The 288,358-nt window shown below is 44.8% G+C and overlaps 1 long non-coding RNA gene across 1 annotated transcript; it reads right to left on the bottom strand.

The window, feature by feature from the left end:
- Window positions 1-101,257: 101,257 nt before the first annotated feature.
- Window positions 101,258-256,336, bottom strand: LOC137562963 (uncharacterized). The gene is made up of 5 exons (XR_011030225.1): window positions 256,269-256,336; window positions 253,918-253,979; window positions 163,021-163,119; window positions 104,191-104,306; window positions 101,258-101,418 (listed from the first exon to the last, which is right to left on the bottom strand). It is a non-coding gene; the product is annotated as an uncharacterized lncRNA (long non-coding RNA).
- Window positions 256,337-288,358: the final 32,022 nt, after the last annotated feature.

Raw genomic sequence — 288,358 nt, 5'->3', positions numbered from 1 at the left:
ATCAATTTAAAGGATGGAAATAAAGTTTAGCGTCAATTAAACATATTTTCCAGTAGAAAAATACATATATTTACATAGATCTGTTCATGAGTCCTGAAAGGGAGACAAATGAGGAAGAAAGAGGGACAGAGGTACTGCGTTCCTAAAGAGGGACTGTCCCTCCAAAAGTGGGACAGTTGGAAGCTATGTATATATCATAGTTAAGGGTCAATTTAGGGGGAAGACAATTAACTTAGCTGTGTGTTTTTTTGGGGATGTGGGAGGAAACCAGAGCATCTGGAGGAAACCTTCAAAGACATGGGGAGAACAGACAAACTCCATGCAGATAATACCCTGGCTGGGATTTGAACCAGGGACCCAATGCTGCAAGGTGAGAGTGCTGTCCAGCACTGGCCCTGGCTTCCAGCATGCCGTCTTATGTGCCCACTTTCTGCTTTGATTTCTCATGCTTAATGATGTGTCAGGGTAAAAAAAGCCACAGAGGGAATCTGAGATAGGTAAGCACTAAGGCGCACAAGAAGCTTGCTCCAATGCAGTCTGTTAGTTACATTTTTGGATGTGCGTTCAAATACTAGTTACTATTTGGTAGATGGGTAAGCTGGTAGCAGGAAAAAGGGTGCCAGCTTATGTGTAAAAGGGTGTTTCTGCAGAGGGAGTGGTTAGGGTTAGGCACCATCAGTGGGAGTGGTTAGGGTTAGGCACCACCCGGGCGGCGGTTAGTTTTAGGCAACACCAGGGATGGTGGTTAGGGGTAGGCAGCACCACGGGGAGGTTAGGGTTAGGCACCACCGGGGGGTGGTTAGGGTTAGGCACCACCAGGGGAGTGGTAAGTTTTAGGCACCACCAGGGGAGGGTTCTGTGTGAGAGTAGGGTTGGGTTAAGCTGTATTGTTGAATTATGTAACGATATTTAACGTTAATATCTTTTTGTTATTATGTCTCGTCTGTTTTTACAATGATATTTATCGTTAGCCAAGTTTGACAACAATGTTTATTGTTATCAGATTTTGTTATCCACTGGCACCATTTTGTTATCCAGCCGAGCCCTTTTATCACTGCACCCTTTTTTCATGCACGCGGTAAGCTGGGTAAGATTGTAACCAATGTAAGATTGCATGATTTGATTTAGGGTGGCCATACATACACCTATGGATCTGCTAACAGATGGACTATCAGATGGATCCTGCTCTGAATCCGACCAAATACTGGCGCACATCAGATCGAGCCCTTGAGATTTGTAAGCATACCTAATTGATCTTTTTGACTGATTTCGAAGAAACATTAAATGGAATGGATCTGATATCAATACATGTAGTAATGTATGGGCATCCTTACTGACTTCTTACTGAGTTTGCAGTCGTCTATCTTAGTTAATAACTTCAAAGAACGATGGGGTACTGTACGTTTACTTTTCCAGCTTTGAATAACCAGTTCATATTTCTCTTTTACACAATTTAACTTCACCTTTATTTTATTTTTTTTCACCTAGAAAAACCACAGAGAGTTATTGTATGAACGCCATCGTGATAGATTTGAGCAGGAAAAAAAAGAGATGGGCAAAACTGATATTTCACTGTAACAAGAACGTGAAGCATGCAATTTTTCAAAAAGTGTTAAAACTAGGCAATTTTTTTTTAATTTATTTAAACAGTTAAAAAAAGAATGAACCTGCCTGGAGGAGCGAAAAGCAGTGTCTCCGATCTATTGTGCTAGGATAATGGGCTTGGGCGCTCAATTAATTTTTGAAGATTCTGTCTGCTTTACGCGTTTCTGATTCTTCCGTAAAGATCCCAGAACAACAAAGGACACTGAATACAGAACATTCATGGCTCCCCTGTACGCAAGGAGACGGCGTTCATGTTCATTGTAAGTCCAAACTTTTGTGTGCCGCTGAAACGCATCGGACAAAAGATGTCGGAAAACATGCAGCTTTTCCTTATTATTCTGCTTTTTTCCCCCCCTCCTTCCTGGATAGCTCTCAGTTTTATCTTCCTGATTCTAAAAGACGGTGTCTGTTGTCTGACACCAAAGCCCACCCATTAAATATGTGTTTTAATGTAGAACAATGCATCTTGAGAGGAGAGGAGAGGCTTTTCTTCATCTGCTTTATCTGCCTCTGACAAGGAGAAGGAGGAAACACTTGAAATGCTGTAGAACAGTGTCTGATAACAGAACATGACACTATTGTCATTTTTTCCTTTAATCTCTGCCTCCTGATTATCACAAAAATCTACTGATGCACACCTAGCAGGAAGTATTATTAAGTCTTAATGAGCTCGGTACTCAGCTTCTAAAACAAAGGCTAGAATGGGGTTAAAGTACCCAGAGATGCTTACAGCATGTCTGATCTGGGAGCCGGTGACGAGACTTAGTGCCAGTTAAATCGGGCATTGGGAAATTGGAGAAAAGTTTCTCCGAACAGTGAAGACTTAAAACTTTTTAAATTAACCCTTTAGCAGCCATTTTGCAAGTGCTCCGGGCCAATTTATTTTGGCACATGTTTTAATTTTTTTATTTGTGACATTTTCTTGTTTCTAATTAGTACTGCTGTAATGTGTATTTATGGCCACTTGTGACTAGGGGGCAGTGTGAGACAATAACAGAGGACTTCTGCTTTCAGTTTCTATCCTTTCTGCTAGAGAGATATCAGAGCATTCAAAGAATTTACAGCACAACAGTTCTGTCGATTGAGGTCAAAAGCAGTACACTCATCTCAAATGAGATAACTCTATTGAAGCTGCTAATTGGTTATAAAGGTGGCACGGTAATCTCTAACATCTTCTGTATTCTTTTCAATTACCATAAGTAATTGGAAGCTCTTCCCCCATTTGCACCTTACAAATATCTCAATGAATTATAAGTAGAGGTATCGCAAACATGATTTTCCGCTCGCAAACAGCGAAGGTGAACTTCCGCAAAATGTTTGCGAATAGACTTCAATGGGCAGGTGAATTTTAAAACCTGTTTCTGGCCACAAAAGTGATGAAACATTTGTTTGAAGGGGTCTAGCTCCTGGACTGTGGCATGCTAGAGGGGGATCCATGCCAAAAATGTCACCAAAAATTATGGAGTTGATGCAAAGTCGAGTTTTAAACCCTAATGGGCAGAAAAAACATTATGCACAGCTCTGGGTGTCAGTGGGCTGTGGAGTGTCTCACACAGAGAGATGCAATAGTACTATCAGAATACAGTGAAATAATAATGCGTTGGAGTGTTTCTGTGCCTGCAACTTAATGAGGCAACAGCAGTAGTGTGCTCCCAGCTCTGGGAGTCTGGGAGCTGTGGAGTGTCACACACAAAAATAACACAGGAGACTGATGTGCTTGCCCTCAAAAGGCCTGTTTGGAGTGCTTTCACAGCAAGTAAGGAACAAGAACACAGGCCTAGCTAATGCTTTCCCTACCTATCTGCAGAAAGTCTGATCCTGCTCTCAATAACAGTCAGCAGCCAGCCGAGAATTGATCCAATATGGCCACCACAACGGAAACAGTAAATTCGGGCGCCTGAGGCTAGTGGACAAATCGGGCGCCGCCATTCACTCCTATAATAAATATCGTTTAATGGGCGCCCGATAGGAAAAAAGGGCGCCGGTGAAAAATAACGTTTTAAAAGCGGCGCCCGGAGACTTAATGTTTTATTACTGCTTCTCATGATTACACATTATTTAATGATTTATACATTTTTAAATATTATTTTTAAACGAAAAACAGTACAATATTTTTTTTAAAACATTATTTTTAAACGAAAAACAGTACTTTTTTTTTTTTTTTACTTTATTTTTAAACGAAAAAACCAACAGGGGGGTCTTAGGTTTAGGCACCAACAGGGGGGTCTTAGGTTTAGGCACCAACAGGGGGGGTCTTAGGTTTAGGCACCAACAGGGGGTCTTAGGTTTAGGCACCAAAAGGGGGGTCTTAGGTTTAGGCACCAACAGGGGGGTCTTAGGTTTAGGTACCAACAGGGGGGTCTTAGGTTTAGGCACCAACAGGGGGGTCTTAGGTTTAGGCACCAACAGGGGGGTCTTAGGTTTAGGCACCAACAGGGGGGTCTTAGGTTTAGGCACTAACAGGGGGGTCTAGGGGTTAGGGGTAGGTACAGGGAGGGTTACTTAGGCACCAACAGGGGGGGTCTTAGGTTTAGGCATCAACAGGGGGGTCTAGGGGTTAGGGGTAGGTACAGGGAGGGTTACTTAGTAAATTTTTTTTTTCACGTTATTATACGTTTCAGTATTTAAACGAAAGATTAACGTTTTTACAATTGCCGATTTAATGCACATTATTTAATGATATATAACTTTAAAAAACATTAATTTTAAACGAAATACAGTACAATACATTTTTAAACGTTATCCATGCTTATCGTTAAAAACCCGGCGCCCTTTTTTCCCAGCGCCCCTTTTTAACGTACGCCACCACAACTGCTTTTCGATAGGGGGGATGGGGGTCCAGGAGGGGGTGCTAGATGATTGGCTGCTATGTGTCTGCTGACTGTGAAGTAAGGGGTCAAAATTTAGCTCAATGATGATGTATAGGAGGCAAATCGAACACGCCAAATGTTCGCTGTTCGCCGGCAAACTGTTTGGGCCATCTCTAATTGTAAGCTTCTCCAAACGGTATGAATACTCTTTCCCCCTTAGTACTCACTTTTGCTAAATATGTTTTGGGAATGTATGCCTAATTATGTTTTGGGAATGCTGCCTAATTATGACTGATTGTTTGTGGAAATGCTGCCTTTTTGGTGGGGCAGCAGATTGGGATTTGTGATTAGTGGGACCCAGTAGGTTTGCCAGTATGGGATCCATGTTCACAGACATGATATTTCATGGCTTGGTAAGCCTTTGTTGATTGTTCTTGGTGGACATGATTAATTGGACTGGTCAGAAAAGCATATGATAGTGTTCCACTGAGCTGAGGGTGTCCTCTTAGACCACTTTTCCAGCGCTGACTATATCTGTACCCAGCAGCACCCTGACAAGTTAAAGGGGACCTGAACTCTTGTACAGGACAGAAGGAAAACATAGAGAAATGCACCCTGTATGTATTTAGAGATTTTAGCCTTTCTAATTACCCCCATCTGTGACTAATCACAACTGTAATTTGATCTCTTAGATTGTAAGCCTCTGGCAGGGTCCTCCCTTCCCTGGTGTAGTCTACAGGATCATGTGCTCCTTTCCTATGACAGCCTGTACTTGTATTTCTGGGACTACCTAACCTGCCCATATCACAGGATCATGTATTTTGTACCGTTTGCCTTGTATAATTTTGTTCTATGTTGTATAACCTTGTTACATCTGTCATCCTTGTATCATTGTACATATTTATTGTCCAGCACTGCGTAATATGTTGGCGCTTTATAAATACAAAAAATAATAATAATGTCAGCTGGCTGACTTGGCAGGGCAGCTAATCTGTAAACACAGGATGTTAACTCTATGGGCTCGATTCACAAAGCGGTGCTAACCCAGTTAGCACGCCTAAAAGACTTTAGGCATGATAACCATTGCACCATGCTGGTGAAAAGCCAGTTTAGGCGTGATAAGTTTAGGCATGATAAGTTTAGGTGTGATAAGTTTAGGCATGCTAAGTTTAGATAAGTTTAGATCGCTTGCAAAGTCCCGCACGCAAAGCAGCGCCATTAAACTTTATACAAAGTGCACCAGTCTTTGCTAGCGTAAAGCTTTTGATCAGCTGTGCACTGCGGTGCTAACGCAGTTGCCGCTTAAACTTATCATGCCTAAACTTATCACACCTAAACTTATCATGCCTGAACTTATCACACCTAAACTTATCACACCTAAACTTATCATGCCTAAACTGAGTTTAGGCATGATAAAGGGCTTTTCACCAGCGTGCTAACTGCTAGCACCGCTTTGTGAATCAGGCCCTTTGTCTGCTTCCATGAAAGCAGGAAGAAGACACACTGCAGATTTATTGCAGGATTTGTATCAACTGTAACAAGGAAATGTTTTTTCTTTAAAGGTTATTATGCTGTTGCTTATCTTTTACAGCAGAGAGAAAGTTCTGAGTTCAGGTCCGTTTCTACCCTGCATTGGTCAACAAATCTCTTGTGCAACCTTCCTGCACACATGTGATGATGTCATTATACATAGATGATGTTGTGGAATACCTGGGAGTGCCAGGCAGTTCAGGCACTTATGCCGTGCCCTCTGCACCACTGTAAACGGACGCCCATCACGTGGGGGGGGCACATCACTTGATAAAGGGCTCTGGTCGAAACATTGTGATTTTTGCTACTATGGTTTAACCTCCTTGGCGGTAACCCCGTACTACACACGGGGTAGCCGCCGCGGAGGATCACATGGCCCCAGGACTTTTTTTTTTAAATAGTGGCATACGCTTTAGCTAACGGTTCGCTATCTAAGCGTGTGCATAAAGTTGCTCCGGTCCCCTGCGATCGCCCGCAATACCTTCCAGTATACGTACCCCCCAGCGTTCCAACGCCGGCTTAGCCGCCCAATCGGCTCCAGGCTTCGCAATGACTGCGATCGGGATTGCGGATGACGTCCATGACATCTCCGATCGTCGCCATAGCAACGCCGAAAGCCGATCGGGAAACTGTGCTTTTCGTGGGATCGTGGCGAGGTATGTATAGCCGGCGGCGATCGGCGGACATGGGGGGGGGGCTTGGGGGCGGAGCAGCTTTTCACATATGCTTAGCTAGCGAAATGCTAGCTGAAGCGTTTCTAAAAATGTTTGTGGGCAAAAAACCTCCCGGCGGACGCAGCCTCAGAAACTGCGTACCGCCAAGGGGGTTAAATAAATAGCTATAATTGCATATAAATCCAGGTTTAGAGATCCAGTCATTTTTTTTTTCTTTTTGCTGGAGGGACCACATCAGCCAGGGGAGAAGAGCGATGGAGGACACAACAGCAGCTAGCTAGCTTTTCAATCACCCACAACACAATTGGTGCAGTTAGTGGGGAAATGCAAACGATGGACATAGTCCCACATGGAATCGGAAAGGGTTAGAAGACTCTGTGCTCCAACTCTGGAAGCTGCACAGACCCCGGGGCTTTGGCTATGGCGCAACTCTAGAAACTATTGATCTCAGGGGCGTAGCAATAGGCCCTGCAGCGCCTGCGCCCACGGGGGGCCCGGCCCCCCCCTGGGGCCCGCTCGGGGGCCGTTTTTTGGGGGCTGGAGGGGTGGCAGCATGAGGGGAAAGCCTTGCCCACAGTCGGCGGGGAGAGGGGAAGTTCCCCCCTCTCCCTCACCTCGGGGCTCTCCCCTCTGCGCCCCCCTTCAGCTAGTGAATGTGTGTGGGCAGCGGGCAGCGGCGGCGGGATACATACCTTCTTCCTTGCGTTCCATCGCCTGGAAGCGGAAGTGACGTCAGCCTCTAGAGCGAGAAGGCGGCGATGGAACGCAAGGAAGAAGGTATGTATCCCGCTGCTGCCCGCTGCCCACACACATTGAAATTCTGCAGGGGGATTTTCAGGTGTCTGCTGCCCACATTTCGATTTTCAGGTGCCTGCTGCCCACATTGCGATTTTCAGGTGTCTGCTGCCCACATTACGATTTTCAGGTGTCTGCTGCCCACATTACGATTTTCTGGTGTCTGCTGCCCACATTACGATTTTCAGGTGTCTGCTGCCCACATTACGATTTTCTGGTCACTGCTGCCCACATTACGATTTTCAGGTGTCTGCTGCCCACATTACGATTTTCAGGTGTCTGCTGCCCACATTACGATTTTCTGGTCACTGCTGCCCACATTGCGATTTTCTGGTCACTGCTGCCCACATTGCGATTTTCAGGTGTCTGCTGCCCACATTACGATTTTCAGGTGTCTGCTGCCCACATTACGATTTTCAGGTGTCTGCTGCCCACATTACGATTTTCTGGTGTCTGCTGCCCACATTACGATTTTCAGGTGTCTGCTGCCCACATTGCGATTTTCTGGTGTCTGCTGCCCACATTACGATTTTCTGGTGTATGCTGCCCACATTAGGATTTTCTGGTGACTGCTGCCCACATTGCGATTTTCTGGTGACTGTTGCCCACATTGCGATTTTCTGGTGACTGCTGCCCACATTGCGATTTTCTGGTGACTGCTGCCCACATAAGGATTTTCTGGTGACTGCTGCCCACATAAGGATTTTCTGGTGACTGCTGCCCACATTAGGATTTTCTGGTGTGTGCTGCCCACATTATGATATTCTGGTGACTGACTGCTGCCCACATTAGGATTTTCTGGTGACTGCTGCCCACATTACGATATTCTGGTGACTGCTGCCCACATTAGGATTTTCTGGTGACTGATGCCCACATTGCGATTTTCTGGTGACTGCTGCCCACATGGCGATTTTCTGGTGACTGCTGCCCACATTGCGATTTTCTGGTGAACTCTGCCCACATTACGATTTTCTGTCCCACATTATGATTTTCTGGTGAACGCTGCCCACATTACGATTGTCTGGTGAATGCTGTCCACGTTACAATTTTCTGGTGACTGGTGCCCACATTACGATTTTCTGGTGAACTCTGCCCACATTATGATTTTCTAAAGGCCCACATTACGATTTTCTGGTGAACTCTGCCCACATTACGATTTTCTGGCCCACATTACGATTGGTAAAATGCTGCCCACTTTACAATTAATTTACAGTGAAACGCTGCCCCATTACGATTATTTGGCACCTATGGGGGGGGGGGCCCATCCAAATATTCGCAGGGGGGCCCAGTGATTTCTAGTTACGCCCCTGATTGATCTGATACTGCTTCAAATGAGATATGTTATAGTTACTCTTTATAACATAAGTTCAGCAACTACTGAATAAATAGTGGTGGCTGGACAGTGTACTGGTTAAGGGCTCTGCCTCTGAAGTAGGAGACCTGGATTCAAATTTCAGCTCTTCCTACTCAGTAAGCCAGCACCTATTCAGTAAGGAGTCCTTGGGCAAGACTCCCTAACACTGCTACTGCCTACTGGGTGTGCGCTAGTGGCTGCCTCGCAAGTGCTTTAAGTACGACAGGAGAAAAGCGCTATGCAAAAAAAGGAATTATTATTATTATTAATTATAAATGAAAGTCCGTGGCTTTTTGAAACTTTATCTAAAAAAAATACTTTTAAGGTCAGTTTTAAGTTCTTATGGTTTTACTGCCTTTATTTAACAATTTTTCTGTTTAGTTCGTTTGTAAAGATTTTTTTAGTTTCTTTATTGGACACTTCCGTTTCATTTTGCATTTCCAGTGAGTCCAACAAGGATAGCAGATATCGTATTGTATTTTTGTTTCTTGCTGTTGGAAAATTAGTAGTTTATTTAGGCTTTTTCACTGAGAGCCCATCTTAAAGACTTTCAGCCATAGCTTTGGACACAGTGCCCCCCATAAGTGCCAGTAAGGGGGAAAAGGGAGAGTGGTCATATGACTGTCAAAAGGAGCAGAAAGTTAAAGAGGCACCATAACAATATACAGTAGAATGTACTATTCTGAAAACACAAGTGTAAATAAAGTGGACCTGAACTCTTGCACAGGACAGAAGGACTCAGTGGGGATGAATGACAAAGGAAGATATGATTCTGCTGAGCTTTGGCTTCAGTCCTAGCCATATAGAGTGAATCTCTTAGCATCAGAGGGAGGAAGTGGGTGGGGTAAACGAATCAGCTCTGTGCGCACAGGGAAAATCTGCCTGGTGTCCAGTCTTAAACAGAACCCGAGGTGGGGTTCTAAGAATGAAATCTGCGCTCAGAGGCTGGGTCTGCTTATATTGCCCAGCCTCTGTTGCTATTTCAATCCCCCCTAAGTTCCCCCTGCGCTCCATTCTCCCCATAAATCATCAGCCGCGCTGTGCGGGCTGTGTTTACTTTTGTCCTGTCACTCTCTGCCGCTCCCCCGTCTCCTCCTCTATAGTTCCGGTCCCCGCCTGCGTCCCTTGCCTCCCCGCTGATTGGAGGGAAGAGACACGGGCGGGGACCGGAGCTATGCAGGAGGCGGGGGGAGCGGCGAGAGTGACAGAACAAAAGTAAACACAGCCCGCTGTGACACGCTGCGTGCCGGCTGTGCGGCTGATGATTTATGGGGAGAGCGGAGCGCAGGGGGAACTTTGGGGGGATTGAAATAGCAACAGAGGTTGGGCAATATAGGCAGACCCAGCCTCTGAGCGCAGATTTCATTCTTGGAACCCCACCTCGGGTTCTCTTTAAAGTGGATGCGAGATAAACTTTTACTCATTGCATAATTGTGTTCCTTTCCTATTGTTTATAGGGCATTCCTCAAGCCAAATACTTTTTTGTTTTTGTTTTAATACTCTAATTCCCTATAAAATAAAGAAGCCACACCCACAGGTTTTCAGAGAGCCAAGGCACTTTCAGACAGTAGCAAGGGCTCATTGGAGCTCAGTCTGGGCAGGAGGAGGGGGAGGTATTATTAGCCAGAGATTTCAGAGGCAGAAGGGAGGAGGAGGGGGATTAGGTTTTTTTGTTCAAGATGCAGATTAGCCTGCCTCTGTGTAATGTTTACAAACAACATGGCTGCTGTCATTGTATCACAGGAAGAAATATGCTTATTCTATTAAAGCTGTTTGCAGCTAGATTTGCTGTGTAAACTACCGTATCTAAACTTTAGATAAGATATATAGTCAAGTTACTTTTTATAGTTAGTTTTTCATTTCGGACCCGCTTTAAGGTAGCTATACATCTATCCGCCGATCGATCAAGAGACAGATCTCTCTCTGATCAAATATGATCGGAGAGAGCTCTAATGGCCGCCATAAACCATGGGCTGACTCCCGATCGATTTCCGCATGAAATCTTGCAGGAATCAACCTAATGACGCCGCCACACAGCAATGCTGCCCTCGGCCACTCTCTCCCTAATGTTTTATATTCGATGAGATAGAAGGAGACACCCCGGCAGACTTTTCTGTTGTTTCAGTCAAGCAGCAATCAATGTCTATGTAAGCAGAAGACAGCTTTGCAAACCCAGCCGGGCAGTTAATAAAAACTTAAAATGCAAAAATGGTTTGTGTGCAAAACAAATGATGACCTATTAAAAAAAAGATGCACTAAACCAGGGGTCCCCAAACGTTTTGGGTCGAGGGCCGGGTCAACATACGTCAGACTGCTGGGGGGCCGAAACATACATAAAATGATGTAGAAGTCTTGGCAGGCCAGACAATTAAGCATACCTAGGTGACAACCTGCAGTCCAATTGGACAACAGTGTCACCTGTTGTGGAATTTGATTGAAAAGCAGCAAATTACTGCTTTCTGGCTTCATTCTATAAGCGGACCACCAATATTTAAAGCTGTAGCTGACTGCATCTATAATTCCTTTTTTGGTACTTATCCGTTAGCCGGGCGCATCCGGCAGGTGGTGCTAATTACTATTCCCCCTCCAGGCCGACATGGATAGTAGGGAAAGATGTAACTCTGGTGGAGTTTTGTCGCCACCTACAGGATGCGCCTGGCTAACAGATAAGTACCCCTTTTTTTGTGTGGGGGGCCGGTAACAAAGCCTCAGGGGGCCACATTCGGCCCGCGGGCCTTAGTTTGAGGACCACTGCACATAACCAACACAAGTCCAGGCTCTTGTTTTAATCCTGCTTCAAGCTGAAAGAGGAACTGAAACCCAGGAACTGAACTTCATCCCATTCAGTAGCTGATACCCCCTTCCCCATGATAAATCTTTACCTCTTCTCAAATAGATCATCAGGCTGTTTGTATGGCTGATATTAACCCACAGTGTGATATCAGGACCTAGATGCTGACAATTTCCTGTCTGTGAGCTTTGTTGCATAGTGGGAAATAACAGCTGTTTCCAACTGCCAGGCAACTAGTATCTCCCTCTGTGTATAAATATATCCATTAAAAAAAACCTTTAAGCCTATCACATTGTTAGTGGCTGTGGTGATAGATAATGGCAGTTGCTGCCGTCTGTGTTTTTTTTTTTCATGTCTGCCAGTAATAAAGATGATTATTCACAGTCTGATTGTGGATCAAACAATAAGAACAAATGACATGGCAAATATCAATCATTTCTTGACCTCTCTTCTATTTTGTAACTTCTTACTTTGCAATGTATTCATTTATTTGTTTCCCCTTTTTTGATCAAGTTCTTCTTGAATGCTCTTTGTATTATTGCCACCAGCATGTCCTGCCAGCTCCCCCGCCATGTAAGTAAGATGGCGCTTCCCACAAACATCCCAGCTGCAACCTCTTCCTCCTCGCACCGCTATTAGTTGCTCACCGGATGCCTGCAGACTAAGCAGCGCTGTACCGTTTAGGGGTTTTAATGCTCTTGTCTAATAGCACAGCATTGTCCCATTTTGTTGATACATGGTAGGTCTATATATCAGTAGAAAAAAAATGCTAATACACTGATCAAATCATATTGCCTTAATAGGTAAGTAATTCATCTACACTGCAATTTCATTCATGTGGCGAGTGAATAAATGTTATTTTAATGAAGTTCTTGCAATTTGCATGATACATAATGAATCCCTAGGAAACGGGTGTTTGAACTTCTATGATATTACCTGTTTTTTTTTTCTCCTCTACATTTTTATTCTTAGCCCGTAATGAAAAACATTCATTTGGCTTAGAAATAGCCCATTAACCCCACTGCGTGAATACATTATCTCCTCTGATTATTCAGACTTTCACCAAGAAGTGACAGTCGTTTTAATAGCTGCTCTCCGACGCCGGCTGCTGCATAATCTTTTCCCTGAACCTCGAGGTCTGAGGAAGATCAAAATATTAAAGGCAAAGGGACGGTTCAATAATTAATGAATGGAGTTCTCTTTATTTCGAGAGGAAAAATGTTTTCAAGTTCGGTAACAATATTTTCAGAGAGGGCAGAAATGGATGCTGTAGTCTGAGCTGGTGCTTGCGCGGGTTCCTCCTCCCGGCGTCTGGGACGCTGCACACTGCTCATTAGTCACTATAAGCACCTCTTCCCGTCTAGTCACCTCACTGTGCTTTGAAAGTTTATCTTTAAATACACTCTACCAATAAACTGTAGCTGTACTCCTTGACTAACGCTGCAGCATGGTAGCATCATGTTGCCCTAACAAAGAAGCACTATCCCGTGGTGTATGAGGGCTATGCAGAAAGCATTGGTAAAGTTTTTCACTGAAACTGGTTATATAGGACAATATGTGCCCCCCTCAATCCTATTTAACACCTCTCGGATTTACATCACAGAAGCCTATAGGCCAGATGTCCTGGCACCTTAGACTTCGTCCTCCATGAACCTACAAACCCCCACTAAACCACTGGCCCAGCTGTCACCATTCCTCCACTTCCCCTGCCTGGTGTAGGTAGCCACAGGTGCCCCTCAGTATTAGGTAACCAGAGGTACCCTCAACATTAAGTAGCGAGAGGTGCCCCTGACTGAAGGGAGATCTTATTAGTGGAATCCCGAGAGATGGGTGAATCTCATTTACACTCTGCTCAGGACTCTGTATAAGGAAAGAGACACTCTGGGAAAGAAGAAAGCCACCTTTCCATGATCAGGTGCCTGTAGGCAAGTGCCTACAGTGCCTTATGGTAAATCCGGGCCTGCCTGCTGCACCCTGCACCTCCAATTAAAAGAAATATGCATGTGAAGCGCATTATAGTGCTTCACGGGCTAATATGCGTGCAAAGTTTAGCGGTGCGCGCAAAACATCGCACCATTTGCGTGCTAAGCATACTTAGCACGCGAATGGTGCGACGTTTTGCGCACAGCGGTGCGCCGTTTCGCATGCACTGTGCAGCGCTAAACTTTGCACGCGATCAGCAACAGCTTTAGACGTGCAAACTAGTTAGCACCCTAGTTTGCACGTCCAAAGCTTTTAGGCGTGCTAACTAGGTTAGCACTCTTTTGTGAATCAAGCCCCAGAATATCTGCAGGTGTCCCGCAGCTTACAGCACTGCCCCCTTTCTTTCTCGGCTACAGTTGAGTTTGGATGGAGCAGCAGCATGTGTACAGAGCATGGAGCAGCAGTGTGTGTACAGAGCATGAAGCAGCAGTGTGAGTATAGAGCATGGAGCAGCAGTGTGTGTACAGAGCATGGATCAGCAGTGTGTGTACAGAGCATGAAGCAGCCCTGGGGAACTTAACAGAGTCAGGTATGAGCACAGCCCTGTGTGCCGTTTCCCCTTCATTTGCAATGTCGGCTGTCCTCATTATTATCAGTATACAAACTGTTCCTGATTGATCCCGTTGTCAATTGTGAGCACATCGGACATTTAGGAAATAATTGTTAGATCCTGTCAGTCAGATAGGAAATTGCATTTTTTGTACTCCCCAGCATGATGTCCCACCATATTATTATACTGTATTGTGTGTAGCTGAGAGAGACTTTTCAAGAATCCCCCCCCCCCCTTGAAAATCCTGGGTTTTCCCCTGAATATGGAGGCTGCCATATTTATTTCCTTTTAAACAATACCAGTTGCCTGGCAGGCCTGCTGATCTATTAGGCTGCAGTAGTGTCTGAATCACACCAGAAACAAGCATGCAGCTAATCTTGTCAGATCTGACAATAATGTCAGAAGCACCTGATCTGCTGCATGCTTGTTCAGGGTCTATGGCTAAAGGTATTAGGGGCAGAGGATCAGCAGAATAGTAAGGCAACTGGTATTGCTTAAAAGGAAATAAATATGGCAGCGTCCATATCTTTCTCACTTCAGTTGTCCTTTAAGGCCCATAGCCACAGAACTACAGAATTTCCAGAAACAAACGATGAACAATGGATTGTTCCAATAACAGCGGGTCTCAACGGGTGTGTTCAGTCTCTGCAGTCACTCAAGATCCGTCATGTCAGATAAAGATCTACACCTTTGCTTTCGCCGCTCCCCCGTCCACTGGAAACCACTCCCTCGCACCTGCTCATTGTCCCTCCACATTATTCCCACCCAACATAGCAACGTACACATCTTCATGTTGTATGTACAGCATCGTGACTGCTCTGTTGTCTGGCAGGGATCGGCATTTGGCATTATGATTAATAGGGCTCTCCCTGGCTGCTAATGTCAAACAAGGCAGAGCCCTGGAGTGTTCCTGAGCCGATGGGGGGGAGGGGGGGCTGCCGGGGAGGAGGGCAGCAGAGAGATGTGTAGGGAGCAGACTCATTTGCCTAAAGTGGGTATTAATTGATCCAACTGTTCTGCAACAAAGCCTGGAATTCTTAAAAAAAAGATGCTGTGATTTTTCTAGTTAACCCCTCTGTTGCCAGTGATGAAGGATGCATACGGTGTAATATCTGCAAGTTCATTGTTATTAATACAATTGTCATTTTGTGGCGTGTAATTGGTGCTGCATTTGTCACCTGGAGCATAATTGGTGCTGCATTGTTCTTTGGAGTGCAATCTGAGATGCATTTGGGGCCTGCTGCCTGCCAGAATATCACTAGGCCTCCAGAGAAGCCCTCCATACAGCAATAAGTCTTACAGTGGGTGAGTAATGGGTGGGGAATTTGGGTGTGGCCTGTTGAGGGGCGGAGTTTAGGGCACTAGAAACTCTGTGCCTACATGCTCCTGAGTAGTGTTGGGCGAACATCTAGATGTTCGGGTTCGGGCCGAACAGGCCGAACATGGCCGCGATGTTCGGGTGTTCGACCCGAACTCTGAACATAATGGAAGTCAATGGGGACCCGAACTTTTGTGGTTTGTAAAGCCTCCTTACATGCTACATACCCCAAATTTACAGGGTATGTGCACCTTGGGAGTGGGTACAAGAGGAAAAAAAAATTAGCAAAAAGAGCTTATAGTTTTTGAGAAAATCGATTTTAAAGTTTCAAAGGGAAAACTGTCTTTTAAATGCGGGAAATGTCTGTTTTCTTTGCACAGGTAACATGTTTTTTGTCGGCATGCAGTCATAAATGTAATACATATAAGAGGTTCCAGGAAAAGGGACCGGTAACGCTAACCCAGCAGCAGCACACGTGATGGAACAGGAGGAGGCGCAGGAGGAGAAGGCCACGCTTTGTGAGACACAACAACCCAGGCCTTGCATGAGGGCAAGAAGCGTGCGGATAGCATGCTTTGTACCGCCATGCAGTCATAAATGTAATAAAGATAAGAGGTTCCATAAACAGGGACCGGCAACGCTAACCCAGCAGCAGCAGCAGCAGCACACGTGATGGAACAGGAGGAGGCGCAGGAGGAGAAGGCCACACTTTGTGAGACACAACAACCCAGGCCTTGCATGAGGACAAAAAGCGTGCGGATAGCATGCTTTTTACCGCCATGCAGTCATAAATGTAATAAAGATAAGTGGTTCAATAAACAGGGACCACGCGGCAACGCTAACCCAGCAGCAGCAGACGTGATGGAACAGGAGGAGGCGCAGGAGGAGAAGGCCACGCTTTGTGAGACACAACAACCCAGGCCTTGCATGAGGGCAAGAAGCGTGCGGATAGCATGCTTTGTACCGCCATGCAGTCATAAATGTAATAAAGATAAGTGGTTCAATAAACAGGGACCACGCGGCAACGCTAACCCAGCAGCAGCAGACGTGATGGAACAGGAGGAGGCGCAGGAGGAGAAGGCCACCCAGGCCTTGCATGAGGGCAAGAAGCGTGCGGATAGCATGCTTTGTACCGCCATGCAGTCATAAATGTAATAAAGATAAGTGGTTCAATAAACAGGGACCACGCGGCAACGCTAACCCAGCAGCAGCAGACGTGATGGAACAGGAGGAGGCGCAGGAGGAGAAGGCCACGCTTTGTGAGACACAACAACCCAGGCCTTGCATGAGGGCAAGAAGCGTGCGGATAGCATGCTTTGTACCGCCATGCAGTCATAAATGTAATAAAGATAAGTGGTTCAATAAACAGGGACCACGCGGCAACGCTAACCCAGCAGCAGCAGACGTGATGGAACAGGAGCAGGCGCAGGAGGAGAAGGCCACGGTTTTTGAGACACAACAACCCAGGCCTTGCATGAGGGCAAGAAGCGTGCGGATAGCATGCTTTGTACCGCCATGCAGTCATAAATGTAATAAAGATAAGTGGTTCAATAAACAGGGACCACGCGGCAACGCTAACCCAGCAGCAGCAGACGTGATGGAACAGGAGCAGGCGCAGGAGGAGAAGGCCACGGTTTTTGAGACACAACAACCCAGGCCTTGCATGAGGACAAAAAGCGTGCGGATATAGCAGCAATGCTTTTTGCCGCCATGCAGTCATAAATGTAATACAGATGAGAGGTTCAATAAACAGGGACTGGAAACGCTACACCATCCCAGATGTTCATTGGTCATGTTACTTGGTTGGGGTCCTGGAGTGTTGCGTAGTCATTTCCAATCCAGGATTGATTCATTTTAATTTGAGTCAGACGGTCTGCATTTTCTGTAGAGAGGCGGATACGCCGATCTGTGACGATGCCTCCGGCAGCACTGAAACAGCGTTCCGACATAACGCTGGCTGCCGGGCAAGCCAGCACCTCTATTGCGTACATTGCCAGTTCGTGCCAGGTGTCTAGCTTCGATACCCAATAGTTGAAGGGTGCAGATGGATTGTTCGACACAGCTACGTCATCTGACATGTAGTCCTTGACCATCTTCTCCAGGCGATCGGTGTTGGAGGTGGATCTGCACGCTTGCTGTTCAGTGGGCTGCTGCTGCATGGGTGTCAGAAAATTTTCCCACTCCAAGGACACTGCCGATACCGTTCCCTTTTGGGTACTAGCTGCGGCTTGCGTTGTTTGCTGCCCTCCTGGTCGTCCTGGGTTTGCGGAAGTCAGTCTGTCTGCGTACAACTGGCTAGAGGAGGGGGAGGATGTCAATCTCCTCTCTAAAGTCTCCACAAGGGCCTGCTGGTATTCTTCCATTTTGACCTGTCTGACTCTTTCTTCAAGCAGTTTTGGAACATTGTGTTTGTACCGTGGATCCAGAAGGGTATAAACCCAGTAATTGGTGTTGTCCAGAATGCGCACAATGCGTGGGTCACGTTCAATGCAGTCTAGCATGAATTGAGCCATGTGTGCCAGAGTCCTACCAGAATCCTCATCATCCTCTTGTGAGCGTTGTGATAGTTGTTGTGATGCATCATAGTCGTCACCTTCCTCCTGGTCTGCTTCTGCTGACCATTCGCGTTGAATTGTGGAAGTCCAACGTGCACCGCTCTGGCCCTCGTCAGTGGTGGCATGAAATTCCTGCTCCAACTCCAGCTGTTCCTCCTCCTCTTCTTCGTCATAGCTGCTGGGGCCAGCGTTCCCTGAGGCGGATGGCCTGATGTTGGTACCATCACGCTGATCGTTTTCTCCTTCAGATTCCCCCAGTTGCATCATGACAGCTGTTTCCTTGATTTTTAACATCGACCTCTTCAGTAAACACAGCAGTGGTATGGTAATGCTGACTGAAGAGTTGTCACTGCTCACAAGCAACGTGGATTGCTCAAAATTTTGGAGGACTTGGCAGAGGTCCAACATGTTGGCCCAATCGGATCCACAGAAGCTTGGCAGCTGGCCGGATGCGCCTCGGTACTGCGCCGTCATGTACTGGACCACTGCACTCTTCTGCTCGCAAAAGCGGGCTAGCATGTGCAGCGTAGAATTCCAGCGCGTAGGGACATCACACAGCAAGCGATGGTGGGGGAGATTGAAGCGCTCCTGCATCTTGGCGAGTGCCCCCGAAGCAGTACTGGAATTTCTACAATGTTTGGCCACTCGACGCACCTTCAACAGAAGATCGGCCACGCCTGGGTATGTCCTCAGGAACCGCTGAACTACTAGGTTCATCACGTGCGCCAGGCAAGGGATGTGTGTCAGCTTAGCCAACCTTAAAGCGCGAATGAGATTACTCCCATTATCACACACAACCATGCCCGGTTTCAGGTCCAGCGGTGCCAGCCACAAATCCGTCTGTTCCTTTATTCCCCTCCAAATTTCCTCCCCTGTGTGCTGCTTATCCCCAAGGCAGATTAGCTTCAGCAACGCTTGCTGACGCATGCCAACAGCTGTGCTGCACTGCTTCCACGATCCTACTGCTGCTGGGTTAGCGTTTCCGGATGAGGTACAGCTTTGAGATGCGTTGGAGGAGAAGGAGTCAGAGAGGTAGGTGCTGCTGTTGTTATCCAGTGGGAGGGACGGCGGTGCAGCTGTTTGTGGCGTGGGCAACACCCGTGCCGTAGCAGGTGAGGAATCGCTGCCAGGCTCCACAAGGTTCACCCAGTGCGCGGTAAGGGAGATGTATCGACCCTGGCCGAACGCACTCGTCCAGGTGTCAGTGGTGAGGTGAACCTTGCAGGCAACGGCATTCTTCAAGCTTCGGGTTATTTTGCTGACCACGTGCTCATGCAACTCAGGCACTGCAGAGCGCGCAAAGTGGTAGCGGCTGGGAACCACGTAACGTGGGATGGCCACTGACATCATGCCCTTGAAGCTGTTTGTCTCCACCACTCGATATGGCAGCATTTCGCAGGCCAGAAGCTTGGCTATGCTGGCTGTTACTGCCACGGCCCGGGGGTCATTTGCTGGCAATTTCCTCTTGCGCTCAAACATCTCCGACACAGACAACTGAACCGTAGCGCTGCACACGGAAGGGCTGTTGGTTGTTGTGTTTGATGAACACTGGGAGACCTCAAGAGCACTACTCCGGAAAGTGACAGTGTCAGCGTCGTCTGATGTTTGTGAATGTTGTGAACCACGCAATGGCTGGGCTACTGCTGCTGCTGAGGCGGGTCTGGTGGTGAGTCTGGTGAACCCAAGGGAGGCAGTGTTGTCGCTGGTACCCTGTCCTGACGCGTTTGCCCACAGAGTGGGATGTTTGGATAGCATGTGACGGCTCATGCTGGTGGTGGAGAGGTTGTTAATACTTTTCCCCCTGCTCAGGCGGGTCTTGCACACCTTGCAAATCGCCATGGTAACATCCTCAGTGCAGTCTTCAAAGAAAGCCCAGACTTTGGAGCACCTGCCTCCTTGCTGGCGATTTCTGTTTGCTCCTCTTTTGCCTCTCACTTGAACTTTCACGCTTGTGGTGCCTGAAATAGCGCGCCGCCTACCTTGTGGCACAAGGCGAACTCGTGCAGCAGTGGGTTCTTCAACAGACTCATCTGTGCTGCTGCTACGACGGCGATGTTCTCGTTCACAAACAAAATCTGGGTCTCTGTCCACATTGTCCATACCCTCCTCTTCCATCTCCTCAAACTCGTCATATGTCATTGTGGGCCGCCGCCGTGGAGTAGAGCTCCCCACAACAACCTCTGCGCAGCACACTCCAACGTCGTCTTCCAGATCTTGTCGGCCGACCTCCTGCAATTGCAACCCCTCCTGCCCAAATTGCTCTGGGATTTGGGTTTCCGAGTCCTCCTCGGACTCGCCTTGTATTTCAGTGCGCGGTGCATTTCCCACAGTTAACGGTTGTGAATCCAGGCACAACATTTCTGGCTGTTCCTCCATTGACCTTTGAAAGGTGGAAGTTTGTTGGGCTGGGAATAGCTCCTGCGAATACCCCATTGTGTCCTGAGGTAATTCATCTGACTGGTTATCTGGCAGTTGTGTGCGTGGTGTCGCTGCCGGTTGTGTCAGCTTTGTGCCCACTGGCTCCTTGTAACTGGCTGAGGACTCGGACCTCGTGCGTGATGTGCTGGTGCTGCTTAACCCACTGCTGGACGCTTGAGAGGTCATCCAAGTAATTATCTGGTCCTGTTCTTTTGGATTTGTGAGGGTTGTTGTCCTGGACAACATGGGCGGTATTGAGTGGGTTTTCTTGGGTGCTCCCCTGTGGCCTGTACGTGAACCGTCAGGGGAAACACCTCTTCCCTTGCCCCTCCCTCTTTCACCGGATTTCTTCCTCATTTCACTTATCCTTACAGTACACGCTGACTGGCAGCAGTACAGTGGCAGTACAGAAATGCTATACAGTACCACTATTCCCAGCAGCGACACAGAGCACAATGCTATACAGTGACGGGTGAGCGGTGTACCACTATTCCCAGCAGCGACACAGAGCACAATGCTATACAGTTGCGGGTGAGCGGTGTACTACTATTCCCAGCAGACACAGAACAGTAAACAGAATGCTATATAGTGTGGCTGAGCGAGCGGTGTACCACTATTCCCAGCAGACACAGAACAGTAAACAGAATGCTATATAGTGTGGCTGAGCGAGCGGTGTACCACTATTCCCAGCAGACACAGAACAGTAAACAGAATGCTATATAGTGTGGCTGAGCGAGCGGTGTACCACTATTCCCAGCAGACACAGAACAGTGAACAGAATGCTATATAATGTGGCTGAGCGAGGTACACAGAGTGGCAGTAAACAGAATGCTATATAGTGTGGCTGAGCGAGTGGTGTACCACTATTCCCAGCAGACACAGAACAGTAAACAGAATGCTATATAGTGTGGTTGAGCGATCGGTGTACCACTATTCCCAGCAGACACAGAACAGTGAACAGAATGCTATATAATGTGGCTGAGCGAGGTACACAGAGTGGCAGTAAACAGAATGCTATATAGTGTGGCTGAGCGAGCGGTGTACTACTATTCCCAGCAGACACAGAACAGTAAACAGAATGCTATATAGTGTGGCTGAGCGAGCGGTGTACCACTATTCCCAGCAGACACAGAACAGTAAACAGAATGCTATATAGTGTGGCTGAGCGAGCGGTGTACCACTATTCCCAGCAGACACAGAACAGTAAACAGAATGCTATATAGTGTGGCTGAGCGAGCGGTGTACCACTATTCCCAGCAGACACAGAACAGTGAACAGAATGCTATATAATGTGGCTGAGCGAGGTACACAGAGTGGCAGTAAACAGAATGCTATATAGTGTGGCTGAGCGAGTGGTGTACCACTATTCCCAGCAGACACAGAACAGTAAACAGAATGCTATATAGTGTGGCTGAGCGAGCGGTGTACCACTATTCCCAGCAGACACAGAACAGTGAACAGAATGCTATATAATGTGGCTGAGCGAGGTACACAGAGTGGCAGTAAACAGAATGCTATATAGTGTGGCTGAGCGAGCGGTGTACTACTATTCCCAGCAGACACAGAACAGTAAACAGAATGCTATATAGTGTGGCTGAGCGAGCGGTGTACCACTATTCCCAGCAGACACAGAACAGTAAACAGAATGCTATATAGTGTGGCTGAGCGAGCGGTGTACCACTATTCCCAGCAGACACAGAACAGTAAACAGAATGCTATATAGTGTGGCTGAGCGAGCGGTGTACCACTATTCCCAGCAGACACAGAACAGTGAACAGAATGCTATATAATGTGGCTGAGCGAGGTACACAGAGTGGCAGTAAACAGAATGCTATATAGTGTGGCTGAGCGAGTGGTGTACCACTATTCCCAGCAGACACAGAACAGTAAACAGAATGCTATATAGTGTGGCTGAGCGAGCGGTGTACCACTATTCCCAGCAGACACAGAACAGTGAACAGAATGCTATATAATGTGGCTGAGCGAGGTACACAGAGTGGCAGTAAACAGAATGCTATATAGTGTGGCTGAGCGAGCGGTGTACTACTATTCCCAGCAGACACAGAACAGTAAACAGAATGCTATATAGTGTGGCTGAGCGAGCGGTGTACCACTATTCCCAGCAGACACAGAACAGTAAACAGAATGCTATATAGTGTGGCTGAGCGAGCGGTGTACCACTATTCCCAGCAGACACAGAACAGTGAACAGAATGCTATATAGTGTGGCTGAGCGAGCGGTGTACCACTATTCCCAGCAGACACAGAACAGTAAACAGAATGCTATATAGTGTGGCTGAGCGAGCGGTGTACCACTATTCCCAGCAGACACAGAACAGTAAACAGAATGCTATATAGTGTGGCTGAGCGAGCGGTGTACCACTATTCCCAGCAGACACAGAACAGTAAACAGAATGCTATATAGTGTGGCTGAGCGAGCGGTGTACCACTATTCCCAGCAGACACAGAACAGTGAACAGAATGCTATATAATGTGGCTGAGCGAGGTACACAGAGTGGCAGTAAACAGAATGCTATATAGTGTGGCTGAGCGAGCGGTGTACTACTGTTCCCAGCAGCGACACAATGACAGGGGGGACCCTGGCTAGCGTGGCTGGAGCGCGAACTACCCTGCCTGCCTACCCAAAGCTAAACCCACAGACAAATGGCGGAGATATGACGTGGTTCGGGTATTTATTTACCCGAACCACGTGACAGTTCGGCCAATCAGAGCGCGTTCGGGTCCGAACCACGTGACCCGTTCGGCCAATCACAGCGCTAGCCGAACGTTCGGGGAACGTTCGGCCATGCGCTCTTAGTTCGGCCATTTGGCCGAACGGTTTGGCCGAGCACCGTCAGGTGTTCGGCCGAACTCGAACATCACCCGAACAGGGTGATGTTCTGCAGAACCCGAACAGTGGCGAACACTGTTCGCCCAACACTACTCCTGAGATGTAAATTCAGCCCTGGTGGCTCCCCTGCGAGGATGAAGATGGTAGAGCGCAGAGTAATGGTGCAGTGTGCCAGCAGGGACAGGTGAGTTGCTATGCTGCTAAAAAGTTTGCAGGGGCCCAAGGAGTATGAGTTGGGGGTAGGCCGAGGGGAGGGGGGGGGCAGTAGCATTAAGTGGCTGGCATTGGGGGGGGGGGCCCTGTGGGGTGAATTTTCTACCAGGGGAGGGGATAGGTGGGCCTCCAGGTTACCCATTGTAGCTAGAACCGACCCTGCATATAAGGAACACATGAATACTACTTTCTGTTTTTTTTTCGCATTCAAAGTTTATTGAAGTAGAAGTTAAATTGTACAGGATAATACATCATAGAAAGAATGTACAATATCCTTACGTACATAAGTAAGAAACCAGGTGATACATTTAAATTACACTTATTGAAAAGTAAAATGAGAAAGGAGCAATGAATCAAGGGTAATCATATGGTAAAATAAAGAAGAGAATGTTAAGCAGGTATGATAGCTTTTGTGCAAAGGATCAAGTTGAGTGAATTGTATGAATATAAGGAGGGTATGTATGAGACTTTCACCAAAAGCTGGTAGCTACAAAACTTGGTAGAGAGTGGAAACATGCAGGATACTAAGGAGCATTGTAAGCTTTTGGACAATTGAATTGATCAGCATATATACTAGTGATGTGGAGGAAACTGGAACCTCCCAACATCAGAATGCTGTACATGGAAATAAATGCATGTGTATAAATTGAAAAACTTATTAGCATTAAACAAAACAACACTGACAAATATATACTTGCCTTGGCATCATGTATAGATTTCAAGGGAGATGCAGCCTACTTTGATTCCAACTCCAGAGTTCAAATCTCAGAATAATTCGGGATAAAGAGACTTAAAGAGACTCTGTAACAACAAAGACCTCCCCTGGGGGGTACTCTCCTCGGGTGGGGGAAGCCTCAGAATCCTAATGAGGCTTCCCACGCCGTCCTGCGTCCCACGGGGGTCTCGCTGCAGCCCTCCGAACAGCCGGCGACAGAGCCGACTGTAGCTTCAATATTTACCTTTGCTGGCTCCAGCGGGGGCGCTGTGGCTGCTTTCGGCACGGAAATAGACAGAAATACCCGATCTCCGTCGGGTCTGCTCTACTGCGCAGGTGCCGGAAACTTGCGCCTGCGCAGTAGAGCAGACCCGACGGCGATCGGGTATTTCCGCCTACTTCGGAGCCGACAGCCGTCAGAGCGCCTGCACAGGAGCCGGGAAGGTAAATATTGACGTCACCACTGCACGGAGGGCTGCATCGAGACCCCTGACGGATGGAGGACGGCGTGGGAAGCCTCACTAGGATCCGGAGGCTTCCCCCACCCGAGGTGAGTACCCCCCAGGGGACGTTTTGTCGTTACAGTTCCTCTTTAAAGAGGAGCTGTCAGCCATACTATCGCAGGAAAAAAACCAATATATATAAGTAGATAGATATTTGCTCTACTTACATAACATATGTATTGCACTATCCACGTTATGATTCCTGTGAATTGTATAAAGAGTAAATTGTATAGAGAATCCTATTCTAGACAGTTTCCATATTTACTGTGGCTATTTTGAAGCCAGTCCTGATGTAATATCTGCCCTTAGTCTCCTCTGCCTGATTTGCCCGCCCTTCACTATAAAAAGTGCATTGTTTCAGCCTGAGAAATTTTGGCCAATCAGAGAGGAACAGGTGTGGGAGGGGAAAACAGGAGGAAAAGAGGCTTCTGACGGGCTCATGAACAGTTGTGCAGGTGTCTATTGTCATTCAGCTGCCTTCTCGTTTATCACCTAAGATTGCTTGTTGCTGCTGGACTTGTCCATGGTCTATGCCTGCTTGCTTATCTGCCTTAGAAATGTGTCATGTTGCTGAATTGCTTTGTGGATATGGTTTCTAATCCTGATCCTGATAGGGAGTACACATTGTACAATGAAGCTGGCCAACGTATGGTGGTTGCAACCTGGGCCTGTGCACACTTGGGGGAGGGGTTGTCATGTTAGGTGGCATGCCTGGTGCTACAGCGCTGTTGTTTGATTTTATGATACTGTACTTGTATACACCCTGCGTTTTGAATAAATATAACCCTTTTTTACATTTATCTGTGGTAATGCAGTCTTGATTGATTGTTTATAAGACAGTAGCATTTGCAGGACCACTGGGTGGTAATGATAGGGAATTTATGTTAATCATGCTTCAACCTCTTCCCTTTCGCTCTCCCCACCTTGTACATATAATACTAACATGAAAATCAAACAAACTTCTAAGTTTCACTTTTCAGTGCAGTGCAAAGCCATAGGCCATCAATCTGCCAATGTTCTTGCCCCGCCCCTGATTGTTTTAAATTTTCCCACCTGGCCGATCGATTCTTTCAACTGATTGGTGTTTAAAATGGATCAAACATTGATTGATATGACATTGTGGGTAATTGATTCTGCATAGAATCGAATAATAAAATCAATCCTTTAATCTGAAACTCCAACATAACATTCAATACAAATGTGTTTCCCTACTTTTTATTATTCATACCGTTATCATATTTACTCTTATGCACAAGTAATATTGTCTGTTTACAAATTACAAGTTTCCAAAGTCTAGTTTATCTGCTTTGAAACCTGCCATTGCATTTTATTCAAACTGCTTTTTATTATATATTAACATCTTGAAGCACAGAGATCTTCACAGAGAGCTCCTTTTCACTTGTTACACTGTGTTTACATTGTAAGCCTCTGGCAGGGTCCTCCATTCCCTAGTGTATTCTACAGGATCATGTGCTCCTGTCCTATGACAGCCTGTACTTGTATTACTGGGCCTACCTAACCAGCCCATATCACACGATCATGTATTTTGAACAATTTGCATGTTTAACTTTGTTTTATGTCGTATAACCCTATGTCTGTCATCCTTGTATCATTGTATATATTTATTGTCCAGCGCTGCGTAATATGTTGGCGTTTTATAAATACAATAAATAATAATAATGTATCAACATTGGAATGCAAACAAAGATACTGTTATCTCCAGTTTGGATGCGGATTTGAAGCTGAATAGCAGGGCAAAGTGCTTTGTTTAACCATGTCAGTGATGATCTGCTTAAAAAAATTCTGGGTTAGTAGCTTTCAAGCTGTGAGGAATCTTTTAGAGCAAAGTAGAAATGCAGACTTTCAGACTACTTTAAGTAAACCTGAGATGAGGATAAAGAAAGATTTGATACTTACCCGGGGCTTCCCCCACCCCCCATAAACCTCGCAGAGAGGCCCCGCATGCACAGAAGAGACAGACTGGCGCAACTGAGCCAGATTACAGAGAACGGAGGCGCTTGGGAGTATGGCAAGGAACTCAGTAGTGCTTATGGGGGTGAAAGAAACCCGGAGTAAGTATCAAATATTTCTTTATTCTCAACTCAGGTGCACTTTAAGGGCCAGTGCACATCAAAAAGCACTAGCGTAATCGCAAACGCTCAGCGCTTTTTGAAGTAATTTTTTCTAGGCGATTCTAGGCATGTGCCTATTGATTGTTTTACTCATTTTTGGAGCGTTTTGGTGTAGAGTTATATTTTTTGTTACAGTAGAGCTGTTTCTGAACAGCTTCTGTAACAAAAACGCTTGGAAAATCCCTCTGATCTAGCGCATTTCAGAGCGATTTTCCACTTTCCTATACTTAACATTGAGGCTGAATCGCCTCAGAAATCAGCAGGAATGCTGCAGGACCCACGTTTGCATTTGGGAGAAAGTCACATCGCTCTGGTGTGATCCATCCCATTCAAATACATTAGCCAAGCGCTTTTCAAAGCACTGGTGTTTTTAAAAGCACTCAGAAGCGCTCTTGGTGTGCACCAGCCTATAGCCTCCGTTTCTTTGGTGGCATAGTGGTAAGCGCTCTCGCCTTGCAGCGCTAGGCCTGGGCACTGTCTTGTATGTTCTCCCTGTGTCTGGGTGGGTTTCCTCCGGGCCCTCCTCTTTCCTCCCACATCCCAAAAACTGAGAAAGGAGCAATAAATCAAGGTTAATAATATGGTAAAATAAAGAAGAGAATGTTAAGCAGGTATGATGGCTTTTATGCAAAAGGTCAATTTAAATGAATTGTACGAATTCAAGGAGGGTATGTATGAGACTTTCACCAAAAGCTGGTAGCTACAAAACTTGGTAGAGAGTGTAAACATGCAGGTTACTAAGGAGCTAAGGAGCCGGTGCGGGTGGGTTTCCTCCGGGCCCTCCTCTTTCCTCCCACGTCCCAAAAACATACAGAGAAGTTAATTGGCTTCCCCCTAAATTGGCCCTAGACTACGATACAGACACTGCACAAATAGACATGTGACGCTGGTAGGAATTAGATTGTGAGCCCCTCTGAGGGACAGTTAAGTGACATGACTATGTACTCTTTACAGCCAGGGCCGGTTTAAGCAACAATGGGGCCCCAGGGCAAAATAAACCTGGGGGCCCCCCAACAGATACCCCGGAGCAAAAATTGGTATTAAGGGACCTTTTTTGCAGCTGGTATAGTCAGGGTTTGAAGCCCCAAGCGGTCGGAGCTCCACATTCTGGCTACCCCAGCCTGCATGGGGGACAAGGGGTTAAAAAGTTTCAGGAGGGGGGACCCCACATAATTGAAAAAAAAAATTCCCACACTCTAAACATAAAAAAAAAATTTAGAAAATTGGAAAAAAAATGCCAGGGATCTTTATACAGCCATATTGCGGCTGTATAGGGTTCCCTGGCCAAACCGCTGGGGCTGCGTATGGACCCCCTGGAAAACCTGTCAGGAAATTTATTGCTGTTTGATACATGTAAAATTACACTACCGTTAGGTACTAAAAGTGACATTTACCGCATTTAAAAGTATACTTTTTTCCTTTGAAACTTTAAAATCGATTTTCTCAAAAACTATAAGGTCTTTTTGAAAAATTGTTTTTTCCTCTTATTCCCAATGATCTCCTTAACATATCCTGCAAATTTAGGGTTTCTAGAATTTAATGTGGATTTGCTATTAACCATTAAAGTTGGCTGGTTTTTAAATGTGTATTTTTTTTCCTTTGAAACTTTAAAACCGATTTTCTCAGGAACTATAAGGTCGATTTGAAAAAAATGTTTTTCCTCTTGTAGCCACTGGGGGCCCCTACAAGCTCTGGGGCCCTGGGGCAGCTGCCTCCTTTGCCTTAATGGTAGCGCCGGCCCTGTTTACAGCACTGTGGAAGATGTTGGCGCTATATAAATACTAAAAAATAATACTTCTGTGTGGGAGGGGGGGTAAATTTACTTTTTGATCCATAGGAGATTGACATATATCATTGGTAGATGATGAGCTGATCTGCATGGAAATTGGGTACATTTAGAAACCATGATTTTTTGGGGGGAAGGATAGATCAAAAATAATAAAGCTAATGGGATCCCATATGTAAATTAAAAAAGTCAAATACTCACCTAAGGAGAGGGAAGGCTCAGGTCCTAATGAGCCTTCCCTCTCCTCTCCCGGTGCCGCGCTGGCTCCCCCGTTCAAATCCCCCGCCATGGGGGACTTCGGAAGTCTTTGGGAGCCGAGTCCTCCCGAAGACAGACGGCTCCACACTGGGTATGCGCGAGTGCATCATAGAAGGCACTCGCGCGTGCGCAGTGTAGAGCGGCCCGTCTTCGGGAGCACTCAGGCTTCCGAAGCATTTCCGAAGCTTCCCTTCGGCCGGGAAACAGCGGTATTTGACCGAAACGGTTGAATACCGCTACAGGGGAGCCAGGACAACAGCGGGGAGCGGGAGAGGAAAAGGGATGCTCTATGGGACCCAGAGCCTCTCCTTAGGTGAGTATCTGACTTTTGTATTTAAAAACGGGTTCCCATTCACTTTAAGTAACCAGAATATGTGCATACAGCTTTGCCAATTTGAAAGACTCACAGTTCCTCACTCCTGATTCTCTAGATTCATAGATTCATAATTTATATTGCTGTCCACATATCTGGCAACAAACCTGCACACACAGTTTCAGGCACAGTGATTTGTCGTTAACAGACCCAAATTTAATGAATTTGCCAGTCTCATCCGATCTGTGAATTAATTTCTACTCCCTCATGCATTTTTCATCACAAATAATATTTTTCGGTGTTGTTACAGTAACATAATGCATGTCACTGGCATGGTGTCCCACAAAACACTCCTTTTTATGCAGTGCTGGATACAAGCTGAAGTATTACTTGTGCTTTAAAAATGTCAAAATATGTTGATGGTCTTTCATTAGTAGAAAAGCTTGATTTGGAGAATGTGCATGGCATAGAGAGGAAAGATAGAGTCACTGTGCCCCCTAGTGGCTTCTCCCCGAAATGCCTCCTTCTGCAACTGCAGCTACTGTGAGCAAAGCATTGAGCGCAATTAACTAAGTCACAGGGCCAAATGTTTCATATAGCTGAATCAGTAAACAAGCAAATGAGTGGGTTAGAAAAAAGCCTGCTATCTTCCACAAAATATTCTTCAGTATATATTTGACGCATCCATTTTGTTGGTTGACCAAATATCCATAACAATTCAGGATTCACTCATAATAGCTGGCTGATTTTTTATTGCATTCAATAGTACCATCTTTGTACTTCTTTCATACGAAGAACATGATTGTTAAATGCCAAATGTTTGTGACTGTTATTTCTAACAGCGTATACAGTACATTGCTATATGATTTCAGGGCAGCATTTTTGTACTGTGTGTACCTTCCTGAGGAGGAATGGAGTGGCTGAGGGTGAGCAGTTTGTTTGTCACAGACTCACAGCCAGCCAGTGCGTTATTGTGTTGAGCTGCAGCCTGTCATGTGAAAACATTAAATGAAGCAGAGTAAATTGTCGGGTGCTGGGGGGGTTCATCCTCTCAAGTTTGCCTCAAGCAGCAAAAAGTCTAGAACTGGCTCTGACTAGACTGCTTTCCCAGTTAAATTATGGAGAGCCAAAGACACCAGGGGCATATGCAATTAACTTTTTCACCTGAGTTTTCTTCTAGGTGCTATTTTTAAATTTGTCAATAAAATGCCTTTTAAGCCACCAGAAAGCTAGAAAATACTCCAAATAATTTTAATATTACTTTTTCACTTACTTTTTGTTACTTTTTTAGTTAAAAAGTGCTGGAAAACTATTTTAAATAGAAGATGAAAAATTATCTCCTAGGAGAAAACTCAGGTGAAAAAGTGAATTGCATAAGGCCCCAGGGGTTTTCTGTAGTGGAACAGGAGGAAGAAAGTACCCAAAACTTCTCTTTTGGAAACACTGCTAAATAGAGTTCAATTTTAGTTTAAGTGTACTCGGGGGTTCAAAAACACATACTTACCAGGGGATGGCTCTACCATGAAGCAGACTGATGTGATAATTCAGGGCAGAAGACTGTAGGGGCAGCATTAGCTCTACACTCAGCTGATCTTTTTCAGTTTCTCCTTCTGCTCTGCTGCTTCTGCCTGACTCCCAGAGCACAGAGTTTGCCTGTTGTTAGTCTGTGTGTGCTAGCAGGCCCCTTACTTAAAGGAATACTATCGATGTATGCATTTATTTTTAAATGCTGTATGTTGTAGCACACATTAGGGCAAGTACTAGGAGCAATTTGTTTCCTCACGCAGCTGTTCCTCTCAGCTGTAAAATCCTCCGTCAGTTTTGGCGTCAGTGTTGGATACAAATGTATCTAAATACTGAGGGCTCCCAAAGGGCTAGACCATATCTCTGGACAGGGGAGTTGCTATCAACTCCTCAGTTTATAGTTTAATTATCACCTTGCTGAAAGAATCTTGTTGATATGGTGGTAAGGGGTTAAAGATTCTAGCAATGTGTGTTTATTATCTTTGCTTCTCTTGACTGATAAAGATACTAATAATGCTAATTGTAAACAGTGATCTGCCCCTCTCAGCAGCTTGTAAAGTGGATGCAGCCTGGAGTGTATCACCTCAAGCAGACAGCCAGGCAAGCAGTCTGAGTGTAAACACAATAGCTAGTTATATTCCAGCAATATTCCAGCTCATTTAGTTACCTGTTACCACCTCAGCTCAGCCTATTTCTCCTCATGTCTGCTGCATGCTGTGAGTGACACAGTGAAATCTATTTGTGAGCTGTGTGACAGAGTAACCAAGCAGCTCAGGGTGACCCAAACTACTATGAGCTGTGTGAGAAATGAATTTTTAAGCAGGGATAGTGAGAGAGAGACCTGGGTGAATAAATAAAGTGCCCCTAGCACTAGTGGTAATGTGTACACTAATATAGAGTATTAAAAAAAAAAGTTGTCTCAATCGATAGTACTCCTTTAAATAAGTACTGCTTTCTGCTAGCCCCGCCTCCGCTCCATGTGCCCTTCACTAGCAAACATGTAGGAGCACCTGGCAGTACTATTTATAGGATGGAGCATAGGCATACTTATTACGGGTGGAACATGGCATACTTGCTTTTTGTGATGGCTTATACTTGAGTATTCACAGCTTCCAGCAGAAGAAAGTCAAGTGTTAGAGGCAAGGAAGCGCCAAGCATAGCTGATTCTGGACACTACACAACGTTTATGTTCTCAGAGGTGTAACAATAGACCCTGCAAAGGTTGCAGCCGCAGGGGGGCCCAGACGCTGTAGGGGCCCCATGGGGGGAGAAGTTTTTCCCTGTCCTGAGAGACTGACAACTAAGGGCACATAGAAAAAAATGTTTTTGCTCTCTGCACAATTGTCCTAATGACTTCATCTGCTCAGCCACTGATGACGAATCATACAAAGTTTTACAGACAAAGATTTGTAGACAGTCCCTATTCATTGTGCAGCAGCCTCTTGTGTACAGTGGTGCTCTGACCCAAACCTACCCCTCCCCAAGAGCTGTGTACTGTAGTGATGCTGGAGAAGTCTGCAGAGCAAGTTGTGTTCCATCAGAGATGGACAGAGTGAGTGTAATAAGCTTAGGCTTGGAGCACGCTCGTCTGTTTGTTTTCTTTATGCGTTTTCTGCACACCATATGTGTCTGGGGCCCCTTACAAGGTTTCACGGAGGGGGGCAGTGATTTCTAGTTACGCTCCTGTAAGTTCTCATAGTCTTTAAATAGGTTGCAGGCTTGCGTAAAACTTGCACGCAATTATGTACTGTAAATTGCTGGGTAGTGGCTATACACATACCAGTTCCAAAGGAGACGCTGTGTTAACTACACATGCATGCTTTTGTATCCTGCAGGGACAATAGGGGTATTCTGAATTGACCACATTTGAGTTGCTGTGGGTTAATTACCTTTACTGTTAATTAAATGGCCTTAAATTTGCTTAGGTGTTTAATCTAGGGTGTGCAAAGCTATGTGCACACCCTAGATTAAACTCAACTGAGGCAGCTGTTAAGGACCACCTTAGCCGAGAATCTAGCGTGTGTACAGGAGTTTCCTGACATTATTATTATTTTAGTTTTTACATAACCCCAACATCTTCCTCAGTGCTGTACAAAGTATAATGTCTTGTCACTATGGCAAAAGTTATGCTGTTCCAATATCCCCACCATCATTTATTTAATATGGACAGCATACATTTCTCCATAGAGCCTGTGTTAAAAAAAATAGCTCCTTACACCAATTCTACTCTTCTACACAGCTGATCTGCGTCATCACATCAGCTTTTCCTGCTAAGAATACAATGAGCTAGGCTATTTCCCTGCTCTCTGCTAACTGCTAGCAGCCTTCTGTCTCTCACTCTGCCACAGCTCATTTATAAGGCGGCTCACACTCTCCAGAGCATTGTTGTTCTCAACTTCTCACATGTAACTATAATGTAACTAAATAAACAGTCTGCTTAGGCCCGTTACACATCAAAAGCGTGCAGGAGAACGACTCCTGCACGCGTCGCGTCGCGGCGTGTCGTCGGGAAACTCCGGTGCGACGCTGAGTAGCGGCGGTAGTAGTTAATTAATCCGAAGGGGAAACAGTTACATAGTTACATAGTTATTTTGGTTGAAAAAAGACATACGTCCATCGAGTTCAACCAGTATAAAGTACAACACCAGCCTGCTCCCTCACATATCCCTGTTGATCCAGAGGAAGGCGAAAAAACCCTTACAAGGCATGGTCCAATTAGCCCCTAAAGGGAAAAATTCCTTCCCGACTCCAGATGGCAATCAGATAAAATCCCTGGATCAACATCATTAGGCATTACCTAGTAATTGTAGCCATGGATGTCTTTCAACGCAAGGAAAGCATCTAAGCCCCCTTTAAATGCAGGTATAGAGTTTGCCATAACGACTTCCTGTGGCAATGCATTCCACATCTTAATCACTCTTACTGTAAAGAACCCTTTCCTAAATAAATGGTTAAAACGTTTTTCCTCCATGCGCAGATCATGTCCTCTAGTCCTTTGAGAAGGCCTAGGGACAAAAAGCTCATCCGCCAAGGTATTATATTGCCCTCTGATGTATTTATACATGTTAATTAGATCCCCTCTAAGGCGTATTTTCTCTAGACTAAATAAACCCAGTTTATCTAACCTTTCTCGATAAGTGAGACCTTCCATCCCACGCATCAATTTTGTTGCTCGGTGATTTCCGACGATAAAATGTGCCGGGACGCGTCGTACCGCAACGTATCGAAGCGCAGCATCGGGTGTGAAAGGTAAAAGGAAAGTCTATGGACTTTCCTTTTACCTTGGTTAACGCAAAGTATAGACTTTGCGTTAAAACACGGAAAAAGGGCTCTGGTGTGAAAGAGCCCTAATTAGTTACTTACTTACTTAGCTAGTTACATTATAGCTACATATAAGAAACAACAGCAATGCTCTGGAGTGTATGAGCTGCATTATAAATCAGCTGTGGCAGTGTGAGACAGAAGGCTGCTAGCAGTTCGCAGAGAGCAGGGAAAAAGCCCAGCCCATCACATTCTTATCAAGAAAAGCTGATGTATTGACATAGATCAGCTGTGTAGAAGAGAAGAATTGGTGTAAGAAGTTTTTTTTTATCGCAAGCTCTATTCAGAAATGTATGCTGTCCATATCAAATAACTGATGGTGGGGATAAAGGAACAGCATCATTTTCGCCATAGTGCTCCTTTAACTGTCCTTCAGAGGGGCTCACAATCTAATCCCTACCATAATCATATGTCTCTGTATGTATTGTCTAGTGTGTATCAGAGTCTATGGCCAATTTAGGGGGACGCCAATCAACTTATCTGTATATTTTTAGCAGGGGTGTTGCTAGGATCTTAAGAGATCCGGGGATCTTTTGGGCACTCTAGCCTGAAAATGGGTGTTGCCATGCACCATTATGTGGGTGTGGTCATGGGTGGAGCCAAATGTTCATGAACCTAACAGCGGTCTAAGTAGGCCTGCCCCTATCATGCTTCCATTGAGGCGCCACAACTCCCAGCATGCCCCCATGGAAGAACCACGGTTACCTGCATACCCCCATAAAGGCATCACGGCACCCAGCATGGCACTAAAACACCCAGTATGCTCACATAGAGGCACCACAGCACCCAGCATACCCCACAAATAATGCTCCACAGCTCCCAGCATGCCCGCCATTGAGGCGCCACAGCTGAATCTGCCTGGGGGACATCCAGGGCATCCCAGAATAGATCCGGGACATGTGCCACCAATCTTTGGGGCTAGCAACGCCCCTGGTTTTTGGGATGTCAGAGGAAACCAACACAGACATGGGGAGAACATACAAACTCTGTGGAGATAGTGTCCTGGCTAGGATTCAAACCTAACAGCCCAGCCCCCCCGCCCCCAGTAAGAGCCCAAACTAGCCTTGTAACCATGGAGACCAAATAGCCAATATTATATTTGAATCCAGTCAGCTACAGCCATTAGGAACTATTTAGTAGCAGATTAGCTATTTGCTTGGGTGCCCGGTTACCGATAATGAACACAGGGGTCGTCTATTAGATGCCTGGCAAATATCTATTTGACTTAATCCATCTGGACGGTTGCAGTTGAGATACATGACTACACTGCTCCCTCCTGATACCAGCGATCTGCAGTGCTACATCTGTTTATCCTACACTGCATCACCATCTCACCATCTCACTGCAGTATCTTTTGGAAGCAAGGCTCCTTTGAGTGAATATGAGGCACAGCACCTATTTAATTCATTTAAATTGTCTATTGATCTCTGGCAGACTAGGAAAGAACCATGGGTACAACCTGACATGGCTGCAAATCATCTCTGTCCTTTGTCGGTAAAATAAATCATACAGATCTTTGTGGTTGCCCCCCTCCCCCTGCTCCACTCCCCCGCAGTTAGAAAAGTCAACCCACTTGACCCAGAGAGGTATTCAGCATTTATGCAAAGCTCCTTCCATCTTTTATTCTGCAAAATATCACTCGCCGCTGCATTAATAAGGCCACAAAGCAGCAGTAAGCAAGGAAGATAATTAAATATGATGATAGAGGCTTCCTGTCGACTTAGCTACGGGTAAAAATATACAAACAATAAGCAGAGAGTCTTTTCATGTTGCCATTTGGAGATTTGATTTGTGATGCGTCTAAGCTGGGTTCCAGGAAATTGCATTATTTAAACATGGTGACAAGCAAAGGCAAGGGATTAATAGTGTCAAAAACTTTTTTTTCATTTGATAGTTCAGAGATCACAAGGCTGGAAGCCGTGCCGGAGGCCTGATAGCAGGATTCGGGAAGAATCAATCAAATAAAAGGATTGTCTTCATAACACACCTGTTATGTGCTGACAACATTCTTTCTCAATAAAATGTTGCATTCATGGCAAGCTTATTTACTCATCCACAGCCATCAAAAATTAAAAAATCAGGTATATCAGAGGTCATGCAGGGCCAGTTCTAGAATTTTTACCGCCTGAGGCAAACTTGTGAGGATGCGTATCATTGCCCCCAGTATAACCTGGAGGGGGTAGCAGCCAGGAAGGTAGGCACCGGGCACAGTGGTCAAGAGGAATGTCGGACCCCCCCCCCCCCCCCCTCTCACCTGGGTCCCACACCGCTCGACACTTCCTGCAATGCCGCCCACTGTACGCAAGTCCAGTGGGCGGCATTGCAGGAAGTGACGAGTGGTGGAGTTCAGTGCTAGAAGAGGTGAGTAATTACTTAGTCGTCCTCCACCTGACACACGCTGTGCTTATAGCTGGAGGGAGAGAGTGGACAGGGGACCCAGGTGAGGGAGGGAGGGTCCGACCCCCCTCCCTACCTCTGTTCCCGCTGCCCCCCTTCCTTGCTGCTACCCCATCCAGCTCGGCGCTCCCTCCCCACCCACGGCCAGACGGGAGCCGCCCCCCCCCCCCCACCTCCGCCGCCTAAGGAACTTGCCTCACCCCGCCTCATGGGCGGCCTGGGGCTGAGGTCATTGGTCCCAACTGTCCCTTTTTCAGAGGGACAGTCCTTCTTTGGGAAGCAAATACCTCTGTCCCGCTTTCTTTTTCATTTGCGTAGGTATATGTATGCCGCCAGTGAGCTGGGTGCAGGGTGAGCCGAATGGTTGCTTACCAATGCACTTCCGTGTCCCCCTGTGGGAATGAAATAAGCCAATCGCCGCTGGAGGCAGACGAAAGCTGTCAAATGCTTTTCTGCATGCTTGTGTGAAGCCTGTGTGAACTGGCCATTCATTGCACTACTTTTGCTTTGGTCTTGATAAAGATTTGCAGGGGTGCAGCTAAGGTTTTTGTGGCCCCAAGCGGACTGTAGGAAGTGGCCCTATCGCGCACTGCGGTGAAAAATGGGTGTGGCTATCCTGGATAAGTGGGCATGGCCATGGCATGTGGGTGGAGCTGGAGGGCGGATTGGGGAGGGGCTGTTTGCGGGGAAAGATGGATGTGGGGGAGATTGAGGCGCGCGCAGCGCGCCGCGCCGAAAGATGGATTTGGCCATGACATTGTATGGGCGGAGCTTAACCGTAGCACAGCAAATATAGCCAACTATGACCATTAAATAATAAATGCAGCAACAGTTACCCCAGACACCAGAAAATAAAAACGCAATTTGTGCAACATTTTCAGCAGAAATCAAACGCAATTTGGGCTACATTTCAGCAGAAATCAAACGCAATTAGGGCACATTTTCAACAGAAATCAAACGCAATTAGTGCACATTTTCAGCAGAAATCAAACGCAATTAGTGCACATTTTCAGCAGAAATCAAATGCAATTAGGGCACATTTTCAGCAGAAATCAAACGCAATTAGGGCACATTTCAGCAGAAATCAAACGCAATTAGGGCACAGTTCAGCAGAAATCAAACGCAATTAGGGCACAGTTCAGCAGAAATCAAACGCAATTAGGGCACATTTTCAGCAGAAATCAAACGTAATTTGGGCACATTTTCAGCAGAAATCAAACGCAATTAGGTCACATTTTCAGCAGAAATCAAACGCAATTAGGGCACAGTTCAGCAGAAATCAAACACAATTAGGGAACAGTTCAGCAGAAATCAAACGCAATTAGGGCACAGTTCAGCAGAAATCAAACGCAATTAGGGCACAGTTCAGCAGAAATCAAACACAATTAGGGAACAGTTCAGCAGATATCAAACGCAATTAGGGCACATTTTCAGCAGATAAACACAATTAGAGCTGCAAAAAGAAAATAATTTACTCACCTGACACTGGCAGAAGTCTTCTCTCCCCGTCTCCTCTCCTGGCCGGCTCCTCAGGCACGCAGTTCCCACGGAGCTCCCTCCCTCCTCCAATCTCCTGCGCTGATTGAATGCAGGGCTACGGGAAGATGGCCACCCGAAGCCCTGTACTGGAGGCATAAATAGTCTCCAGAGCAGGGCTTCAGCGGCGGCCATCTTCCCGTAGCCCTGCCAGCCCCGCGGGGCTGCGGGAAAACAGTGACGTCACGCCGACGTCACGGAGCCGCCGAGGCCCTTAAGACCTTGAGGCCCCAAGCGGCCGCGTGGTCTGCTTGGTGCCTCGCGGGGCCCCTGAAGATTTGCGTACATATTCATCAGCTGTTCATAATACAAAAACACACTGTACCTGCGTTGCAGTTCCCCATTGCACCACTGACAACTCCTCCCCCTACCCTATCAACTACATTGAATGGGGCAGCTCTGACTTGCTTACAGACATGCATGCAGCAGCGCACTGTAGGGAACTCATCAGACAAGGCTATATACAGTATGCTCTGATGTCCTTGCATATCAGACATTGAAACACATTGCTTAAATCAGCTCAGTAACAAAACAAAGTGTCAAGGCCCTCAAGCAGGCCATTGGTCTATTTTTCGTGCAGATTGGGTTAAACTAGACATCTGTGACTGACCCTGATGTGTATATTCATCCTTCTTGTTCTAGAGAAGTGATCTGTTGCTAAGCACTGTGTGTAACAATATGACTTGTTACAATCGTATAATGAAGTCCATTACCTTTGTGCTTCAATGTCCTTCCCTGCACTCTGCTCCAACCTCTATCTGGACTTGTATGAAAGTGATATGTGTATAATGGCAATACTAGTGTGACAGACAGCGCAAAGTAATTCACCTTAAAAATAAATGTAATATTGTTTATGAGAGTATATGAGAGTATAATAATGACACTCCATGATTTTTTTTTTAGGTATAACTATGGCGTGTATCTAAAAGTTAGCCTATCAGAGGTGCTGCATATATGAGCTGTGAGTCATTTCAGATGCGACCTGTTGTAGGATGTGTTGCCCTCTCTCCTTGCTGCCTACCAAATGTAAGGTACACTTTTATGCCTAGCTGCCACCAGGTTCGTACATATGTTTTTGGGTCATTTGAAGACATCACTTGAGGCAGGGGCGCCTCTAGCCATTTTTCACTCCAGGCAAGAAAACCTGTGGTGCTCCCCCGCCCCCCATGAAAACAATCGCAATGCAGAAATGTTTCAGCATAAAATAATCATAATGCAGCAATGTTTCACCAGAAAATAATCATAATGCAGCAATCTTTCACCAGAACATAATCTTAATGCAGAAACGTTTTACCATAAAATAATTGTAATGCGGCATTGTTTCACCAGAAAATAATCGTAATGCGGCAATTTTTCACAAGAAAAGAATTGTAATGCAGCAATGTTTCATCAGAAAATAATCGTACTGTGGGCAGCATTTCACCATAAAATAATCTTAACGTGGCAATGTTTTACCATAAAATAATCGCCATGCAGCATTGTTTCACCATAAAATAATCGGAACGCGGCAATGTTTAACCATAAAATAATCAGAATGTGGCAAGGTTTCACCAGAAAATAATCGTAATGCATCAATGTTTCACCAGAAAATAATCGTAATGCATCAATGTTTCATCAGAAAATAATCATAATGCAGCAATGTTTCCCCAGAAAATAATCATAATGTGGGCCGCATTTCACCAGAAAATAATCGTAACGCAGCAATGTTTCACCATAAAATTATCGTAATGCGTCAATCTTTCACTAGAAAATAATCGTAATGTGGGAAGCATTTCACCCAGAAATAGTAATGTGGGAAGTATTTCACCAGAAAATAATTGGCACCTGTATAAAAGAAAAAACATTTACTCACCTGCAGCTCCCCCAGTCCCGGCTGAGAAACTACCGCCACACTGACAGGCAGAGAGCAGGGCTACGGTAAGATGGCGCTCGAAGCCCTGTACCGGAGACACAAATAGTTTCCAGTGCAGAGCTGCGGACGCCATCTTCCTGTAGCCCTGTTCTGCCTGCCGGAAGACTCTGCAGGATGGAGAGGGGGGTTATGGGCTGCGGAGAGTGAATTGGCACGGTGACCAGTTCAGCTGGGGGGTCCTACAATCTGGTGGGGAACTGGGCACAGTCGTCCCCCTGTGGCAGTGCCCCCCCTCCACATGGCACCCCAGGTGACCGCTTGTTCAGCCCCTGATGTTAAGGTCCCTTCCCAGAGGGATAACCTCACCATGGCTGGATGGGTCCAGTATGCCTGAGCAGTTCAACATTCTCTGATGCGGCATGGCCATTTTTCTGGATACGCAGCACCCCCTCCCCCCCTTGTCTTTGCATGTATGTAAAATGATGACTGTTCTGAGTTCTTGAACATCTCGTTGCTGCATGGATACAATAGATCATGTTGGCACCTCTTATTGCAATTCATATATTCCCAGTTAACACAGACTGACCACATTTCTATCTGTCAGTATTCCAGTATCTATCAGTGGGTCATTCTGTCCTTGTAAGAAGGCTTTCACACTAAGGTTCCAATTAAAATGAGCTTGCAGCCATACAACACTGCAACACGCAATAGTTATGTATGCCACAACAGAATCCTGTTTAGGTTAGCCTTCACAGTTCAAAAATATTTAAATAAGCTTCTTCCTACTTATAGTGCTTTGCTGCAGATTAACGTATATCATTTGTGTAATGTTAGGTTTCTCTTAGGCAAATGAATACCGTTTTGTGGTTGCTCTAAGCACTAGGCAGTCGTTGCACTAGCATGCCAAATACTACAAAGAAACTATACAGATCACAAACTGTGTCCATGAGCCGTCACACGACTCTGTATTCTATTGTGAATTAGAGGAACCCAGAGTACTGTGGAAGAATGAAGGGTTTTAAAGGGGAACTTCAGCCTAAACAAACATACTGTCAACAAGTTACATTAGTTATGTTAATTAGAATATATAGGTAATATAATCTCTTACCCACCCTGTTTTAAAAGAACAGGCAAATTTTTGTGATTCATGGGGGCTGCCATCTTTGTCATGGGGGCAGCCATCTTTTTGGTTGAAAGGAGGTGACAAGGAGCAGGAGACACAGTTCCAACTGTCCTGTGTCCTGATTACCCCTCCCAGCTGCACACGCTAAGCTTCAAATGTCAAATTCAAAATGTAAAAAAAAAAAAATTGCACCAAAACAGCAGAACGAGAACAACAACATCAGAAATACCATCATGCTTTGCACAGCATCAGGGGAAAAAAGCCAGGGCACTTTTCTTCTGTGCAGCTAAAAATGAGGCTTGTATAAGAGAAACAAAGTTCTGATGCTGTGAAACTGTTAAAGAAACACAAAGCCTTTTCAGTGCTGCTGAGTCGATTTTTAGTCCGGAGGTTCACTTTAAGTGCAATTACAAGCTAAGCAAAATCTGTTGTGTGTGCAACCTAGCATTTATAGAACAACTGCAGAATGCAGAAATCATGCCTCCTTAGAGCAAGTGCAGCCATAATGCCCCCAGTATATATTGTGCAGCCATAATGCCCCCAGTATATATTGTGCAGCCATAATTCTCCCAGTTTATATAGTGCAGCCATAATACCTACAGTATATTTAGTGCAGCCATAATACCTACAGTATATTTAGTGCAGCCATAATACCTACAGTATATTTAGTGGTGCCATGATGCCACCAGTATATATTGTGCAGCCATAATACACCCAGTATATATAGTGCATCCATAATGCCCCAAGTATATATAATGCAGCCCTAATATCTATAGTTTATATAGTGTAGTCATAATGACCTACCGTAGTATATATAGTGCAGCCATAATGCCACTTGTATAAATAGTGCAGCCATAATACCTACAGTATATATAGTACTGCTATAATGCTACCAGTATAAATAGTGCAGCCAGCCATAATACCTCCAGTATGTATAGTGCAGCCATAATGCTCCAGTATATATTGTGCAGCCAGCCATAATGTCCCAGTATATATTGTGCAGCCAGAATGCCCCAGTATATATTGTGCAGCCAGCCATAATGTCCCAGTATATATTGTCCAGTCATAATGCCTCAGTATACATTGTGCATCCAGAATGCCCCAGTATATATTGTGTAGCCAGCCATAATGTCCCAGTATACATTGTGCATCCAGAATGCCCCAGTATATATTGTGTAGCCATAATGCCCCAGTATATAATGTGCAGCCGTAATGCCCCAGTATATATTGTGCAGCAATAATGCCCCCAGTATATATTGTGCAGCCATAATGTCCCCAGTATACCATATATTGTGCACCAATAATGCCCCCAGTATATATATAGTGCAGCCATAATATCTACAGTATATATAGTGCAGTCATAATGACCCAGTATATATAATGCAGCTATAATGGCACTAGTATAAAAAGTGCAGCCATAATACCCCCAGCATAAATAGTGCAGCCTTAATGCTTCAGTATAAGTAGTGCAACCACAATTCACCCACTACAAATAGTAAAACCATAATGCCCCTAGTCAGTGGCGGCGCCAGGGGGGTGCTTGGGGGTGCTCAGGCACCCCCTAAATTTGTCCAAGCACCCCCTGGCGTGAACTGACTTCAGGCGTCTAAGAGACGCCGAGTCAGTTCACAGCGGCAGCCTGAAGCAGCAGAGCAGGGCTACGGTAAGATGCCGCCCGAAGCCCTGCTCTGCAGACTTGGAGTCTGCAGTGCAGGGCTTCGGGCAGACATTTTCCCATAGCCCTGCTCGCCGGGTAATGCAGGCTGCAGGAAGGAAGAGGATCGTGGGAGCTGAGCTGCGCGCCACAAGGAGGTCGGGAGGGGAGAGGAGGAGGTCGGAACAGGAGGTCTTCTGACTAGGTCAGTAAATGGGTTTTTCTTTTCTTTTTCAGGTGGTGCTGCTGATTGTGGTCAGATCTGCTGAGCATTGTGCATATTGGGGTCAGAACTGCTGAGCATTGTTGTGCATACTGAGGTTAGAACTGCTGAGCATTGTGCATATTGGGGTCAGAACTGCTGAGCATTGTACATATTGGGGTCAGATCTGCTGTGCATTGTGCATATTGTGGTCAGATCTGCTGAGGATTGTGCATATTGGGGTCATATCTGATAACGATTGTGCATATTGGGGTCATATCTGATAACGGTTGTGCATATTGGGGTCATATCTGATAACGGTTGTGCATATTGGGGTCATATCTGATAACGGTTGTGCATATTGGGGTCATATCTGATAACGATTGTGTGTATTGGGGTCATATCTGATAACTGTTGTGCATATTGGGTTCATATCTGATAACGATTGTGCGTATTGGGGTCATATCTGATAACGATTGTGCATCTTGGGGTCATATCTGATAACGGTTGTGCATATTGGGGTCAAATCTGATAAAGGTTGTGCATATTGGGGTCATATCTGATAACGGTTGTTGATATTGGGGTCATATCTGATAGCAGTTGTGCATATTGGGGTCATATCTGATAATGGTTGTGCATATTGGGGTCATAGCTGATAACGATTGTGTGTATTGGGGTCATATCTGATAACGGTTGTGCATATTAAGGGTCATATCTGATAACGATTGTGCATATTGGGGTCATATCTAATAACGATTGTTCATATTGGGGTCATATCTGATAACGATTGTTCATATTGGGGTCATATCTGATAACGGTTGTGCATATTGGGGTTATTGAACGTGTTTTTTGTTCAAATCTGCTCACATTACGTGTATTTTCTTGAGAAAACCTGCACAATTATGTGAATTTTCTGGGGAAAGGGTCACCAAAACTTGGGCCCTCTGTCTTTGCGTTGCACTTTTAAAGGGAACCCGAGGTGAGAATAATATTGAGGCTGCCATATTTATTTCCTTTTAAGCAATACCAGCTGCCTGGCTGCCGTGTTGGTCCTCTGCCTCTAATTCTTTCAACCATAGACCCTGAACAAGCATGCAGCAGGTCAGGGGTTTCTGACAATATTGTCAGAACTGACAAGATTAGCTGCATGCTTGTTTCTGGTGTAATTCAGTTCACTACAAATAGATCAGCTGGGCTGCCAGGCAACTAGAATTGTTTAAAAGGAAATAAATATGGCAGCCACCATATCACTCTCACCCTGTGTTCACTTTAAATTACAGTTAGCCCCGCCCTCATCACCGCAGGTTGTAGCCACACCCATTTTTTGCCGCGGCACGCTTCGCGCGACGCAGGTCGTCAGCTCCCCCGGAAATTGGTCCAGCACTTGCATAGCACCCCCTAAAAAAAATTCCTGGAGCCGCCACTGCCCCTAGTATGTACAATGCAGCCATAACACCCCCAGTATATATATATATGTTACAGTTATAATGCCCCAGTATACCGTATATAATGCAGCCATAATGCCCCAGTATATAAAGTACAGCCATATTGCCCCCAATATATATAGTATATTACAGCCATAATGCCCCCAGTATACTGTATATAGTGCAGCCTTATCTCCCAGTTCCCAGTATATACTGTGCACCACTACCTCTTATTTTTAAACTCTTTTTCCTGCATAGTATGCTTATTGGCACCTGTTTTACTATTATCTGCAATTTTCTTCCACTTAGGCCTAGTGCACACCAGAGCGGTTCTGCTGCGGTTTGCGATCCGCTTGCGGGTGCGGATCCGCTAGGGTAATGTATTTCAATGGGCTGGTGCACACCAGAGCGGGAGGCGTTTTGCAGAAACGCATACTCCTGGGCTGCTGCAGATTTTGGATTGTGGATGCGTTTCTGCCTCAATGTTAAGTATAGGAAAAATGCAAACCGCTCTGAAAAACAGCACTTCAGAGCGGTTTGCCAGGCGTTTTTTGTTACAGTAGCTGTTCAGTAACAGCTTTACTGTAACAATACATGAAATCTACTATACCAAAACCGCTACACAAAACCGCAAAATGCTAGCTGAAACGCAGCAGAAAAAGAAGAAAAAGCGTTTCAAAATCTGCTAGCATTTTGCGGATCTGCTAGCGTTTTTTGGTGTGCACCAGGCCTATTAGTGGAAGAGTGAGCGTTACCCCTTTCTTCCGATCTCCCCATATCTAAGCGGTAACCCACATTTTTGAGTATTATTTCCTGAAAATAATTTCACATTAACACAGATCACACACACACGACACTATTGTGGCTCTCCATTTCCCCTTTTAGTCTGGAGTTCTTTTTTATTTGCAGTTCTAATTTAAATGCAGACCTTTTGCAGCCAAGTTTCCAGTGACCTGCCTATTCCTTAGAAATACGGCCATTGCTCTCATTCTAGTCACAGATCCATGGCTGGAAAATATTGCCTGCACTTTTGCCTTTATTAGCAAGAAATCCTCAGGCATCTGATGTCTGCTTTTAGCAGGTAGCATTATGGGATTATAACAGCAGTTACCCAAAAATGTTATAAACATCAAATTGGCCCTTTTTGGCCTCTCAGACGTGTTTTAAACACCATTAATGGCTTGCTCACAAAAGCAGAACAATATTTACGCGTTCATCTTTTAAGGCATTTACACAATGAGAGACTGATAACATGTTGCAGAACACAAATTAAGGTTATTGGAGCAGAAACCAAATCTATCAGGCTATGTATACGAAATGAGGAAAAGGCCAAGCGTTGTTCAGCACAGAGAGCATAAATACCAGCCAGAGATTTAAAGGGACGTGGTGTTTTTTCGCTGCCTGGCTTAGCGCACTCCTAACTTCACCCCAGGGTGGAGGTAAAGAAAGCAGCATGTGTCAGCTTAGAAATAAGTAAGACGGTTGGTGATTAGGGGCTCACAGCTAGAGTCGATGCTTTTTTTTTCTACATAAATTCTCCACAAGAAGAATCCACAGAGAAGCATGTGGTTCATTTAATTGGGTTTCTAATTTGCATGTCTCTGAATGACTGGTTACAACCATGCAATGATTTTACTTTTTTGCTTCCTTTCTAGGCTAAAACAGGAAGAAGGCATGACTGTCACATGACTGCAATCAGCCATTCAGAGGTTCTGAAATCAGTCACCTCATCAAATGAATCACATTTCTCTGTGAGTTCTCTTAGAGGAGAATTTCGGTAAAGTAATTGTGTTATATTGTCTAGAACTTCAAGAACAAAAATGAAGATAAATGCTTTTTGTGTATATCAGCAACTTGCGTAAGAAATTCCTTAGATTTTTTTTCTAGCGTTTGTAAGTCAAAGAAAGTAGGGAAAGTCAAACACGTACATACCATAGCTAATCCCAAGAGAGACTTGCTTTCTATGTGTAAGATAAAAAATACAATAAAAAATACACATAAATACTAATATAAGCATTATTGTTGAAAGTTAAACACATAGCTGCTAATAATAAAAACGAATAATAGACCTCGTTGCTAGTAATGGACAGTTTACAGTACACGGGTATTATTATTATTATTATTATTATTTTGGTGCTTTATAAATCAACAGTAATAAAATGTATTATTATTATTATTAATATTATGTACAATAAAGAGTTTTACCTGAATCAGACAATTCGAATCGGTAGGTAAGTCCACCAGTACCTCTCATTTTTAAAGAGAAACTCTAACCAAGAATTGAACTTTATCCCAATCAGTAGCTGATACCCCCTTTTACATGAGAAATATATTCCTTTTCACAAACAGACCATCAGGGGGCGCTGTATGACTGATTTTGTGCTGAAACCCCTCCCACAAGAAGCTCTGAGTACCGCGGTACTTTTGGCAGTTTGTTACAATGTAACAAGGCTCACTAACAGGAATTAGCTGTTTACAGCTGTATTTAACAGCCAAAACAGCTAGGAGCAGCTACATAACCTGCCCACAGTAAAAATGTCACCATGTAATAAATGTCAGAATGTAAATCGGGGAGAGGAAAGATTTTACAATGAGCAAACACTGACTAAATCATTTATACATAATTATTGTAAAAACGAAGCACTTTTTTTTATTACGTTCTTTTCACTGGAGTTCCTCTTTAAACAGTTTTTAGTGCACATTTTCCTTCTCGGTACTTCTATTCTACTATTATCTGCAATTTTCGTCTACCCTTGGTGGAGGAGTGTTACCCCTTTCTGCCAATCTACAAAGAGCTACTTATGAACCAGAGTGGGGTCGGGTCTTATCTCCTCACCTGACTATACAGTGCTTGTCTAAGCGGTAACCCACACTCAGTGGCATAGCAATATGGGTTGCAGAGGTAGCGACCGCATTGGGGCCCTTGGGCCTACTCTCAACCACAGTATTAGCTCATTATTGATCCTGTACTTGTAATAAATCACTTCTATAGATGCTTTGAGTAGTAATAATCATTAACACAATGCTTCCCATTCCCTTCTTGCACCTCTGATACTATAGTTGCCATTGGCAGGTTTTGGTGTGCTGTATCAATCATTATGTATAGCATGCTTGGGGGGCCCCAATGCAAAACTTGCACCGGGTCCCACAGCTTCTTAGCTATGTCACTGGACTGCACACACTTGTATTATTTCACAAAAAGAATTTCACATTATTATTTATTATTATTTGGATTTATATAGCACCACCAACATATTAGCACTCTACAATAAATAAGGTTACAGGCATTGATAATAGGGGTGACTGTCAACACACAACAGACAATAAGCAATAAGGTGCAAGATGCCAGATAATACACTGGAGTAACTCAGGGTAGAAGGGCATTTAGCCTTTGCTGCATAAAATATAATCCATACATGTAGCATACAGTTAAAATATATAGTTCCCATTGGGATGCTGGTACTTTGATCTTTCCCTTTCTAATTGCACTTGCAGATATGCCTGGTTGTGGAGAGGCAATACAAGAGATAATAGACTGGCACTGACTTCCCTTTACAAGAGACAGAGGCAGCTTATCAGGATTCAACGCCAGCAGGATAAAGGTGGTAGTAGATGAATGGAAAAGAAGAGTAAATGGAATGGTGGGAGTCCATTGCTGAAGAAAGGTTAATCTAGTGTTTGTATCGCTGTGGATGTAGCAGAACAGGTATTAAAGAAGGCCCTGATGGAAACCCCTTTTTCAGTAGCTCTTTACTCTATTGCTGCGCATGGTTTCCATCATGCCACAGATTGTGGAATTGTTATTTCCATGTTTACAATCAGAAATCAGCTTTCCGCGGCAAGAAAAACGGTATGCAGAAATCAGAATTCCGTGGAATATCGCACAACTAAGACCAAGAAAATTTTAGGCCAATTACAAGACTCTGAGAATAGGGAAGTTTACCTTGGTTGCCAATCAGAAATACGGATTACACATAATAGCGTACATCTGCAAAAAATAGGGGATTCCTCCAAAAACTTTATTTTTTTAATTCTTTTTTACAATTAGCTAACTTTATTTACAAAAAAAAACAAAAACTGCTGCTGGTATTAACCTTCCAGAATGGCATCCCCGTGAATTCTAACTTGGGTTCCTCCGAAGGAAAATTTTCTTAACGTCAGGGGGGCATATACAAACGTTCAATCAGCCGTGAGTGGCCTAGATAATAGGGTGGATGGATGTTTGGGCATTCTGTACCTGAGAAGGGGTACAATTCAATTAGTATACCTGTTTATTTCATTATTTCCATACCAATGCTTCTGTGATTTAAGTACTTTACAATAAGTACAATAAGTTATGATCTATGGAATACCAAGAATAACACAATAAGCAATATCATGGATATCTTGACATGTGGTATGCTTCTTCAATTGTGCTACGCTTTCTGTTGTACTAGGTATAATGTTAAAGCGGTATAAAACCCTGACATAATATTCAATAAAAACATGTTTTCCTACTTTTTATATGCCATAAGGTTATCATATTTGCTTTTATGCATAAATATTAGTATTCATTTAGAAATTATACGTTCCCAAAGTACACTTTTTTTGTTCTGAAAGCTGACTTTGCATTTTATTTATAACTGCTTTATTCATGTTCAAACAAGCAGAAATGCTTTCTAAATTGTCTGACTTTGTTTGGGGGACCTGGCAGTGTCAGAGAAGTGTTTGTTTACATTCCTCACATGATACAATTAAACACAAGATAACATTATCTACAACCTCGGATGCATCCAGTTTTGCTGGCAGGGAAGCTTCTAAGTCCTGTGTGTAACCCTTTGAATGCTGTTCTAGTGAAAAAAAATGCTGGTTGTATATAATATGCTCTAAATAATCTATTAGAGCAAAGTAGAAATGCTGGGATTCATTCCGCTTTAAGCTTATCCAATACAACGGGCGAGTTCACGTATTAAGGGTGAATTACAATGCCCACTTTTGATGTTGGTGGTTTTCACTGATATGTGATTCATATCAGCGATATTTCACTTGTTGCTTTTTCTTTGAAAATCAATACACATTTCATGCTAAAATACATAAAAAAAAAAGTAAGAAACATTCCACGGAAAAAGGAAAGTTGGAAATTGGGAATTTCGTTTTCCGCGGAAAATGAAAAAACACTAGTCGGAATGGGAGTTCCATCGAAATTAAAAATCGTCATTTCAAACCGTCCGTATAGCTTAACAGTTGGATCCTTGTGTCACTGCAACGTATCCAAAGCACAGTACTGAATGGTAACTGGGAAAAACCAAGGGCTGGATAGGCAACCAACAGATATGGGTGGAGTAATGTAAAAGGACAGGGCTAACAGAATCCTCTGGCTGCTAACTATCACTACTTGTGTTTGCACCAGCGCTTGTATACTTTGACAACCAGTCTGTATTTGTATTGTTAGATATCCTGATTGTACAGAGTTGTGAACCACTCATGTATCTGTGTTGCCTATTATTTGTATAGTGCTATGGAAAATGTTAGTGCTATATAAATAAAAAATAATAAAAATATAAAGAACTACTAACCAGTAGTTTAAAAAAAAGCATTTGGTTGGAAATATTACAAGAAGGACTCTAAACACCACTACAGGGACTGGTATATTCTTCTCACTTACAGTACATAGGTGTCTTCTCAAGTTGGTGGGAATAAGAAATGTGGGCAATTATCATTTCTTGCAGTAATACTCAGTGCACCACTTCAGATATTAGCTCTTCATTGTTCATGGCTTTCCATGCAAAGCCAAAGAACATGCCCTGGTTAAACCTTATGCGCAGCCAAATGATGCTATTAAACTCATGCAGATGAATTTTAGGTGATGATACTTAGACCTATTATTGGCTAAATGATGCATTTCTGTAACATCTGCAGCCTAGCCTAGCCCGGTCCTTCTCCGTATAGCACAATCACCTTGTACATGTGGATGGCAGGCTGGTTTCATTCTTTTCTCCGCATTTTAACATATAAAATAATTCCTGCAGCTTCCTGTGTGCTAGTTGTATTCTAAGAGGATAAACTTCAGACACAGTGATGAATGATTTAGCAGGATGTCCTTAATGGGCAACTACGTTTTGCAACTGCAATTTAATGCAAATGGGTGCAAAATAATGCATATGGGGCACAAAGATCTAGCTACAGAGGATAGAATTAATGGTCCTGTAAGGAAAATGGTGTGCGAACCATTTATATTCTGAAGATGTAAATATGCGAAGAAGCACAAAATTATGAGATGCTAGCGGGAAGTGGCATTCATCGCGGGGGGATCAGCACCTTGCTTTAATGACAGGGGGATACTTATGTAGAATATATTCAAAAGCAAGCAATGATCTTGCAGGACATTCCTATAAGAATGTATTACATTACGGCTTATAGCATAGTTACACCAGGCACACACCCTAAGGAAGTAACTTGGGTCACAAAATGGCTTGTCAAGGGCTTTAGTAAATTTATGTGCAACCTTAAAGCATGTGTTGTTTTATTTTAGGTAATTAAGGGAAGTAAGCACTCATCCTTTTATTGCACTTTGTAGAAGAAAAAGGTAGTGCACACTGAATAATAAGTGCGACCTGCGTTGCTATGGTAACTGAAGCCGCGCACGTAGCGTAACATGCGGTACTCTGGCAATGCTCATGTTACCTGGGTAACCTGGGTCTTACAACAGAGAACTTGTCAATCTGTAAGGCTATAGTATCTGAAGTATTACTTACTAATCCCTGCAGCACATTTATTAAACTGACCATTGTAGTGGCTTCCCCTCACTAAATGACCATACTAAATCATTACATAGGTTTACTTCCAAGTAGTGATGTTCAATGAGATGCAAATATTTCTGTGTTTATGCTAATTTTTAGGCAAAAAAATTTAGGCAGCTTGGAAAGGGACCATTGTTTTCTTTTTTGTTTGTTTGCTTGTTTGTTTGTTTGGTTTTTCAAGGTGCATACATTTACATAATATTAGCATAACTTAGACTTATTTGCATCTTATTGCTCATGTCCAATCCAAAGGCTGGAGTATAACTTCAAAGGGGCGTACAGGGGAAGTACAAGTCGCAGCAGGAAAAAATGGCATTGAAAAGCACGGTAAACGTTGTAAGGCTTGGTGGTGTATTCTCCACAGTCAGCATGCAACGCATGAGCTGACGTGGAGGAGGTACACACACCAGCACAAGGAAACAGGCTATCCCTAGTATAGTGGAGGGGAGGACTGACTCCAAAAGGAGATTGTGGCGCACAGAGCCGGTGCAGATCCGACAGCCACAAACAATACTTTTGCGATAACGTCTCAGCGCAAGGTAGCGCTGAGCGCATAAACCAGAACTGAGGAGATCAGGACAGGTAGACAGAATGAACGCTTGCTAGCTAGCCGCTACTTAGTGACAGCAAGCGTCCACAACAAGACAGACTGGAATGAGGCAGCCAATGCGTTTGCAGCGATGGCGTGCCTCACAAAGACAGGACAGGATAGTCAGGAAATAGCAGGATCAAGATAGATGAACGTAACACAGACAAAAATACAATAAGTATGTTTTCCTAGCGTATTACAATTACAGCTATCAATGAAACTATTTGTAACGTCTGACTAACATATGTATATATCGGCAATGAACCGATATATGACATAAGCAGGAACACTGACTTAGACTGGAGCAATACAGGGAACAGGACTCAGAAGGATTCGCTATCTCTTCGCAGAGATGAACGCAATCCACAAATGGTAACAGAACAGGATTCAGAAGGATTCGTTATCTCTTTGCAGAGATGAACGCAATCCACAAACGGTAACAGAACAGGATTCAGAAGGATTCGTTATATCTTCGCAGAGATGAACGCAATCCACAAACAGAACCAGGAGCAGGGTAACTACCTCAGCACGGGTGATCACGGTACGCGCAACCTACCAAAACGTGCTGGAAAGCTGACTAACTGCACACAGGATATAAACAGTTCGTGTACGTATACATCAGCGACACTGATGTATCAACGTAACACGAATACAAGGAAAATAATAAACGTGCTGGTATGCATATATATTGGCAATGAACCAATATATGATGCAAAGTATCTTTAGAACAAGAAACACGATCGGGGGCTGAAGCGACAGCAAGACAGGCTTAAACTGAAGCTATGAAAACCCGAGGAGTCCTGCAGGAAGCAGATCTTTATACTGAGGTCATCCAATGGGAGCAGACATGCAGATTCCCACACAGGTGAATGATAATCAGTCACAAGCTGACAGCAGGGAAAGGCAGACAAAGCTATGCAGCTTGCATGGAAAGAGATCAGAACTACCTGAGCTGCAGCACTACTACTTCCAGCAATACCTGCTGCAGCAGCGATCATGACAAACGTACTTTAACGTTTTGAAGTGCAATATTCTTGCACATGGCGCACTGCCAGTAATTATCTATCCGTGATTTTTTCAGTGGTGCGCCAGAAAGTTCAGTGTGACAGGCGGCAGGGGTTAAAGGATACATCACCTGCTCCTGGATGATCCACTCCACTTGTTAGTTTGAATGAGCCCAGGCAGCCAGCCAATCACCATGCAGCTTCAGTCAACACATGGTGATTGGTTGGCTGCAGCCTGCAGGACTCTTTCAAACAGGAAGTGGAGAGGAGACGGAATCACCGGGATCAGGTAATGTATCACAGATGCCGGTAATTAAATAACCTTAGCAGCAATATACCATTATCAGCATCACCCGGTGCCTCTTTGTTATGTACGCCACAGGACACAATTTTCTTTTTACAATTCTGACCTTATGATGGCTGTAATTGGCCCACGGTGATCACAGGGTGAGGAGCCAATGAAAGTGGCACCAGTATGTAGAACTCAGGAGCAGGAGCACAAGGAGCCAGTGTAGTTAAAGGGACCCTGAGCAAAGACAACAAAAAAGCAAATCTGAATTTACCTGGGGCTTCCTACAGCCCCCCGCAGCCCAAGAGCTCCCTCGGCGTCCTCTGGGGCCCCTCCAAGGTCCTGAAGGTAGCTCTGTTAGGTGTGTGGCCCGTATACGTACCAGGCTCGATCATGCGCCCATCGTCATAATCCCCCTGCAGTTCTCGAAAGACTGAACTGTGCATGTGCAGGATGTGTGACAGTGACGGGTGTGTGATCGAGCTTGGTGCGCAGACGGGCCACGCATGTGCGGCTTCTACGAAGCCGCCAGCTGGATCTTGTGAGGGGACCCAAAGGACACAGAGGAACCTCACAGGCTATGGGGGCTGGAGGAAGCCCCAGGTAAGATCAGATTTGTTTTTTTTTCCTCTGCTCAGAGTCCCTTGAATCAACGCCATGTAAGGATTAAGCAACCATGAACATGGCATAGATTTATCTATGGGCACCGTGGACTATCATATGAGGCTGAATATAACATAGCCTTAACGCTTAAGCATTTTTTAATTTAAATTCACTTTAATCCCTATATCCCTGCAGATATCAACTGTTTTTCCTCAAATTGGAAAATTGGAATGAAAGAGATGATGTGACATGATGAGAACTTCAGCACCTGAGCAAGTGGACAGAGTCATGGGGAGCTAACTTACTTGCGCTTAACTGTGTCCCACACGTAACTCCGATGTTTCCTCCTTCCAAGACAAAATTTTCTAATCCAATACAGTATTCCCAATTTGAACACCAACACTAATGAGGAGATAAACATGTGTATGTAAAGTTCCAAGCATATGAATAACTTTTTTCTTTTTTTTCTTTTTCTGCCTAAAAGAGTTTAACAGTCAGGTATGCAAGTAGCAGTTTCTCTCTAGTCGGGACCTTGTCAGACTATAGTGTTGGCAGTTGGCTGCTGGTGTAATGGTTAAGGGCTCTGCCTCTGACACAGGAGACCTGGGTTCGAATCTCAGCTCTGCCTGTTCAGTAAGCCAGCACTAATTCAGTAGGAGACCTTTGGCAAGTCTCCCTTACACTGCTACTGCCAATAGAGCACGCCCTAGTGGCTGCTGCTCTGCTCTGGCGCTTTGAGTCCGCAAGGAGAAAAGCGCAATATAAATGTTATTTGTCTATTTGTCTTGTAACCCTCACCGATAAGGAACTACAGCAATAAAACCCTTTCCTGACAGAAAACAGCTTCTGAGTGCAGGGGATAGATACAAAAAGGTACAATGGTTCATATATTTTTGCTCTGGGACACTAATGCTGGGAATACACGGTTAGATTCTGGCGCTCGATTCTGCGCCCGGTCGTTTCTGCTGCTCGATTCTGCGGGTGATTCTCTTATCTTCGGCTCATTTCCCTTATCTTTTTTCATTGTCCCCCATGCAGAATGGAGCGGCGAAACAATCGGGCAGGAGATTGGACGTGTTGGAAATTATCTATCGCGCCGTCTAAATAGCTCAGAAGAATCTAACCCTGTATTCCCAGCATTAAAGACTGCCCTGCAGCTGAGACAACAAAACATTGAACCTACAGATTTTAAACATGAACTAAACTGGGGATTCTATAAAAAATGTAATAGGATAGATACTGTACAATTGAATATCTCATTTTTTTTCCACATGCCACCCCTCCTAAAATGTTTTGGCCCATCCTCAGTCAATTAATAACCCAGTAATTCCCTTTACACCCCATAATATACTGATAACTGTTGGGCAAGTTTTCTTTTCTGGGAATGATTTACAGTAATCTCGAGCCAAAGCACAGCTTCAAATTACTATCCTGACCTGAAGAGAGGAAAGTCTCAGGATCCTATCGAGTCTCTCTCGGTAGTCTGAATGCCTGCGAGCCTGTCTGCGCATGTGCAGTAGCATGGAGCCCGTGGTGGTTATTGCGCATGTGCAGGCAGACTCGCGTGGCTACTGCGCAGCCACGATCCAGTAAGACAAGCTGTGCGGCCACGATATGATTAGCGACAATGCTTTTCTGCTAATCTTCTGGGGGGCTGCGCTCAGTGATGGGGGACAACAGAGCAGGCAGGGAAGCCTCAACAGGATCCAGAGGCTTCCTTTTAGGTTAGTATCTCAATTTGTACCTGAGCTTCAGCTCTGGTACACTTCAGGCCTTGTTCACATTGCGTTCTGTCCACGTGTCCGTAAACGTTTGGCGTTTTTTGACGCAATTTTTATTTTCTATTTCCGGCGATTACCTGGGTTTTTTTGTGAACCGCTTTTCTAAGCGGCTTTGCCAAGAGACTACGTTTTTTTTCACTTCCTGACATCAGTCAGGAAGTGAACTCTTTGATCCGGAAAAGAATAAATACAATGTATGTATTCTTAAAAATGTGAACGCAATCGTTGCACAAAGCAATTTTGTGAGCATTTTTCCTATACCTTCCATTGAGGCAAAATCGCCTCAAAAATGGCCCATGCAGCGCTTTTCTGAGTGGACGGAAAACCCCAGTCTGAACTACACCACAGAGAAGCATAGTGTAGCCGTTCACGCTTACATTTGGCTAAAAATGCCTCTAGTGTGAACGAGCCCTAAACGTTCAGTGTACCTGTTACTGAGTCAGCTAAAGGACCACTACAGCGAAAAAAGCAAGCAGTTCAAATCTGACAGGACTAACAACTTTTGGACTAGTCCATCTCCTCTTGATGGATTCTCAGAGTTCTCTTTGGATTCAAAAGCATTCCCTGAACAGTAGTTATTAAGTCGAACTGCTAAAATAGTGTGCAAGCGAGTAGGGAGGCTGGCATCTTACTATTTTGGCAGTTAGACATAGCAACTGCCATTCAGGAAATGCTTTTGAAAGCGAAGAGAACCCTGAGAACCCCCCATGAGGAGATGAACTAGTCCAAATCCGGTTGGTTCTGTCAGATTTTAACTGCTTTCTATGTTTGCTGTAGTGGTGCTTTAAGAAAACAGTGGAGCTGATACTTTCTTAATGGTGTACACCAGGAGGTAATGGGAAGCAGAGTTGTGAAATTATTAGAGGGAAATAAAAGGAAGACATCACGTCTATTTCCTTGCTGGCGTTCCTAATGTCTCGAACATCGTATACCCTGGAGACCTAATTACAGCAGTCCCCTCCGGTACGGGAATAGCAGGAGGCTCGGCTTGAAAAATCACTTATCACATATTCGGCGGGGAAAGGGTTAATCTGTAACGGCACAAACCGAGGATTTGGCTGCATAAATAAGATTACAGCGCACTTGTAGCCCGCTCATTAGAAGCCCCACAACATCTGCAATTCATTAACACCACCTTAGAGTGGATAAGCGGCTTAATCATCGCTAGTACCATAAGGTGACGCTTTACTTCTACTTTTTCATTTCATGTTTGTTTGGTTTTTTTTTTCTTTGTTGCCCTTTAATAAACAAAAAATTGCAGTAATATCAATGAATTGCAGGTTAAGTGGCAGTCGTAATGACCGCTATTTGTTGTGTGTTATTTGTACATGGCTTGTCATTCCCAGCTCCCCAACTGAGCGAGAATAAAACCAAGTGTGATTAACCGAATAAAGCAATGAAAAGACTAAGTGCTTCCTGCTACAACCAACAAAAACAAACCCAGTATCCAGTGGCATAGCTAGAAACCTCTGGGCCCCGATGCGGAATCTGCCCCCCCTCCCCCTCCCTCCCGGCAACAACAGCCACCCCCCCCCCCCTCGCAACACCTGAAGCACACACATATCCAAATACCCATAGCTGTGCATGGCATGGCTATATCAATTCCACTTTTCAGCGGCAGCACCCAGAGGAAATAGGGCAATTAGTAGCAAGATGCCAGTCAGAAGGAAAATAATCGTTATGTGCGCAGCATTCACCCGATAATAATTATTATGTGCGCAGCATTCACCAGAAAATCGTTATGTGCGCAGCATTCACCAGAAAATAATTGTTATGTGCGCAGCATTCACCAGAAAATAATCACAATGTGGGAGCATTCACCGTAAAATAATTGCAATGTGGTAGCATTCACCAGAAAATAATCGCAATATGGGGAGCAGTCACCAGAAAATAATCGTTATGTGCGCAGCATTCACCAGAAAATAATCGCAATGTGGGAGCATTCACCAGAAAATAATCGCAATATGGGGAGCAGTCACCAGAAAATAATCGTTATGTGCGCAGCATTCACCAGAAAATAAACACAATGTGGGAGCTTTCACCAGAAAATAAACGCAATGTGGGGGAATTTACCAGAAAATAAACGCAATGTGGGGGCATTCACCAGAAAATAAACGCAATGTGGGGGCATTCACCAGAAAATAATCGTTATGTGGGGGCAGTCACCAGAAAATAATCGTTATGTGGGGGCAGTCACCAGAAAATAATCGTTATGTGGGGACAGTCACCAGAAAATAATCGTTATGTGGGGACAGTCACCAGAAAATAATCGTTATGTGGGGGCAGTCACCAGAAAATAATCGTTATGTGGGGACAGTCACCAGAAAATAATCGCTATGTGGGGACAGTCACCAGAAAATAATCGCTATGTGGGGGCAGTCACCAGAAAATAATCGCTATGTGGGGGCAGTCACCAGAAAATAATCGCTATGTAGGGGCAGTCACCAGAAAATAATCGCTATGTGGGGAGCAGTCACCAGACAATAATCGCTATGTGGGGGCAGTCACCAGAAAATAATCGCTATGTGGGGACAGTCACCAGAAAATAATCGTTATGTGGGGGCAGTCACCAGAAAATAATCGTTATGTGGGGGCAGTCACCAGAAAATAATCGCTATGTGGGGGCAGTCACCAGAAAATAATCGCTATGTGGGGGCAGTCACCAGAAAATAATCGCTATGTGGGGGCAGTCACCAGAAAATAATCGTTATGTGGGGGCAGTCATCAGAAAATAATCGTTATGTGGGGGCAGTCACCGGAAAATAAATGCTATGTGGGGAGCAGTCACCAGGAAATAAATGCTATGTGGGGAGCAGTCACCAGAAAATAAACCTGTACAAATAAAAAAAAATTCACTCACCTGGCCAGCCTCTGACGTGAGCTCCACGACGTGCAACCAGCCTCCCTCCTGCAGCTCCTCCAGCGACGATCCTGCAGCGGAGCAGCCAGTTTCTCCCTCATGGACAGGCAGAGTGCAGGGCTACAGGAAGATGGCGCCCGAAGCCCTGTACTGGAGACACAAATAGTCTCTAGTGCAGGGCTTTGGCAGCCATCTTGCCGTAGCCCTGCTCTGTCTCCGGGAGCCAGTCCCTGCAGTGAGCTGCGAGAATTTCAACACCTGGGGGGTCCAGGCCCCTGGCCCCGGGCCCCTCCCCCGCCTCTTTAGGAGGCGGGTCCGGTTGCCACGGCGACCCCTGCGACCGCGGGCCCTACGCCTATGCCAGTATCAGGTTCCTGCTTTAATAATGCCTTCTTCACTGTACTGGAAAAGAAAATGATTGTTCTGCCTTTAACCACTTCAGCCTACAGGGTTGATCTGAGCAACTTTCACCTCCCATTCATTTGCTAATAACTTTATCACTACTCGGCACAATGAATGGATCTATATCTTGTTTTTTCCGCCACCAATTAGGCTTTCTGTGGGTGATACATTTTGCTGAGAATTAATTTATTGTAAATCCATTTTAACAGGAATATTAAGAAAGAAATGGAAAAAAATCATTATTCCTCAGCTTTTGGCCATTATAGTTTGAAATTAATACATGCTACCATAATTTAAACCTATGTACTTTATTTACCAATTTGTCCCGCTTATTACACCATTTAAATTATGTCCCTATCACAATGTATGGCGCCGATATTCAATTTGGAAATAAAGGTGCATTTTTTCAATTTGCGTCCATCACTATTTAGAAGCCCATAATTTAATAAACCATATTGATAAACTCCTTTGACATGAATATTTAAAAAGTTCAGACCCTTAGGTAACTATTTATGTTTTTTTTTTATTATTATTGTAATTTTTTTTTTTTTTTATTAAAACTTGTATGTGGGTATTTTTTGGTGTGGGAGGTAAACAGGGGATTTTTAATGTTTAAAAATGTATTTATTTAACTCAAAGTGTGTTTATGGTGCAGTTTGCTATTTGGCCACAAGATGGCCACAGTCAAAAAGTCAAAAGAAGAAAGAAGACCAGAGCTCAGAAAAGCCGCAGCGTCTGAAGAGACGCTGTCGGCTTTTCTCCGGGGGGGGGGGGGGGGGGGGGTCCGATCAGTAAAAGGGATTTATAATCCCTTTCATTGATCAATGGGCTAACGGCCAGCAGCGGGGGAGCGCACGGGGGGGCTCGCAGGAGCGCGCGCGACCCACGGGAGTGCGTGCAGCCTAACTGGACGAAAATTTTCGTCCAGTTAGGCTGAAGTGGTTAAAGGAGAACTGTAGTGAGAGGTATATGGAGGCTGCCCTATTGATTTCCTTTTAGGCAATACCAGTTACCTAGGCAGCCCTGCTGAGGTATCTGCCTGCAAAATCACACAAGAAACAAGCATCCAGCTAATCTTGTCAGATCTGACAAAAATGTCAGAAACACCTGATCTGCATATGCTTGTTCAGGGTCTAGGGCAGGGATGACAAACCGGTCCTTCGAGGGCTGAGGTCCTCACATATTTTTGTCGCAGCTCAAATTAATTGATGGGTCGGAATCAGGAAAGGCGTGGTCCATCAGGTAGAACGCATTTCTCTCTTTCTCAGTCCATGCTAAACACTGGCATGGATCTGGCCCTCCAGGCCTGGAGTTCGACACCTGTGGTCTAGGGCAAAAAGTATTAGAGGCAGATGATCAGCAGGATAGCCTGGCAATATGCATTGTTTAAAAGGAAATCAATATGGCATCCTCTATATACCTGTCACTACAGTTCTCCTTTTTAACAGCAGTAGTATACTGTATATACTGAATGTGCATTGGGACCCATGAGTACTGGGTGTCAAAGACTGCCCTCATGCTGTGTGTATCACCTTGGCTGCCTATGATCCACCCCCTGAAATACTGTCTATGCTCTTATTTAGAGGCCTGCATCGGGTCGGGTACCCGTGGGTATCCACGGGTTAGCCAAAATGTGGGTCAGGTTCAGGTACCCGTTTGATATTTATCAGGTTGCGGGTCAGGTGCGGGTAGTGGGTCTGTGGATTCGGGTCGAGTACCAAATTCCCCAGAAAGCGGGTTGCGGGTCAGGTGCTGGTCCGAAAAATTAGACCTGCACAGGGCATCAGGTTGGGTACCCACGGGTTACCCAAAATGCGGGTCGGGTATCCGTTTTTATTTAATCAGGTTGGGGGTCGGGTGCAGGTTCTGCGGGTGCGAGTCGGTGCAGGTATCAGATTAATCAGAAAGCGGACGCAGGTCTAAAAAATTAGACCCGCGCAGGCGTCTGCTCTTGCTAGCCTCCTCCAAGCTCTATCCCCATAACTGCCTATGCTCCACCCCTGTAATACTGTCCATGTTCCTTCTGGCCTCCAAGCTGTATCATCCTGGCTGCCTATGCTCCACCCCCATTAATATTGTCCATGTTAAATTACCACCAGGGATTCCTATTGCTCCAGATGAACAGACTAACGGCAAGCCTCAGCTGTCTGTCTGTCCATCCATTCATCTGTCCATCCTTCTAAATATCTATTATGTCCAGACGTCTGCACTTCATCCTGATTCCTAGGTGTTGCTTGGCACAGTGGCTGGATAGTGTACTGGCTAAGGGCTCCGCCTCTAATACAAGACTCCAGGGTTTGAAACTTGACATATCCTGTTCATAAGTTAGCACCTATTCAGTGAAGAGACCTTGGGCAAGACTCCCTAACACTGCTACAGCCTATAGAGTGCACCCTAGTGGCTGGTGCTTTGAGTCTGCCAGGAGAAAAGTGTGATGTAAATGTTCTTTGTCTTATTTATTTTATTTATAAAGCGCCACTGGCATAACAATAGGGCCTGCAGACCCTGCTCCCACGGGGGGCCCGGGCCCCCCCCCCGGGGCCCGCACGGGGCCGTTTTGTGGGAGCTGGAGGGGTGGCAGCATGAGGGGAAAGCCTTGGCCACAGTCGGCGGGGAGAGGGGAAGTTCCCCCCCTCACCTCGGGGCTCTCCCCTCTGCACTCCCCTCCAGCTTAAATGTGTGTCCGTGGGCAGCGGCGAGCAGCGGCGGGCAGGAAACAGATACATACCTTCCGTGCGCTCCACCAGCCTGCGTTCCTCTCGCTAGCCTCTGACACGACTTCCGGTATAACAGGAAGTCGTGTCAGAGGCTAGTGAGAGGAACGCACTGGCTGGAGCGCACAGAAGGTATGTATCTGTTTCCTGCCCGCCGCTGCTCGCCGCTGCCCACGGACACACATTTAAGCTGGAGGGGAGTGCAGAGGGGAGAGCCCCGAGGTGAGGGGGGGAACTTCCCCTCTCCCCGCCGACTGTGGCCAAGGCTTTCCCCTCATGCTGCCACCCCTCCAGCTCCCACAATACGGCCCCGTGCGGGCCCCAGGGAGGGGGGCCACACTGAAAATCTCCAGGGGGGCCCGGTGGGGCCTAGTTACGTCCCTGTAAAGCGCCAACATATTACGCAGCTAGACATTAGTTTAGGTTACAGACAATATTTAGGGGTGACATACAGCAATATGACAATACAGGAATACAAGAAAGAGTATGAGTACAAGGTAATGCTTAGTCACTGGAGGAGAGCATGGAGATTAGGCAAGTTAGATTCACTCAGATGCATAGCATGGGTTCACAGTAATGCAGTTGCATAATCAGGTAGGACAGGTAGGTCTTGTCAACGAGATGCTAATAATTCTGGCTTGCATGCAGATTTAATGCAAATACTATGCAGATTGGAATTGGGCAAATCAGTTGCCCTTGCTCCTGATTTTTCAATTTGAAGCTGCATTATTTGCTCCTTATTTACTATCTTTTATTAGGGCATGTGGGTGGAGAAACTGGGTCCATCAGGACTTGGACCCAGCAGCCTGTACTTGTGTCACACCACTGGCAGCGTCATACAGCATGTCCTTTGTAAAGGTGACCACTAATTATACAATCTGCCAAACCATCAATTACAAATGATTCTTTGTATGAATGATCGAAAATTATCGTTTGGAACAACTAATGGACAAAAATCTCCTAACCAATCTGATCGGATTAATGAAAATGATCCGAAAATCAGATCGATTTCATTTATCTGAATAGATTGGTTAGGAGATTTTTCTCCATTAGCGGTCCCAAACAATCATTTCCGATCGTTCATACAAAGAATCCTTTGTAATCAATCGTTTGGCAAATTGTGTGGCCACCTTTAGACAAAGCTCCCAATTGTCCCTCTTTTGGAGGGACAGTCCCTCTTTGGGGGCCCTGTCCCTCTTTCCTCCTCATTTGTCCCTCTTTCTATGCAAATATATATTTCTCTACTAAAAAATTTGTTTGATGGACTCTATCTAACTTTATTCCCATCCTTTAAATTGATATATTACTAATTTTAAAACGTTAAAATGAAGGAAAATTAACCAGGATAGAAAGGATCAGTGTGGTTTGAATTATAAAACAACATACAGTATTTTTCTTATTAAATGTTTATGGTATGCGTGACTATGGGGGTATGACGGGGCGTGGTCAAGGGTGTGGCAGGGCGTGGCTTATGTGTCAATCTTTCTAATCTAAAAAAGTTGGGAGGTATGCCTTTAGATGCGATTGGGTTCATTAGAGCAGGAAGTGATGTCACTGATACTGGTTGGCAGGGCCGGGCCGAGGCATAGGCTGGAGAGGCTCCAGCCTCAGGGCGCACTGTAGGAGGGGGGCGCAGAATTCATTCAGCTATCATTCCTAATTGTGTTTGCAGCAGAAAGAAATAAGAAAAGGGGATACATGGCAGTGACTGCAAGCCAGATAACTAGATATTAAGGTGTTGGGGAGGTTGTGGGCCCTGTGGCGCCTCTTAGTCTAATAGCAATCAGTGTTTGATGGCTCGGGTGGCAGGGATGGAGGGGCGCACTTTGGTGTCTCAGCCTTGGATGCTGGAGGACCTTGTCCCGGCTCTGCTGGTTGGAGTGAATAGGCTGGCGGAGACAATAAAGAGAGACAGAAGCACTGTGCATCTATGCAGACTGCATTCTCTATGGCATAGAAATGTGACATTCATGGCTGATGAGCCATAGAGACAGGTCTACCTCCATACAAGCCTTCTGCAAGGCCTACAGCCACTTCTAACATCTCACTTTTACTTGGTTGTCGCATTTGATATGTCTGCTCAAGAAAGCAGCAATTAATTGCTCACTGGTTGCTTTACATTAAGAGCTTGTCTCAAATGCTGAATCACTGACTCTGATCAATGAATGCTCCTGTTAGTAGCAATGTACTGCATGCTACAAATGTTTTCTGTGGTCCCAAGGGGTATTTTTCCATTCAGTTCAAACATAACTAAACAAGAAGAGTGTGAAGAAAATCTATTTAGTAAAGTTGTCGTTTTTTGCTGTTTACTGTAAATTCAATGCAATTCTGTGGAAAGCAATGGAAACACAATTGTGGACTGAAATGTTCTATTCAGAACAAAGTGCAGTCCTGGGCTGATTTACAAAATTGGGTACAAAGAAAATTAGGTCAAAAAGTGAACTGACCCCTGCAACCATTATATTATTACATTCTAGATACCCAGGGCCGGACTTCTGGAAAGGCCGCAAAGGCCCAGGCACCTGAAAATGAAAGAGGGGTTAATTTATATGCAAGAAGAGGCAGAAAATGGGGAGCGACACATAAACTGATGTTCAAGAGAGCTTCATGAAAGAGAGGGGGTGCTGTACAGCGATGATACACATAGAAGAGGGGGCTGCACATGGAATGGGAGGGACGCTGCTGTACATGGATGATACACATAGAAGAGGGGGCTGCACATGGAATGGGAGGGACGCTGCTGTACATGGATGATACACATAGAAGAGGGGGCTGCACATGGAATGGGAGGGACGCTGCTGTACATGGATGATACACATAGAAGAGGGGGCTGCACATGGAATGGGAGAGGCTACTGCTGTATATGGATGGTACACATGGAAGAGGGGGCTGCACATGGAATGGGAGAGGCTACTGCTGTACATGGATGATACACATAGAAGAGGGGGCTGCACATGGAATGGGAGGGACGCTGCTGTACATGGATGATACACATGGAAGAGGGGGCTGCACATGGAATGGGAGGGGCACTGCTGTACATGGATGATACACATGGAAGAGGGGGCTGCACATGGAATGGGAGGGGCACTGCTGTACATGGATGGTACACATGGAAGAGGGGGCTGCACATGGAATGGGAGAGGCTACTGCTGTACATGGATGATACACATGGAAGAGGGGGCTGCACATGGAATGGGAGAGGCTACTGCTGTACATGGATGATACACATGGAAGAGGGGGCTGCACATGGAATGGGAGGGACGCTGCTGTACATGGATGATACACATGGAAGAGGGGGCTGCACATGGAATGGGATGGGCACTGCTGTACATGGATGATACACATGGAAGAGGGGGCTGCACATGGAATGGGAGGGGCACTGCTGTACATGGATGATACACATGGAAGAGGGGGCTGCACATGGAATGGGAGAGGCTACTGCTGTACATGGATGGTACACATGGAAGAGGGGGCTGCACATGGAATGGGAGATGCTACTGCTGTACATGGATGATACACATGGAAGAGGGGGCTGCACATGGAATGGGAGAGGCTACTGCTGTACATGGATGATACACATGGAAGAGGGGGCTGCACATGGAATAGGAGAGGCTACTGCTGTACATGGATGATACACATGGAAGAGGGGGCTGCACATGGAATGGGAGGGACGCTGCTGTACAAGGATGATACACATGGAAGAGGGGGCTGCACATGGAATGGGAGGGGCACTGCTGTACATGGATGATACATATGGAAGAGGGGGCTGCACATGGAATGGGAGAGGCTACTGCTGTACATGGATGATACACATGGAAGAGGGGGCTGCACATGGAATGGGAGAGGCTACTGCTGTACATGGATGATACACATAGAAGAGGGGGCTGCACATGGAATGGGAGGGACGCTGCTGTACATGGATGATACACATAGAAGAGGGGGCTGCACATGGAATGGGAGGGACGCTGCTGAACATGGATGATACACATAGAAGAGAGGGCTGCACATGGAATGGGAGGGGGCTGCTGTACATGGATGATACACATAGAAGAGGGGGCTGCACATGAAATGGGAGGGACGCTACTGTACATGGATGATACACATAGAAGAGGGGGTTGCACATGGAATGGGAGGGACGCTGCTGTACATGGATGATACACATAGAAGAGGGGGCTGCACATGGAATGGGAGGGACGCTGCTGTACATGGATGATAGACATAGAAGAGGGGGCTGCACATGGAATGGGAGGGACGCTGCTGTACTAGGGATGCTCATTCCGATTCCGCGGAAATGCAATTTCCGAAATTCCGATCGGAAATTGCATTTCCGCATCGGAATGCGAAAATCGGTAATGCAAGTGCGGTAGGCGGATTTCCGCCGGAAATCACGGAAATTTCACCCGACTTTAACATCGATTTTCTCAAAAACTATAAGGTCTTTTTGAAAACGTTTTTTTGCATCTTATGAACAGGATATGGTGTTTATAGGACTTACGGGGGCTTTGCTATTAACCACTAACGTCGGTGGATTTTTACTGTAATGTAAAATGCAGAAAATCCGCATCTCCCTATTTTCTGCATTTTACATTACAGTAAAAAGCCGAAGACTTTAGCGGTTAATAGCAAAGCCCCCATAAGTCCTAGAAACGCCAAATTTTCAGGGTTTATTAAACAGAATCTTGTGAACAAGATGCAAACAAAAGTTTTCAAAAAGACCTTATAGTTTTTGAGAAAATCAATGTTAAAGTTGGGCGGAATTTCCGCGATTTCCGGCGGAAATTCCGCATTGGAATGCGGAAATCGGTAGCGGAAAGCGGAATCGGTATTTGGCAATGGCGGAATGCGGATTTACCGTGGAATCGGATAATGGCATTTCCGACCATCCCTATGCTGTACATGGAAGGGGAGCCACAACATACTTGGCCTAGGGTGGTGTAATGGTTAAGGGCTCTGCCTCTGACGCAGGAGACCAGGGTTCGAACCCCGGCTCTGCCTGTTCAGTAAGCCAGCACCTATTCAGTAGGAGACCTTTGGCAAGTCTCCCTAACACTGCTACTGCCTATAGAGCGCACTCTAGTGGCTGCTGCTCTGGCGTTTTGAGTCCGCCAGGAGAAAAGCGCGATATAAATGTTATTTGTCTTGTCTAGGGGCACACAACGTATAAATCCAGCCTTGTAGATACCATCCCAAATCCTAACAACATCTTCCTGCTCTCCACTATGCACGTCTCTTCTCTTGCAAACAGTACTTTTCCTGAGACTCTCCTCTGGACCTCCTTCCCCATCTCTTTGGCATTCACCCACCCATAGTGCATGGACACATTTGCAGCAGCTGTATGCACATGATTATTGAAAAGATTGTTCAGCTACAGTGTAATCACTTGTATTCTGTGTTCAGGTGCGTGTGCGTGTGAGTGTGTGTGAGTGTGTGTGTGTGTGTGTGTGTGTGTGTGTGTGTGTGTGTGTGCGTGCGTGCGTGCGTGCGTGCGTGCGTGCGTGCGTGCGTGCGTGCGTGCGTGTGTGTGTGTGTGTAGGTGGGTGGGTGTGTGTGTGTGTGTGTGTGTGTGTGTGTGTGTGTGTGTGTGTGTGTGTGTAGGTGTGTGTGTGTGTGTGTGTGTGTGTGTGTGTGTGTGTGTGTGTGTGTGTGTGTGTGTGTGTGTGTGTGTGTGCGTGTGCGTGTGTGTAAAACAATGGAATATGGAATGGAGCTGCACAAAAGGTGTCCGGTGTGCCCAAGCCAAAAAAAAACTCGTACTCCAGGGTCCACCCCCTGTAATACTGTTGTTCTCAAGCCCTGTAGCCAGCTGGCTACAGGGCTTGAGAATGGGCGTGAGCCAGAAACAGCAGTCATTTGTTTTTACATCTTGCTAATGCAATAAAAGAGCATAATTACTACTTGGTGGTGCCAGCCTCAATCTTTTTCTGTGTGTGTGTTGTATAGTGTGGTGTGTATTTGCGGTGTAGTATGGTATGTGTGTGTGTGTGTGTGTGTGTGTGGTACATGTGTGTGGTGCATGGGTGTGGTATATGTGTGTGGTATATGTGTGATTGTGTGTCTGTGGAGTGTGGCTATAACAGGTCCTCTTTACAACACTTTTATCTGCTGTCCAGTGTTGTGTTTCTCAGGATGACTGGAATAAAACAAGGCCTCCGCCGTGTCTATTTACCTTTCTCTCCATTCATTCAACATCACAGAACAGCACTGGGAGCTGAAGATAAAGGCAAACGTTGGAGCGTTCAGATTCCGGAGGCACTGACATTTCACTGCCTGCTACAAGAAAGACACACATGAAGGTGAGAGCCGGAGATATGAGATTCACTCAGCGAGCACATAACACAAAGGTGAGCTGTGAAATAATACCTCTGGGCCTGTATTTACTTTCCAATTAGAAAGCAAATGGCCAGCTGTGCCTGGAAATGCCTGGTGCACTGACCTGATTCCCCTCCGCCTTGTACGCACAAGATGGGCATGGATTCCTGCGGACAGGGGAGAGAGGAGCGCAGAAAGGTTCCCTGTGTATTAGAAGCAAGGACTAAAGGACAGCAATAAGATCACCAATTAAGGGAGAACACAAGTCAGATAAGATAATTTACAACAGCTAAACATTATAATAATATTAAGAGCCTTAATTCAAATTACTCTCCCTCAGCTCAGTGCTGCCACACTCACGTTGCCAGAGGGTAAGTGGCAACAATATACAGTCAGTGCATTGTGCTTTTCTGTACACCTGGATACGTGCACAGCTGCTGTGCCATTATGAATAGGAAAACCCCCCACGTGTCCTGAAGAGGCGTGAAACTCACGTGAAACAGCTGTAGACAGTAGGGGCAATCTGCTGTATCTGTTGCTTTGTGGCTTCAATAAAAAGAAGATTTCCTGTGGAGAGCCGGAGTCCGTGCTTTTCTTTTAAGATACATTGAATAGGAAAACTGGGCTGACCATTGCAGTAGCTAGATCATGGTTGCCTGCATATTTATCACATGGCCAGCGATTACATTTTTGGGAATACTGTACATACACAGTGTTTCAAAAATGTCACCTGAAGGCAGGGGCCGCCATCAGAAATTCCGGGGCCCCTCACACATCATCAGGCCTGGGCCCCCCTTCCTGGGCCCACCCACTGTTTGCTGTGCTCGCCCACTAGCCACCCCACCCCCATGTCCGTGCGCGAAGTGCGCTGCGGCGAAAAATGTGCATGGCTCCAACACTGAAGAAAGCAGTATGCACAGCGTGATGTGGCAAAAATGGGCGTGATCATGGCATGTTGTGGGTGGGGCCAAATACTAGCAAAATACAGGTAGTCACCAGTTAACAAATGAGATAGGGACTTGCAGGTCCATTCTTATCCTGTATCCGTTCTCTTTTCTTCCCCTCTTTTCTTCCTTTGCCTATTTTGTCCACTGTCTCACCTCAGTTTGTGCCTCATTTGTGTCCCTCTCTGGGACCTCATGTTCCCGTCTCATCTCTTTTCTCCCTGTGCCTCTTTTATCCCACTGTGTTACCTCTTGCCCCCTTCTGTGTCAGCTCATCCCCCTGCCCTAGCCAGATATAAGTGCCCCAGTATAGGTAGCCAGGTATAGGTTCCCCCAGTATAGGTAGCCAGCTATAGGTGGTGCCCCAGTATAGGTAACCTGGTGTAGATGCCCCCAGTATAGGTAGCCTGGTATAGCTGGTGCCCCAATATAGGCCAGCAAGATACAGGTGCCCCAGTATAGGTATTCAACTATAGGTGGTTCCTTGGTATAGGTAGCCTGGTATAGTTCCACCTCGTATAGGGTATGGGTTGTGCACCAGTATAGGTTAGCCAGGTACAGGTGCCCCCAGTATAGGTAACAAGCTATAGGTGCCCCAGTATAAGTAGCCAAGTATAGGTGGTGCCCCAGTATAGGTAGCCAGGTACAGGTGGTGCCCTCATTAAAGGTAGCCAAGTATAGGTGGTGCCCCAGTATAGGTAGCCAGGTATAGGTCGTGCCTCATTATAGGTAGCCAGGTATAGGTGGTGCCTCAGTATAGGTAGCCAGGTATAGGTGGTTCCAGCCTCAGTATAGGTAGCAAGGTACAGGTGCCCCCAGTTTTGCTACAATGGAAGGTATAGGAAAAACAAAACGCTCACAAATCACTTATCCATCGATTGCGTTCGCACTATTATGAATAAATACATTGTATTTATTCTTTTCTGGGTCAAAGAGGTCACTTCCTGACTTGCATCAAGAAGTGAACTGGATATACTAGGCCCCTTTAGGGAAACTACCTGCACAATTTTTGAAGAAGAGGCGTCCTAGGAAGTAGAAGGAATAGAAGGTTGGTTTACTTTCTCATCGATGATACACGCGATGGGTTAAATTTTAAATCTTTATTGCCAACATGTTTCGCCAGATGCAGGCAGCTTCCTCAGATGTGAATTTCTGAAATAGGAACTGGGAATTTTCGGGCTTTCTATTCTTCCTATTCCCAAGGGTGCCTCTTCCCCAAATATTGTTCATAGAGCAGAGCACATCCCTTGGCCACAATCCTTGCAGCAATATTTACAAAACTGCCACCCAAAACTTTACTTCAGATGACAAAAATAGCAAGTGTGTGTAGTATGAAGCTTTACTCGGAACACTAGGAAGCCTAAAAGCCCAACTAATAGCACTGTTCTAAGATACGTCTTTAGATATATATTCCATTAAAGACACCAGCCGTGACAGATTGAGCATTCCTCGCATGCTGTTCTGTTCCTGCATTTTGTGTACATTGCAAGTTTGGGCCTTTGCAGCAAGAACTCAGCAGGATCAGCTATTACTGGAAGATTCGCGGATTAGTCCCTGAGCTGTACGCTGGTGCAACAAGGTCTAAGGTTTTATCACTGATATACTTTTAATAGCTACTCAAGCATTTGCAGCTTGACAGATTATCCCTACATTGTACAGCAGGGTTCTGTTCTGTTCCAGCTAGCACTGACCCAGAAAGAGGAAGGAGCTGGGAATCACAGTCTAGCAAGTAAGCCCAATTTTTATTTCTCGTTTTGTTTTTATTATTTAATTTTTCACGGGTTCTACTGAGTGTAATTAAACTAAAAGCCACTAATCTGCCTCACTTGCAAGAAAAGCAAATTACCGAATGTCATCAAATATTTATTGAGCACTGGTGAATACATAATTATTATTTCAGCAGTTTACAAAAAATAAACGACAAAAGTGTTAATCTTCCCCTAGCTTTATATTTTTGCTAGTGAAATGTGCCATTACCAAAAGACATGAAAGATTTTGTTTCATCTCGAGAAAAGCGACAAATAAATAAAAAAGAAAGAGAAGGAAATCGTGTAATACATGTTCACAGCGACACGGCTACGAGACGGTAATTATTTTGTTTATGACAAAAACAGACAGACGGGTTGAAAAAAAAATCTCTTAAGAATATTTAAAGTGGATCACTATGAATCACTTTAATATATTTCACCACCTAAGCAATGCTAGACAATAATAAAGCCATTTTACCACAATACTGTCAGGTCCCCTTTACACTATGGCATTGCGGTAAGCTTTTTTTCCTGAAAGATGTCTCTAGATCAATGACAATCTATGGAGACTGTCATACTTAATGTGACGCGATGCGGTGCGATGGAAGTAGTGAAATTCACACAATGTCGCAGCAAAATCAACAGTGCGTTTCCGCATGATCCACGCCTACCGCAATAATGCAAGTCTATGGCGATGCAGTAAGTATGAGCGACAGAGCATGGTGCGGCGCAGTCAACATGCATGGACGGGAATCCCAGTGACATACTTCCTGTTCAGCAAGAAGTACGGCACTGTACGGTGGGCGGGCCTATGCATATGACCCCATTGGCGCATTCTGCTACAGAGTCATTTAAAATACTGATTTGTGTGATGTGGTGTTCCCATGGAAGGCTGCCATGCCTTGGGATCACTTCACTAGTGTAAAAGGAGGGTGAAGAACTTTGTTTTAAATATGACACACATTTTGGGACCAAAAGTTTTCTCCCAGGAAATAATTTTTCAGTTTCTATTTAAAATAACGTTTTAGCAATCTGCAAGTGAAAAAGTACGAACAAGTAGGTGAAAAGGTATTGTCAAAATTATTTTTCTTACTTGCTGGTGGCCTAAATGGCCCTTTTCCGTTGTAGCACACCATATGGCTTTAATGGAGGAAGACTCTACTTGGTAATGTTATGCTGCACACTGCTTTGCATGAATGAAACTAGAGAGAGAAGACAGGCCCCTGAACCAACTCACCTGATGGTGTAGCTGCTCTTCTGCGTGCTGCTCTGCATGGAAATACAGGGTGTACTGTTAGGGGTGGGGGGGGTTGGGTTTGGGGGGGGGGGAGACCCTGGCCAGTTAAAATGTTTGTGTGAGGTAGAAGGCCCTATTCCATGTGCCTGGCCTCTCCTTAACACACCACCATGCCTCCACCCCCCACCACACACACAGACACGCAGCGTGGGGAACCATAACTGCCTAAACACCACCCTCAAGACCACCAGCAGGACACTAAAATTGCCCCCTGCCCAACCCAGAACACCACCATGGCCCCTTACAAAAACGCTGCCGTCAAGACCACCCACACACCACAAAGAGTTTTCCACATACACACACATGATCCCCGTTAAAAGTCAAAAAAGATTTGGGACCCCTGCTCTAAGGATTGCCACTTGAGAAGCTATGTGAAAAACCTACGTATTTTGTCCTAGATATGTTAAAAAATTGCCTGGTGTTTCTTGTGAAATCTGGCACCGTTAGGCATCGCAGTCTGCTCCAGTTTCTATACTTTTCATCTTGTCAATACCATCATTTCTCCTATTATTTTACACAAATTGAATTCAAATTAATTCTTTTTGTGGCAAAGTCAATATTCCATAATTATCTATTCATCAGATAGAACCAACAATTTCTGTATTAATTATTTCTGCTGATGTTCAGAAAACAGACCAGATCCCAGAGTGTATCAGAGAGAGGAGAAGCAGCTTGCGTAGCCTCAAAAAAGTTTTGTGAAGTCACGTGATCTCACCGTGTAATTGAACAAGCTAATTACCCACTAGGCACACACATTACAGGGCTGTCTAAGCACAAATGGGTAATTATGTAGCTGATTAATTAGCAGCACCGAGACGGAATGATTACCCAATAAAGATGACAAGGTAGTTACTAACGGGCTCTTCAGCATTGGGGATATATTTGTTTCAGGACAAGATTAAACCGCCCACTAATAACTTCACCCAAACATATAGACAGAGCTTTCCTAAACATAAACAAAACACTCTGTCAAATCTACGTATTAAATTGTTTCATTAAATTGATGTATTGGGCTGTGGAAGGAGAAGCATAAAAAAACTGGAATTACCACTTAATTTAATATTCTAGAACACAGGGAGCAACCTGTAGCATTCAACACTGCTTTTTAATATCAACACTTGGGAAAGCCATAATCCAATGTCGTCTGAATGCTGTGTACAATATATCTGACACACTAAAGACGTATTAGAACGTTTAACAATGGTTTATAGACAGGAACTCTATGAAAGTGAATGAATACGTGCCAGCACAACACGTCATAGGAGCAGTGTGCTTATTATCAATGATTACATTGTAATGATAATAATCAAAGTGTCTCCAGAGTGTGACATGTTGGAATGCTACTTTCAGTGCTAATTCATTGGTTGTTACACGGTTGCACCACCTATACACTAATGTTATGGCTTATTAACAAAGAGGACTTCATGGGAAATAATGTATATCATTGTAACATTTATAGCCAAAGGTATTTATTCATCTCCCCCAATTTATATTGCTCAAATATATCAGAAAGAACTTTAAAGAATACATTTTAGTGAGATCCTCACTGGTTGTCATCACTGGAGTTCTGAGTTAAGCTGAGATCTGTGGAGGTTACCTCAACCACCCTGTCCATTGGTAACGTTTGCCATGGACATTTTCACTTGGTTAAAACGTTTTAGTTAAAATTAGAGTTGGGCCGAACGGTTCGCCTGCAAACGGTTCCATGCGAACTTCAGTGATTCGCGTTCGCGTCCCGCAGGCGAACTTTTGCGGAAGTTCGGTTCGCCCCATAATGCACCATGAGGGTCAACTTTGACCCTCTACATCCTAGGTTCTCAACGTGTGGTACGCGTACCCCAGGGGGTACTTCTGATGGTTCCAGGGGGTACTCGGGCTTGATATACTTAACCAAGAATAACAAATTTAGAGTTACAGAAAATGATGAATCTTATTTAAACAACACCGAATTAGTGTTTTAGCAAATTAAAAGCAATAGTAAATGCTTGGAAATAGTTTAGAACCAATTATCATGTACTACGATTAAATATATATTTGTCAAGGGGTACTTGTGATAATGTTTACTATGCTAGGGGGTACTTGGTGAGTACAGGGTTTTTAAAAGGGGTACATACCAATAAAATGTTGAGAAACACTGCTCTACATCACAGTCAGCAGGCCCAGTGTAGCCAATTAGGCTACACTAGCCCCTGGAGCCACTCCCCCCCCTAATACAAGGCAGGCAGCGGCGGCCATTACGCTCACTCGTGTGAGAGTAGGGCGAGCTGCTGCAGACTGTCTCTCATAGGGAAAGATTAGTTAGGCTTAGCTTGTTCCTGGCTGCATACCTGTTCTGTTCAGTACCTGCATACCTGTTCAGTGAACCTGTTCAGTGAACCTGCCACTGCATACCTGTTCTGTGAACCCACCACTGCATACCTGTTCAGTGAACCTGCCACTGCATACCTGTTCTGTGAACCCACCACTGCATACCTGTTCTGTGAACCCACCACTGCATACCTGTACTGTGAACTCACCACTGCATACCTGTTCAGTGAACCTGCCACTGCATACCTGTTCTGTGAAACCACCACTGCATACCTGTTCTGTGAACCCACCACTGCATACCTGTTCTGTGAACCCACCACTGCATACCTGTTCTGTGAACCCACCACTGCATACCTGTACTGTGAACCCACCACTGCATACCTGTTCTGTGAACCCACCACTGCATACCTGTTCTGTGAACCCACCACTGCATACCTGAACTGTGAACTCACCACTGCATACTTGTTCAGTGAACCCACCACTGCATACCTGTTCAGTGAACCCACCACTGCATACCTGTTCAGTGAACCCACCACTGCATACCTGTTCAGTGAATCTGCCACTGCATACCTGTTCTGTGAACCCACCACTGTATACCTGTTCTGTTCAGTGAACCCGCCACTGCATACCTGTTCTGTTCAGTGAACCCGCCACTGCATACCTGTTCTCGCCATGGTGCGCACCAGTCCAGCACGGCCGTCACTACACAAACAGCTGTTTGCGATGCGTTACACGGTGAGTTTGGTGTGTCAGTGTGAAGCAGTACCTTAATTACACTACCTGATTGATGTATACACATGCAAGATGTTTTAAAGCACTTTAGGCCTGTCATTTAGCATTCAATGTGATTTCTGCCCTTAAAACGCTGCTTTGCGTCAAATCCAGATTTTTCCCGGGGACTTTTGGCATGTATCCCACTCCTCCACCTGGGGGTCCAGGTGTTAGACCCCTTGAAACATCTTTTCCATCACTTTTGTGGCCTGCATAATTTTTTATTTTTTTTTAAAGTCCGCATCCCCATTGAAGTCTATGGCGGTTCGCGAACTTTTACGCGAACCGAACCTTACGCGGAGGTTCGGCCCCACTCTAGTTAAAATATCCCGTATCTGCCACCTACACCCAACAAATGAACAATACCACCCACAAATGTTTTTTTGGGGAGTGGCAGGTTAGCAATGCGTGTCTATGGCAGGCATTTTCAACCAGGGTTCCATGCAGGGGCGTAACTAGGCCCCACCGGGCCCCCTGCAGAATTTCAGAGCGGGCCCCCCCTCCCCGGGGCCCATTCGGGGCTGTTTTGTGGGGGCTGGAGGTGTGGCAGCATGAGGGGAAAGCCTTGGCCACAGTCGGCGGGGAGAGGGGAAGTTCCCCCCCCTCTCCCTCACCTCGGGGCTCTCCCCTCTGCGCTCCCCTCCAGCTTAAGTTACAGTGTGGGCAGCCGCGGGCAGATACATACCTCCCATGCATTCCACCGCATACTCCTCACTCTAGCGTCTGACGTCACTTCCGGAAGTGACGTCACTTCTGAAAGTGACAACAGACGCTAGAGCGAGGAGTATGCGGTGGAACGCATGGCAGGTATGTATCTGCCCGCCGCTGCCCACACTGTAACTTAAGCTGGAGGGGAGCGCAGAGGGGAGAGCCCCGAGGTGAGGGTGAGGGGGGGAACTTCCCCTCTCCCCGCCGACTGTGGCCAAGGCATTCCCCTCATGCTGCCACCCCTCCAGCCCCCACAAAACGACCTCGAGCAGGCCCCGGGGTGGGGGGGGGGGCCCGGGCCCCTCCCCGGGAGCAGGGGCGGCAGGCCCTATTGTTACGCGAGTGGTTCCATGGAAATTTAGGACTTTGCAGGGGTTCCCTGTTATTGTTCTCTGCAGGGAGATGACATCAGTATTGCTGGTTGAGTACTAGAGTTTCAAACATACAGCCTTGGCTCCTCCGCATCTCTTTTTCCTCAACATGTGCAAGTTGGAATTATTTGAATGTCACTGACCCACTCTAAAAAAAGAGGTGCAAGCGTTCCGGCTGATTATTCTGTTAGGCACTGTATTCAGCCTGAGGAAATGGGCAAGTACCCACAAAACACATTGCTAAGTGCATATTAAAAGTTGGTTATTTATTATACGAATTTGTCGTCATTGAGGTAAGCCACCTCATCTTTTCTAATTTAGCTGTTTTAACATAGTTTTATTATGCATTGGGTGCTCTTTCCCCCTTGTGACTTTAAAGAAAAGGTGTTCAATTTCACCCACTTTAAGACCATACCTCCTACCACATAAACTCCTCTCCACCAGCTAATGTATAACCTTCATGTAAGGTTTCCCTAAGATCCAAAAATAATTTGAAGGATAAAAGGATTGAGAAAGTCTAGTCTATGGTGAAGACAGCCAATGCTGCAAGGACCTAATTAGTCAATCACTAACTTGCCCATGAAATGTCTGCTGAGCTGGTGCTACTATTTTGGCAATTACCTGCAGAGACTTGGGTGGCTTCTGCCCAATAGCAGAGCAGCTGAAGGCTCTGCTCTGCTACCTAGCTCTGCCATATACATGTATTCAGCAGTGATGCATTGTTGGAGACCATATGCTCACTCCAACCTGAATAATCACACATGCCTTCTGTTTTAAGAAGGCAAACTTCTGCTTTTAGCATTTTAGTAAGAGGGCTTTTTAGTCCTTTTTGTCCCCTTATACACTCCTAGGTGCTATGGTTCACCATGAGCTTGCTGCACAATCTGTAACTATTGGTACATAAATATAGCATCTGGGTGTCCCATATTATAATTCTAAGTTAATACTCTCCATTTGTTAATTGCAGCTGCTTTTTTAGTCTTCATCCTCTTCACACTCCTAGATCCAGCGCTGGCAGCACCCAAACAGAGGCCATGTCAATATTTACCTTTCCCACTCCTGCGCAGACGCATTAGTGGCTTTCCAATGGGCTCCGCCAGAAATAGCCAAACCTGATCGGGTCAGCTCTGCCGTGCAGGTGACTAGCAGACCCAATTGGGCACGGCTATTTGAGCCAGAGCCGATCAAAAAGCCACTAATGTGCTTGCGCAGGAGCACGGTAGGTAAATATTGCAGCTGCTACTGCGCCTGCACCACAGCCAACAAGCTTGTCAGATTCTCTTTAAATCAGGGCCCCCCAACCTTTTTCAGCCCGGGGACCGCTATCCATACTGAACTTTTTTCTGAGGATTGGGGGGGGGGGGGAGTTGGGGAGCGCAGCAGCGAGAGTAGGGGGGTTGGGCAGCAACCCCCCCAATTTGCCCCAGTATAGGGAGTATAGTTACCCCAAGGAGTACTAGTATAGTTGTCCCAGTATTGCTAGTATAGTTGCCCCACTATAGGTAGTATGGTTTAGTTACCCCAGTATAGCTAGTATAGTTGTCCCAGTATAGGAAGTATAGCTACCCTAGTATACCTACTAATCATATTAACTTTAATCCAAAATACTTATACAAAATCCCCCACAACCCATTAAAAAGAGCAGATCTGCAGTATCCCTCCTAAGCTGACTCACAGCCGGCTGTGTCACACACTCAGTTCCCACTGCACCCCCACATACACACATATAAGGAAGTCCTTCTACTCCCGGGAGTAGCACACACTGTCTGCTGTTTGTAAACAATTCTCATTGGTGCTCCGGTATTGCAAAATCCCGCATGTGATTGCAGTATGCTGTATAGCTACACTTGGGGACAATGTTCATCCTGCTGGCAGGCTGTGTTTAGGACTTGCTCAATAAGCGCTTATGGTTAGTAACATGCTCAGCGTTAGCTCATGCAAAGCAACAGTCAAAGGTTGCCACTGAGGGCTCTCACCACCTCTTCTGTGTAAGGCTCCCTCAGGTTAGGTCTGTGTCACAGTCCTTTCATTGTGCTCCCCACTCGTGCTCCATCCACTCCACGCTGCACCGTCCCAACTGCCCGCAAACCTGCTGCTCGATGTCTCCGTTCCCAGCATGTATCCAGCACAGCCGTCGGGGAACTGGAAGTGACGTCACCGCTCTGCTCCGCGCATCACTAGTATCGGCCGCCCACCGGCCTTCGTCAGATGATAGTGGGCGGCTGTTCAAACCTTCATTAAAATAGTCCCAGCATTCCTTTTCCATTTACATACTCCTCCGCTTGCTGTCTTAAAGCTATATACTGTTGTTTGCAGGATCATCATAATTCAAATCATTCAATTAGATAATTGTAGGTAGAGGAGTATACTTATATCACACCTTATCATGTCAGATTGGTAGCATTTCAGGACACTTCAAATTTTAATCAAAATGTTACCCATTTATGCATACATCGTGCATCCAATTCTCATGCACACACTAACTAGATTGTATCAACCCTTTGCTGCACGTAATTTAGTCGCTGACAAATTATGGAGTGCCTATTTCTATAATTCCAATCTGTCACTACCTACTGTGGCAAGAACGGTGCTAGGAGAAGGTCAGAGTTCAAACCATGGGGAATGACAGTGCCTAACCTAAATATCCAGCTGGATTCTATTTGGCACAATTTTCTGTCTAGATCACCTCCTCTTCCAGGAATCTGCATTTTGACAATGCCCTTGAACTTTAGACCTTCTGGATTTTTCTCATGATTCAACATAAAATGCAGACCTAGGGGACTAGTCTCATCTCCTCCAGTTATATTACACACGTGTTGCTGGATCCGTTTTTTAAGCATCTGTGTCGTTTTGACAACATATTTTAACCCACAAGGGCATGTAATCATGTAGACCACATATTTGCTTTCACAATTCATGAATGATTGTATCTCATAAGTCTTCTGTCCTTGTGAGTCCTGGAAGTCACTTACTCGGTCACTCAGGTGGCACACACTGCACCGTCCACATCGATACATTCCGTTTGGTCGCATCGATGGTCCTAGCCACATTCGCGTCGATTGCTGCGTAACTGTCCGAAAATCTGACTTAACCAATATATCACGAAGGTTCGGCGCCCTTTTTGCTGCTAATTTGGGGTAATCCCCTACTGCCTCAATAATTTGAGGATCCAAGCGTAGGAGATGCCAATGTTTGGCCATTGCTTTCCATAATTGGTTCCAGTGTGTGCCATACTGTGTTAAAAGTCTCACATGATTGTCTCTTGGTTTCTGTTTACTTGTGGTTCCCTTCAAGAGGTTCTCTCTAGGGGTCGCATCAGCTCTCTGTCTAGCTCTAGCCAAGGTTTCATCATTATATCCTCTTCTCTTAAAACGTTCACACATGTCAGATGCTTCTCTCTCATAGTCATCTCCATTTGTACAGTTCCTACGTGCTCTCAGTAGTTGTCCTACTGGTATGCCCTTCAATAAAGTTGGAGGATGGAAGCTTGTTGCGTGGAGTAGTGTATTTCCTGCCGTTGGTATTCTAAAAGTTGTGGTTGTTAGTCTATGGACCTCCTTCCTTATAACGAGATCCAGGAAACTGATTTCCCTCTCGTCAACAGTATGTGTCAAAGCGATGTTCCTGTCATTCATCTTCAAGTGATCTAGAAACACCGCCAAATCATCTCTTGTACCCCTCCAGACCAGGAAGACATTATCCACATAGCGGATCCAGGACGCGATGTGCGCCCCAAACGCCATATTAACGTATACCTCCTGGCGCTCCCAGAGACCTAAATGGAGGCACGCATAGGCTGGGGCGCACGCCGCGCCCATCGACGTCCCCCTGATCTGGCGGTAAAAGGAAGCGTCGAACCTGAAGCAGTTACAAGTGAGAACCATCTCCAAAAGGTCCATGAGTAGCTGACACCTACCTCTCTGTAATTTGGCGACGTTCCTTAGAAAGAACTCAGCCGCTCTCAACCCCACATGATGTGGAATCGAAGTATACAGACCTTCAACATCTATACCTACCAGAAGGTCACCAGGACCACCCTGTATGTCCTCCAAAAGGTACAATACATGACGTGTATCACGTGCATACGAGGGCAATTCCTCCACTAGATGCTTCAAATTTTCATCAAGAAACACGGTAACTTTCTCAAACGGGCCACCTATTGCCGATACAATCGGCCTTCCCGGAGGACATTCCGTGTTTTTGTGGTGGTGAGAGCCCTCAGTGGCAACCTTTGACTGTTGCTTTGCATGAGCTAACGCTGAGCATGTTACTAACCACAAGCGCTTATTGAGCAAGTCCTAAACACAGCCTGCCAGCAGGATGAACATTGTCCCCAAGTGTAGCTATACAGCATACTGCAATGACATGTGGGATTTTGCAATACCGGAGCACCAATGAGAATTGTTTACAAACAGCAGACAGTGTGTGCTATTCCCGGGAGTAGAAGGACTTCCATATATGTGTATATGCGGGGGTGCAGTGGGAACTGAGTGTGTGACACAGCCGGCTGTGAGTCAGCTTAGGAGGGATACTGCAGATCTGCTCTTTTTAATGGGTTGTGGGGGATTTTGTACAAGCATTTTGGATTAAAGTTAATATGATTAGTAGACAGAGGCGTATTGGAATTGTGTACTTTGGAATAGATTTTCTCCACTGGCTCCCCATTTAAGGGTATACATATTGGAAATAAGTTTTGGCGCAGGATATTGTTGGAATAGACCCTAGTATACCTAGTACTGTTGCCCCAGTATAGGTAGTATAGTTACCCCAGTATAGGTAGTATAGATACCCCCAGTATAGCTAGTATATTTGCCCCAGAATAGGTAGGTAGCTAGTATAGTTGCCACAGTATTGCTAGTATAGTTGCCCCAGTATAGGTAGTATGGTTTAGTTACCCCAGTATAGCTGCCCCAGTATAGGTAGTATAGCTACCCCAGTATAACTAGTACAGTTGCCCCAGTATAGCTAATATAGTTGCCCCAGTATAGCTAGTATAGTTACCCCAGTATAGGTAGTATAGTTGCCCCAGTATTGCTACTATAGTTGCCCCAGTATAGGTAGTATAGTTACCCCAGCTAGTATATTTGCCCCAGAATAGGTAGGTAGCTAGTATAGGTGGCGCAGTATAGGTAATATAGTTACCCCCCTCCCCGTGTAGATAGAGTAGTTGCCCCCAGTATAACTAGTATAGTTGTCCCTGTATAGTCAGCATAGGTGCCCCCAGTATAGCTAGCATAGTTGCCCCTGTATAGTTAGCATAGGTGCCCCCAGTATAGCTAGTATGGTTGCCTCTGTATAGCTAGCATAGGTGCCCCCGATATAGCCAATATGGTTACCTCAGTGCGTGCTCCCCCCTCCACCCCACGGCCGCCTGCTCTTTTTACCTTATGAGCTGGTGGTCGCTTCCTCCATTAGTCCCCGCTGGCCCCTTTCCTCCATAAATCCTTCACAGCAGCGCATCTCATGGCTGCTGTGTAGAGTCAGGAAGCAGGAGAGCGGCTTCCTGTAGTGGCGATGTATATCGTCGTTACTATGGGAACCGCTGCCCTGCTTCCTGAATATACACAGCAGCCACGAGATGCTCTGCTGTGAGAGTTGAGCTGCTATAGAAAGATACCAGACCTGGAGCCTGGCACAAAACGTCCCGCGGACCGGATGTTGGGGACCCCTGCTTTAAACCACTGGTCAACCAACTTAGGTAGCTTGCTAGGTGCCTCTTTTTTTGCTTCCCTCTCTCTCTCTCTCTCCAGGGTGGCCTCTTGAGAGCGCTTTGAGGACAGGAGAAAAACGCTATACAAATGTATGGAATATATATATATACATACATATGTATAGCTGTTGTATTTTTCTCAAGACAATATTGTTATTGCTATTTATCTTGCCAACGGATTTGAAGTACATTCTTTTTCTCACGGTCTGCATAAAAATATAAAAATATTGACCATAAATAAATATCTTGAAGCTAAAAATGGTACAAAAGGTGAAGTGAGAGATTTAGAAGGTCATGTGTGCTTCTGCAAGCTCAAGTCTGCGGAAGAGGAACCTTGAAACGAAATAACTTTCCTTCAGGTTCAACCGAAGTAGAAAACTTTTTCCAACTTGATAAATGTGTTATTTTTGTTAGCTGATGTAATAATTTAATGCAGCCTCTATTTGTCTAATGAAGTCCCTGCACCTGGCCAGGAGGATCTCAGGAGAAGCAATCTTCCCTTCTCCCCCACTCTAATCATATGTCAGTGCCAAGGGATGCTGGATTTGATTACAAATGAAAGGAGGCTAAAATTACATTCCTTTAGCAGGAACTGTAAAGGTGTAAAGGTTGCAGGAGCAGAAAACTTTCTATAGCATGACAGAAATGTTCAGCATGTCTTTAAAGGAAGAACTTAACAATGCTGGAAGTATTACTATTCTTCCTGCTCATCCAAACCCACTTGGCTTTATGAAAATGCCTTATAATAAGCTCCCTATAAATATGCAGTGGTTGACCAGTGTTATGAACCTGAAAGCACAGGGATAAAATCTATGCATCATCCCCCCGCAAGCTTGCCAAAAGAAAGCCACTTTCATTAATATGATTATGCATATTAGAATAATTATGCCCATTATGCATAATTCACTAAATGCATATTTGCAAATGTACATTTGAAGAGAATCTGTAATTTACAAAAAAAATTCCCCTGGGGGGTACTTACCTTGGGAGGGGTCCTCCACAGTAGCCCCGATCCAGCGCTGGGACCCCTGGACAATTGCAGATGGCAATGTTTACCTTTTGGATCCAACACAGGCACAGTACCATCTTCCCTCTCTGGCTCTGACGGAAATAGCCAAACCTGATCACATCCGCTCTACTGCATACTCATATCTAGCTTGCTTTGAAAACACATGTGAGCACAGCATAGATTGTCTTTCAGTAGCTTATGCAGAGGGGTGAGGTATATTTCCTTTCTCGGCCTCATGTCACACTGAACTGCCCTTAGCCAATCACTGAGGAGCAGTAATGTGGGAGGGGTGATAACAAGCTTCCCTCTCCCTGGCAATTTACCTAAAAGGAGCCAGGCTGACTGAAATACGATTCATTACAGCAGAAACATTTATGATTATATTGGATTGCTTGCAATGCAGGGTTAGGATGTAGACTACATAATAAACGCAGAGCAGTGTGTAAATGGAATTTTATTTTGTGTCGGACAATCCTGATTTAAGATCAGTCTGGGAGACATTCCTGCCAGAACCACTCATCCAGTCACACAAGACCCAGGCATATCAATCATGATATGAATAGAAGGTGTCATATGTTCAACAGATTTTAAATAGATTTGATGACTTTATTGAATCTAATGTCAAATCTGTTATAAAATGACCAGTGTATGGACACCCTAAGTCATAAAGTTCAGAGCTAGTTACTGGTTTTATAGTTTTGCCCAGAAAGATGTTCATGCTTTCCAGTATCAGCTCACTGTCATATAAAATGCACTTACTGAAAAGATTATTTACAGTCCAATTTATCAATATAATATATTGTGCATCCATGCCCCGATTGACAAGAGCAGCATTCTTTACTGTCACAGAAACGTTAAAGCAATAGATTGCGCAAGAATTGCTTATCCGCTGTCTCCTTTTATATCTCCGCTTCAAGAAATTGGCACGGTGTTATAAACCAGGTCGGCAATTTAAATACCATACAATAAACTCTTTAAGGCTCTTTCAAACTTCAGAGATTCAGATCCTTATCTGTTTAGTTCATTTCAAGCAGCAGATGCTCGGAATGTGCAATTGCTTTTGCTGGCTGGTAACTCGTGTTCCCTCCGGATATAACTGCTCTCTCTACAGTCATCTCACAGCTTCCCCCATGCACCCTACAGCTCAGACCTTTGTTGGCAAATGCCAGTCCCATCAGGGCTTGGAGTTGAAGGCTAACAAATAATAAAGTACAAGCTCTGTCTTCCCAGAGACCCGCAGTGTTTTGCAGGTAACAAACCATGACAAGGGTTCCTCTTGCAGCGAACTCAACTATTTTACTCTTAATTGAACCTGCAGGTCCATTGTGAAAGCCCCAGCTGGCACAGAGACATGCTGAACAGCAGATTTTGCAGAGGTTTCCCCCTGTAACCTGGTTTAAACTTGGTGTTATTTCTGTGAAAGCATAGAAGATTGTGGCAGCTTGGCTTGCGGAAAAGTTCATATGAGAATAAAGTATATGAAAGAAACCCCACAAGCAGGGCCGGATTTGTACTTTTTACCACCCAAGGTCCACTATCACCAGCTGCCCCCGGACCGACAGCATCCTAAACTTCCCCCCAACATGGCAGGGATTAGATTGTAGGCTCCTCTGAGGACAGTTAGTGAAGTGATGGCAGGGATTACATTAGAAGCTCATCTGAGGACAGTTAGTGAAGTGATGGCAGGGATTACATTATAAGCTCCTCTGAGGACAATTAGTGAAGTGATGGCAGGGATTACATTATAATCTCCTCTGAGGACAGTTAGTGAAGTAATGGCAGGGAATACATTATAAGCTCCTTTGAGGACAGTTAGTGAAGTAATGGTAGGGAATACATTATAAGCTCCTCTGAGGTCAGTTAGTGAAGTGATGGCAGGGATTACATTATAAGCTCCTCTGAGGACAGTTAGTGAAGTGATGGCAGGGGTTACATTATTGGCTCCTCTGAGGACAGTTAGTGAAGTGATGGCAGGGATTACATTATAAGGTCCTCTGAGGACAGTTAGTGAAGTCATGGCAGGGATTACATTATAAGCTCCTCTAAGGACAGTTAGTGAAGTGAGGGCAGGGATTACATTATAAGCTCCTCTGAGGACAGTTAGTGAAGTGATGGCAGGGATTACATTATAAGATCCTCTGAGGACAGTTAGTGAAGTAATGGCAGGGAATACATTATAAACTCCTCTGAGGACAGTTAGTGAAGTGATGGCAGGGATTACATAATAAACTCCTCTGAGGACAGTTAGTGAAGTAATGGCAGGGAATACATTATAAGCTCCTCTGAGGGCAGTTAGTAAAGTGATGGCAGGGATTACATTATAAACTCCTCTGAGGACAGTTAGTGAAGTAATGGCAGGGAATACATTATAAGCTCCTCTGAGGGCAGTTAGTGAAGTGATGGCAGGGATTACATTATAAACTCCTCTGAGGACAGTTAGTGAAGTAATGGCAGGGAATACATTATAAACTCCTCTGAGGACAGTTAGTGAAGTGATGGCAGGGATTACATTATAATCTCCTCTGAGGACAGTTAGTGAAGTAATGGCAGGGAATACATTATAAGCTCCTCTGAGGGCAGTTAGTGAAGTGATGGCAGGGATTACATTATAAGGTCCTCTGAGGACAGTTAGTGAAGTGATGGCAGGGATTACATTATGGCCAGGATTAGATTGTAAACTTCTCAGCGAGCGGCACATTAAGAGAGTGGCAGGCAGCTCAGAGATCACTGGAAGTGCACGTTCACTGCCCTTTCATCCCCCAAGTGCCATATCCAGCTGTTGGTAGCCACCCACTGCTATGTGCAAACTCTGTGGAGCAAGATGAATGTTCGGCAGGCTAACTGGTACTGCCACCCTGCTGCCCACTGCCCGCCTCTTGCTTTCCTGGTGCCCTAGGCCATGGCCTTTGTGGCCTTGCTCACAATTACTTCTATATGATGTTCTCAAATGTCCAGTTAGAAAAAAATGTTTGTGTATGAGGTCTCTATTAAGTGTGAGTGACCTCACTATAAAATTGCTTAGATGTAACAGTTATTATGTAAAAGATAAAATCCTGCCATAGAAGAGGAACATGATTTCACATTGCTGATGATAGAAGGTGAGCAATTTTTCACAGCTTATGTAATAGAGATCGTGACCCATATTATTTAGGCTGTTAATAACTATTATGAATTCCATTTTTCCTCTACTGGTAGAGGTAGCATGGGCGATCTATTAGGAGGCCTAACTTCCACATTCAATTTGTAGTCTAGATTGAAAGGGACATCAGGTTATTTGTAAAGCTCTCATCACTGAGATTAACCACACATGACTGTTGAAAAGTACAATTGTCTGTATACAGCCCATCCCAGCTGCTTGTCAACATGCAGTCTGTGTTGTAGGATTGCACTGTGTTAGAACTTGCTATGTAAAACAAACCTGTGACATTCAATACAGTGCTGAGATCCCTGAAGCTGATGCTGTGCTACCAAATGAAAACAAGTGCAGCTGCACTGTAAGCAGGTGCAAGACGGGTTGGACCTGTGCAGTAGTATAGAGCTGCATGATCGTCTCTGTGCTACTGTGCAAGTGTGAGCCGCCTGCGCAGTGTGGCCAAGCATCATTGACATGCCCCATGTTGATAGGCTTTGGGGGGTTCTAACGCTGATGTGGTGAGGAGGAGGAAGGGGTGTAGCAATAGGGGTTGCAGAGTTTCGGGGCACTAAAGGACCCTCCCTCAACTGCAGTATTAGCTCTCTATTGGTCCTGTGATCATAATAATCACTTGTATAGATACTTTGAATATTGGTAATCATTAACTAGCTGTTCCCTATCCCCTTCTAGCAACTCTGATACTGTAGTTGCCATTGGCAGGTTTTGGTGCACCGTATTGTTATTTATAGAATGCTTGGGGAGCCCAAATGTAAAACTTGCATCGGTGCCCAAAGCTCCTTAGCTACGCCACTGGGAGGAGGGGAATAGGCAAAGCTTCTGGATTATCCAGAGGCTTCCTTCTACGTAGGTAAGTACCCATTTGGGGCCCTTTTTTCACTACAGGTACACTTTTAACTAGTAGCAAGTCTAGAAGGCGCATGGATGTGGCCATGTAGCGCATGGGTTGGGCACTGATATACCCGCAATGGGTAATTCAGTGGCTGGCGGTCGCTGGACCCCAAATTACTTCTCCTTCCGAGTTGCTATGACTAGGAGGAGGAATAATATTTAAGCCACCATGAATTTCAGCAGCAGCAGGGTGAGCCGTCATTTGGACAGGATGCTTAGGACCAGGAAGGACATGTGGCATGAGGTGAGTTGACTAACGCTCCCACTGCACTCTCTGCATGTGCACCCCCTCCACTCTTTGGCTACCTAAAAGTGGTGACTTTCTGGCTTTCTAAAGGGGGGCTCTCTGGCTACCTATAAGGGGACTCTCTGGCTACCTAAAGGGGGGGACCCTCTGGCTACCTAAACTGGGGGGACATCTTATACTGGGGGCTGCATTGGGCTACCTATACTGGGGGCTCTTGGGGCTACATCTGGCTGCCTATACAGGGTGGGGGCTACCACTGGCTAACTAATAATGGGGGCCACCTATGTCTAGCTTTGTAGGGGACTACCTAATACTGGGCCGGGGAGGCATTTCTGGTTACCACATTACAATAGTTTGCCCAAATCTGCAGGGTTAGGGGGTGCAATTTATACACCCTCAGCCTTAAAGGGAACCTGAAGCGAGGAAAATTATTTAAAATAAACACATGACGTAGCTGCAAATTAATATTACATACTTACCTCCCCGTCAGTTCCTCTCAGAAGCTCACCAGTCACCATTTTCTTCTTACTGTGATTCCTTACAGTTCTGACAATATTTTGTCAGAAGTGAAATATACCTGTTGCTGTCAGTTATATATCAGCAGCTGTCAGTTACAACTGAATGTGCAAGGTAATGTAATGTCCATATTTCCCTATGGCTCAAGTAGATGATATTACAGTTTAACAGTGTGCTGACCAGGAAGCTGTTATGGGGTAATCAGGGCCGGGCCGAGGCATAGGCTGGAGAGGCTCCAGCCTCAGGGCGCAGTGTAGGAGGGGGCACACAATTCATTCAGTTGTCATTCCTTATTGTGTATGAAGCAGAAAGAAATAAGAAAAGGGGATACATAGCAGTGACTGCAAGCCAGATAACTAGATATTAAGGTGTTGGGGAGGTTGTGGGCCCTGTGGCCCTCTTAGTCTAATAGCAATCAGTGTGTGACGGCTGGGGTGGGAGGGATGGAGGAGCGCACTTTGGTGTCTCAGCCTTGGGTGCTGGAGGACCTTGTCCCTGCTCTGGGGGTAATGGCCATTTTTAAAATGGAGGACGGAGAAATCCATTGGTCACAGTGGACATATTGGACACAGGAGAAGAGAAAGAGATTGAGGAGTAGACTACACAGGAGGTAGGTAGGAACGGTGCATGGTTATTTTGACTTTTTATTTTCAGTTCATGTTCTCTTTAAGCTCTATGGCCTAGAAACTGCCCTGGTTGCACTATTCTAAACCAATCTTCATTTAAAAATTATTGGGAAAAAAAACAAGCTATCTGATTCATTTAGAAATTTTCCATTTTCCCATTCTGTAAAACAATCACATTTCACTGCCAAATATTAGTCAATGACTTGTCAGTTCGATTTTGAAAAGGTGACATCCTTCTATTAGATCTAAATTGCCAAGAAATATGGCTACCTTACAGCAAGTCCTACTTCTGTATGCATCTGACTAACTACACACAGCTAGTCCGCTTCTTTCAGGTCCTGTGCAGAGGAAAACAAGCGATACTTCACGAAGTTCAATTTGCAGTCCCTTCATACTGTCACTGTATCATTTGAGCAGACATTAATATAAATTGACTGCATCACCAGCGTGACCCAGGGGAACGTCGCATTGTTGACTTAGACGATAAGTATAATTAAGAAGATAAATGAAAATTACAACACTATTAATAATCTGGATTTAAAAGAAGGGGCAGGTTAAAATGACTTCTGCATGCAGCTCAGAAGGTCACCTTCAACTGCTTTCTCATTAATGACCCACTAAGCTTGACACTGTGCATTGTTGAACTGGAGGTAATAACAGCTTATATTGAACCTTTCTTTTGTCTTTGTACTCTGAAAATGAGTATGCTTGCAAAAAATAAATGTTATGTAGAGCCTTGGTTAATAATAGCTATTGCAGAGACCCACTGCTATCTAAAATACCTAAAAGGCAACAACAACAACATCACTAGTAAGACACGTTTTACTCTCATAAGATTCAAAGCACATGGCATATTCCACATCCGCCATTACTGGGGAAGTGGAATATTTCACTTATGGCAATTTGTTACTTGTCTATGAATACCCATAGGTTGCATTTTAATCTGGATGTAGCTACCTTCAGGGCTGGAACCCACTAGAGGGATTTTTTGAGCGTTTAGGGAGCGATCCAAAACGCTATCGATTTCGCTAAACGCTCAGCTAATGTTAATGGATGGGTCAAATTCCACTAGAGTAATTGCGATTAGCAAAATCGCAAACGCAAGACAGGCAGCATTTTTGAGTGTTAGCGGTTTACGTTATTGTTAGCGGTTCTGCAATGTAAAATATATAAACGCTGGCGTTATCGTTTATGAATCGCTATACACTGCGATTTTGCTAGCGTTTTTAAATTACTGCACACTGTAAAAAATTTAAATTAATTGTAAGGACCAATCAGAATTAAAAACGCTAATCTCAAATCGCTACACAATCGCTGGCAAAATGCTTACACTTTTTAAAATCGCTACCAAAATCGCCAGAAAATACTCATGAAATTGCTTACAAAATGCTCATTAAAAACGTTAGCGATTGCGATTAGCGATAGCGCTTTGTAGTGGGTTCCAGGCCTCAGGGATCATGGAGCAGTCCTGAATAAGTATGGTAAGAAGTTTCAAAGGGTAAGAGCAACATGACAAAGTTTTGGATCCAAAGTTTTTGAGGTGGACTCTGAGGGTGAGCAAATGATTAGATCTTGATGATCTGAGGTGTGGTGCAATTGCAACAAATCTTTTAGACAGACTGCTTCAATTGTGTAGGGATTTGAATTTTAGTAATAATGTAAGCAGTAAGTAAAACTCCAGGTTGTAGCAGAAAAGAGTAAAAGGTGGTGTTTCAAGCGTACTCTTTATATGTAAATGATCCCACTTACCACAACAGGAAAGCTTGGCGAAATTCACATAGATCCAATCTGTCCAATAAGACAAAAATAATTAGAAATGAATATTTTAAATATCAGGGCCTGATTCAATTATACTGCCAGCATAAAGGGCTGTAAATTGTTTAAAGTGTACCTGAAGCAGAATGTAGAAAAAAAGTTAGATACTTACCTCAGTGAAGGAAAGCCTCTGAATAATTCAGAGGCTTCTCACATCCCGCTCAAACTCACCCTTCCAACGGTGTGATCCTATGAACGTGTTTGAGAAGGACTTGCGGAATATGTTTGTGCAGTCACTTCCTGTTTGTGTATGGGCGTGGCCATATTGTGCAAACAGCTCCCCGACTGTGCGGTAGCAGGGGGTCACTGGCGCATGGCTTTTGCCTTGTGGCTCTGTGTGATGGGACTGTCAGTGCACCTGCTCAGTGATGCAGGTGGGGCAGTGAAGAAGAAGAGAGGCCCAGTGAGCAGTAATGGGCTCAAGAAGAATCAGAGAAGCCCCTGGAGTATCCACCTTTCTACTGAAATAACTATCTATTTTTTTATTTCTTTGTTTTGTTTTTGAAAGTCACAGGTTTGCTTTAACTCATGTGAATAGTAATTTCCACGAGTCAAAACCATTATCAATTTAGGGATGGGATCTCACTCTCACAAATCATGTCAGTACCCAAATAGAATGTTAATACGTGCATGCTCTTATAATATCCTGCCTGGACTATTGTAACATACTATGTGGACTACCAACTAACAGACTGGCACAGCTCATATCTGTCCTGAACTCGGCTGCTCGACTCATTCATATTTCTTCTCGCTCTACCTCTGATGCTCCTCTCTGTCAAGCTCTTCATCGACTGCCAATTAACCAGAGGATCCAGTTCATACTCTTAACCCTAACCTACAAAGCGCTCCACAATCTCTCTCCCCCGTACATCTCCCCACTAGTTTCCAGATATCAACCCAACCACAATCTCAGATCTGCACATGACCTTCTTTTGTCCTCTTTAAGAATCACCTCCTCGCATTCACGTATATAAGATTTCTCGCGTGCTTCACCCCTACTCTGGAATGCCCTGCCACAACACATCTGTCACACTTCAATCTTTGATATCTTTAAACACTCCCTCAAACTCACATTTTACCGACAAGCATACGCTCTACCTTAGGCCATTTCCCCTTTGACCTCTGGCCAAGTTGTATTCCTGCTAGATAACCTAAAAACACACTGTGTAATGGATCGCTCCTCTCGGCCGCTGTATAAGGCGGCGACAGAGGTAGAGTTAGCTGACACTTAGGCAGGGGTTTATGTAATAATAATATATGAATACTGACCCTGGCTGGGATTTAACCCTGGTCTCTCACGTCAGGGGCAATGCTCTTAACTACTGTGCTATAGCTGACACGCAATCAGGATGTTTTGCTGGTTAGTACTGGTTACTCAGCTGACATGTATTGCCCCCCATGTCAGATAATCTCTTTCTCAACTTATACTTAAACAAGATTAATGCCTGTGTGTGATTGGCTGTTGTGTGCATGTGGCCGGCCACTGATTGGATGCTGTCAGCATTTAAACCTTGCTTTGACAGTTGCATGTTGCCCGTGATAGCACTAGCTTGCTGGCTGCTCTGTTTACCTGCTGTTATTATATTGGATTATCTGGATTTTGACCTCTGCTTGTTTACTGGATTCCCCTTGTCTTCTGCCTGAACCGACCAATTGCCAGGATTATCGTTACAACTGTTTGCTGCCTGCCTTGACCTCGGATACGTTCTTTGACCTCTCCTCTGCCTAGCCCGCCTGTACTGCAAAAGCTCTGTTTACCTGTGTATGACCCTGGACTGTTGCTGGACTTTGCTATTCTGTATTCTTGTTTAGGCTTGGAAGTTTATTTGCTCACCCTGCATTCAGCTCCAATACCTTGCACACTAAAGGCCTGGGTGTAACCGAAGTCGGGTAGGTGTTGTCTCTCACCTCTCATTCAAGCGCCACATAGGGTGAAGTGTGGAGGTAGATTGGGGCATTGGAGCTGATTCGTGAGTGGATATTTCTACAGGCCTGACACACTGCCTCTAGGTATAAACATTGTATACTACCCCACTTCTTGTTTCCCGTCCCCCCCCCCCCCCCCCCCCCCGCCCATTCCCTTAGATTGTAAGCTCCCAAGGGCAGGGCTCTCTCACCCTTTTGTGTCTTGGAATTTGTTACACATTTTGTTTATGTTACTTTTGTCACTGTAATTACCAATTCTGTAGTTTGTACCAATTTTGTATTTTGTTTATTGGTGTATACCACTGCCTGTATTATTATATGTACCCTATATTTGTTTCTTGTTCCATGCCATTGAGAATGTTGGTGCTTTATAAATTAACCACTTTTGCCTCCTGGACGTAGTAGCTGCATCCAGGAGGCCATGTGCGTGTCTCGTTAGCCAGGTTCGTTAGCGGTTCGTTAGCCAGGCAATCAGTGAATCAGGCTATGGTGCCCGATCACTGATTCCTCTCCCCCGCAGAAAGACAACTTCTCCCGGAAGCATCGCTTTTTCTGGCTCTTGCATCCCCATGCGTCCCTCTAAGCGTATGTGTTACGCTTAGAGTGACGTCATGTAAACAAACTCATGGCTGCCATCTTGGGGCCAAAAAGTAAAACTACAACTAAATGCAAAAAAATAAATAAAAATCAACACATATTTACAGAAAAAAATTACTGTTTACATCCCACCCTCCCAAAAATACCCAAATAAAGTTTTAATATAAAAAAACAAAAACATTACAATAAAAAAAACATGTAAATATTTACCTAAGGGTCTAAACTTTTTAAATATCAATGTAAAGATGAAATACTTCTATTTTTTTTTAATTTTATACTTGTAAATAGTGATGGATGCAAAACGGAAAAAAATGCACCTTTATTTCCAAATAAAATTTTGTAGCCATACATTGTGATAGGGTCATCATTTAAACGGTGTAATAACCGGGACAAATGGGCAAATACAATACCTGAGTTTTAATTATGGAGGCATGTATTATTTTAAAACTATAATGGCTGAAAACTGAGAAATAATGAATTTTTCAGTTTTTTTTCTTATTCTTTCTGTTAAAATGCATTTACAGTAAAGTGGCTCTTAGCAAAAAGTACCCCCCAAAGAAAGCCTAATTGGTGGTGAAAAACAAGATACAAGATATAGATTAGTTCATTGTGATACGTAGTGATAAAGTTATAGGCTAATGAATGGGAGGTGAACATTGCTCGGATGCATGAAGTGAAAATGACTGAAGGCTGAAGTGGTTAATAATAATTATAATAATCATGTAAGATTTACATGCATGAAATATGATCTTCGATTTCGGCATGCGGGGAAAAAAACTTGCAGCATACAAATTTTTTTTGCACAATGCACACATTTCTCATGTACAATCACTAGCGGTTGTGCAAACCGCACTGTGTAACCAAGACGAACGTGCATGATGTACGTGAAATGAGGAACTACCCTAAGGGGAAGGAAAAACTAGACATTTGTTGTATGATACAAATGACAGAATAAGAACATAACACAACATACAGTAGCAAAAGCACAAATATAATTTGTCTTTCAGTAATAACCATAATAACAATATCATATCAGTATAAACCATATGGTATTGTAAACAGTTTAAAGCAGATTCATGTGAAAATAAATAAATAAATAAATAAAATGTGTTAAATTATACCAAGACAGAACGTGCACTATTCCCTAATTAGTCTGTGAGCACAACAATAATAATAAAAAAAAAAAAATAAACTTCCTGCTTACAGAGAGCGATCCTCCAAGGAGGCCGAGCACAGCTGAGTGTCTCTGCCTAATCAAACTATGCAAGAATAAAACAAAAACAAAATTAAATCTTTAGATAACAGTACCATTTGACTATGTAAATAGTGGTTAGACCTGGGAATCGACTTGTTTTTTTTATTTTTTTGGTTAATGAGGGTTTGTACACTTTGCTGGTCTTTGGTCTTTTAGGTCATGGCAAAATCTAATTTGTTCTATTTTAATTGTTATAGCCTGTAAAAAATGAAAAGGAACTGTGCTGTTGTCAAAATGACATGATAAATAAAATTGCTTATTTTTTACAATATTAACCACTTTAGCCTAACTGGCCGAAAATTTTCGTCCACTTAGGCTGTGCGCACTCCCGCGGGTCGCCCACGCTCCCGCTGCAATCCCCCCCCCCCCCCCCCGTGCGCGCCCCCGCTGCTGGCCGTTAGCCCAGCGATCAATGAAGGGGATTGTAAATCCCTTTCACTGATCGAACCCCCCCCGGAGAAAAGCAGACAGCGTCTCTTCAGACACTGCGGCTTTTCTGAGCTCTGGTCTTCTTTCTTCTTCCTGGGAGCGAGATCGATTGCTCTCAGGACTTTTTGACTGTTGCCATCTTGTGGCCAAATAGCAAACTACACCAAAAACACACTTTGTATTAAATAAATACATTTTTAAACATGAAAAATCCCCTGTTTACCTCCCACACCAAAAAAATACCCACATACAAGTTTTAATTAAAAAAAAAAAAATTACAATAAAAAAAAAAAAAACATAAATAGTTACCTAAGTGTCTTAACTTTTTAAATTTTCATGTCGAAGGAGTATATCAATATGATTTATTAAATTATGGGCTTCTAAATAGTGATGGACGCAAATTGAAAAAATGCACCTTTATTTCCAAATTGAATATCGGCGCCATACATTGTAATAGGGACATAATTTAAATGGTGTAATAAGCGGGACAAATTGGTAAATAAAGTACATAGGTTTTAATTATGGTGGCAAGTATTAATTTCAAACTCTAATGGCCAAAAGCTGAGCAATAATGATTTGTTTCCATTTCTTTCTTAATATTCCTGTTAAATAGATTTACAATAAATTAATTCTTAGCAAAATGTATCACCCACAGGAATCCTAATTGGTGGCGGAAAAAACAAGATATAGATCAATTCATTGTGATGAGTAGTGCTAAAGTTATTGGCAAATGAATGGGAGGTGAAAGTTGCTCAGATGTAAAAAAAATCTCAACCCTGTAGGCTGAAGTGGTTAATGTTTTAATTATTTAGTCCGTGTTTCCCATTGTAAAGTCTTTCCTCTACCTGATGTACTTTATGAAATTTCTTTACAGGTGGCAACATTTTTAGAACTGGCAGGTGATGCCTGCGGAATGTTTGTTTTCTGAATATTTTAAAATCAGTACAAAGGATCTCTGCTCTCTCAGAATGCTCTGGTTGGGAGAATTCTGCACAATAAACAGCCTAGGCTCATCAGTGGGATGGCAGAGCTACATACCAATATAGAGCAATGTATAGCTATAGAAAATACCGCATTCAATATTTTTGACTTTTTTTCCTAATTCATAAGGATTTTCACAGATGCGGTAGATGTGTCGGTTAGTAACCACAAAATATGGCTTCGATTTTCAAAGACCAGTTCAGTAACAGTAGAACAGTTGTGGAAAAGGTCTGTGTTCTCTTCTCCCACTTCTGTGCAGTAACAGCATTACAATAGTAAGAGGCATCCTCGGCTTCCCTTTAGATACACATGTCCCCTTCTAGTCCCTCTGAAATTCTGAATCTCTCTATTAGTCTTTCTTAACATTTTATTTAATGGCCAAGGTTTAGGTGGCTTAGATAATTTCACCAGTTGCTCCTCAGCATTTTCAAACAGGAATTTAAAGAGAAACCGTAATCAATATTTGAACTTCATCCCAATCAGTAGATAATATCCCCTTTCCCATGAGAAATCTTTTCCTTTTTCCAAACGGATCATTAGGGGGCTCTGTATGGCTGATATTGTGGTGACACCCCTCCCACAGTGTGATGTCAGCGCCTCACAGCAATGAGGTCCTGACATCACAATGTGGGAGCCTTGTTGCATTGTGGGAAATAACAGCTGTGTTCAACTGTCAAAAAAGCAAGCAGAATCTCCTTCCAGTGACATCACCTGCCAGCAGTAAAACTGTCACAATGTGCTAAATGTCTGAATGTAAATCAGGGAGAGGAAAGATTTTACAATGAGCAAACACTGACTAAATCATTTATACATCATTATTGTAAAAATTAAGCACTTTTTAATTACATTATTTTCACTGGCGTTCCTTTTTAAAGAGAGCCCGAGGTGGGCTCTACATTTTTTTTATAAAGTAGGCCACCTGATCCGTGGGGCTGAGCAGATCAGGTAGCCGTAAAAATTGCTGCTCCACGACGCTCCTGTGGGCCGCACTGGCCCACTTTCACTTTCGTGACCTGTTGGACACAACACTGGGATGAGAAATTAATTCTCTCATCCAGCATGCAGGTAGGCGGGGGAGAGGCAGGGGGCGTGGCCAGGGAGAATCCTGTAAGAATGCCCCTGGCGGGTGTTTTGAAGAGGGAATCCCTCTCCCTGCGTTTACCTCAGAGATGGTGACAAGTAATGTTGCCAATCTCGGGGGGCTATAGCACTGAGGTAGGGGGGGCAGAGAGTGGTGGTGTGGGGACACAGAGGCATGTCATGAGGCAGAGAACATGCCTCTGTGTTCCATCTGCTCCTCATCTGCCCATCTCAGCTTCTCTTTAAAGGGTTACTGTCTAAAGGATTTCAGGGGAAATCTATTCTGTTCCGCCTTACTTCTCTGCTGCCTGGGAGGAGAGAAACTTGTCCCTCCCATAATGGCACCAATAGAAGGAGTAACAGGAGGTGGAGGCTCTTCCTATTGGCTCTCTGCTTCAGTGTGTCATATGCTATTACATGCTGATAGCTAGTTTCCGACAGATCAGAACTGGTCTTAAATACCAATCATTTTACTTGGCTGTACCGCATGGTCTAATCTTTGTGAATTGACATTTACTAACGTGTTGTTGAGGTATTTACCACACAAGTCTATAATTTACCTCACTGGCCGGTAATTTCCTTTATGAATTGAGATTTTACCAAATGTTTCTTAAAATTAGCTGTTTTCTACATTCCCGCATGTGGCAATGCTTTATGAATTGAAGCCATTGAAGAACTGGTGATTTGATGAACATTTTGCATCTGTCCATTTTTTTTAATTTTTTTTAAATTTTTTTTTGCCTTGGTTTTGCTTTTTTTTTGTTTTTTATATATATTCACTGTCAATAGCCTTGTTTGTGAAATACTGATATAAGAAAGATTAACTCCAATTCATAAATCTTTACCGAATTTAAACAATTTGATTAGCATAATGCTGTACATAGTAGTTCCACTTTCTTCAGTACTATGTATATAGCTAGAAGCATTATCAGGTCCTATTTGTTGAACCAGGTGCAATCTCTCGAGAACTTTGGAAACTCAGATTAGAATCCTTTCTCTGCCTATAGCACAGATATAGAATATAGCTATCGCTAGTTCCTTAATATAGAACAAGCTTTAGGGTTCACATTTTCATTATTCAGCTGTGCACTTTTCTATTAATAAATATGAATCAGAGGTCTGGAATAGGCACCCTGTACATCTGCTCATTTATTATCACATTATTTATAGACTATAGAGCCATGAACAGAGGAGAGATCATACTTCGTGAGCACGGAGAGAATCGTCTTGGCATGTGGGTTGATCCAGAAAGTTTCGAAGGATCTCATTTTTAATTCTATGTAGCCCGAGGTGGGAAATGTACGGCAGAATGAGTTATATATTTAGTGACCGAGGAAGAACGATACTCGTTTTTTTCACCCTTCAGCATTTTGCCCAGAACACTGAAACGCAACAGGAACAACATTTTAACTTCAAAGTTGGCAGCCATCCCAATCCATTGCCATGACAACAGGTCGAAAGTAGATGTATCGTATCCAGCGGCAGAATACACAATAGGCAAATATGACCCATTTACATATTAAGGTGCTGAGGTGAAGTTTTTAACTTCATCGGCAAGCAACAAGTGGAATCAGTTAGTCAGTGGGTTGATAAGACTAAAATAAAGGAATCTATTATGTTTTAACCTGAGCTGGTCATACTCTTAGGCCTGGGAGTCAGTGGGGATCCCTACTGTGCTTTGAAATCGCACAATCACTTTGTGCGGCGATCCCCATAGCGATTGCCTTTGCGATTCCTGTGCTTTTGGAAGTGATGTACAGTACACTGTAAGACGTTTCCGATTTGCTGTGTGAATAAAGTTTAATATACTTACCGGGTGTCCCAATGTATGTCGTTCCCCCGTAGCCCCACCCCCTTAGCAGAAGAGGCCATAGGTACTTCTCTAGCGCCAATTAGAGCAGTGCCCGTGACCTCTTGTGCTAGGAGGCAGGGCTACAGACAGAAGCCGGACATTGGGACACACTCAAATCCCTGCAAAATCGCTTTTGAAAAGCACTTCAAAAGCTAGTATCTTTGGTATTGAAGTGCAAGCGCTCCCATTCCCAAAGTGATGCAGGACCTGCAATTGCCCTAATCGAAATCACTCAAATGGGCTCCATGACATACTTTTTCTCTATAAATAATTGTCAAAGTGCTTTTTGGAATCTCAGACGATAGGTGGCGATCCAAAAATGCAGTCAAAAGCGCTCAAGTTGGTCCCAGGCCTTATTGATTGATTTTTCTAGCTGATTCAATCACTTTGAACAAATCTATTTTCTCTCAGTGTGTCTAATCTATTCAGTTTTAATCAATTTTGTGTGATTTATAGATCTATAGTGTGAATAGTCGTGTAAATTTTCTGTACATGGCATGGGGATGGGGAAGAGCAGTGGTAGATGAATGGCTGAGTTACGTTGCACTGCATCGTGCAGTACTATGCTTGCAGCTCAACTACCGTGCAAAATAAATCTGCTGAAGTCTATCGAGACAGAGTATTGGTCACTGTCTCATCAATTTCTCATTGGAGAAGGGTCGTTTTTGTAAGGATTGTGGAATTATCTCCGTGGTCAGCGCACAAGATGTGCACCGACACTGCGGAAATCCTCCACAAGCGTTTGAATAACAGAACCCAGCTTTGGTGCAATGCACCTGTAGAGGGGAATTCCCACCGGCAGATGGAGCTGTGGAGTACAGAGGAATAACCCCTCTGCATTGCCACAGATGCCAGATAGGAATTGTACGAGATAGCCCCTAATGAGAGAGAGTGAGTACAGAGACAGAATGTACGTCTGTCCACCAATCTAGTCGCCACCTGGCGACGGTGAACACACAACAGCAAAAACCAAGTGGGAAAGCAATCACAAGAATGGCGATTGCTAATAGCGGCACAAGACTGAGTAAAGGCAGAGCATAGGTGTAGTAAGAAAGACACAGCAAACAATAATGATCAGAACGCCAAGGAAAATAACAAACGCACTAGCTAAACGCAGTCGCCGCACGAGAAGCGCAACAGCGACAAAACACATTAATGGCGCGGTCTCCGCACGAGAAGCGCAACAGAGACAAAACGCGCCAACCCCGACTAACAAATGAACCCAACAAAGACAACAGACAACTAACGCGAACGCTTGCTAATCGGTTGCCTTCCACCAGACAACAGCAAGCGTTGTGCTGAACAAGACAGACTAAAGGAGTAACCAGTAGCAACCGCAGCTAAGGTTATACTCCAAGACAGACAAAGAAGATCCACCGCCACTACCGCCAGGGCAAATGCGATCTAGGAACGAGACCAAACAATTTACTGCCAACCGCCGCAAGCGACAGTACAATCGCAGGGACCAGACAAAACAGCACAGGCATAAACAGTACAAATAATACAAAGCCTGACTGCACTATAGAGAATGCAAGATGCACTCCCCAGCAATTAACTACACTAGAATCTTCGCCAACAATCAGCAGAGGGGCTGAAACTCCTGGAAAGTTAGCAGGAACAAACCATCATGACCAGCAAGGAATTCTGGGAGGAAATGGTATTTATACTGCAAGCCATCAAAGGAAGCAGCTAAGCAATTTGCATGACAAGTGGATGCAAATTCCTAACCAGAACAGCAACTCTGAAACTTGCAGAATGAAGACAGGTCTCTTTTCCAGGGACCTGCAGTACTCAGACCTAAAAAATGGTCAAAAAGCTGTCTGCCTGTGCAGACAGCAGAGCAGATCATTACAGTTTTGCTCTGTGTATCGGGCCGTCATCAACCCATGCCCGGCGTTATCCTTCTTCTATCATCATTGGTGCTGTTAGATCACTTGTGTGATCCAGTACACTTTGGTCCATATGCAATGAACTTTTTCTCCTTAGTTTTCTCCTAGGAAATAATTTTTCAACTTCTTTTTACAATAACTTTTCAGTACCCTGCAAGCAAAAAAGTATCAAAAAGTAGGCGAAAAAAGTACTGTCAGAATTATTCTGAGTATTTTCTGTTTTGCTGGGGACTTAAAAGGCATTTTATTAATAAGATGTGAAAATATTACCCAAGAGAAAAACTTAGGAGAAAGCATGAATTGGATTGCACCCTGTATGTGACAGCCAACAGTGGGTGGGATGTAAAAATCACTAGAGTTCTCGTATTATTCAACAAGCAATGACATGATACCAAGAAGTTGTAGACGATGCAATTTGGCTATAAAAACAAAAAACAGATGTCCACTGTCAGTAGCCTGTGCTAGAGGGTACTTCTAATGGTTCCAGGGGGAACTCGGGCTCGATATACTTAAACAAGAATAACAAATGTAGAGTTTTATTAAATAATACATCGTATTTAAACAAAACCAAATTAGTATTTTAGCAAATTAAAAGCAGTAGCAAATGTTTGGAAATTGTTTAGAACCAATTATCATGTACTACGATTAAATATATTTTTGTCAGGTACTTGTGATAATGTTTGCTATGCTAGGGGGTACTTGGTGAGTACATGGTTGTAAAAGGGGTACATACAGTACCAATAAAATGTTGAGAAACACTGCTTTAAAGGACGTTATCCCCGTACTTTGATTGGCCCAATAGGTTGACTGTCAAGTTAACTGTCAAGTGACAGGCAGCCTACTGGACCAATCAAAGTGCTGGGTTAATGTCCTTTAAAGTGATTGGACCCGCAGGGGCTCAGGGCAGGATGAGTGGAGCTCTCGCCATTGCCAATTAGCAGGCATAAGTTTGTAGTGCTCGCTATGCTACTCTGATAAGGCATGCTAACTCTGATAAGGCACGCTAACTCTGATAAGGCACATTAACTCTGATAAGGCACATTAACCCTGATAAGGCAAGCTAAGCGTGCAGTAAGGGGAGCTATAGTGATAGTGAATCAACCCCTGTATGTATAGCGAATTGGCAATGTGACTTTTTAGCACCGGTCCATTGCAATTGTATTTCTTAGGATGAGCAACGCAATGAGCATAGTGTGAAAGGACCCTAATGCTCTTTTTACCATTATTACTGCACATACTGTACAATTAAAATATCTCGAACATTTCTTTTCAATTCAGAAAATATTTGTTGGTTCATTCGCATCTATGCATCAGCGGTGCAGTACATCAGTTTCCAGCGGAATAACTTACCGCATTCTGTGCATTTAGAGTACGGCATACGCTTTTACAGTTGCAGTGAAGCATACTTTTAAAGTGCTGCATGCATGGCAATGCGACTTTATAACACTGGTACATTGCAATCATATTTCTCAGGATGCGCAATGCAACAAGCATAGAGTGAAAGGACCCTAATGCTCCTTTTACCATTATTATTACACATACAATTAAATATCTCAAACGGTTTATTTTCAATTCCGATTTGCTTTAATTTTACCATCAAAACCTGATGCGGGCTTCCCGATTCCACTGAAGAAAATATTAATTTCACACTATTAGCACAAAGTAAATTGAAAAAAAAAGGGAAGACAAATTTCATCCGTTATAAAGCAATGCTTGATTATCAGCCTTGCGTCCAAGATAAACTGACCATCTGTTGCCGCAGGATCAAAGCTCCACTCTTATCTGAAACAAGAAAGATTTAATTAAGCGAAAAGAAAGGATTAGAATTCTGCTCCCACTGTGGAATGCAAATGACGTTCACTTCTTGGGTACACAAACAGAGAGAGAAGCTCTTGAAAGCAGAATGGTAGGCACATTCGCAGCAGCTGACTCCCTCTACCCCCTTTCACGGGCTGCCAAAAACTGAGCTGAAATATGTTCCACACTTAAAAAATATTTCCCATCAGTTTCAATATCTCCCATCTCATTACAGAGTCTTGCACAGAAAGCTTTAGCAATTATACAGGTTTGTAGGGGGGGAGGGGGCAATGCATGCTGCCGGGGGAGGCTCGCCCCACAGCGTATTCTGCTTTGACACGAGCACGAGTTAAGTGTGAACTCAGAGCTGTGTTTACGCTTTCTTCGGCAGAAATCTGTCTGCTTTAATAAGAGCGCACATCGCCAGATGTTATAATCAGAAAGGACAAATGGAAGATGTGCCATTACAATAGCAGGGCTGCACACAGATAGGCCTGTGGTCTTCACCCTGCATAGCTTGTGATGTCTGAGGCCTGGGCACTGGTTGTCTGCTTGGCTTCACTGATGGACTGGCTGGCTGCATTATATTATCTGGGAACATAGAGGCTGCACAGCAGTGACTGGGATTGTGTTTGACAATCCATTCTAGACTGCTCGGCTTACAGTTGTTTATATGCTTCAGTGACATGTTTTCATCACCTTGAGATAAAAGAGGTTTAGCTGGAAACAGTAGCGTAACTAAGGAGCTTGGGACCCCAGTGCAAGTTTTACATGGGGCCCCAAGCACTCTATTGATAAGTCCCAAAACCTACCAAGGACAGCTGCAGTGTCAGAGAGGTGGAAGGAAACCGTTTGTTAAGGATTCAATGATGCAATGCATATATAGAGATGTTCATTAGCAGCATAGCACCAAATGAAAAGCTAATAAGATGGATGGAAGAGGGCTCCTGGTGGACCCCACTGGTTTAGAGGTCCCGATGCGGTCGCAACCTCTGCATCTTCGATTGCTATGCCACTGGCTGGAAAAGAAAGTAGACCTGATCTCTTATTTTGTATCTCTGATGTTTAGCTATGTATACAAAGATAACATAGATGGACTTTCTTGCGACCGTTAATGGCTAGACTCAGAGGAAAGTCTGTCAGTGGGTGTACTAAGGGATAGAAATAATGGTACCAGTGGCATAACTACTGGGGAGCAGCTCCGGGTCCAGGGTCAACTACCACCCCTCCCACCAGAGCAGATGTTGTGGTGCCCACTTGCTACAGATGGAGGAAATCATGGAAGCTGCACTGGTGTGGGGGGGATTGCCGAACCTTTTATATGATCCCTGACAGATGAGCTTCTTATGCTGTGGGGGTCGCCACGAGGGATGGGGGATGAATGCTGTGGGGTCTCATCACTGTTTTTCTAAGGAACTCCATAATCTGCAGTTATACTGGGTTTGGGGTTTACACACTGCATGATGGAAGCACCACGGACGTTTGGGCGCCGCCATAGGCACCCACAAAAATATCACTTATGTGCAGAAATGTGGGTGCCGGAAGCTGCCCGCTAATAAAAATGCGGCTACAAAAAGTCTCCGCCCAAGATTTTGTTTTTTGTTGCGGATTTGCGGTGGGAGGGAAGCTGTTAAGGTTAGGCTTGCAGTGGGGGGGAGGGGGGTTGATAAAGTTAGGCATGGGGGGCAGTAAAGGTTAGGCATGAAAAAGGGATAGTTAAGGTTAGGCATGGGGACAGGGTTAAGGGTAGGGAATGGAGGGGGAAGGTTAGGGATAGGCATCAGCAGAGGGGTGTCAGTTAGGGTTAGGCAGCAATAGAGGGAGGGTTCTGTGTGAGAATAGGGTTAGGTTTAGCTGTAGCAAAATATCGGTATGATTTAGCAATATTTGACTATTGTTATTAGCACAGCTAAAGAGTCCAATATCAGTAAAGGTACCGACTTTCTATTATCAGCTTTGGGTGCCCTTTTTGCATGTATGCCTGTATAAAATATGTATTTATAGCGGCACTTACTGAGTGATTTAGGCACCGGCAATAGACGGAGCCCAAATCACGATTCAAATGGTGTAATTCAGGAGGCAGCAATATCTGCAGCCCGTATTGTGTGGGAGAAATTTTGCTACTGTGCCCCATTGTTTCTAGCTACACCCCTGATTAATACCACTCATTCTGTTCCCTCGCCACTGATTAGAGGGAAGCCATTGCTTTGCATTTACTGCCCTCCAACATAGTATATCTGTTGGCTGTGGCTTCCTCAGTAATGCAACAGAGGTATGGTGATCTGGAAGCAGCATGAGGAGAATGTGCTACCGTGGGTTGTGAGAGGGGGAGAGGTTGGGGCGGCAATCGGAGCGGAAGTGGTTCCACCTGACTGAGAGGATGTTGGTGGACAAGACCTTAGATTTGAGGATCACTGTAGTGAGTACTGAGTATGGGGTACACGCAGGGCTGGATTAACCATAAGGCACTGTAGGCACATGCCTACAGGCGCCTGATGATGGAACGGCGGCTCCCCGAGTGCATCGCTCCATCCTTCTCTATGCAAAGTCCTGATGAGAGTGTAAATGAGAAGTTACTTACTTGGCATTCCACTGATAAGAACCCCTTCAGTCAGGGGCACCTTTAGCTAATTAATACTGAGGTTTCTTTAGCTAACTTATACTTGGGGATACCTCTAGCTACCTTTAGGCACCTGTAGCTAAGTATGACGGACAAGGGAAGTAAGGGAGGAGTGAAGGCTGAGCCAGCCAGCATACTTGCGGTGCGTTTCAGCGGGGGTCTGTAGGTTCCTAAAGGGTGAAGTCTAAGGTGCCAGGACATCTGTGCCTATAGGCTCCTCTGAGGTAAATCCGGGCCTGGGTACGCGGCAAGCCTAGAACAGAGTAAGAAACAGGGGTTAGTGAAATTAACAATCTATAGAAATTGGCTCTGATGTTAAAATGTTGGTGCTAGAATCAACTCTGTTAGGAACCAAAAATAATGATTTGTGAGTTATGCGTTGGTGCTTATTATTATACATAGTCAAGGTTAAAGCAAGAACATTAGAAATGATAATAATTAAATCACAAAGATAGAGGATGCCTCCTGTAGAGAAATACATGGAAATGTACATATGGTAATATGAGTTTTAATTCCTGTTGTGATTGGTTGAGGGAGGGAAAGGGAGATTAAACAAAAGGAGTAAATGAGATAACTCATTGCACCACAGAACCATTATCAAAGAACAAAAGGAAACTCACTTAATATTGCATGAAGCAGCATATTAATACAAAATTAATACAAATCCCTGTGCAGCTGACTATAACAAAGCCATGAATGTTAACAGGATTGAACAATGAGGCATGTGCTCACGATGGATACTGATCGGGAAGTACAGTATAGACTCTTGATAGGCCATTAAGCACCATCAGAATACTACATGTAATGAAGAACAAACTCATTGACAGTTATTTATTTTATTTATTTATTTGTTGTATTTATAAAGCGCCAACATATTACGCAGCGCTGGACATTAATTTAGGTTACAGACAATATTTAGGGGTGACAAACAGCAATATGACAATACAGGAATACAAGAAAACCAGATCACACAGCACAGTATGAGTACAAGGTAATGCTTAGTCAGTCACTGGATGGGAGCATAGAGTTAGGCAAGTTAGGTTCACTCAAATGCATAGCATGGGTGCACAGTAATAGAGGTGCATGATCAGGTAGGACACAAAAGGAGTGAGGACCCTGCCCAAAGGCTTACAATCTAGAGGGAGAGGTAGGGACACGAGAGGTAGGGGACCAGAGTTCGGCTGTGGGTTTAGAGCAATTGTGAGGGGTGGTAGGCAAGAGTGAAAAGGTGAGTTTTGAGGGCCTTCTTGAAGGTGTTGAAGGAGGGGGCTGCCCTAATGGGTGGAGGTAGGGCGTTCCATAGTGTCGGAGCGGCTCTTGAGAAATCTTGGAGGCGTGCATGGGACTGGGTGATGCGGGGGACGGTCAGGCGAAGTTCATTGGAGGAGCGGAGTGAGCGGCTTGGTGTGTATCTCTGAGTAAGATCAGAAATGTAGGTTGGACAGGTTTTGTGGATGGATTTGTAGGTCAGACACAATATCTTGAATCTGATTCTGGACTGGATAGGAAGCCAGTGGAGGGATTCACGGAGGGGAGCCGCCCTGGTGGAGCGATGGGAGGAGTGGATAATTCTGGCAGCCGCATTCATGATGGACTGCAGTGGGGCTATTCGGGTCTTAGGGAGTCCAGACAGAAGGGCATTGCAGTAGTCGAGGCGGGAAATTATGAGGGCATGGATGAGGAGTTTGGTGGTGGCAGGGGTCAGGAAAGGGCGAATCTTACAGATGTTACGAAGGTGGAAGTTGCAGGACTTTGTGAGGTTTTGGATGTGGGGAGTGAAGGAGAGTGAGGAGTCCAGGGTGACACCCAGACAGCGGGCTTGAGAGGTAGGGTGAATAGTAGTGTGGTTAACAGTGACCTGCACATCTGGGAGGTCCAGGGATGACCGGGGTGGGAAGATCATAAATTCCGTTTTGTCTAGATTTAGTTTTAGGAACCTAGCGGACATCCAGGAGGAGATGGCAGATAGGCAGGAGGAGACCTTGTCCATGGTAGTGGTGGATATGTCAGGGGTGTGGAGATAGATTTGGGTGTCATCTGCATACAGATGATAGTTAAAACCCATGGAGGAGATAACCTTGCCAATGGAGGATGTGTATAGGGAGAACAGTAGGGGGCCAAGGACCGAGCCTTGGGGGACTCCCACTGAGAGGTGGTTGGGGGTGGACGAGGACTCATTGAAGGAGGTCGTGAAGGAGCGGTTGGAGAGGTAGGATGAAAGCCAGGTCAGGGCGAGATCGTGAATGCCCATGGATTGGAGGGACTGGAGGAGTAGGGGATGATCTACTGTATCAAAAGCTGCTGAAAGGTCAAGGAGGAGGAGAATGGTGTATTTACCTTCAGCTTTAGCTAAGGCAAGGTCATTGACCACTTTGGTGAGAGCCGTTTCGGTTGAGTGGGCAGGCCGAAATCCAGATTGCAGTGGGTCTAGTAGTGAGTTGGCATTGAGGTACTGGGTCAGGCGTTTGTGAACCAGACGCTCAAGGAGTTTTGAGGCGAAGGGGAGGAGGGAGATCGGGCGGTAGTTGGAGGGTAGCAAGGGGTCGAGGGAGGGTTTCTTGAGCAGAGGCAGTACAGTGGCCTGCTTGAAGTCTGAGGGGAAGGTGCCTGTGGATAGGGAGAGGTTAAACATGGTAGTGAGGACTGGGGCCAGATCCGTGAAGTGAGGCTGAAGTAGATCAGAAGGGATAGGGTCAAGGGGGGAGGTAGTGGTATGGGAAGTCTGCAGTAGGTGGTTGACCTCCTCAGTGGTAGTAGGAGTGAAGGAGGTGAGGGGAGGATAGGGTGGAGAAGGAGTAGGTTGTGAGCAGGTGGGAGGTGAAGATTGGATATTTCCTGACGGATGGAGACTATTTTGTTGGTGAAGTGGGTGGCTAAATCTGTGGCAGAGAGGGAGGAAACAGAAGGTGGGGGTGTGGGTTTAAGCAGGGAGTTGAAGGTGCTAAAAAGACGCCGGGGATTGGAAGCTTGTGCTCCGATGAGCTTGGTAAAGTATTCCTGCTTCGCATGAGCAAGGGCAGTGTGGAACTGCTGCAGGTTAGTCTTGTACTGTAGGAAATCCTGGTTTAGTCGAGTTTTCCGCCATTTTCGTTCAGTGGCGCGTGTTTCCCTCTGGAGGTTGCGAGTATGGGTAGTGCGCCAGGGCTGGCGGTTAGGGGGTCGGTTGCGGCGGAATATTGGTGGAGCAGCTTTCTCTAGGGCTGATGAGAGAATTTGGTGATACTGAGCTGCAGCAAGATTAGGACAGGTTAGGGTGGGGAGAGTGGAGGATAGGCCATGGAGGGAGTCAGCAAGGACGCCAGGGTTGAGCTTGCGTAGGTCTCGCTGCCATCGACCAGGTGGGTGGGCGGGTAGTTTGGAGGTGCCTTCCGTGAGGACGTTGAAGGCGAGAAGGTAATGGTCTGAGGGTGGAAATGGTGCGATGTCGAGGTCTGCAATGGTGGTGGATTTAGTGAATATAAGGTCGAGAGTGTGACGTGCAGTGTGAGTGGGGGCGTTGGTGTGTTGTACTAGGCCATGTGAGTTGGCTATGGTGAGTAGCCGGGTCGCAACAGAGTTCTTGGGTTCATTGATGGGTATATTGAAATCCCCGAGGATGATGGTGGGGAGGTCAGAGGAGAGGATGTGTGGGAGCCAGGAGGCAAGGTTGTCGAGAAATTGTCGTGTGGAGCCCGGAGGGCGGTATAAGACTGCAACAATGGCTGGGAGGGGATTGTAGAGGCGGATAGTGTGGGCCTCAAATGATGTGAATTGTAGGGAGGAAGGTGGAGTGAGGACACGGAATGTGCAGGATTTCTAGAGCTCGTTCATAATGAGCTGGAAGAATGAATTAATGCTTAAAGGCGTTTCATTTATCTTCTAATTTCTGCATTTGCATACCTTAATCCTGACAAATCCAACTATAATTGTGTTTTTCATGCAGCATTGTAGTATCTGTACACAAGAGCTTGCAATTTATATACATTTACTGGTATTTATTGCTGAGTAAAAGGGTTAGGGTCCACTAGAAATCGCAAAATGCAATTGCAATCGCTAAGCGCCTTTTGTAGCGATTTCAGCAACGGTTTCTGGTGATTTTAACCCATAACTTCAAGAGAGTTATCTTATTTCAGATAAGTGCACTGCGTTTTGACTTCAGTTGGCAGAACTTTGTTGTGCTTTAAATTCCTGGAATGCTTTGATCTCTCTCTACTGATTTCAGTTTGTATATTTTATGCTAGAAGTGCTCTGTTATTGTCCTACACTGCCCCCTAGTGACACGTGGCCATAAATATACATTACAACAGTACTAATTAGCAGCAGGGAAATGTAACAAATGAGAAATAAAAAAATATGCTAAAATTAATTGGCCTGGAGCACTTGCAAGCCTCTAAGTAAATTGGCTGCTAAAGGGTTAAAGCACGTTAGAAATTAATGCTAGCGATTAGTAATTGCAATTTTCTTTTTGTATTTTTTCTGCGCCATAAAATTGCTTTGTATTGCTTGAATTTTACAGTGATCCTGTACGTTGCATTGAAGTGCAACCACTCGAAAAAAAATGCCACAGGACACGTGATTGTGATTTGGGTAAATCGCAATCACTCCTGTAGAATCACACCAATTGCCTTTCATTAGCTTAGCACTTTTGAAATCACCTGCAATATCAAAATGTATCTGAAACAGCTACTGTGGGTCCCAGCTCTGAAGGTGCATGCGTTGTTATTCAGCCACCCGGTCAATTGTGGCTCATCCTGCTGCCTCTAAAATTCTGGGCGGTGTTAAATACTATTCCCAGTCTAAGTCGTAGCAACTCGGAGGGAGAAATAATTCAGGGTTGTCGAGACCTGAATTACACTTTAAAAGCTGCTGCGCTGCTACAGACGTAATAACATCTATGGTCAGGCACAGCACAGAAGCAAGTACGCAGCAAAATGACTTTCTTTGCTAAAGGCGTGTACACACAATGTCACCATTAACAATTGTGCATGACTATAGAGGAGGGTGTTCTGTTCCGTGGAAAGGAGAAGGGGAAAGATGGAGTGGCGCATGAGTGAGCGGTTTCTGGTGGGCAGGACAAGTACAAAAACAGTGCCCTCATTTGCTGCTCATTCCTTGTTGTTTAGCAATCCATTGAGTTGGATTATTGACCAAATTTGCAGAAAGATTGTATATGGCAAATTTGTTCTACCTTGTGTATGAACCTTTACACGTCTCATTTGGCACACAGCAAAAACTGCACAGTAACAGATAAGCAGAAGATTGAAGAAATTGTTCTGGTAGAGCTTTGATATGCTCAGCAATGCACAAGTGTGGATCCCCGATCTATTGGTCTACCCAACATTCTGCTCTTTAAACTATTTGGCCAGTCAACACTTTGGAAGCACTTGCCTTTTCACCGTGCCATGCCTGTTGTAATTTACCACACAGTTATGACATGTGCTAAATTACTGCTTTTCCCTTACTGTCCTATCAGCAAAGCGATGCACCAATCACAGTGCTTTTATAAATTTATAGTGTTGATACCTGGCCCTGTTCTCATTAATATCTTTTTTTTTTTAATTCTTTATTTATTGAAAAATTTAATCATTCAATACATTACCATAAACATATAAAAAATTCACTCTTAAAGAGGAACTGTAACATGAAAAGATCCCCTGGGGGGTACTCACCTCGGGTGGGGGAAGCCTCCGGATCCTAATGAGGCTTCCCACGCCGTCCTCCATCCATCAGGGGTCTCGCTGCAGCCCTCCGTGGAGTCCGGGCAGCGGTGACGTCAATATTTACCTTCCTGGCTCCTGCGCAGGCGCTCTGACGGCTGTCGGCTCCGAACTATACGGAAATACCCGATCGCCGTCGGGTCCGCTCTACTGCGCAGGCGCAAGTTTCCTGCGCCTGCGCAGTAGAGCGGACCCGAATGAGATCGGGTATTTCCGTGTAGTTCGGAATGGAAAGCCGCCACAGCGCCCCCGCTGGAGCCAGCAAAGGTAAATATTGAAATGACAGTCGGCACAGTCGCCGGCTGTTCGGAGGGCTGCGGCGAGACCCCCGTGGGACAGAGGACGGCGTGGGAAGCCTCATTAGGATCCGGAGGCTTCCCCCACCCGAGGTGAGTACCCCCCAGGGGATCTTTTGAATGTTACAGAGTCTCTTTAAAGTGGCCACTAATGGTCCAATTTCTAGCAAAAAATCATTCGAGCGATCAGAAATTCTGATTGAAAGAAAAATCGTTCACTACACCATCAACGAACCAATCTTTTCTTCCCATCTATCACAATCAATCAAGAAAATCCAAATTTTGGTTTGACAAAAATCCAATTGGACGATTATTTTTATAATTGTTCATAATCGATTGAGCCCATCAACTCATTATTATTTTGAACCAATCCAATCAGAATTTCTGATCGCTCAAATGATTTTTCGCTAGAAATTGGGCCGTTAGTGGCCACCTTTTAGGTGGCCACTAACAATTCAATTTCTAGTGAAAAATCGTTAAGTAAATTGGCTGCAACACAAAGCCGACATGTTTCCGACCAAGAGGTCCTTACTCATGGCCTACATGCAAAATGAATGTAAGCACTTTTTTAATAATTGTCCTTCAAGTTTTCTGTATCTTATTAAATGCTGGATCTATGTTAATGTGTACCTGAGGTGACAAGTGACATGATGAGATAAACATGTGTATGTACAGTGCAAAACATATTAACCCTCCTGGCGGTCTAATAAATTCGCAGCAGCAGTTTTTTTTTTTAAACATGTAGCGAGCCCAGGGCTCGCTACATGATAGCCTCCGCCCGCTTCGATCGCCTTCAGCTATCTCCGATCAGGAAATCACGTTCAAAAAACGGGATTTCCTGGAGGGCGGGATGACGTCAGCGACGTCGTGACGTCATTGGGAGTCCCGATCCACCCCTCAGCGCTGCCTGGCACTAATTGGCCAGGCAGCGCACAGGGTCTGGGGGGGGGGGGGGGGCGGTGCGTCGCGACGGATAGCGGCGATCAAGCGCGGGGCGGCAGCGATCAGTGTGCTGACGCAGCTAGCAAAGTGTTAATAACCAGGTTGTTTTACTTATTTTATATTGCTGCCTGAAAGAGTTAATTTTTAGGCATGAAAGTGACATCTTCTGTCTTGTTGGTACCTTGTAGGGAATATAGTAAACATCACTGATAAGCAAAATTGCAGCCATAAAGTTTTACTGGCAGAATACAACTCTTAAAGGGACTCCGAGCTCTACCTAAAAAGTAAAATAGTACTCACCGGGGGCTTTCTTTAGTCCAGCGCTGGTCGGGAGGTCCTAGGAGCGGGGCCTAGGAGAGGAGCCAGGACGCCGTCGTGGGACCTCCCGACCAGCGCTGGACTAAAGAAAGCCCCCGGTGAGTACTATTTTACTTTTTAGGTAGATCTCGGAGTCCCTTTAAGAGCAGAGGGTGATAAAAAGGTCAATAATTCGTGTATTTTCATTTAGGACACTTAGACTATCATTCATAAAAGTGCTGTCGGTAAAGTAAATCCGTGCGGAGAAACACTGCTGTCGGAATTTCAGCCTTCTGGGTGGTCATTCATAAAAATGTTGCCTGTTGCGGTAGGAATGCGGAGATATCCCGCTGTAGGCTGTCGGTAGGCTGTCGGTAGGCATGCGGAAACAGGAGAAGCTGGCCGAGTCCCTCCGTGCGCTGCTCTCTCTGCTGCTGCTTGGGAGGTCTGTTCCATTCACTTACATGTACTACGCATGCCTATCGCTACATCCAGGGGAGCGGTAATCCCTGTCCGCATACCGCTTGCATTAATTTTTATGAATTTACATTTTGTTACATTTCCGCATAGAATCACGCACAATGCGGTAATTTATCGCTCTGCTCGAGAAAGTCAGCTTCGCATGCGGAAACAGCCTTTATGAATACATATTTTGCTCAGTGTTCGGTAAAGTCAGCTGTTTTTAGCATTTCCGCATGCGGGAACGGTTTATGAATGATAGCCTTAACCTCCTTGCCGGTTATCCCGAGCTCAGCTCGGGGTAACCTGCGCAGGAGGATATCTCAGGCCCCGCTGGGCCGATTTGCATAATTTTTTTTTTGTTACAAGCAGCTAGCACTTTGCTAGCTGCTTGTAACTTCCGATCGCCGCCGCTCGCCGCCGATCCGCCGCAATCCGCCGCGCCGAGTCGCTCCCCCCCGCCCCAGAGCCCTGCGCTGCCTGGCCAATCAGTGCCAGGCAGCGTTGAGGGGCGGATCGGGATTCCCTATGACGTCCCGACGTCCATGACGTCGGTGACGTCATCCCGCCCCGTCGCCATGGCGACCGGGGAAGCCCTGCAGGAAATCCCGTTCTCAACGGGATTCCCTGCATACTCTGATCGCCGAAGGCGATCGGAGTGGGTGGGGGGATGCCGCCGCTTAGCGGCTATCATGTAGCGAGCCCTTGGCTCGCTACATGATTTAAAAAAAAAAAAATTAAAAAAATGTGCGCCGCTGCCTCCTTGCCGGATTTTTTAGACCGGCAAGGAGGTTAATAGGCTGCCACTAAGCAGAGACAACAAAACATTAATTCTACTTTGTAAATGGTTAAATATAAAATAAAACCATGGGATATCTAAAAAAAAAAAGTCATTTTTAGGAGTAGGAGAATAAATACAATTGTTTATTTCATCAGTTTATTTTCACCTCGGGTTCACTTTAACCATTTACCGCCATCCTAACGTATTAAAACGTCATGCTTACCGCTATTAACAGCAACATGACGTTTTAATACGTCGCGCATTCCCGCCGCTGCTACCGCCGTGTAGTCCTCTACCCAATCGCAGTGCCTGGAGTGAATGGACGTGACCGCGAACAGCGGCTACGTCCATTCACATAAACAGGAAATGTAACAGTTTAATAAAGTGTGTAAAAAAAAAAAAAAAAAAAAAAAGTGAACACGTCCTATGAGTGTTCACCAGCGCCATCTTGTGGCCAAAAAGTATATTACACTTACAAAATACATACATTTTCAAGTATATACACATCATTAATAAAATTACACTTCCAACCCTCCCCCCCAAAAAAAACACTTGTAAAAAAAAAATCAGCTTAAAAAAAAAAAAAAAATAGTTGCCTTAGGGACTCAGCTTTTTTTATTCTATATTTTATGGGGGAAAATTAATTTTAATTTATTACATAGGGGCTTGTAATTATGGCCAGAACAAACAGAAAAATAACCACTTATATTTCAAAATAATATACTGTCGCCATACATTGTGGTAGGGACATAATCTAAACGGTTTAATTATCGGGACCACTGGGCAAATACAACGTGTTTGTTTTATCCACAGGAGAATGTTTAATTTTAAAACTATAAAGGCTGAACACTGAGAAATAATGATTTTTTTTCTTTTTTTTTCTGTTTTTCTCATTAAAATGCATTTAGAATAAAAAAATTCTTAGCAAAATGTACTATCCACAGAAAGCCTAATTGGTGGCGAAAAAAACGAGGTATAGATCATTTTCTTGTGATAAGTAGTAATAAAGTTATTAGGGAATAAAAGGGAGGAGCGCTGACAACTGAAAATTGCTCTGGTCCGTTAGGATAAAAACCCTTGGGGGTGAACTGGTTAAGGAAGGTGTTTTAAACAATATGTTCTGATTATATTTTTGATCTACTGAAATCTTTGTTCATGCCTCAGATTAAGGATATATTTATGAGTTTTCCATCACACTAATAAATCATTCCTGCAAAAAAACAAACAAAAAAAAAAACAAACTGGCCATTTGCAGATCTGAATCTTGATTCCGCTTTGATTATCAATTCATTTCCACAGTGTGACAGTGATTTGTTCTTGGAGCTCCGATGAGAATAGAACAGTTAATGAATTCAGCTGAATGGAATGGAATTATATTTTCAAGCCATTTCAGGTGATGTACGGAAACAATGGCAGTCAAATCTTCATAGAAAAGTGTATAAAAACCTGACTTCTCAAGGAAACTCAACTCCTGCAATCTAGCTTTCATTTATTAAAAAGAAAAGGAATATTTATCTCTCAGCTTGACACAGACCTGTCCTCCTAGCCTTCTGCCTATTATTTCCCATCCATGCCTTGACCACGTCTAGCTTCTCAATAGGACCACGTCTCCTTCCCGTAGGATCTGGCCCAGAAGCATAATTATTTGCGGACAAAGGGAAACGCAAATCGTTCAGGTCAACATTTCAACCTTAAACTTCTTTCTTCCTCCATTTTATATAAGTGTTATATATTCATGAGGCATTCTTAACCATTTTTAGTTGAAATAATTTACATAGTGATTACATGACAAGGACTATTGGCCAAACCTTGGATTTATTATACAGTGAGCCATGGACTTGCCTATCGTAGTTCATGCCCAAGGGTGTATCTGGGTAATATAGAGTCTATTGCAAACACTGAAATTGTGCCCTCTTCCCAGTCAGAGACCCTTTCCCCTCTAAACACAGCATAGCTGGAGCAGGCATGGTGCCCATGGTGCTGTGGCACTCATGGCACAAGCCATGCCTGCACCCCTCTAGATACACCTCGGTCCATGCCTTTCATACAGTTCTGTTCATCAAGGACTGTCTATATAGGCTTTTGCCGTTTTAGAACATCTATAAGGACCAGGGGCCATCCAACCTGAACCTCAATGCAACAGAGTTCTAATAGAAACCAACATACACAAATAGAAAAAAGTTTTACGAATGCATCAGAAGTGAATATAAACAAAGGCTGAACTTCAAGAAAACAGCTAAAATATAAAGTGCAAGCATATATATGTGAACTGACTCACTAACACAACTGCAATTCAGTTTGCGATCCTAGAATCTCAAGCAAAATATCTCTGCCCATTATAAAAATGTTAACTATTTTTCAGAGTTAGTTTACTTAGTAAATGCCAGTAGGAATAAAACACTAGCATTTTTAAATTGTAAAATAAAGTAAAAATGGGCAAGTCCAAGAGCAAAATTCAAAGCTACTCGTCTTTCCATGACGCCCATCAGGTAGGAGCGGATTTTGGAGATGTTGCGGAGGTGGAAGTTGCAGGATCTGGCAATACCTTGGATGTGGGCTGTAAAGGAAAGTCCAGAGTAACGCCTAGACAGCGGGCTTGGGAGGTAGGGTGGATAGTAGTATTTTCAATAGTGACGTGCAGATCTGGGAGGGGTGCAGCTGTGCGGGGTGGGAATATTAGAATCTCAGTCTTGTCCAAATTAAGCTTCAGGTACCTGGCAGCCATCCAGGAGGAAATGGATGTGAGGCAGGCAGAGACTTTGTTCATGGTAGAGGAGGAGAGACTGGGGTGTGGAGATATATCTGGGTGTCGTCGGCATACAGGTGATAATTGAAACCCATGGAGGAGATGATTTTGCCAATTGAGGCAGTATAGAGTGAGAACAGTAGTGGTCCTAGGACGGAACCTTGAGGAACACCAACTGAGAGGGGTGTAGGAGTGGATGAGGAGCCATTGAAAAATGTTGTGAAGGTGCGGTTAGAGAGGTAGGAGTAGATCCAGGCTAAGGCTAGGTCCTGAATGCCCATTAGCTGCAGGGAGTGGAGGAGGAGGGAGTGGTCGACAGTGTCAAATGCCGAGGAGAGGTCCAGGAGGAGCAGGATGGAGTATTTACCTTCGGCTTTGGCAATGGCAAGGTCGTTTATCACTTTGGTGAGGGCTGTTTCTGTAGAGTGGGCTGTGCGAAAACCAGACTGCAGGGGATCAAGAAGGGAGTTGGAGTTAAGGAAGTTGGTCAGGCGTTGGTGGGCCAGGCGTTCAAGAATTTTTGAGGCAAAAGGGAGGAGAGAGATTGGGTGGTAGTTGGATGGCAGAGCAGGGTCAAGTGAAGATTTCTTTAGCAGGGGAAGCACAGTGGCCTGTTTGAATATGGAGGGGAAGATGCCGGTGGAGAAAGAGAGGTTGAACAGATGGGTGAGGACAGGGGCCAGATCAGAAAAATGTGGGCGCAGAGAATCAGATGGGACCGGATCTAGGGGGCAGGAAGTGGCAGGTGAAGTTGCCAGCAGCTGGTTGACTTCCTCCACCGTGACAGGATTGAAGGAGGTAAGGGAGGAGAAAGAGGCAGGAGTCGGATGTGGTGGGGAGGCGGGGGCGATAGAGTGGAGGAGAGAAATATCCCTCCGGATGGTTGTAATTTTGTTGATGAAGTAGTTTGATAGGTCAGTGGCTGAGAGGGTGGAGGTTGGGGGGGGAGGTGTGGGGTTAAGTAGGGCATTGCAGGTGGTAAAAAGACTGTTATAAACTGTTCTAATCACCTTTTTCCAGCGCCAGCAACTTCTTATAGTTGCGTCTCACGGACTGTGAGATAACTTGACTCTCAACACAGCAAGCAGGAGATAGACTTTCTCAGGCTTCTTCAATATTTACGTTATTTATTCAGGAAACAGAAATACAGATAGATACAGTTCATCATATCCTAGCCACGCCAATCTTCATGTTGCGTTACAAGCTTCTTGATTAAACTTCCTGCTGAAGTCAATCAGGTACCTTCTTTCTAACCTACGTTACACTAGACTACCTATGTACAGCATACATTATATCAAATTACATATAGAATGAAAGATACTTAGAGGTTCCAGTCAGCATTGAGAGCTACTGTGAAAGTAAGAAGCAGAGTGAGCTCCCATTGCTCTCTCGGGCTTTAATACCGACTAGAAAAGAGTTAAATATGACATCATCTTCGCCATCCCCTAGATCAGACTATTGGTGGACCCACTTGTGGTGTCATCATACACACCTACTCGATTAATATTCAATGCGGCTTTTGACATACATACAAGAATGTGGTGTTTAGTAACTATGGCTGATGTTTATTGTTCTAGTGGTGTACATGCACAGGTCAGGGAGACCTGTGGCCTTGTCCATAGAACAGCTTCTTGGTATGTTCTAGTTCTGACAGAACTGAAGATTTTCTCTCTAAGAGAAAATCCCCTTAAAGGGCAGGTCTGCTCCCCAAGCCTTTTTGACTAACTCAGTCCAAATAACTGAGGCCTACTTAAATTATAACAAAGACGTCGTGGGTTGGAGGCTTGGGTAGCGATCAAGTGAGTGAAGTATATCTGTTTACTATCAGCGAGGGCAGTATGGTACGTCTGCAACTTGGTCTTATATCCCAGGAAATCATTGTTGTGGCGGGATTTCCCCCATTTGCATTCTGCAGCTCGTGTCTCATTTTGTAGTTTTTTTGTGAGGGCAGTGTGCCAAGGTTGGGGGTTGGGGCGACTGTTGGTACGAAAGGTCAGGGGAGCAGCATGGTCTAAGGCTGCTAGAACAGTAATTGCAGAGAGAAGAGTCTCATATTTTTATTTTCAGTTATATAGCCGTTTTTCTAAAACATTGTATCATTCTCCAATATTTGCAGTTTACAAATTGCTGTATTTTAAATGATGAAACAGAGCAGAGCAAATTAACCTTTGAACTTCCTAGCAGAAAAACCAAAACAAACAAGAAACGGTGAGAGACAGGTTGAGATAAGTGCTTCAGAAAATAGTACTGCTCTCTGACTAAATTAGTCAGAGAGCTCAGAGAAGCTCTTTTGCATAGTTAACAACTGACGTTTTTTAACTCTTCCTGTACTGGAAATGATATGAGACTGATATCTGTGCTGCTAATGTTCTATTTCTTAGCTGTACCACACAAACAAATCATTATATCAAAAGTTTATTTTCACTTCAAATTCCCTTTAATCTGTGACCCTGAGCTGCTGTTTTGTGATCTCAGCAGACTCGGTCTAGGAGGGTTCTCACTCTTTTGTGATGACGCCAACGATAGTGATTATGATGCTAATCATCATCTATTTATTTTCAGCCTCACTGAAAGCTGAACTGTTTTCATTTCTATGGCTGGAAAATGTACTTTAAAACTGGGAAATTCAGTACAAGGCTTACCTTCTGGGATTTTACATTCAAGAAGAATTTAATCATAAATATGAAGTGCAATTAACAGCTGAAGGCTCTGTGTTTGTGGTTATTACTGAATGTAGATGCATCTAAATTAATCTCTATTTTCAGAGTTATCACTCTGCATAAAACTGAAATGCTCAGCTGCGAGGCTGATGGGTGGAAATGGTAAACTGCAGCGCTCACCATGAAGAAATATATTCAGTATGGCATAGGTGTTACTCTAGAGAATTTTTATTATATATATTTTTTGTTTTTGCATTTTACACATTAATACATCATGGAGCACATTTTCTGAAGAGCAATACACAGAACGCAGACAGTGGTGTAGCTAATGAGCTGTCGGCCGCAATGCAAGTTTTACAATGGGGCCCCCTCAAGCACTCTATACAGAACAATCGATACGGCGCACCAAAACCTGCCAAGGACAACCACAGTGTCAGAGGAAGGGGATGGGGACCAGTTTGTTAGCGATCACTACTATTCAAAGTATCTATAGAAGTAATTATTACCAGCACAGGAACAATTGAGAGCTAATACTGTAGTTGAGGGAAGGCCCTTCAGGGCCCCTCTGGCCCAAGGGCCCCGATGCGGTGGCTACCTCTGCACCCCCTATTGCTACGCCCCTGAACACAGATCTGATCACCCCTGATTGTTTGGGTATTAACCTGTATATTATATCACAAAATGTATGGGACACATTTGTACTAATGCTAAAAGCAAAAAAATTGAGATATTAAAGGGACCCTGAACAGGTTAAAAAAAACATAATTTACACTAACCTGGGGCTTCCTCCAGCCCACCGTAGGCCGCGAGGTCCCCGGCGTCCTCCTGGCTCCTTCCCTGGTCCCGGCTCTGGTTACAGGACGACTTCGGGTCTGCTTCCCACTGCAAACGATTGTGGCATTACGCCGGCTGGCTACGCGTCATCATGACGGCCAGCCTGAGAGTCTTGCTCATGTGCGGCTCAATCTTAGAGACGCATAGCCAGCCGGCGTGATAATGTGGTCCTCCGCAGCGGGAAGCAGACCTGATGACTTTAGGCCGAAGTCGTCATGCAACCGGAGTCGGGACTGGGACCAGGGAAGGAGCTAGGAGGACACCAGGGGACCTCGTGGCCTACGGTGGGCTGGAGAAAGCCCCAGGTAAGTGTAAATTCTGTTTTTATAAGCTGCCCAGGGTCCCTTTAAGACCTGCCCTTCTGGACTGGTATAAATGTCAGCTGCTAGAGGAGTTCGCTTTTTTATTCGCTTTTTTTAATCATGATTTGAAATCCAATTGCAATATGTATGAAAATTGTTCAGCAGCCATAGCTATTATTATATACCTTGACTATATCAATCATAAAAACTCAGTTTGCGGTGTAGAAAAATAAATGTAGTAATTAATTTGGCAAGGAGCATTTTTAGATGCGAGAAAATGCTGATATTCTTTTCACATTAATTTTTGCGAAATGAATGTAAAATTCAACTTTCTTGCGCAAATGCCATTGAAAATCATTTTGTAATCAGTCTGTAATTTTTTTGCATTTTTCGCAAATTTGTGTACTAAAATACATTATTTTCTGAAACTTTGGTGATAAAATTATGCATTTTTGTGTTTTTTTCGCTTTGGAAAGAAAAATTTGTCTTCTTTGATCATATTGCGAAAATACGATCTATTTTCACGAATATGTTCTTGAAATCAAAAATAGCATTTCGATGTGAAAAGAACTTTGGTGAACATTCGCAAGCAACACTGCTCTTCCACCTAGCCTAATGTTCGTTGCATTGTACTGTTCCTAACCTTGCATATTAAAGTATACCTGACCCGAGACAAAGCCACCTAGGTTAAGCACAGAGGTATGTTCATGGTGGATTAACATACCTCTGTGCATTGTCCATTCGCCTCCTTGTTCCCCTTGGTCTCTGTTATCATTTCCGCCTTGAAAAATGTGGGAAGTGAATGGGGCGGGGAAGAGGTAGGCAAATGGGAGGGTGATAGGAAAGAACACTGCGGCAAGGGCAAAAAATTCACATTTTAAAAAATACATAAATAGTTACCTTAGGGACTCATGAGGGTATATAACTGTTATTTTTGCAAATAAGGGCTTGTAATTTGTGATCATGGCCGGGCCCAGGCATAGGCTGGAGAGGCTCCAGCCTCAGGGCGCAGTGTAGGAGGAGGCGCACAATTCATTCAGCTGTCATTCCTAATTGTGTTTGAAGCAGAAATAGATAAGAAAAGGGGATACATTGCAGTGACTGCAAGCCAGATAACTAGATATTAAGGTGTTGGGGAGGTTGTGGGCCCTGTGGCACCTTAGTCTAATAGCAATCAGTGTGTGACAGCTGAGGGGGGAGGGATGGAGGGGGGCACTTTGGTGTCTCAGCCTTGGGTGCTGGAGGACCTTGTCCTGCCTCTGTTTGTGATGGATGCAAATCTGAAAAAATACACCTTTATTTCCAAATAAAATATTGTCAACATACATTGTTTTAAGGATATATTTTAAACGTTGTTATAACCTGGACATATGGGCAAATAAAATGTGTGGGTTTTATCCACAGTAGCACATTTTATTTTAAAATTATAAGGGTCGAAAACTGAGACTCATTTTTTTATTTTTTATTTTCCTGTTAATATGCAGTTGGTATAAAATCATTCTAAGCAAACTGTACCACCCAAAGAAAGCCTAATTGGTGGTGAAAAACAAGAAATAGACCATTTCATTGTACTAAGTAGTGATAAACGTATTGGCAAATGAAAGGGAGGAGCACTGAAATGTGAAAATTGCTCTGGTCCATAAGGGAAAACTAGTTAAAAGCCAATGGGATTCCAGAAAAAAATCCTACTTGTGTCCTTTTTATACATTTTTTGATTGATTACACTACTCCCCTAGTTATGCCTAGGCCACATCTACAGTCACACCTATGTCGCAGCCCTAGTCACACCTATGCCACACCCCTAGTCACATCCATGATCACAGTCACCTATGGCACATGGCACACCTCTAGTCACGCCTATGTCAAACCTGTAGTCACACCCATAGTCATGCATACCACAAAGAATTCTTGAGTAAACCCCAATCTTGCTTTTCATCATCACAGACATGCAGCTCTCAAACACACGGCCAGCTATGGGGCTTGCTGCTGAGGACAGTGGACACGTTTTGCATAAATATATATTGGAGGTATGCTCAAAGAGGAATCTCACATGGAGATGGAGGTACGCCTTGTGCAGGCTTCTCTCACGGTACCCACTTTAAGCAAATGGAGTAACGCTCGAGAGGTTAGGATGGGTACCATGAGAGAAGCCTGCACAAGGCGTACCTACTAACATGTATTGCTTTTATGTGGAACTGATGTCTCTATTGCATGCAGTTCTCAGCACCTGTGTTTATGGGCTGAGAAGGGCGTAAGCCTGGTCTGTGCATTTTCAGGAGGCAGGAGTCTTTTGTGCACCCATAGACAGGACAGGTGTTGCTTGGTTCAGAGCACTTGCCCTTTCTCTGCCTATGTGAGTATCAAATAGCAATCTATTTACAATGGGTGTAATCCACCTATGCGTTCATATGGAGAATTGGGGAAATTCATTTTTGTGGTGGCAGCAGGCTCCGAATCTTTCTTCTTCTGCTTTTATTGCATGAATTTAGAGAGCAGCATTTTCACAAGGAACATTTTCACGCTGCTGTCTCTCCCTATTAAAGTGCCGCCTTATACAGCATTTGATGTTAAGTGAGCATAGAGTTTGCAATAGCTTTATTGGCGCTGGCCAGCCTCTGCTCGGCTGCCCTCTGTATTAATGAAGAATGAACAGCTGGGTGCCACTGGACAATCATTCAAGTGGCAGAGATAGAGAGCAGCTGGGCTGTGATAATGAACAAATTGTCTAGGAAAGCTTTGATGATGACATTTGATGGCTCAGAGGTAAAAGGCTGCTGAGAACGTCTGCATAACATGATAAATAAATGGCAGAATATTTGGGGTATGATGCACATCCTAGTCTGTATATTGCCTTGTATGAGGAATACAAATATCATATCCTCTCACTGTGACATCTGATGCGTCCCTTGGCTTTATATAGCAGCACATTGATTGATATGTGCTTTGTACTTGTATTTCATGTAGGGTAACTGTACACTTGTACACAAAACACTTTGATTTTGGATGCTTTTGCTACAGTACATTTCTGTTGTGACTTAAACCCCATGATGTTTTAGTGGACACTGTTGCACGGGTACATGCAAAATGGGCGATGTGGAATTTTAGGTACCGGAAATAACCAGTGGTAGAATATGGGTAAAATTATTCAGATTCTACTATTGGGCAGGGGTATTTCCGATAGTAAAATAATAGAAAATGCTACCAATATTTTACTATTGTTAAACCTAACCCTATTCTTGATCTCTCCGATGCCCAGCTCTAACCGACCCCCCACCCCCACCACCATCAAGGCCGAAACTTAACCCAACAAGTATACAAATGCTAAACCCTTACCGACCCCCTCTTCCACCGATGCCAAAAACCCTTAGAATTTGCTCCCTTCATCAGGGTCATGTCAGATCGTAGTAATGGACAATGATAGGTATTTAAATTGGTGGGTTGTGTAGTGGCATTTGCATGCAGTATTTACAGCAAGAGCTCTTTTACATAGATACAAGGCAGCCTGGGTTTATTGAAATATATGTGGGTGCCTAAGTGCAACTGCAATCACAGAGAAATGCACCCTGTATCTATTTACAGAGTTTAGCCTATATAATTCCACCCATCTGTGACTAATCACAAGTTGTATTTCGATCTCTCAGCTGTGCCAGCTCGGGAATCTCAGCAGTCTTTGGCAGAGTAGCTAATTTGTAAACACAGGATGTTAACCCTATATTTGCTTTCACGAAAGCAGGAAGTAGACACACTGCAGATTTATTGCCGGATTTGTATCAGCTGTAACTCAGAAATGTTTTTCTTTAAAGGTTATTATGCTGTTGCTTATCTTTTAGAGCAAAGGGGAAGTTCTGAGTTCAAGTCAGCTTTCAAAAAATATGAAATGAACAAAAAAATGACCCACAGTACAAGTCTGTTGTCTCTTTACTTAGTAATCTCTTTTTCTTCCTCACACTTTTTTTGTATCTTTTTCTCTTCTTTGTTTTCGGTTCTGCCGAGCGAGTTATTGATTTCCACATCAAATGAGCAGCTAAACCTAATAGATTTTGTCTGTTCTAGTGAGATACAAGGACCTGACTTGTTGTGATGTTGATTTCCTAATTAATATCTTACGGATTCTCTTGTAATATGCACTAAAAGATAAAACGAGAGACAGACGTCCTATTAGCACGGCGCTGTGTCCCCCGGATGGCGGGGCAGAGGCAACGTGTGCAGGAGAAGATGCGCAATAACATGGATTTATAATACCAAAACTCTGCAGTGACAAGAGCAGGAGAGAAACAAATCACTTTTCATCAAGCAAAACCAAAGAACTGTCCTCCAATTAAACATGAAATCAAAGGAAAACATAACTTTCATTAATTGACATAATATAATATAATAATATTTTGCTGCGACACAAATCATTGTACAATCTAGTTGTATTAAAATGTCCTTTACATTTTAAAGCGGACCTGATCTCAGAACTTCCTCTCTGCTTATCTAAAAGATAAGCAACAGCATAATAACCTTTAAAGAGAAACTCTGACCAAGAATTGAACTTTATCCCAATCCGTAGCTGATACCCCCTTTTACATGCAAAATCTATTCCTTTTCACAAACAGACCATCAGGGGGTGCTGTATGGCTGATATTGTCATGAAACCCCTCCCACAAGAAACTCTGAGTACGTACTCTTGGCAGTTTCCTGTCTGTGAACCTTGCTGCATTGTGGGAAATACCTGTTTACAGATGTTTCCAACTGCCAAAAAAACATGCAGCAGCTACATCACCTGCCAACAGTAAAATGTCACCATGTAATAAATGTCAAAATGTAAATCAGGGATTTAAAAGATTTTACAATGGGCAAACACTGACTAAATCATTTATACATAATTATTGTAAAAATTAAGCACTTTTTTATTACATTATTTTCACTGGAGTTCCTCTTTAAAGAAAACATTTCTGAGTTACAGCAAATACAAATCCTGCAATAAATCTGCAGTGTGTCTACTTCCTGCTTTCATTGAAGCAGACATATTGTTAACATCCTGTGTTCACAAATGAGCTCTCTGTCGTGGCAGGCAGCTGACACAGCTGAGGGATCAAATTACAACTTGTGCTTAGTCACAGATGAGGGAGAATAAGACTGGCTAAACTCTCTAAATACATACAGAGTGCATTTCTCTATGTTTTCCTTCTGTCCTGTGCAAGAGTTCAGGTCCATTTTAAAGAGCAACTGAAACGTCATATAGTCAAATGTAATAAATTATTCAGCTTACCCACTTAATTATTCTGGTTTCAGCGTCAGAAATGCTATTTATTGCTATATGTTGGTGTGTAACCCCACCCTCCCTAGGCTATGATGTCATACAGCCATTCTCCGTAGTGATTCACATTGCCAGCAGTAAAGATGGCACTATTGCTTATGACTGTAAGGAAATAAATAAGTGTGAGGTATGATGTTACAGTTGTCAATTCACAGTAAAATTATTTTTTAATACAAGCCAACTATATGTCTGATAGACTTAAAAAGGCGCAGTAGTGACATATAGTGGAATGCAGTACATTTTTCAGCATACCCTCATTTACTCTCATTTATGGTAATTTTCTTGGTTTCAGCATCAGAAACACTTCCTATATTTATATATCTATTGCTGTATATTGGTATGATGTCACGCCCTCCCAGTGATGTTTAGCCTTCGCTGTTTAGATATGTGTACTTATTCATACAATATCTTTTGTGAATCAACTCTTACGTTCAGGGCCGGGCCGAGGAAGAGGCGAGAGAGGCTCCAGCCTCAGGGTGCAGTGTAGGATGGGGCACACAACTCACTCAGCCATCATTCCCCTATTGTGTTTGAAGCAGAGAGAAATAAGAAAAGGGGATACATGGCAATGACTGCAAGCCAGATAACTAGAGATTAAGGTGTTGGGGGGGGGGGGGGGGGGATCCTGGGGTCCCTCTTAGTCTAATAGCAATCAGTGTGTGATGGCTGGAGGTGGGAGGGATGGAGGGGCGCACTTTGGTGTCTCAGCCTTGGGTGCTGGAGGACCTTGTCCCAGCTCTGCTTACGTCTGTTTGTAGACAACATAATAGGGTATAAAGCTACAATAATGCATTGTAAATTCCTTGCAATGTACAGAGCAAATATGAAGAGAGCAATTTATTTTCTAACGAGAGTAGAGTTTCCCTTTAATGGAGGAAGAGAAGGCAGAAGGGTAGAGGTTTTACAGACACCAATGAAGCGGCGAGTGTCGGCGCAGCTCTCTCGTCAAGTTCTCCGTCTCCAGGCTTTCCTCCCAGATCACATAATGTTTTTTATGACCTCGACCAGCACTGCTTCTTTGTGTCTCGTCGTCTTCTGCAGGATATAATGTACAATCAGTATGCAAAGTCAAGCAGCCCCTGGAGTCTCTAACTCAACTCTTCTTTCTTCCGTGGTTTGGGGAAATGCCCACTGGACAAGTTTAGAGTCTCTTCAATATAACTGTAGATTCTAGGTAATTTAAATCTTCCCTGCTTTAATTGCTCCATTAAAGCCCATGGCATTGCAGGATGTTACCTTCTTGCTGTATCATGTGGTTAATTAGAGGGGATATAAATGGAACCCTGTGAAGGACCTGACAATCCAGCAGCCTCCTAATTAAACTATTTGATGCCCCTCTCTCGGAGAATTTGTCAGGGTAATTTAGAAAGTAATAGGTGTGTGTTGTTAGCGGAGAATTGCAGCCTAGACGTGAGCAGGTAGTCCTAATAGGTCTCCTTAATGCCTTTAAACTACCATCAACAAAACTTTCTTAGTTAAAAGGTATAAACCTGCAATTTGCTTGACTTTTGACATCGGCTTAGGATGATTGGACATGTAATTTTGCCTTTGCTTTTCTTAGCAGCAAAATGAATCCCATTTCTGGCCATATTATATTAATAAAAATGTGCTCTTATATTTTCTCAGCTAAAAGGCTTCCGTTCTTACCAGCAGTGCATGACTTTGGACTTCCAGACAGAGAATAAGCTTAATTAAGGAATATTTCCAGATATGGATGTACGTATGGCATTTGATAGCTCTGTAAGTGCTATGCTCAAATTATACCTTTTCTATGTCAACTGAAGCTTCAACAGAAAAAAAAAATCATCTGTCTTAAAAAGTTAAAAGAAAGGTTTGAAGGTGGGGCTGCTTTTTGTCTGGACATCATTATACATACATATAAACAGAATAAAAAACAGGATCACTGTGGTAGATAAGCGGTTAGGATAAGCCTATATATATATATTTGTAAGTTCAATCAGGTTCTTCCTTTTCCATTGCAACCAATTGCAATCATTTTAATTAATTCAGTTTAAAAACAGCTATTTTTGGTACATTCCAATATTGGTAGAGCAAGTAAAAGCAAACAATCAACTATAGGTAGTAAAGCACTGTAAGCCATACTATCCCAGAAGAAAACACATATATAAGTAGATAAATACGTGTTATTATAGGTAGACCAGACAGAAGGGCATTGCAGTAGTCAAGGCAGGAAATTATGAGGGCATGGATGAGGAGTTTGGTGGTGGCAGAGGTCAGGAAAGGGCAAATCTTGCAGATGTTACGGATGTGGAAGTTGCAGAACTTTGTGAGGTTTTGGATGTGGGTGGTGAAGAAGAGTGCGGAGTCCAGGGTGACACCCAGACAGCGGGCTTGAGAGTTAGGGTGGACGGTAGAGTGGTTAACAGTGTCCTGTACATCTGGGAGGGTCAGGGATGGGAAGATCATAAATTCTGTTTTGTCCAGGTTTAGTTTCAGGAACCTAGCGGACACTAAAAGAGGAGATGTCATATCTAGCTTGCTTTGTAAACACATGTAAGCACAGCATAGATCATGTTTCAGCAGCTTCTGCAGAGGGGTGAGGTGTATTTCCCTTCTCAGCCTGTGTCACACTGAACTGTCCACAGCCAATCAGTGAGGAGCAGGAAAGTGGGAGGGGAGAGAACAAGCTTCCCTATCCCCAGCAATATACCAGAAAGGAGTGAGCCTGACTGAGATAAGATTCATTACAGCACAAACATTTATTGGAATGCTTGCAATGCAGACTGCATGTAGACTACATAATAAACACAGAGCAGTGGGAAAATGGAATTTGATTTTGTGGCTGACAATCCCACTTTAAGGCTGTCGGGGCTAAAGCTGTGGCCAGGCACAAGTTCTTTAGGCAAGTATACTATTCCTGCTAAGCAATCCAATTATCACAATTGAAATAGAAGAAGGTACTCCACTGTCATGAACGTGACCACTTGGCATGTACAATATGCACTACATGTACAGCACACGCTACAACTAAAACAAGGAAGAATCAGAGCCATGTGACACGCAAGGCAGTGAGCTCCTCCTGAACTTGTCCTCTTGTTTGGTGCTCAATGGCAGCAATCAGGAATAATCGGGTGTTTCCCTATGCCGAATTTGAACACTAATTGCAATGCATATAGTGTGAGCGCACGCTTAATTTAGCATACCTGATCCATTTTTGACAAAATGGTACCCATGTGCTGCCTTGGAGGTACGTGGAGAAGCTGAGAATATTGTTTGCTGGTGCTTCTCCGTGGCAGAATACATTCCCTAGTACATAGCAAGGAAATGAGCAGCGCTACTTAAAAACAGACTAGTGCCTACCTGCAAAAGAGTGCAAGCCCCACTTGTGGGGTCGAATACACACCGAGCATACACATGACCTGTCTACCACTAGAGGAGGATGTTGGTTTCCATTAACAGCTTGCATGCAACCTATTAAGTACTCGTCCCTCCCACTGCGAAGAAGTCAATCCTCCATGGGAGGGGCCTAACACTAACTAAATCCTAACCTATGTATGTGCATAGCCTGGGTGCGCTACCAAATAAAATTGAAAAATCGAAAATTGCGCAAAAGGTGGGATCAGCGCAACACCAGGCCGCCTCTGAATGGCCTCCAATCAGAGATGCGCTGGGCCCCCCAGGAACTACATTCCCTCCTATTTTGTCTTGAGGATGGATGGGATTTATTTAAATCACACCTGTAGTGAGAGGGATATGGAGGCTGCCATGTTAATTTCCTTGTAAACTATGCTCATTCCCTGGCTGTCCAGCTGATCACCTGCCTCTAATACTTTTAGCCATAGCTCCTGAACAAGCATGCAGGTCCAGTGTTTCTGACTGAAGTCTGACTCAATTAACTGCCTGCTTGTTTCTGGTGTGTGATTCAGACACCTCTGCAGCTAAAGAGATCAGCAGGCCTGGCAACTGGTATTGTTTAAGAGGACATAAATATGGAAACCTCCCGCGAATGCACTGTATGCTACATTTAAATGTTTTGCATAAATAGTCCATTGAAACACATAAAAAATGTTCCCTTGTGCTTCTCACTTCAGATGCTTCAGTGCAGAGAGCCGAACTATATACCGTATTTTTTGGAATATAAGACACATTTTCTTCCACAAGGTGCTAAGCTGATGACCGGAACACTTGAGTTGCTGTACTCCTTATTATAGCCTGATGAAGTGGGACCTGCCCACGAAACGTGTTGCACTTGTTTGGAGTATATAAATAGATTTTATGTTTGAAAAAGATCAACTGTATCTTGCGCCCACATTGGAGAGGTAAGTCCACCACTAACCTCCCTATCTTTAAACCTTTTATCAAATTTTACACTACTGGCGCCTCTGTACTACTGTAGGAAAATCAAGTCCACCCCTGTTGGAGGGGAATTGGCCCCTTTTCTTCTAAACTACAGAGAGCGACTTCTTAATCCTGAGTGGGGACAAGTCTAATACTTCCCACCTGCCTACATAGTGGTTACTTGGACGGTAACCCAGATTTGTGAGTATAACCATATACTTACCCTTTCATCCCTCACATTTCCAGTACATACTACACTATACTGGACGCTCAGTGTCTCCCTCCCTTGTATATTTTCTTCCACAAAACTGGGGGGAAAAAGTGGGTGCGCCTTATATACAGAGTAAACGGTAAAATGTTTGTGCAATGTAGGTTCAAGTTTTACTCATCTGGCGCCGCGCTCCTATCGCTCCTCTCCCACCTCGTCTCGACTTCTCCAAGGGTTCCTCTTCTCCTCGGAATCTTCCAACATAGCTCTACACAGCAGCTGTCTGGCAGGTCATCCATTCCACAAGGCCTCCGTACACTTCTGCATTTGTCCAGCTACTGAAACACAAGCGGCACATGTGCGTTGGGGTCACGCTTGATATGACCCCGATGCACATGCGCCACTTGCGTTTGGTGAAGCTTAGAGACAGTTTGGGGTGGGGGGTGAAGGTCCATAAGACGCCCCTGAACTATAGACGCATCTACGTTTATTATTTTTCTTTTTTGTCCTAATTGTTTACTTCTAAACCTAGGTGCGTTTTATTATATTCTGAAAAATGCGGTAATTACGTTTCCCTAGCAGTGTGGATGAGATGAAGTCAGTTTATTAGTATGCCACCATGATGAAGCTCCGGAAAAGAAAACTTCTATCAGGTCAGCATTCATTTTCCTGCTTTTGTCCACAGCGGTAAACGTTTTTGTACTCAAGAAAAAGGTTAATTTCTCCAGCATGAAATTGTAGTCTCCATATATATATAAGAGTAGATGATTGCAACTGATTATTAACATAAAATAAATATTTTGTTGGAGTGCTGCCCTCCCTCCAAACTCGCAGATTGCTCTCCGCGACTGACGTGAACTCTGGACAGAGTGGGTTCTTTTAAGTTTACAAAGAATTTTTTTCCACCTTGTGCCAAAGATAACAATCTTCTCCACCTATTAAATATGCCAGGGAGTAATTACTTCGGCAGTAAACAATTCAAAGACTAATCAAAGCGAGTGAGAAGCAAATTAATGTGTCCACAGCGTGCAATACTCTGGTGCTCTCCAGTAATTAAACCTGAGAACAGGATGCTTGGATGGAAGAAAAGAACAGTGAAACACCTCTTAACCTTTTGCTGGCGGCTTGCAGGTAAGGCTTTGTTTACTGTCTGGTAAATAGACTTTATGCATTTCAATGTGTATAGGAAGTAGAGTTGGGCCGAACCTCCGATTTTCGGTTCGCGAACCGGGTTCGCGAACTTTCGCGAAAGGTTCGGTTCGCGTTAAAGTTCGCGAACCGCAATAGACTTCAATGGGGATGCGAACTTTGAAAAAAAAAATTAATTATGCTGGCCACAAAAGTGATGGAAAAGATGTTTCAAGGGGTCTAACACCTGGAGGGGGGGATGGCGGAGTGGGATACATGCCAAAAGTCCCCGGGAAAAATCTGGATTTGACGCAAAGCAGCGTTTTAAGGGCAGAAATCACATTGAATGTTAAATGACAGGCCTAAAGTGCTTTCAAACATCTTGCATGTGTATACATCAATCAGGTAGTGTAATTAAGGTACTGCTTCACACTGACGCACCAAACTCATCGTGTAACGCACCGCAAACAGCTGTTTGTGTAGTGACGGCCGTGCTGGACTGGTGCGCACCATGGCGAGAGTGCAGGTTTTGGTGGCTTTACAGCCCATATGGTCAGTCACCTGGCTGATGTAGCTGAATGACAGAACAGTGACTGTCCAGCTGATCAAATTTGGTCTGACCACAATGAGGCAACGACCTTATTATCGTGGGTGTGCCCCCCGAGACACTCATCTAGGCGCCGGTCATTGCTCCATTGTGATACGCAAGCCCCTTCACCACGGCAAGGTAATGATCACGAAGGGGAATGGGCGCATGTTCATGCCTTTTCTTTTGTTGTTGCAGCTGCCCGCAGTGCAGCCAGAAAAATTAGGCAGTCATGTACACGCACCCGAAAAATTATTACAGCGGCCGCTGCTAGCAGCGGCCTAAAAAATTCAGCAATCCGCCTGGAGTCCCGGACCCTGTTGGTGGTGGCGGAGAAGGTAGTGAAGCGGCCTGCAGGCAGACATGCTGTGTGGAGGGACTGGGAGCGACTTAGTCTTCTTGGGGCAGGCCAGGCAGCCAGTCACACGGCGTGCAGGCAGAGATGCTGTATGTGCGGGGACTGACTTAGTCTTGGGGCGGGCAGCAGCCCTCCGGGATCCATGCCTCATTCATTTTTATAAAGGTGAGGTACTTAACACTTTTGTGACTTAGGCGACTTCTCTTCTCTGTGACAATGCCTCCAGCTGCGCTGAAGGTCCTTTCTGAGAGGACGCTTGCGGCAGGGCAGGAGAGAAGTTGGATGGCAAATTGGGACAGCTCTGGCCACAGGTCAAGCCTGCGCACCCAGTAGTTCAAGGGTTCCTCATCGCTGTTCACAGCAGTGTCTACATCCACACTTAAGGCCAGGTAGTCGGCTACCTGCCGTTCCAGGCGTTGGTGGAGGGTGGATCCGGAAGGGCTACGGCGAGGCGTTGGACTAAAGAACGTCCGCATGTCCGACATCACCATGAGATCGCTGGAGCGTCCTGTCTTTGACTGCGTGGACACGGGAGGAGGATTAGTGGCAGTGGTACCTTGCTGGCGTTGTGCCGTCACATCACCCTTAAAGGCATTGTAAAGCATAGTTGACAGCTGGTTCTGCATGTGCTGCATCCTTTCCACCTTCCGGTGAGTTGGTAACAGGTCCGCCACTTTGTGCCTGTACCGAGGGTCTAGTAGTGTGGCCACCCAGTACAGCTCATTCCCCTTGAGGTTTTTTATACGGGGGTCCCTCAACAGGCAGGACAGCATAAAAGACGACATCTGCACAAAGTCGGATCCAGTACCCTCCATCTCCTCTTGCTCTTCCTCAGTGACGTCAGGTAAGTCAACCTCCTCCCCCCAGCCGCGAACAATACCACGGGAAGGTTGCGCAGCACAAGCCCCCTGCGACGCCTGCTGCGGTTGTTCTCCTGCCGCTGTCCCCTCCTCCTCCTCCTCCTCCCCCAAAGAAACACCTTGCTCATCATCCTCTGAGTCTGACTCATCTTCTGCACATGACCTCTCTTCTTCCTCCTCCTCCCCCCTCTGTGCTGCCGCAGGTGTTGAGGAAACAGCTGGGTCTGATGAAAATTGGTCCCATGCCTGTTCCTGCCGTAACGGTTCCTGGTCACGCTCATTCGCAGCTTCATCCGCCACTCTACGCACAGCACGCTCCAAGAAGTACGCGTAGGGAATTAAGTCGCTGATGGTGCCCTCACTGCGGCTCACCAGGTTGGTCACCTCCTCAAACGGCCGCATGAGCCTGCATGCATTTTTCATCATTGTCCAGTTGTCGGGCCAGAACATCCCCATCTTCCCAGACTGTTTCGTTCTACTCCAGTTGTAGAGGTACTGGGTGACGGCTTTCTTCTGTTCTAGCAGGCGGGAGAACATGAGGAGGGTCGAGTTCCAGCGAGTGGGGCTATCGCAAATGAGGCGTCTCACCGGCATGTTGTTTTTACGCTGAATTTCTGCAAATCGTGCCATGGCTGTGTAAGAGCGCCTCAAATGCCCACAGAACTTCCTGGCCTGCTTCAGGACATCCGCTAAGCCAGGGTACTTTGCCACAAATCTTTGAACCACCAGATTCATGACATGTGCCATGCAGGGTATGTGTGTCAGCTTCCCCATATGCAAAGCGGCAAGCAGATTGCTGCCGTTGTCGCACACCACGTTGCCTATCTCCAGGTGGTGCGGGGTCAGCCACTCATCCACCTGTTTCTTAAGAGCAGCCAGGAGAGCTGCTCCAGTGTGACTCTCCGCTTTGAGACAAGCCATGTCTAAGATGGCGTGACACCGTCGTACCTGGCATGCAGCATAGGCCCTGCGGAGCTGGGGCTGTGTAGCTGGAGAGGAGAACTGCCACTCAGCCAAGGAGGAGGAGGAGGACAGCGAAGAGCATGTAGCAGGAGGAGAGGAGGTGGCAGGAGGCCTGCCTGCAAGCCGTGGAGGTGTCACAATTTGGTCCGCCGCTTTCTGCTTGCCATCGTTCACCACCAGGTTCACCCAATGGGCTGTGTAGGTAATGTAGCGGCCCTGCCCGTGCTTGGCAGACCAGGCATCCGTGGTCAGGTGTACCCTTGACCCAACGCTCTTCGCAAGAGATGACACCACTTGCCTCTCAACTTCACGGTGCAGTTGGGGTATGGCCTTTCTGGAAAAATAAGTGCGGCCTGGCATCTTCCACTGCGGTGTTCCGATGGCCACAAATTTACGGAAGGCCTCAGAGTCCACCAGCCGGTATGGTAACAGCTGGCGAGCTAACAGTTCCGCCACGCCAGCTGTCAGACGCCGGGCAAGGGGGTGACTGGCCAAAAGTGGCTTCTTCCGCTCAAACATTTCCTTCACGGACACCTGACTGCTGCTGTGGGCAGAGGAGCAGGAACCGCTCAAGGGCAGAGGCGGAGTGGAGGAGGGTGCCTGTGAAGGTGCAAGGGAGAGAGCGGCATAAGCAGATGATGCACCTGAAGGAGGAAGAGGAGAAGGAGGGTGACTTTGCTTTTGTGTGCTGCTGCTGCTTTTGCTCAGGTGGCCATCCCATTGCTGTTTGTGCCTTTTCTGCAGGTGCCTTCGTAAGGCACTTGTCCCTACGTGAGTGTTGGCCTTTCCACGGCTCAATTTTTGTTGGCAGAGCGAACAGATGGCTTTGGTCCGATCTGAGGCACACACATTAAAAAATTTCCACACCGCTGAGCCACCCTGGGATGTGGGCACCTCAGCAGCTGATGCTGAAGGGCAAGTTGGCTGGCTGTACATAGGTGGCGAATCTGGCGATACATGGTGCCGGACTCTGCCACCAGCTGTTTCTGACGAAGAGCTGCCCCAGCTTCTTTCAGCAACTTCTATCCTCCTACTACTCTCTGACTCCCCCTCTGAACTGTCCCCCTCTTCATCTCCTCTATTGGGAACATACAGAGGATCCCTATCATCGTCATCATCGTAATCATCCTGCCCAGCTTCGCTTGCCTCAGAAAAATCCAAATGTGTAGGTCCTTCATCCTCCTTACACGTTACATCCATAGTGTTGTCGCGTAACGCAGACATATGAGCTGGTGAAAATTCATCTGGCTGTAACAATGGCTGTGCATCAGTGATTTCACCACCACTAAATAATTCTTGCGAAGTGTCAAATGCAGCGGAAGTGGTGCTAGTAGTAGCGCTGGTGGCTGAGCAAGATGAGGTGTTCTGTGTCGCTAAATACTCAACCACGTCCTGACAATCTTGGGAGGTGATGGGACGTGCCTTCTTCCGAGCACTGTACTGTGGGCCAGGTCCACACGAAATTACATTTACACGACCTCGCGCAGACCTGCCGGGTGGCCTTCCTCTGCCTCTGCCACTACCTCTTCCTCTTCCTCTACCTGTTTTGTCCATATCGGGTATGCACGGAGTGGTATATCACACTGCGTGCACTCACGTAGGTAGGTGGGTTCACTTAACTGCACAGGTATGCGCACTGATGCGGTGGGTTCACTGAACAGTACAGGTATACAGTGGCGGGTTCACTGAACACAACAGGTATGCAGTGGCGTGTTCACTAAACAGGTATACAGTGGCAGGTCCACTGAACAGAACAGGTATACAGTGGCAGGTCCACTGAACAGAACAGGTATACAGTGGCGGGTCCACTGAACAGAACAGGTATACAGTGGCGGGTTCACAGAACAGGTATGCAGTGGCAGGTTCACTGAACACAACAGGTATGCAGTGGCGTGTTCACTAAACAGGTATACAGTGGCAGGTCCACTGAACAGAACAGGTATACAGTGGCGGGTTCACAGAACAGGTATACAGTGGCGGGTCCACTGAACAGAACAGGTATACAGTGGCGGGTTCACAGAACAGGTATGCAGTGGCAGGTTCACTGAACACAACAGGTATGCAGTGGCGTGTTCACTAAACAGGTATACAGTGGCAGGTCCACTGAACAGAACAGGTATACAGTGGCGGGTTCACAGAACAGGTATACAGTGGGCTGAGGGCTCACTGAACAGAACAGGTATGCTGTGGCAGGATCACTGAACAGCTATGCAGTGGCAGGATCACAGTACAGGTATGCAGTGGCAGTATCACAGTACAGGTATGCAGTGGGCTGAGGGCTCACTGAACAGAACAGGTATGCTGTGGCAGGATCACTGAACAGGTATGCAGTGGCAGGATCACAGTACAGGTATGCAGTGGGCTGGGGGCTCACTGAACAGAACAGGTATGCTGTGGCAGGATCACTGAACAGCTATGCAGTGGCAGGATCACAGTACAGGTATGCAGTGGGCTGAGGGCTCACTGAACAGAACAGGTATGCTGTGGCAGGATCACTGAACAGGTATGCAGTGGCAGGATCACAGTACAGGTATGCAGTGGGCTGAGGGCTCACTGAACAGAACAGGTATGCTGTGGCAGGATCACTGAACAGCTATGCAGTGGCAGGATCACAGTACAGGTATGCAGTGGGCTGAGGGCTCACTGAACAGAACAGGTATGCTGTGGCAGGATCACTGAACAGGTATGCAGTGGCAGTATCACAGTACAGGTATGCAGTGGGCTGAGGGCTCACTGAACAGAACAGGTATGCTGTGGCAGGATCACTGAACAGGTATGCAGTGGCAGGATCACAGTACAGGTATGCAGTGGGCTGAGGGCTCACTGAACAGAACAGGTATGCTGTGGCAGGATCACTGAACAGCTATGCAGTGGCAGGATCACAGTACAGGTATGCAGTGGGCTGAGGGCTCACTGAACAGAACAGGTATGCTGTGGCAGGATCACTGAACAGGTATGCAGTGGCAGGATCACAGTACAGGTATGCAGTGGGCTGAGGGCTCACTGAACAGAACAGGTATGCTGTGGCAGGATCACTGAACAGGTATGCAGTGGCAGGATCACAGTACAGGTATGCAGTGGGCTGGGGGCTCACTGAACAGAACAGGTATGCTGTGGCAGGATCACTGAACAGCTATGCAGTGGCAGGATCACAGTACAGGTATGCAGTGGGCTGAGGGCTCACTGAACAGAACAGGTATGCTGTGGCAGGATCACTGAACAGGTATGCAGTGGCAGGATCACAGTACAGGTATGCAGTGGGCTGAGGGCTCACTGAACAGAACAGGTATGCTGTGGCAGGATCACTGAACAGCTATGCAGTGGCAGGATCACAGTACAGGTATGCAGTGGCAGTATCACAGTACAGGTATGCAGTGGGCTGAGGGCTCACTGAACAGAACAGGTATGCTGTGGCAGGATCACTGAACAGGTATGCAGTGGCAGGATCACAGTACAGGTATGCAGTGGGCTGGGGGCTCACTGAACAGAACAGGTATGCTGTGGCAGGATCACTGAACAGCTATGCAGTGGCAGTATCACAGTACAGGTATGCAGTGGGCTGAGGGCTCACTGAACAGAACAGGTATGCATTGGCAGGATCACTGAACAGGTATGCAGTGGCAGGATCACAGTACAGGTATGCAGTGGGCTGAGGGCTCACTGAACAGAACAGGTATGCTGTGGCAGGATCACTGAACAGCTATGCAGTGGCAGGATCACAGTACAGGTATGCAGTGGGCTGAGGGCTCACTGAACAGAACAGGTATGCTGTGGCAGGATCACTGAACAGCTATGCAGTGGCAGGATCACAGTACAGGTATGCAGTGGGCTGAGGGCTCACTGAACAGAACAGGTATGCAGCCAGGAAGAAGTTAAGCCTAACTAATCTTTCCCTGAGAGACAGTCTGCAGCAGCTCGCCCTACTCTGACTAATGCAGGCACACGAGTGGCCGTAATGGCCGCCGCTGCCTGCCTTATATAAGGGGGGGTGGGGCTCCAGGGGCTAGTGTAGCCTAATTGGCTACACTGGGCCTGCTGACTGTGATGTAGAGGGTCAAAGTTGACCCTCAGGTGCATTATGGGGCGAACCGAACTTCTTCCGCAAAAGGTTCGCGTGCGGTACCCGCACGCGAACCACCTAAGTTCGCGCGAACCCCGTTCGCCGGCGAACCGTTCGGCCCAACTCTAATATTAGGAAGTATACTGTGTGTGTGAGATAACACATGAAGAAAGACTGTATAACAAAAGATCTACAAAGTAATCTACCTTCTCTTAATCAACCAATCCATGGAGCATGACGCATAGAGTGGCAGACATTTTAGGAGCCTGCGTTCTGCAGACTTTGTGCCACTACCCGGCTTTCTGCCAGGCGTATGATTTATTGTAGTAGAGGGCAGTGGCGTAGCTAATGAGCTGTAGGCCGCGATGCAAGTTTTACATTGGGCCCCACAAGCACACTATACATAACAATTGATATGGCGCACCAAAACCTGCCAATGGCAACTACAGTGTCAGAGGTGCAAGAAGGGGATGGGGAACAGTTTTTTAATGATTACCACTATTCAAAGTAACTATAGAAGTGATTATTATGAGCACAGGACCAATAGAAAGCTAATACTGCAGTTGAGGGAGGGCCCTCTGGGGTCCCTCTGGCCCAAGGGCCCTGATGCGGTCGCTACCCCTGCACCCAATATTGCTACGCCCCTGGTAGAGGGCTATCAAACTCAAATACAAAGTGGGCCTAAATTCAACACTGTTACGACGTCGTGGGCAAACCTAAATGTTTAGTGACCACCTCCCTCCTTTATAAAGTTCCCTGGTGTCCAATGCCCTCCCTCCACTTCCCCTATACAGTTCCCTAGTGTCTACTAGCCCCCCTCCCATAGAATGGCGTAACTATCGCTCCCAAAGCTCCTGCAACCACTGGGGGGCCCGGGGGCTCAGCTGCTCAGTAGGGGCCTGCTTTTCACCCATGTGCATAAATTTAACATGCAGGCATCGGACAGGTGGGCCCGGCAGCCTATAAATGTATTTTTTGCTTGCCTGGTGGCCTGCTGGCTGGGTGCCTGTGTTCTAGATGCGGTCGGCCTGGGCTGCTACTAGGGAGGGCCTCCTCCAATGCTGATAGTCTTGGCTGCCAACTCTCAGCCAATGCCCTGCACCCTCAAGCACGTGGGTAGGAGGAAGAATCAGGCACATACACCACCAATGTTTGTGACCTCACCTGCCTGAGAGGTAAGAGGGAGTGGAGATAGAGGGATGCTAGATGGGACGGTGCTTCAACCCTAATTTGGTAAGAAGCCTTGGTGAGAAGCCAGGAGTTTTGCCCGCACCACTTGTCAAGGCGTGGGAGGTACTGATGGCCAGTCTTATGTGATCTTGTTTTACTTTAAAGGAAAACTTAAGTCAAAAAAAAAAAATGACATTTACTCACCTGGGGCATCCCTCAGCACCCCGAAGCTGGATGGTGCCCTCGCAGCCCCGCTCCGATCGTCCTGTCCCCGCCGGCGGCTACTTCCGGTTCGGCGACAGCCGCCGACAGGCTGGGAACGCGGCTGATTTTCCGCGTTCCCAGCCGCTATATCACCCTCTATGCTGCTATAGCGTCTATATATACGCTATAGCAGCATAGAGGGTGATAGCAGCGGCTGGGAACGCGGAAAATCAGCCGCGTTCCCAGCCTGTCGGCGGCTGTCGCCGAACCGGAAGTAGCCGCCGGCGGGGACAGGACGATCGGAGCGGGGCTGCGAGGGCACCATCCAGCTTCGGGGTGCTGAGGGATGCCCCAGGTGAGTAAATGTCATTTTTTTTATTTGACTTAAGTTTTCCTTTAAGTTACGATTAGCCAATAACTGACCAATTTTACCACCACCTTGAAGCATGAGAACTTGCCCACACAATCAGTTCATAGTATTCAATATCTGTTGCCCCTCATACTACATGGAGTTGGTAAAATTGGTCAGGGTTTGGCCCATCATGATTGAAAGTGTGTATAAAGGCTGAAGGGTGTTTATTGAATTAAACCCCTTAATTGGTAACCATAACCCACATTCATTTAATGTGTGATCAGCTTTCATCCAAGCCAAGATGGTTTTAGGTAAAATAGAGACAGTTTAGTACTGTACTCAGTTGTTGAAACCTCTGTAGTCTCTGACAAGGGAAAGAAGAATCTCAGGGCCCCGGGAAACTGCCCAGTGTGTCCCTAAGGATGGACTGGTCCAGCATTCAAGATATCAGCTAAAAACAAAATCTGATTGTTCAGAACAATTGTTTTCCTGCATCGCCTTCTCAGCTCTCACTGAAATGTGACTTTGCAGTATTGTTGTTTACAGAAAACTTTTTATTGTGCCACTATTTATCATGTTTGTGCATGGCCAATTAAGCTTAATAGAACAATGAACAACCTTAGCACAGTGATATAAATTAAAGCAAGACTAGCTCTAGTTCATTTCCTTGCCACCGCTCACAAATAGCCCAGTTAATGTTGGCTGCCCTTCTTCAGAAATTTGCAGGTAAAAGGTTATTTAAGTGCTTTGTAAGAATTAATACCTCATTAGCTGACCTGGTAACTGCAATAATTTCATCCATAAAAGTGCTATTGCCATAGCTAATTTCCTGACAGGTGATGCCCTCTAACAATAGAATGGCCTAGTGTTACTTTATGCTAAAGGTTGAATCCTGTCGAGACTTTATTCTAACATGGCATTTAGAGGGTACATTTCTGTCAGTAAGAGGAAGCTTTTAAATACCAGGCTGCACTCAGTACACATCAGCAAGCTAATTTTTCATTGTCATATTCTTTAAAGGGTCAGACTGGCCTGAACTGAACCTTCAGACATAGTTAGACAACAGTGAATCATGTACTGGCTCCACTTTTGTCTCAATTCCGCTTTAAAGGGGTGCTGTGGGGGTTTGGTGAGGATAAAAACCGCCACTTACCTGGGGCTTCTATCAGCCCCCTGTAGCAGTAATGTCCCACGCCGTCCTTCTCCGATTAGCTGTTCCCCACCGCCGGCCCCGGGCATTATTCGTCTGGCATCGCCGAATAATGCGCGCTGCCGTTCGCATCCCCGGAAGCTTACTGGGCAGGTGCAGTACAAGGTTTTCTTGTACTGCGCCTGCGCAGTAAGCTTCCAATGACGCGGGTGGGAGCGAGCAGGTTGCAGTTGGACGGCGCCACGCACTAGACCGGGTCCGGCTGCGGGGAACGGCGGATCGGAGGAGGACGGTGTGGGGCATTACTGCTACATGGGGCAGATAGAAGCCCCAGGTAAGTGGCGGTTTTTATCCTTAGGTTCCCCCACAGAACCCCTTTAATACAACATGGAAGTTGCAGTCCTCCAAAATCAACAGGATTGGACAGTGAGCTGTATGCAGTTAAAGCACTATACACAAACAAGAAGAAACTTGGATGAGGACAGGGCCCGGCCATTTTTAGGCATAGGAAACCCAGGCAGATGCCTGGGTTGACTACTGTAGGAGGGGGCCCCACAGAGTTTGTCTGAGCACGTTTTACTTTATGGAATTCTTATAGCCAACTGCTACTTCCAATCTGGGGTGTACTCACCTCGGGAGGGGGAAGCTTCTGGATTCTAAAGCGTTGGACCCCCCAACCCCCCCCCCCCCCCCCAGTGTGAGCCGTATGTGCCTGCGCAGTAGAGTGGACCGATCTGGCTTGGCTATTTCCACTGGAGCCCTAGCGGATAGCCACTACTGTGCATGTGCACAGCAGCAATTGTAAATATTATTGCTGCTCTGCGTTCGGGGGAGCCAGTGCTGGGTCCAGATGGTTGAGCATCCTGAAGAGGCATCCCCATCTAAGCAGGACGGGGAAAGCCTCTTTAGGATCCATATACTTTTCCCTCTCAAAGTAAGTAACCCCCAGGGGCTCTTTTTTTGTTAAAGAGACACTGAAGCGAAAAAAAAATGATATTATGATTTGTATGTGTAGTACAGCTAAAAAATAAAACATTAAGATCAGATACATCAGTCTAATTGTTTCCAGTACAGGAAGAGTTGAGAAACTCCAGTTGTTATCTATATGCAAACAAGCCATTAAGCTCTCCGACTAAGTTAGTGGTGGAGAGAGCTGTTATCTGACTTTTATTATCTCAACTGTTCCTGGACTATTTACTTTTTCTCTGCCAGAGGAGAGGTCATTACTTCACAGACTGCTCTGGAAGACTCATTTTGAATGCTGAGTGTTGTGTAATCTGCACATATTATAGAATGATGCAATGTTAGAAAAAACACTATATACCTGAAAATAAAAGTATGAGAATATTTTCTTTGCTGCTAATCTTCTAGTAATTATTCATAGTACACAACCAATTCATTATATCATATATTTTTTTTTCGCTTCAGTGTCTCTTTAAAGGTTCTCTTTAAGAAAAGGATGGATGGTAATTTTAACACCTAAATGTGCTCTGCTGTGTTGATAGTTGCAACTCTAATTGAATTTTCAGAACAATATTCTAAACTGTAAAGACCAATACTGTACATAAACAGTATGATGTTTATAAAGTGGACACAGACCCCTCCAAACCATTATGGGAAGTGTTTGTTATATGGGTTCAGTGAGATTTCTATGGCCTGGTAATAATTTGTGTATCCTTTACAGATTTATTTCGAGAAACAACATTATTTTTTATGTAAACTATCAATTTATTTTTGGTGCCCACTGCCCACAAAACTAACGTATGTAGGTTATGATCTTTCATGAGATTGGAGTAGGTATACAAAAGGTGCCTTGCCTGGAGCACCAAGATGGCCGGTAACAGCTATGGCTGAGGCAGCCATCCGGGGCCATCTTGCCTGAGAATCTATCATGTGTACAGGTGTCTCACCAACATGGCTTAGTGATCTGGCATGCTGGATCTCAGGGGAGTAACAATAGCCACCGCTATCACCGCTATGTTGGGGAGGGGGGGGGGGTATGGGGGCCCAATCCCCCTCCCTCCCACCTTGAAGCAGAGAAATGTGACTATGTTTACCTGATCCTGCCACCTCGCGTCTTCTCTTCCTCCTGACAGCCAATCGCTCTGTGCTGCATAGTAAGCTTCTGATCATATGACATCAAGAGGTGTTTATGCAGCACAAAGCGAAAAGCAGCTGTAAGGAAGAGGAGACACAAGGCATTAAGGTCAGGTGCTCTTGGAGCCACCTGCAGGCAAAATAGGGAACTGCAAGTTATTCACAAAGTCAGTGAAAGGCCACCTGCCTGTAGACGGCAGAAGTCCAGAGCTGCCAGAATCAGGCTATAGCCAGTGGAAGACCAGGGTAGCCACAGTCAATACTGCCACAAGCAGGCAGAAAGTGGCAGGGCGTGATTTCTATCAGCTGGAATGTACTGTGCTGTGCACTATAGACTGCCCCAAACCGAATTCCATTCATGCAAAGAGTGCATTACTACTCGTATACTAGAGTGTTCCCCAAGCCTTTGTCTGCATGGCCTGTACCCAGAAACATCCCTGATTGAGGACTATAAAATGGGGCTGAGTGAATTTTCCTTTTAAATCTGCAAAATGTGCATTGCTTTCTTACACAACAACTGTATGAATGATTTGTAACGATTAGTGTCAGCAACACAGATTTTTTCTGATTATTGGTGATCTGTAGTATCACCAATAATACAGATGCTATACCCGATCATATGGTGATCTGCAGAATCACCAATAATACTAGTATAGCTAGACACAGGACACCCAATGTGATAAAGTGTTTGGTGCAACAGTAATCAGAGAAGTTATCTCCCGTGAGGCGGGAGATATAGACACTACTGCAGCCGAGGATTCCCTGAGGGGCAGGGAACCAGGCTGTACTGCAGCCAGTGGATACCTGAAGAGTAGGAATCACTGTCTGGAGTAGTATTGATGATGATTGGTCTGCAGCTGGTGATTCCCTGAGGAGCAGGGAATCAGACTGTACTGCAGCCAAGGATTCCCTGAGAGGCAGGGAATCAGACTGTACTGCAGCCAGTGGACCTTGGATAGGTAGAGGCCCACTGACTGTGCTGCACGATGGTCTCCAGTGGAGCTGGTGACCATAGGCCTGATATAGCAGCTAATAACCACCTGAAGAGCAGGCATCACAGATATACAGTAAGGCTGATCACCCAGGGGCTAGGTGACAGCCAGAAAGGTCAGACAAGCCAGGTCGGCAACACACGGACAGACAAAGTACAGAAGCGGAAGACTGATTCGGTATCCAGGTACAGGCAATGTTGGCAACAGGTAATCAGATGGGCGGAAGTACCGAATCAGAGAACAGGAGAGTAGTCAGGAAAGCCAGAGGTCATAACAGGTAACAGAATATATATCAATCCTAGTCTTAGGTGTGAGGTCCTTGGTCTCAACACCTGGGAACTAGTCTAACAGATGATAGTAACAATATAGCAATCTGCAATATGCTTTAAAGCCAAATGCCGAGTGGATACCCTCACCATGTCCCCTGGGGAAAACTTCGACTCTACAGACCGTCTCTTATCCGCCTGTTTCTTCTGAGCCTGGAAGGCTTTCCACAGATTCCTCTTAACCATTCCCCAAATCTCCCTCAATGCCCTTTGCCAATCCTCCAGGGCCGGAAATGGGGTAGATGACACAGGCAATGGGGCAAACTTGGGAGATCTTCCTGAGACTACCTGAAATGGGGAGAATCCTGAAGAGGAATTCTTCAGATTGTTATGTGCAAATTCTGCAAACGGCAAAAACTTTACCCAGTCAGACTGTGCATCTGCCACATAACATCTGAGAAACTGCTCAAGGGACTGGTTTATTCTCTCGGTCTGGCCATTGGTCTGTGGGTGGTAGCCTGATGAAAATGAAAGGTCCATCTCCAGCTGATGGCAAAAGGCCCTCCAAAATGTTGACACAAACTGGACTCCCCGATCTGGCACTACATTCTCTGGAATGCCATGCAGCCGGAAAATGTGCTGGATGAAGAGATCAGCCAACTCCTGGGCCGAGGGGAGTCCTTTCAGAGGGACAAAATGAGCCATCTTACTGAATCTATCTACTACCACCCAAATAACTGTCTTGCCCTCAGACTTGGGGAGTTCTCCCACAATGTCCATCGACAGATGGGTCCAGGGTTCACTGGGCACTGGTAAGGGTTGTAGTTTACCCACTGGTGCCTGATGAGAGGGCTTACTCCTGGCACAAACTGAGCACTCTTTTACAAACTCCTTACAATCAGTTGCTAGCGTAGGCTACCAAGCGCATCTGGCCAGCAAATCCTGAGTTCTGGCAGCCCCAGGATGCCCCGCATTTTTATGGGAATGGAACAATTGCAGGAGTTGTAGGCGGAAGGGTAGTGGTACAAACATGACTCCCTCAGGCTTCCCTTCTGGAACATCCTGCTGATAGGGGCCCAGAGTAGCCGTCCAATCCTTCCAGGTCTCAGTAGCTGCCAATACTACTTTCTGAGGTAGGATGGTTTCTGGGGTTGAGGGCTGCACTGTCTCGGGCTCGAAACACCTAAACACCTAGGGCGTCAGCTTTGACGTTCTTACTCCCTGGGGTGTACGTTATGACAAATCTGAATCTTGAAAAGAACAAAGACCAACGGGCCTGTCGAGGACTGAGTCTTTTGGCCCCTTCTAAGTACTCCAAGTTTTTTTGATCTGTATAGACTGTGATAGTATGCTCTGCCCCTTCTAGCCAATGTCGCCATTCTTCGAAGGCTAATTTAATGGCCAAAAGTTCTCGATTGCCAATATCGTAGTTTTTCTCAGCAGGAAAGAACCTACGGGAAAAGTAAGCACAGGGGTGAAGTTTGCCCTGCAGACCAGAGCGTTGAGACAGTACAGCCCCAACCCCGACCTCTGAGGCATCGACCTCTACAATGAAGGGGAAGGTGACATCCACATGTCTCAAAATGGGAGCAGAACAGAACAGTTTTTTCAATGTGGAGAAGGCAGAATGTGCCTCTGCTGACCAGTGGTATGTGTCAGCCCCTTTCTTGGTAAGACTGGTGAGGGGTGACACTACCGAAGAGAAACCCTTGATGAATCTCCATTAGTAATTGGCAAAGCCCAAAAATCTTTGGAGTGCCTTCAAACCCACAGGTTGTGGCCACTCTAAAACAGCCGAGACTTTTTCTGGATCCATGGAGAGACCAGGTGTGGAGATAATATAACCCAGAAAAGGACCAGAAGTTACCTCGAAGAGGCACTTCTCTAACTTGGCATACAGTGAATTCTGTCTTAATTTCCTCAAAACGTACTTGACATGTTTATGATGTTCTGACAGATTAGGAGAAAAAATCAGTATGTCGTCTAGATACACTAGACTACAATTTCCCCAGTACCTCCGTGAAAACCTCATTGATCAACTCCTGGAAGACGGCAGGGGTGTTACACAACCCGAAGGGCATCACCAGATACTCGTAGTGCCCGTCGGGTGTGTTGAACGCCGTCTTCCATTCGTGACCGTCTCTAATCCGTACCAGGGTGTATGCACCTCGCAAATCCAGTTTGGAAAAAATACTGGTATTGGTCACCTGAGTGAATAAATCGTCAATCAAAGGCAAAGGGTAAGGATTTTTTTACTGTAATCTTATTTAAACCTCGGTAGTCAATGCAGGGTCGGAGGCCTCCATCCTTTTTCTGTACGAAAAAGAATCCTGCCCCAGCTAGTGAGCGAGAAGGGCGGATGAAGCCTTTGGCCAAATTCTCTTAGATCTAATCCTGCATTGCCACCTTCTCAGGTCCTGATAGATTATAAAGGTGACCCCTAGGAGGCATACAACCAGATCTTAAATCGATGGGACAATCGAAGCTACGGTGAAGCGGGAGTTTGTCTGCAGACTTGGGACAGAACACATCAGAGAATTCCGCATACTGTACTGGCACACCTTTAACCTGAATCTTGGTAGCGCAAACAGCAACTTTCTCTAAACAATGATGATGACAATGGGTCGACCAGCTCTTTAGCTGACCTGTAGCCCAGTCAATCTGAGGAGAGTGAAGTTGTAACCAAGGCATACCAAGAATAATGGTAGAGGTTGCCATCTGCAGGACTAAGAACTGTAAACTCTCTTTATGTAACACCCCTACATTATACACCAACAATGGGGTCTGAGAAAGAGGTTGTCTACTCTGTAATGGAGAGTCGTCAACTGCAGTAACCAGAATCTGTCGGTCTAATGGAAGTAAAGGAATTCCCAATTTCTTAGCAAAGTCATAATCTATGAAATTAGTTGCAGAGCCGGAGTAGACGATTATTGTTTAGAGGTAGAGACTGCTCGCCTAGGGTATTACCTCTGACTACACCTAGGCGGCAGCGTTTCCCGACTTCTTAGGACAATTCTGAACCCTGTGACCCTCCTCAGCACAGTATAAACAGAGTTTTTCCGATTTCCTGCGATTCTTTTCCACCTGCGTCAATCTAGAGTGTCCGATTTGCATCGGCTCTGGCGGGGGGGGGGGGGGACGAGGGTGGAGAGGAGGCGTAGGAGACATATCTTACAGCATTTCTACCCCGGGACTGTCTTTGATAGCGTAAGCGGCAATCTACCCTTACAGCTAAAGCGATTGCCTCGTCAATGGACTTAGGCTCAGAATGTCCCAACATCAATTCGGAAACTGCATCAAATAAACCTGACAAAAAAACAGTCTAATAGTGCATATGTTCCCCACCTAGCTGATACAGCCCACTTCCTGAACTCTGCCGCATAAACCTCTACCGGATCTCGACCCTGGCGCAGGGTCTTTAGCTTCCATTCAGCGGTGGAAGCAATATCCGGATCATCATATATAATGGCCATGGCTTTAAAAAATTCCTGAACCGATGTCAGAGCCTCGTGCTCTGCATGAAGACTATATGCCCATGTCTGTGAATCCCCTGACAAAAGGGTCTTTATGAACGTAACTCTCTGAGACTCAGTTCCCGAAAGGGTAGGCCTCAACTCAAAATATGATAGCACTCGATTTCTGACATTCTGAAAGTCAGATCTATGTCCAGAAAACATGTCAGGTACGGACATGCGAAGGTCTGTAACTAGAGGGGATCGCACTGTATTCACAGCCGTTTGGAGAACCTGTATTGACCTAGACAAAGCTGTGATTTGAGTCTGCTGGCCATCAAGCACCCTGATGAGATTATCCACCGAAGTGGCTAAACTGTCAACTCGGCTGTGTAGTGCGTCCATATTGTTTTAGTCTGCTGTTCTGTAACGATTGGTGTCAGCAACACAGATTTTTTTCTGATTATTGGTGATCTGCAGTATCACCAATAATACAGATGCTATACCTGATTATGTTTGATCTGCAGAATCACCAATAATGCTAGTATAGCTAGACACAGGACACCCAATGTGATATAGTGTTTGGTGCAACAGTAATCAGAGAAGTTATCTCCCGTGAGGTGGGAGATATAGACACTACTGCAGCCAAGGATTCCCTGAGGGGCAGGGAACCAGGCTGTACTGCAGCCAGTGGATACCTGAGGAGCAGGATTCACTGTATGGAGTAGTATTGATGATGATTGTTCTGCAGCTAGAGATTCCCTGAGGAGCAGGGAATCAGACTGTACTGCAGCCAAGGATTCCCTGAGAGGCAGAGAATCAGACTGTACTGCAGCCAGTGGACCTTGGATAGGTAGAGACCCACTGACTGTGCTGCACGATGGTCTCCAGTGGAGCTGGTGACCATAGGCCTGATATAGCAGCTAATAACCACCTGAAGAGCAGGCGTCACAGATATACAGTAAGGCTGATCACCCAGGGGCTAGGTGACAGCCAGAAAGGTCAGACAAGCCAGGTCGGCAACACACGGACAGACAAAGTACAGAAGCGGAAGACTGATTCGGTATCCAGGTACAGGCAATGCTGGCAAAAGGTAATCAGATGGGCGGAAGTACCGAATCAGAGAACAGGAGAGTAGTCAGGAAAGCCAGAGGTCATAACAGGTAACAAATTATATATCAATCCTAGTCTTAGGTGTGAGGTCCTTGGTCTCAACACCTGGGAACTAGTCTAACAGTTGATAGTAACAATATAGCAATCTCCTAGTCTTAGGTGTGAGGTCATTGGTCTCAACACCTGGTAACTAGTCTAACAGTTGATAGTAACAATATAGCAATCTCCTAGTCTTAGGTGTGAGGTCCTTGGTCTCAACACCTGGGAACTAGTCTAACACATAAACAGTAGCAAGCAATAGTACTTTAAAGCTATCAATGGAATCTGACTCAATGTGAATTCCCAGCTCCGGCTGGTTCTAACACACTGTGGGATCTGACTCAGGTCTGAGCGCTTACACGTATATGTTCGCAACAGCAGACAACTTGCAAGTGACAAGCGAGTCCTATATATACTAAAAGCGCTCCACAGCGCCGCCCCAGTAACTCAGGCAATCCGGAGCACAGCTGGAGTCAGCTGATCGGCATGATCAGCTGACTCCTCTCCTAGCAGCATAAAGGTCCTTTTGAGTGTGGAGTCGCACTTGCTTGGCTTCCATCAATTTCAGATGGTCAGGTGTGCAGATCTAATAGTCCCGGACACCATGGGACTCAAACTGTGGCAAATGAAGAAAAAGATCCGCACCACCTTCAGAAAAGCTTAGTCTGTTTTATTGGAAAAAAACATACAAATTTAAAAAGAACTTTAAGGCAGGACAGTCCACTGTTTCGGGCTCCTGCCCATCTTCATGCTGCCTAGTTCTGAAGTAACATACAAAAAACACCAACATATATACAGAGAAACAACCAATCATTGAGTATATACTAATTAGAGGACCTGATGGGAAACAGCCTATTTACATATCTAGTCACACCTCCAACTCCCCCATTGGTGGATCTGAGCAAGATCCAAACATTCAAAAAATAACTGTCAATAATGGCTGAATAAAAAAATATTAAAATCAGGCATGCCTCCAAGATGTATTGGCAAGATGTCAGCCAAAACGCCATGGTGGAATATGCTGAATAGCAGAAAAAAGAAAAAATCCAAAAAGTAACATTTTATTAAAGAAAACAAAACATCAAAATCCGCATGGAAATGACACATAAACGCATCAATACGACGCGACGCCATACCCGCATACGCGTATAGATGACGTAATAATGCATATACTCTATCTAGACTACTGACGATCAAAAATACGCATCTATGCCGGACGTATATACACATGAGACAAGCGCTCAAAAATGCGCTCAAAAATGCCGAAAAAAGGCATTTTTTCGGCATTTTTTGGTGTTTGGTTAATTTTACGCGTATTTTTAGTCGCAAAGATTGCGTATAGTTAGGACGCGTTCATGTGGCACTTTCTAGGCGATTGTTTTATTGATACGTAATTTTTTATACGTTTATGCGTCATTTTTTGAGCGCTTGTCTCATGTGTATATACGTCCGGCATAGATGCGTATTTTTGATCGTCAGTAGTCTAGATAGAGTATATGCATTATTACGTCATCTATACGCGTATGCGGGTATGGCGTCGCGTCGTATTGATGCGTTTATGTGTCATTTCCATGCGGATTTTGATGTTTTGTTTTCTTTAATAAAATGTTACTTTTTGGATTTTTTCTTTTTTCTGCTATTCAGCATATTCCACCATGGCGTTTTGGCTGACATCTTGCCAATACATCTTGGAGGCATGCCTGATTTTGATATTTTTTTATTCAGCCATTATTGACAGTTATTTTTTGAATATTTGGATCTTGCTCAGATCCACCAATGGGGGAGTTGGAGGTGTGACTAGATATGTAAATAGGCTGTTTCCCATCAGGTCCTCTAATTTGTATATACTCAATGATTGGTTGTTTCTCTGTATATATGTTGGTGTTTTTTGTATGTTACTTCAGAACTAGGCAGCATGAAGATGGGCAGGAGCCCGAAACAGTGGACTGTCCTGCCTTAAAGTTCTTTTTAAATTTGTATGTTTTTTTCCAATAAAACAGACTAAGCTTTTCTGAAGGTGGTGCGGATCTTTTTCTTCATTTGCCACAGCATAAAGGTCCTGTCGCCTGGTGCGCGCGCGTAGTTCTCCATCTGTGTGCACTAGAAGGACCAGGCAAGGCAGCATCACGCTACTGCGCGGCAGCAGCCGCCGGCTGGGACGTGGAGATAGCCGCCATGCCGCTCTCCCATGCGGCGGCATCTCTGCTATTCATTACATGATTATTTTAAAACACTGTTCTATAAAATAAAAAAGGTTTCTGAATCTTGGCCTTTAAGAGAAAAGAACAATCGTGTGAGGTCCTTGAAGTTTCTGTTGTTCGTTCATACACCATCACTGTCAAACTGGGAAAAAAACATCTGCGCACACACACAATCCTGATTTCACATCGTACCCCAGGCAGTTTAACAGCAATTCACACTTTCAGCCATGAAATATCTTCATAATGAGTTTCATGTCACTATGTTGATTACATTTTGCTTGTTAAGTATAGAGACATCTTTCCATATTATCACTTATGTTGATATCCCAGCTCTTTCAATTATCATACCTAAAGTGAATAACTGAATTACTCATACGAAAATAAATACTGGTAATTTCCCCTCACCTCATCTGAACTGGAGGAAGCAATTTAGATTAGTGGTAAAATGTCTTCTGAAATCCAAAGAGTGAATGACTAGTTTGAATTGATTCATTCTCTTTTGATATACCGTAAATTTGGATAAATGGGATATTTCATAGACATGAGCATAATGCTCACAGAGTGATGGGCTGATCAGGGAATAGCTTCTAAAGGCAAGTTAGTATTTTTGGTCTACCGATGTATAATCCAGTCTTTGAAAGTGATGAGAGCTTAATGGAGGTGATTGGGATATGAAAGGGTTATCATCCAAGTAATAATAAATGATAGTCCATTTATCAGAATTCTCCTGGCTCCCTAGCAAAAAAGTCACTGTAAGGACTTATTTGTAAACATTTTATAAAGCAAAGCTGTGTCAAAAATATGTTCAATCACTTAAAGGGAGTCTGAAGTGAAAATAAAAATTAAAAACAGGGTCCTATAGAGCCTTCCAGGTCTCCTCACGTTCCCCGCGTTCCCCCGCAGGCTCCCCCGTTAGCGTTCTCAGACCAGGGCTGGGTCGAGGCGAGAGAGGCTCCAGCCTCGGTGCAGTGTAGGAGGGGCGAACAATTCACTCAGCAGCTGTCATCCCCCTACTGAATTTGAAGAAGAGAGACAAGAAAAGGGGATACATGACAGTGAATGCAAGCCATATAACTAGAGATTAGGTGTTGGGGGCCCTGGGGCACCTCTTAGTCTAACAGCAATCAGTGTGTGATGGCTGGGGTGGGAGGGAAGGAGGGGGGCACTTTGGTGTCTCAGCCTTGGGTGCTGGAGGACCTTGTCCCAGCTCTGTCTCTGACTGATCGGTCGGAGACTGCTCTCTTTCGTATTGGGTGGGCTTCAGGAGTATTTAGAAGCACTGACAGGCCGCTCTGTACTGCGCACGCGCAAGTACCCTCTCACACACTGGCACGTGCGCAGTACAGAGCTGCCGATCTTCGGGAGCCCGAGTGCTTCTGAAGATTTCCGAAGTCTCTTGCGACAGGAGATTGGAATGGTGAAGCCTGCGGGGGAACAAGGGGACTGTGAGGAGACTGGGGAGGCTCTATAGGACCCAGAGCCTTTCCTCTTCTTATGTGAGTATCTGTTTTTTATTTTTATTTTCACTACAAATTGACTTAAAGGCAAACCTGAACTGCAAATAAATGAGATAATTAACTGTATGTGTAGAACATTAGTAACATAGAACTGTCTCACAGTTTTTGCATTTTAATATTAAAGGGAACCAGAGAGGATGACACATACATACCTGGGGCTTCCTCCAGCCCCATACGCACGGATCGCTCCCACGCCGCCGTCCTCCGCTGCCTGGATCCGCCATCACCGGGTCCCCTCATTGTCGCAAGTCGGCGAGTCGGCCCACGGACGCGGCCAATTGTCCGCATCACAGGGTGCTCTCCCCATACAGATACGCATGTGGCTGCCTACTGCGCAGCCGCATGCGTACGTGTATGGAGGGAGCCCCTGTGATGCGGACAATTGGCTGCGTCCGCCGGAAGTGACGGGCCCGGTACCGGCGGATCCAGGAAGCTGAGGACGGCGGCGTGGGAGCGATTCAGGCTTATGGGGCTGGAAGAAGCCCCAGGTATGTATGAAATCTTTACCTTTTTCCCTTCCCCTGTTCCTCTCTGGTTCCCTTTAAATTCTAAACAGAAGTCATGAATCCCTGATGTAAAATCTTCACCATACAGCTGCAAAACAGACAGGACTGTCTGTTACAACACTTTGGAACTAAAATGTTAGCAGTGTTTTCTTAGTCAGATAAAAGTGTTTTGCCTCCTCTTTACTTTTCAGGACATCTGACTGTATTCAACTAGCTGTTTTGACTGTCTTATTTGCATAGATAACAGCTCTAGTTTCTTAAGACTTGTAATCTAGGCAAATGAAAGGGCACTAGGACTAGTACTGTAAGTTGTTTTGGAAAGAGACATCAGCTAGCACCAAAGATAGTCTAAACTCCGTTGAGAGGTTGCTAGGGAACAAAGGTTGTTCCAAGTATACTGTAGTGAATAAAGAACCCTGAAGGATGGAAAGTCCTGTACTGTACCTTGCAGTTTTGTAAAGCTCAAAAGAAGGGAGGAACAGGAGCACCAACCTGTATTGGTTGAGTTTATTGCATCCAGGGTCTATGGCTAAAAGTATTAAAGGTAGAGGATTAGCAGGACATCCAGGCAACTGGTATTTTTTAAAAGGAAATAAATCTCCACGTCCCGTTCAGTTCATGTGTACTTCAAAGTGCTAGTTCTATATGTACCTACATTTATCTCATTATGTCATATGTTAATTCAAGTACACTTTAATTGCATTTACAGATAAAAGAAAGGACATCCTGATTGGGCTGGGGTATATTTGCCCCACAGGATGCACCCTCCTCTTAAAATTTGAGCCAGATATATGCCATGGATGTCACTGTTGGGCTGGGCAGACTTAGAGGAGAGCACTGGGCTGGCAAGTAGGGACAGAAGGCCGCACTGACACCTAAACATCCAGCATATCATGATTGTTCCCCCAACTGGTGTGTGCAGCATCTAGTGCCCCACACCAAAGCCCTCTTCCCTCCTATCTCACAACCCCTTACTAAACTGCTCTATACATGTGAGTGTGAGTGTATCGCGATCTAACTATTTTCAGTTAATGGTCTTCACTTTCTGGATTCTCAGTCAGAATACGCAGACAGGGGCGGACTGACCATTAGGGCACTAGGGCACGGACCGAGGGCCCGTGGTCAGGGAGGGCCCCGTCAGACAACCCTGGGCAGGAGGGGAAGCAGCCAGTGAAAGGGAGCTATGGGAACAGCAGGGAAGTTTCCCTTCCCCCCCTTCCCTCACCTTGGGGCCCCCCTTCCTGGCTGTCCCCTCCGGAATACTGAAGTGTCGCACTGTCGTACAGCGGCTGACAGCGGGCAGAGACTTACCGCTGTTATAGCCGGCTGAGCCTGAGGGAGCTGTGATCTGTGCGCCGCAAGTCTGGTCTTGAGTAGACCAGACTTGCGGCGCACAGATCACAGCTCCCTCCGGTGGCTGGACAGCGGTAAGTCTCCGCCCGCTGTCAGCCGCTGTACGACAGTGCGACACTTCAGTATTCCGGAGGGGACAGCCAGGAAGGGGGGCCCCAAGGTGAGGGAAGGGAGGGGGAAACTTCCCCCCTTCCCCACGCTCTGCACACCGCTCCCTTTCACTGGCTGCCTCCCCTCCCGGGGACACCTGGCTACATATACTGGGGACACCTATACACCTAACTACATATACTGGGGACACCTATACACCTGGCTATACTGGGGGCAGCTATACACCTGGCTACATATACTGGGAACACCTATACACCTGGCTATACTGGGGGCAGCTATACACCTGGCTACATATACTGGGGACACCTATACACCTGGCTATACTGGGGGCAGCTATACACCTGGCTACATATACTGGGGACACCTATACACCTGGCTATACTGGGGGCAGCTATACACCTGGCTACTTATACTGGGGACACCTATACACCTGGCTATACTGGGGGCAGCTATACACCTGGCTACATATACTGGGGACACCTATACACCTGGCTATACTGAGGGCAGCTATACACCTGGCTACATATACTGGGGATACCTATACACCTGGCTATATTGGGGGCAGCTATACACCTGGCTACATATACTGTGGACACCTATACACCTGGCTATACTGGGGGCAGCTATATACCTGGCTACATATACTGGGGACACCTATACACCTGGCTATACTGGGGGCAGCTATACACCTGGCTACATATACTGGGGACACCTATACATCTAGCTACATATACTGGGGACACCTATACACCTGGCTACAAATACTGGGGACACCTACAAACCTGGCTACATATACTGGGGACACCTATAGACCTGGCTACATATACTGGGGACACCTATAGACCTGGCTACATATACTGGGGACACCTATCCACCTGGCAACATATACTGGGGACACCTATAGACCTGGCTATACTGGGAACCTCTATCCACCTGGCTACATATACTGGGGACACATATCCACCTGGCTACATATACTGGGTACACCCATAGACCTGGCTATACTGGGAACACCTATACACCTAGCTACATATACTGGGAACACCTATAGACCTGGCTATCTATACAGAAGACACCTATAGACCTGGCTACCTATTCTGGAGACACCTGTAGAACTGGCTACCTATACTGAGGGCACCCATTGACCTGGCTACCTATTCTGGGGACACCTATAATCCTGGCTACCTATCCTGGGGACACCTATAATCCTGGCTACCTATTCTGGGGACACCTATAGACCTGGCTACTTATACTGGGGACACCTATACTGGGAAAACCTATAGACCTGGTTACTTCCACTGGGGATACCTTTTGACCTGGTTACCTATACTGGGGGCACCTATTTTCTGGGAACTGTTGCCAGATTAACTATTTTTGGGGAACTGCTGCTGCCAGATTAAGTGTATTTTGCGAAATAGCTGCCAGATGTGTATTTTTGGGGAACCGCTGCCAGATTGTGTATAATGGGGGAACCGCTGCTTCCAGATTATGTGTATTTTGGGGAACCACTGCTGCCAGATTACATGTATTTTGGGTGATCCGCTGCCAGATCACGGATATTTTAGGGAGCCGCTGCTAAATTATGTGTATTTGGGGAACCACTGCTGCCAGATTACATCTATTTTGGGGAGACGACTGCCATATTATCTGTATTTTGGAGGAACCTCTGCCAAGTTGCATGGATTTTTGGTGAAATGCAGTCAGATTACATGTATTTGGGGGGGAAACACTACGGCAGAGTTCAAACTTCCCTGGCAGACCTTTTACACCACTGCTAAGGTCATGTATATTTTGCCCTACCCATGACCACATTATGTTGCGTGACCACACCCATTTTTCGGCGCAGGGTTTTTTATCATTATAAAATATCTGTTGTCAGTAAATTATTATGTAAAAAAAAGAACGTGAAAGGTGGAAAACACTGGTATGGGGGGCCCCATAATCTCCTATTGCCCGGGGGCCCCATGAGTTGTCAGTCCGCCCCTGTACGCAGACTATGGTGAGTTAAAGTAACACTGTGAAAAGCAACTGTGAAAAAATGCCAGATACCCATCTATGGAGATGGAAGGCTCTAGATCTCCTAAAGATCCTGGTCCTTTCTTGGTGTCCTCCTTCCAGAGCTGTCACCCCCGTTTTAATTATATAACCAACTATTTAAATACGTCTTCATGGGTCTGTGGAATGTTTGGGAAGCACTTGTGTCACCAAGTGCTTCCGAAGACGGGTGGCTCTGTGCTGTGCATGCATGAGCACGCATTTGTGCCTGTGCATTATTGAGCCGGACATCTTTGGAAGCACTCAGGGACATGAGTGTTTCTGAAGCCTTCCAGGGGCTCCCAGAGACAGAAAAATTGAGGCAGGCAATGGTGGAACAAGGACCCCGAGAGATGACTAAGAAGCCTTTATGAGATCCAGAGCCGTCCCTCGCCATAGGTGAGTGTATGTATATGTATTTCTTTACAGGACGCTTCAGTTTTTCTTTAATCTTCCTTCCATGTCATAGTATGAAATATCAGGCCAGGCTGGGCTACCTCTGCTACAGTAACCAGCAGCACAGCTTCACTAAACACAAGATTCTGATTAGACGTTAGTAGGAAGCTTTATGAGTCTGAGCTGTACCTGATAACGCAGAGTTCATAAATTTCACCACCTGCTCATTCCTATAATTCTGTAATCTCTTACATATGTCACTGTGTGACTGCTCCCCGCAGCCTCGGAGCTGGCAAGATAGAGTCATAAACGCAAATAAGAAAACTAATCTATATCACTAAGGGCCTCCTTCATTAAATAGTCGGATTTGGGGGCTGCGAGATTCATCTAGTTGGATGCCGGGCCTGAAAAATATGGACAGCCTGTTGTGCCGAAGAGTTCCCAGGGATTGTGACAAACTTTACTGTCTCACTATTCATCCTTCGCTGGCACAAATGTCCCACAGCGTAAGATACTGGAGGAATCCAATTTACAAATTCATATCAACATCAGGATATAATGCCACTGAAGCCAATTCTTCTGCCTCTCTGGGGACCTCCACATGGAATTGTCCCCTGCTTGTCAGATTCATAGAGGTAATGTATGAATACATGCTTGGCATATCTATGTGCGTTATAGGAGGCTGTACAATTGGCCGTAGTGAGCACAGATGGTCTGTCAGCGTACTGCATGCATAATAATGGATTGCATCTAACCACATGAACGATCGTCAATGTAAATAGCGTTATAAGGCTCCTTATTCCAGGGAAGATGCATACGCTTACGCTACTATTGAAACCTATTTTTCATTCGGCGTAAAAATGTTCATGTATATGAAAATTTATGAGAGTGATCGTGTTAGAAAGTAACTTGGCTTTTCTGTATTTAACTTAATCTGCCCCTTTACCCAGTTCTAGAAACGTTACAGTTCTTTGAGGCCTATATAATATACATGAAGTGCAGCAGCGCCCTCTTCAATCAGAAGGCCTTTAAAGAGACACTGTAACATCAAAAAGTTCCCCTGGGGGGTACTCACCTCGGGAGGGGGAAGCCTCAGGGTCCCAATGAGGCTTCCCACGCCGTCCTCTGTCCCACGGGGGTCTCGCTGCAGCCCTCCGAACAGCGGCCCGACAGATCCGACAGCCTGTTCAATATTTACCTTTCCAGGCTCCAGCGGGGGCACTGTTGTGGCTTTCGGCTCCGAAGTAGACGGAAATACCCGATCGCAGTCGGGTCCACTCTACTGCGCAGACTTGCGCCTCCGCAGTAGAGCAGGCCCGCCGGTGATTGGGTATTTCCAACTATTTCAGAGCCGAGAGCCTCCACAGTGCCTGCGCAGGAGCCGGGAAGGTAAATATTTACATTGCCGCTGTTTGGAAGGGCTGCAGCGAGACCTCCGAGGGACGGAGGACGCCGTGGGAAGCCTCATTGCGACCCTGAGGCTTCCCCCTCCCAAGGTGAGTACCCCCCAGGGGAACTTTTTGATGTTACAGGTTTTCTTTAACAAGTCTCACTTCCATCGCAACTCCAAAAGATAATTAATTTGTATTTAAGAATCACAGAAAATCCACTAGCGCTCAGTGTCTCAGTGTAGCAGCCTCTGTAATACACCATCTACTTCTCAGGTCACATAACACCTGCATAAACATTAAAAATAAACAAACATAGCATAGACTGTATACATCATTACAAGCACCGCTAACATGTAGCCCCTAAACATGCAGCCCACGGCCGCCAAGGTAGTGCCCGTCACTAGGGTGTCAGGGGTCACGTTCCCCCCTATATCCCCTGCTTACCGGATTTTGGCTTGTGCACTGACATATAATGGTGTCGCTTTGCCTTTAACCTCAGCTCTGCAGACTCGGCAACCCCTTAGCAGATGTCCACTTCAATTTGCCAACCACACAAACAGCTTTGCTTGTATAAAACCACATTTAATATAACAGTCCCATTAAAATAATCACAGCATTAACCATTTCACAACTGAGGGGTTTTACCCCTGAAACACCAGCGCGATTTTTCCCTTTCAGCGCTGCTTCCATTACTGTACTGATGTACTATGATTGGTTATTGGGGACTGGAGAGTCCCCATAACCAATCATTGTACTGCAGAGCCGGGGTGTGTGCGCGCGCGCGGGTCGCGGGGGCGCGCGATCGCGGGCTGCAAGTTTGTTTACCTTGCATTGTTTTGAATGAAGATGGCATTTGTTTAAAGCCGTCTTCATTCTACTCGCAATCGGCGAGGCTAATTGGATTTAGGAACGCTTGTTCCTAACATCCAATTAGTAACCTGCTGTGCGGGCTGGCTGGAGTGTGCGCGAGAGTTCCCCGCCCACTCCCAGCCAGTAAACAAACAAGTGCGCCTTTCTCCGTCCCTGGGGGTGAAGCGGTGCGCAGAGGGACGGAGAAATTTAGCACTGGGGGGGTGAAGTGGTTAAACACAGGATAATAGTGTAGCAGCATACAATCACCATTCTTCAGAAGCGATCCCGGCCACTGCTGCACACATTTCACTGGCATAACAATAGACCCTGCAGCCCCTGTTCCCGCTCGGGGCCGTTTTGTGGGGGCTGGAGGGGTGGCAGCATGAGGGGAAAGCCTTGGCCACAGTCGGTGGGGAGAGGGGTAGTTCCCCCCCTCTCCCTCACCTCGGGCTCTCCCCTCCAGCTAGTTACAGTGTGGGCAGCGGGCAGCAGCGGGCAGATACATACCTTCCGTGCGCTCCACCGCATACTCCTCGCTCTAGCGTCTGAAGTCACTTCCAGAAGTGATGTCAGCCGCTAGAGCGAGGAGTATGCGGTGGAACGCACGGAAGGTATGTATCTGCCCGCCACTGCCCACACTGTAACTAGCTGGAGGGGAGCGCAGAGAGGAGAGCCCCGAGGTGAGGGAGAGGGGGGAACTTCCCCTCTCCCCGCCGACTGTGGTCAAGGCTTTCCCCTCATGCTGCCACCCCTCCATCCCCCACAAAACGGCCACGAACGGGCCCCAGGGAGGGGGGGGGCGCTCTGAAATTCTGCAGGGGGCCCGGTGGGGCCTAGTTACGCCCCTGACACACTTACTGACTATCTTGGTTCAACACTTCCTCCTTAGGCTCCACCGATCACATGATATGACATGTGATCGGGATCTAGGAGACCAAGTCAGTGATCCAGCACCACCCGGTGGTGGAAGGGGAGGGATAGAAGAGTCTCTTTCATCATCAGCCCTCTTCCACCCCCGGATGGGGCTGTAAGGCTAGGTTTCCACTTGTGCGTTTTGTGTCAGATTTTTCTCTCAGAAAATTTGCATTGATTTTGCAACTAATGGTGGTGAATGGGGCTGTTTCCATTCAATGCGAATTTTCGTTAGCGTTCGTACACGTGAAAAAAATCTGAGGTCTTGTATCATTTTTTCGGACATCGTGTATGATTCGCGTACAATGCTTTGTATAGGCAATGCGAATTTTCGCATAAGTTGCACGAGAAAATTCCCATTAGATCCATGGTTACAGGAATTTGTTAGCAGTCATGACGAAGCTGTTACTAGGCAGATTATGCATATTTAGCTAATGCGCATACGAAAATTCGCATAAAAACGTGTACAAATTTACATGCGAATTTTCCCCAATCAGAAAAATCTTATATGATTTTTTGCAGGCGAAAATGTCACGCTATAGTGAAAACGTAGCCTAAGGATCCAATCACATGTCAATCACATATCATGCCTGCCGGAAGTTCAGAGCCGCAGGTGGAGGAAGAGAAGAAGCTGCCCGAAACAGGTAAATATAACTGCTTACTGCCACATATGGCGTTAGAGGCTCACACTGCACAAGCAGCTTCAAACAAAACATTTTGTTCGACCCTGCTAATGGGTTAAATATCTAAGAAAAAAATACACAAAAAATTGAAGCACAGAAAACACACACTAAAAATCTAAGCGCACAGGAAGCATGAGGCATGCCAGGATGTGTCGGCACCTCGGTCCTCACAACGGAAGCAGGAAATTTGGGCGCATGAGGCAGGTGGACAAAAAGGGCCCCGCCATTCACTCCCATAATAAATATCATTTAATGGGCGCCCAACAGGAAAAAGGGCGCCGGAGAAAAATAACGTTTTAAAAGCGGCGCCCGGAGACTTTTAATGTTTTATAACTGCTTCTCATGATTACACATTATTTAATGATTTATAATTTTTTAAACATTATTTTTAATAATAACATATAACAATATTTTTTTAAAACGTTATTAATGCTTATCACAGGGGGGTCTTAGGTTTGGGCATCACCAGGAGGGTCTTAGGTTTAGGCACCACCAGGAGGGTCTTAGGTTTAGGCACCACCAGGGAGGTTTTAGGTTTAGGCACCACCAGGGGGGTCTTAGGTTTAGGCACCACCAGGGGGGTCTTAGGTTTAGGCACCACCAGGGGGGTCTTAGGTTTAGGCACCACCAGGGGGGTCTTAGGTTTAGGCACCACCAGGGGGGTCTTAGGTTTAGGCACCACCACGGGGGTCTTAGGTTTAGGCACCACCAGGGGGGTCTAGGGATTAGGGGTAGGTACAGGGAGGGTTCTGTGTGAGAGTAAGGTTAGGTACAGCTTTAGTAACATTCTTATTAATGTTTTATAAAACGTTATTATAAATTTCACTTTTTAAACAGGGAAGATTAACGTTTTTACAATTGCCAATTTCATACACATTATTTAATGATTTAACTTTATAAAACATTATTTTTGAACGACATATAGCACAATTTTTTTTTAAATGTTATTCATGCTTATTGTTTAAAACCCTGCGCCCTTTTTTTCCCCGGTGCCATTATTTTTAAACGAAATATAGCACAATTTTTTTTTTAAATGTTATTCATGCTTATTGTTTAAAACCCTGCGCCCTTTTTTCCCGGCGCCCTTTTTTAACGTACGCCTCACAACCCCTCTGAGCACAATCTTCCACCAGCTTCCTGCATCCTACTTATCAGAAAAAACGGTATTCAGCTTCCCACATTCTGACCATTTCTGACATTTCTAAAGTGTACATTATAAGCAAATTTAGTAAAAAAAATCCACACGTTTGATAACAGGGTGCCCACCCTGTAATCTTCCAGCATCCATTTGTGGAGCACCTTTGACCTGTTAATATAAAGTATGTGTTTGGAAGCTAAACCTTCTTGCATAGCTTCCGAGACATAATGTTCCTGAGCTACAATAAAGCCTTCGCCACCCACCTAGAGGTAAAAAGACGTAGATGTAGAAAAGTCACATTAAAAGCTGAAGTGCAAGGAGTTATCTTTTTATGCAGATCATTCTCTTACATTTATTATGCTTTAAAAAGTTTAGTTGAGATTCAGAAAAACTGAACTTTTTAAAATGTAAACTCAGAAAATATCTGCCTTGTTTACTCTTCAGCAATTTCTAACTGCCTGCATGCACCTTCCCAGGACCGGTTCTAGACTTTTTGCTGCCTGGGACAAACTTGTAAGGATGCCCCCAACTCCGAGGTGTGTGCTCAGACCAGGCTTATATACTGGCTGCTAATTGTCTATTGACTAATTAAAATGGCTGAACAAATGCATATTTAATAAAGCTTGCCAGAATGTGCACGGTCTACACTACCTGCCATGCCCTGCAGGAGTTGGCCCATGCAAAATTCTTTGCATCTCAGCAGGGGCGCTGTGTGTAGGCTTCCTTGTCCCCAACACTCTCACTGCTCAGGAGCGCAGCGACTGCAAACGGGGATCGGGAGGAGGGCAAAGAACCGCAGACAGCCCACCCAAAAGCTGGGCCACCGCCTGAGAGGGGCCATCTACGTTCCCCCCCCCCCCCCCCCCCCCTTCCTTCAAGAAAACATCCCTTCCTTGTAGCAAATTACAGTGCTCCACCAGTAGGAACAAAGGTAAAATTGCTGTGTGCTCCCTTTATGCAACTTTACTGTATCTGGCCCCTGACGTGCCCTTACGCTAATTCAGCATGGAGCAGTATTACAAAATTGAAACTGTAATGGATCTGTTTAAAGCGAACATGAAGGGTGGCTGTCCATAGTGCAGGACACACACTGCAACTAAGTCACCTGCCAGGATTAAGACTGCTAAGTACTTTGGCCCTGCCCAGAATTATTGTTCATTGTTAAGGTGTCTATCCATTTCTCTTTCTCTGTCTTTTGCTTGCCATCAGAAAAGTGAACTGTCCCAGATAAGTATTATCTTTAACAAAAAGGGCTACTTTCTACAATGCGGGATTAAACTCTGACATAATATTCAAAATAAAAATGTGTTTTCCTGCTTTTTATATACCCATACATATCATATTTGCTTTTGTGCACAAGTATTATTATCCCTTTCCAAATTACAAAGTCCCAAAGTACAGTTGTATCTGCTCTGAAAGCTGCCATTGCATTGTACTGCATAGCTGCTATAATTATATATTATAATGTATCCAATAATCACTTTCCAGCTCTCTCTGCTTCAACTATGTGTGAAGTCAGTTTCAGCACTGCCAGGAATGCATACTATTTGTAGCTGAGAAAGAAATGTAAACAAAAGATAATGTTATCACCACTTCGGATGTGGCAGGAAGATTTCCACTGAAGAAGAATGTGTTTTGTTTAACTGTTTGAGTGCTTTTCTGCACACATTTTTTTGTGCTGGTATGTTGCATGATGTAAATAGTCTTTTAGCGCAAAGAAGAAATGTTGAGTTTTATTTAACTTTATTGCGAAGTGAAACTTTTCTGACTGCGGCTCCTGTGTAAGTGAAACAACCAATGCGAGGCCATCCAGCGGCAGTGCAGAGGTCAGGCAATTCCTTGTAGTTCTCACTTGTGCTGGGCTCCTGACTTATCCTGTGAAATGAGTTTCTTTTTGCTCAAGGGTGTCCTCCACACAGATTAGACATCAGAAGGAATATTTTAATCCGCCTTTGGAACACATTTACACGGGTTGTTGCCTGAGCTTCACCTTATCAATGAATTATATTTCCTTCATGGCGAATGACCAACCACAGTCTCGGCTGCCTCAAACCGCAGTGTAGTACAACATCAGAACAGGGATCACTACAAATAGATACTTTTAACCTTATTAACTCTGGATTCACTTATGTGACCTTTTCCGAGACTGTGCTTAGATATACAGTGTAGCCTTAGAAGCATTTTCATGAATAGATTTTCTTTCTGTCTTTTAGGAAGGAGTTGCAAGCTCTTATATTGAGCACATTTAAAAGCATGCTTACCACAATGTCGCAAACACATCACTGCACCTCTTCTCTTCACTCTTCTATACCTGACTATGGCACATTTGCATGGGCAGCTGGGGGCAGTGCATTCACCACCTGATAATTTAAAAAAATTAGGCAATCAGGGTGTATCCTTATCACAAACTTCACTAGAAGAGTATATAGTGAAAAAGGTATACAACATTTTATTGATATCAAAATTCACAAATATTTGAGTGGATATATGGACATCTGAAGGGTAAACAACACCCTTTGTAAAACTGATAAAAACAAGAGGAAACCTCTCCTGACCTGAACATATTGTCACAACACATCATATCAATGACAAGTGTGATTATAAATGATTGCAGTTCAAATAGCTATACAGCCTATGACATCAATTCTCCCAGCATATACGTATTGCACAGAGTTCCATTCGCAGACTTCCTGAAAATGCAAATTGGTGCAGGGGATTGTTAGGCACCAGTGCTGCTCGGATAACCCTTTTCAAAATCCGGATTGGATTCAGATCCGGATACCCAGATATCGAATCCGGGTCGGATATTCGAGTTCAAACTTTTTCTGATCCGAATCCGAATCGGACAGCCGACCTCAGTATCCGGGCGGATTCGGATATCTGGATAGAAAACCCAGAAGTGGCCTTTACATTGCTTTAAAAATGTTTTTTAGGGTAAATGAGGCATGTAGCATCATTATTTTTTAAAGGGAAACACTAATTGATGATGTGGGGACTTAAAATCCCCCCCCCCCCAAAAAAAAATGGCTTTCAATTAACATCAGGACTAGGTTCCAGACAGCGGTCGTGCAGCCCACATTGGCTATCATTCATGAACAGGCTGTCGGTAAGGGGAACCCGTGCGGGAGAATACCGCCGTCGGTAGTTTATCCTTCTGGGTGGTCATTCATAAACTTTGTGCCTGGGGCGGTAGCAGTGCGGAGGTTTTCTGGAGAATGGTGTCGGCAGGCGGGCGGTAGGCATGCGGAAACAGAAAAGCTGGCCGAGTCCCTCCATGCGGTGCTCTCTCTGCTGATGTGTGGGAGGTCCGTCCCATTCACTTACAAGGACTCCGCAAGCTTCCCGCTACAGCCAGGGGATCGGTAATCCCCTTCTGCATACCGCTATGCGGAAATGTTTATGAATGAGCATTTTGCTACTTTTTCTGGATACCTGCGTATCCACACTGCACAAGGCGGTACTTTGTCACTCTGCACGGGAATGTCAGCTCCGCATACGGAAAGAGGCTTTATGAATACACAACTTGCTCGGTGGTCGGTAAAGTCAGCGGTATTACGCATTTCCGCATGCGGGAATGCTTTATGAATGATAGCCATTGTCTCCAAAGTCCAACCGCACAACTGGGACATGGCAGTTTGCAGCCCAGACACCTCCAAAAAATTGTGCAGCAATTGTGTTTTGGGTGAAATATAGGTAGTATCAGCACAGCAGCAGTGGCCTATGGCACCCTGGTGGTAGGAGCAGCAAAGGCAGCAGGAGCAGGGCAATGCAGAAGCAGCAGGTGTAACGTCTGCCAGGAGCATGCCGAACGTGGCACTTGGCAGTGGCACATGGCACGTGGCCCTTGGCATGTGGCACTTTGCACTTGGCACTTTGCACTTTGTATGTGGCACTTTGCACTTGGCACGTGGCACTTTGCACTTGGCACTTTGCATGTGGCACTTTGCACTTGGAACGTGGCACTTTGCATGTGGCACTTTGCACGTGGCACTTTGCACTTGGCATGTGGCGCTTTGCACTTTTTACATGGCACTTTGCACGTGGCACTTAGCACATGGCACTTTGCACTTAGCACGTGGCACTTTGCACGTGGCACTTTGCACGTGGCACTTTATACTTGGTTCTTTGCACTTTGCTCATGGCACTTTGCACTTTGCACGTGGCACTTTGCACGTACCAAAGTACCATCTGACCCCCTTAGACTTTTATCTTTGGGGTTATTTGAAGCCAATTGTCTATGCTGTGAAGATACAAGATGCGCTTGAAACTACGGATACTAGAAGCCTGTGCTAGCATTTCACCTGCGGTGTTGCTATCAGTGTGTGAAGAGTGGGAGAAGAGGGTTGCATTGACAATCCAACACAATGGGCAGCACGTTGAACACATTTTATAAGTGGTCAGAAACTTGTAAATAACTCATGAAAGAATAAAGTTACATTAAAACCAAGCACACCATTGTTTTTCTTGTGAAATTCCCTATACGTTTGATGTGTCACATGACTCTCTTCCTATTGAAAAAACAAAAGTTGGATTAAAAATGGCCAACTTCAAAATGGCCGCCATGGTCACCACCCATCTTGAAAAATTTCCTCCCTCACATATACTAATGTGCCACAAACAGGAAGTTAATATCACCCACTATTCCCATTTTATTAAGGTGTATCCATATAAATGGCCCACCCTGTACTCGAACATTAAGCAATCTGGGTATAAACTGAGGTACATGGTTTTTCCTTCAGACACCACAAAAATTGTCTCGAGTTTATGCCTAGGTTAGAAACCCAGGCCACTATTTTAAACATCACCATTCTCATACTGCTTCTTTGGCGGTCTGGTGGCCCTCCTTCCCCATACAGCATACCTGGAGCCTAGTAGTTTACAACTCTTCTCCTATACAGCATTTGCTGGAATCTAGTGCCCCGCCCTCCATGCTCGATACAACATATCTGCTGCCTCCTCCTACGCAGCATTCACTGGTGTCTAATAGTCCCCCCCCCTCCTTGCCCCATACAACGTACCTGGTGTCTAATAGCCCCCCCCCCCCCTTGTCCCATACAACCTACCTGGTGCCTATTGGTTTCCTCCTCTCTCTCTCATACAGCTTTACCTGGTGACTAATGGTCCCAACTCTCACAGCATGTTCCCTGGTGTTTAGTGGCAGCCCATCCCCCCGCCCTCCTTGCATCACCTTGCAGAGTAATAGCAGCAGGGGGATGCGTGGTGGTGGGGGGGGGGGGGGGAGCAGCATCTTACCTGATCCAGGGCTGAAAACACAGCATTGCAATATCTTCTGTCGAGTTGTATTCACCCTCTAGTATTTGTAGCTCGCCCTCTACTTTCCGGTTACCAGGAAGTAGAGTGCGACCTACAAACACTAGAGGCTGGATCCAACACCACAGAAACCTGGTGCAATGACTAAGATACTGTTCCACTGCCATTACCCTGCAAGAGGACACGGCTGCCATTACTCTACAAGAGGACATGGGGAGACAGGAAGGGCAGCCGCTAGCCACCAAACAACAATGCTATGGCACCGGGCGGGTGGCCACTAGACCACCAGGGAACATGCTATAGGAGACAGAGGGCAGCTACTAGAAACCAAGGAACATGCTATGGAAGAGGGAGGGCAGCCGCTAGAAACCAGGGAACATGCTATGGGAGATGGAGGGTGGCCACTAGACACCAGGGTTTATGATGCTCTGGGTGACATTATGGGTGCAAACATTTTTGTCAATGTCAATCGTGAAAAGTACATGTGTACACATACTTATAAGAAGTACCTTTCTCCAAGAGTAAAATGCACTATAATCTTCTTTTCTCCTATGTTGCTGTCACTTCCACTACACAGTAAAAATCTAACGGGTTTAGAGTAGTCCATATCCTCATGGGGAATTCTCAGATTTTCCTGATTCTTTACAAAAGCACTTCATGGAAAAGATCTATAAAAAGATAATCCCTACTCACTTGTATACTATTTTAGCAACTTAGCAACTGCCACTCGGTAAGTGCTGTTGGACTAGTCAAAAACCTCTCAGATCTGTCACATTTTTATAACCTATTGTTAGCGGCAGCAACTGGAAAAAAGAAATGTATAGTGCATTTTATTCTGGAACTAATTATTATTATTTTTATTACTATTTATATAGGGCCAACATCTTACGCAGCGCTGTACAGAGTATATTGTCTTGTCATTTAACTGTCCCGAGGGGCTCACAATCTAATCCCTACTATAGTCAAATGTCTATGTATGTATTGTGTAGTGTATGTATCCTAGTCTAGGGCCAATTTAAGGGAAAGCCAATTAACTTATCTATAACACAGGGAGAACATACAAACTCCTTGCAGATATTGACCTAACTGGGATTTGAACCGGGGACCCAGCGTTATGAGAGCGCTAACCACTACTGTGCCACTGTGCTGCCCATACACATGTACAGTGGGTTGCAAAAGTATTCAGCCTCCTTGAAGTTTTCCACATTTTGTCACATTACTGCCACAAACATGAATCAATTGTATTGGAATTCCACATGAAAGACCAATACAAAGTGGTGTACACGTGAGAAGTGGAACGAAAATCATACATAATTCCAAACATTTTTTTACAAATAAATAACTGCAATGTGGTGTGTGCATAATTATTCGGCCCCCTTTGATCTGAGTGCAGTCAGTTGCCTATAGACATTGCCTGATGAGTGCTAATGACTAAATAGAGTGCACCTGTGTGTAATCTAATGTCAGTACAAATACAGCTGCTCTATGAGGGCCTCAGAGGTTGTCTAAGAGAATACTGGGAGCAACAACACCGTGAAGTCCAAAGAACACACCAGACAGGTCAGGAATCAAGTTATGGAGAAATTTAAAGCAGGATTAGGCTACAAAAAGATTTCTATGCAAGTGAGGGAAATTCGTAGAGGGCCGGCACTACACACGGCTGATTCTGGATGGGCCGGCAAGATACCCCTTAAAAGACAATCCCACGGTGATAAACTGCGTGCTCAGGATATGTACATAAGATAATCTTGTATGCTTAAGGAAGAAAGGAGAAACATAAAGTAAAGTTTACTGCAGTGCCGGATGTTTCTCCTTTCTTCCTTAAGCATACAAAAAGATTTCCAAAGCCTTGAACATCCCAAGGAGCACTGTTCAAGCGATCATTCAGAAATGGAAGGAGTATGGCACAACTGTAAACCTACCAAGAGAAGGCCATCCACCTAAACTCACAGGCCGAACAAGGAGAGTGCTGATTAGAAATGCAGTCAAGAGGGGAAGCAGGACATTTGGGCGCATGAGGCAGGTGGACAAAAAGGGCGCCGCCATTCACTCCCATAATAATTATCGTTTAATGGGCGCCCAACAGGAAAAAAGGGCGCCGGAAAAAAAACAACGTTTTAAAAGCGGCGCCCGGAGACTTTTAATGTTTTATAACTGCTTCTCATGATTACACATTATTTAATGATTTATATTTTTTAAACATTTTTTTTAAACAAAAAACAGTACAATATTTTTTAAAACATTATTTTTAAACGAAAAACCGCACAATATTTTTTTAAAACGTTATTAATGCTTATCACAGGTGGGTCTTAGGTTTAGGCATCACCAGGAGGGTCTTAGGTTTAGGCACCACCAGGGGGGTCATAGGTTTGGGCACCACCAGGGGGGTCTTAGGTATAGGTACTACCAGGGGGGTCTTAGGTTTAGGCACCACCAGGGGGGTTTAGAGTAGTCCATATCCTCATGGGGAATTCTCAGATTTTCCTGATTCTTTACAAAAGCACTTCATGGAAAAGATCTATAAAAAGATAATCCCTACTCACTTGTATACTATTTTAGCAACTTAGCAACTGCCACTCGGTAAGTGCTGTTGGACTAGTCAAAAACCTCTCAGATCTGTCACATTTTTATAACCTATTGTTAGCGGCAGCAACTGGAAAAAAGAAATGTATAGTGCATTTTATTCTGGAACTAATTATTATTATTTTTATTACTATTTATATAGGGCCAACATCTTACGCAGCGCTGTACAGAGTATATTGTCTTGTCATTTAACTGTCCCGAGGGGCTCACAATCTAATCCCTACTATAGTCAAATGTCTATGTATGTATTGTGTAGTGTATGTATCCTAGTCTAGGGCCAATTTAAGGGAAAGCCAATTAACTTATCTATAACACAGGGAGAACATACAAACTCCTTGCAGATATTGACCTAACTGGGATTTGAACCGGGGACCCAGCGTTATGAGAGCGCTAACCACTACTGTGCCACTGTGCTGCCCATACACATGTACAGTGGGTTGCAAAAGTATTCAGCCTCCTTGAAGTTTTCCACATTTTGTCACATTACTGCCACAAACATGAATCAATTGTATTGGAATTCCACATGAAAGACCAATACAAAGTGGTGTACACGTGAGAAGTGGAACGAAAATCATACATGATTCCAAACATTTTTTTACAAATAAATAACTGCAATGTGGTGTGTGCATAATTATTCGGCCCCCTTTGATCTGAGTGCAGTCAGTTGCCTATAGACATTGCCTGATGAGTGCTAATGACTAAATAGAGTGCACCTGTGTGTAATCTAATGTCAGTACAAATACAGCTGCTCTATGAGGGCCTCAGAGGTTGTCTAAGAGAATACTGGGAGCAACAACACCGTGAAGTCCAAAGAACACACCAGACAGGTCAGGAATCAAGTTATGGAGAAATTTAAAGCAGGATTAGGCTACAAAAAGATTTCTATGCAAGTGAGGGAAATTCGTAGAGGGCCGGCACTACACACGGCTGATTCTGGATGGGCCGGCAAGATACCCCTTAAAAGACAATCCCACGGTGATAAACTGCGTGCTCAGGATATGTACATAAGATAATCTTGTATGCTTAAGGAAGAAAGGAGAAACATAAAGTAAAGTTTACTGCAGTGCCGGATGTTTCTCCTTTCTTCCTTAAGCATACAAAAAGATTTCCAAAGCCTTGAACATCCCAAGGAGCACTGTTCAAGCGATCATTCAGAAATGGAAGGAGTATGGCACAACTGTAAACCTACCAAGAGAAGGCCATCCACCTAAACTCACAGGCCGAACAAGGAGAGTGCTGATTAGAAATGCAGTCAAGAGGGGAAGCAGGACATTTGGGCGCATGAGGCAGGTGGACAAAAAGGGCGCCGCCATTCACTCCCATAATAATTATCGTTTAATGGGCGCCCAACAGGAAAAAAGGGCGCCGGAAAAAAAACAACGTTTTAAAAGCGGCGCCCGGAGACTTTTAATGTTTTATAACTGCTTCTCATGATTACACATTATTTAATGATTTATATTTTTTAAACATTTTTTTTAAACAAAAAACAGTACAATATTTTTTAAAACATTATTTTTAAACGAAAAACCGCACAATATTTTTTTAAAACGTTATTAATGCTTATCACAGGTGGGTCTTAGGTTTAGGCATCACCAGGAGGGTCTTAGGTTTAGGCACCACCAGGGGGGTCATAGGTTTGGGCACCACCAGGGGGGTCTTAGGTATAGGTACTACCAGGGGGTCTTAGGTTTAGGCACCACCAGGGGGGTCTTAGGTTTAGGCCCCATCAGGGGGGTCTTAGGTTTAGGCCCCACCAGGGGGGTCTTAGGTTTAGGCACCACCAGGGGGGTCTTAGGTTTAGGCACCACCAGGGGGGTCTTAGGTTTAGGCACCACCAGGGGGGTCTTAGGTTTAGGCACCACCAGGGGGGTCTTAGGTTTAGGCACCACCAGGGGGGTCTAGGGGTTAGGGATAGGTACAGGGAGGGTTCTGTGTGAGAGTAGGGTTAGGTATAGCTTTAGTAACTGTAACGATTGGTGTCAGCACGCAGAGAGAATCTGATTATTGGTGGTCTGCAGTATCACCAAGAATGCAGATATATACCCGATTATTGATCATCTGCAGTATCACCGATAATCAGATATATTGCTAACCTCTGGACACCTAAGGTATGTGAGTGTTTGGTGTAACAGTAATACTTTGAGTAATGCACCTGCTGAGCAGGTGATAAGAAGCAGCCTGGAATACTGCTTATGCTGACAGAGAAACCTTCCAACAGTCTGAGAATCTCCAAGGGGTGGAGTCAGGCTGAAGGTAGGAGGAACCTGCACAGGAGCGACACCTGAAGGGTGGATGTCACTAGCAGGTCAGGAGAATATCTCTTAAGGGAGAGAGATAGTTCCCAAAGAAGAAACAGATATCAAACAATGCCTAGTCTTGGTGTGAGGTCCGTGGTCTCTACACCCAGGAACTAGTCTGATGCATAACATAAATGATAATACAATTCCCTAGTCTTGGGTGTGAGTTCCGAGATCATCAACACCCTGGAACTAGTCTGGAATATAACATGAATGATAACACAATTCCCTAGTCTTGGGTGTGAGTTCCGAGATCATCAACACCCTGGAACTAGTCTGGAATATAACATAAATGATAACACAATTCCCTAGTCTTGGGTGTGAGTTCCGTGATCATCAACACCCTGGAACTGGTCTAACAAATAACAACAGTACAAGGTAATCTGGCTCAGTGTGAATTCCCAGGTCCACCTGGTTCAAACACACTGTAAGGATCTGACTATGGTCTGAATGCTTCCACAAAGTGTTTGCAATGGCAGACATCCAGCAACTGACAAGCAAGCAGAATATATAGTAGCTGAACTCTGCTGCCCCGCCCGAGCCACTCAGCCAATCATGAGTCCAGCAGGAATCAGCTGATCATCCTGATCAGCTGACACCTCCCCTGCTGGTATAAAGGTCCTGACTTCTGGCCCGCGCGCGCGTAGCTCTTCATCCATCTATGTGGACTAACAGACCCAGCCACTCCAAAGGCACGCTGCTGCGTACAAACCGCCACCTTGGACGCGGAAACAGCCACTTTGCCGTTAGAGCATGCGGCGGCTTTTCCGCGTTCTGCCACACTACCAGACGCGTGCCTACGCGTGCAAACCGCCGCATTGGACGCGGAATCAGCCGCCTTGCTTTCAGCACACGCGGCGGCTTTTCCGCGTTCTCACAGTAACATTCTTATTAATGTTTTATAAAACGTTATTATAAAGTTCACTTTTTAAACAGGGAAGATTAACGTTTTTACAATTGCCGATTTCATACACATTATTTAATGATTTATAACTTTATAAAAGATTATTTTTAAACGAAATATAGCACAATTTTTTTTAAACGTTATTCATGCTTATCGTTTAAAACCCTGCGCCCTTTTTTCCCGGCGCCCTTTTTTAACGTACGTGTCAAGAGGCCCATGGTGACTCTGGACGAGCTGCAGAGATCTACAGCTCAGGTGGGAGACTCTGTCCATAGGACAACTATTAGTCATGCACTGTACAAAGTTGGCCTTTATGGAAGAGTGGCAAGAAGAAAGGCATTGTTAACAGAAAGCATAAGAAGTCCCGTTTGCAGTTTGCCACAAGCTATGTGGGGGAAACAGCAAACATGTGGAAGAAGGTGCTCTGGTCAGATGAGACCAAAATGGAACTTTTTGGCCATAGTGCAAAACGCTATGTGTGGCAGAAAACTAACACTGCACATCACTCTGAACACACCATCCCCACTGTCAAATATGGTGGTGGCAGTATCATGCTCTGGGGGTGCTTCTCTTCAGCAGGGACAGGGAAGCTAGTCAGAGTTGATGGGAAGATGGATGGAGCCAAATACAGGGCAACCTTGGAAGAAAACCTCTTGGAGACTGCAAAAAACTTGAGACTGGGGCAGAGGTTCACCTTCCAGCAGGACAATGACCCTAAACATAAAGCCAGGGCAACAATGGAATGGTTTAAAACAAAACATATCTATGTGTTAGAATGGCCCAGTCAAAGTCCAGATCTAAATCCAATCGAGAATCTGTGGCAAGATCTGAAAACTGCTGTTCACAAACGCTGTCCATCTAATCTGACTGAGCTGGAGCTGTTTTGCAAAGAAGAATGGGCAATGATTTCAGTCTCTAGATGTGCAAAGCTGGTAGTGACATACCCTAAAAGACTGGCAGCTGTAATTGCAGCAAAAGGTGGTTCTATCAAGTATTGACTCAGGGGGCTGAATAATTACGCACACCCCACTTTGCAGTTATTTATTTGTAAAAAATGTTTGGAATCATGTATGATTTTCGATCCACTTCTCACATGTACACCACTTTGTATTGGTCTTTCATGTGGAATTCCAATAAAATTGATTCATGTTTGTGGCAGTAATATGACAAAATGTGTAAAACTTCAAGGGGGCCGAATACTTTTGCAACCCACTGTATTTTAATCTTTACAATTTTTAGCAATAGTGGTCCTTTAAGTTAATCAATAAATAGAATCAGAGCCGGGAGAAGTTCCTCCAGCACCCAAGGTTGATACACCAAAGTGCGCCCCCCATCCCTCCCAAACCGATTGCTTTTAGGCTCAGAGGTGCCCCAGTGCCCCCAACAACTCAATCTTTCGTTATCTGGCTTGCAATCACTGCCATGTATATCCCCTTTTCTTATTTCTTTCTGCTTCAAACACAATAGGGGAATGATAGCTGAGTGAGTTGTTTGCCCCCTTCTACACTGCGCCCTGAGGCTGGAGCCTCTCTCCCCTCTGCCCGGCCCTGAATAGAACCACCCTGATTTAAAAGGTCCTTCTAAAACAACTATCGGCATGGAAATATGAGATACTTAAGTGTCCAAAGCAGGTCTGACATCAGAATTCACGAGGCGCCCTACTAATTGCCGTTTTAAGCTATTATCTATACATTGTAGATCAATTTACAGATGCTAATGAGTCCAGCAGAGAGGGTTATATGGCTAAGGGGTATAGATCTAGCTTCCTGATATACAGTATATATTGTATAGGGATAAATAATGGCCAGATCTATCGGTCAATGCGCAGAGCGAATGCAGAAATGACTTCAGCTCACACTGCAGAGTACAATTAAATCCAAATGTTATATCAGGTTCCTGACAGCCTACTGTTAATCAAGCAGGTATGGCACCAGTTTGTTCGGTAAAGCAGAAGACACTAACTGCCTTGTCATTTCTGACAGTAATTACTCAGTTATCATAAAAGGTCTATCGCATAGAAAGTCATGCCCTTGGGCCAGTTTTTAGGTTGTACGTTCTTCTGCAGTAAACCAGATCCCGTCTGACTTCTCACAGATGAAACGTAAAGCAAGGTCAATCCGGGATAGAGTGCATTAGGAGGTACAAGGCGGCGTACATTTTCCGCAGAGCCTATTTTATGACCCACGACAATCAATAGATAAATTTGTGGCTGCTACCAAGGGAGGCCTGTCCGGCATAACTCACATCATGGGGAAAAGCAAACGGATAAATCTGTCCCGGTGTCACCAGATTTCACAGCTTTCTGAAATGAAGGCTGTAAAAGGCAGATCAATGGAGGAAACATTGCGAGACCCGCAGTGTTCATCTACTGCTGTGGATCTGTAACTCCAAGCAGACGGCCTTTTGTGGAGTGTTAATGCACAATACATCACTGTGTGTTTTATGTAACTACATTTAGTGTGCGGCGATAACAGCCTTCATGTAATTTGTGTGGCTTTAGTCGATCACGTTGCCGAAGCTCGACTTAAATATTACTGAGCCATTGCGATTAACTATTGAGGTGTGCTAGATAAACAGGTAGCCTTCCTGCACATGTAAGAAATCACAAACCCAAACTATTATTCTACTGGTGGTTGTGCCTGGATAGTGTACTGGTTACAGCTAATGGGAATTGAAAAAAAAAAAAAAAACAGATTTTTACCTTAGGAGAGGGAAGGCTTTGAGTCCTGCAAAACCTTCCCACTCCTCTCACAGTCCTGACGTTCCAGCGATGTCACCCCGTTTGAATCCCCCACTGCGGGAGGCTTCAGACGTCTTCGAGAGCCCGAAGAACGAGTGCTGCTGAAGATGGGCGGCCCTGAACTGCACAAGCGTGAGCACGCAAGAGAGGGCGCTTGTGCAGGCACAGTACGGCAGCAGAGGGCAGTATTTGACCAGTCGGTTAAATACTGCTACCGGGGGTTACAGCACTGGAACACGGGGACCATGAGAGGGGCGGGAATTCTCTGTAGGACTCAGAACCTTCCCTCTCCTTAGGTAATAAGAATCTGCTTGTAGAGTTGGGCCGAACGGTTCGCCTGCGAACGGTTCCATGCGAACTTCAGTGGTTCGCGTTCGCGTCCCGCAGGCGAACCTTTGCGGAAGTTCGGTTCGCCCCATAATGCACATGGAGGGTCAACTTTGACCCTCTACATCACAGTCAGCAGGCCCAGTGTAGCCAATTAGGCTACACTAGCCCCTGGAGCCCCACCCCCCCTTATATAAGGCAGGCAGCGGCGGCCATTACGGTCACTCGTGTGCCTGCATTAGTCAGAGTAGGGCGAGCTGCTGCAGACTGTCTCTCAGGGAAAGATTAGTTAGGCTTAGCTTGTTCCTGTCTGGCTGCATACCTGTTCTGTGAACCCACCACTGCATACCTGTGCTGTGAACCCACCACTGCATACCTGTGCTGTGAACCCACCACTGCATACCTGTTCTGTTCAGTGGACCCGCCACTGTATACCTGTTCATTGAACCCACCACTGCATACCTGTGCTGTGAACCCACCACTGCATACCTGTGCTGTGAACCCACCACTGCATACCTGTGCTGTGAACCCACCACTGCATACCTGTGCTGTGAACCCACCACTGCATACCTGTGCTGTGAACCCACCACTGCATACCTGTTCTGTTCAGTGGACCCGCCACTGTATACCTGTTCTGTTTAGTGAACCCGCCACTGCATACCTGTTCTGTTCAGTGAACCCACCGCATCAGTGCGCATACCTGTTCTGTTCAGTGGACCCGCCACTGCATACCTGTTCTGTTTAGTGAACCGCCACTGTATACCTGTTCTGTTTAGTGAACCGCCACTGTATACCTGTTCTGTTTAGTGAACCCGCCACTGCATACCTGTTCTGTTCAGTGAACCCACCGCATCAGTGCGCATACCTGTTCTGTTCAGTGGACCCGCCACTGCATACCTGTTCTGTTTAGTGAACCGCCACTGTATACCTGTTCTGTTTAGTGAACCGCCACTGTATACCTGTTCTGTTTAGTGAACCCGCCACTGCATACCTGTTCTGTTCAGTGGACCCGCCACTGCATACCTGTTCTGTTTAGTGAACCCGCCACTGCATACCTGTTCTGTTCAGTGGACCCGCCACTGCATACCTGTTCTGTTTAGTGAACCCGCCACTGCATACCTGTTCTGTTCAGTGGACCCGCCACTGTATACCTGTTCATTGAACCCACCACTGCATACCTGTGCTGTGAACCCACCACTGCATACCTGTGCTGTGAACCCACCACTGCATACCTGTGCTGTGAACCCACCACTGCATACCTGTGCTGTGAACCCACCACTGCATACCTGTTCTGTTCAGTGGACCCGCCACTGTATACCTGTTCTGTTTAGTGAACCCGCCACTGCATACCTGCTCTGTTCAGTGAACCCACCGCATCAGTGCGCATACCTGTTCTGTTCAGTGGACCCGCCACTGCATACCTGTTCTGTTTAGTGAACCGCCACTGTATACCTGTTCTGTTTAGTGAACCGCCACTGTATACCTGTTCTGTTTAGTGAACCCGCCACTGCATACCTGTTCTGTTCAGTGAACCCACCGCATCAGTGCGCATACCTGTTCTGTTCAGTGGACCCGCCACTGCATACCTGTTCTGTTTAGTGAACCGCCACTGTATACCTGTTCTGTTTAGTGAACCGCCACTGTATACCTGTTCTGTTTAGTGAACCCGCCACTGCATACCTGTTCTGTTCAGTGGACCCACCGCATCAGTGCGCATACCTGTGCAGTTAAGTGAACCCGCCACTGCATACCTGTTCTGTTCAGTGAACCCACCGCATCAGTGCGCATACCTGTGCAGTTAAGTGAACCTGCCACTGCATACCTGTTCTGTTCAGTGAACCCACCGCATCAGTGCGCATACCTGTGCAGTTAAGTGAACCCGCCACTGCATACCTGTTCTGTTCAGTGAACCCACCGCATCAGTGCGCATACCTGTGCAGTTAAGTGAACCCGCCACTGCATACCTGTTCTGTTCAGTGAACCCACCGCATCAGTGCGCATACCTGTGCAGTTAAGTGAACCCGCCACTGCATACCTGTTCTGTTCAGTGAACCCACCGCATCAGTGCGCATACCTGTGCAGTTAAGTGAACCCGCCACTGCATACCTGTTCTGTTCAGTGGACCCGCCACTGCATACCTGTTCTGTGAACCCGCCACTGTATACCTGTTCTGTTCAGTGAACCCACCGCATCAGTGCGCAAACCTGTGCAGTTAAGTGAACCCACCTACCTACGTGAGTGCACGCAGTGTGATATACCACTCCGTGCATACCCGATATGGACAAAACAGGTAGAGGAAGAGGTAGTGGCAGAGCCAGAGGAAGGCCACCCGGCAGGTCTGCGCGAGGTCGTGTAAATGTAATTTCGTGTGGACCTGGCCCACAGTACAGTGCTCGGAAGAAGGCACGTCCCATCACCTCCCAAGATTGTCAGGACGTGGTTGAGTATTTAGCGACACAGAACACCTCATCTTGCTCAGCCACCAGTGCTACTACTAGCACCACTTCCGCTGCATTTGACACTTCGCAAGAATTATTTAGTGGTGAAATCACTGATGCACAGCCATTGTTGTTACAGCCAGATGAATTTTCACCAGCTCATATGTCTGAGTTACGCGGCAACATTATGGATGTAACGTGTAAGGAGGATGAAGGACCTACTGATGTTGGTGCATGTTTGGATTTGTCTGAGGCAAGCGAAGCTGGGCAGGATGATTACGATGATGACGATGATAGGGATCCACTGTATGTACCCAATAGAGGAGATGAAGAGGGGGACAGTTCAGAGGGGGAGTCAGAGAGTAGGAGGAGGAGAGAAGTTGCTGAAAGAAGCTGGGGCAGCTCTTCGTCAGAAACAGCTGGTGGCAGTGTCCGGCACCATGTATTGCCACCTATGTACAGCCAGCCAACTTGCCCTTCAGCATCAGCTGCTGAGGTCCCCATAGTGCCCACATCCCAGGGTGGCTCAGCGGTGTGGAAATTTTTTAATGTGTGTGCCTCAGATCGGACCAAAGCCATCTGCTCGCTCTGCCAACAAAAATTGAGCCGTGGAAAGGCCAACACTCACGTAGGGACAAGTGCCTTACGAAGGCACCTGGAGAAAAGGCACAAACAGCAATGGGATGGCCACCTGAGCAAAAGCAGCAGCAGCACACAAAAGCAAAGCCACCCTCCTTCTCCTCTTCCTCCTCCATCAGGTGCATTATCTGCTTCTGCCGCTTTCTCCCTTCCACCTTCACAGGCACCCTCCTCCACTCCGCCTCTGCCCTTGAGCGCTTCCTGCTCCTCTGCCCACAGCAGCAGTCAGGTGTCCGTGAAGGAAATGTTTGAGCGGAAGAAGCCAATTTCGGCCAGTCACCCCCTTGCCCGCCGTCTGACAGCTGGCGTGGCGGAACTGTTAGCTCGGCAGCTGTTACCATACCGGCTGGTGGACTCTGAGGCCTTCCGTAAATTTGTGGCCATCGGAACACCGCAGTGGAAGATGCCAGGCCGCACTTATTTTTCGAGAAAGGCCATACCCCAACTGCACCGTGAAGTTGAGAGGCAAGTGGTGTCATCTCTTGCGAAGAGCGTTGGGTCAAGGGTACACCTGACCACGGATGCCTGGTCTGCCAAGCACGGGCAGGGCCGCTACATTACCTACACAGCCCATTGGGTGAACCTGGTGGTGAACGATGGCAAGCAGGGCGCAGCGGACCAAATTGTGACACCTCCACGGCTTGCAGGCAGGCCTCCTGCCACCTCCTCTCATCCTGCTACATGCTCTTCGCTGTCCTCCTCCTCCTTGGCTGAGTGGCAGTTCTCCTCTCCAGCTACACAGCCCCAGCTCCGCAGGGCCTATGCTGCATGCCAGGTACGACGGTGTCACGCCATCTTAGACATGGCTTGTCTCAAAGCGGAGAGTCACACTGGAGCAGCTCTCCTGGCTGCTCTTAAGAAACAGGTGGATGAGTGGCTGACCCCGCACCACCTGGAGATAGGCAACGTGGTGTGCGACAACGGCAGCAATCTGCTTGCCGCTTTGCATATGGGGAAGCTGACACACATACCCTGCATGGCACATGTCATGAATCTAGTGGTTCAAAGATTTGTGGCAAAGTACCCTGGCTTAGCGAATGTCCTGAAGCAGGCCAGGAAGTTCTGTGGGCATTTGAGGCGGTCTTACACAGCCATGGCACGCTTTGCGGAAATTCAGCGCAAAAACAACATGCCGGTGAGACGCCTCATTTGCGATAGCCCGACTCGCTGGAACTCGACCCTGCTCATGTTCTCCCGCCTGCTAGAACAGAAGAAAGCCGTGACCCACTACCTCTACAACTGGAGTAGAATGAAACAGTCTGGGAAGATGGGGATGTTCTGGCCCGACAACTGGACACTGATGGAGAATGCATGCAGGCTCATGCGGCCGTTTGAGGAGGTGACCAACCTGGTGAGCCGCAGTGAGGGCACCATCAGCGACTTAATTCCCTACGCTTACTTCTTGGAGCGTGCTGTGCGTAGAGTGGCGGATGAAGCTGCGAATGAGCGTGACCAGGAACCGTTACGGCAGGAACAGGCATGGGACCAATTTTCATCAGACCCAGCTGTTTCCTCAACACCTGCGGCAGCACAGAGGGGGGAGGAGGAGGAAGAAGAGAAGTCGTGTGCAGAAGACGAATCAGACTCAGAGGATGATGAGCAAGGTGTTTCTTTGGGGGAGGAGGAGGAGGAGGAGGGGACAGCGGCAGGAGAACAACCTCAGCAGGCATCGCAAGGGGCTTGTGCTGCTCAACCTTCCCGTGGTATTGTTCGCGGCTGGGGGGAGGAGGTTGACTTACCTGACGTCACTGAGGAAGAGCAAGAGGAGATGGAGGGTACTGGATCCGACTTTGTGCAGATGTCGTCTTTTATGCTGTCCTGCCTGTTGAGGGACCCCCGTATAAAAAACCTCAAGGGGAATGAGCTGTACTGGGTGGCCACACTACTAGACCCTCGGTACAGGCACAAAGTGGCGGACCTGTTACCAACTCACCGGAAGGTGGAAAGGATGCAGCACATGCAGAACCAGCTGTCAACTATGCTTTACAATGCCTTTAAGGGTGATGTGACGGCACAACGCCAGCAAGGTACCACTGCCACTAATCCTCCTCCCGTGTCCACGCAGTCAAAGACAGGACGCTCCAGCGATCTCATGGTGATGTCGGACATGCGGACGTTCTTTAGTCCAACGCCTCGCCGTAGCCCTTCCGGATCCACCCTCCACCAACGCCTGGAACGGCAGGTAGCCGACTACCTGGCCTTAAGTGTGGATGTAGACACTGCTGTGAACAGCGATGAGGAACCCTTGAACTACTGGGTGCGCAGGCTTGACCTGTGGCCAGAGCTGTCCCAATTTGCCATCCAACTTCTCTCCTGCCCTGCCGCAAGCGTCCTCTCAGAAAGGACCTTCAGCGCAGCTGGAGGCATTGTCACAGAGAAGAGAAGTCGCCTAAGTCACAAAAGTGTTAAGTACCTCACCTTTATCAAAATGAATGAGGCATGGATCCCGGAGGGCTGCTGCCCGCCCCAAGACTAAGTCAGTCCCCGCACATACAGCATCTCTGCCTGCACGCCGTGTGACTGGCTGCCTGGCCTGCCCCAAGAAGACTAAGTCGCTCCCAGTCCCTCCACACAGCATGTCTGCCTGCAGGCCGCTTGACTACCTTCTCCGCCACCACCAACAGGGTCCGGGACTCCAGGCGGATTGCTGAATTTTTTAGGCCGCTGCTAGCAGCGGCCGCTGTAATAATTTTTCGGGTGCGTGTACATGACTGCCTAATTTTTCTGGCTGCACTGCGGGCAGCTGCAACAACAAAAGAAAAGGCATGTACATGCGCCCATTCCCCTTCGTGATCATTACCTTGCCGTGGTGAAGGGGCTTGCGTATCACAATGGAGCAATGACCGGCGCCTAGATGAGTGTCTCGGGGGGCACACCCACGATAATAAGGTCGTTGCCTCATTGTGGTCAGACCAAATTTGATCAGCTGGACAGTCACTGTTCTGTCACTCAGCTACATCAGCCAGGTGACCATGACCATATGGGCTGTAAAGCCACCAAAACCTGCACTCTCGCCATGGTGCGCACCAGTAAAGCACGGCCGTCACTACACAAACAGCTGTTTGCGGTGCGTTACACGATGAGTTTGGTGTGTCAGTGTGAAGCAGTACCTTAATTACACTACCTGATTGATGTATACACATGCAAGATGTTTGAAAGCACTTTAGGCCTGTCATTTAGCATTCAATGTGATTTCTGCCCTTAAAACGCTGCTTTGCGTCAAATCCAGATTTTTCCCGGGGACTTTTGGCATGTATCCCACTCCGCCATCCCCCCCTCCAGGTGTTAGACCCCTTGAAACATCTTTTCCATCACTTTTGTGGCCAGCATAATTATTTTTTTTTTCAAAGTTCGCATCCCCATTGAAGTCTATTGCGGTTCGCGAACTTTAACGCGAACCGAACCTTTCGCGAAAGTTCGCGAACCCGGTTCGCGAACCGAAAATCGGAGGTTCGGCCCAACTCTATCTGCTTGTTCATACCAATAGCGCAGAATGGCCATGCGATCGGAACGCGTACGATCACACGCTATCTGCGCCGCTATGTGCTGCACTGCTAATCCCATTCACTACAGTGAATTGGTCAGCGTTGTGTTTGACCTAAAAAATCTGAACGGCAGAAGTGCTGTCTATGAACTTCTGCTGTTCTTGCATGTTGCACACCATGGGGTTGATTCACTAAACCGTGATAACTCAAATATCACACCTTATCAGAGATATCACACCTTATCAAAGATATCGCACCTTGTCAAAGATATCACACCTTATCAAAGTTAACACACCTTATCGGAGTAACATAGCGAGCGGCGCGCTATGCCTGCTAATTGGCAATGGCACTCGTCCTGTCCTGAGACCCTGCAGGTTCGTAGCTCTCTCTATGCTACTCTGATAAGGCGTGTTAAATTTGATAAGGTGTGATATCGTTGATAAGGTGTGATATTTAAGTTATCACAAATAAGTGAATCAAGCCCCATATGCGCTGCGTATGATGGAAACGAGGCTTTAAGGCCTTGTTCACATTGCGTTCGGCTCACGTGTCCGTCCGCGGTGGACTTATTTTGAGGTGTTTTTTCTTTCCGATTCCCGGTACTTGGGTGGGCGATTCTTTTTTTGTGATTAGTGGTTTCCAACGCATTTTTCCTGAGCATTGTGGTAATTCACTCCCTGACGCAAGTCAGGAAGTGAACTCTTTGATCCGGAAAACAATAAATACAATGTATTTATTCTTAAAAATGCGAACGCAATCGCTCCACAAAGCGGTTTTGTGAGCGTTTTGCGTTTTTCCTATACCTTCTATTGAGGCGGAATCGCCTTAAAAATGGCTCAAGCACCGCTTATCTAAACGGATCAGAAACTAACCACTTAGATATGAACTATCTCATAGAGAATCATTGTGTAAGCGCTTTCAGGGCGATGTACCAGTTTACCAGTTCAATTTTTTTTTTTTTTTTTTCACAATGAACCTTCCCCTAAAGGAGGTTCGTAACACAGTAAGTCGTTCTGGTGCCGAGGAGGAGTGCCATTGCTTACCTACAGGGGCTGCTTGTGTAGCCCCATGTCCTTGTGAAGGTCACCATCTACAGCCGCAGCTTCATTTCTTCAAAGAATCCACCTGTGAGTTCCCTCCCCCCACCCAACGGCATTATGTATTACAATCCTCCCGTATGAGGAGGTTCATTGTATAAAAAAGTGTACTGGTGCTCAGTACATGTTCGGGGGACTGCCTCAGATATACAGGGCCAGGTTTTGAATCCTGGCTAAAGCCGGTACCAATCCAGTAAGGAGCCCTTGGGCAAAACTCCCTAACACTGCAGGGTGACTTATTGAAAGCACCTATAGAGGCTGCAGCTCTCAAGTGCTGATGGGAGATTTTTTACAAGACCACAATATGAGAATTAGGAGGTTCATGTTGTAGTAAAGCTGTTTTAAACCTGCACAATGTAATGTTTATAAGAATAACCAAGAATGATTTCACGAAAAGGGAAATTGTCCCGGAGTATGCAGGGGGTTCAGGCTGTGTACACAAGGGTTAACTCACCTTGGTCGCCGCCTCCCTTCCGGTGCATTCCACACTGCTCTCCAGCTTCTAACACTTCCGTCTTTTAAATCCAAACTTCCTCTGTGAAGGTGGAAGTGTACGAAGATGGGGAACAACATGGAACGCATCAGAAGGAAGGTCTATTCTCCCTAGTTATGTGCATATGTGTAGTTATTTTTAACATTAGCATACTTAATTGACAATTACCATAGATATATATGCGCGATGTGTTTGCAAGAGTTGGTCTGGTGTTGTATTTTCTATTATTTTTGTTTGCACAAATTGCACTTACAATTTAGCACATTTTCTATTGAACCCAAGTTTAGCACAGAGGGGGTTCTAACTCAGAAACCATCAATTGTTATTTGGAATATGCAATCATTTAAAGAGGAGCTGTCAGCCATACCAGGCCAGGATAAAAACACACACATATAAGTAGTTAAATACTAGCTCTACTTACATGACAGATGTATTGCACTGTCCACGATTTCATTTCAGTGAATTTTATTAAACAAACATATGGAAATGCAGAGAATTCTGTTCCCTGGCAGGGGCCATCTTTAGTCCCTCCAGCGAAGCCAATGCTGAGGTCATTTCCTCCCTTACCCCCCTTCCCTCCTACCTACAGCAATTGCCAGCGCTATGTTACTGACACCCCTGCATCCATGAGAACCCCCCGCCCTATCAGTAGTGATTCCCCCTGTATTTACCCTCAGCCCTGCAGCGTCCATCTCGTCTCCCAGCATAACAGCGCTTAGCAGGGAAGAATATATGCAGCTCCAGCACCAGAGGAAAATCTGTGTGCGCTGCATATATTCTTCCCCGCTGGGCTCTATGGTGCTGCGGGCGGGCGGGGATGTTGCGGGGTGGGGTGATAGTGCAGGGGGAGTCCCTTTGTAAGTGGTGGCTGGGCCGGGGTCCCCATGGATGCGGAGATGCCCGCTGCCCCCCGAATAAAGTGACGGAGATGCCGACAGAGTGCGGGGAGCGGGCGGACAGTGCAGACGCGAGGCGGCCAATGAGAGAGGCACAGGCGTGAGTGACACAGGCTGCAGCCAATCAGGCTGAACTAACTGTGTCTGGGGAGAAAAGCAAAGGAGAACTCCCTCCCGCCCCAGCCTGCACTGCATCTTCGGTTATGCGGCCTCTTGCTGCGGCCTTTAGAGATGGGGGCATGAGGATTTATCTACAATTAAAAAAAAGTAAGATTTGTTTTTAAGTTAGGCATTGCCTTTTTAGTATCCATTTTATCTGTTTTACAGATAGAAATAGGGAATTGATTTTTGTTTTTAAGCCTAACAGTTACTCTTTAAAGGGACTCCGAGCTCTGAAAAAAAAGGAAAGTTGTACTCACCAGGGGCTTTTTCCAGCCCAGTGCTGGTCGGGAGGTCCCACGCCGGCGTCCTGGCTCCTCTCCTTCTCCCCGCTCCGGAATGGCTGGCAGGCCGCAGCCCGGGCGACACTCTCCCGAGTGTCGGGCTGCTTCTTCCGCATATGACGCGGATTACGTCACACGCCGGCCGCCTCGCGTCATCACGGCGGCCGGCGTGAAAGTACTGCGCATGCGCGCTTTGTTCGCGCATGCGCAGTACTTTCACGCCGGCCGCCGTGATGACGCAAGGCAGCCGGCGTGTGACGTAATCCGCGTCATATGCGGAAAAAGCAGCCCGACACTCGGGAGAGTGTCGCCCGGGCTGCGGCCTGCCAGCCATTCCGGAGCGGGGAGAAGGAGAGGAGCCAGGATGCCGGCGTGGGACCTCCCGACCAGCACTGGGCTGGAAAAAGCCCCTGGTGAGTACAACTTTCCTTTTTTTTCAGAGCTCGGAGTCCCTTTAAGGATGCATTGATTTATTCTTTTTATATATATTTTAAATGGTTTTAATGCATTAATTATGTAATTCAATAAAGATATGCATATTTTGCAAGAGAAAGTGCTGTTTATAAGCCATTCTTTTTCCTGCTAGTGTTTAGATTCATGTGTAGACAAAACAAGAGACAATGCAATTAAAGTGAACCTCCAGACTAAAAATCTACTCAGCAGCACTGAAAATGTTTGGTGTTTCTTTAACTGTTTCACAGCACCAGATCTTTGTTTTTCTTACCTAAGGATCATTTTTAGCTGCAGAGAAGCTAAGCTCCACCCCATCAAAGAAAACTGCCTAGGCATTTTTTCCCTGATGCTGTGTAAAGCATGATGGGATTTCCTATGTTGTTGTTCTCGTTGCCTAGCAACTGGGAGGGGTGATCAGGACACAAGACAGTTGGAACTGTGCATCATGCACCCGGTCACCTCCTTTCAACCAAAAAGATGCCTGCCCCCATTAAATCACAAACATTTGCCTGTTCTTTTAAAATGGGGTGGGTAAGAGATAATATTACCTATCTATTTTAATTAACATAACTAACGTAACTTATGACAGTTTGTTTTTTTAGGCTGAAGTTCCTCTTTAAAGCGGATCCGAGATGAAAAACTAACTATAGCAAGTAACTTGTCTAGATATCTTATCTAAAGTTTAGTTTACACAGCAAATCTAGCTGCAAACAGCTTCAACAAAATATGACTATTTCTTCCTGTGATACAATGACAGCAGCCATGTTGTTTGTAAACATTCCACACAGGCAAGGTTATCTGCATCTTCAGCCCTCAGCCTGTGAAAAAAACCTATTTCCCCCCTCCTACTCCCTCATCCCCTCTGCCTCTGAAATCTCTGGCTAGTAATACCTCCCCCTCCTCCTGCCCAGACTGAGCTCCCATGAGCCCTTGCTACTGCCTGAAAATGCCAAGGCTCTCTGAAAAGTTGTGGGCGAGGCTTGTTTAGTTTATAGGGAGTATTAAAACAAAAACAAAAAAGTATTTGGCTTGAGGAATGCCCTATAAACAATAGGAAAGGAACACAATTATGCAATGAGTAAAAGTTCATCTCGGATCCACTTTAACTTTTTCTTCTAATTTTCCTACTAGGACATAATTTTCAACTTCTTTTTTAAATTAATTTGCAGCACTTTGCAGCACCTCCAGCTTTTGTGTTTACCAGGATGGAGCTTATCACCGGTCTACTATAGAAGGGAACGTTACTCCCTTGCACTCACGTTTGTATCCTTCCACAGGTTTGGCAAGTAAAGGGTCGAGCTATCAGGCAGTAAGGCAGCAGAAATCGCTTATGTTACATTGCATTCCGCATCTATAAGGCTTTGTGTGAGTGTGAATAATTACACCAGTGAATTTCTGTGCAAATCGACTCATAAACCTCAAGCAAATTACATTGATGCCATCGTCAAGCTCGCTTCCTCCCCATCAAGTCATCAGAAAAAGCAGATGGTGTCATTTGCATGGCAATAGTCATAAATATTCACATTTTTTTTTCTATTATCGGGCGCGGACTTGATGAATCAGGCAGTGTGTGAGGGTTGTTAGTACATGAATCTTGCGTAGCTAATGTGAAAAAACACACTCCAGCAAATCGACATGCAGTTTAGCTTCATGGAGTATTTGTATGCAAAATTCCAAAGCAGACCTTCGCACATTTGAGAAATGGTGTTTTGATGAATAGATCCCATGATTGTCTCCAATTATGTAAAACCGAGATATGAATGTATTACATTTATTGCTGCATTAGGCAGTCAGGGAAAGGGAGAAATGACACCGGCAAGCTCCTGTGTCACAAGGCCACACATTGTACACTTATCCTGGGCATAGTTACACATTCAAAGTGAATAGGCATGGAAATATTGGATGTACACCACACAACTTATTTTAAACTTGTCTAGTGGTTTGATAAGGGCTCTGCCTCTAACACAGGAGACCTGGGTTTGAATCTCGGCTCTTCCTGTTCGGTAAGCCAGCACCTATGCAGTGAGGAGACCTTGGGCAAGGCTTCCCAACACTGCTACTGCCTACAGAGCACACCCTAGTGGCTGAAGGAGAAAAGTGTGAGATAAATGTTCTGTGTCTTGTCTGTTTTATCTTGACCCAAAACATTTATTTAAAACAAATTCTACTTTTTTAACTAACCCTTTCCTCCTTTCCTAATGATCCTAATGTTTTACTTCCCACCCTCCAACCACTTGCCATACATACTCTGATGGTCTTTGTCATTGGAACTTCATGACCCCACCATGCAGTCATACCTTTACATTCTGTATTCCAAGAACCTCCATGTCACACCCACATTGCAGCTTCCCCCTTCCCACCCTAAAACTACCTGCTCAATGTACTAGGCGGGCAACAGGGCCGGCGCTACCATAGAGGCAAAGGGGGCAATTGTCCCAGGGCCCCAGAACATGTAGGGGCCCCCAAGGTGTCTCCTCCCATCTTAACTGTTGCTCCCCAGGGCCTCTTCAGAGTCTTCGGTTGAGTAGCTTCTTATCTGTGCTGGCGGACAGGCGAGACACTGCACTGCCAAAGACTCTGCAGGGGCCCCAGGGAGTACAGTTACGTTGGGAGGGAGGGTCAGCAGCCGGCTCATTTGGCTGCAAGAAAGGGTCCATAATGCTGCTGTTTGGTCGAGTGGTGTCTGTTGGAGGATCCCTGGGCTAATTTTGCCCTGGGGCCCCATTGGTCCTAGAACCAGCCCTGGCGGGCAATCCATACACTTCACAAATGATTTGGGTTTTGCAGTGTGTTATTTTTAAAATTGTAGAGTCCATCTAATAGTTTAAAACTCACAAATTCCACCTTGCCGGTTGACTTAAGTGCACTGAAAAACACTGACTGAGCAAAAGCTGCCAATTTTTTTTTTTCATATACATTTTCCGATCCTTTATAGGTTTTAAATCACAGTTGGCAACCCCATTTTTTTATAAAAAACATCTCTTAAAAAAACAAGTAGTTATTTTTAACTGTTATAACATTCCCACAAAAACTTTTCCTTTATTTATGCAGCCATGTAGGTCTCCAGACTTTGACTACACTTTAAAAATGTTAAGAAAAAAAACGTTTTTCTAAACTTTCTGTGAGGCATATGTGTAAAGTGTGAACAGAACAGCATTAGTTGTACACCATCTCAATGCACGTTATATTCATGCCCTATGAATATCATTTACAGCAAGAGTTCTGGCAGCTATGTTAAAGTAAAAATAACATTGTTAGATGCATAGTAGTAACTGACTGAAGCACTGGCATGACCTTCTCTGCTAGAAAGGGGATACAATAAGAAATGTAGAATTCCAGACAAAGCTTTTTTCTAGCTTTCAAAAGAGTGGGGAGTGTTTTGAATATCGGTTATTTTTATGTCTCTCCCATGTCTCTCCCTGTATTCATCAGAAACATTTTCTCTTGCTTCTTTTCTGATTTTACAGTTATGTATACAGTATGCCTGATGAAGAGAACTGAGTGTTTTCAAAATGTTGCTTCCAAAAATCCATACAATTAGTCAATGGAAAGTGTAAATACAAACAGATTTTACTTTACCTGAATTTTTGTCAAAAACAAGCCAGTTTTACCCACAAATGCAAAACAAAACAAGTGAAATGCAATGTAGTCAATAAATGGCAACTGAAAATAGGGTGCTTTAAAGGATACCTGAACCAAAGTTCGAGGTCAAAAAGCAAGTACTTACCTAAGAAGAGGGAAGCCTCTGGATTCAAATGAGTTTTCCCACAGCATCCTCTGGTCATCTGTTGCCACTCGTGGACCTTTAAAGATTTTCAAAAAAGGCTTGTCGGAAATCTGATCAGGGCCACGCTCCTCTTCAAGTACAAACATGGCCCTACTGTGCCTGTGTGAGTACACAAGCGGCTCTGTGCTACTGTGCAGAACATGGATGTGCTCATGCAGGTGCACTGCAGCAGCACTGGTGCCAGAAGAGGAGCATCACCCTGATGTTATGGAGGTTTCTGGTGAGTGGCGGCTGCAGCGAGAAGGGCCCGGGAAGCCTCTTTAGGATCCAAAGGCTTTCCTCTTCTTAGGTAAGTATTTCCTTTTTCAGCTAAGTTTTTGCTCGGGTACACTTTAAATTGTTTTTCAGATGTGCACTGGGTTCATTAGATTTGCCTGGTCATGCTGGCGACTTACAACAAAAATGTGGACCAATGTTGTGCCAAAAAAGATCTCCAGTATAATGCAAGGAGGTGGTGGAGTGTCCCTGCACCAGTGTACAGTGAAACATTCTGTTTTATACAGTTTTGATCTCATTCTGTATCATCCCTGAAGAAGAAACTTATTTTGATAGCTAGTCATTAAAGGTACTACCTGAATTATTTTTCTTAATATGACTTGGACAATTCCAAATAATTTGCCTCTAAAAGCCAGAAATACATGTATGTATTTGCATTGAAGTCTATGACACCAATTTCCTAGTTCTAAAGCTCCCAAACATGGTACTATCGCTATGTTTGCTGTGGTCAGGGTCACATGTGGGAACATGTCAGATGTTCAAAAAAGAAACATTATATTTTTTTTCGGTACAATGCTTTCTTAAACTGGGCTCAGGGTGAAATAATGACACCCTAACCCTAACGTTAGCTGAATCATACTGATAACCCTAAAAGTTTCTCAGTTACCATCAAGCTTCATTGCTTGGTATTTTAAAGGTGTAATAGCCCAAATCACCCTTTCTACAAAACAATTGCACTCAACTGTCTAATAATCAAATACTGACTCCAAAACCACCCTACACCAAAATTACTCCATCTGCTTTATTAAGTGTTCCATTGCATATGGTGCATCAGGGGATGCCCCTTTTGTGCAAGCATAATGTGGAGGGCACATCTGAGCATGTGCGGGCCGGCATGGTACATCCGGGTATGCTGCCAAAGTTGCACAGCCTGGATGCAGTTTCGCCCTGTAGGTGGCAGAGACTTAAGCCATTGGTTTGGGGTATGGCTCCACCCATGGAAAAGGGGAAACTTGTTGGTGTAACAACGAGGATTGCAGTTTTGAACCTTGCCCTGAGGGCAGTTGGGATAATGGTGGTGAAGATTGGAGCTTTGGGGTACGATGAAGGGAAACCTGGTTGAACTGTGGGTCTACTAACTGAGCTATTTTGAGGATTTGTAAAATGTAAGGGTTAACTGGACTGGAGCTGACAGAGGTGGCATTTGTGGCTGTAACTTGCTTAGAGTATATATGAATGAACTTTGACCATTTGTATTTGTGACACCATGATATATGCCTTGATAAAGGGGTACACTATCTGACCCCAAGACAATTATTGGATTTTATTGGTGGATGGATAAAATGTAAGCATGCAAGCATAAAAGAATGCATATTCCCCACAATGATCCACCACTATTCCTAGATGACACAGACACATGCGGAGGGGGGGTGTCACTTGGAGACTGGATGTCCCTTTCATGTTTGGTGGAAATGCTCACTAGTCCATTCATTATGGGAGAAAATATACAGAAAATATACAGAGAGATGTCTTTCTCAAATATTACCAATTCTCCTCAAATAGCTCCCCTATCTTAAATCCCAGACTCAATAGCTAAGGCTAAGGAAGGTACACTTAAACACTGCCTGAGGCCTTGTTCACATTGTGTTCGGCTCGCCTGTCCGTCCGCGCTGGGCTTTTTTTGAGGCGTCTTTTTTTATCTGAATCCCGGCGCTTGGGTGAGCAATTCATTTTTGAGCTTAGTGGTTTTCTAAGCATTTTTTCTGAGCGGTTTTGTAATTCACTCCCTGACGCAAGTCAGGAAGTGAACCCTTTGACCCCGATAAGAATAAATACAATGTATTTATTCTTAAAATCGCGAATGCAATCGCTGCACAAAGCGATTTTGTGAGAGTTTTGCGTTTCTCCTATACTTTCCACTGAGGCGGAATCCCCTCAAAAATGGTACCCGCACCGCTTTACTGAACGGATACGACCCGTGCTGATATGAAACTTCTCATTGATATTCATTGTCCACGAGGTCGGGGGGCAATTTTAAAAATTGCCTGCATGCAAGAAAAAAAAAGGAAAATGCCTGCAGTGTGAACAAGCCCTTACAGCAACAAGAACCGCGTACGTTAAAAAGGGGCGCTGGGAAAAAAGGGCGCTTGGTTTTAAACGATAAGCATGGATAACGTTTAAAAATGTATTGTACTGTATTTCGTTTAAAATTAATGTTTTATAAAGTAATAAATCATTAAATAATGTGCATTAAATCGGCAATTGTAAAAACGTTAATCTTTCGTTTAAATAGTGAAACGTATAATAACGTTTAAAAAAAAAATTACTAAGTAACCCTCCCTGTACCTACCCCTAACCCCTAGACCCCCCTGTTGATGCCTAAACCTAAGACCCCCCCCCCCCTGTTGGTGCCTAAGTAACCCTCCCTGTACCTACCCCTAACCCCTAGACCCCCCTGTTGGTGCCTAAACCTAAGACCCCCTGTTGGTGCCTAAACCTAAGACCCCCCTGTTGGTGCCTAAACCTAAGACCCCCTGTTGGTGCCTAAACCTAAGACCCCCCTGGTGGTGCCTAAACCTAAGACCCCCCTGTTGGTGCCTAAACCTAAGACCCCCCTGTTGGTGCCTAAACCTAAGACCCCCCTGTTGGTGCCTAAACCTAAGACCCCCCTGTGATAAGCATTAATAACGTTTCAAAAACATATTGTGCGGTTTTTTTCGTTTAAAAAATAATGTAAAAAAAAAAATTGTACTGTTTTTCGTGTAAAAATAATGTTTTAAAAAATATTGTACTGTTTTTCATTTAAAAATAATATTAAAAAATGTATAAATCATTAAATAATGTGTAATCATGAGAAGCAGTAATAAAACATTAAGTCTCCGGGCGCCGCTTTTAAAACGTTATTTTTCTCCGGCGCCCTTTTTTCCTATCGGGCGCCCATTAAACGATATTTATTATGGGAGTGAATGGCGGCGCCCGATTTGTCCACTAGCCTCCTGCGCCCTTTTTTACTGTTCCCACAAGAACCACCATAGCCAGGTTCTGGAAGTCCCCCCATCTCTGCCATGAACGAACTCATGAGAATGGAGGAATTAGCAGCCTCTGATAATGACAAATTAGAACTATTTACAGCAAGGCAGTCTAATTGGTTAATCTTCTGTAACTCCCAGGGTTTCATAACTATGCTTTGAATAAGCTTTCCTGAACCAAGTAAACGTGATGCTGTATGATTATGACTTAGACCATCATTATTTGTAGCTTCTCTTCTTTTGACATAAGCATTAGGGCTGGTTCAGATGGGCGTCTGCGGAGCGTTTCCTGCCAGCATTCGGGACTTGGCGTTAAACGCTCCCATTCAAGTGAATGGGGGCGTTTGCACAAGGCTTTTACGGGCATTGAACGCGGCATTCGGGTCCCGATTTTCCCTGGCGTTCAAGACCCCCTGGACGCTACATGTAGCGTCCTGGGGCGGTTAACCGCCACGGGTAATGTTCCCCTAGGGGAAGAAAAATACCCGACCGCATCCGAAAGCTACGTGAAGGCTGCTGAAAGCCCGAACGCGTAGCCGCTGCAACGCCACCAAATGCGGCGCCACATAAAGCAGACGCCCGTGCGAACCGGCCCTAATTCTCTTCTTTAACCATGACTTGATTAGCTCTACCCTACTCTACCTCCCTCTCCTTCTTGTCCTTTCCTCTTCTCTCCCCCCCCTTCTTCCTCCTTCCAAGCCCTCATGTCTCCCCCTCCCAACCCCCGCCCTTAACCCCACCCTCCACCCTTATATTCACTTATAATGTTATTTCATGACAATTTAATATACAACTAATATAAAGATAATACCTATAGCTAATTGTTATTGGACTATTTATATTACAATCTTAATAGCTCATAGGTTACCAACCCATTGTTAAGCAATACTGTTATTCATTAAGACTTGATTTGTCTTCTGCCAATGTCATTCCTATAAATGTCTGTACTCCCTGTTTGAATCTGTTAGTAAAGACAAATTTAACAAGAAAGAATGCATATTGATGGCACAACAATAATTTCCAAAAACGAATTTATCAACAGTCAAGAAATATCCTACTGTCAGCATAGATCTACGGCCATCTTTAGTCCCATGTCTTGATTATGTGTAAGTGATATAGACCTGTATATGGAGTGAATGAGATCTGTGGGTACTTTGAAGGACATGCACAGAGTAAATGTCTACTGGGGAAGAGGCAGAAGAGTTGTTCTCACTCAGTGTCCCTCCCATGTCATGTATGCAGACAACAGAACAAGCACAGAACAATTCTCAGCTTTGCTATCCTTCGCCTGTGTTTAGTCTTTCACCAACCCTGAAAACTGATACACTTTTTGTAGTTGAGTAATGGATTGAACAAGCTTGATGGGAGTCTCAGACCGGCAGGGATGTCGTTTCTAAATGAGGAAATGAAGACAAGAGGCTGAAAAGATTTCAGACCTATCATTCTATCTCAGCGTGGTGAAAATGGGCACAGAGGCCTAACTACAAAATAGGTCTTTTCATTGTAACTGGCTCGTTCAGAAAACATCAGACTCGAGATGGAGAACTATTTGTGTTACATAAAATAAAGAAAAAATCAAAAAAATCTGTAGATCTGAGGTATGAAAAAAATGAACCTAAGGTGGTATGACATCAGATTTTTTTACTATGTTCCACTGTTACTTTCAATGATTCGAGAATTTTGTGCTACCATGAAAAGATTCTTTAACGAAATAGCAATGCTACTGGGAATGTGGCACCAGTAGAGGCGATGAGAGCAGCATTCTGCTTCTCTGTGTTACAATAGTCGCCATGGGGAACGTTCAACCATAATCTAAGAGCTGAGCCCTGCTAATAGTAAAGCCCCCACATGTGGGTTTCATAGGCCCAGGGTACCTGCTGTGGTGGTTAGTTATAACCTTTACAAAAAAATACTGAGAATTGCCAGTGAGGTAAAGTAGTTCTAAACCTGCCAGTAACAGGTTCAGGTTTGGTAGTTTATAATACCTATTATAAGTGACAGGTACATAAGAAGTAAAACAAAAATCTAGTGACTTTGCTCTGGGACATCTTATATGTACTGTATGTGTACATATGAATTTAAAATGTTACTGTTTTTCCCCATAGTGCACCTTTAAAAACAACTGTATGTGGTACATATATAAGCTTTCCCACTTCTACGTGTATGGGGCTTTTTAACCTTTCCCCACAACCAACTGCTGTTTTTTTCCTTTACAATTTATACTGTAGGTATCAACTTAAAGAGACTCTGTAACAAATTTTTCAGCCTTAGTTCTTCTATCCTATAAGTTCCTATGCCTGTTCTAATGTTCTAATCTGCTCTGGCTTACTGCAGTCTTTCCTAACTGCACTGTCTCTGTAATAAATCAATGTATCTCTCCTCTGTCCTGTTTGTCGGGCTAAAGCTTGATTGTGTGGAATGTGCAGGGCTGCTTGTGATTGGTAGAAGCGATACACACCCTCTGCAGGCCCCCTGCATACTCTGAATGACTCACACACTATGCTTAGCTGAGCCTATTAGAAGCTGGTTAGTTTGTTTGTAAACACTGCCTAAAACTGTTAATTACAAGCCAGGATTGCAGCAGAGAGTGGCAGAAACAGCACAGAGGGGCACAGGAGAAAATAATGAATAGAATGGTATGCTTTTTATTGTAAGAATATTAGAGTACAGATTCTCTTTAAGGTGGCCACTAACGGTCTAATTTCTAGCGAAAAATTGTTTGAGCGATCAGAAATTCTGATCGGATTGGTTGTAAATATTGATGGGCACAATCTATTACAAACGATTGTAAAAAAAAAAAAGTTGTCCGATTGAATTTTCGTCAAACGAAAATTTGAATTTTTGTCTGTTGTGATAGATAAGAAGCAAATATTGGTTCGTTGATGATTTTACTTCCAATAAGAATTATCTGATCGCTCGAACGATTTTTCGCTAGAAATTGGATCGTTAGTGACCATCTTAATATTGCCCTGGCCTAGAGTATAGGTGTAGATCACATCAGCACACCAGTCTTTTTAAGATGCAACGCACATTTTATTGTGCAAAGTTCCACATATAATCCGACAATTGTGTGGCCCCCGAAACAATTGAATACTCATACAACAATAAAAATAGTTGTATGAGTGCTTGCTCTCCCCCTGCCTCACCCTGAGTCTTGCTTGAAAGTGTAAGTATTTCCTGTGCCTGGTAAATATTTAACACAACTGAGTTTTCAATAGAGTTTTGAAAATGGCCCTGGAGAACCGAAAAGAGAGCAGGATACTCCTAGTTTCGTTTTAAATGAGTTTTAGTGATAGCTTAACATGCCAATTTCGAGTAAAAAGGGAACTTCATTTAGGTTTTCTTGTATATGGAATATAATCTAGTTACCTAATGTAGTGTTGGGCGAAGACAGAAATGGAAAATGTCCACACTAAATCCCAAATCCAGGGGAAAAATATTTCATAGTTGGAAAGTTTGGATAGTTCATAGTTTGGATAGTGTAGTAAAGGGCTGCAACCTCGTTTGGAAATTTGTGTTTGTCCTATGTCCACAATTGTGAAATTTCCCATCACATCTTGTGACAGGAAGTGAGGAAATTTCTCCAGCTGTGATACAGCAACCAATAAAATATTTTATGAAGTAGGGAAATGTTAGCATCCCTCATTAGCTTTTATTGCTGTTTCTCATTTCCTGTCCCCTGGACTGCAATTTTCCTTACTATAGCCATGGACATTGGCGTCAGAAGATAGGACCAAGGTCGCAATGTATATTTGCAGCTTTGGTGCACGGAGTACTTAAAGAGACTCCGTAACAAAAATTGCATCCTGTTTTTTATCATCCTACAAGTTCTAAAAGCTATTCTAATGTGTTCTGGCTTACTGCAGCACTTTATACTATCACTGTCTCTGTAATAAATCAATGTATCTTTCTCCTGTCAGACTTGTCGGCCTGTGTCTGGAAGGCTGCCAAGTTCTTCAGTTTTGTGGTTCTGCTATGAACTCCCCCTCCCAGGCCCCTCTATGCACACATCCTGTGTATTATTTAGATTAGGGCAGCTTCTCTCTTCTCTTTTGCAAGCTGGATAAATCGTCCTCTGAGCTGGCTGGGCTTTCACATACTGAAGAATTACAGACAAGGGCAAAGCTGTTTGCAGGAAGAAACGAGCAGCCTGAAACTTCAGTGCATGAGAACAGGGGGAAAGAAACACACAAATGATCTCTTGAGATTCAAAAGGAAGGCTGTATACAGCCTGCTTGTGTATAGATATATTTTCTATGTGTGTGTGGACATACTGTACATCAACCTACTTCCTGTTTTGGTGGCCATTTTGTTTGTTTATAAACAAACTTTTTAAAACTGTTTTTAACCACTTTTAATGCGGTGAGGAGCGGCGAAATTGTGTCAGAGGGTAATAGGAGATGTCCCCTAACGCACTGGTATGTTTACTTTTGTGCGATTTTAACAATACAGATTCTCTTTAAACTTGGCAAAACTTACGCTATCATGCAGTGGAAATAAATATGGCAGCCTCCATATCACTCTCACCTCGAGTTCACGTTAATGTTAAAAAAGTAAACTGTGCTTTCAGCACCATCAACATGCAGCAGTCATGGATATCTTGTAACATACATTGGGAAAATATTAGACGTAAATACAGGTCTGACAGACAGAAGTCTGTAAGGACTGGGGAACTGCACTGCTGAGATCCTGGAGCCATTACAGACGCGAGGAGCTTGTAATGTATCGCCAGCACACATATGAAGCTCTTTTCCTCGTCTCTCTATCAGACGCCCTGTAAGTTCTTTTGATCAATGTCTTCTGTTCTCTAAATGCTTCCTGTCCCTTTCGGAAGATAAGTATTTTACTGCCTTGTTTGACACTATATTATTCTGTGTATAAATATTACAGTACACCGGTATATTTTCCTGTACATTCTCCGAGTACTTATTATATTTTTCATCCCATAGCTTACCCTTTTTATTCCATTAAAAGCAGAGCTCCTGGGTTGGTAACATCGTTTTTCCATTTTATGTATGGAGAATTTATGGCTTTTGAACGGCACTCTGCAGAATAAAGCTCTTTAAATACACAATGGTATGACATAGGTGAGACTGTGCTCCAAGCAGGAATACAAATATACAGCAGTTTACATGAAATGCAATCCTCTTAGCAGGTGCTGAATTCACTCCGCAATCCATTTCTAGTCCAATCATCTGCCTAACATTGCGCAATGTAAGAAGGAGACTGCCTATTCTAGGAATGGAGATGAGCGGAGTGGCGGGTGAATGTGCATCACAATGATAAGTGGTGTCCGTGATGTTTGCATTGCAGAGGATATTTCAAAATATAAGTAAAACTATTTTGTTTTCTCGGTGGACAGTAAAGCTAATGCTTTGGCTGGGCAATGTAAAAAATGCTTTAGCCATTCATTCTCTGGCTGTTAGTGTCTATGAAGTTGTCAGAATCAGAAACAATTTATTTGGCCACATAAGTTTGCATTTAAAAGAATTTGACTTGACAGCTGCTTAGCGGACACAAACAAAACAATGCAAGGACAGACAGTATATACAGTATATTACAAGTTAAAGACGGTATGTAAGTTATACTGGCAGTAAACAGAGAAGTGTTCACTTTCAGTTCTATGCCTAAATGCTTTAAAGTCCTAACAGTTCTAGCGTGGTTAAGCATGACTACCATCTGAGGGAAGAAGCTGTTCCTGTGCCTAAGTTTTAGTTGTGACTGACTGGTATTTTACTCCTGATGGCATAAGCTGGAAGATGGAGTGAGAGGGGTCAGAGGCAATCTTGTTCATTCTGATGATGCGCTGCAGTCTCACCTTTCCTTGTATGAAGCATGAGCCAAACCGTACAGTCATACATGATTTCATGATCGCTTTGATGATCAAAATGTAGATTTTTGTGGTAGGCCAAACTTTTTCAGCTGCCGTAGGTGGTATATCCTCCACCATTTTTATGCACATCTGCTCTTACTAGTGTTGAGCTGGAATTTTGCATAATCGTCATTTCACATCAAAATTTGCAGTTCAGATGCAAAATCATAATGTGAAATTTATGGCAAATTTTTAATTCATTTCATGATAAACGTAATTAGGTTCCTTAATTTTATTTTTTAAAGGGAACCTGAAGTATGTAAAAAAAATAGTTTCACCAACCTGGGGCTTCTGCCAGCCCCCTGCAGCCGTCCTGTGCCCACGCCGTTTCCAAATGATCCTCTGGTCCCCCGCCACAGCTCACTTTTGTTTTTGCCAACTTACAAGTTGACATCCACTGCGACTGCACGGCCCTGCCTGCGCACGTCCTCGTACGTTCTTCTGTCACCTGAAGCAGGCATGAAAATCTCTACTGCGCCTGCCCAGGATGCTTCTGGTGACTTGAGCACAAAGGAGGATGCCCGGGGCTGCCCAGACACAGTGGACCTCGACTGCAGAAACTGAAAGTGTGCCGCGGCGGGGGACCGGAGGATCGTTTGGAAACGGCATGGGCACAGGGCGACTGCAGGGGCTGGCAGATGCCCGATATAAGTGAAACTTTTTTTCTGAGATTTGAAAAAATTCAAAGAAAAGAATGGCGACTGATTAACAAGTGGAAGGGAAGAGGATCCGCTCACAATGTATTCTACGCTGGATATCCGCTTTAGGTCCCTTTATACTTGCCTTGCAGGCGTGTGTTGCATTACCCTGTTTTACCGTAGGGTAACACAATGACAATACAAGGTAATGGGGCCTAGCACACTTGTGTTGCACTGTACTGGAAGCCCCAATCGGCTGCTGTCCCACCACAAAGTCAAAAGCACATTACCTTTGGACTTCCGTGGCCACGCATCGGTGGCAGAAGTGTTGTGAGTCAATGGGCGAAAGTCAATGGGATTTTAAATATGTTGACAATGGAAGTGTGGCGCACATGCGTGGAACAAGAGAAATGCAACAGGGAAACTCTGGAATTCCAGTGACATACTTCCTGTCCAGCAGGGAGGCCACGGGCATCAAAGGGCGTGTGGGGGGGATGCATATGACCCCATCGGGCACTCTGCCGCAGGCTTGTGTAGCAAATTTTTATGTGTAGTTTTAAAACAGGTTGATTGCTACCCAGCAATGTGACTGGTAAATCATGTCCCTGACATGATGTCCTCCCATCCAGTGCAAAGTATGGCAATGCAAAGGAGTGCACTGAAATGGTACATTTTACCTGTTTACAAGTCCTGATGCTGCACTTCTGCCCTGGCCCAGTCAAATGCCCGGCTCCTCCTGGCTCCCTCCATCCCCATCTAGGTTGTTGTTTCATCAAGTGATATCATATGAGCACATTGTCAGAAACAGTGAGCAGGATTCAGTAGGAGACTAGAAGAGGGCACACTCAAATGGACTACGAAAACAGCATCAGTCTAAGCTTTACGAATAGGCGACACATTGCTTCTCAGCACCCTCCTCTACATGCCATAGTCTGCTCATGGGTGAGGTGGAGACAAGACAGATTGCACTTCAATTAGGACAGTGCAATGGAAGACAAAAGGTATATGTATTTTCCAATTTTGGGGCAACCCAAGGGGGCCTCCAAACTGTTTAGCTTAAAGGAAACCAGAGACGAGATTTAATAAAATGTTATACATACCTTAGACTTCCTCCAGCCCCATGTGCATGGATCACTCCCATCCCGCCATCCTCAGCCTTCTCCAGCTCTGGTACCGGGCCAGTCTGCACAAAAAAAGGGCGTTCTCTACGTATCTCTCCGGGGGCCGGCGGAGAGGTACGTAGAGGGCACACTTCTCTTGCACAGACTGGCCTTGACTGGCAGAACTTATGGAACCCAGTACCAAAGCTGGAGAAGACTGAGGACGGCGGGCGTGGAAGCGATCCGTTTGCATGGGGCTGGAGGAAGCCCCAGGTATGTATAAAACTTTTATTAAATCTCATCTCTGGTGCACTTTAAGGGCTGGTTAATACAGATGGCTGGCGAGACAGTTGGTGGCGGCCTGTTCAGCAATGCTACACGATTTTCTGCTACTGCATTCGGTTCCTGTTGTCCTGTCAGGTATTGAGCTCCTAGCCGTACATGGAATGGTGAACACAGCGACGATGGATGCTACAGTAGCATCCTAGACGAGATGAGATGACGTCGTGATCTACTGTGACGTTTACACGAACGATGACAACTACCATCACCTTCATTTAAAAAAAACGCTTTCATTTATTTGAAGGGATGCTTTTGTTGGCTGGCAAAAAGTTGCATTTACTGCCCATGTGAACCATCCTCACCAGGTCTGGACCCAGCACTGTGTCACAGAATTACACATTACATATACTTGGAAAATTTGAGTACTATTTGCAAACAGTTTTTGGTTTACTTTGCTTGGGGGGGGGGGGTTGTAGAGCCAGAACCTGAGACCATGAGACCAGATGGTCCTGTGCTAAGCCCTGACAGGTTCTCTTTAAGTGCTTTCAAGAGTGAAACCCACTTGAGTGCCTAGTGGTCCCTGACTGACATGTACATCGGAATGAACTATAAATACATTCTCAGAGTTTGTATCAACTGTTTCAGAGTGGTGATTTTCTTCAACCCAGCTGAATTGTTGGATTATGTTTGATTCACAAGGTCAGTGAAATATAAGGAGACCAGCAGAATGTGACTGATGAGCAATGCTCGGAGCTGTGCACAGAGGCAGGATACAAGCAGCTCAGCTGCACAAAGCCAGATAGAAGGATGACAGCTCAACAGGCTGGCGTTATAAATTGATTAATTCAGGTACAGGCCGCTGAGTCTGTACATGTGACAGGCACCTGAGCACAAGATGCCCCGCTTCTCTGCAGAAGATGATTCAGAGAATGAGCGATGTTTGGGCAAAATGTTTATCCTCATCATACTAATTCTAAGCAGCAGCAGGGAAGGCATCGTGTAGAAACTTGCAGTTTAATATTGATCTATTAACCTCCCTGGCGGTACGCAGTTTCCGTGCATGCGTCCGCCGGCTATATTTACCCGTCCGTGATCCCGCGAGAGCCGCAGCTTCACCAATTAGCTTCACTCGTCGCTATGGTGATGATCGGACATGACGTCATCAACGTCATGCGCAGTTCCGATCCTCCCCATAGCGAAGCCGGGTGCTGATTGGGAGGCTGCGCCATCGTGGGATCCCTGGGGGGTACGTATTACGGCGGCGATCGGGGGCGATCGGAGAGTACCGGAGGGACTTGGTGCACATAGTTAGCTAGCCTAGTGCTAGCTTAAAGGGACTCCGAGCAGTGCAGAAACTATGGAAAGATGCATATCATTTTACAGCTCTCTTTCTCCTCTTTCCAATGATATATAAATCGCTGCCCTACGCCTTTTAGTTTTCGCTATTTTCGCGATTGAAATTGCTGCGGCCGCGATTTCAATCACAAAAATAAAGAAAACTAAAAGGCGTAGGGCAACGATTTAGGTGTCGCCAGAAAGAGGAGAAAGAGAGCTTTAAAATGATATCCATCTTTCCATAGTTACATTGTATTACACAGGCCGACTTTTTCTGCTGAATGGAGCTGCTGACACTGGGGAAAGTGTCGTCCTGTGTAATACAAGTAACTATGGAAAGATGGATATCATTTAAAGCTCGATTTCCTAAATCGTCGCTCTACGCCTTTTAGTTTTCTTTATTTTCGCGATTGAAATCGCGGTCGCGGCAATTTCAATCGCGAAAATAGCGAAAACTAAAAGGCGTAGGGCGGTGGTTTATATATCATTGGAAAGAGGAGAAAGAGAGCTTTAAAATGATATGCATCTTTCTATAGTTTTTGCACTGCTCGGAGTCCCTTTAACAATAAGCAAAAGATTTTATTTTTAAAAATCCTCCCGGGGCGATGTGATTCCCTGCGGCGGTTAGCCTGAACGTAGGTCGGGCTTACCGCCAGGGAGGTTAAGCTAAAGTGAAGCTCCGCCGCTATCAATGAGAATTGCTGGAAATATTATTAGTAGTTTTCCAGAGGAGTTTTTGTCATTTAATGTTATCGAGAAGTATTTTTTTATATATCAATTTACAGCCAGCTATGATTTTTCCAAAACTGACTGAAGCTGATAACACAAAACCTGGATTCTAGATTCTATGTGGAGCACTGGCGTATCAAAAGGGGATGCGACCCCTGCCGTCGTGGGGGGGGCGGGGCCCCCGTAGGGCCCGCTCGGGGAATTTTTGGGGGCAGGAGGGGTTGCAGCATAAGAGGAGAGCTGTGGCCGCAGATCGGTGGGGAGGGGGGAAATCCCCCCCCCCCCCCCCTCACCTCGGGCTCTCCTCCTAGCGCTCCCCTCCTGCAATCAATCATTGGTGGTGCTCGTGGCAGCAGCGGCGGCAGGCAAGCTGAGCACATACCTCCTTCTGGCCTCCGATCACTAAGAGCTTCATAGAACTTCCTGTTTACACAGGAAGTTCCATAAAGCACTGTGATCAGAGACCGGCCAGAAGTAGGTATGTGCTCAGCTTGCCTGCCGCGGCTGCCACGAGCACCACCAATGATTGCAGGAGGGGAGCGCTAAGAGGAGAGCCCGAGGTGAGGGAGGGGGGGGGAATTTCCCCCCTCCCCACCGATCTGCGGCCACAGCTCTCCTCTTATGCTGCGACCGCTCCTGCCCCCAAAAAGTCCCCGAGCGGGCCCTGGGGGGGGGGGGCGGAATTTTTTTTTGCAGGGGGGCCCGGGGCTCTCTAGGTACGCCCCTGATGTGGAGTATGGACAGTCTAGATACTTCCTGTCTGAGTAATAAGCTGCACAAATTAGGAGGAGCTTGTTTCTCATTCCCTCCCGTAAGTAATTCTGCAAAACTTCCCTGGATTTATTTTTGACACCTGCTAATTCACTAATTCACCAACCCTTGCTGTGGACTGGTATGACTCTGGTTACAGTTGCAAACATTTCCCCGACAATTTTAAATTAATCAAGAGCTGGCTATAAGGATTACTAATGCTTTCAAAGTTTCTCAAGTCTTCAAAACCCAAACAAATCAGGCTCACTACCTCAATAGGCTCACTTATCAATCAATACATACATGAGAATACAGCAACAATTCAGGAATTTTAGATTTGTGGCTGCAGTAAAGAACAGCTACTTCAAGGAAAGATTTACTTTGAAGTTCCCAAAAAACAAGTACCGTTAGTAACTGAAATATGAGTTTGGGTAGACGTTAACCTTTGTTCATTTAAACCGTGTCCAGCCTGCCCCACTTCCAAACTTTCACTTAAAGCCCAACTTCAGGAAGAAATAGTTAGGTTTGGATAGTGTAGAGGAAAATAGTTTTATTGCCTTGTATACGCCTTTCTGGGGGAATGGTATTCCTTTTCCATGCTCTGGAAGTTACACATCCACAGTGCAATATTTTCTGCAATGTTACCCAACATTGGGCAACATTGTTTAACAAAAGCATATTAAACAATGTCTCCTCCCCAACCCTACCCAACATCCAAACTACCTCCCCCCCCCCCCCCCCCCCCCTGCGCCTATCGCACAGCATTATATGGTGGACACGGCGGATTGGATCTTTAAGATCCCCGATGACTCAACGCAAAGTACTGCAATTGCTTACTTCTCTTTGCGCCCGTCGTTACGTCGCGAGCAGGAATAGGCGTTGTCATCAAGGGGACCTCGCTGGACCCATCGGGAGGTCAGTGTGTAGCGTAAAGAGAAACTGTAACCAAGAATTGAACTTCTTCCAAATCAGTAGCTCATACCTCCTTTCTCATGAGTAATCTTTTCCTTTTCACAAATGGATCATCAGGGGGCTCTGTATGGCTGATATTGTGGTGAAACCCCTCCCACAGTGTGATGTCAGGACCATGGTTCTGACATCACACTGTGGGAGCCTTGTTGCATTGTGGGGAATAACAGCTGTTTACAGCTGTTTCCAACTGCCAAAAAAGCAAGCATCATCTTCTTTCACAGACATCACCTGCCAGCAGTAAAAATGTCTCCATGTAGTAAGTGTCAGAATGTAAATCAGGGAGAGGAAATATTTTACAATGGGCAAATACTGACTAAATCAGGGGTCTAAAACTCAATTTACCTGGGGGGCCGCAGGAGGCAAAGTCAGGATGAGGCTGGGCCGCATAAGGAATTTCACAATCGCGGCACATCGCCGCCTCTGCCCGCCCCTCTCACTTTTCCTTCACAGAGAGGGGCGGGGAGAGGCAGCGATCCGTGCGGCGATTGGCGTCAGGAGGGGCAGAGCTAAATCTGAAAGCTCTGCCCCTTCCAGGAAATGCCGGCGGATTTCCCCCCGGGCGATTTGGGGGCTCTGCAGCCCTCGTTTAGCGGCGGGGATGCGGCGGATTACTTGGGAGCACTGAAGCAAACTATAAGGAAGCTTTTGCCGTTGAGGGCCACAAAATATTGTATCGAGGGCCGCAAATGGCCTACGGGCCGCGAGTTTGAGACCCCTGGACTAAATCATTTATAAATTATTATTGTAAAAATTAAGCACTTTTTTGTTACATTATTTTTACTGGAGTTCCTCTTCAAGACCCCCCCCCCCCCTTCCTTTCCCCCGGTGGTGCCTAAACCTAAGACCCCCTGGTAGTCCCTAACCCTAACCATCTCCCCTGCCCAAACACCCTTACAAATGTAGAAACTATAACATATTTGCCAATGTACAATTTGTACATGCAAACAAAATAATATGACAAAAAAAACTATAATGTTGCAGGTTTCCAAAAGGTTAACATATTTCAAAAACTTTATTGTTCTAATGTTGAAAACAATATTTATCAGGTGCCCAAATTTCTGCTTTGGGTGACATATTAACGATATTTGCTTAGCGACTATGGGACGCCCAAATTGTCCACTAGGAGCCAGTGCCAAAATGTCCTGCTTCCAACAAATCTATACAATAGAAGCAAATACAGAATCAAACAAACCCACTTTTTGAAAATTGAGAACTCCTAATAAGGTTTTAGCTTCATAACAGTAAGAAATAACTGCAGCCAGTGACTCCAAGGCCTATTGGCCTGCAAGCCAACATCAGGCTTTCTCAGACACTAGAATTTGATCTTGCCCACCTTAATTAGGCCACCTGTGTGGAACCCTAGTTCCATTACATCTCCTATAATTGGCCATTATATAAACAATGTGGTATGCTGACAGAAACCACCACCTATGTGGTGCCCAGCCACCTCTGTTGAAGACTATAAAAAACAACTAGGAGACAGAGAAGTCCTGGGATTTATCTCACATTTTATTGCAGTTTATTATTATTATTATTATTATTATTATTTTTATTATTATTATTATTGATTTATAAAGCGCCAACATATTCCGTGGCGCTGTACAAAGTAAGAAACAAACATGGGGTACATAATAATACAGACAATGGTGTACACCAATATACAAGATACATAATTAGTGACAAAATACAAAGAATGATACAAAATACAAATTATAGAATTGGTAATGACAGTGATAAAATGAACATGATGAATAAAATGTATAATGGTTACCAAGACACAAAAGGGGGAGAGAGCCCTGCCCTTGCGAGCTTACAATCTAAAGGGAATGGGGGGGGGGGGGGGGACAGGAGGACGGGTAGTATGCAGCAAATATATAGAGGCTTTGTGTTTTAGGATACCTAGTAGGAGTGCAATTTGGTCTTAGTACAAAGGGAAGTGGCCTAAGGTAGAGCATATGCTTGTCTGAACAAGTGTGTTTTTAGAGAGCGTTTAAAGGTAACAAAGGTTGGCGAGTGACGGATGTGTTGTGGGAGGGCATTCCAGAGGAAGGGTGAAGCGTGTGCAAAGTCTTGTAAACGTGAATGTGAGGAGTTGATTCTAGAGGAGGACAACAGAAGATCATGTGCTGATCTGAGATTGCGATTGGGTTTGTATCTGGAGATTAGTGAGGATATGTACCGGGGAGAGAGATTGTGGAGAGCTTTGTAGGTTAGGGTTAGGACTCAGGAGTTTGAACTGAATCCTCTGGTTAATTTGCAGCCAGTGAAGAGCTTGACAAAGAGGGTCGGCAGAGGAAGATCGAGAAGAAAGAAGAATGAGACGAGCAGCTGAGTTCAGTACTGACTGGAGCGGGGCCAGTTTGTTAGACGGTAGCGAGGTATGTTTTTGAGTTGGAGATGGCAGGAGTTGGTTATGGAGTGAACACGAGGAATAAAAGAGAGAGATGAGTCGAATATCACCCCCAAGCACCGAGCTTTGGGAACTGAAGTTATGGGAGAGCCGGGACAAGGTCCTCCAGCACCCAAGGCTGAGACACCAAAGTGCGCCCCCCCCCCATCCCTCCCACCCCAGCAGTCACACCCTGATTGCTATTAGACTAAGAGGCGCCACAGGGCCCACAACCTCCCCAACACCTTAATATCTAGTTATATGGCTTGCAGTCACTGTCATGTATCCCCTTTTCTTGTTTCTTTCTGCTTCAAACACAATTAGGAATGACAGCTGAATGAATTCTGCGCCCCCTCCTACACTGCGCCCTGAGGCTGGAGCCTCTCCAGCCTATGCCTCGGCCCGGCCCTGAGTGTTATTGACATTTATTGTTACTTCAGGCAGGGAGGTGGACAGAGACGGTGGAAAAATTATTAGTTCTGTTTTACTCATATTAAGTTTTAGGAAGCGAGAGGACATGAAGGAGGATATAGCAGACAAGCAGTCAGGAACACGTAGTTAAGGTCTGGGGCAGAGAGGTACAGTTGTGTACCATCTGCATAGAGGTGAGTTTCTCATTTCCTTAACTTGCAGGGGCAACCAAGGTTTATAATGAAGGCCATTTTAGTGTAGCTTTAAATGAAAAAACGAAACTGAGACATGTTAGGTTTGCTCGTGTGTAACAGAACTTATGGAGAAGTATGCAATTAGTTCAGTCAGGTGATACAATGGTAAGGCTCTTACTGGCTGTGGTCGCTTCCTACTTTAGCCTGCAACAGAAGTGACACTTGATTCTGTCCAGCAAATCAGGACTTTACAAATATAAACCTGATGACATGCTTTTCCATGAGTTCTACTGCACAAGACCAGCTTTACTAACAGTGCTCCCTACCACGTAAATCAATAAGCTGTGAAAGTCCGTGTAAAGGAACAAACAAACAAAAAATAATCGACTGTTGATTTCTTTTTAGCAGCAACCAAAAGAGCAATCATGCAACTGATCTGTCTCTTTCTCCAAGTTCCAGGCAGAAGGTTTAATATTAAATGGTACCCTAGGCGAGAAAGTAACTTTGGCTGCCCTTTTTGATCTTTTTGGCAAGCCAAGGTGAGAGATAGGCCAGAGAAGCCTGCATTTGTGCCCCTTGACACCCACTAGACCCTAGGCATTTGCCCAGATTGCCTTGTGGATCATCTTGCTCTGGTGCCAGGCACTGAGAGAGGAGCTCTGCATCCTGGAGAAATTATTCTCACTCTTGCAATGCATTATTAGAGGGAAAATTGTCAGGGCAGTCAAACCAGGGGATGTCAACAATTTGCAGAAATACTGAGACTGAGGCATGAAATACTTTGCAATAAGGTTTATTAGAAGGCACTTTTGTGCAAAGACATGCATACAAGAATATCACCATATCATGCAAATAAAATGCAAACAACATGCAGCCACTCTATATACAGAATACATATAGGGAAACCACAATAGAATGACAGACCAGGTGCACACAGAACCCCAGTGAACCTAACTATTTGAGTAAATATATACACAGGCTATACACACGGGAAATAAATACAAAAGTACACAGCATATATAGAACTAGGCAACGGTACAGGAGGGAGCTGGCAAGAGTCAAAGTAAGAGCCAAATGTAGAATACAGCAACAGGTAAACAATTACAGGATCAGGGATCAGAATCAGGGTTGTCCAGAGGCTCAGAGCTAGCAGCATACAAAGTTCTGGCAACTAGATGAAGGAAAGGCACACTTTGTATAGGCAGTGCATAAGTACTGAACAGGATACAGCTGATGGTCTGTGATCCTGCTGAAAGTGCTCTCGGAACCACCTACAGACAAGCCAAGGAACTGTAAGTCTCCAGTGGTGAGTGAAACGCCAGCTGCTGGTTGACAGTGGAAATCTAGGACAGCCAAAATCAGTATAGAGCCACCTGCTGGTGGACTGTGGAAGTCCAGGGTAGCCAAAGTCAATATGGCCACCAGCTGGCAGAATGTGGCAGGACATGATTCCTATCTCATAAAGGCCCCGGCCACACTCAGAATCACAAAACGCAATCCCAATTGTGAATAAGAATCCCAACGCAATGGCCCAAAGAATGCTGCATGTAGCATTGTGCCGCAATTTGCCGCAGTGTGAGTAAATACGAACGGGGTCAAAAGGTTGTTATGATTTTATTGTATATGATAGGGCAACTTCAGTGATTGAAATATATATAAATAAACTTGGGTTTGGCTTTAAGGTCATGATCATTCCTAAACACGGGAAGTGAGAGACTACCTCCTTTGGTTTGATACAGACAGTAGTAAAACTTAGATGAGGTTCTAACCATTTTTTAAGACTGTCCAAAACGTAAACAAAGTCTGTTTTTTTTTCCTGGAGTTTGGCTTGAATGCATTTTAAGTACATGTATATGTCCAAGTACACGTTCTAGCATTACTGAAAGTCCAATTAATTTAAAAGTGTTCCTTTTCAGAGTTATTCATTTTGGTGTAAAATTTAAAGCAGTAACCACTCACCCATGTTGATGTCTTAAAAAATGATAATGATACTTCTTCTCTGTAAATGCCTTGTGCATTGTAGGGTGACAGAGAACACTGTTCACTAATACTGGTCAAGAGGTTATGTATCTTCTGGATATCTGATTATGCAGAAGCGCAGCTTAGCAATCAGGTAGCAGTACCCGCAGTTGTATAATGAAACATGACATGAACAGCGTAAGACATAATATAGCAAGACATTCTGTTCAGTTGCCCTCTAAAAACTGCAGGTTTAACCATCCCCTTCACGTTTCAATCCATGGCCCCAGAGGGTGAAATTGTGGCGAGCCAACACATTCAACTCCATTCTGATTGCGCCGGAGAGCCTGGACCACTCAGCCTGACGCCAACGACAGTTTGAATGAAGAGGCGCTGAACGCTTTATCGATTCCCTTCTCATCCGTGAATCTTCTGTGGGTCAGCTCGAGTGACCACACTGCCAAGGACAACATCATTAATATGCGCCTGTGCCCTCCTCCGATGCCTAACCCCCGGAACGGCGCACAGAGGAAGGAAGAAGGAGAACGCAGCCCTTTTCTGCCAGCGTGTTTAGCCTCATTGTGCAAGAGAGATTACAGCCTGTGGAAAAAACTAAACAGGCTTATTTATAAGCTGTGAAATACTCCTGTGCTTCTCTGCTAATTCAACCTGAGAAGTGATCCTGTAGAGCTTGAAATTTCACTCAGAGTTGCTTTGAAGGCCAACGTCATTATAGTTCTCATAGGTGTATGGCTAAAAAAGTAAGCATTAATAAAAAAAAAGTTGTGGCTTAAGGTGTAAGGTATACTGAAGCATTCATGATTCATAATATAAAGGATACTCAAGCCAAAGTGATCTGTTAAAATGGAGGCTACTGAGATTTTTGGACATGAATGCAAAGGCTTACTGCTTTTGCTGATCACTTCCATGCCAATCCATCCCACTGCAAAAGACCCCATTAGTAGCTGCAACTTGGCCAAGTCGCCGACCTTTAACCCTGGACATACTAGGTTATGCATGTGCAGTATGTCCAATCCATTCCGTTTTGTTTGTGTTGGCATAAGTGCTTGTACTACGATCTGGATGGGAGCGCGCATTGTGGGAACGCAGTAGCTCGGGGAGAGCTCGCGCCGAGAAGGCAGATCTCAGGGAGTATGGTTACCATGCTCCACAAGCTCTGCCTTCCTGTCATGTGCTCTCCCCAAGCTCCTGTGTTCCCATCATGCACGCTCCCATCCAAACCGCAGTACAAGCACTCATGCCCACACATCACAGTAACCTCCATTTTAACAGACCATCTTGGCTCTTAAGTGACTGACATATCTAAATGGGTTAGGCTAGAAAAAAAAGCATGGATAAGTCCAGTTGATGACGATAGCATGGACCTTTACAAGCAGTAGCCAATGAGGGTCATGTGGCTCAGTTACATTTTTTATTTTTGTGCTTTATCAACAGCCATGAAACTTAAAAGAAAATAATTCTGGACAAAAAAATTTAAATTAGGGAATTTTTATTAAGTACGTGTTTATTACCTTTGAATTATTTAGGCAGATGGAGCAGCTTTCTTTAAATATTTTTGTTCTATTTCGAATTGCTGTTTCCGTTGTCACACTGAAAGCTAGAGAACTGTATGAGTCCTGTGCTGGGTTATTTTATTTGAAGTTTAACTGGTAATTGGTGCGAAGATTTGCATCAACCAGAGCCACAGAAGATGTCGGCACCATATAAATCAGCAATAATACCAATCCCATCCAATTCCACGATTTTTTTGTGGGCAGTTTTAAAAAGCTGGATCCCATACACCATCATGGTAAAACTACAAATGTTCATTCGACGATGCCAGGAGATGAGAGCAGAAGTCTCTCTAAAAGTATGCAGGAACAGGACATGCAAACAGTGATTCCTACTTAAAGAGGAACTTCTGCCTAAACAAACATATTGGCCTCAATTCACTAAGATCATGCTGCAGATAATAAGGCAAGAGTAAACTTACCTCCACATAGTGAGAGAGTTATCTTATCTCTTCATCTCTTCATTCCTTAAGTTACCTCTTCTGTAGTTAATTTACCTCCTCTGTAGTTAATTTACCTCCTCTGTAGTTATTTTCACATGCAGTTAATGAACAGCCTGCCTTTAACTCTGAAGTTATTTTAAGGATTAAAGAGTTAACTTAAAGACAGAAGAGTTAACTTTAGGTTTGCCTGAGGTAAAATGTTTCCTGAATACTACATGCCTTATCACCATGGTAACAACTCTAGAAGAGTTATTAAAGACAGGAGATAAGCTTAGTGAATTGAGGCCACTGTCATTAAGTTACATTAGTTATGTTAAAATAGATAGGCAATATGATCTCTTACCAACCTTTTTCAAAAGAACAGGCAAATGTTTGTGATTTCATGAGGGCAGCCATCTTTTTTGTTGAAAGAAGGTGACAAGGAGCATGAGACACAATTCCAACTGTCCGGTGTCCTGATCACCCCTCCCAGCTGTGTGCGCTAGGCTTCCAATCTCAAATTCAAAATAAAAAAATATAAAATTTGCGCCAAAACAGCAGAACGAGAACAACAACATCAGAAATCCCATCATGCTTTGCATAGCATCAGGGGAAAAATGCCCAGGCAGATTTATTTGATGGGGCGGAGCTTAGCTTCTGTGCAGCTAAAAATGAGGCTTGGGTAAGAAACTCAAAGTTCTGATGCTGTGAAACTGTTAAAGAAACGAAAAGCCTTTTCAGTGCTGCTGAGTAGATTTTTAGTCTGGAGGTTCACTTTTAAAGAACTAGGAGCAGGTCTCCACATTATCCCTGGTTGTCTGCCATATTTATTTCATTTTAAACAATGCAAGTTGCCTGGCTGTCCCCTTTAAACTTGTGTCTCTAATACTTATAGCCATAGATCAGATGCAGATCAGGTGCTCTGACTCAAGTTTGACTGATGCCAGAAGATCCACGAAAAATGATTGCCCCAGAGCTCCAACCAATGACAGTTGTAGCACCAGGTAGTCAACCAGTATACACCCACATCCCACAGGGGTGTACAGTCAGAAGAAAAGAGTAGAAAAAAGTAGATTTAACCTCCCTGGCGGTAAGCCCGAGCTGAGCTCGGGCTATGCCGCGCAGGGAGCTATCTCAGCCCCTGGTGGGGCGATTTTCGTCATGTAAAGTGCTGTGCGCGCAGCTAGCACTTTGCTAGCCGCGCGCACAGCTCGATCGCCGCCGCTCTGCGGCGATCGCCCGCACGCAGCGGCAGAAGAGGGCCCCCCCCGCCAGAGCCCTGCGCTGCCCGGACCAATGAGTTCCGGGCAGCGCTATGGGCTGGATCGAGTGCGCCTGACGTCAGGACGTCGGCTGACGTCCATGACGTCATGCTGATCGTCGCCATGGCGACAGGAGAAGCCAAACAGGGGAACGCGTTGTATACGCGCTCCCGTTTGTCATTGATGCCGGCGACGATCGCACTAGAGGGCCACATGCGCCCTCTAGTGGTGTTTCATGTAGCTACCACTCTGGTAGCTTTACATGAAACCAAAAAAAAAAAATTTAAAAAAAATGATTTTTTTGCCAATTTGAAAAAAAAATTAACCGCCAAGGAGGTTAATACCACCTGGATTTAATATCAAATGTATTTGACAAAGACCTGTGTGCCGAAACTTTGTGCTTTTTGTGGCTATGAAAACACGAAAAAATTAAGCTAATATTGCAAAATCTAGGTGGAGACCCAGCTTTTTCTACTCTTTGCTGATGCCAGAAGATCAACAGGACTTCCAGGCAGTTGGTATTGTTCAAAAGGAATTAAATATGGCAGCCTCCAAATCACTCTCACCTTAGGTTCACTTTAAAGAGACTCTGTAACAAAAATTGCATCCTGTTTTTTATCATCCTACAAGTTCCAAAACCCATTCTAATGTGCTCTGGCTTACTGCAGCACTTTCTACTATAACCATCTCTGTAATAAATCAGCTTATCTCTCCCCTGTCCGACTTGTCATCCCGTGTCTGGAAGGCTGCCAAGTTCTTCAGTGTTGTGGTTCTGCTATGCACTCCCCCCTCCAGGCCCCTCTATGCACACTGCCTGTGTGTTATTTAGATTAGGGCAGCTTCTCTCTTCTCTCTTATCTTTTACAAGCTGGATAAATCGTCCTCTGAGCTGGCTGGGCTTTCACATACTGAGGAATTATAGACAAGGGCAGAGCTGCTTGCAGCAAGAAATGAGCAGCCTGACACTTCAGTGCATGAGAGCTGCAGGGGACAGAAGGTAAACACACAAATGATCTATTGAGATTCAAAAGGAAGGGTGTATACAGCCTGCTTGTGTATGGATGTATTTTCTATGTGTGGACATACTGTACATCAACCTACTTCCTGTTTTGGTGACCATTTTGTTTGTTTATAAACAAACTTTTCAAAACTGTTTTTAACCACTTTTAATGCGGCGGGGAGCGGCGAAATTGTGACAGAGGGTAATAGGAGATGTCCCCTAACGCACTGGTATGTTTACTTTTGTGCGATTTTAACAATACAGATTCTCTTTAAGAATTTATTTTATAGTGTATAACCCAAGTTAAAGTTGCCTCGGCTCTCTACTCAGCTGTCTGATTGGTTTCCTAGGATGTGGAAAAATGGATTGAAATAAAATGATTGTCAGCTCTAGAGCCGATACAGTGGGTGGGTTCTGACTGGGATAAATTGCTCATCATTGTTTGTAAAGCAGGGAAAGGTAGAACAAGCCTATTAGGGCATCAATCAATGTCGTGCCACCATACAATGCCAGGTAAGAGGCAGCTTTGTGTAATCTTTCAAAGCCTGTTACAAGCAAGAGAAAAATGTTTAAATATAGCAGACAGAAATATTTTCATTTAAAGTGGACCTGAACTCTTGCACAGGACAGAAGGAAAACAGAGAGAAATACTCCCTGTATGTATTTAGAGAGTTTAGCCTTTTTAATTCCCCCTCATTTGTGTCTAATCACAAGTTGTAATTTGATCTGTCCTGTGTCACATGACTGCCATGGCAGAGATGGCAGATAAGCTCATTTGAAAGCACAAGCTGTAAACAATATGTCTGCTTCCATAAATCAGGAAGCAGAAACACTGCAGATTTTAGGATTTGTATCAGCTGTAACAAATAAATGTTTTTGTTTAAAGGTTATTATGCTGTTGCTTATCTTTTAGAGCAGAGAGGACTTTCTGTGTTCAGGTCCGCTTTAACGCCTTACAGACTTGTAATGTGTCTGTACCATCCCCCCCCCCCTCCCTTTTTTTTAATCGGAAAAAGTTATGAAAGGTTTAGGATGTTGGTACTGATACTTGTAGTTCAGCAACGGCTATCACGCCACAGGTAGCCTTGCATAATATGTTTTCAGATTTTGCCACGAAGACAGAGATGAAGGCAGAGGCAGCACCCCTCCTGTCTTATGCACCATTCTCCTAGTTAATCTTCCGCCAAACAATAGCATTCAGTGTGCTTGCAGCGTAATTGAAGTAATATTCTCGGCTCCTCCGCTGTTCCATTGTTAAATGCCATTATTTTTTTCCGCCTTTATTACTATACACGAACACAGAAGCCAGAAGATGGGGTCCTGCAGCTCCTGGATTTCACTTCAAAGGAGCGCCTTTGTGCCTTAATGAAAAAGAAGTGAACACTACTCCGCTATCTGGACGTCGGAGCATAAGCATATGGATACGGAGGCACTAAAACGCCAGGATCTCTGTAGCATAATTAAGCTTAAGGACGCTGTTCACAAGTGATTCTTGAGGACCGTCCACGCAGTGGGCTATAAATGCTTAAACAAGTATGTTAAAAACGTTGCAATAAGCATACCTACTGGTCACAGGGAAAAAAAAAACAGCTGGCTGCCTCTCCTGCAGTTTGGTTTCTTTTACATTTACATAAAGCCCCAAAGCGTCAGGTCAGTGATTAGCATGATTATAGTGAAGTTCCAGCAGAGGCTGAAAGACTTGTATACAGTACACACCAAATTATCCTGTGCTGCGGTGAGTAATTGAGTAGAAAAGGCAACTGTGAAGCATGGCGACAGGCTGTCATAACTTGTTTGTGTTTGTGCCGTACGTCAAGAGAAAGTCCAATAAACAATAAGACTTGATTTGAAATCACTATCGTAATATAACTGATTTTTGGATTCTGGTTGGCTGCTCACAGTGGCTGCTCTTTGTTCTTTTACAGAAAAAAAAAAAACAAAGGTGCATAACAATACGAGCATACAAGTCTGTTTCCTATGCTGGTAAAAATGTTTCCTCTTGTACAGTGTCTGAAAGAAGTGCAGTCTGTCCTGGTAATGACAATCATCCGGCTTCTCCCTTTGATTCTCAGCGTGAATAGCGAGAGCTGTCGGTGTAGCACAGATCTTCTTTGAGGTCCAATATGCTGTGTAGAAATTAGATTATAAATACAGATGTAGATAACAGATTTATAGCCCGCTAAAGTTCCATCATGAAAAAAGCTTTGTATGGAGTTCTAGATGACACTCAGGTTGTCTTCATGAGTATTCTCAGGTGCAGTAAAACTATGATGGCAATATACTGTATATACTCGACTATAAGTCTAGAAATTTAGGACTAACTCACTAAATAAAAGTATAGGGGTCGACTTATACACAAGTCACAGGCAACACTGAGCACACTGAGTAATGTGTGTCCTAATAGTGACATTCCCACATGCAGCAATGTACCCAGTGGTAAGTGGCACTTTCTTGATAGAGAAAATGCCAAGAAAACACAGGTCTGAAAGTCCTGGCCACAACAATGAACAGGGAAAGAGGCAGGGGGAAAGGATACTGAGCTGCAGGAGGGGGATGCATATTTGCTGCACTTGGGGGCCTGGGAAAGTTATTGGCTGCACGTTGAGGACAGGAGGGGTTAATAGCTGCAATACTTTATGCAGTGCAGTCATTAACCCCTCCTGGTCTCCAAGAGCAGCTGTTACTTATTCCTGCTCCCCAAGTGCAGCCATTAAATTTGCTGGGTAGACTTACAGAGTCAATATAAAATTCCAGCTTAAGAGGGTCAAATATTGGAGTCGACTTATACACGAGGTGGACTTATATTCGAGGATGTACGATACTAAAGTGAACCTGCCTTAACGTTCAGTTTGCCATTATATCAGCTTATCTTAGTGCCAGGATGCCTCAAGACCTCCATATGACCTGGAACTCTAGCTGACCATACACAGGTATATACATACATAATAACATATGCATATAATAATGACATTTTCTTTCTCACTTCAGTTGGGTCCCGCTTATTCCGAGACTGACTCTTTTTACAACCCAAGCCTAACTTTATTCTATCATAGTAATAAACCACCCAACTTTTTGGGATAACAATGAGACACACTTAAGCCTTGCCCCTGTTTGGACTTAAGACATGTCCCTGCATCACCCTTATCTCAATCCACAAAGGATGAGGGCCTGTAAAATGAAAAGTGGGCAAGGTCATGACATGGTATTGGTGACCCAACTGTAAAAGCAGTGGACCGCCTATCCTTCTCAAACATTATTCGTCAAACTATTCGTCATTATTCGTCAAGCTAGACCATTAGTACTGGACGTACTAATGGTCTAGCACCATACAAAATAAATGGGATACAGTTGGGGACATCAAACTTGGAGAAGGGCTTAGGAGTACTCATTGACAACAAGTTAAATAATCGTACTCAATGCCAAGCAGCTGCAGCTAAAGCTAACACAATTTTGGGATGCATTAAAAGGGAAATAAAAACTCGAGATGCTAGCATAATATTGCCCCTGTTTAACTCTCTAGTAAGGCCACATCTGGAATATGGAATTCAGTTCTGGGCACCACATTACAAAAAAGATATTGCAGTTTTAGAGCAGGTGCAGAGACGAGCAACAAAATTGATACGTGGGATGGAAGGTCTCACTTATCAAGAAAGGTTCGATAAACTGGGTTTATTTAGTCTAGAAAAAAGACGCCTTAGAGGGGATCTAATTAACATGTATAAATACATCAGAGGGCAATATAATAGCTTGACGGATGAGCTTTTGTCCCTAGGCCTTCTCAAAGGACTAGAGGGCATGATCTGCGCATGGAGGAAAAACGTTTTAGCCATTTATTTAGGAAAGGGTTCTTTACAGTAAGAGTGATTAAGATGTGTAATGCATTGCCACAGGAAGTCGTTATGGCAAACTCTATACCTGCATTTAAAGGGGGTTTAGATGCTTTCCTTGCATTGAAAGACATCCATGGCTACAATTACTAGGTAATGCCTAATGATGTTGATCCAGGGATTTTATCTGATTGCCATCTGGAGTCGGGAAGGAATTTTTCCGTTTAGGGGCTAATTGGACCATGCCTTGTAAGGGTTTTTCCGCTTTCCTCTGGATCAACAGGGATATGTGAGGGAGCAGGCTGGTGTTGTACTTTATACTGGTTGAACTCGATGGACGTATGTCTTTTTTCAACCAAAATAACTATGTAACTATGTAACCTCAAACAAGTAACTAAGCAGCGTTTCTCCCACAAACACATGCATATTTTAGGTAAGTTCTATCTGGCATGGCCCATAAATATATAAAACAATAAAAACCATTTCAAAAGAAGGTAAGTGTTTGCTAGTCTTCGTAGATGACAACTGTTCACTTTTTCAAAGTTTATTGAATACAATAGACAGTACACACTATACATACATGCTTTGGCAGCATTTACCCCACAAACAAACTCATATAGTTTGGCATTCAAGCGGTGGTCTCTAGGAACACATGAGAGGATTCAAAGGCTTCCCTCTACTGAGGTAGCCATCCAACTTTTCCTTTTTACTAAGTCACAGGTTTGCTTTAAATCTTGGGTCTGCCAACTCTGGGCACACAAATTTCTATATGAGCAAGGAATAGTAATATACTGGAGTGTTAAAAGAGAATAAGGACTACTACCATCAACCCTTCTTGGTATTTCAAAAATAGGAACCTGGACTGTCCACCAGTACTTGACAAAGTCGTAATGAGAGGCTTGTGCAGATAAACAACATTCAGGCCTAATTGAGGAAGCCTGGTTGTCATTTTTATAATAATATGTGCTTCTAAAACTGAAATAATAGTAGCCCTAGAAAACAGAGTGCCACTTAGGCTAAAGCACCTATATATAAACTATATATAATGAAGGACGCCAAGAGAACCAAGACCTGACTTAAGAGATAAAAGGGAGATTGTAGTCAATCATGACCGATTGAAGATAGCGTTATTTCTGGCTGGAGCTGCTCTCTAAGAATATTTCCAGCTACATATAATGAGGGGTCAGGATGAGGCTTCATCTCCTCCTGCACACATAGAAGTCTTCATATGGGCTAAACAAGGCAGACACCATTCAGAACAGTGACATCTTCACTTACTCTAAAGCCACATAACAAGTAATTGCATGGCTCAGAGCAGATGCTGCTCTGCCGAATGACCACAAAGTGGTGATGGGGAACAGGCCAGTACTAATTGTAGAACAGTTTTACAAACAATTATTTCAAGTCCCTGGCAAGTGTACGCCATTAGCAGAACAGCGTGGGTGGTGCCTTGTGGTGACTGGAGAAATTAGTTGTACAAAACAAGGAGAAAAGTAGTTCCCTAAAGACCGCACCACTCAATTGAATAATCAATAATCAACAAATTTTATTCAGTATACAACATGTGTGTGTTTATTGGAGAAATTAGTTATCCCCATAGACTGACCATACAGTACTAGTGTCACTTTGCCTGCAAATTAAAGCACCTTGACTTTTGAATTTTTAGAACACATGCACTACACTGACTCTGAGGCTAAAAAGTCATCCCCAGATTTTGTGTTCACCCACACAAGCACTGCAAGCTGTTCTTCTTATTAATAATAATAATATTTGTATAGTGCTTTTCTCCCTGGGGACTCAAAGTGATGTGACCCTGCATTCTGCAGTCTCAAAGGCTTGAGAAAATAGGTGGGTTTTTAGCCTTTTCTTAAAGCTGTCTAGAGATGGGGCCTATCCTACTTATTGTGGAGTAACCAAGCAGCTCGGGGAATGGCCGGCCTTTGACCTGAGCGACTGGAGCGGTCGCACAGGGCGCCGGCTTCCATGATGTGCATTCAACTGGCCCGGGCTGCATTTTTACCTGCTGGCTGTGGGCTCCGGGTACGTATGTGGCTGCTGCGAGTGGTAGCTCCGCCCCCTGGTGCCGCTGGGGGTGATGGGGTGAAGGCTCCAGGAACCTGCTGCTGCCTCTTGCTGAGTCTGTGTGAGCCGTGCGTGCCAGTAGCACCGCCCCTTGCTCACAGGCGATGTCTGCGCTGCGCACTAATCAGAGAGAGACCTGCTTGTCACTCCTGACTCATGGCCATCTTCTGTCCCCAGCTACAAGCAGAAGAGCAAGATTCCCCAACTGCCTCCCGGTTGGGGTAGTGTGAGTGTGTGTGTGTGTGTGGGGGGGGGGCTATATAGGCCAAAGGGGATCTGCTTGTATACTATACACTATTTATCTGCCGAGCTATATACACTAAAAGGGAATCTGTTTTGCCCGTATACACTAAGGTGTGTGGGGGAACTCTGCCTATATATACCAAAAGGGATCTGCCTATATACACTAAAGGGGATCTTGCACATGGGCGTATGTGTGCATGCGTGTGCAAAGACGATGAATGGGGGGGCAACAAAATTTGGTTACGCTCAGGGCGCTGTGAAACCTAAGGCCGGCCCCGGCTCGGGGTGACCCAAACCACTAGGAATGTATAGGGGGATAAAAGAGACCGTAAAGCCCTCCTACTAAAAAGAATTGCTTGGTGTGATTTGCCTTCTTAAAACAGAAGGAAACTTAATAATTCAGCTTTAAGTGAACATTTGTGGTAACCCACAATGCACCATTTCTGAATATGCAAATTAGCTCTTTATGCTCCTGTAAGCCAGGCTTTCATCCAGAACCACTAGTGTATAGCAAGCCTATAGCTTTAAATTTACACAGCCACATCAACCCCACATGTAGACAGCCTGTTTTGGACTTTTGGTCCTCATTAGTACATGGCAGACTGATTGTGGAAGTGACTTTCATAGAGTAGGGGCTGCATGGGAAAAGGTCTGCGCACCAAATGTTATTAAGTAGTTCCTGTGAATAACCAAATTCATCTTATTTTCATATCAGAAGGTGCGTGGAGGGGCGTATATTTCCAATATATCCGCAATGTACTTGGGTCCCATGTGGTTTACAGCCTTGAATGTTGGCAGGCAAATCTTAAAATGGATTCTCCATATTACTGGCAACCAGTAAGGAGTTTGCAGTACTGGGAAGATGTGTGAGCAGCGAGGGGCATTGCAGTGCTGGGGAGATGTGTAAGCAGCGGGGGGGGGGGGGGGGGGGGGGCATTGGATAGGAGTCTGGCTGCTGCATTCTGTACTAGTTGTATAGGGTGCAGAACTTTATCTGGGGATCCAATGAATAGGTAATTGCAGTAGCCTAGACGGGAGGATACAAATGCATGAACTAGAGTTGGTAACTCTTAAGCTGAAATAAGGTGTTTAATTCTCACTATATTTTCTCAGATGGAAGGATAAGGCTTTGAAGACAGCTGATACCTGCTGTCTGTTAAATTTCCATCCAGAATCACCACCAGGTTTTGCACAGAGTCTTTATACTGCTCAGCATATCTCCCAATTGCTAGTTTGAAGTGGGGAGACTTTGGACTTTATCCATCATGTGTGGACTGCCTACCACCAACAACTCTGTTTTGTCAGAGTTCAGCCTCAACCAGCTGTTGTTCATCCAGTCTGGTTATTTCTCCAGACAGGCATTCGTGTATGCTGATGGGTCTTGTGTGCCGGGCTTGAAGGACAGATACAGTTGTGTGACATCTACGTAACAAAAGAAAAAGCTGAGGAGCTGACCTGGCATTTGTTGCTGCTCTCCTGTCTCCCCATTTCGACTTACTCTGAAGTTCTGTTGGTACCGGTACCAGTGTGAGTGGGTTGTAGTGAGGCTGTATGCAGGTGGTTGACTATTTGCCTGTGGAATGGCCATCATGTTGTTTTTTTTCGAACAATCTTTATTGTTGATAACAAAGATGTAAATGTAATAAGCATTATTTTCAAATATAAAAGGGATATGTTATTAAATGATACAAGTCAGCATACAGAAAGCCATTTCAAAATGAAACAGAATGAAACAGTATGAACACTTTCACAAAAGGAGATGCTTTCAAAAAGTTAACTATATCCTATGCCTTAGGGCTGGTTCAGACGGACGTCTGTGGTGCGTTTTTTAAACGCCGCGTTCAGACGCCTACGTTTATTTCCCAAGAACGCTAGCGTTTAACAGCTAAGCTTTTAAGGGCTTTTGAAGGCTTTTAACAGCTTTCATATCAATAGCGTTTTGTAAGCGTTGCGTTTTCTGGGCTTTTGCTGGCTACAGGAAGTGGGTCGTTTTGAGAAAGGACTTGTGTACAGGAATTGGGATTTTTTTAAAGGGATAGGGCTTGGGTACAGAAAGTGGTGGGGGGGGGTTAAAGGGAAAGGGCTTGTTTACATGAAGTGGGTTTTTTTTTTTTTTTTAAAGGGAAAGGGCTTGTTTACAAAAAGTGTTTTGTTTTGTTTTTTTGTTGTTTTTTTTTAAAAGGAAAGGGTTTGTTTACAGTAAGTGGTTTTTTTTTTATAAAGTGAATGGACAGTGTTTTTTCACAGGAAGTGGGTTTTTGTAAAGGGAAAGGCCTTGGTTATGTGTCTGCAGTATGCGAAAATACCTGTGTACTTCCTATACCCCATGCGGGTGTAGTAGGACTTGGGAAAGCAGCAAAATATGGCATGGTAGTCCATATTCTGGTGCTTAATTACTGTCTGGTGGTGGGGTGGTGTAGGGAAGGCATAGCCGCATGCTAGTTCCTTGAAAAAATCCTTGGGAGCAAGCATGCGGGTATAGTGGCCCTTCAGGAAGCAGTACACATTGAGTAATAAAGTAAATGCACACATTGATCTTGAGAAACAATTTTTTTTATTGACGTAACCAAAAAGTAGGTCTTTAACAATATGTTATATAAAAATAACTGTACAACTGTACAAATAACAAAACTAGTTATAAAGCTAACCAAAAGGTACACAACTATTTAGTGCAGTGCACAAAAATTAGTGTAAGTGCGAGGCCCAGGAGGATAGCCTGGAAGGAGGCTTTGAAAGATAGCCCGCGAGGGCGGAGGACTGTGACGGAAGTAGAGAAAGTGCGTCACCTCATGGGGGACCCTCTGCCTGTGGCCTGGGGAAGGCAAAGCCTCACCCCAGGACACAGACAGATAGTCCTACCATGAGAGGATGGACCATCTCCACCACAGCCAACATACAAGTACCTACAGTGTGTTAACACACACATCTCTAAAAGTGCGAGGCCCAGGAGGATAGCCTGGGAGGAGGCTTTGAAAGATAGCCTGCGAGGGCGGAGGACTGTGACTGAAGTAGAGAAAGTCCGTCACCTCATGGGGGCCCCCCTGCCTGTGGCCTGGGGAAGGCAAAGCCTCACCCCAGGACACAGAAAGATAGTCCTACCATGAGGGGATGGATCATCTCCACCACAGCCACCACACAACTACACAAGTACCACACACATTACTGAGCAAGTGGGAGGCCCAGGAGGATAGCCTGGGAGGAGGCCCAGGAGGATAGCCCAAGAGGGCAGAGAACTGTGACTAAAGTAGAGAAAGTCCGTCACCCCATGGGGGACCCTCTGCCTGTGGCCTGGAGAAGGCAAAGCCTCACCACAGGACACAGACAGATAGTCCTACCATGAGGGGATGGACCATCTCCACCACAGCCACCACACAACTACACAAGCACCACACACATTACTGAGCAAGTGGGAGACCCAGGAGGATAGCCCGAGAGGGCAGAGGACTGTGACTGAAGTAGAGAAAGTCCATCACCCCATGGGGGACCCTCTGCTTGTGGCCTGGAGAAGGCAAAGCCTCACCCCAGGACACAGACAGATAGTCCTACCATGAGGGGATGGACCATCTCCACCACAGCCACCACACAACTACACAAGTACCACACATATTACTGAGCAAGTGGGAGGCCCAGGAGGATAGCCCGAGAGGGCAGAGGACTGTGACTGAAGTAGAGAAAGTCCGTCACCCCATGGGGGACCCTCTGCCTGTGACCTGGAGAAGGCAAAGCCTCACCCCAGGACACAGACAGATAGTCCTACCATGAGGGGATGGACCATCTCCACCACAGCCACCACACAACTACACAAGTGCCACACATGTTTAAAAAACTGTATCATATATCTTCAATTATAGGCGTTGTAAAACGAGAGTCCATTTGTAGGGTGGCAGATACAGCCTCTGCTGTGCTTCTTTCTAAAATGGCCGGCAATGATGGATGCTGTGCATTAATTGCCTGTCCTATGGCTTGACCCTGCGTGTGGCTACTTTGTGGTAGTTGGGAGTATGGGTGCCAGTTTGGTTGATATGGAGGTACCATTTGGCTATAACTCCCAGGAAAATAGTACTGTGGCAAAGCCTCCTGCGATGTGCTCCCAGACCAACTCTCCCTTGGTGGGACACTAGTTGTCTTCATGTTCATCACGAGTGTGAACAGTCTTTGTTTCATCTCATCCCACTTTTCTTTGGGAACCTCCCTTGCTTCTTTTTCCAGTGCCTTAAAAAAAGTTCCTAGGCTGTCTTTTGGTTCAATTAGTTGTGCAACACTAGTTTCAACATTTTTGATTAGGGACAAAACATCTGCATTTTGTTCTGGTATGACATTTCTAGCCCGTTTTCTCCTTGGAGCGGTAACTATGGGCGATCTAGGCCTTTGACTAGTCGATGTTGTTGCTACAGTGGATTGTGTGTTTCCACTCTCCTCCAGCGACTCCTCCTCAGTCTCCAGGTTCTCAGAAGAGGATCGTACTGAGGTATTTAGAGATTCTACACTTGCGTCATCTTCCTCCTGGGCCTCACTTCCTTGGTCCTCCTGGGCCTCAGTGTCCTGGACATTTGTACTTGTTCTGCAAGGTAAAAAAAAAACATATGTATTGCAATACAAATCAGAATATTATAAAAACTATAGGATCTGGTAAAAAAATTAGCAGATCATGAAATGGTTCTGTAAACGACCTACTCTAACCACCTGCAAAAGATTCCTGAGGATTTTAAAAACTCCCAGCCTAGTTCATTACTCAAAACCACAATCATGGGTAAGACTGCCGACCTGACTGCTGTCCAAAAGGCCATCATTGACACCCTCAAGCAAGAGGGTACGACATAGAAAGAAATTTCTGAATGAATAGGCTGTTCCCAGAGTGCTGTATCAAGGCACCTCAGTGGGAAGTATGTGGGAAGGAAAAAGTGTGGCAGAAAACACTGCACAACGAGAAGAGGTGACCGGACCCTGAGGAAGATTGTGGAGAAGGACCGATTCCAGACCTCTGGGGACCTGCGGGAGCAGTGGACTGAGTCTGGAGTAGAAACATCCAGAGCCACCGTGTACAGGCGTGTGCAGGAAATGGGCTACAGGTGCCGCATTCCCCAGGTCAAGCCACTTTTGAACCAGAAACAGCCGCAGAAGCTCCTGACCTGGGCTACAGAGAAGCAGCACTGGACTGTTGCTCAGTGGTCCAAAGTACTTTTTAGGATGAAAGTAACTTTTTGCATGTCATTCGGAAATCAAGGTGCCAGAGTCTGGAGGAAGACTGGGGAGAGGGAAATGCCAAAATGCCTGAAGTCCAGTGTCAAGTACCCACAGTCAGTGATGGTCTGGGGTGCCATGTCAGCTGCTGGTGTTGGTCCACTGTGTTTTATCAAGGGCAGGGTCAATGCAGCTAGCTATTAGGAGATTTTGGAGCACTTCATGCTTCCATCTGCTGAAAAGCTTTATGGAGATGAAGATTTCATTTTTCATCACGACCTGGCACCTGCTCTCCTGACCTGAACCCCATATACAATCGCTTACATCCGAAAATGGCGCAGGGAGAAAAATGGCGCACCGTTCTGCCGATAAATAAAACGCTATTTACCGTTTTGCAGAGCGGTGCGCCATGAAAAACCATGCAGGGGTCTGGGGTCGGTAGTACAGGCAGCGGGGGCTGTTAGTGTAGGCAGCGGGGGTGGGGGGGGCTGGAGGAGAGAGGCAGCGGGACACTGGAGGGCATAGGTATCGGATGTATGCAGAGGCATACGTTACCTTGTCCTGGGCCGGCGATCGCTCCTTCCCTCCGCTCCTTCCATTCGTTTGCTGTATTCCTGCAGCCGGCCAATCACCATGCGGAGACTGAAGCCACATGGTGATTGGCCGGCTGCAGGACTACAGTAAACGAATGGAGGAAGTGAAGGAGCGGAGGAAAGGAGCGATCGGCGGCCGGGACAAGGTAACGTATGGCTCTGCATATCCTCCCCCGATGCCTATGCCCTCCAGCGTCCCGCTACCTCTCTCTCTCTCTCTCTCTCTCTCTCTCTCTCTCCTCCCCCGACCCCCGCTGCATTTTTGACCACTTATAACGCTATTTAGCGTTATAAGTGTAAGGCACACTGCCTGCGCCATTTTTTAACACTTATAACGCTAAATAGCGTTATATAATGTAAGTCTATGGGGCGCCCTTTTTATCCCCCTGGCGCTGTGCGCCATTTTTAACTGACACCATACAATCTGTGGGATATTGTGAAGAGAAAGTTGAGAGACGCAAGACCCAACACAATGCTTTATTATTTTTTTTTACCTTCTTCTCTCCATTGTCCTCCTCAGGAATGCAAGTTCCTTGAAAAGTGGATGAAACTTAATGAGATGCAGCCTGTCCGCTTTGATTTTGTCGGCTTTCCCGCAAATCTTTTGAATATCTATCACGAATAGATTTCCATTTTTTTTTTACCATTTTTACTGATGGAAAAAGACAGAAAAATTAAATTACTAACGTGATAGTACATAGGTTGCATATGCAAGTTAGAAGAAGACAGGTACAATGCATTCAGTGGGCCTGAGGTGCGGTACAATGCAATGCATTCAGTGGGCCTGAGATGCGGTACAATGCAATCATTCAGTGGGCATGAGGTGCGGTACAATGCATTCAGTGGGCCTGAGGTGCGGTACAATGCATTCAGTGGGCCTGAGGTGCGGTACAACGCATTCAGTGGGCCTGAGGTGTAGTACAATGCATTCAGTGGGCCTGAGGTGCGGTACAATGCATTCAGTGGGCTTGAGGTGCGGTACAATGTAATGCATTCAGTGGGCCTGAGATGCGGTACAATGCAATCATTCAGTGGGCATGAGGTGCGGTACAATGCATTCAGTGGGCCTGAGGTGCGGTACAATGCATTCAGTGGGCCTGAGGTGTAGTACAATGCATTCAGTGGGCCTGAGGTGCGGTACAATGCATTCAGTGGGCTTGAGGTGCGGTACAATGTAATGCATTCAGTGGGCCTGAGATGCGGTACAATGCAATCATTCAGTGGGCATGAGGTGCGGTTCAATGCATTCAGTGGGCCTGAGGTGCGGTACAATGCATTCAGTGGGCCTGAGGTACGGTACAATGCAATGCATTCAGTGGGCCTGAGATGAGGTACAATGCAATCATTCAGTGGGCATGAGGTGTGGTACAATGCATTCAGTGGGCCTGAGGTGCGGTACAATGCATTCAGTGAGCTTGAGGTACGGTACAATGCAATGCATTCAGTGGGCCTGAGATGCGGTACAATGCAATCATTCAGTGGGCATGAGGTGCGGTTCAATGCATTCAGTGGGCCTGAGGTGCGGTACAATGCATTCAGTGGGCCTGAGATGCGGTACAATGCAATCATTCAGTGGGCCTGAGATGCGGTACAATGCAATCATTCAGTGGGCATGAGGTGCGGTACAATGCATTCAGTGGGCCTGAGGTGCGGTACAATGCATTCAGTGGGCCTGAGATGCGGTACAATGCAATCATTTAGTGGGCCTGAGATGCGGTACAATGCAATCATTCAGTGGGCATGAGGTGCGGTACAATGCATTCAGTGGGCCTGAGGTGCGGTACAATGCAATCATTCAGTGGGCCTGAGGTGCTGTACAATGCATTGAGTAGGCCTGAGGGAGGTACAAAGCACATTCAGTGGGGCACATGTCAGTTAAAAAATACAATCAAATCATGCAGTGAGCCACAGTATACTTACAAATGCTATCTTTCGTGGATGGGCTGTACTGTTGGTAATTTTCAAAAAAGTGACTGCAGACAGCCTCCCATGCGCGAGATTTCCGGATGCTGTTACCATATTCTTTGCTGCTACAGTCCCAATTTGCTGGTTGGCCATGGATTTGCTCCACAAGCTCTCCCAGCTCCATCCTGCGCTCTGCTGCTGCTGCTGCCATTGCTGTCGCATGTGAGATTTCCTGCCACTTTGCATTGTGGTTCCTTCTTCATACCCTCCCGGCCCCTCCTCCAGATGCATTCACAGGCGTTTCTGGGGCTTTCGCGTGCTTTCATACGCGTTCGAATGCGACGCGACCAGACGCAACCACCAGCCAGAAGCAGCATGTCGCTTTCGAGCCTAGACGCGACGCGTGGATCAACCGCCAGGCGTTTATGAAAGCTTGCAAAAGCCAGCCATAAACGCTCCCATTCACTTGAATGAGACGGCGGTAGATCACTAAAAACGTCGCGTCTAAAACGCCACGTTAAACGCCGCAATAGCGTCCGTCTGAACCAGCCCTTAGTTCGAGATAATTAGATTCAAATTCAAAGTGTCTTCTAATACCCACAGACCAGCCATGTCCAGGTACAGGGGCGTAACAATAGACCTTGCTAGAAATGCCTCTGCAGGGGGCCCAGAAGCCACAGGGGGCCCATGGGGGGAAAGTTTAAGAGACTGACAACTAAGGGCATGGAGAGAAAAAAGATATTTTGCTCTCGCACCAGTGTTATATTGACTGCATGTGTCCATCACACAGATAGGGAATCATACACACTTTGCTATTTGTACACTGTCCCTGCTCCCTAGGATTCGTAAAAAACATCTGTCTCTCACTGCTGCAAAATTCTGATGATTTCATGTACAACCTTACAAACAATGGAGTCACATTTTGAAAAAAAAAAGTTGTAGACTGTCCCTTATTCAGCAATCACTCAGATGAGATTCCTAGATTTTTATCACACACAGGCTAATGACCTTATGGTGTCCGATTTACTTTTGCAACACAATGGAGTGGGTAAGATTGATGTCTGGCTGTCGCTGCCTCATTGAGAGCTTGTTGTCTCATCTTGAGTCCAAGATCCCGTAATGACAGTATCAATCAGTGACATTCGGAATGTTTTGACAAAGTTACATTGAATACTATATCTTATGTTCAGCATGACATTGTTGTTCCTCCATATAGCTTGTGCTCTCATGTAGTAAAATAATACGGCTGTGTATGTATGTACTGGGAGCAGAGCTGCAACGAGGGACTTGTCGGCTGCAAGGGGCTGGAGGAAGCCCCGGGTAAGTAGATCATAGGGTAGCATAGATTGCTTGACATTTCCTTTAAGTCTAAGTGTTTTTATCTGCATGGGGAAAGCACATTGGTCCTCAGTTTTCCTGTGCAGAAAGCGAGGGAGGTGGGGGTGGGGGGGCCATCCAAAGTTTTGCGGGGGGCCCCATCCAAAGTTTCGCAGGGGGACCCAGTGATGTCTAGTTACGCCCCTGTCCAGGTACCCTAAAAATTATTGAGATCACCTCTATGATATTGTATGTAGGTATATACCAGAGATATTGCATACCTAAATCTAGCAAGAAAAACTTTAGAATCTAATTCAAAAAACAATTAACCTTCATTCGAAGTTTGAGATGGACCCATACACCTAAACGTTGGGTGCGTGGGTTGTATCAGTGAGGAGGTGATAATTGAGCGATAAGAATCACTATCTTAAAAGACATACCATTGTGACGACATAATAATACATTTCTCTGTATTCTCATCTCTGGAATGTACCAGCTCCTCCATTTTAGCTATTTGTTCTATTTTTTGGAACCACAGCAAAATCCTTTGCAGCGTTCAACAGATGCTTAACCACAGACTTCTTATATGCTCAGAGACTCTCTCTTGAAAGGTGCAGAAGAAAAACCTCAGGCCTCCAATCCAAGGCCTCACTAGCGATTTCCTTAATTAGAGCATGTATCTGCTTCCAGAACGGTATCATTTTTGGCCATTATGTTTTCATTGGGTTTAACTGGTGGGTATACCTTCTGCCATGTTGAGTAAAGATTGCCTTTTTTGCACTTTTTTACAAATCCATTACCTTTATTTTTCTACTTGGCAGCCACTCACAGTGAGCGATGTCCCTCCTGCTTGATTTAGCAGTTGTTGGATGTATTTTAATACCTGGTTGAGTTTGTGTGATTTTTGCTTATTATCCTATCAAGCCTTTCTTGCCCCCTCTTGGTATTCTGGTTCCAGCACTGTTCCCTGTTCAAATTTGCCGCCCAGGGAACCCTCACAAGGCTCAGGGAGCACTCGTATTCTCAAGTTGCTCCGGAAGACAGGCTGCTACGTATTGTGCATGTGCACATGTGCAAGCACCTGTGTGGTGCTTGCACATGTGCAGTAGGAGGCTGGTGGTCTTCAGAGGGTCCTGAAGGCATATTCAATCATTTAACAATTTGGCTGGAAGCTCTGGAGTGAAGGAAGCCAGAGAGGACAGGGAAGGCTCTATAGGATACAGAGCCTTCCCTCTCCTTAGGTTAGTGTCTGACTCTTTACGTAGCTTCAGTTTTGGGTACACTGAGGAATTAATCGTGTGTGTTTTTTTCTTTTTTGTTTTTGTTCTTTATTTTGTGTTTATAGAGAATGATATAAAAATAACTTTTGTTTTAAAATGGTAACACTGTACTTTAAAGTACTTTCAATGTGGGCCTCATCGGTTCCTTTCAGCCCCTTTCGGCCCATCACACTAGATCCTGATAATACTTTTTATCCCGCAGGGAAGCTGTGCCTCAGAATGCGATGATCACTAGCCTGAAACTTGTGATAGGATTCATGATGGAAGTCATGACATAAATACCTTCTATTTTAATAAAGCATTGTCGTACTTGGCCTTCTATCCTGAGTGACTCAGTGCTATGTTTATGCATGATTGCCATGTAGCCTACATTACTGCCAGCCGTGGTGTGTTTTCCTCCATAATAGAAATTGCACAGGGCCATGTTTGTACAAACAATCATGTAGGATTGATAATAAGAAACAATGTCATCATAAAACATCATAACAAACAAGAGCCTAGCATGTAATAAATAATTAAAAACTAAAGCTAAAAGCAATATGTTGATGATAACACAAGGTGGTAGGAGATTGCCCACAGGCTTTTCAATCTAGCAACGTAATATGAAATGTAAAGGCACAGCGAGAAGGAGAAAAAATCTATTAGTATCACACTGGCATTTAACTATTAAATAGAATAAATCCAGACAGACCCCGAGGGGATGACATAATTGGGAATTTCTAGTGTATGTGCTGCGTGTGCCCCCGAGATCAACACCCCTGGATAGAGGTCACCGATCATATGCAAACACATTGCTTCGAGGCCCGGAGCTGCCCTGATAAATATGTCAATAGACACTTCATCAAGGCCGCAACACGGAATCGCCTGACACTAATGTAAGAACTCATCTGTCACTAGCAATAGGATAACACCCACTTCTAATTCTCACCATTAATTGCCAGAGTGGCGCTACCGGTCTAATGAGGCATTGCCTGGAATGATGACCGTGGCTAAGCCACATGAATGTTATATACAATAGTTAAGGCTCAGCTAAACTCAAAATTAAAGATGTTAAATGATTAAACCACAGGTGTTCTCTAGTGTAAATTAGAGGTACAGACAGTCTCCCCTACTTACAAACTACTTAAAACAAAGTTGTCTGCATGTACAAATCATACAGTTCTGTTTTATATTACATGTATTTGTTGTTGCTAAATGTTACAGTATCGTATAAACTGTTATAAGTAGTTTAACCTTTTGGGGACCACGGACATTGAATCAACTTCCAGCAGGTGGTGCTACCGTTCTGACCGGACGTTGATTCAATGTCCGCGCTAACAAACCATCCCGACGTGATCGTGCACACCGGAGAGGGGAGATTAAGCTGTTATATGACGGCTGGCATCTCCCCCGAGTGATCAGCAGCCATCGCGTATAGCTGCTGATCACGTGATCACTACGATCGCCGTCGGATCGTAGTGATCACTTTGACAGCTGCAGCGGTAGGGGGGAAAAGAAGAGGATACACTCACCTCCGTGTTGTTCCAGTGATGATCGACGCCCACCTCTGCTCTGGCCGGCATCTCTGCTCTGTCTGATGTCAGCGCCGGGTCCCGGCGTGATGACGTCATCAAGTCGCGACCCAGACCTGAGAGTCATTTGGAGCGGAGATGCTGGCTGGAGAAGAGGTGGATACTGCGGCTCATCGCTGGAGCCTGGAAGGTGAGTGATGGCTGCCAGCTACAGGGGGGACACCTGCCTCCATGGGGGACACCATGCCCAGCCAGCCACAGACGGAATCCATCCGCCCGACCCCCCAAATGCGCCCCCCCTCCATGCAAATTGCCCTGGTCCTTAAGGGGTGGTAGGCGGCCGGTCCTGAAGTGGTTAAAGCACTTTAATAACACTTTGAAACAGTTTTAAAAAAAAAAAAGTTTATATTATATGCCAAAATCCAGAGTCGGCAGAAAGTAAATAATGTATCCCTGTTTCCTCATGTTTAACGCAGGACTCAAATTACAAACAGATTCAACTTCCTGTATTACTTTTGGCATTGCATTTTCTAATTTAGAGTGTTTTAGTTGTGATAGCATCAGTGCAGACAGAGGTAAACTAGTCAGTACTAATGCTGGTTTTTTTTGTACTTTTGATGGTGCCTTAAAAAGGCACTACAGTAAATTTTGGCTACTGGGATAGCCCTAGTAGCCAGGGTTGCTCACCAGGACTCTCGAATTTGAATGTACCCGAATTATCCTGTAGATTTTCATAGTTGCCGAATTCAAATTCGAATAGCGATCCTGCTCCCAAATTCGAAGTCGAATTTTCCTGAATAGTGCCTCTCAAATTCGGCCATGATCACGGAATTTAACCCGTTCGGATTTGGCTACCGTCGCCCAAAACCAGCTGATTTTAAGGGTTAATAACAAAGCCCCCTTAAATGCCAGAATCACCAAATTTGCAGGTTATCTTAAGAAAATTGGAAGCAAGGGGAATTTTTTTTTTTCAAAAAGCCCTTATACTTTTTGAGAAAATCGATTTAAATGTTCAAAGAAAAAACGATACATTTAAATGCCGGTCAATGACAGTTCGTGGGAAATATTTCCCAGCAGTTAATAGCAAAGGCCCCTTACATCCCAGCAACACCAAATTTGCCGGTTATGTTAAAAAGATAGTGGGAAACAATATTTAAAAAAAAAATTTAAAATGTTTTTGGGGATGTTCTGAGTGTGGGAAATCTGAAAAAAAATGATGTGGGATCCACCCTCCCGAGCCTCTGTAACCCCTTGTCCCCCATGCAGGCTGAGAAAAGGATTTGAATAATCTTAATTAACCAGAAATACTTACCTGTACCTTTAAAAAAATGTTCCCACGGCAATAATATCCTCGGTAATGATCCAACGTATAAAGTATCCTCTATCTTGCGATCTTCAATTACCTTGATTGAAGATCTCCCACGGCAATTAGCAATACTATACCTATAATGCGTCCTGCGTGCGGACAAATAGCACAGGCTCCCGCTGTCCTTCCCGCTTTCTCACCTGTCGCCTCCTCACCTGTATAGCTAGGTGGTAGCCTGGCACCTGGTGCACCCATGGGTGCACCAGGTGCCACCCTAGGTGAGGGTGACAGGTGAAGGCAGGTGGGGAGAGATCGCGGGAGCCGGCAGCTATACGTCCGCACAGGACGCATTCTAAGGTATAGAACCCGGCTCATAAATGAGCCAGTTCTTTTTGTATTGAATCAAATGAATCGATTCAGAGCCAGTTCATTTGATTCAATACAAAAAGAACCGGCTCATTTATGAGCTGGTTACTATACCTTAGAATGCGTCCTGTGCGGACGTATAGCTGCCGGCTCCCGCGATCTCCCCACCTGCACCTGTCACCTTCACCTAGGGTGGCACCCGGTGCACCCATGGGTGCACCAGGTGCCAGGCTATGTGAGGGTGACAGGTGAAGAGGCGGGGAGGACAGCGGGAGCCGGTGCTATGCTTCCGCACGCAGGACGCTTTGTAAGGTATAGTATTGCTAATTGCCGTGGGAGATCTTCAATAAAGGTAGAGGATACTTTATACGTTGGATCATTAGAGAGGATTTTATTGCCGTGGGAACATTTTTTTTAAAGGTACAGGTAAGTATTTCTGGTTAATTAAGATTATTCAAATACTTTTCTCGTCGTTGTGTTTTTATTTCATTTAACCCTTTGTGGAAATGGGTAAGGGTTCTTTGTACCCCTATACTCATTTCTCCTGGGAGGGAGGTGGGCATCTGTAGTCCTTCTTAAAGGGGACTCCCAGATGCCACCATGAAACCCCCCCCCCACCCAGGGAGTCGTCACCCCCACCTCCTCCTGGGGCTCTGGAGGTGGGGAAGAGCCCCTTGTCCATGGATTGAACAAGGGCTCCGGGGGGGGGAGGGGGAGGCTTGGCTGCCCCTCCCCCCGGAGCCCTCCCCATACCATGGACCATGCGGGCTGGTATAGCTCAGGGTGCGAAGCCCCAGTCGGCCGGGGCTCCGCATTCTGGCTATCCCAGCCTGCATGGGGGACAAGGGGTTACAGAGGCTCAGGAGGGGGGACCCCACGTCATTTTTATTTTCAGCTTTCGAACACTCAGAACATCCCAAAAAAATAAACATTTTTAATTTTTTTTTTTCAAATATTGTTTCCCACTATCTTTTTAACATAACCTGCAAATTTGGTGTTGCTAGGATATAAGGGGCCTTTGCTATTAACCGCTGGGAAATATTTCCCACGATCTGTCAATGACCAGCATTTAAATGAATCGTTTTTTTCTTTGAACTTTTAAAATCGATTTTCTCAAAAAGTATAAGGTCGTTTTTTGTTTTTTTTTTAAATCCCCTTGCTCCCACTTTTCTTTTTAACATAACCTGCAAATTTGGTGATTCTGGCATTTAAGGGGGCTTTGCAATTAACCCTTAAATTCGGCGGGTTTTGAATCACGAATTCAAGGCCGAATTTCCCCTGACCCAGATCCGAATGAATGCACTCAAATCGAATTCAAGTCCATTCGAATCGGGCGAATCCGAATTTGACCCAGACCTGAATTTGAATGTACTCGAATCGAATTTGGGTACATTCCAGGATGCCTGCTAGTAGCATGTTTGTAATAGTGAGAGAAACACGTATTAGGTAGTGTATCTGGGTACAATTGCCAGCTGGATAGGATAATTTATAGCACCTCTTACAGATCCTGGCTGTCACTAGAAAGCGACCTCCTCCTCTGTTCAGCTTTAAGCTATTTCTTTCCGTGTGTAAGATGAAAGCCTGGACTGTAAGCTGGCTCCTCAGCAGCAAGTACTATGGATAGTTTAGGTAAGTAAACAGAAAGCTGTCTGTTTATTTAAACACGATATCGATACCTGCGGCAGATGAGCTAGCCTACAGTATAGGCTTTTATCTCACACATGGAGAATATGGAAGGTGTTGGGGAGTTTTGGGGGGATTGGGGGCCCTGGGGTGCCTCTTAGTCTAAAAGTTATCAGTATATGACGGCTGGGGTGGGAGGGAAGGAGGGGCACACTTTCGTGTCTCAGTCTTGGGTGCTGGAAGAGAAAGACAGATACAAAAATAGAAATGTCATCTGAGATATTGCTGTTTAGGTACAGTGTTGAGCAGAGAGAAGAGTTGGGGCTAGTTCACACAAATGGATGAACCATGAAATTACTGCACAGATCAGCCATTCAACAGCAAAGGATTGACCACCAGAGGTGTAGCTACTATAGTAGCAGCCCTTTCTCCATAACACACTTGTCATGGATATGGGGGAGTTACGATAGCTGCACTGTTATTGGGAAGTTATGGTGGCTATAAATGTTATATACCTGGCAGAGGGGCCCTTGGCCATTGTGGTTACCAAGGAGGGAAAGACAAGGGACTTTGAACATTGTAGGTTACCATCAAAGTTTTGCTGGTGGACCCCATGATTTGTATTCATGTTGACCACCTCTCATTTGTTGTTCATGCAACTGAATGGAAATGTTCACATGGACAGCTAAAGTCAGTGGTTATTGGAAGGTTAATCACACAGAAAACTGCCACATCATGCCTCTCTCCACTCCCAATGCCTAGACTCATATGGGATACATACTCGTACATTTCCTAACGCCAATTGGCGTCAAGTCCTGGGGCTGCAGTTTGCAGGAGATCGCGCGCAGGCTGGGCACGCATGTCCTGCTTGGGGGGGCGGAGTTCCACCCCGCCTTCAGTCTCCGAGCGTCAAAGCCACTCGGGAGATTGTTAGACAGCAAAACCGCTGTCTTTCTACTAAGTACAGCGCTGCGATCAGCAGCAGCGCTGTACTGGGGACAGCCGTGTGACATGGCTGTCCGCCTGCCACACAGGAGAGCGATCGGCTCTCATAGGCTGAAGCAACCAACATAAATATTTATATAAAAACAAACAAACAAGGAGGCAGGGCCGGAGCTACCATAGGAAAAAATGGGCAATTGCCCCAGGGCCCCAGAGCCTGTAGGGGCCCCCAAGTTGTCCCTCCCCATCTTAGCTGTTGCTCTCCAGGGACTCTGCAAAGTCTGTTAAGTTGGGAGGTGATTGGGGGAGGGTCAGCATCCAGCTCAGGGGCCCAGGAGGGAAATTTGGTGGCAACAAAGGGCCTCTAACGACGCTTTTTGGTCGTGGGATGTCTGTTGGGGGCCCCCAGGCTAATTTTGCCCTAGGACCTAATAGTTACTTGAACCGGCCCTGCACGGAGGGGCAAGGGGGGCGATCAGACCCCACCAACAGAGAGCTCTGTTGGTGGGGAGAAAAGGGGGGGGATCACTAGTGTGCTGAGTTATGCGGCCCTGCGGCGAGGCCTTAAAGCTGCAGTGGCAAATTTAGTGAAAATTGCCCTGGTCTTTAGGGGGGGTTTAACACTGCAGTCCTCAAGTGGTTAAAGATAAAGTGCAAGAATTTGTATAGGAATTTTATTTCCTTGTAGTTGCAGAAACAAAAAAGAAGTGCCAGCGATGTCTAGAGTTGGAAAGAAACTAAACACTATTTTATTCTGGCGTTTCAAAGGCAGATAGAGCTAAATGGGGTGTGGGTGGTTTAGTGACAAACAAATTTCAGAATTTCATTAAAGGGACTCCGAGCAGTGCAGAAACTATGGAAAGATGCATATCATTTTAAAGCGCTCTTTCTCCTCTTTCCAATGATATATAAACCACCACCCTACGTCTTTTAGTTTTCGCTATTTTCGCGATTGAAATTGCCGCGGCCGCGATTTCGATCGCGAAAATAGAGAAAACTAAAAGGTGTAGGGCAACGATTTAGGTGTCGTCAGAAAGAGGAGAAAGAGAGCTTTAAAATGATATCCATCAAGCCATAGTTATATTGTATTACACAGGACGACACTTTCCCCAGTGTCAGCAGCTCCATTTTGCTGAATGCAGCTGCTGACTTTGACAAAAAGTCGCCCTGTGTAATACAATATAACTATGGCTTGATGGATATAATTTTAAAGCTCTCTTTCTCCTCTTTCTGACGACACCTAAATCGTTGCTCTACGCCTTTTAGTTTTCTCTATTTTTGCGATCGAAATCACGGCCGCGGCAATTTCAATCGCGAAAATAGCGAAAACTAAAAGGCGTAGGGTGGCGGTTTATATATCATTGGAAAGAGGAGAAAGAGAGCTTTAAAATGATGTGCATCTTTCCATAGTTTCTGCACTGCTCGGAGCCCCTTTAAAGGATGAGAAAATGTTAATGAATGGCTGATGACTATGCACATGGATCTGTAACCCTATCTAATCATACAGAACCGTAATACTATATGGTCCCCAAGAAACAAATAGGGTGAACGCTAAGACCCAGCTATTCCAAATGTCACAGAAATAGATCAATGAAGTAGAGGTCACAGTCATAATCTCAGGTGATTGTGGTGGAAGAATGGGATGGCCGACAAGACCAAGAGAGATTTTGTGGAAAACTTTGAAGAGGATACAGAGAGCGAACACGGAGCAAAAGGAATAGTGGAATTGTGTCCAGTTAATAATTTAGTAATTGCAAATACACAATTCCCCCACAAGCCAGTGCATATATACACAAGGGAAAAACCAGCAAGAGATGAAACATCAGATAACATATTACCTGGAAAATGATAAGGATCGATTTTCATGTGAAATAAGAAGTAGAAATAAGCAGTGACCATTATTCGGAACTAAGGGAAAAAATACTCAAAAATATAAACCTGAGAAAAAGTTACATACTAAAAGTCATAACAGAATTTAAAACTAATTTATATCTTCTGAAAGAAAAAGAAAAGCAAGATAAATTCTGTATCTAATACAGAGAAAAGTTGAATTCAATAACATCAGCACAAAAAGTCTGTAGAGTATAGGACGGAGTAGGAAAACAGAATGAGAAAAAATGCATGATGGAATGATGATGAGATTGAAGAAAAGGTTAAAAAAAAGAGTAAATTACTGTATATACTCGCATATAAGCCGACCCGCATATAGGCCGACCCCCCAACTGTTACCTGAAAAACCAGGGGAAAATGATTGACTCCCATATAAGCCGGGGGTAGGAAATGCTGGATTAGTGCAGGCCGCGTGATCCCCCCAGTGTGTCCCAGTATAGCTAGTATAATGCCCAGTATAGCTAGTAAAGTGCCCAGTAAAGTTAGTAAAGTGCCCAGTATAGCCAGTATAGTGCCCAGTATAGCCAGTATAATGCCCAATATAGCTAGTATAGTGGCCAATATAGCCAGTATAGTGCCCAGTATAGTGCCCAGTATAGCTAGTATAGTGCCCAGTATAGCCAGTATAGTGCCCAGTATAGTGCCCAGTATAGCCAGTAAAGTGACCAGTATAGCCAGTATAGTGCCCAGTATAGCTAGTATAGTGCCCAGTATAGCCAGTATGGTGCCCAGTATAGTGCCCAGTATAGCCAGTAAAGTGCCCAGTATAGCCAGTATAGTGCCCAGTACAGCCAGTATAGTGCCCAGTATAGCCAGTATAGTGCCCAGTATAGCGCCCCCCGACCGCTCGCTCCCTCCCTCCATGGCCGCCGCTGCTATTACCTGCTTTAGGCAGCGGCCGCTTCCTAATCTGGGTTCCCTTCTTCATCATGCGTACACAGTAAGTGTATCACAGCAGCGCGCCCGGCGCTGCTGCTGTGATGATGCAGGGGGCAGGAAAGAGCGTGGCTTCTTGTAACGGCGATGTGTATTGCTGTTACCAGGGGAACCGCTCTTTCCTGCCCCCTGCATCGTCACAGCAGCAGCGCCGGGCGCGCCGCTGTAATACACTTACGGTATGCGCATGATGAAGAGGGGAACCCGGATTAGGAAGCGGTCGCTGCCTAAAGCAGTTAATAGCAGAAGCGGCCGCGGAGGGAGGGAGCGGGCGGGGGGGGCGGACCACGGACCACCACCCACGACTCGCATACAAGCAAACCCCCAAACTTTTGGCCCCCTTTTTGGGGGTCAAAAATTCGGCTTGTATGCGAGTATATACGGTATGTAAAAAACAAACCCCCAAGTTATATAAACTAAATAGGGGTATAGAGGCATCAAATAGGTAATAATTAAAAAACTGTTTAACCACTTCACCCCACAGGCTGTTTTACCCATCCTGCTTCCGACATTTTCACCTTTCAGCGCACCTCTCATTCATTTGGCAATAACTTTATCACTGCTTATCACACAAAAATTATCTATATCTTGTTTATTTACACCTAAGTTATCTATGGGCCATATGAAATTCACTTTTTCACCTGAGTTTTCTCCTAGGTGATATTTTAAAACTTGTCAATAAAATTCCCTTTAAACCACCAGCAAGCAAGAAAATACTTAAAATAATTTTGCAAGTACCTTTTCATCTACTTTTTAGTACTTTTTCATTTAGTAAAATGCTAAAAAGTTATTTTAAAAAGAAGTTGAAAAATTATCTCCTAGGAGAAAACTTAGGTGAAAAAGTGAATTGCATATGGCCCTATATCTTTTTTTTTTTTTTACATCTAAATGATCTATTAGGGATGCTCATTCGGATTCTACGGAAATGCAATTTCCGAAATTCCGATCGGAAATTGCATTTCCGCATCGGAATACGGAAATCGGTAATGCAAGTGCCGTAGGCGGATTTCCGCCGGAAATCGCGGAAATTTCCGCCGGAAATCGCGGAAATTCCACCCGAATTTAACATCGATTTTCTCAAAAACTATAACGTCTTTTTGAAAACCTTTTTTTGCATCTTATTCACAAGATTCAGTTTAATAAACCCTGAAAATTTGGTGTTTCTAGGACTTAACCACTTGCCGACCGCACGCTTATACCGTGCGTCGGCAAAGTGGCAGCTGCAGGACCAGCAACGCAGTACTGCGTCGCCAGCTGCAGGCTGATTAATCAGGAAGCAGCCGCTTGCGCGAGCGGCTCCTTCCTGTCAATTCACGCCGGGGGGCTCCGTGAATAGCCTGCGGGCCGCCGATGGCGGCTCGCAGGCTAAATGTAAACACAAGCGGAAATAATCCGCTTTGTTTACATTGTACGGCGCTGCTGCGCAGCAGCGCCGTAAGGCAGATCGGCGATCCCCGGCCAATCAGCGGCCGGGGATCGCCGCCATGTGACAGGGGACGTCCTGTCACTGGCTGCACAGGACGGATAGCGTCCTGTGCAGCCCCGATCCCCAGAGGAGACAGATAGGAGAGGGAGGGGGAGAATGTCGCCGCGGAGGGGGGCTTTGAGGTGCCCCCCCGCAACATGCCTGCAGGCAGGAGCGATCAGACCCCCCCTGCACATCATCCCCATAGGGGGGAAAAAAGGGGGGCGATCTGATCGCTCTGCGTGCCCGCTGATCTGTGCTGGGGGCTGCAGAGCCCACCCAGCACAGATCCCAACAAACAGCGCTGGTCCTTAAGGGGGGGTAAAGGGTGGGTCCTCAAGTGGTTAAGGGGGTTTTGCTATTAACCGCTAAAGTCGGCGGATTTTTACGGTAATGTAAAATGCAGATAATCTGCATCTGCCTATTTTCTGCATTTTACATTACAGTAAAAATCCGCCGACTTTAGCGGTTAATAGCAAAGCCCCCGTAAGGCCTAGAAACACCAAATTTTCAGGGTTTATTAAACAGAATGTTCTGAACAAGATGCAAAAAAAGTTTTTAAAAAGACATTATAGTTTTTGAGAAAATCGATGTTAAAATCGGGCAGAATTTCCGCGATTTCCGGCGGAAATTCCGCATTGGAATGCGGAAATTGGTAGCGGAAAGCGGAATCGGTAATTGGTACATGACGGAATGCAGATTTACCGCGGAATCGGAAATTGGCATTCCGACCATCCCTATGATCTATGTCTTGTTTTTTTCAGCACAAATTAGGCTTTTTGTCAGTGATATTTGTTTTAAGTAATTACTTTATTTTCTATGCATTTTAAAGGGAAAAACAAGAAAAAATGAAGAAATACATTTATTTCTCAAATTCCATCCACTTTAGTTTTAAAATAAACAATACTACTATAGTGTAGATAAAACCTAAACATTTTATTTGCCCATTTGCCCTGGCTATCACAACACTTAAATTATGTTCCTAGTACAAAGTATGATGAAAATATATTATTTGGAAACAAATGTATTTTTTCTGTTTTGTGGTTTTTGTTTTCTTACTGTACCCTATCAATAAATACAAGCCCTTATTTGCAAAAAATAAGAGTACTATATCCTCATGACACACATTTTAAAAAGCTGCGTGTGAAAAAAACGCGGAAGCACCGCCGCATGCACTTCTGGCAAGGCGGCGGATTCCGCGTCCAGCGTGTCTACTGATGTGTGTGTTCACTCGTCTTTGCATCTGCCCGAATGCGGAGGAACCGCCGCATGCGCTGGTGGCATGGCGGCGGATTCTGCGTGCAGCACAATGGGCATTTCACAGCAGGGGTCTGGTATGGCTGGGAGCTGTAGTCCACATAGGTTTAGGTGGACGCGCGCGCGCGCTGAGAGGAAGAGCTTTATGCCAGTCAGTGGGGGATCAGCTGACCAGGCTGGTCAGCTGACACCAGAAACGGTTTCCATTGGTCCAGCACTTGGGGGAGGCGCTGGAGAGCGCTGAACTATATATACTGGTGGCTGGGCATTTGCTGGTTGTCTGCCGTTGCGATCACTACGTGGTAGCACTCAGACCTTGTCTGTATCTGTGTTATTAGACCAGTTTCCAAAGGTGTTGATGGCCAAGGATCTCACACCTTAGTCTAGGAATACTGTTATTATCTGTATTCTTATTTAAGTCCAGTTTCCAAAGGTGTTGACGGCCAGGGATCTCACACCTTAGTCTAGGAATACTGTTATTATCTGTATTATTCTTATTACCTAGTCTAGTCCCTGGAGTGTGAGAATCTTGGAGCTCACACTCAAGTCTAGGCATTGTTGATTATCTGTTATGACTTACTGCATTTCCTGACCATTCTCCTGATCTCTGATTTTGTACCTTTGTCTTTCTGATTCTCTGTTGCCAAAACTCGGCTAGTCCCTGTATTCTGTATCTGCCTACTGTCTTGGTACTTTATCTGTCCGTGTGTTAACGACCTGGCTTGTCCGACCTCGAGAACTATCTCTCCTGTTAGGAGATAGTTCACTGACTTGTCAGTGACACTCCCCTTTGTGTCAATCATGTTCTGTCCTTCCCTCTCTCTGTCTGACTCCTCCCCCGGGAGAGTTCAGTCTACGGAAGGAACCCGTTGCCGAGCAGGATTCCTATCTGCTCTTGCACCTGCCTTAAGGGTGTGCTACTCAAAGTATTACTGTTGCACCAAAACACTCGTCTTAGGTGTCCAGGGGCTAGTAGATATATCTGATTATCAGTGATACTGCAGATCATCGATAATCTCGTATATATCTGCATTCTCGGTGATACTGCAGATCACCGATAATCAGATCCTCTCTGTGTTACACCGATCGTTACACTGCGTCCCTAAGGTAACTATTTATGTATTTTTTTTCTAATTGTTGTCACTTTGGCAACTATGGGGGCAACTATGTGGGAGTTAATGTCTAAAAGATATGTATTTTTTATCCACTAGATGTTCCCACACACTTTATTCCCTATACTTAGAACAGTGTTCATTTCAATGAATGATCACTGGCTTCTGGCTGAAGCCAGTGATCATTCACTCACAGACACTTTTATTGGCTTTGAATCCAGAGACATAACAACAAAAGTTGTTTAAGTGATACCTTCAATGACTAACTGTACAAGATTTATTTGCAAATAGAAAAAAGGAGGGGAGGAGTGCTCTTAGTGTGATAAAGTTTTATTATTGGGAACATGCAAATAAAAATGCACTCACTGGAGACCTGTAGAGTATTGTACTATGTTAGCCATCAGTTAAAGCAAATAGTTTTGAATCAGGATGATACCACTTATTGGTTAACTTATAAAAATGTAGCTTCCTGCCCATTTGCATTTGCCCTCGAAGATTTACATCATGGATGCCCTTTTGTGACTCATAATTCTTGATAGGCCTTTTTCAGCTTTTATTTCCTTTTTCTTTTATTTGATGTAAACAAGGGAGCAAGGATAAGCACTAATGGCCTAACCATCTGGTGCTGGGGGTCCTTGACATTTGGATTTAAGTGTGATGAAGGCACAATAGCTGAAAGCTTTGTCAGGGTTCTTGCGAGCCATCAGGGTTCTGTTGATCCCGTCACTGGTAACAAAGGGCAAGCAGTCTTGTGGCATGGGGTCTAAGCAGGCATGGGTCTTCACCAGTGCACTACGCAAGGGATGATGGACCATCACCCTTAGTGGGTGGCTGACTAGTTTGCTGCCTGGTGCTTGCTAGGTCAGGACCCCCAGGACTACCGCACCAGTGACGGGAAGAACAGAGGGTACCTGATGGGATAAGGAGGGGTTTCGAGCAGAGCAGACTGTTGAGCTATCAGGCCAAGACAGGCTTGCAGGGCTGGAAGGCCTAACCTAAAGGGAATCCCAGGAAGGATACTGACAGGCAGGAGTTCGTTCCCAGGATGGGAACGGGTATGAAGGAAAACCTAGGAAGGGAGCAGACTAAAGGGAAAGGATTGGACACGCTGGGTAGCCCAGGAAGTGAGCAAGCAAACTGGGGAGGTTCCCAAAGGGGAATAGACAGGCAGTGGGAAGCCCTGGGATGCTGCAGATGACAGGGGGAGTACCCAGAGGGGAACTAGTAGACTGGAGGAATCCCCCAAGATGCTGCAGGTGACTGGAGGGGTTGCCAGAGGGCAACTGGCAGGCAGAATTCCGATTGACAGGCAGGGATCCTGGGATGCAAGATAGGCACAGACAGGCTTATGCAGATTAGCAGGTTAAAAAGGAGTAGCAATAGGGAAAAGCCAAAGGGGATCCTGGAGAGGAATGCCTGGTTGAGAAGGGAATGCCAAAAGGGGAACGACTTGGAAGGGAAAGGGGGGAACATCGTGGCTGTGACCAGGGATGCAATACGATCCATCTGTGAGAGCGCATGGTTTAAATACCCTGCCTCTCAATGAAGCAGGGTGCAGTACCGCATTCGGCCACTGCATAAAAAAGGAGAGGCACCTAGCAACAGGAGGACACCGGGACCCGAAAGTCCTCCGCCATCAAGTACAAGGAGCAGTGTAGGACTTGGCGGTTGGAAGTGTAACGAGCGATCATTACAAGCTGATGCATTTTTTTTAAGTCAGCCAATAAATGGTATCATCCTGAGTCAAAACTTCTTACTTCACTGGAGACCAGTAAGATAAAAGCAGTTCAAGGGCAAGGTGCTCACTATCTCATCCTGGAGGAAGCAGCCTTCCTAACTGCTAAGGCCAACAGTGTTAGTGGTCCAGATGGTGGTGTATACACAGGCTCCACTGGTGGACTTCCATGTGCCAGTGACATCACTACACGTTTTTGCGCTTCTGCGCCCTTGTCAGGTGAGTCATTGGCAAGCACATATTAGGTTAAAAATGGTTTGTGGGTGTCAACATCACCATAGTAACAAAGGTCTTTTGAGTGTGCATGCGCATAAATTTGCCAGAAGTGGCTTGGTCAGACTGGGTGATGCTTCTCCATGGAGACGCGAGTTTGTTTACCACATCTGTGACTGCTAGGCTGTCTCTTAGGAAGGGACCAGTGGGTATGCAAACAAAAGGATTAAAATTAAATTTAAAATTTAAAATAAAAAAACTTGCAGGTAACTGACACAAAATCTTGTACAGTAATTTAACACACAACATTGAATGCACATTTGCAAATTAGAATAAGGACACCGTCATAAATAATAAAATGCTGTGCACCGTATGTAATAATAAATAAAGTGAATTGATAAAACCATACAGAAATGCAATTGCAAAGGTGAAGATGTTAATGGTTTGGGTAAAAGAAGGTGGTGGGCTGTACATGTGTATGTTTTGTCGATAAAGATGTACATGTATGCCATGGACATTCTGATATACATGAGTTTACTGCACACATGCATCACCATTCTGTGTGAAAATTGGGAGAGTGGAAAAACACTGCGGTGTGCAACAAGGGGGATACTGAGTGTGACCTGAACAGAGCATATGGGGTGTGAATCTGGCTACACAAAAAGTGTAAATAGGGCATCCATCGAGTGGAGTGGAATCATGGGGGACGTGGTAGAAGAATGGAGGGGCTGGTGAGACCAAGCAATGCATGTTGCAAGGAGCACATATTCCGAAGGGAAAACATATTGTGGGTATTGAGCAATGAAAGGGATGCACATAACATTAGTCATCCAAAATGGGCAAAGCAGTTTTGTCACCCATAGGGTGGGGAGGAGGGGGGGGGGGACTGGAGGGCAAAGGGTGGGCTAGAAGGGGAGGAAAAAGGAGGGATGGGGTGCTGTGAATCAAAGGAACCTGACAACCTCAACTTCCTCATTGAGGCCCAGTGGTGTGAGGGTATTGAGGTTAAAATTCCAAAAGGCCCCTCTCACAGAAAGTCTGCAGAACCTTAGGCCTGATGGTAGTTCTGTTGATTTCTTTGTAAGCTGTTGAAACTTTAAGTTTCTTCTTCAGGAATTTTACAGAACTGGATCAGAACCACACCGCTTTGGGAGCACATGATCTTATTCACCAACCATTGCAGAGTGAGTCCCATCATGAACGGGCCACAGAAGCGCATGCTAGCAGCCGCATTTGATTGGCAGGATGCACCTGTACGTCGTGTTTGTGGCAAAGGTAAGCAAATTGGGCGCGCATGTATGTTCAGCTTGCAATAAGTGGTTAAAATTGAATGGAAAGGGAAACTTACTTTCAAAGGAAAGCTACAACAATAACAGCCCAGACATGTTTTACAGGCTTTAGACAACACATGAACACAAATTGTAGACAGGGATCCCATTACCTCAGGTGTTTTTGAGTAAAAAATAGCAGCACAGCATACTCAACCTCACTTATCGCTTCCAGCTAGGAAGTAGGTCCAGTGCATTGCATAGTCAAACCCAGATATCCAGAGCTCAGCAGCCATGTCAATGTAACACATTACATCCCTGATGGATGTTCAGAGGCCTGGCTGCCATCTACTCTTCACCCCTGAGCACACCTCACCTTACCAAAATGACCAGGTGGAAAGCAACAGACAAAGCTCTTACCTTGCTTAGGGCACCCATTTCACCTTAAAGTGGGATTATTCTCCTTAGCGGTAATCCCGAGTCAGGTTCGGGATTGAAATACACAGCTCAGAGCAGTAATCCCGTACCTGAATGAGTTGTATGCAGGAGCTGCTGCAGATTTCTTTGTGGTATTTTTTTCTTTCTTGTTTTTAGGGTTTAAAAGCTTGTGAAAAAATTGCACGGCTTTTAGACCCTAAATCTAGAAATAATCATAATGCCAGGGAGGTTAAACTCCCAAAACTAAAATTTCAGTAACTACTCTTAGGTACATAAAAGAACATTTGAAAGCATTCCCAAGCATTGCCTGTGTGCAAAAAATGTTTACTTTCACTGCAGAGAGCAGAACAAGATTAACTTTGGCTCATTGGCAAATACACAATTGCCGGCTGAAGATTTCTACCTGGTCTCCTGATTCTGATCCCCTCCTCCTTTTCTGCTGAAGTGACTCAGCTTTTCTGGGGCATTTTGTCTACTCAGCAGAGGAAGGAGCAAAATGAAGACCCAGACACAGCGTGTCTCCTGGCCGGCAATGCCGATGTGTCAGAGATAAGCTATCTTGTACTGTTCTCTGCAGTGAAAGTAAACATTTTTTGCACACAGGCAATGCTTGGAAATGCTTTCAAATGTTCTTTTATGTACCTAAGGGTAGTTACTGAAATTTTAGTTTTGGGAGTTTAACCTCCCTGGCATTATGATTATTTCTAGATTTAGGGTCTAAAAGCTGTGCAATTTTTTCACAAGCTTTTAAACACAGGGAATGCTTGCAAATGCTTTCAAATATTCATTTATGTATCTGAAAGAAGTTACTGCAATTTTATTTTTGGGTGTATAATCCCTCTCTGTGTAAGTCCTGCTGCCCCAACTTTGTGAAAATAGCGCTTCGCAAAACGATAGGCAACGTTTACATTCTAGTAACTGAATAATGACAAAACCGCACATTAGCAAGGCATGATGGGACTTCCTTCTTATCTATAAAGCAGGTTACATGAACCTGCCTTAGCTCACTGATTCATATCGTTTAGAGAACATCACATCTGCTCTCTTCTGTAACATGAGCCATTCATTTCTTGCTCAGTTGGAACAAACAACATCTCTGTAAATGTAATTGGTATTTGTGTAAATGTTATTATTGTTTGGCGTTTTGAACATATTAAAAAGCACAATACAATCACCAAACGGCAGCTTGCCTTTATATGGTACACACAATTTCAACTTAAGCAAAGGCGCACTATCCCATTAGAATATACATTTTAATGTAAATGATAATTCCATCACAGCTCAATGTCACTTGTATATACGCAGCCTAATATATTCTATTTCCCTTTTTTTATTCTGGTATTTCACTGCCTACATTAACAGATCACCTAAGTATCAGCTTGAGGCCTCTTTTTTGTTGCTAGTACTTTAGCACCACCTAGTGTATAAATGTTGAACTGCAACACTCCTTAATGTAATGATCTAGCAGGCCAACCTCAGGACAGTCAACCACAGATGTCTGGAAGATGTTTTCAGCATATTAGCCCACATTTGTTCATGTGACCCAATAGGGAAGATGAGTGGCCTAAGTGAATTATTCTAGAAGCCCAGTCATATGTTTCTAATGTGACCCAGAATAGCAATGAACCAGCTCTGTACTTCGTAGTGTCTCCACTGTAAATGCATTATGACTACATTGCTGTAAAGTGACACTGAAGCGAAAAAAAAAATTATGATATAACGAATTGTATGTTTAGTACAGATAATTAATAGAACATTAGTAGCAAAGAAAAGAGTCTCATATTGTTATTTTCAGTTTTTTTTATAACATTGCATCATTCTGTCATATTTGCAGTTTACGAAAAACACACTCTGTATTTTAAACTCTGAAACAGAGAAGAGCTAATTAACCTTTGAACTTCCCTGCAGTAAAACCTTATCTGAAGCTGTCTTCTTTGATGTATAAGTGCTTCAGAAAATAGAACTGTATTCGACCCAAGTTGAGTCGGAGATCTCAGAGAAACTCTTTTGCATAGATAACAACTGAAGTTTCTTAACTCTTCCTGTACTGTAAACAATATAATACTCTTTTCTTTGTTACTAATGTTCTATTTCTTAGCTGTACTACACATATAGTTAATTATCTCATAAGTTTATTTTCACTTCAGATTCCCTTTAAGATTAGTGAAAAAATAGGAGTAGAAATGGGCCTAAACTAAGCTAAACCTTTGCTATATAAACAAGGCATAGGAAGTTAACCACTTTACCACCACAGGTGCGTATATCTACACTCCTTTTAACACCCTTTCCCCACCAGGAGCGTAGATATACGCACCTCCCGCCGCTACCGCCGCTGTCTGCGCTCCCGCTCGCTCGTGCGCATGCTCCTGCGCTCGTGCACGCTGCCCGCCGCTCGCCTGGAGATCAATGAACGGGAAAAAACGTTCCCGATTGTTGATCTCAGGCCCCCAGCAATGATCGGCTGCTTCAATGAGAAGCAGCGCAATCATTGTGGAAAAAAAAGTTTCCAAGCCTCATTGTACTTCCTGTAAGTGTACTTCCTACGCTTACAGGTCGCATGCACAAAAAGTTACTGTGGCCATCTTGTGGCCAAATAGTAACACTACACCCAAAAGCATTTTTCATATACAAATACATAGGTTTACATTATAAATTAACTCATTACCTCAAACACTCCCCAATTTTTTTTTTTTATTTTTTTTTTGTTACATTATTACAAATTACAATAAAAAAAATACATAAATAGTTACCTTAGGGACTGAACTCTTTAAATATTTATGTCAAAAGGGTATAACACTATTACTTTATAAACTATGGGCTTGTAATTAGGGATAGACGCAAAACTGAAAAAAATGCACCTTTATTTCCAAATAAAATATTGGCGCCAAACATTGTGATAGGGACATAATTTAAACAGTGTAATAACTGGGACAAATGGGCAAATAAATGTCATTTTAATTACAGTAGCATGCATTATTTAAAAACTATAATGGCCGAAAACTGAAAAATAATGATTCCCCCCCCCCCCCCCCATTTTTTCCCTATTTTCCCATTAAAACACATTTAGAATAAAATAATTCTTGGCATAATGTCCCACCTAAAGAAAGCCTAAGGCGAAGAAAACAAGATATAGTTCATTTCATTGCGATAAGTAATAATAAAGTTATAGACGAATGAATGGAAGGAGCGCTGAAAGGTGAAAATTGCTCTGGTGCTCAAGGGGTAAGTGGTTAAAATACCTTCTTGAGTCTTCAGTTAAGTCCAGAAGAAATAAAACAGGGCAAGACAGGGAGCCACTAGGTGTATCTGATCAAGCTGAAAGCTATACTCACCATGCCCTGGTAATAGAGATTTTTATATATGTGTCTCCATTCAGGTACTGAAGGTTGTCTTTGGTGATCACTTTCCTTGAGAAAAAAGACAGTCTGATAGATTGTCCAGAGTTCCCCCAAAAATGTTTTTCACAGTTAATCGGGATCACTGAAGATTGGTATGTAGGAATTGCCTTGAATAATGATGGTGAAACAGTGTGAAGCAAAGGGCAAGAGCTCCTAAGATGTAAATGCATGTAGAGTTATAATCCTAGGGGGAGCATCCCTTCCAACTGTAGGTGGAGTCATGGCTAGAGGGAGTCTAACTACTTACCCACCCTCCCTGCAATACAGGTGTTATTGTGGCCATACTTGTAAAGACTTTGGGAATCATAATGGCCACATTTGTTCTATGCATTTTGGGGCCAACCTCAATGTCTACTTGCCATCTTCCTCCCTTATAAAGTTTCCTGGTGTCTAATGGCCCCCTCCAACCCCTATGTCTAGAGGCCCCACCTTCCCCTATACAGTTCTGTAGTTTGCTTTCCCCCCTACCTCCCCATATGGATTCCCTGGTGTTCTAGGGATTCACCTCCACTATAGCTTCCCTGGTGGTCTAGAGTGGGCCAAACATAATGCAAAGTGGGGAAACCACTTGAGGGCCAAATTGAATAGCTTGGAGGGATAGATTTGGCCCACAGGCAGGAGTTTGACATGTGTACCTTAGTGGCTCTGTAACCTGAAGAAGGGATATATATTTCTCAAAAAAAACCATGGGTGGTTACCCTTAAACCTTGGGTACTCTTAATCTCACTCTGTTTCCATAATTCTTTCTGAGCACCTCCTAAATCCCTATCATCATACGATGTTAAAGTTAACAATTAGAAGTTGCAATCTGTGAAAGTTATGCAGCAAACAATGTTTTGTTCCAGAACTATAACAAGTATAATATGCCAAATTTGTACTTTTGCTTAGCTTGTCAGGAAAGAGTTCACCTGCCACAGAGGCGCTCAAACTTATTGGTTGACCCACTGAGTTGTGCTCCCATTTTTGCCTGAGGAAGCGGGGTCACGCCCGCGAAACGCGTTGCATTTGTGGAGTTGAATAAATCACTTGACAATTCTATTTTATTGAGACTCAAGTGAGTTTTCTTTTTTTGTAAGAGGGAGGTGAGTCCACCTTAACATCCCCCTCTCCTTTTAAGCGGTTTTTAAAACGTTTTACTCTACTCTGGCGCCTCTGTATACCGGGTTTTTGCTGATCTTCTAGTCCACCCTGGGTGGAGGGGTGCATCCCCATCTACTATCTACAGAGAGCGACTTCTTAACCTGAGTGGGGTCAGGTCCTAATGCTCCCCACCTACATTTAAAGTGGTTGCCTATTGGTAACCCGTGTTTGTGAGTATATATATATATACATAAAATTGTATTGAACTCTTCATTTTACCTGACAATACTGCACCATATTGGGCTCTCGATTATCTTCTTGTTTTTAAACATTTTCAAAATGGAGGATAAAGAATTCCATCGGTCACATGGACAAACAGGGCGCAGGAGACGAGAAAGAGATATATGAGTAGACTACATGGGAGGTAAGTATGACGTGTGTATGTTTATTTTGACTTTTCATTTTCAGTTCAGGTTTACTTTAAGTCCATATCTGTTCACCCTCTCAATATGCCCTTCTTCCAATATTGAGAAAAGATACGTTTTTTTGCACCTCTGCTCCCCATCCATACACAACAGGAGGTGGGTGACAGAATAGGGGCCTATGGTGTTATAAGGTAAAAGCCCCTTAAAAAATGGCAAACAATTTGCAAAGTGACAACTATGGGCTTGATTCACAAAGCGGTGCTAACCTACTTAGCACGTCTAAAGTCTTTAGACGCGCTAACCAGGGTGCTAAGTAGGTTAGCACCGGATTTCTCAATCAGATCGCGCGCTAACTTTGCGCACGCAAAGTTTTATGCGCGCAAAGTTTTACGCGCGCTAAGTCCCATAGGTTTTAATGGGCACTTCGCGCGGAGCGCCCTGTGCTCTGTGCACTACGCGCATAAAGTTTTACGTGCATAAAGTTTTGCGCGCGTAAAGTTTTATGCGCGAAAAGCTTGTTTAGACGTGCTAAGGGGGTTTTCACAGGCGTGCTAACAGTTAGCACCGCTTTGTGAATCAAGCCCCATGTGGGAAAAGCCCCAACACATTTTTACTCCGATCCTGGTCAATAAATAAAACACATTTTATGACCTTGTCACGCAAAGGGATAAAAATAAATATATTTGACAAATGTAAAGTCATGCATTTTGGACGTACTAATGGTCTAGCACCATACAAAATAAATGGGATACAGTTGGGGACATCAAACTTGGAGAAGGACTTAGGAGTACTCATTGACAACAAGTTAAATAATCGTACTCAATGCCAAGCCGCTGTAGCTACAGCTAACAAAATTTTGGGATGCATTAAAAGGGAAATAAAAACTCGAGATGCTAGCATAATATTGCCCCTGTTTAACTCTCTAGTAAGGCCACATCTGGAATATGGAATTCAGTTCTGGGCACCACATTACAAAAAAGATATTGCAGTTTTAGAGCAGGTGCAGAGACGAGCAACAAAATTGATACGTGGGATGGAAGGTCTCACTTATCAAGAAAGGTTAGATAAACTGGGTTTATTTAGCCTAGAGAAAAGACGCCTTAGAGGGGATCTAATTAACATGTATAAATACATCAGAGGGCAATACAATAGCTTGGCGGATGAGCTTTTTGTCCCTAGGCCTTCTCTAAGGACTAGAGGACATGATCTGCGCATGGAGGAAAAACGTTTTAGCCATTTATTTAGGAAAGGGTTCTTTACAGTAAGAGTGATTAAGATGTGGAATGCATTGCCACAGGAAGTCGTTATGGCAAACTCTATACCTGCATTTAAAGGGGGCTTAGATGCTTTCCTTGCGTTGAAAGACATCCATGGCTACAATTACTAGGTAATGCCTAATGATGTTGATCCAGGGATTTATCTGATTGCCATCTGGAGTCAGGAAGGAATTTTTCCCTTTAGGGGCTAATTGGACCATGCCTTGTAAGGGTTTTTTCGCCTTCCTCTGGATCAACAGGGATATGTGAGGGAGCAGGCTGGTGTTGTACTTTATACTGGTTGAACTCGATGGACGTATGTCTTTTTTCAACCAAAATAACTATGTATCTATGTAACTATGTAACTATGATTATTTTAGGAAATAAAAAAAAAAATATTCAGATATTAATATATTTATTTGAGGTTGTAAGTGTGTTTTATGAACATGTTTCTAGCAAACTCCATGGATTCTAAGCAGCATAACCAGATCCTTGCTGGCAATCAGCTGATATTGGCATATCAGCTTTTTTTTTACCTAAGGTGATATGACAATATTTGATGAAGGGGCTAATACCGATAAACATTTATAAAGTAATTCTGTAAAAAATAAGACAGTTCTTTCAATATGTTATTTTAAATACAGTTCCTCTTACACAGGAAGAAGGGTAGCAACTTTACCCCCACCCACTTAAAGGAATACTATCGATGTATGCATTTATTTTTAAATGCTGTATGTTGTAGCACACATTAGGGCAAGTACTAGGAGCAATTTGATTCCTCACACAGCTTTTCCTCTCAGCTGTAAAATCCTCCGTCAGTTTTGGCGTCAGTTTTGGATACAAAATGTATCTAAATACTGAGGGCTCCCAGAGGGCTAGACCATGTCTCTGCACAGGGGAGTTGCTATCAACCCCTCAGTTTATAGTTTAATTATCTCCTTGCTGAAAGAATCTTGTTGATATGGTGGTAAGGGGTTAAATATTCTAGCAATGTGTGTTTATTATCTTTGCTTCTCTTGACTGATAAAGATACTAATAATGCTAATTGTAAACAGTGGTCTACCCCTCTCAGCAGCTTGTAAAGTGGATGCAGCCTGGAGTGAATCATCACAAGCAGGCAGCCAGGCAACCCAGTCTAAAGGTGCCCATACACTCGTCAGATTGGCAGCAGATAGATAAGAAATGCATCTGATGATCTATCTGATGCGTTTTTAGAACATTTTTTACCAGGATAGAATTCCAATAGATTTCAGTTTGAAATCTATTGAAATTCGATCTAATGGCATTTTTTTGCCATCAGATTTCCATTAAGGCCAATGCAAACTGATAAGCAATCTCATCAGATCGACCTAAATTTTCCACCCTGCAAGTTCGATGGAAATCCATCGAAATCGATCGAAATCGGCCATCGATCGGTCGATTGGCCAACCGATTTGCAATCGATCGATCGATCGATCGGGATCGATCGGTCGGCCAGAAAATCGGCTGAGTGTATGGGCTGCTTAAGTGTAAGCACAGACTAGTGTTATAGCTAGTTATATTCCAGCAATATTACAGCTCATTTAGTTACCTGTTACCACCTCAGATCAGCCTATTTCTCCTCATGTCTCCTGCATGCTGTGAGTGACACAGTGAAATATATTTGTGAGCTGTGCGAGAAATAAATTTTTAAGCATAAATAGAGGGAGAGAGACCTGGGTGAACAAATAAAGTGCCCCTAGCACTAGTGGTAATGTGTACACTAATATAGAGTATTACAAAAAAGTTGTTTTAATCGATAGTATTCCTTTAACTCATGCCAAAGGAGGACACAAAGCAGTGTCCGTTATGTGGGGGGGCGCATTAGTTTAATAAAAAGGTGTCATTGGATAGGGGAACTTTAGTGAAAAGGGGAAGAAAAGAAATCAATACATTGCAAAGTGAGAAGTTAAAAAAGACAGATCAAGAAATAATTGATATTCGCCATGTTAATTTGTCTGCACGTAACCATTTTTACTATTGGCAGACATGAAAAAAGACTAGACAGCACCAACTGCCATTATCTACTGTATAACCACTTGCAATGTGATAGGCTAAAAGGTTGTTGTTGTTTTTATAAATATGCTGTACACATACACAGAGGGAGATAATGTTTGCTTGGCAGTTGTAAACAGCTATTTCCACAATGCAACAAGGCTCCCACAGTGTGATGTCAGGACCTAGGCCCTGACATCACACTGTGGGAGGGGTCTCACCACAATATCAGCCATACAGAGCCCCCTGATGATCCATTTGAGAAAAGGAAAACATTTCTCATGGGAAAGGGGATATCAGCTACTGATTGGGATGACGTTCAATCCTTGGTTACAGTTCCTTTTTAAGCATAAGTGCACTAACACTTTAATGACCCAAATAGAATCCCCCAATAGGAGCGGCCACCCCAGGAATGAGGAACTATGTACAGTGTTCCTGCATTTAAAGCTTTAATCTCTACCATTAGCCTCAGAACAACAATAAGCCTGTTTTCCAGGAGGAAGGGAACAAACCTCTGTGAGCGGAATCTGCAGTCGTTTTGCAGGGTAGCAATTAATAGTCGGGTCTCCTGGCGCTGCAAGGATTAAGAAGTAAGTAAATCAGATAAAAATCAGACTAAAAGTTTAAGAACAAAAAACATCAATTAATGGGGCAGAACATCAGGATTTATTAAGTGGAACATGTTATTGTAATGAGATTTCAAATCTCATTATCAACAGTGCTACCAAATCTCATTTATTGCTGAAAGGTGTATTTCCAGCGTAATTAGGCATGATATTTTGATTAAAAATTAAACTGTTGTTCCAATAACTATGATGGAAACGAATGCGTTTTTATTTTACAAGACATTTACTCGGCGAGAGGTTAGATCATAAAGGGAGGGAAATGTTTACTTAAAGGATTTGTTGGCTAAATGAATCCCTAATGATTATTTTTGCAGGATATTTGTTTCAGGGTGGTTGCGATTCCTCTTGTTCTGCCTTTCCGAAAAAGCAGTCTAAATGTAACGTCACAACAGTGGCCTGTAAAATCTCCCATAGAAACACGTACAATCAGGCCCAGATTTACTTTTCAGGAGCCTATAGGCACAGTTGTCCTGGCACCCTAGACTTCGCCCTCCATGAACCCTCCAAGTGTGCTGGCTGTCCCAGCTCTCACTTCTCCCTTACTCCCCTTGCCATTGGTAGCTACAGTTGCCACTTAGTATTAGGCAGCCAGAGCTAACCTTGGTATTATGTAGCTAGAGGTGTCTCCAAGTATTAGATACCTAGAGGTGCCCCCGACTGGAGGGAGATCTGCTCAGTGGAATGCAGAGACCCGGGTGAGTACTCTCTCATTTACACTCTGTACTCTGGTGGGAGGCACTAGGGGAGGTGAGTGAGCCGCCTTTCCATCTTCAGGCGCCTGTAGGCACGTGCCTACAGTGCCATATGGTAAATCCAGTCCTGCATACAATTTATTCATGAAATGCTTTTTTCCTCTTCTCAGTGTTCCCTCCTCATTTGTGGTTCAAGCCTTTTTCACTTATAGGGCCTTATTGGGCCCAATCCAATTCCCTTTTTCTCCTAAGTTTTCTCCATGGTGATATTTTCTCAAAATAAATAAAATTCCTTGAACTCTTGCACAGGACAGAAGGAAAACAGAGAAATGCTCCCTGTATGTATTTAGAGAGTTTAGCCTGTCTAATTCCCTCTCATATATCACTAATCCCAAATGTAATTTCATCTCTCAGCTGTGTCAGCTCAGGAAGCACGGCAGTCCTCGGCAGAGCAGCTACTTTGTAAACACAGGATGTTAACCCTATGAAAGCGTTCATGAAAGCAGGAAGTAGCAGATTTATTGCAGGATTTGTATCACCTGTAACAAAGAAATGTTTTTATTTATAGGTTATTATGCTATTGCTCATCTTTTTAGAGCAGAGAGGAAGTTTTGAGTTCAGGTCCGCTTTAAGCCACTAGCAAGCAAGAAAATACTCAGAATAATTCTGACAGTATGCTTTCACCAACTTTTTGACACTTTTTCGATTGCAGAGTGCAAACATTACTTTACAGAAGATGAAAAATGATCTCCTAGGAGAAAAAGTGAATTGGAATGCGCCCATAATTGTCCACATAAAAAAAAAAATCTAATTTTTTTTAAGCCAACAGTTAATCTTGTTAGAATTGTCATTTTATAATTTTCATGAAAATTACATCCCTTTCCGGCTACGTGTAACACATTACTATTGGTTTTCTACTCCTGTACCTTTGCCTCGGAAGAAAGCAGGAACTCATTTACGTGCCAGACAAAAGGATACTGATTGATAATTCCGTCTGACAATCTGCTAGAAGGCAGGGCCATGCTTTCTCATAATGGCTGAGCTGTGTGTGTTGTCAGAGGATGAGCTTCAGATTCAGGGAAAAGTGAAGTTATTATTGTTATTTAGTATTTATTATACAGCACTGACATCTTCTGCAGAGCTGTACAGAGTACATTGTCTGTCTTATGACTAAATAACTGTCCCTTAGAGGGACTCACAATCTAATCCCTACCATAGCCATATGTCCATGATAGTCATGGGCCCAATTTTTAATGGAAAGCCAATTAACTGTATGTTTTTGGGATGTGGGATTAAACCAGAGTCCACAGAGGAAACCTATGCAGACATGGGGAGAACATACAAACTCTGTGCAGATCGTGCCCTGAAGTTCAGCCTGAATATCAGTTGCTCAGTTTATGGCTAATCAAACCAGACTTCAGTAATGTGTATGGGAACGATCGTTGGGCTGTATCGGTGTTTCAGCAATACATAATAGGGTGATTTGGCATATTTATAAAGTTCTTAACCTTAAGGTACACATGCACAATTATTGTCACCACTCACCAGCAGGAGTCAGGACTTCATCAGGTGAGGTGACAGCTTGCAGTGAACTGCTGTACAGACACGTCAGTATCCTACAGGTGAGTGACAGTCTGTTGCTATGGAGCAGGAAAGAGGGAAACCGCATGGCACACAACCCAATGGGAGTGGTAAAGAGGAAAACAGTGCTCTCGACCTGTGTTTGGCTGAGATGATCCAGCACCCCTTATTTCTTGGCGATGTATTGGGGCGCTGTAAACACACTAGGTTCTCTGCAGAAACAGCCCTGACCGGCCACCTCAGCCAAGAACAATCTGACGTCTGTATGAGGCTTTAGCAGTGGACTTCAAAGTCAAAAGGATGCTAGCCTCCACCAAATCTTACTAAGAAAAGTCTGGTAACCATGGGCAAAAACTGCTATCTTGCCTAGGGTCCCATTTCATCTTAATCCATTTCTGCTAAATGCTGTACATGCATTAAAGGCAAAAGAAAAATGGGCAGCAGGTAATACCAATAGCAGAATATTGGTTAATTCGTACTGATTTCCGAGGCTTCTCTGAAGGTTTCTTAACAATTAGGTTTTTACAGGAACAAGTTGTTAGCCTATTGCCCGACCCTCAGACTTGGATGACCAGGGTGTCCCATTTCGTTTAGCATATCACCTTTGACCTGTCCAGCTAGGAAGACCCTACCAGAAGCTAGGCTACCGCTGGCATAGCTCTCAGGATCAGTTGTTCGTGCAAGCCCCAACACTGCGACAAGGTAAGTATAACTTTGGCGGGGTAAAGATCAGTTGGAAGAACTAGAAAGAGATGGGCGGATTAAGATGCCAAAGACCTATTAAAAAAATACGCAACTGGAAACAGGCAGGGATGGATAGAGATGGATGGGGCAGGAAAATGAAGGAGGCCAAGGCTCAAATCGGGCTGTAGTGCCATAGAAGGAGGAGAATATTGGAAATTATACCTATATTATACTAACCCTCTGTATCCTAATTCTCACACTAACCCTCCCCTATTATACCTAACATTAACCAACATTAACCCCCTTGGCGGTATGAAAAATACCGCCAGGGGGAAGCGCAGCAGTTTTTTTTTTTAATTTTTTTTTTATCATGTAGCGAGCCGAGGGCTCGCTACATGATAGCCGCTGCTCAGCGGCATCCCCCCGCCCGCTTCGATCGCCTTCGGCGATCACCGATCAGGAAATCCCGTTCAAAGAACGGGATTTCCTGGAGGGCTTCCCCCGTCGCCATGGCGACGGGGCGGGATGACGTCACCGACGTCAGCGACGTCGGGACGTCATTGGGAGACCCGATCCACCCCTCGGCGCTGCCTGGCACTGATTGGCCAGGCAGCGCTCGGGGTCTGGGGGGGGGCCGCGCGCCGCACCGGATAGCGGCGATCGGGCGCGCGGCGGCGGCGATCGGGGTGCTGGCACAGCTAGCAAAGTGCTAGCTGCGTCCAGCAAAAAAAAAATTAAGTAAATCGGCCCAGCAGGGCCTGAGCGGCACCCTCCGGCGGCTTACCCCGTGTCACACACGGGGTTACCGCTAAGGAGGTTAACCACCTCCCACTTACTGCTAACAACTCGGTAATTAAAAAAACAGGAGTTTGGCTACAATGTACAGTGTACTCTACTGCTCCCAGTGAGCGGTTTTATAGGCACTTGAAATCATACGCTTGCCGCTGTCCCTGCAGAGTTCTGCTCCACTGCTGTTATATTGCTTGCTATTTTATGTGGACGCTGGTAGCTGGCATTTAGTACATTTAACATGGGCACCTACGGAGGCGCTAAAATTTCCCAGGCGCCCAAATTTGTGGTTTTATTCTGAATCCCCACCTTGTTAACAGTTTAATGTCTGCATGGATGGGATAGGCCCACCACTGCCCCATAATACAATCATACATGTCTAGCGCTCTGATATGCTGTCATCTCTGTCATTTTGTAGTGTGATACTCCGTATGTTTAATGCCTGATGAAGCGGGATTGTACCCGTGAAACGCGTTGCGATTTGTTCGTGGAGTATATGATTAAATTGTCTTTCATTCAAGCGACGACTTCATGTCCTTTTTGGAGTGACCGGTCCTCCACCACCACCCGAATGTTTTAAATCTTTTAGCATACTTTTATCCTTTTGGAGCTTCTGTAACAAAAACACCTGGAAAACGCTCTGATCTAGCGTTTTCCAGAGCGGTTTGCGTTTTTCCTATACTTTACATTGAGGCAGAAACGCTTCTGCAAACTGCAAATGTGCAGCAGGAGGCATGTTTGCGATTTGCTAAAAACCTAAAACCGCTTGTGTGGACCATTCCATTGAAATACATTAGCCGTGCGTTTTCACAGGCAGATGCGGTTGGCGGATTGCTGCTAAAACCGCTCGGTGTGGACTGGGCCTGAGAGACATTCTGCCTGATTATGTATTCTGTAGGTGAAAAGCTGTCTAATTGTGTTTTTGGGGGGACGCAGCTTATGACGCACAGGCAACAGCGGGGCCCATATGCGATTCTCATTTTCTCCTGAGTTTTTGTCCTACGTGATTTTTTCACACCTTATCATAAAAAGCCTTTTAAACAACTAGCAAGCAAGAAAATATTCAAAATAATTTTGATAGTACTTTTTCCCCAACTTTTGGGTACTTTTTCAATTGTAAAACACTGAAAAGTAAATTTAAAGAGAAGATGAAAGTTATCTCCAAGGAGATAACTGAAGGAGATAACTCAAGAGAAAAAGTGAATTGTACTGTATATGGGCCCAAGGCCCATATGCAATTAACTTTTTCTCCTGAGTTTTCTCAAAAAGGTGATATGTTAAAACCTGTCAATAAAATGCCTTTTAGACCACCAGAAAGCAAAAGAATACTTAAAGAGTAACTGTCAGGCTGCAGAAGCTAATTTAAACCTCTATTCTCCTGTGTTAAACAGTTTAGAAGGAAGCCAAAAAGCCATTAGTGAAGATAAAAATCTCAGTTACCTTTGGTGTGTGCTTATCAGCAAGGCTGTTATAGACCCATAAGGACGCAAGCCGCATACTAAACTGCAAAGCATTCTGGGGCCCTCCCCTCGGCTGCTAATGAGACGTTACAGCAGCTTGTAATCAGTCCAGCGCTGATAAATCTCCGGGCAGAGTACACTGCAGGAGTCAGCTATTGTTCCTAGCCACATGGCTCATTAATATTCACTGCACACTGTGTTGTTCAAGTACGAGCTTATCTGTGATCAGGAAGCAGGCAGGACATGACGACACATTTGATAGAAAAACATGGAGCCTGCCATGAGCTGTCAGGAGCATCTATCTCTGCATATACTATATACAAATTCTGTGAAATCCAAACGTGGACAGTGAAATGCATATGTAATGTAAGTACAGCCAATCTTTAGCTACTGATATATGTGTTTATTTTCTCTGAGACCTTATACCTAACAGCTCCTCTTTAAAATAATTTTGACAGCACTTTTTAACGTATTTTTTGTTACTTTTGCAATTGCAAAGAGTGGAAAAATGCGTCTAAATAGAAGATGAAAAAATATCTCCTAGGAGATATGGGCCCACGTCTTTTAGTGTATCACTCCGGCGGGCTCTGTCTACTCCGGCGGCTCGGTCTCTGTCTCGTGAGGCGCGGGGACGTAACATTGCTAATTTGCTACATCACAGTGTCAGGATTTGTTGGATTTGAACTGCGGAAATTACGTTGAGATTCGAATCCACAAATCTCAAATCTTTCTCAAGGTTCGGGGTATTCGTAGATTTATCGTCGCACCTCTAATATAAATTCTGTGGCCAATCCAGCACAGAGACTGTCCTCCTTCCATCTCTAGCCATCTCCTACCCATCCCCCCACCAGTACAGCATCATGCCTGGCAGTTTCTTCCAGCACAGGACATGACCGGGGGTTGGGGACAGTGTCCGGGAAGCAACTCATGTTTTCTGGGGTTTGACCCGTAGCAGTGTTTCCCCGGCGGTACAGCAGTATGCCCACCATTCTCCTATCCACCGCACAAGACCTGACGGCATCAAGGGGGGGGGGGGGGGCTAGGCCAGTGCTCAGGGAGCAGCATGCATTTCCTGGTGTGCAAACAATCATGAATGAGGGAACATTCCAAGGCAAGCATTCAGTATTGGAGACTGCTGTCCCAATACTGGGGCTACTACTTCGGAATATAAGGTGCACTGATTACTTTCTCCCGCTTTTGGGGGAGAAAAAGTGCATCTTATATAACATAAAATACAGTATGCACCATCACAAACTTAGCTACTCGCAAAATGAAAGTGCTCTTACCCAGAGACCAGGATCACACTCTCCATGTGTCAGCAGTCATGCTATACTCTTTATTACATAGCTATAGTCTTTGTTACATTTTCAATTAAGGCCTTGATTGGGTACTTTTCATTGAAGGAGCTATTATGCTATTCTAAACTTCATAGATTGGTTCTACCTAATTTAAGAAAATGTTATAAAGATTGAACTTTTTAGATGATGCAGGTCCATTTGAACCAATTTAGTCCTTTTGTCCTTTAGCCCTGAGCACTGACTGAACCTTGCACAATATAGTGCAATTGAAGCATTGGTGCCTCCCAAACAAAGGCAAGTTATATTGTTTTGTGCATATGGTGCTGGGTTGTGTGCTTTGGGTGGATATGCAACATAATTTTTGTGTGGGGAGGCATACCTGCATAATTATAATTTGGAAACAATACATACTCTATTTTGTTACACTTCATATAGCTGTTTACATTATAATTAGGGCCTTTTTTTCTTTGGGGGAGGGCTTCATGCAAGTTTTTACACTGAGCTTGAGTCACATGGTCACTGTTAGGTCCACCTACATTTTGCCCCACTCATGAGTTGTCATGGCTACACCCACCTTTCATGTTACATGCCTCACATTTCCCTCTTGGTGCCCAATGTGCCCCAGATCTTCTAAGAGATTTGGCCAGTTATTATAGATTTATATACAGTATATATATATATATATATATATATATATATATATATATATATATAGGAGGGAGAATATATGTTAAACTGATACTCTTACGACTACAGATAGGTAGGAGAATTGTATACAGTGAGTTTTACTCCACTTTAATGCTTGGCTTGACTTTATCATTTTAAAACACACAGGACCTATTCAATTAACTTTTTCTCCTAAAGATGGCCACTAACGGTCCAATTTCTAGCAAAAAAATAAAACATTTGAGCGATCAGATAATTCTGATCAGAAGAAAAATCGTTCACTACACCATCAACGGACCAATCTTTGCTTCCTATCTATCGCAACCAACAAGAAAATCCAACTTTTGGTTTGATGAAAATCCAATCGGACAACTATTTTTTATAATCATTCGTAATCGATTGTGCCTATCAACTGAGATTATCTACAACCAATCCAAACAGAATTTTTTATCGCTCAAAGTTTTTAGCTGGGAATTGGACAGTTAGTTCACACTTTATTAATAAAATGCTTTTTTAAGCCACCAGCAAGCAAGAAAATACCCAGAATGCCTTTTCAATTGCAGAGTGCTGAAAAGTTGCTTTAAACATAAGATGAAAAATTATCTCCTAGGGAAAAAAGTGAATTGGATAATATTACACTCCCACATTTGTTTTAGCACTTTCTTTTTTGCATGTTTGGTGCTTTAACAGTTTTATATAGGTAAGGTGGAAATCAAATAAGGTGAGGTTATTCACAAGAGAAGTTTTGTTAATCAGTTCCTTTAACTTTCTGCCAGTTGGTATGCCCCAGTAAATTTGAAGTTGTCAGAGCAACACCAGCACTTATTTTTATTATTATTATTTATTAGATTTATATAGCGCCAACTTATTACGCAGAGCTGTACAATAAATAGGGTTACAGACAGTGATAACAGGGGTGACAGAACAATACAGGTAATAGACAATAGATACAACATTGCAGGTAATAGCAATAAGATACACAACACAATGCAGATAGTACAATGCCAGATCATACACTGGAGTGGTAGTGGTAACAAGTCCCAAACTCTGGGTAAAGTGCACACAGTCAAGTATGATACACAAGGGGAGAGGGCCCTGCCAAAGACTTACAATCTAGAGGGAGGGGTTGGTGACACAAAGGGAGGGGGTATAACAAGAAGTTATTGGCAAAAAGGATTAGGGCAGTGTTGAGTTGATGTAGGCCCCCTTGAAGAAGTGAGTTTTGAGTGCTTTTTTGAAGGTGTTGAAGGTGGGAGCGAGCCTGATGGGCAGTGGAAGAGAGTTCCACAGGATGGGGGCAGCTCTAGTGAAGTCCTGCAGTTGTGCATGCGAGTGTGAGATGCGTGGGGTGGTTAAGAGGAGGTTGTTGGAGGAGCGAAGTGGCCGGCCAGGTGTATATCTGCTGACCAGGTCAGAGATGTAGGTTGGGCAGGACTTGTGTATGGATTTGTAGGCCAAACATAGGATCTTGAAGCTAATTCTGAAGTGAATTGGAAGCCAATGAAGGTTCTACCTAGCTATTCACCCATCAATCACCCATCAATCACCCCCTGTCACTTCTACCCATCATACCCATCAGATCAGATCCTCATCTGCCCCTTGCGGGCATCCAATGACCGGCCCACACCCTCAGATCGCCCTCAGATACCCCCGATCACCTCTCCATTACTTGCATCTATTCCCCCCTCTATTCACACCCTGAAACACCCATCAATCACCTCCTGTCCCCCCCTAGCACACCTACCCATCAAATGAGGCCCTCATTTGCCCCGTGTGGGCTCCTGATCACTCGGCCAAACCCTTAAATCCCCCTCAGACCCCCCTTCCGATCACCTCCCCAGTGCATTGATTGCATCTAGTCTCCCCTATAATCACCCACTGAGACACCCATCAATCACCTCCTGTCACCACCTGTCACCCCATAGCACTCCTATGGATCAGATCAGGTCCTAATCTGCCCCCCTGCGGGCTTCTGTTCACCCGGCCAAACCCTCACCCGCTCCACCGCAGTGACAGAATTTTTTTTCCTGATCACTGCTGGTACGACTTAATTGTGGCCGAGACCAACCGTTATGCCACAAAATACACAACCACCAATCCAAGAAGCTACCATGCCCAGCCTTTTCCGTGGAAGCCACTCCAAGTTTCCGAATGTAACATTTTTTGGGCCTTCTACTTAAACTTACGGTTTTGGGCCCCTAAAATGCCAGGGCCATATAGGAACCCCACAAGTGACCCCATTTTAGAAAGAAGACACAAGGTACCAAGTTCATAGAAGATTTTATCCTTTTCCATAACATCCATAACTTTTGTGCAATTAATATGGACCAATAGGGATGCTTGCCAACAATTAAATTATTGAAGGTCAGGGAATATGTTTAAAAGTTGCCCCTGCAAACAGTAAGCGCATGCAGGGCTGGTTCTAGTTACAATGGGGCCACGGGCAAACAGCAACTCTTGCCCCCCAAAGCAGCATTAGGCAGCCCTTTTGTACCTGAACCCCTCTCCCGTCAGATAGTACTAGGTCTTCCCCCAGAGCAGGCTAGCAGACCCCCCCCCTCCCCTCAGTGGTCCCTGAAGCCCCTGCAGAGCAAAGCCAGGACAAGGTCCTTCAGCACCCAAGGCTGAGACACCAAAGTGCGCCCCTCCATCCCTGCCACCCCAGCTGTCACTCACTGATGGCTATTAGACTAAGAGGCGCCTCAGGTTCCCCCCCCCCCCCCCCCCCACCACCTTAACTCTAGTTATCTGGCTTGCAGTCACTTCTATGTATCCCCTTTTCTTATTTCTCTCTGCTTCAAACACAATATATGAATGATAGCTGAGCGAGATGTGCGCCCCCTCTTACACTGCGCCCTGAGGCTAGAGCGCCTCTCGCCTCTGCCTTGGCCCAGCCCTGCTGCAGAGTATTGGCAGCAGAGTAAGCTCATCTGCCCACCCGGAACGCTCCTCCTGCAGTCTATGCAACCCCTTTTTCATCCATGTGAAGAGTCTCTTCCCGGTGACCCCGCAGCATGTACATGCACATTATGGATGCTCCAGGCATAAACACATGCCCCCAGCAGCCTTACCTGCTACCCACAAGCATTGCCACTATTGCTGGCAGCATAGTGATAGTTGGAAATCCCTTTGGGCCATGCAACTATCGCAGGCCACATGCATTCTCGACACGCCAGTGCATATTAGTTAGGTACAGACTAACCAGCAAGCTCATGGTGAACCAGAACTCATTGGAGTGTGTGAGGGGCTACAATTCAGCAGTGATGCACTGGGAGACACCTCAAGCTCACTCCAACCTGAATTATCTCAAATACTTTCTGTTTTAAGAAAACATATTAGTTAGTAATAAACGATCCATTGCCAATTATCTGTAGTTTCTCTACTGATTCTTCTTCTCTCTTCCATGTCCACATTTTCCCATCAGGGTGGGGGGGGGGGTCACTGACATGCCTTTAGTGCCTCTCAGACAGCATAGCACACTTTGTGCTGTCAGCTTAGATCTGACTTTATCAAACAGAAAGTTTAACTTTCCTTCAGCATTCTATATCAAGGCCTTAGTGAAAGGGACTTGATTTCTCCTGTTAGCACTTTGTTTTCCTGTTCATCTGAGAATGCTGTCTGTTATTCAATTTACAACCTCAGCTTGATCTCTGGCTCCTGTTATTTATCTGTCTGCCACTTGCCTTGACCTTCTGTCTGTACGATGACTCATATTGTCTGCCATCTGCCCTGACCTTTGTCTGTTTACACCCTAGACTCCTGCCAGAAGATTCAGTGCTTTTGTTTTGTAGCTTGTCAGCTCTTCAGTTGTTTCTGATGGGACAAAGTCATGACCTTTAACTGTTGAACAACAAAACCCAATAGTCCACTCAGAAGTGTTCCTGTTAAAAAAGAGAAATTCCTGAAACTCCATATAGACTCTTGGTGATTGTTGTATTGTACAGACACACTGCTTCGCTACTGCTGGACTATCTATCTGTTCAGAAGTGAGGTCAATCGGTGCAGCGTGAGCCGGAAGTGGTGAACAGTAGCAGTCATTTGTGTTGACTGTTAAGTGATTTTGCACAGCCGATTGCTAAACAACAAATTTAAACTTCTCCTCTAGAATCACCTCCTCACATTTACATATACAAGATTTTACATGAGCCTCATCCCCCCCCCCCATCCTGGAATCCCCACTCACATCACATCTGTCACTCTCCAACCTTTGATATCTTTAAGGCTCCCTGCACACTGCATGCGATTCCGATTCCGGTTTTTACATCCGCTTCCGATTTTTAATCTTTACTGCATGCTGTGTTTTTTGAACCGTTTTTCTGTTGAATGTATTCAGGGAAAATCGGAATTGAAAATCGGAATCGGAAACGGGATCGGAATCGGAAAACGGATTTGCAGTGTGCAGGGTGCCTCAACGTGCCCTCAAAGCTCATTTTTCCCATCAAACACACACTCTACCTTAGACCAGTTAATCTTTTGACCTCTGGCCAAGTTATACTTCCTATTAGATAACCTAAAACACACTGCGTCTAGGTATGATTATTGTATACTACCTCACCTCTCATTCCCCCCATTCCGTTAGATTGTAAGCTCACAAGGGCGGGGCTCTCTCACCCTTTTGTGTCTTGGATTTTGTTACACATTTATTCATATTCATTTTGTCACTGATATTACTTTAAACTGATTGTGTGTTTTGTACCAGCTCTGTATATTTGTACATTGGTGTATACCATTGTGTATATTATTATGTACCCCATGTTTGTTGCTTACTTTGTACAGTGCCACGGAAAATGGTGGTGCTTCATAAATCAATAATAATAATAACTAGTGCATGAACAATTGTGTAGAATGATACAAATCTAGCATCTGCACCTAGTTGTAGTTAGTAATGGATTCCTCTCCTCGGATGAGCTCTTAAAGTGGGATAATGCTCTGACATAACATTCTATAAAAATATTTTCCTACTTTTTATTACCCATACAGCTACAATATTTGCTTTTGTACACAAGTTTTATTGTCTGTTTACAAATTACCTGTTCCCAAAGTACAGTTTATCTGCTCTGAAAGATGCCATTGCATTTTATTGCATAGCTGCTGTATTTATACATTAAAATCTATCTAGTGATCACTTCTCAACTGCACAAATAGTAGAAGCAGAGAGAGCTCAGTTTCAGCACTTTGCTTATGTTGATTAAATGTAGCTGAAAAAGGAATGCAAACAAAAAATAATGTTATCACCTTCTGATGCTGCCAAAAGCTGCCCACTGAAGTAAGGAGCTTTCCACTAAAGAACCAAGTGTTGTGTTTAGTTGTCTGAATGCTGTTCTGATACATTTATTTATGTATTTTTTGTAGTAGGTTTAAGGCTGTAAATAATCTATTAGAGCAAAGAAGAAATACTGAGTTTTATACCACTTTACCTACAACTAGTAAGGCTTAGAATTAACTATAATATTTAGCACATAAAAGATAAGAATGATTTAAAAGTATCCCAAACTCAATAATTTACCCATGTTTTAACTATGCTTATAGCAAATTTGCTAACATAAACACTTTACTGATCACACTAAGATCATCTTATAACTTATCAACATACCTGGAAGCATGTTGGCTGTCCCTCCTCTCCTTGAAAAGCGGGGTAATGCCCACGGAACTAGTGGGGTCCTTTTGAGGGGGTCCTCTGTCTCTCCTTGCTGCATTGCCACTGCTCGTACCACCTGATACCACCCTAGGCTGAGTATTCTATTTCTATTTTTCACTGTGCACTTTATTACTCTATGGGCCACTTCACTGTACATATAGGTGACTCTCTTGTCATGCATATATATGTGGTATTGCACTAAGCACTTTATATATAGGTTGCAGTAATAATTTATTTTTCACTGTTACATATTTTTATTGATAATCACTTTATGTTATTGTCTTTGTATACATATCACTAGGATGCACTAGTACTAAACCCGGGATTAACCACCTGTGGGATCATTTACTGATCTCACTGTGTGGAGTTGATCAATTATTATTACAGGGGTACAGCTATTACCTATAATGTATATGCAATTGATGATTAACGGCATAGAGATGTTATGGGATGCCTGAATCATTATACAGTGTCTATGTTTGGATACAGGTCTTTTTGTATAAATAAAGATTGTTATATATTTCTTTAAATATACATCTTGAGTGGTGCTGTCATTTAAAAGGTTTCTTTTTCCTCCAAAGTTGAACATACCTGAAAGCCTTTGAAGAGAATTAAGCATGAGTGGATATGTGGGGAGGGAAGGGTTGCACATGTAGTGTTCCACTTAAACATTGGCGTTTATAGATGGTACAGATACCCCTCTCTGTTACATAAATTCAACCAGTCCACTCCAGAAACCTGTTGGCACTACTTAACCACTTTAGCCTCCATGACGTACTGTAGCTCCTATGTCAGAATATGCTTGCTGGACTTAGGAGCTACGTCCATGAAAAAATGGAGCCTCCGCGGTTCTCAGGGTTGGAACCGCCGAGGTGCACTGGCCGCCCATTAGCCCGGAGATCAATGAATGGGAAAGTAGTTCCCATTCATTGATCTAAGTCCCTTAGAACGATCGCTGGCGTCTATGGAGAAGCCGCGATTGTTCTGTTACACATCCCCTTTTCACTTCCTGTAAGAATGCTTACAGTAAATGGTAAATATGGCAAGTAAATGGTGTAATAACCGGGACAAATAGGCAAATAAAATACATGGGTTTTAATTATGGTAGCATGTATTATTTTAAAGCTATAACGGCCGGAAAGTGACAAATAATGAATTTTTTAAATGTTTCTCTTAATATTCCTGTTAAAATGCATTTAGTATAAAATATTTCTTTGCAAAATGTACCACCCAAAGAAAGCCTGATTGGTGGCAGAAAAAAAACAAGATATAGATTATTTCAGTGTGATAATTAATGATAAAGTTATTGGTGAATGAATGGGAGGTGAAAATTGCTCAGATGCATAAGGTGAAAAAACACTAAAGGCTGAAGTGGTTAAATTCCAGGGGTACATAATTCCACATGTGGTGAGACTGCAAACCCATTAAATCATTTTGGCATATGACATTTAAACTATATTCCAAAGTAACGGGGATCCCTAAACATCCGACTCCAAAAGTGGCTTTATTATCCTGTATACCAGGTTCTATAGCTTTAGCCAAAAGATCCTTTCTAACACACATTCTGATAGCCGCCAGACAGCTTATAGCAAGACACTGGAAATCAACTACTACCCTTCAATTGCAAGAGTTTATCGCTGCAATTAAAGGACAACCAAGGTGACATGTGACATGATGAGATAAACATGTGCAAGTGACAGTTTCTGCCCTGGTCGGACTGGGTCAGACTACAACATTACCCTCATTGATAAGTAATTACAGCCATAAAATACTTTCCTGTCAGTAAATGGCTTCCTGGAGCAGGAAAGAGATAAAAAGGGTTAATCATTCATGGATATGAGCTCTAGCATACTTCAATTAAGGTGTCATTGAGAAGAGACAATAAAACAGTAAAAACTTAAATAATAGATTTAAACATAAAATAAAAAAGTGTGGGATATCTAAAAAAAAAGTCATATTTAGGAGAAGGAGGATAGATACAATTGTTTTTTTCATCCGTTTATTTTCGGATGAGAAAATGTTCTTTAACCATGTAATGCAAATGGAAGAACTGGTCCATACCAGGGATGCTCATCCGGATTCCGGATATCCGGGTATCCCGGATATCCAACCTTTTTTCAGCTATCCGACCGGATTCGGATTCCGGATACCTGGGCCCAAATCCGGATAGCTATCTGCGGATATTTGGTCGCATACCCGGATATCCGGCAGATATATTCCAGATCCGAATACTGTAACTAAGGAGATAACATCATTGAGCCAATCAGAGGGCTCCCAGCAGAAGCCCTAGCAAGTAGCAACCAATCACAGAAGGGTACCCTGGTCAGCCCCACCTGAAAATTGTGCAAAAGGTGGATCAGCGCATCACCAGCCCGCCTCCGAATGGCCTACAATCAGAGGTGCGCTGAGCCCCCCCAGAAACTGCAAACGCACCTTGAACCCAAACAGAAGCTCTGCATATACACCAAAAGCAAGGCTGCTAAGTGGGAGCAGCTGACCAAAAATAAATTAAATTAGTACATAGCAAAGAAATGAACAGCGCTACTTAAAAACAGATAAGTGCCTACCTGCAAGAGAGTGCAAGCCCCACTTGTGGGATAAAATACACACCCAGCATACACATAACCTGTCTACCACTGGAGGATGTTGGTTTCCTGTAACAGCTTGCATGCAACTTGTTAAGTACTCGTCCCTCCCACTGCGGAGAAGTCATCCCCCTATGGGAGGGGACCTAACACTAACTAAATCCTAACCTTTGTATATGCATAGCCTGGGTGCGCTACCAAATAAAATCAAAAATTGAAAATTGCGCAAAAGGTGGATCAGCGCATCACCAGGCCGCCTCCGAATGGTCTACAATCAGAGGTGCGCTGAGCCCCCCCAGAAACTGCAATCCCCCATAGGGGGATGACTTCTCCGCAGTGGGAGGGACGAGTACTTAACAAGTTGCATGCAAGCTGTTACAGGAAACCAACATCCTCCAGTGGTAGCCCCACCTGACCTCATTGAGCCAATCAGAGGGCTTCCAGCCTAAGCCCTGGCACCCAATCACAGAAAGGAACCCTGGCCAGCCCCCCTGTATAATAAGGAGGGCTGCCATGATGAGAAATATGTCTTTGCTTGTGTGAATGCTCACTGAGAGACATGCTCCAGTGCTACAGGCCTAGCAAGTGCTGTATACAGTGATACACCTAAAGCTGTTCAGTGATTAACCCCTTCACTATCACTACACTATTGTTGTATTGTTAATTAGCTTGATTTCCTCGTGTGATGGTCAGAGTGTGTGCTGCAGGGCTGCTGCAGCTGCTATGTGTCTGTGTGTGTGTTGTGCACAGACCAGGCCAGCTGCTGCCTGCTGGCCAGCTATTAGCCTTAGCTAGCTACAGTATAGGTTAGGTTAGGGATTAGGGAATAGTATTACTGTGTTATTGTGTAGTTAGTACTGTAGTACTGCAGTCAGTGCTAGTAGTTGTTAAAGTAGTAGTACTACTGTGTTAGCTTACTACAGAACTGCTACAGAACTGCTGTGCTGCTGAGCAGTGCCAGTGTGCCAGTGTCTTCTTCTCTGCTGTCTGCCAAGTGCCACCTGCAAAGTGCAAAGTGCCACATGCAAAGTGCAAAGTGCCACGTGCAAAGTGCCAAGTGCCATGTGCCAAGTGCAAAGTGCCATGTGCCAAGTGCAAAGTGCCATGTGCCAAGTGCAAAGTGCCATGTGCCAAGTGCCAAGGGCAACGTGCCATGTAACACTGCCAAGTGCCACGTCCGGCATGCTCCTGGTAGACGTTACACCTGCTGCTGCTGCATTGCCCTGCTTCTGCTGCCTTTGCTGCTCCCCCCGCCAGGGTGCCACAGGCCACTGCTGCTGTGCTGATACCACCTATATTTAACCCAAAACACAATTGCTGCATAATTTTTTGGAGGTGTCTGGGCTAAAAAACTGTCATGTCCCAGTTGTGTGGTTGGACTTTGGGCTGCATGACCGCTGTCTGGAACCTTGTCCTGATGTTAATTGACAGCCTTTTTTTAGGGGGGGGGGGAATTTTAAGTCCCCACATCATCAATTAGGGTTTCCCTTTAAAAAATAATGATGATACATGCCTCATTTACCCTAAACGTTTTTAAAGCAATTTAATGGCCACTTCTGGTTTTTCTATCCAGATATCTGAATCCGGCCGGATACCCCAGATAGTGAGGTCGGATATCCGATCCGGATCAGAAAATTTTGAACTCAGTATCTGGATCCAATCCAGATTTTGAAAAGGGGTATCCGAGCACCACTGGTCCATAATCCTCAAAATCTATTTGATAAATATGTCTCAACTTGGGCATGCTGGTGGATAGACATACGAGACTCACTCATAGAACAAAATACCCTAGATGATTTATTATCCAATACGTAAACTTTGCAACACACAATATAAGACCAATCCTCAATCTAATAAGCCTACAAACTAACCCTATTTTACCATGTATTCCACATGAGCGGGTTCCAAGGTCCAAAATCCGCCCCGCCCCCCTCCCTCTCTTTCTTTCTATACTTCCTATCTCTACCTCTATTCTATTTCTTGCCTTATCTTCTCTCTTGTTTTTATGATATAAGAAAAATGAGTTCACCTGTTGCTTTTAAAGTGTTCATATTAACATGTATGATTACCTAAATCACACATATATGCTGTATTACATTCACTGTTATTTTACCTACTTTCATTGTTGTATTGAAGACTCAATAACATTTTGATTAAAAAAAAAACCAATTGGGGTTTGGCAAAGCTGAAATGGTGCTTGGGGACAGTGGAGTGTGCATGACCAATAATTTGTAAGGTGATGCAAAATATCGGTCATACAAAGGCAAAGGAACTCATGTACATTTGCCAGCTTATACAAGTCCCTCCCAAATTACATAATCAGGCAGCATGTGCCCGAATAACAGTACAGAGTACTTAGTTAAAGAGACACTGAAGCGAAAGAAAAAAAAATATGATATAATGAATTGGCTGTGTAGTATGGATAATTACTAGAAGATTAGTAGCAAATAAAATATTCACGTTTTTATTTTCAGTTATATAGTGTGTTTTATAACATTGCATCATTATTTAATATTTACAGTTTCCTCACTACTCAGCATTCTAAATGATTTTTTCAGTGCAGTCTTGTGAACTATTCACCTGTCCTCTGGCTGAGAAAATAAACTTCAGAAGACAGCCCTCTCTGCGACTTTGAAAGTCGTAGAGCTTAATGGCTTTTTTGCATAGAGATAACAACTGGAGTTTTTTAACTGTTTCTGTACTGGAAACAATTAGACTTATGTCTCTGATCCTAATATTTTATTTCTTAGCTGTACTACACATACAAATCATTATATCATATTTTTTTTAATTTATTTTTTTTGCATCAGTGTCTATTTAAGTTGTGGAAAAAAAATGCAATTTTCCTTTCTGTCACATGGATTTTGTATTTATAACTGCAAATTTAACCAAAATACAGTCTCTAAGTTTTCCTTTTTACAAAGACACCAAATACTGTATGTACCGTATACGTGATGATGTACATAAGTGAGGTAGAAGGCCCTATATGCATCAAGGAGACAAGAACAAATGTTGCCACTTACACTTACGTTCCAGTAATAATAGCTTTTTAAAATAATTTTTCTATTAATTCAAAACTTATGCTGCTTTTTGGGGAAGATAGAGCTGGATAGTGTAATGGTTAAGGGCTCTGCCTCTGATGTAGGAGTCCTGGGTTCAAATCCTGGCTCTTCCGACTCGGTAAGCCAGCACCTATTCAGTAAGGAGTTCATTGGGCAAGTCTCCCTAATACTGCTACTGCCTACTGAGTGCGCTCTAGTGGCTGCCTCGCAAGCGCTTTGAGTCCGACAGGAGAAAGGCGCTATACAAAAAAAGGAATTATTATTATTATTATGATTTTAGTCCCACATTCTAAATATGGACATTTAAATTTATGGCAATTATTCAGGAAAAATCTGACAAAATGAGGGAAGAAAAGCAATTTCCCTCAATCTGTCCTATAAAACGTGTCATATATTTTGCATGGTAAGGATGAGGATTTCCCGGTGTGTATAGGGGCACGGTCTGTCGCAGAGGGGGTTAAGTAACTTACCTAATTCACCATCTCTTGTTGCTGCGCGGCACACTGCTCTCCATCTTCCCGTCACTTCCGGCTTCATAGCTGAACTGATTATGAAGGCGGGTGTGTTGGGTAGATGGAAAGGGGCATGCAGCGCATCCATGAGAGGCTCTGACATAGGCAAATTATCCCCTTCCGCTGTAGCCAGTGAGCCCCTGTACATTCTGGGACAATTTTTCATTTCAGAAACTGTATCCACTCATCCCTATTGCCTGAATACAAGTTAAAACATATTCTCATTTTTTTCCAATTTCTCGGATATCAAACATGTTTTGCATAATTTCTATAATTATGTTGTCCCCAATTAAGCATGATTGCATCTATTTCCCTAGATGAATGCTTTTAGTGGCTGTTATTTAAAAAAAAAAAATAGCTACAAATACTACGAAATGTACTTGATTTTCACAGACATACACCAAAATGCAATTATCTATCATTTTAATTGATCTGTTTTTGTGATTTTTTTTCATATTTCATTTAGTTATTAACTTGACATATATATTCTGTTTTTATTTATGTAGTTTTGCCTTTTAGAATTAATGTTAATGTCTTTTTATTTTAAAACTAATCCTTTCTACTTACAAAGGAAGCAGAAATGGAAGGAGGTGCTGAGAAAAAACTGGATCACACTGCATTCTTACATGCGTAGTTTTGTCAAATGATTTTGGCAGCCAATTAGAGAGCTCCGTTTACAAAGCTGGTCTGATTGGTTGCTACAGAAGCTCTGGGACTCCCAGAGCAGAGATAGCGGTTGGTAAAACAGCACTGCAGGGGAACATAGTTTCACACAGAGTATACATACATGTATATTGAAGTAACATAGATCTACAGTGGCAAGAAGGGGTCAAGTCATGGAGAGTCAGTACCACTAGGGTTTTTGTAGAGGGCCAAAAAGTTCCCTCTACTAAAAAAATGACTTTCTAGACCAAAAAGGTACGTCAATGTAGTCAGCTTTAAATGACTAAGGGCTGGAACCCACTACGAGCACTTTGTGGCAATAGCAAAGTGCCTGTGATTTAGCAAATCACAGAAGTGCCACAATTTCACCATGATTCCCGGAGCAATTGTGATTTGGCCACTGAAGCCACTGATTCAATCGCTCCCGGATTGCTGCGTTTGGGACCACCCTAATAGGAATCCACTGGAGTAGCACTTTGCTGATTGCTGGCAATTGACAGGCGCAGCAAAAGCCAGTGGGTCCCAGCCCTTCCACCAAAAGTCTGTTGCTTTAGGTCATTGAGTCAATACATTAGCTATGCCCAGCCATCTTAACAGGTGTGGCTAAAGTGAAATTCATCAGAGCTCAACTGTTTTTATTTTGGGCAGATTTTTCCCATTCAAAGCCTCTATCACATCAATGGTAAAACAAATGTGAGTAGTATTCATGATCAATGGCCTTGGTGCAGCGTCAGTTTGTTTGCTCTGAATTGCCTCGGCTGTTATCTTTAACATCTTGGATGGCTTCTTCCATCTAGGAGAATGAATATTATTGATGGCTCCACTTTCCAATTATACAGTTTGTGGACGTTGGTTGAAAATAAATTATTTACCTTTTTGCAAACAAAGGAAGGTGTTGTTTTTGAGAAAGTACTCTCCCATATTAACCATTGGTTAAAGGACATACGTGGCGATGCAATAAATCTATCTTTACTTACCTGGGCCTTCTTCTAGCCCCTAGAAATCATGTGTGTCCCTCACAACAACTCTGGTCTTCTCTGGGTCCTGCTGGCAGCCTCCGAGGTATCACTGACCCCCGATGGGTTGGAGGCTTCTGTGCATACCCTGAGCAAGAGTGCACCCACATCACTACGTCGACTGGGAACATACTGTGCCTGCACAGTACTACTGCATAGGCGCAGTATGATCCCGATGACGTGGGCACCCTCACACGTGGTGTGTGCACATGCCTGCGCATGTACAGAAGACGCCGACCCATTGGGGGTCAGCGATACTGCGGAGGCTGCTAGCAGGACCCGGAGAAGACCGGAGCTACGGCGAGGGACACATGTGACTTCTTGGGGCTAGAAAAAGCCCCAGGTAAGTAAAGATTGATTTATTGTGTCACCTTGTATGTGCTTCAAGTAGGGCTGTGGTGACCACCTATTGGGATGTACCTACCTGTTTCCACATTTATAATTGATTGGTAGCACAGTTTGCAGGATTTAGGAGAGCCAGGGATAGATGAGTAAAGAGCCAGAAGAGCAGGTACGCAAGAGCTACAAATAAACATAAATCTAAAGGGTCAGAATGATCCCATACGGTGTTTGTTTTTTTAAAAAGAGGAACTGTAGTGAAAATAGCATAATTAAAAAAATGTCTTATTTGTTTTTACCATACTCATTAATAAATTATTTAGCCAGTGTTTGCATATCGTAAAATCTTTTTACATTCTGAAATTTGTAACAGGTGGCGAGATCTTTAGTCCTGTCAGGTACAGCTCTGCGGAACGTTTATGAGAATTCAGAAGCCAGTGGAAATAATTCCTAATAAATGTCCACAGCGCTAAAAGAATTCTAACTTTATTAAAATAGTATTATGGGTATTTTTTCCAATTTTAGGCTCACTATGAAGCACCTTCCCCCATACATCACACCCATACAAGACACACAGCACTCACTCAGCCTCACTGCAGTGAGATATCCTGAAAAATGTGATCACAAAAGGGGGATCCCAGTAAAAAATCAGAAAAATACCGCCTCCAAAACTGTGGGTAGCCAAAATGGTCATAAGATGGGCAAGGACGTTGATATCAACGTAAATCACAGGTATAATGTGCCCATAAGATCTATTCCTAAGATTCAATTATATTTAAAAATCCGCATGTGATGAATCACAAGTTGTCCTTATAGAAAAAATCTCCACATGATATGTGCATTAAAACATTGAAGCATTAGAGCACGGATTATCCACTGCCTGTTAGCAGTATACGTTACCCCTCCGATTGGATAGGTTCCGGATACACAGAGGGGCCTCTCTCTGGCTTCCAACTGTCGGGATGTATGTGATGCGTGTCGTTCCTGTATTCCTGCAGGTCTCCGTGGTACACCTCTATCCGTTCACTCTGGCCAGTGAATTAGCAAACGGAGAGGTCACACGGGTGCTGGTGAGGTGAATCCGGAACCGGATGATAGATGAATGCGTTCCACAGCGGTGAAGTTGTTGCAGTGACGTCACTGTAGCGTGCAAGCAGGGATTGCTGACGTTTCAAGGGGTACGCCCCTCTTCTTCAGAGCTACCCCGCAGCCTCCTTACACCGCTTATGAACGCTCCAACTCCTCCCAAATCCGCCCCTTCACCATCGGAGAGTAGCAGCGCTGTTCATTTCTTCCTTCTCCTCCATAGTATTCTCCTGACGCCTTTAAATTCCATGTTCTCGTGCTCCATGGCAGTTTAAAGTTCATTCATATAATGTCTCTTAAGGATAAAACTCCTAATAAGTTAAAATTATAAAAAGTGGAAAATGGACACTATATATATATATATATATAGCACAGAAGCACCCACCATACACGACCGCAGCATGCATAGACATACCGAGGGAAAGCAGTCTACACAAGCCTGCATGTCCACATCATATGTTTCAATTAGTCAATCTTTAGCTCAAAAAAGCATATAGCTCAAAGTCACAATTTAACCCTTTTGGGGTCATAGTGTCCATTTTAAAGATCCATGCAGATTCAGTGCGGGATAGTTTTTTAATATAATCCCCTCCCCTCCATTCCTTCTCCACCTTCTCTATTCCACAAAAAGAGGAACCCCGCCAGTGGAAATAATTCCTGGTCTCCCAGAATGCTTGGGGATATGAATTCTACATTGTTAAACAGCCTAGGCTAAGCATCGCTGGGAGGGCGGTTCTACATACCCATATACAGAAATATATAGATATAGGAAGTGTGTCTGATGCTGAAACCAGGATAATAAACATAAAAGTGGGTATCCTGAATAGTTTACATTCTAGTTTATGTCACTACAGTGTCTCTTTAGGTTACTGCTATCTTAAAGGGACACTGAAAAGAGGTGAAATATGGAATACTGAACTCACCAGGGGCTTCCTCCAGCCCCCTGTAATCTGTAAGGTCTCTTGGCATTTTCTGGGTCCCCTCAGTTCTCCCACTGGCGGCTCTGTAAACTGTGCAACCCGGCTGGGAGTCATGCGTTTGTAGAAACGCGCACGTCGCTGTGGGCTTCCTGCGTATGCACAGTTCTTAAAAGAATGGACTAGTGCAGTTGCGCACGACTCCCGGTCAGGTTGCGCAGCTAGCAGAGGGGACGCCAAGGGCTATGGGGGCTGCAAGAAACCCCAGGTAAGTTCAGTATTCCATTTTTCACCTCTGTTCAGGGTCCCTTTAAGTCAGTTGGAATTACCATTAACAAATATAATATAATGTGCTAAGCCATTGCAAGGTGAAATCATCAATCAGCAGTGTTTTACAGTCAAAGGACTGGACTCATTTGGTATAAGAATGCAATAACATCCCTAAAATCACTTCCAGGCTATGTAAAACATGGATTCCGCTTGTTCCGACAGTCAGCCCGCCTAGTTACCCCTTTTCCCTTGTCCACTTGCCTTAAGGCATTTTGTTGCTCATTAAGTCATGTGTCTCACACAATACTGTAAATGTGTGACAGGACAGACAGAAACTTTTCATTTCCAGGCTCGTTGCCGTTTCACCGAGGAAGAGACAGGTTTCTAATTAGCAAATGGCAACGGTACCAAAATAGATCACTGTTCATTTTCCTAATACCTTTTTCTTTCTTAACGCAAGATTAGAATAACCCTCTGAAAAAGATCTGTCAGTATTAGGTAAGTATGAAATGCAAAGGTAAATTGAAAAAATGAATAGGTGTTTGTGGTAAAGTTTGCACTTTTGCCTCTTTTACACTTGCAGGTGAAACCTGCATTGTGGTTCTCTATATTACCACAAAGGGCTGCAAAAGCAATAGAAGTCTATGGAGACTTTCACACTTATTGTGGTCCGTTGCGGTGCGCCAGAATTATACAAGCCGATGCAATGGCTGCAGCGCATTACCCCAAGCACTACGTAACACACGGAGCTTGGAGTAATGCAAGTCTATGGGAGATGCATGTAGTGTAAATGACAGCGTGGCGCGCATGCGTAAACTGACGGGAGTCCCAGTGACGTACTTTCTACCCAGCAGGGAGTACATCACTGAAGGGTGGCACTATGCATATGACCCTTTCGCCACACTCTGCCGCAGAGTCATGTGATTGACATCTTTTGCGTTGCAATGCATTGCAGCAGGAGCATCACAAATAAACACAACACAAAAATGAAGTGTAAAACCGGCCAAAATGCAATCTGTAGTGAGAGGAATACTGAGGCTGCCATCTTCATTCTCTTATAAACAATGGGGCAAAAGCACAAAAGTTTGGTAAAGTTGCACTACTCGAGTAGAATGCATTACTCTAACAAAACTTGCGTTACCTAGATAACGCGGGTCACACTAATAGCAGTGAAAGTAACACATTGCCATGTGCTCCATGCACTCTGCAACTTTACTGAACTTTTGTGCTCACGCCCCATTGTTTATAAGGAAATGAAGATGGCAGCCTCACAACACAAGATAAAACTCAAGAGATTTTTTGTTTCTTGTATGTACAAATGAAAAACCTGCTCACCTATAGTGTGCCTGAGGTACTGCAATCCATTAGTAACAAATCTGTCCAGCTTCTCCCCTTCTCTTCCCTTGTACTGTGGTCTGCCTGTTCCTTGTCTTTGCTCTTAGAGGTGAAGCTCAGAGTGTTCCCATTCCTCAGCTCTCCGTAACCTCAGGCTGTCAGTGAGGAGCACAGGGAGAATCCTAAGTTTGTGATAATGGGTCAGTGCTCTCCTAGTCTCCTAGTGCCCTGTACGGTTGTATTTGTTGTACTGCTCTTACGGTGTGCTATGAGGCCCTTCCCACTCACACATGACACAATCTCTTAGCAGTCTTTGCAAGAGGCAGGAAAATGCCATGGCAGTTTTATAGAAAGGGGGTGTGGCTAATCAACAAAACATGGTTTGCATTTGCATTGAATCATTATTCAACAGAGGTACTGGGTGAGAAAAAAATAAGGCACATTGGAGCATAATCGCAAAGCAATGTTAAAATCACAGTGTGCAGACATATCACTACATAGCACGCGTTGCTGCAGTCATGAATGCATGACCTAAATAAGGAATGTACATAGCACATGTATGTGTTATATATTTTTTGTCATATTTTTTGTGTCTGTGTCATAAGCCCCTTCACAGGGGTCACACAGAGGTGTCCGCTTAAAAGGCTCCTAATCTTCAAGAGAATAGGAAAATTGCTGATGGTCAAGGCACACAAGCTCCTTTAGTGGAGCAACATAAGTAATACTGATATACACACATGCGCCCAACTCTGAGTCAAGCTCAGGTCGGAAATGCGCAACTCAGAGTATATATATATATAGTTTCAATGGTTAATATACTGTGTGTATATATATATATCTATATAGTATAGTTTCAATGGGGCATATGCCATATTTACTTGCATTGGGCATGGTATCCTGGCAATGTACGCATTATATAGGCATTGTGGGTTGCGCTAATTGCGCATTGTGCACTTAAGAGCTGTAAATATGCCCCAGCACCACGGAATATGTTGGCGCTTTATAAAGCAATATGTAACGATCGGTGTCAACACCCAGAGAGAATCTGATTATTGATGATCTGCAGTATCAACAGCAATACAGATATATACCCGATTATGGATGATCTGCAGAATCACCAATAATCCGAGTATGACTAACTTCTGGACACCTATATAGTGTGAGTGTTTGGTGCAACAGTAATGACTTTGAGTAGGACCACCCGAGGAGCAGGTGGTCCTTGGCCTATGAGAAATACCTCCCACTGGGAAGTGTGAAGGCCTTCCAGCAGCCTAAGACTTCCAAGGGGGTGGAGCCCCAGGCTGAATAGCAGGAAGGCCCTGTGGCTAAGTGACACCTAGAAGGTGGGCGTCACAAGCAGCACTGAGAACTAATCCCTCAATAGAGAGTGATAGCTCGCAAGGTCGGGCAGGCTAGGTCGGCAACACACGAGCAGATAAGGTACAGAGACAGAAGGCTGATTCGGTAACCAGGGACAGGCAGGGTTGGCAACAGGTAATCAGATATGCGTAGGTACCGAATCAGAAATCAGAAGGAGAGTCAGGAAATCAATAGGTCATAACAGATATCAAACAAGGCCTATTCTTGGGTGTGAGGTCCGTGGTCTCAACACCCTGGAACTAGTCTGAAGTATAATACAATAGTAACACAGTATCCCTAGTCTTGGGTGTGAGGTCCGTGGTCTCAACACCTTGGAACTAGTCTGAAGTATAACACAATAGTAACACAGTATCCCTAGTCTTGGGTGTGAGGTCCGTGGTCTCAACACCCTGGAACTAGTCTGAAGTATAACACAATAGTAAATAACACAGTAGTAATCTGGCTCAGTGTGAATTCCCAGGTCCTCCTGGTTCTAACACACTGTGGGATCTGACTATGGTCAGATGGTCTGAGTGCTTTCACGTAAGTGTTCGCAACGGCAGACAACTTGAGACTGATCAGCAATAACTATATATAGAGCGGCGCTCCCCGGCGCCACCCATCGCTGATCAACCAATAGCCGCCCGCTCTGAGATCAGCTGACCAACCTGATCAGCTGATCCCTCTTCGTTTGTCATAAAGGTTCCGCCTCTCAGCGCGCGCGTATTCCTCAATCTGTGTGCACTAGAAGGCCCAGCCACATCAGACGCACACCGCCGCGTGTGAACCGCTGAGCTGGATGCGGAACCAGCCACCTCGCTGCCAGTCCGCGCGGCGGCTTTTCCGCAATCTATTACAGTACCCCCCCCCCTGAGGAGTGGACTCCGGACACTTCCTACCAGGCTTCCCAGGATGTGAGTCATGAAACTCCTTCTTTAATTCCTCATGCGACAATCTGGCACCCAAGTTCTCTCCTCTATATATTCCAGTGAAGCAGATACTGCACAGAGATCTGCACTAGCCGGGAGTCCAAAATCTTTTTCTATCTCATACTCAGGTTGGTCAACAATCAACACAGGGGGGGGAGCGGAATCCAGGCTTAAGCAAAGATACATGGAATGATCTTACACCTCGCATGCTGGTAGGGAGATCAATAGCATAAGTGACATTATTAATTTTTCTGGTCACTGGAAAATGACCTATGAATCTAGGGTCCAGTTTGGGTTACAGTTGTTTCAGAGCCAAATGTCGTATGGACACCCAGACCAAATCCCCTGGAGAGAATTCCCATTCTATGGATCGTCTCTTATCAGCCTGTTTCTTCTGATTCTGAAAAGCCTTCCCCAAATTTCTCTTAACCATTCCCCAAATTTGTTTCAAGGCCCTCTGCCAATCCTCCAAGGCTGGAAATGGAGTAGACGCTACTGGCAATGGGGCAAACTTGGGTGACCTTCCCGACACCACCTGAAATGGGGAAAATCCTGAAGAGGAACTTTTCAGATTGTTGTGTGCAAATTCTGCAAATGGCAAAAACTTTACCCAGTCGGTTTGTGCATCTGCAACATAACATCTAAGAAACTGTTCCAGGGACTGGTTGACTCTTTCGGTCTGGCCATTGGTCTGTGGGTGGTAGCCTGATGAAAACGAAAGATCCATGTCTAACTGATGGCAGAATGCCCTCCAAAACTTAGATACGAATTGGACTCCCCGATCTGACACTACATTTTCCGGAATGCCATGCAGCCGGAAAATGTGCTGGATGAAGAGATCAGCCAATTCCTGGGCCAAGGGGAGTCCTTTCAGGGGGACAAAATGAGCCATCTTACTGAATCTATCAACTACCACCCAAATGACCGTCATGCCCTCAGACCTGGGGAGTTCTCCCACAAAATCCATGGACAAATGGGTCCAAGGTTCACTCAGAACTGGTAAAGGCTGCAACGTTCCAACAGGTGCCTGACGGGAGGGTTTGCTCCTAGCACACACAGCACACTCTCTCACAAACTCCTTACAGTCTGTTGCCAATGATGGCCACCAAGCACATCTAGCAAGCAGGTCCTGAGTTCTGGTGGCCCCAGGATGCCCTGCATTTTTGTGGGAATGAAACAGCTGCAACAGTTGTAGGCGAAAAGGCAATGGCACAAACAGAGCCCCCTCAGGCTTCCCCTCTGGAACATCCTGTTGGTATGGGCTCAGAGTGACAGTCCAGTCTTTCCAGGTCTCAGTGGCTGCCAAGACCACCTTCTGAGGTAAAATGGTCTCAGGGGCTGAGGGTTGTGCTGTCTCGGGCTCGAAACACCTGGATAAGGCATCGGCCTTGATGTTCTTACTACCAGGGGTATATGTAATTACAAATCTGAATCTTAAAAAAGAACAACGACCACCGGGCCTGTCGGGGACTAAGTCTCTTGGCGCCCTCTATGTACTCTAAATTTTTGTGGTTCGTGTAAACTGTGATGGTATGTTCTGCCCCCTCTAGCCAATGTCGCCATTCCTCAAAGGCCAACTTGATGCCTAGAAGTTCCCGGTTGCCGATATCGTAGTTTTTCTCTGCGGGTGAAAACCTACGAGAGAAATAGGCACATCGGTGGAGTTTTCCCTGCAAACCAGAACGCTGAGACAATACAGCCCCCACCTCTGAGGCATCAACCTCCACGATAAAGGGGAAGGTGACATCTACATATCTCAATATGGGTGCAGAACAGAACAGTTTTTTTAGAGTGGAAAAAGCAGCATGGGCTTCTGCGGACGAGGTGGTGAGTATCCGCCCCTTTCTTGGTGAGACTGGTGAGAGGCGAGATCACCGTAGAGTACCCCTTTATGAACCTCCTGTACTAGTTGGCGAACCCCAGAAATCTTTGGAGTGCCTTCAGTCCCACAGGCTGAGGCCACTCCAAGACAGCAGAAACCTTTCCAGGGTCCATAGAGAGGCCAGAGGTCGAGATAATGTACCCCAAAAAGGCGACAGAGGTCACTTCGAAAATGCATTTTTCCAATTTGGCATACAGCAGATTCTGTCTCAAGTTCCGTAACACAAACTTAACATGTTTCCTATGCTCTGAGAGGTTGGATGAAAAAAATCAGTATATCTTCTAGATACACTAAGATGAATTTGCCCAACACCTCCCTGAACACCTCATTAATCAGCTCCTGGAAGACAGCCGGGGCGTTACACAACCCGAAGGGCATCACCAGATACTCGTAAAGCCCGTCGGGTGTGTTAAAGGCCGTCTTCCATTCATCACCGTCCCTGATACGTACAAGGTTGTATGCACCCCTCAAATCCAGTTTCGAGAAAATTTTTGCGTTGGTGACCTGAGTAAACAAATCGTCAATTAAAGGCAAAGGATACAGATTTTTCACTGTAATCTTATTTAAGCCCCGATAATCAATGCAGGGACAGAAGCCTCCATCCTTCTTTTTCACGAAAAAGAATCCTGCCCCTGCTGGTGACCGAGAGGGACGAATAAAACCTTTAGCCAAATTTTCTCTGATGTACTCTTGCATAGCCAATTTCTTTGGCCCAGACAAATTATAGAGATGACCTCTAGGGGGCATACAACCAGACCTGAGATCGATGGGACAATCAAAGTGACGGTGGGGAGGAAGTTTATCCGCTGATTTGGGACAAAACACGTCAGTAAATTCTGAGTACTGGCTTGGCAAACATTCCACCTGAATCTTGGTGTTACCCATGGTTACCTTCGCTAAACAATGATGATGGCAATGGGTAGACCAGCTCGTTAGCTGACCTGAAGCCCAATCGATCTGAGGGGAGTGAAGTTGTAACCATGGCATGCCAAGAATGATCGTGGAAGTTGTCATCCGCAAAACCAGAAATTGTAGACTCTCTCTATGTAACACCCCCACCGTGATCCTTAACTCTGGGGTCTGAGACAGCGGGTATTTACTCTGCAGAGGAGAGTCGTCTACTGCAGTGACTAGAATCTGTTGATTCAAAGGAGAAATAGGAATCCCCAATTTTTTCGCAAATTCGTAATCCATAAAGTTGGCTGCTGAGCCAGAGTCTAAGAAGGCTTCAGTAGCAACTATTTGATCCTCCCATGCAATAGAACAAGGAAGGAGCAAACGTTCAACGTTTAGAGGTAAAGACTGTGCGCCTAGGGTATTACCTCTGACTACACATAGGCGGCAGCGTTTCCCGACTTTTTGGGACAATTCTGCACTCTGTGACCCTCCTCTGCACAGTATAAACAGAGCTGTTCTGTCTTTCTGCGATTCTGCTCCACCCAGGAAAATTTTGACCGACCAATCTGCATTGGCTCAGGCGGAGGTGAAGCGGGTGGAGGAGAGGCGTAGGAGACATATCTCACATTGTTCCTACTCCGAGTCTGCTTCTGGTAGCGTAGACGACGATCAACCCTGACTGCTAATGAAATGGCCTCATCAATAGATTTCGGCTCAGGATGTCCCCACATTAGATCAGAGACCGCTTCTGACAACCCTGACAAGAAACAGTCCAGAAGTGCAAATTACCCCCATCTAGCTGATACTGCCCATTTCCTGAACTCAGCTGCGTAAATTTCAACCGGATCTTTGCCTTGCCGCAAAGTCTTGAGCTTCCGCTCAGCGGTGGAGGCAATGTCCGGATCATCATAAATTATAGCCATCGCTTTAAAAAATTCCTCAACTGAAGTTAGGGCCTCATGACCTGTCTGGAGACTATATGCCCAGGTGTGGGAATCCCCTGACAACAGAGTCTTAATAAAAGTAATTCTCTGTGTCTCGGTTCCTGATGAATTAGGCCTTAACTCAAAGTATGATAACACTCGATTTTTAAAATTCTGAAAGTCAGATCTGTGACCAGAAAACCTTTCGGGCACAGGCATATGTAAGTCTGTACCTGGAGATCGCACTGTATTCACAGCCGTCTGAAGGACTTGTAGGGACCCAGACAAAGCGTTGATCTGGGTCTGATGACTGTCCAGCACTCGGATGTAATTTTCCACCGAGGTGGTGAGTGCATCAAGACGGCTGTTAAGTGCGTCCATTTTGTTTTTATGGTCTGCCGTTCTGTACCGATCGGTGTCAACACCCAGAGAGAATCTGATTATTGGTGATCTGCAATATCACCAGCAATACAGATATATACCCGATTATGGATGATCTGCAGAATCACCAATAATCCGAGTATGACTAACCTCTGGACACCTATATAGTGTGAGTGTTTGGTGCAACAGTAATGACTTTGAGTAGGACCACCCGAGGAGCAGGTGGTCCTTGGCCGTATGATAAATACCCCCCACTGGGAAGTGTGAAGACCTTCCAGCAGCCTGAGACTTCCAAGGGGGTGGAGCCCCAGGCTGAATAGCAGGAAGGCCCTGTAGCTAAGTGACACCTAGAAGGTGGGCGTCACAAGCAGCACTGAGAACTAATCCCTCAATAGAGAGTGATAGCTCGCAAGGTCGGGCAGGCTAGGTCGGCAACACACGAGCAGATAAGGTACAGAGACAGAAGGCTGATTCGGTAACCAGGGACAGGCAGGGTTGGCAACAGGTAATCAGATATGCATAGGTACCGAATCAGAAAGCAGAAGGAGAGTCAGGAAAGCAATAGGTCATAACAGATATCAAACAAGGCCTAGTCTTGGGTGTGAGGTCCGTGGTCTCAACACCCTGCCCCTGGAACTAGTCTGAAGTATAACACAATAGTAACACAGTATCTCTAGTCTTGGGTGTGAGGTCCGTGGTCTCAACACCCTGGAACTAGTCTGAAGTATAACACAATAGTAACACAGTATCCCTAGTCTTGGGTGTGAGGTCCGTGGTCTCAACACCCTGGAACTAGTCTGAAGTATAACACAATAGTAAATAACACAGTAGTAATCTGGCTCAGTATGAATTCCCAGGTCCTCCTGGTTCTAACACACTGTGGGATCTGACTATGGTCTGAGTGCTTTCACGTAAGTGTTCGCAACGGCAGACAACTTGAGACTGACCAGCAATAACTATACATAGAGCGGCGCTCCCCGGCGCCACCCATCGCTGATCAACCAATAGCCGCCCGCTCTGAGATCAGCTGACCAACCTGGTCAGCTGATCCCTCTTCGTTTGTCATAAAGGTTCCGCCTCTCAGCGCACGCGCGCGTATTCCTCAATCTGTGTGCACTAGAAGGCCCAGCCACATCAGACGCACGCCGCCGCGTGTAAACCGCTGAGCTGGATGCGGAACCAGCTGCCTCGCTGCCAGTTCGCGCGGCGGTTTTTCCGCAATCTATTACACAATAATAAAGAAATAATAATAATATGCCAGTCTGCCTGTGGTCTGTTGAGATCACCCAAAATAAATACCTTAATTTTGTTTGGTGCCTTTCCAATTTGAAGCAGCAGCTACCTTCCCTACAGTCCTGTATACATGGCGGCCTATAATATCCAATAAGAACATTACGCTGCTTTCATTGTGCGTGTTTACCCATCGTCAAACAGCCTCTGTCGGAATTGGTTTTAACAAGATTTTACGAACAGATCTCCCTTTTGCCGTTTCTGTTTTCTCAAACCATTCTGTAATCTTACAAATCATTAGCTAATCACCACTTTCATCTTGCCAAGTTTCTGTCATACCAATTATATCCTAATCTTTCTTTACCATCAGCAGTTCCGCTCCATTGATTTTGTTTTGATGAGTTCTGGTATTTGCTGAAATCCATTTTTTTTGTTTAATATTTTGTTCTCTCTTATCACTTTCAACATTTTGCTAAGACCTTGTCTCTGGGATTGCTTGTCAAAGCGCTGTTCTTTATTAGTAAGCATGTACCTTAATGCCATGCTCCCTTCAGTGGTGTCAGGGACAGCAAGAGACAAACATTAACCCTCTGCACTCAAAACATTACACACATGAGGTACTCCTGAACTAAAAATTGTTTAGCTTACTTTCAATCAAGATGCTATGACATATGTCAAAGTCACAGCATAATCCGCAACCAACAGCGCCCCCTGTGGCCTTCACTCTGCTCAGCCGTAATCTTCGACTGAGCAGAATGTCGATTATGGGCAGGGAGGAAGTGGCAGTTCCCTTACCCTAGTCTGTCCCTAGGAACTTCACTCTCTGTTGATGCTTGCTGGTGTTACTTTAATTAACTGTAATTCCACACAGTGCAAGAGAGCTGTGATGTATATAGGCTTGGGACGATAGTACAATAATCCTAGGGAAAGACTCGGGGAGAGGAACTGCCACTTCCTCCCCGCCCATAATCGACGTCCTGCTCAGTTGAAGAAGATTACCACTGAGCAGGAGCCATAGGGGGCACTGGTGGACGTTTGCGGATGGTGCTGTGACTGTAACATATGTCACAGCACTGCACGTACAACGTGATTAAAAGTAAGCTAAGAACATTTTGGTTCAGGAGTATTTTAACATCCTTAGCGGTAATCCCGAGTCAGACTCAGGATGGAAATCCACAGCTCAGAGCGATAATCCCATTTCTGAGTGAGTTATATGCAGGAGCTGCTGCAGAGCTCTTTGCAGTATGTTTTTTTTTCTTGTTTTTAGGGTCTAAAAGCTTTTGAAAAAATGTCACATCTTTCAGTCCCTCAATCTGGAAATAGTCATAACATCAGGGAGGTTAAAGGTATCACCTAAACAACTTTGGTGGTTATGTCTTTGGATTCTCTCCATAACTAACACCGGACCACATGCAGCTAACAAGCTGAAATGTGAATCAAATAGCAAATAAAAGCAATTACAATAGGTTGTCAAAATGGCGCTTAGCTTCAAAAATGGACTGCAGTTAGTTTGTACTTGGGCTGATCTGCAAACTTGGCTCTCCAGCTGCTAAGGAACTACAAGTCCCACAATGCATTGCGGTGGTCTGACAGCCACAGTCATGATTCATAAGGGCAGGGCCGGTTTAAGCAACAATGGGGCCCCAGGGCAAAATAAACCTGGGGGGCCCCCCCAACATATACCCCGGAACAAAAATCGGCATTAGGGGACCTTTTTTGCAGCTGGTATAGTCAGGGTGTGAAGTCCCAATCGGTCAGAGCTCCACATTCTGGCTATCTCAGCCTGCATGGGGGACAAGGGGTTAAAAAGTTTCAGGAGGGGGGACCCCACATAATTTTTTTTTTTATTCCCACACTCTAAACATAAAAAAAAAAAATTGGGAAAATAGGAAAAAATGCCAGGGATCTTCATACAGCCATATTGCGGCTGTATAGCGATCCCTGGCCAAAGCGCTGTGGCTGCGTATAGACCCCCTGGAAACCCCGTCAGGAAATCTATTGCGGTTTCGTTTGATGCATGTAAAATTACACTACCGTTAGGTTTGCTACTAAAAGTGACATTTACCGCATTTAAAGAGACTCTGAAGCGTGAATAAATCTCGCTTCAGAGCTCATAGTTAGCAGGGGCACGCC

This window comes from Hyperolius riggenbachi, chromosome 3 (assembly GCF_040937935.1).
Source record: "Hyperolius riggenbachi isolate aHypRig1 chromosome 3, aHypRig1.pri, whole genome shotgun sequence".
Lineage (NCBI taxonomy): Eukaryota > Metazoa > Chordata > Amphibia > Anura > Hyperoliidae > Hyperolius > Hyperolius riggenbachi.
Note: the sequence above shows the minus strand (reverse complement) of the source record. Positions and strands in the feature narration are given on the sequence as shown.